Below are 288,358 nucleotides of genomic sequence, written 5' to 3'. Positions count from 1 at the left end.
TCCATGGATGGCAGGCTTTTGAGTGTCCTTGTTTTTGTTTTGTTTTTGAATGTCAGAAATGTATATTTGTGAATGTTGAGATGTTATATTGGTTTCACTGGTAAAAATAAATAATTGAAATGGGTATATATTTGTTTTTTGTTAAGTTGCCTAATAATTATGCACAGTAATAGTCACCTGCACACACAGATATCCCCCTAAAATAGCTAAAACTAAAAACAAACTAAAAACTACTTCCAAAAATATTCAGCTTTGATATTAATGAGTTTTTTGGGTTCATTGAGAACATGGTTGTTGTTCAATAATAAAATTAATCCTCAAAAATACAACTTGCCTAATAATTCTGCACTCCCTGTATATGCGTCCTATTGAAATAACATTGACGATAGTACACAACAAAACCATCAGCCCATCTGGACTGATTATCTATTCTAGACGATCTAAACTCGTTCACACTATGATATAAGTGCATTTTAAATAACACCCTCTAAACCCTTATTGAACAACTTGTATTTTTATCTCTTTTTTTTTATGGTTAATATAAGATTATTAGTCTGATGCAACATTGTTATTTTCTAACACCACAGAATTCACATTTTTAATACTAAGCATTTTAAAAGCAAGATACAATCTTTGTCTGGTGATAGGGCCATTTCATCCCCTCTTCCGGCGTTATTCACCAGCTGCTCACCAGGACCCATCCATCTTTTTGGAATTGTTCTATATAAGAGATTGGTGGTCAGACAGGAGAGAGACTGATGTTGATCTGCCTGCCATAATCCCATTAAATCTTCTGCCTTGCTGCCCGCCAGCCGGTCCTCATCACATCACAGCAACCAATGCTGGTATGTTGTTCGCAACAGTGGGAACCAGCAGACTGCAGTCTATACCAAACAATGGCACAAACTCCCAGTAGGGAACATAGGACAGATTCCTGTTCTGTCACCCTGGGTAATAGGTATGTATAAGAAAGACATGTAATATAACTGACTTCCGAGGCCTAGAGTTAACCAAGCAGGTTAAACTTATCTGTGCATTAGACTTGTCTAGTGATTACTGCAAGAAGTAAATAAAGTTCATAACTAAAATATACTTGTTGTTATATCTTAAAGCAGGAGTCTCAAACTCGTCCAGATATATGGGAGCATAGAAAGAAATTCCAGTTGATGGATGCATTCACTTAAAATACGATTATACAATATAGAATTATTGCTAATCACATTACTACAATAATACCGCTAGATTTATGGGAACTTTTACTCAATGTATTTGAACAATGCCATGAAAACAGCATCCCTCCTCTCCTTTCAGCTGGTCCAACATACAGTCCCATGCAAATAGCATCTCTGCTTCAACCTGCCAGTTTCAATATACAGACCCATGTAAATAATAACACTCCCTCCAACCCCATCCAATATAGAGCTCCATGTAAACAGCATCACTCATCTCCCTTCAACCCCTTCAACATACAGTCCCATGTAAATATCACTTGCCTACCTTCAGCTCCTCCAACATAGAGTATCATGTAAATAACATTACTCCCCTCCTTTAAGTCCCTTCCAACATACAATTCTATATAAATAAAATCACTTCCCCCTTCACCGTACAGTCCTATGTAAATGACATCCCTTCCCTCCCTTCAGCCCCTCCAAAACACAGTCCCATGTAAATATCATCACTCCCCTCTCTTCGGCACCTCCAACATATATCCCATATCCCATCTAAATACCATCACTCGCCTCCCTTCAGCCCCTCCAACATACAGTCCCATATAAATAACATCACTCCTCTCCCTTCAGCCCCTCCAAAATACAATCCTATATAAATAAAATCATACCCTCCTTTACAGTACAGAATTCTGAAAATAACATCACTTGCCTCCCTTCTGCCCCTCTAATATACAGTCCCTTGTAAATACCATCACTCCCCTCCCTTCAGCCCCTCCAACATACAGTCCTATGTAAATAACATCACTCCCCTCCCTTCAGCCCCTCCAACATACAGTCCCTTTTCTACAAGGAGCATTTCCATTCTACTCACAATCATGGCTTATGACTGTTCCGAGTTCTGGGGCTCACCTAAGGTGGTCACACGTCCGGTTTTAGGCCGGACAGTCCGGTTTTCTGGCTCCCTGTCCTTCGTCCAGCACAGGGCCTGAACGGACTCAGGGATATGCTCCTTTACAGTAGCTCTTGCTCAGACAGCAGCACTGTGCCATCTGAGCCTTAGTGATGAGCGGGAGGTGCCATATTCGATTTTGCGATATTTTGAGAATATTCGTGTTATATTCGTCGAAATCAAATATTCGTAATTATTCAATTTATCGCGAATAATATGTGATTTAATTAATCGCGTATTGCGATTTTTCTTTTGATAGTATAAGGTTCCTATGCTAATTGACTATGGCTAGGCTAATATGTGTATTTTGCGAATATTCTTAATATTGCTCTAACTTCGTCTTTTAGAATATTCGTAATATTCTAAAAGACGAAGTTAGAGCAAAATTACAAATTTTTGTAAAATACACATATATAGATTGTAATTTAGCTAATATAGTGCTATAATCCTTTTTTTTCTCTAATTTTTTTTGCCTTTTCTGAACTTAAGTTTTGTAAAATATGTACACTATTTAAAAAATTACTATAGCAGTATATTAGCTAAATTACAATCTATATGAGTATTTTACGAATATTCTTAATATTGCTCTAACTTCGTCTTTTAGAATATTCGTAATATTGCTCTAACTTAGTCTTTTAGAATATTACGAATATTCTAAAAGACGAAGTTAGAGCAATATTAAGAATATTCGTAAAATACACATATTAGCCTAGCCATAGTCAATTAGTCATAGGAACGTTGCCTTATACTATCAAAAGAAAAATTTGAAAAAGTTGAAATCGCAATTCGATTATTATAACTTGAATTAATCAAATTGCGATTTCAACGTAATTCTCAAATCCGACAGTACATTCTAGTATATGGAGATGTTCCCATGGTGATGGGGACGCTCCATGAGCACGGAAGTCGGCAGAAGCGGCAACGGGCACTGACTGGAGCAGCCAGGAAGCCAGGAATCCAAAGGACAGGTAAGAACAACTTTAGGGAAGTGGGAAAGAAAAAAATATAACAATAAAAAAAAAAAAAAAAAAAAACGAATATTCGATTTCGCAAATATATAGAACTATATTCTAAATATTCGTGAAATCTCGAAGTTACGATATTCGAGAAAAAAATTCGCAATTTGAATATTCGCGCTCAACACTACTGAGCGTAAGCTGCCAGCATAAACTGACTGACTTCTCTTACCCCCAGTCAGTCACTAGAACCGGCCGACCAGTCACTCTATGGCTGACTCCCCAGCCCGCCGGCAGCTCAACTGATGGTCTTCCCATACTTTATTTTAAAAAAATTGGGGGGTTCGGACGTGGCTACGTTGTCCGGCTTTAGGGGGTGAACCAAGATGCCACCCTAGGCTCACCACCCCAGGAATGCACACAGAAAAAATTGTATAGCTGTGGTGGATGCACTCGCAGGCCGATGATTCAGAGCGTGCACATACCATGTGGAAGGACCATAAAAGCTGCGTGGCCATGCAGACGGAGGGTAAAGTCTGCAGAGGGAATCGCGGGCCGCAGATAATTGCCTCAGGGGCACATGTTTGAGACCCCTGTCTTAAAGGGATAAATGTTTGAGACCCCTGTCTTAAAGGGATAATGTATCTCTAATGTTTATGTTACAGAGAACCTTGTAACCTTTTCTGAAGTGCATTCCCCATGTAATAACTCTACAGCATCTAATCTTATGACTGTATGATGTGCCATTTCTCTGTTATTCCTTTTAGAAAAGGCATCCTCAAACTGCGGCCCTCCAGCTGTTGCAAAACTACAACTCCCAGCATGCCCGAACAGCCTACAGGTATCAGCCTACAGCAGGGCATTGTGGGAGTTGTAGTTTTACAACAGCTGGAGGGCCGCAGTTTGAGGATGCCTGGTTTATAAGTTTATGTAAATTGCCAGCAGTGTGTAGGGTCCATTTGGGTGTATCCCTGCACAGTCTCATGATTGGATAATGTCATATTGTGCAGGGACACACCCCAACTAATAGCACCCAGATGGATCTTTATTGCAAACTGCTGGCGATTCATTCATAAACTTCTAGTAGAAATAATAGAGGAGTGGCACACTATAGAACTGCATTAAAATGCCCCAGAATTATTATTACCTGGGAAATGCAAATAGTTACTAAAGCAGACATATCAGGAGAGGTGACAGGTCCTCTTTAAAGGGGTATTCCGGTTGTTACAAGTTATCCCCTATCCACAGAATAGGGGATAACTATTAGATTGTTGGGGGTCCCCCACCGATCATGAGAACAGGGACCCCGTACCCCCTACAGACTCCTTGAAAAGAACAGGCATGTGCTACCGTCCACTCCATTCATTTTAATGGGAGATAGCCGAGTACAGTGCTCCATTATGTCAGGAACTCCTTTTTTTTCAGGGGGGCTGCAGGGGGTTCTCGTTCTTGTGCTTGGTGAGGGTCTCAGAGGTAGGACCCTTCCCCACCGATCTAATAGTTATCAGCTATCCCGTGGATAGGGGATAACTTGTAACAACTGGAATCCCCCTTTAAGCAATCACAACCCTCTATTGAGCAGGTTTCTCCTGAGTGCTTGCATTTGTGCAATGTACATTTTGAAGGTTGCACACCATGCCGATACATTTTCTGAAGAGCCCAATTTTTAGAATGGGACGCTCCCAGCAGAGCTTGCCTCACCTAGATGAAAGGGACAATGCAAAGTGCAACCCAAACTTTAGAAAAACAAAATGCCCTGTGATGAATAGGTAGAGCTGTATGTAAATAGGAGGTCTCTCGTAAACTCTGCTGCGTGTTCATCTTGCACTCTCCTCCTTAGCTAGCCAGTACCATCTTTCTTTCTATAGACCAGCATGTCAGAGGTCTATTGTCTGCAGCTCCACATTAACACTGCGCTCTCCTGCAGAGAACGGTCTTATTTCTAGAATTACTTTGCTGATCATGTATTTTCCATCTAACCTCAAGCTGCCCTTATTCCACCATGGGGGTCTTCCACCCAAAAAATACAACTTTATTCACAGTTTGGATTTTTCAATACAATTCGCATGCATAAATGCAGTATTATAAACCGTCAAGTATAATTTGGGATTAGGTACTTTGGTTTAGTTACAACCAACGCTGCACAAAAAAACTGCAATACCCTTCCAGAACGACTGCAATCATACAATGATCCATGGGCATAACTACTGCTATGTCAGCCATAGCACTTGCTATAGGGCACAGCGGTTGGTGGGGCCCAATCAGGTGCAAGAACATTGTACTTTTTTTTGTGGGGAACAACAATATGGTGACTTTTTGCCATAAGTTTTTGCCATTAGAGTTTTCTGATATATGATGCTTTTATACATACCTTTAATTATTGCTACTTATGCTGCTGTTTTCATTTTTTTAGCAATTGTACACTAGGTCATGGGGCCCCATCTTTTTTTGCTATAGACCCCACAAATTATATAGATAGAGCAGTGATCTGTATCAGGGATCAGCAACTTTCGGCACTCCAGCTGCAGTGAAACTACAACTCGCAGCATGCAAAAATGCTAGCCAGTTCTAACTCCTCTAACAGCGGCTGCTGTACGCCCGCTTACCGCCGTGGTCCTGGGTGCCGTGCTCAGCGGTAATCCTTTCCTCCAACGCTGCAGTCCTGGACTCTGTTGCTGTACGTGCTGTGGTGCTGAGGATTCTGCTCCACAGGTTCGACTCAGGCCTCGCCACAGCATGCTTTCTGCTGGTTTCTTGTTACACCGCCCTAGTAGCGGCACGCATCACTCCCTGGGCTGCATGGGTTGGGTCATGTGACCTCGCTGACCAACCCAGGCTCTCCTGCAGGTACTAAAGTGGCTCAGTCCCCTTCCCAGATGCCTCAAGATCCTTGTGTTTGCTAAGCTCTCGATACTCACGTGTGCTCCTGACTTATACTTTGTTCCTGGATTCTGCTATTCGTCTCATCCCTGCCTGCTTGCTTTGACTCTCCTGTTGCCGACCCGGATTGCCTGTTCCTGTGCCGCCAGCCCTGACCTTTTGCCTGTCTGACTACGCCTCTGCCTCATCCTTCGGTCCTGCACTGTTGCTCCTGGTAACGACCCCGCCTGCCTACTCAGATACCTCCTTGTCCGCCTGGACCAGCTGCCTCGTGTGCTTACCCTCTTCAAGAAGTAGTGACCTGGTGTTCCCCTCGGGAAAGTCTATACCCACCATAAGGGGTACTGTAAAGAATCGAGGGGTACACTTAGACAACGCCCTTAGGGGAGGTGGGACGCGTGGCACAGTGTGTTCACACCCGCTGGTTCTTGACAACTCCAATAAAAGAGAATTGATAATGCTGTTTAAAACGATACCTGTTTTGCCACTGTAGGTGCCAGCACTGAGGAGAAATCTTAACTTATATTATGCAAATTAGGATTTTGAGCACCTAGAGGCAGGCTTCAGTGGTTTGAGCACCACTACATTGTTGCCCCTGGTGCTGACTACACACGCCTCTGAAAGGTAAACACCCCCCTATTTAGACTGACAGTGCTAGACTTCACGTTCTCGTGCCCACACAGATGGAATCATACATGACGTCTCCGCTTCCAAGTGGAATGACATCCACGGTGCATGTGCAATGAAAATCTTCACTCCTCGGCAAGCAGCAGAAGACAGAGTGCACAGTCGCCATGTTTGATATCAACTGTGCAATCAAACAGGTATGAAGTCTAGCGCTGTCAATCTAAGGGGAGAGGGGGTGGTTACAGCTCGGGAGGCAGGTGTAGTCAGCACCAGGGGCGTTACTGTAGCGGTACTCAAACCACTAAAGCCTGCCTCTTGGTGCGCCAAATCCTAATTTGCATAATAATAAAAGTTCAGATTTCTTCTCAACACTGGCACTTATAGTGGCAACACAGGTATCATTTTAAACAGCATGATCAACCCTACCAGGCTATATGTGTTACGACAGTTGTTAGGGAAGAAATGAATAGTGAGCCCTAACTGGAACCCCGCCTGATTTCCCTGTCTACTTGCAGTGCAAGCCCTAGGCGGCAAGTCTGCAACTGATTGACGTTCCCTATCCTACTAAGATGCAAGACAGACGAAACACAGAGACAAAGCCACACAAAATCAGAGTTGTACAGGAATGGGTCAGAACCAGAAGGACGATACAGTACCAAAAACATGAGGCAAAGAATGGTCAAAAGCAAGCCGAGATCAATAATATGAGCAATCCAAACACATAGACAGAACTGGAACCGGGAGCAGAGCTAGGGAGTCCCAGACTATGACTGGTACTGGTATAAAGCCAGGAAGGGGTTAAAATAGAGCACTGAGTCCCGGGATCAGAACCTGATAGGTCATGGCTCAGCACTCCATTAGCATACCTCCCAACCTTCCTGGATACGGCAGGACAGTCCCAGATTTTAGTGGCTGTCCCGCGGTCCCGGATCAGGTGAGGTATGTTCAGCTCTCAGGCAGCTGTCTCTGCATCCATAGGGTGCAGAGACAGTTGCCTGTAATGATGAAACAGGGAGCTACCGGCTTCACCATTCTATCCCCACTGCTCGTCTGTGCAGGAGGTGTGGGGCAGGCCAACTGTGCTGTCAGCTGTGCTCCTCATACGCAGACCAGAACAGAGCGATGTGTATCGTGCCTGCTGCTGGGAGCGCAGATCATCAGAGTACTAGGTGAGTATGTACAGTTTGTTTTTTTCACTTCCCTGTGAATGGGGCACATACCTGGGCATAACTACTGTGATGGGGCACATATCAGGGCATAACTACTGTAAGGGGGCACACAGGTATAGATCAGCTGAGCAATCAGCCCACTGCTAGTCTGCTCTAGCACACGCGCCTGCTGTGGGGAGAAAGAGCATTGCATCCTGTTTCTAAGAACGCTGTCACATCACCGTGGTTCTGCCCAGGCAGCAGAAAAGAAACACTTCTAAGCTGTGATAAGGAGAGAGCTGCAGCAGAAAGGACATGCCCCCTGCTGTGATCAGAGGAGAGATACGGCAGAAAGGACACACTCCCCGTGAAAGGACACGCCCTCTGAGCTGCCAGCTTGGAATAAAGCTAGAAGAGCAATTGGATCAATAAATGGGGAGCTCTCTGGTTCCATGTGAAGTTCTAGTTTTGTTAAAAAGACATTGTAATATACTATATGATGTCTGATATTCATCTTTTACATTAATCAAGTTTTTTTTTTTATAAAATCATTTTTCACATTAATTAAACATGCTAGGACACACCCCCTAGTTATATTAGATCAGTATAACTAGCTCTGAGAAATGTTGTGTATTATAACACTGAAAGGATATATCAGGCACCAGCAAGGATGACACTGACAGCAAATTTTCCCACCCTGGCATTGAATCGCTCGCTCCCGGCGAGACACTGGCCTGACAGCAGCAGACAAGAAGGGGGGGGGGGGGGGAAGAAATGGGACAAGGCTGCGAAGACAGGACCAGTAATAACACATTCAGTTCAGGCACTTTAGTGTACTCATGAAAAGAGCTCGGTTAAATATAACACATGTATTTTTGGAAAGTAGGTTACAGATTTAACCTGCGATGATGCTTTCTGCATAGAATGAGGTGAGAGTGTTCAGCTTTATGCATATTCTGCATTTCTAGAGCAATTTTTATACTCTTATTGAAGTTTTCCACATTTTAAAAGAAAAACACATTCAGATGGCTAGCAAACGTTACAAAACAACAAACAAAACAATAATCACAATGTCTCGGAAACAATACCATGCCGTGTTATCCACTGCCTTAGACCCTGAAATCTAGATCTCAGAACAATTTTAAATAATATTGAGCAGCAAAGACCCCAGAGTTTTGCATACGCAACATTTAGTGTACCCTTCAAATACTCTGAACAGGTACTATTCTATGAGTGTAAGGCCTTCTTCACACTACCGTAAGGCTATTTCAGTGTTTTGCGGTCCGTTTTTTTGTTTCCGTTGTTTTTCCGTTTCCGTTCCGTTTTTCCGCATGGCGCATACAGTAATTACATATAAAAAATTGGTCTGGGCATAACATTTTCAATAGATGGTTCCGCAAAAACGGAACGGATACAGAAGACATACGGATGCATTTCCGTATGTGTTCTGTTTTTTTTGCGGACCCATTGACTTAAATGGAGCCATGGAACGTGATTTGCGGGCAATAATAGGACATGTTCTATCTTTCAACGGAACGAAAAAAACTGAAATACGGAAGTGGAATGCATACGGAGTACATTCTGTTTTTTTTGCGGAACCATTGAAATGAATGGTTCCGTATACGGATCGTATACGGAACGCAAAAAACGGCCCTCAAAACTGAAAAAAAAAAAACGGTAGTGTGAAAAAGGCCTAAAGGAGGACATCAGTTTCTTTATTTCTAAATTATTAAAATGTTTTACAATAAATACTTTCCATATTTTATATTTATTGTGATTTCAGCTTACATTTGCATCTTTCTATCCCTGGCTGTTTTAAATGAGGCAAATGGTTAATTTGGTCCCCCACTTTGCCAATCGTAGGTCTAAACAGTCAACGCTGCAAGAAACTTCCTCTTGGCCACTATACATATATTGCGAAACCATTTGGGTAACCATTTTGTGGTTGTGATACCATCTGCATCACAGTGTAATAATGAAACAAATTAGGTAAAGTAGAAAGTGTAGGAAACCCAGCACCAAAGCATGTCATTGCTTTCCAAAGGACCTGAACCTGCCTGTACTCCCATAGCCCAAGGATTAAGTTAGTGCCACGAGTACAGAACTTGGGACAGCTTGTCAGCCGGTCAGGTATAGAGGAAGCGATAGGTAGGTTAAAAGCATATATAGCCCCATATATTATTCATCTCTCCACACCTCATTCAGTACACACCTACAGTACAGACCAAAAGTTTGGACACACCTTCTCATTCAAAGAGTTTTCTTTATTTTCATGACTATGAAACTTGTAGATTCACACTGAAGGCATCAAAACTATGAATTAACACATGTGGAATTATATACATAACAAACAAGTGTGAAACAACTGAAAATATGTCATATTCTAGGTTCTTCAAAGTAGCCACCTTTTGCTTTGATTACTGCTTTGCACACTCTTGGCATTCTCTTGATGAGCTTCAAGAGGTAGTCACCTGAAATGGTTTTCACTTCACAGGTGTGCCCTGTCAGGTTTAATAAGTGGGATTTCTTGCCTTATAAATGGGGTTGGGACCTTCAGTTGCGTTGTGGAGAAGTCAGGTGGATACACAGCTGATAGTCCTACTGAATAGACTGTTAGAATTTGTATTATGGCAAGAAAAAAGCAGCTAAGTAAAGAAAAACGAGTGGCCATCATTACTTTAGGAAATGAAGGTCAGTCAGTCAGCCGAAAAATTGGGAAAACTTCGAAAGTATGGGCTATTTGATCATGCAGGAGAGTGATGGGGTGCTGCGCCAGATGACCTGGCCTCCACAGTCACCAGACCTGAATCCAATCGAGATGGTTTGGGGTGAGCTGGACCGCAGAGTGAAGGCAAAAGGGCCAACAAGTGCTAAGCATCTCTGGGAACTCCTTCAAGACTGTTGGAAGACCATTTCAGGTGACTACCTCTTGAAGCTCATCAAGAGAATGCCAAGAGTGTGCAAAGCAGTAATCAAAGCAAAAGGTGGCTACTTTGAAGAACCTAGAATATGACATATTTTCAGTTGTTTCACACTTGTTTGTTATGTATATAATTCCACATGGGTTGATTCATAGTTTTGATGCCTTCAGTGTGAATCTACAATTTTCATAGTCAGATTCCCCCCCCGTTATCAACCATTCTCCTGCCGTCATGTCACCAAGTTGAATAGTCTATACCGTGAAAACAATGTTTTCAGTAAAGGGCCTTTCAGGGATGCATATTTTCTAGGAATAGAAAATTGCCCCAACCCCAGTGATAACAACTTAGCCAATCTATTGTGGACAACTTCCTGACTCACATCGACAAGACGAGACATGAAAAAAAGGCTTAACCTGGTGGAACTGCAACCACTGCTCAGATCAACCATATATTTTAGGATGAGTTATTCCTTAGTATACCATCCCAGGTCTGAGTGTAGTGCCCTGGAGCAAGGGATTTTGGACTATGGACGTATGTGGACGTTTTCCCTTATTGCTACTATTCAAAGCCATCAACTCGCTAGTTTATTACACTTTGCAGGGTTAACTTGCAATGTGATTTATACGGTTGTTTGCACTTATACCATTTCATATTGTTGAACTTCATTTATATGTTTATTCTAATATAGCCTGTTCATTTGCACTATTATTACACTATAGCTGCACTGCACTGCGGAAAGGGTTAATGCACAGCCAGCTAAGGGCTCATGCACGCGAAAGTGAGTGCGCCTTGCCCGTGCTGTGGATCGCAAATAGCGGCCATGGCAAATTACACTGGCCGTGTGCGCCACGCGCTGCGGATGCAGACTGATTGACCTGAATTTGTCTGCGATCCACAAGATAAGGCCAAAGATAGGACATGTCCTATTTTTGGCGGTCTGGAGGCACGGACCCAAAACCTCAAGGAAGCGCTTCGGCAGTGTTTCAGTGGGCTTCCAATCGGGATCGCAGGCGGCTCAGAGTGCACACGGCCAGTGCCCGTATATTGCGAACCTGCCGTTTGCGGTCCGCAATACGGGCACGGAGCCCTTACATTCCTGTGCATGAGCCCTAATACTGAGAGACTTTATGACTTTCCTCCTATGCAAAGTTTTGGAGGGAAAAAAAACGACCTGGTTTAGCTCTGTAACACCCCTTGGGCAACCCTCGTAGGTAGGGAGTATAGTGGTTCTCACCTCACTATGATGCAGTGCCTTCACCCAAATCTTGCTTGGAGCTCTAGAGGATAGCAGGAGGGCGACTTGGGGAAACCTCTGCTCAGCTCAGTACACACTCAACCCAGGAAGGAGTTAACTGATCAAAAAATGTATTTGGGAAAAGATAAAGATGCAATAAAAGGAACAAAGCAAATATTGCAATTCTGTCTAAGGCTACTTTCACACTAGCGTTCGGGCGGATCCGTTCTGAACGGATCCGCTCATAATAATGCAGACGGAGGCTCCGTTCAGAACGGATCCGTCTGCATTATTTTAGCATATAACAGCTAAGTGTGAAAATAGCCTCGTACGGATCCGTCCAGACTTTCAATGTAAAGTCAATGGGGGACGGATCCGCTTGAAGATTGAGCCACATTGTGGCATCTTCAAACGGATCCGTCCCCATTGACTTACATTGTAAGTCTGGACGGATCCGCACTGATCCGCACGCCTCCGCACGGCCAGGCGGACACCCGAACGCTGCAAGCAGCGTTCAGCTGTCCGCCTGTCCGTGCGGAGGCGAGCGGAGCGGAGGCTGAACGCCGCCAGACTGATGCAGGACTGTTGTGGAAGGATTACTAATAATCCACCATTTTGATATTGAAACACTTGATGTTCGATTAACATAATACGCAATTTTGAGGGTCAAACACACTTTGTTTTGTCCTGAGCACCTGAGTAGAAAGAGAGCAGGCAGAGACAGAGACTGAGGCCAGCAGCAGCCATTTCAGTCAGATTAGAGCCAAAACTCCAGAATGGCTGTAATCTCACTAAAATGGCTGCTGCTGGCCTCAGTGAGTCTCTCTGCTGCTCTGAGTGCCTCTCACTCACACATCCCACTACCCTGCCCTGCTGCCCCTCAACATTCATTAAAATTTACTATTGATGGAGCTTTGGCTGCTGCTAGTCCTCCTTCTTGCTGCTTTCTTAGTTGCCCCAATGACACTTCTAATCTGCAGCCGCCCACAGACCCAGCCGAAGCTGTGCTGGCACTGAGATGACTGGGGGCGGGCACATCGGCGCTGTTGGGGTTAAAGCGCTGCAGCTTCGGCTTCTGTGCCGGAGGAGCTGCCTGAAGTGAGTGACTAAGTCCCTGAGCCCTCCTTTCCTCTCTTTTACCGTAGTGCTGATGGGGGCGGGGACCAACCCGTCTGTTAGAGTCTGCAGCAAGCAGCGGTAAGTGAAGCGCTGCTGCTGCAGATATGTAATTTTCTATTACTGTGGCACAATTGCAATCGCGATGTCGGCGATGGGCCCTTTTGCCGCGACCCAGCAAACAATCTTCCAGGGCCCGGTCCTAGGCCGCGGCCCAGCGGTTGTGGACTGCTGTTTTAAGGCACTGTCTTACGGGTAATGTGGGAAGTTAAGAGTGTACATAGCACAAGCAGAAGGCTCCATACACTGTATAGATTATGGCGCAGGTGTACTGAAGCTCAGCTGCAGTACCCCAGCACGGCCACCACACAGTTTACTGAGATGTCTCCCTCCAGCTTTGTACACAGTATAGTTTCCAATGCCAGGGCAGTCCAAAAATTTCTGTAGCTCAGAGAAGCCTATAAAGTGCTGCCAGCTGGGAGGCATCCACATGACCGAGGCTAACCCTCCTAAAAAATTCCCACCCTTTATTCTAGATCCACCTGACCCCCATCATATAAACATCAATTGAACTCTCCCAGGCGTTAATTCATTTTCTTCAAGTTGGAGCTGGAGCTGACAACTTTCCCTCCTGTCTGTCTACAAATCAGACTCTCTCTTTGCCCAAATCCAAAGCAACTTACGTTGAGGGTCTGGGGCATAAAGAAAATCAGCACAAGCTGTCTGCAACACCCCACCAGCCCTGGCATATTGCTCCCTTGTTGCCTTTTCCCTGCATGCACATGGGCTATGATACAGCTTCTGGATACCACCTTAGCTGTGGGTGTGCTATGAGTTATCTGACACATATTCCTACCACCAACCCTGTAATAAATCAGAAAAGCTTTCATCCCTAGCCAAAAATCTGGGAAGCGCCAGATAAAATCATTACCCTCAGGGAACCTATTCGAAAGATCTAGTGACATCAGGGAATGGTTTCATATAATAATTTCCTCAATCTGCACATCCTTAACCCCGGGGGACAAGGAACTGCTGATAAGAATGTGCAGTGGTTGAGTTTGGAGTGTCCCTATGAAGATTGCTATCTGAAACTAGATGGTGTCATTTCTGAAGAAACCACAGGATGTTGGCTTGAAAACGCTAGAGTCCCAGGGGCACAGAGGGTGGGATTGCTTAACAAAGCACAAGCAACCTTCACGGCTATGGGCCGAAGAAGTGGGCAAAGTTTCAAAATTGTACTCCCAAAACTGTGGGAAGAGTAGCCCTCTATTGAAAATCAATGAGAAAAATTTGATTGGTTGTTGGTGGCTCCTCCCACTTTTCTAACCTTGAAATGGAAACACCCAATGACCACATTTGTGATATTTCAGGTCCTTGACATCAATAATGTGAGAATGGCAGCATTTTTAGTTTTTCCCATTTAAATCAATCAAAAAAATGTGATTGGCTGTCTTTGACTCCACCCACTTTTTACATTTCAATTCCAGTCAGCCGAATATACCAAGTTTGAAGACCCTACCATTAACAGTGTAGGAATGGCAGCAATTTAAATATTCCCATTGAATAGCAATAGGTAATATTTGATTGGCTGTTTTAAGCTCCGCCCAGTTTTCCTAATTTTTTAATGCGTTTCTGTCTTATCAGGGAGCATTTTGAATCTAATCAAAGGATTCAGTGTTTGCCCTGGTGATATGTGGTTAGCAACAGTCGATGTAACATCGTTGTATACAGTGATCCCCAAGGATTTAGGTCTTAGGGCGATAGCGGAAGAGATAAGACAGGACCCTTTGATGACAGAGGAACAGGGGAAGTTTATCCTTGATTGTGTAGATTTCTGCCTCTGTCATAATTATTTCTGGTACAAGGACAGTTACTATCTCCAGCGTACAGGGACGGCGATGGGGGCAAAATTCGCCCCCAGTTTCGCTAATATTTTTATGGGGGCCTGGGAAAAAGAAAACATCATCCCCCTTTTGAATAAAGTGACGGTTTTTGGTGAACTTACAGTCTGGAAGAGGTTCATTGACGAAGAACTGATTGTGTGGAGGGGGGAGAGACAGGGTCTTTTAGACTTTATAAGCAATTTGAATGTAAATCAGTGGAACCTCTCCTTCACAAACACAGTCAGCAAGAGTAGTATTAATTTCCTTGATTTGACCATTTTTTGGGAGGATAACCATTTGAAGACCAAAACATTCTTCAAAGAGACTGATGTCAATGGCTACAATGACACCTCTAGCTGCCACTATACCCCCTGGCTGAAGAACATACCCAAGGGGCAATTAAAAAGGGTTCACCGTAACTGTACAAAGGATGAGGATTTTAAAATGCAGAGTGAGACTATCAGTGAGCGGTTTCTGGAAAAAGGATATTGTAGAGAGGACCTAGTGAAATGCAGGGAAGAAATAGAGAGAGAAAATGTAGGAGAGGGAGATTCGATAAAAACAAAGAAAGATTTCCGATTCTCCTTCCTCACACAGTATAACGTCCATGCTGGAATAATTAAAAATGTAATAAGAAAGAATTGGTCAACCCTAAAGAATGATCCAATACTAGGGAAGGATATTCCAGACCACCCAAATGTGATTTTTAGAAAAGCACCAAGTCTACAGACTAAACTGGTGCACAGCTCTTCATACATGAGGGTGCAAGGAAGGGGAATAAATTCACCTGGTGTGGGTTCTGTCTGCCGTGCCATAATAGGAAGAAAGAAAAGAGAAAGAGGGATACCTAGACTGTACATTCCAATCAGAAAGGTCAGGATTACAAAATAAAAGGATTCATCACCTGTGAAAGTGTAGGGGTGGTCTACATGCTGGAGTGCCTGTGTGGCCTCCAGTATGTAGGCCGAACCATGAGGAAACTGAAAGTGAGAATTCAAGAACATGTCCGAAACATCAGAAAGGGGCTTGAGACGCATACTGTCTCTATGCATTTTAAAATCAAACATCAGAAAGATCCTAGCGGTCTCTTATTTTCCGGGATTGAGCTGGTCAAACCACACTGGCGGGGAGGGAACTCTATCGATCGATCAATAGGAGGGAGGTTGAGTGGATCTATAAGATGGATTCACTACAACCAAAAGGGATGAATGTGGAGTTTGATTTGAAACCCTGTCTCACCTGAGAGAATATACTGTAGTACCCATTTGAGCCATTTAAGGATCTGTGGCAGCATTGTGGGAGGAACCGTATATGGCTGGAGTGAATCATATGGATCGATGCATTTCACCATTGATGGGAATGGACCACATGGGGTAAGTCTTTAAGGTTTGGGAATTATGGCATTTAATGTGGCAGCAGTTTTATTTTTTTCTACTAAAAATCAATGAGTGAAATTTGATTGGCTGTTGGTGGCTCCGCTCACTCTTTCTAACTTTGAAGTGGAAACACCGAATTACCCCATTTGTGATATTTAAGGTCCATGACATTAATAATGTGAGAATGGCAGCGATTTAAAATTTTCTATTTTAAATCAAACTAAGAAATCTGATTGGTTGTTTTTGGCCCTGCCCGCTTTTCAGAATTTCTAATCCCAGTCCTCCAGTGACCATCTGTGCCAAGTTTGAGGACCCTGCCATTAACAGTCTAAGAGCAGCGGCAGTTTTAAATTTTCCATTTAAACAAATGGCTGAAATTTGATTGGCTGTTGTAAACTCCGCCCACTTTTTATAAATTTTAATGCCAGTCACCCAGTGACCCACGGTGCCAAGTTTGGGTATTCTGGCTTAAATACTTTGAGAATGACTGAAATGTTCTCATTGAAGTCAAGAGGAAAAATCTAATTGGTTGTTTGTGGCTCCACCCACTTTTTAGAGTCCCCAAAATGTGACAGAAATGTTCAGGTTGACCCCATGACTAAGTGACCCAAGTTTGGTGAGTTTAACTTCAAAGCTGTACGAGTGGCAAAAGTTTACAATTTTCCTATGAAAGTCTATGGCAAAAAGTGGGGTATCCGGGGGGGCGCCCCACGGGCACGGAGGGTGGGATCGGTTAACAAAGCACAAGAAACCTATTTGGGTATGTGCCAAACAAGTGTGCACAGTTTCGTAATTGTACTTCTAAAACTGTGGGAGGAGTAGAGTATAGAAAATAGCAAAATTTTTATTTGCCATTGCTAGCTCTGCCCACTTTTGGGTGTCCCCCCCAAAAAAAATTCGGGTTTACACCAACAATATGTGGTTTGAGTTTGGGGAGTGTAGCTGTGCGAGTGGGAGCGATTCGAAAATCTTCCCTGTCAAAGTCAATGGCAAAAAAGCGGTCTTCGGTGGTCCGCTGCAGGGGCGCGGAGGGTGGGATTGCTAATTTATTAAAGCACAAGCAACTTACCTCACAATAGGTCAAAGAAGTGTGAAAAGTTTGGCGTTTGTAACCCCAAAACTGTAGGAGTAGCGTATAGAAGGTGAAAAAAAAAATCGTCATCAGAAGACTTATGCGCTGGTCTGGATACGGCTGAAACAGAAACCAGTCGAAGGTATCGCGAGATTCCGCGACTCCAGCTGAGTGTTGCCTGGAAGGCGAGACGAAAGTATACCACGTGGAACGCCGAGACCAGAGGACACGAAACAGCAAGTAGTAATTACCGGGCGTAGCAAGCGCTAGAACGGCAAAACTTTCAGGGCAGCTACACTTTGAAGACAAGGTAAGAGGGTTGAGGAAGAGGGGGACGCCCCAACAACCAAACCCGATCTTGAGTTACCTTGTACTATCGCAAGTGTGGATGATATATGCTGCTAGAAATTGAAAGACTTTCTCTTTCTTATAATAATAACATTGGATACACGCTATATGCAAACAAGTTATAAGAAGATACTAAGTTACTACAAGGTTTCTACACAAATCTTTATCACCAAAAAAAACAAACATTTTTTCTTTGGAGAAGGACTTTTTTACAGGAGAACTGCACTTATCTTTCACAATCTTATAATCTTAATTTCACAGTCACAGGACACAGATATTTCAGAGTATATTATTGACTTTCGGCATAATCTGATTTGTATATACTGTTTATCCATTTATGAATCCATTTATATAAGCGGATCCCGAACCTCAGTATATTATATTATATTGTATTTTTAGTTATATATTTATGTGTTTTAATGAATATAAAATAATTACTATAGACATACCAAGTGGTGAATGCCTGTCTTTATCTATATATTTTTAATTTTTACCATAGGTACACTTTAACTGTGAGAGACAGAATCTAAAAAAAATCCAGAAAATCACATTGTATGATTTTAAAATTATTAATTAGCATTTTATTGCATGAAATAAGTATTTGATACAATAGAAAACCATAACTTAATATTTGGTACATAAACCTTTGTTTGCAATTACAGAGGTCAGATGTTTCCTGTAGTTCTTGACCAAGTTTGCACATACTACAGAAGGGATTTTGGCGCACTCCTCTATACAGATCTTCTCCAGATCTTTCAGGTTTTGGGGTTGTCGCTGGGCTACATTGAGTTTCAGCTCCCTCCAAAAATGTTGGAGTGGGTTCAGACTAGGCCGCTCCAGGACCTTGAAATGCGTCTTAAGGAGCCACTCCTTAGTTGCCCTGGTTGTGTGTTCGGGTCATTGTCATGCTGGAAGACTCAGCCACGACCCATCTTCATTGCTCTTACAGAGGGAAGGAGGTTATTGGCCAAATTCTCGCAATACATGGCCCCAACCATTCTCCCTTTAATACGTTGCAGTTGTCCTGTCCCCTTTGCAGAAAAGCACCCCCAAAGTATGATGTTTCCACTCCCATGCTTCATGGTTGGACAGTGTTCTTGGGGTTCTACTCCAAACACCGCGAGTGGAGTTGATACCAAAAAGTTCTGTTTTGGTCTCATCTGGACATGGACATGTGCTGGCGTGAGCAGGGGGACCTTGCGTGCCCTGCAGGATTTTAATTCATGACGGCGTAGTGTGTTACTAACAGTAATCTTTGAGACTGGCCCTAGCTCTCATGTCATTGACCAGGTCCTCCCATGTAGTTCTGGGCTGATTCCTGACCTTTCTTAGAATCATCCTTACCCCACGAGGCGAGATCTTGCATGGTGCCCCAGACTGAGGAAGATTTTCATTTTCTAATAATTGCGCCAACAGGTATTGCCTTCTCACCAAGCTGCTTGCCTATTGTCCTGTAGCCCATCCCAGCCTTGTGCAGGTCTACAATTTTGTCCCTGGTGTCCTTAGACAGCTCTTTGGTCTTGGCCATGGTGGAGGGGTTAGAGTGTGATTGATTGAGTGTGTGGACAGGTGTTTTTTATACAGGTAATGAGTTCAAACAGGTGCAATTAATACAGGTAATGAGTACAGAGTAGGAGGGCTTCTTAAAGAAAAACTAACAGGTGTTTGAAAGCCAGAATTCTTGCTGGTTGGTAGGTGATCAAATACTTTTTTCATGCAAAAAAAAGCAAATGAATTATTTAAAAATCATACAATGTGATTTTTTATTTTTCACAATTGCGCAAATTGGCGCTAATGATGCGCATATGTTTTGCGCAATACATGCAACTTCACATTTTATCAGGTCTGAGTAGATATTACTGATTGGTGCACTAAGTATTGGTGTGACATCACAGCTCTATGTCTGTAGCATGTATGTATGGACAGCAGAGAAACTCCTATCACACTACCTAACACCCGCCACTGGAACCTATCAGCTACATTATATCACTCTCTAACCTACACTATCTCCCACTATCTGTATTATATATATGAGCTAACTATCTAATGTAATTGGATAAGGAATAGGATCCAGATGAAAGCACAGAGCACAGCAATGACACGGCTCTCTCTCTCTCTCTCTCTCAAAACTGCAGAAAAACAGCAGAAAATGGCTGCTGGGGAGTTTCCTATATAGTAAGGAGTAGACAACTTTCCTATTGGTTGCTAGGGATGTTGCTAAGCTCTGACAAAGATATTGCAGCCTTCTCATTGGCCCACAAGCAAGAAGGGAGGTTACTGATTAAAAAAAATCTAGAATATTCGTGATTACGAATATATAGCACTATATTCTACATCTTCGCAAATTCTCCAAGTGCCAATATTTGCGATAAAAATTTGTGATTAGAATATTCGCGATCAACACTAGTAATGATATGATTACACAAATACAGCAATTTATCTTAAATGGAAGAAATAAATGCTGGAACAGCACAAGTGTACCTATGATAAAAATTACAGACCTCTCCATTCTTTGTAGGTGGAAAAACGTACATAATCGCCAATGTATCAAATACTTATTTTCTCCACTGTATTTAAGCCATGTTTTTATCAGTAAGATAAGATTTGAGCTATAATGAGTGTTTATAAGGTTAGAGAGCAGAGATAAGGAGCTAATAGCTGAGCTGCCTGATGGAAAGAGTAAGAATACAGAGCCTGCTACTAGAGAATCTCAAGCCTATACAGAGAAAAGGGCTCAACATTTTAATAGCAATTGCAAAAATTATTCTTAGCTCAAAATGAGTACAATGCAATAAAAAAATGGCCCCAAATGTGTACATAGCCTTTAAAGGTATTGTCCGAGATACTTAAAAATCTCGGACAACCCCTACAATTTCTTAAAATATAAAACTTTAACCAGGTTATGAGTAAGAACTTCTAAATTCGAAACATGTTAACCGGGTGGTGGAGGGAGTTGATGTCTGTATAGCTGTATTTTAACCGAAGAAAAATAAAGATAATGGCAATATATACAACCCTGGATGCTGGAACTTCTTTTCTGTGTTTGCACCAAGGACTTGACCGGTCTGTTCAGCGCAGTGGGATCGTATGGTGAGCTGGAATGTAATCTGTTTATTGACTTTTTTTTTTTTTTGTGCCAAAACAGAATCTGTTTATTGACTTTGATACTCCAGTATCGTTCTCTGCAGTGCTAAACAGTACTTCTGTGGCTGTTTGTTTACAAACAGGATTGGTGACATGCCTGGATACGGCTTGTGACCACGGCAGCCAATCACTGTTGGACACAGTGATTAGCTGCATCAGTCATGTGCCATATATAGACACATCTCCATTGCAGACTATAAACAAAGACTCGCAGGAGTACCGCAGAGAACAATACTGGAGAAACAGGTCAGTATATAAAGTTTTTATATTTTAAGCAATTAAAGGGGTTGTCTAGAATTTTAATTATCTCAGAAAAACCCTTTAAGACACATAAAACTGATTTAAAAAAAATCTGAAACTTGGATGAAACATTTTCCTCTTATTATCTGTGAGTCAGAAGTAATTAATAGGGATTATTATGGTGAAGCTTCTCTACTGTGTTCTGAATCTTGGTAATCCTACCAATAACAATATATTGCGACACTACTAGTCGGTTCTCATGATAAATACGTGCACTGGGGAAATGATTTTCTAGGTGTCGTTTATTTTAAAGGTTTATATTGACATAGGAAATACATTAAAATTAATCATGTATTGTTTCTTGTAGGTGTGGTAGTCAAGAATTGTTGCATACTGTATTGGGAACGTGTATTGTGTATTATTTTTGGGACTCGCTATGGTTACGCAACATTGTTGTTAAAGTTATGTATATGTATGTTTTGTTTTTACTGGGTGTGGTACACATGACTCTATGAGGGTCTAACAAGACTGTAGCCAAGATCCAAAGTGAAAAAACAACTTTAACACTTAAGGGGGTTTTCCCATGAATTAAAAAAAAAGTCTATATATTTAACTGTATCAATGCAGGAAAAACTGTACTTTCCAGTGTAATTTTAACCTCAATTCTCTTTTCTACTTACATTATCCAGAGGGCTTGTCTCTTCCTTTCTGTGGGGAAGGGGGGCCACAGCAGCTCGTCATGTGAGACAATCAAGCACCTGCATCTTCCAGTCAATTAACCCCTTCATCCAATACATAGAAAACAGTCCCCTACACACAGTCCCAGCAATTCCAATAATAAATAACACTATGGTATGAAATGCTTCCCCGATTTTCTTCTCCGCTGTCTAGAGAGAGATAGCTATATACCTTTATTTTTGCCCTATAAGCACTCATTAGTACAAGAGGACTGGGAAGTGGTGAATGCAGTGCTCCCTGTTTGGGCTTTGTACTCACTGCTTCCTGGTCTTCTCCTGAAGGGCTTTGCACGCAGCGTGAGGATATCGGCGTGCTCTGTGACCTCACACTGTGTGAAGTTGGATCACAGCAGTGTCCAAGGCAGGAGACGTAAGTTGATTTATTTTTTTGTCTGCTATGAGTTCTGAATGGGGGGTCTTAATCACATTGGGGGTCTGATCTGAGGTCTGAGTGGGGGTCATATTCGCATTGGAGGTCTGATGTGAGGTCTGAATTGGGGCTTTTTGCACATTGGGGGTCTGATCTGAGGTCTCATTGGGGGTCTTATTAACATTGGTGGTTTGATTGGGGCTCTAAGCTGAGGTCTGATTAACATTGGATGTCTGAACTGAGGTTTAATGAAAAATATTTTTTTAAATTTTCCTCCTCGAAAACCTAGTTCTGTCTTATTGGCAGGTACGTCTTATAGGGTGAAACATACAGTATTTCTATGAATTTAGAAGTAGGGATGAATGAATGATAGGTGTCTGGGCCACTTCACTGATAAAATCACTACATTAGCACTAAGAGGAGGGAGAGAGCAGGGAACCTACTGCACAAGTTAGTCCACCACTGAACACAGGAGAAGGTGGACCTGAGGACTAAACAGCAGGTGGCGCTACCATAGAAGAAAATGTACATTAAAAAATAAACATTTTATTTGCATGTATATTGTAATAATACTCCTTTTAAAATGCCCGGTTCATTGCATAGGAATACTTATCATGGGATAACCCTAAAAAAAAAAAAAAAAAAGGTTTCCCTTTCGAGAATCCCACCAAGTAGATAAGGTGCAGCAACAGTTATGTATTATGTTTACTTTCTATATGATTGTTATTGTAATTCTTTTTTTCATTTACTCTACAGTAAGATTTGTCTTAATAACTAGTGATGGGTGAAGCAAGCTTCCGATCGTAGATCCAAAGTCGCTTCACTCAAGACTTCGGATTAATGCTATACAGAGTTTCATCGCCGTATAGACTTCGGTGAATACGTTTTTTGTTTTTTTTTTAAACTGGAAGACCACTTTAATACTTACAGACGTGGACAAAATTGTTGGTACCCTTTGGTCAATGAAAGAAAAAGTCACAATGGTCACAGAAATAACTTTAATCTGACAAAAGTAATAATAAATTAAAATTCTATAAATGTTAACCAATGAAAGTCAGACATTGTTTTTCAACCATGCTTCAACAGAATTATGTAAAAAAATAAACTCATGAAACAGGCATGGACAAAAATGATGGTACCCCTAGAAAACACAGAACATAATGTGACCAAAGGGACATGTTAATTCAAGGTGTGTCCACTAATTAGCATCACAGGTGTCTACAACCTTGTAATCAGCCATTGGGCCTATATATATGGCTCCAGGTAATCACTGTGTTGTTTGGTGATATGGTGTGTACCACACTCGACATGGACCAGAGGAAGCAAAGGAAAGAGCTGTCTCAAGAGATCAGAAAGAAAATTATAGACAAGCATGTTAAAGGTAAAGGCTATAAGACCATCTCCAAGCAACTAGATGTTCCTGTGAGTACAGTTGCACATATTATTCATAAGTTTAAGATCCATGGGACTGTAGCCAACCTCCCTGGACGTGGCCGCAGGAGGAAAATTGATGACAAATCTAAGAGACGGATAATCCGAATGGTAACAAAAGAGCCTAGAAAGACTTCTAAAGAGATTCAAGGTGAACTTCATGCTCAAGGAACATCAGTGTCAGATCGCACCATCCGTCGTTGTTTGAGCCAAAGTGGACTACATGGGAGACGACCAAGGAGGACACCATTGTTGAAAACGAATCATAAAAAAGCAAGACTGGAATATGCCAAACTACATGTTGACAAGCCACAAAGCTTCTGGGAGAATGTCCTGTGGACAGATGAGACAAAAATCGAAGTTTTTGCCAAGGCACATCAGCTGTATGTTCACAGACGAAAAAATGAAGCATATCAAGAAAAGAACACTGTCCCTACTGTGAAACATGGAGGAGGCTCTGTTATGTTCTGGGGCTGCTTTGCTGCGTCTGGCACAGGGTGTCTTGAATCTGTGCAGGGTACAATGAAATCTCAAGACTATCAAGGAATTCTAGAGAGAAATGTACTAGCCAGTGTCAGAAAGCTTGGTCTCAGTCGCAGGTCATGGGTCTTGCAACAGGACAATGACCCAAAACACACCGCTAAAAACACCCAAGAATGGCTAAGAGGAAAAAATTGGACTATTCTAAAGTGGCCTTCTATGAGCCCTGACCTCAATCCTATTGAGCATCTTTGGAAGGAGCTGAAACATGCAGTCTGGAAAAGGCACCCTTCAAACCGGACACAACTGGAGCAGTTTGCTCATGAGGAGTGGGCCAAAATACCTGCTGAGAGGTGCAGATGTCTCATTGACAGTTACAGGAAGCGTTTGATTGCAGTGATTGCCTCAAAAGGTTGCGCAACAAAATATTAAGTTAGGGGTACCATCATTTTTGTCAATGCCTGTTTCATGAGTTTATTTTTTTACATAATTCTGTTGAAGCATGGTTGAAAAACAATGTCTGACTTTCATTGGTTAACATTTATAGAATTTTAATTTATTATTACTTTTGTCAGATTAAAGTTATTTCTGTGACCATTGTGACTTTTTCTTTCATTGACCAAAGGGTACCAACAATTTTGTCCACGTCTGTAGATCTGAACTCTGCTTCGGTTCAGCCTGGTACTCTCGGGGGAGACTTCTGGAATAACTAACTTTGCCTCATCAGAGGCCATACATTTTAATGCTGTACGCAGACAGATCTCCATACAGCATTAATCCAAAGTTTTTAGTGAAACGACTTTGGATCTAGGATCTGAAGCTCGCTTGGCTCATCCCTATTAATAACATTCATTTCTCTGCTCCTGAAAATATTTACTTGGGACAGTAGCCTGCAGTTGCTTCATAATAGACTGAATCATGTTAAGGCTACTTTCACACTAGCGTTCATGGGTCCGTTCGTGAGCTCCGTTTGAAGGAGCTCACGAGCGGACCCAAACGCCTCCGTCCAGCCCTGATGCAGTCTGAATGGATGCGGATCCGCTCAGACTGCATCAGTCTGGCAGCGTTCAGCCTCCGCTCCGCTCGCCTCCGCACGCTTGCAGCGTTCAGCTGTCCGCCTGGCCGTGCGGAGGCGAGCGGATCCGTTCAGACTTACAATGTAAGTCAATGGGAACGGATCCGCTTGAAGATGAGCCCATATGGCTCAATCTTCAAGCGGATCCGTCCCCCATTGACTTTACATTGAAAGTCTGAACGGATCCGCTCAGGCTACTTGCGCACTTGCGAAATTTTTCTAAGTTATTAATGCAGACGGATCCGTACTGAACGGAGCCTCCGTCTGCATTAATATGATCGGATCCGTTCAGAACGGATCCGATCAAGCGCAAGTGTGAAAGTAGCCTAACACTGTAGATATATATACAGGTCCTTCTCAAAAAATTAGCATATTGTGATAAAGTTCATTATTTTCTGTAATGTACTGATAAACATTAGACTTTCATATATTTTAGATTCATTACACACCAACTGAAGTAGTTCAAGCCTTTTATTGTTTTAATATTGATGATTTTGGCATACAGCTCATGAAAACCCAAAATTCCTATCTCAAAAAATTAGCATATCATGAAAAGGTTCTCTAAACGAGCTATTAACCTAATCATCTGAATCAACTAATTAACTCTAAATACCTGCAAAAGATTCCTGAGGCTTTTAAAAACTCCCAGCCTGGTTCATTACTCAAAACCGCAATCATGGGTAAGACTGCCGACCTGACTGCTGCCCAGAAGGCCATCATTGACACCCTCAAGCAAGAGGGTAAGACACAGAAAGAAATTTCTGAACGAATAGGCTGTTCCCAGAGTGCTGTATCAAGGCACCTCAGTGGGAAGTCTGTGGGAAGGAAAAAGTGTGGCAGAAAACGCTGCACAACGAGAAGAGGTGACCGGACCCTGAGGAAGATTGTGGAGAAGGACCAACTCCAGACCTTGGGGGGACCTGCGGAAGCAGTGGACTGAGTCTGGAGTAGAAACATCCAGAGCCACTGTGTACAGGCGTGTGCAGGAAATGGGCTACAGGTGCCGCATTCCCCAGGTCAAGCCACTTTTGAACCAGAAACAGCGGCAGAAGCGCCTGACCTGGGCTACAGAGAAGCAGCACTGGACTGTTGCATGTCATTCGGAAATCAAGGTGCCAGAGTCTGGAGGAAGACTGGGGAGAGGGAAATGCCAAAATGCCTGAAGTCCAGTGTCAAGTACCCACAGTCAGTGATGGTCTGGGGTGCCATGTCAGCTGCTGGTGTTGGTCCACTGTGTTTTATCAAGGGCAGGGTCAATGCAGCTAGCTATCAGGAGATTTTGGAGCACTTCATGCTTCCATCTGCTGAAAAGCTTTATGGAGATGAAGATTTCATTTTTCAGCACGACCTGGCACCTGCTCACAGTGCCAAAACCACTGGTAAATGGTTTACTGACCATGGTATTACTGTGCTCAATTGGCCTGCCAACTCTCCTGACCTGAACCCCATAGAGAATCTGTGGGATATTGGGAAGAGAAAGTTGAGAGACGCAAGACCCAACACTCTGGATGAGCTTAAGGCCGCTATCGAAGCATCCTGGGCCTCCATAACACCTCAGCAGTGCCACAGGCTGATTGCCTCCATGCCACGCCGCATTGAAGCAGTCATTTCTGCAAAAGGATTCCCGACCAAGTATTGAGTGCATAACTGAACATAATTATTTGAAGGTTTACTTTTTTTGTATTAAAAACACTTTTCTTTTATTGGTCGGATGAAATATGCTAATTTTTTGAGATAGGAAATTTGGGTTTTCATGAGCTGTATGCCAAAATCATCAATATTAAAACAATAAAAGGCTTGAACTACTTCAGTTGGTGTGTAATGAATCTAAAATATATGAAAGTCTAATGTTTATCAGTACATTACAGAAAATAATGAACTTTATCAAAATATGCTAATTTTTTGAGAAGGACCTGTATAATACAATTAGCCCTTTCCTTGACTCTTAAAGGGAACCTGTCATCAACTTTACGCTGACCTCACTGAGGGCAGCATAAAATAGTGACAGAAATGCTAATTTTAGAGGTGTGACACTTATGAGCTAAAAGTAAGTGGTTGCTGAGAACCAGCATCATAATCATTGCAGCCCAGGCCTTGAAGAGTCAAATTTACTTGAGAAGAGTCCTGGTTATCCATAATCTCCTGCTCTCCTCACCCATCTGCTGATGATTGGCAGTTCTCTCCTAGAGAGAGAGGAGAAAACTAGGTAGAAGACTGTCAGCCATCAGCAGGTGGGCAGGAGAGCAGGAATTCATGAATGACCAGGACTCTTCTCAGGTGGCCGGGACTCTTTTCCAGGCCCAGTCTGCCATGATTGTGATGTTGGTTCTTGGCAACCACTTACTTTTAACTAATAAATGACAGGCCACTGAAATCAACTCACCTGTCTCTACTTTATGCTGCCGTTAATATGGGAAGCATAATGTTGATGACAGGTTCCCTTTAAAGACTATGGACAATTTGGGGGGAATTTTTTTTTAATTATTCAGTGTAAAAATATTTTTTCCAATTGGTCTTCATAATAAATTAAAAAAATTGCAGGCGTTTGCTTTCTATTTACACCAGTTCTGACGACTCAGGCTATGACCCTTATCTCTGAGCTCCTGACAGCTCATAAACAGCTAATCCATATTAGTGTTTATGAGCTGTCAGGAATTCAGAGATAAAGGCTACAAACTAAGCCGTCAGAGCTGCTGTTTGATGGGTAAACAGATAGCAGTAGTCTCTAAACAGCAGACTGACAGCTAGACAGAGAAAACTGCTGGCAATTTTTAATAAAGGCCATTTGGGGGGGAAAAAAGTCGCCACCAAAAATATTTCGTTGGACCACCTTTAGCTTTGATTACGGCACGCATTCGCTGTGGCATTGTTTCAATGAGTTTCTGCAATGTCACAAGATTTATTTCCATCCAGTGTTGCATTAATTTTTCACCAAGATCTTGCATTGACGATGGCAAAGTCTGACTGCTGTGCAAAGCCTTCTCCAGCACATCCCAAAGATTCTCAATGGGGGGTTAAGGTCTGGACTCTGTGCTGGCCAATCCATGTGTGAAAATGATGTCTCATGCTCCCTGAACCACTCTTTCACAATTTGAGCCCAATGAATCCTGGCATTGTCATCTTGGAATATGCCCGAGCTATCAGAGAAGAAAAAAATCCATAGATGGAATAACCTGGTCATTCAGTATAGTCAGGTAGTCAGCTGACCTCATTTTTGGAGCACATACTGTTGCTGAACCTAGACCTGACCAACTGCAGAAACCCCAGATCATAGCACTGCCCCCACAGGCTTGTACAGTAGGCACTAGACATGATGGGTGCATCACTTCCTCTGCCTCTCTTCTTACCCTGATGCGCCCATCACTCTGGAACAGGGTAAATCTGGACTCATCAGACCACATGACCTTCTTCCATTGCTCCAGAGTCCAATCTTTATGCTCCCTAGCAAATTGAAGCCTTTTTTTCTGGTTTGCCTCACTGATTAGTGGTTTTCTTACGGCTACACAGCTGTTCAGTCCCAATCCCTTGAGCTCCCTTCGCATTGTGCATGTGGAAATGCTCTTACTTTCACTATTAAACATAGCCCCGAGTTCTACTGTTGTTTTTCTTCAATTTGATTTCACCAAACATTTAAGTGATCGCGGATCACCATCATTCAGGATTTTTTTCCCGCCACATTCTTCCTCGAATATGATGGGTCCCAACTATCCTTCCAGTTTTTAATAATGCGTTGGATAGTTCTTAACCCAATTTTAGTAGTTTCTGCAATCTCCTTAGATGTTTTCTCTGCTTGATGCAAATGATTTGACCCTTCTCAAACAGACTAACATCTTTTCCACAATCACGAGATGTGTCTTTCGACATGGTTGTTTAAAAAATGAGAAGCAACTCATTGCACCAGTTGGGGAGTAAATAACTTGTTGCCTGAAAGTTAACTGAAAGATAATCGCCCATGCAGTAATTATCCAATAGGAGGCTCATAACTATTTGCTTAGTTAAATCCAGATGGCGACTTTTTTTTGGACAGGCAGTATATATATATATATATATATATATGTATTGCAAAAACGAGGCAGCACTCCAGGATAAAGTAAAAACGACCTTCTTTATTCCCCTGTGCAACGTTTCAACTGCTCATTGCAGTCTTTTTCAAGCATAACATTTGGTGTCTCAGCATGTTCATTTATACCCATAATGCTCAATGGGTCAATTAACAAAGTGATTAACAATAATACAATCAACAGTATAAAAACAGTAAAATGGACAAAAATTTTTCCATAATCCTTTGTGAATTTCATTTGTATTCCTGTGTACAACACATAATCTTTACATCCCTTGTGATATTTCATAGACAATTGATCAGATCACATAATAAACCAGCTGTGTCCAATACATAAAGTGCCTCGTGCTTAGTGCAAAACTGATAGTGATCACCTGTGAGTGTTCATTACGCGGTCAATAGCCGCATGGTTAAAAATATTTAGTTACATAGTGGAGTGTCGTAATGGCAGGCATCTCGGCGTCCCTGTGGCCTCACCGCGCATGCCCGGTATCCTGGATACCGGTGTACACAGAGGGAAGACGCAACCGGAAGTGACGTCTATCCCACCGCGCACGTCAGCATCCAGTCACTTCCCCCAAAGCACGACGCAGCTGCAGGGCGGCGCCTCACAGTTCGGCCTCCCGATCACTGTGGAATCACGTGAATCGTTGCCTGGCAACTGGGAAGCGCTTACCCCCAACCGCACGTCGGTTCCAGAGTCAGTCCGAGCACGGTAGCGAGACCTACAGTGGAAGCAGGGCATTATGAGAATGATCAGATCATAGACATTATAATGAACTAAAAGAAAGTAGATAAGTCAGGATATCAAGTCGCGAATATCGGAGAAACATAGTCCTGATAGGACATAACACATCTTATGGAGAAAGGAGGAGGGTGGCACATGGGGATGCACCACTACAGTGATCATCCCCATACACCTCAAGGCTCCTGGGGCACAAAGTGTTGTGAGCACCCCGTGTCCCCACGTTCCTCTTCTACCCTCCATGCCTCTCCTATACCCTTCGCTTCCTCCATTCACGACTCATCCGTTTTTTACAATATGAGGCTATAATTCATGTTTTCAAGTATGGATCCCATTCTCTTATTCTAGACCTAAATCGCCAAGGCGACTGCCAACATTCTCCTCCACCATGATAATAGCTTGAGAAGTAGAATTATCCCTTTAGGATCCCAATAGTCCTAAAAAGAAAAAATAGAATTAGATAACATTTATTCAATGGTTAAGACACCAACAGTGATCACATATCCAATTTGGTAAATAAGACAGAAACCCACAAGGAGGTATAAGAGGACCCAATATTCTATATAATATTCCACTTAAAGTCCACATTTAGACCCTTAGGTTTGAGTGACTGAAGGCGATGTATCCACCGCAATTCCCGTTGCTTAAGGGTCACTGTGCGGTCGCCCCCTCGTCTACCCCTTTGAACCTGGTCTATGATCATGCATTTAAGGTCTTTCTCAGTATGGCCATACTCTACAAAGTGCTTAGGGACTGGTAAATCTAGTCTTTTACGCCTGATCGAAAATCGATGGTTATTTAATCGCGTTTTCATGTCGCACGTGGTCTCCCCTACATAGAGGAGACCACATGGACATTTCAACACGTAAATCACGAACGTGCTGTCACACGTCAAATAATGGCGTATGTCATGCTGTTCACCAGTTTCTGGATGTGTAAACACACTTCCCCTAATCATGTATGTACAGTTCACACATGTGAGGCACGGGAAACATCCCGTCCTCTTTGCACCCAGGAATGTTTGTACCTTCTTTTTGATGGGGACGTCAGCCCTCACCAATCTGTCTTTCAGATTGGTTGGCCGTCGATATGAGAGAAGAGGAGGTCTCGTTAGTACCTCTATCTTTGGAAAGTTACTCTGCAAGATAGGCCAGTGTTTTTTTTTAAATACTGGCTATATCTTTACTTTGTTCTGAGTAAGTGCTTACAAAAGGGATCTGCTTCGGTTTTGTAAGCACTTACTCAGAACAAAGTAAAGATATAGCCAGTATTTAAAAAAAAAAACCACTGGCCTATCTTGCAGAGTAACTTTCCAAAGATAGAGGTACTAACGAGACCTCCTCTTCTCTCATATCGACGGCCAACCAATCTGAAAGACAGATTGGTGAGGGCCGACGTCCCCATCAAAAAGAAGGTACAAACATTCCTGGGTGCAAAGAGGACGGGATGTTTCCCGTGCCTCACATGTGTGAACTGTACATACATGATTAGGGGAAGTGTGTTTACACATCCAGAAACTGGTGAACAGTATGACATACGCCATTATTTGACGTGTGACAGCACGTTCGTGATTTACGTGTTGAAATGTCCATGTGGTCTCCTCTATGTAGGGGAGACCACGTGCGACATGAAAACGCGATTAAATAACCATCGATTTTCGATCAGGCGTAAAAGACTAGATTTACCAGTCCCTAAGCACTTTGTAGAGTATGGCCATACTGAGAAAGACCTTAAATGCATGATCATAGACCAGGTTCAAAGGGGTAGACGAGGGGGCGACCGCACAGTGACCCTTAAGCAACGGGAATTGCGGTGGATACATCGCCTTCAGTCACTCAAACCTAAGGGTCTAAATGTGGACTTTAAGTGGAATATTATATAGAATATTGGGTCCTCTTATACCTCCTTGTGGGTTTCTGTCTTATTTACCAAATTGGATATGTGATCACTGTTGGTGTCTTAACCATTGAATAAATGTTATCTAATTCTATTTTTTCTTTTTAGGACTATTGGGATCCTAAAGGGATAATTCTACTTCTCAAGCTATTATCATGGTGGAGGAGAATGTTGGCAGTCGCCTCGGCGATTTAGGTCTAGAATAAGAGAATGGGATCCATACTTGAAAACATGAATTATAGCCTCATATTGTAAAAAACGGATGAGTCGTGAATGGAGGAAGCGAAGGGTATAGGAGAGGCATGGAGGGTAGAAGAGGAACGTGGGGACACGGGGTGCTCACAACACTTTGTGCCCCAGGAGCCTTGAGGTGTATGGGGATGATCACTGTAGTGGTGCATCCCCATGTGCCACCCTCCTCCTTTCTCCATAAGATGTGTTATGTCCTATCAGGACTATGTTTCTCCGATATTCGCGACTTGATATCCTGACTTATCTACTTTCTTTTAGTTCATTATAATGTCTATGATCTGATCATTCTCATAATGTCCTGCTTCCACTGTAGGTCTCGCTACCGTGCTCGGACTGACTCTGGAACCGACATGCGGTTGGGGGTAAGCGCTTCCCAGTTGCCAGGCAACGATTCACGTGACCCCACAGTGATCGGGAGGCCGAACTGTGAGGCGCCGCCCTGCAGCTGCGTCGTGCTTTGGGGGAAGTGACTGGATGCTGACGTGCGCCGTGGGATAGACGTCACTTCCGGTTGCGTCTTCCCTCTGTGTACACCGGTATCCAGGATACCGGGCATGCGCGGTGAGGCCACAGGGACGCCGAGATGCCTGCCATTACGACACTCCACTATGTAAGTAAATATTTTTAACCATGCGGCTATTGACCGCGTAATGAACACTCACAGGTGATCACTATCAGTTTTGCACTAAGCACGAGGCACTTTATGTATTGGACACAGCTGGTTTATTATGTGATCTGATCAATTGTCTATGAAATATCACAAGGGATGTAAAGATTATGTGTTGTACACAGGAATACAAATGAAATTCACAAAGGATTATGGAAAAAATTTTGTCCATTTTACTGTTTTTATACTGTTGATTGTATTATTGTTAATCACTTTGTTAATTGACCCATTGAGCATTATGGGTATAAATGAACATGCTGAGACACCAAATGTTATGCTTGAAAAAGACTGCAATGAGCAGTTGAAACGTTGCACAGGGGAATAAAGAAGGTCGTTTTTACTTTATCCTGGAGTGCTGCCTCGTTTTTGCAATACCTACAACCATATTGACCGAACAGCCTAAGGTCAGAGGATTTTTGCACCCGACTACACCTGCACAGTGCTGCTGCTCTCTCTTTGCACTTAATATATACAGGTCCTTCTCAAAAAATTAGCATATTGTGATAAAGTTCATTATTTTCTGTAATGTACTGATAAACATTAGACTTTCATATATTTTAGATTCATTACACACCAACTGAAGTAGTTCAAGCCTTTTATTGTTTTAATATTGATGATTTTGGCATACAGCTCATGAAAACCCAAATTTCCTATCTCAAAAAATTAGCATATTTTATCCGACCAATAAAAGAAAAGTGTTTTTAATACAAAAAAAGTCAACCTTCAAATAATTATGTTCAGTTATGCACTCAATACTTGGTCGGGAATCCTTTTGCAGAAATGACTGCTTCAATGCGGCGTGGCATGGAGGCAATCAACCTGTGGCACTGCTGAGGTGTTATGGAGGCCCAGGATGCTTCGATAGCGGCCTTAAGCTCATCCAGAGTGTTGGGTCTTGCGTCTCTCAACTTTCTCTTCCCAATATCCCACAGATTCTCTATGGGGTTCAGGTCAGGAGAGTTGGCAGGCCAATTGAGCACAGTAATACCATGGTCAGTAAACCATTTACCAGTGGTTTTGGCACTGTGAGCAGGTGCCAGGTCGTGCTGAAAAATGAAATCTTCATCTCCATAAAGCTTTTCAGCAGATGGAAGCATGAAGTGCTCCAAAATCTCCTGATAGCTAGCTGCATTGACCCTGCCCTTGATAAAACACAGTGGACCAACACCAGAAGCTGACATGGCACCCTAGACCATCACTGACTGTGGGTACTTGACACTGGACTTCAGGCATTTTGGCATTTCCCTCCCCCCAGTCTTCCTCCAGACTCTGGCACCTTGATTTCCGAATGACATGCAACAGTCCAGTGCTGCTTCTCTGTAGCCCAGGTCAGGCGCTTCTGCCGCTGTTTCTGGTTCAAAAGTGGCTTGACCTGGGGAATGCGGCACCTGTAGCCCATTTCCTGCACATGCCTGTACACGGTGGCTCTGGATGTTTCTACTCCAGACTCAGTCCACTGCTTCCGCAGGTCCCCCAAGGTCTGGAATCGGTCCTTCTCCACAATCTTCCTCAGGGTCTGGTCACCTCTTCTCGTTGTGCAGCGTTTTCTGCCACACTTTTTACTTCCTACAGACTTCCCACTGAGGTGCCTTGATACAGCACTCTGGGAACAGCCTATTTCTTCAGAAATTTCTTTCTGTGTCTTACCCTCTTGCTTGAGGGTGTCAATGATGGCCTTCTGGACAGCAGTCAGGTCGGCAGTCTTACCCATGATTGCGGTTTTGAGTAATGAACCAGGCTGGGAATTTTTAAAAGCCTCAGGAATCTTTTGCAGGTGTTTAGAGTTAATTAGTTGATTCAGATGATTAGGTTAATAGCTCGTTTAGAGAACCTTTTCATGATATGCTAATTTTTTGAGATAGGAATTTGGGGTTTTCATGAGCTGTATGCCAAAATCATCAATATTAAAACAATAAAAGGCTTGAACTACTTCAGTTGGTGTGTAATGAATCTAAAATATATGAAAGTCTAATGTTTATCAGTACATTACAGAAAATAATGAACTTTATCACAATATGCTAATTTTTTGAGAAGGACCTGTATATATATATATATATATATACAGGGATTAAAAAGTAGGTTCTCTACAAGCCCCTAATATTAGCACATAAGTGACAAACTTCTGAAATCAGAGCGCCTCTCACTACAGAGCGCAGCATGAAATATGATCAAATGTTGGAGACATACCTAATGTAAAGCTGTCATGCAAAATGGGTTTGCTAACATGATGATTTCCAGCAGAAGCAGACACAGAAATCAGAGGGACCCCCTGTGCAAGAACAGTATGTGTTCCCAGCACAGGGCACCCCCTTATATATCTCTAACAATTCAACAGCAATTGAGAGCTATAAAATACATTTGCTCAGTCCCTTATATGCAATCTAATGGACAATAGGAAACTGCTTTTAAGGTGGAAGTGTGTCCCATTGGCTACTATGGGCCCCTATGTAGCTGTGCAGGTTGCACATATGGTGAGTTTGCTCTGGTGCATTAGCACTGAAAGGGTTTGAACGGAATAAGTATCATTTTTGTATCTGTCATGTACTGTTGGGCAGAATGTGGTCATGTCGGTGGTTTTATTTGGATGTTGTATGGCATTGTGAATTATTTAAACAGTACACAGCACAGTTTTCTGGTAGTTTATGAAGTGCCATTTTACTACTATTTGTAATCTTAACATTTTTTGGCTGCACAATTGGTATCTTGCACCTGCAACCTTGTGTTTTTAAGCTATTCCCTTATCAAAAAAAAGGGCAGCAATGGAATATTTTGCCAGAGGCCTGATTTGACCCCCAAATTCCCATTTTATAGTATACAGAGGTAAAATACATCATCTTCTATGTTTGCCCATATAAAATCAGTTGAGTATTAATTTTTTTTTTTATGTTTACTGTTCTATTTTCTGGTATTGAAAATGACTCACATGATGCAGTTTATTTTTGGTAATTATAATATAAACATTGTTGAATATCCATTATCTGCTAAATAATTGTAATAGTACAGAGATTTCACCAGTGCTGAATCCTCCAGATGTGCTTTTCTGTATCAATGTTGAATTGAAATTATTTGCAGGATCATGTTCTAGCACCATCTGCTGGAGCTAAGTGGGATTTCAGGCCTTCTACTATGACATACTGTAACTATATTAAACTGATCTGGTCATCCCTTTACAAAAATACAAAAACCTGTATATTTCCTTTACAGATACATTGCAGCATTGAGCAGAAAAAGCATGTATATGCAAATTAGATGTCCAAAGCACCAAGGGTGGGCCCTTGCCCCTCAGTGCACCCCTCTTCACTAAGCCCCTCTTTCCTCTTGTTGCTTGACAGGGCCAAGCATGTGTACTTGGTTGTCCTGTATTGTTAAGAATTGGGGCACATGTGCAGTACAGGTTTTCTCTCCTGGGCAGGAATGAGTTTCTTTACTTGACATGCGGTAAAATTCTAGTGCACAGACAGACGGTGTGAGATTATGGGGCCAGGCGAGAGAGGAACACAGATGCCTAGCCCTGTCAGGATGGAATTTTGGTGCACTGAGGGACATGTGCCGGCCCTGAGTGCTCCTAACATCTAATTTACATATTTTTAAAATGTGTTTTTTATGTTCAATGCTACAACAGATCTGTAAAGGAAAGGTATGGTTTACATTGTCTATTCAAGCACTGCGGCAGCATTAGTTAGGTTACCTGATCAAGTCTTTTTAGTGTTGCTGGTGGGGATGTTAGATGCATTATTCACAGAGGGCATGGCCATGCAACCAATTGTAGGACTTGGCTGTTCCACCAATCAAGAGCTTCGGCTGGCAGGTGAATCGGGTGACCCAGTTAGCACACCAATTGGGGGCCCAATCTGACGGCCTGGAGATCTCGTTGAACCTGGTTTGTGCTACCACCTGTGCCAGTTATTGTGTCCCACAACCTGGTGCGACTTGATAGTGTTTTTGTATTTTTCTAACCCGGCTCTCACTAGAACACTATCTTGGATTATCTCTTCCACGGTTTGTCTGATTTTACATTTTTCTTCTATTCTGTCCTTATTAGATCCTTCCTGGTCTGCTTCTGACACTACATTAGGATGTTCCCTGGCTTAAGACGTTCTCTCTTTGTGACCTTTGGATCTGTTTGCTTATGATCTTTGCTTGTTTACTCCACCAGTTGTGAAAATTGGTGAATACTCTACAAGTGTGCAACCTGGGGACTTACAGCAGTGAAGACCAGATTCCTGTATTGGGGTTAGGCTACTTTCACACCAGCGTTAATGTTTTCGGGTATTGAGATCAGTCATAGGGTCTCAATACCGGGAAAAAAAAAAACGCTTCCGTTTTGTCTCCATTCATTGTCAATGGGGACAAAACGTAACTGAACAGAATGGAATGCTCCAAAATGCATTCCGTTCTGTTCTCATACCAGAGAGAAAACCGTCCTGAGATGCGGAGCAATACGGATCCGTTATGACCCACAATGTAAGTCAATGGGGACGGATCAGTTTTCTCTGACACAAAAGAAAACGGATCCGTCCCCCATGACTTTCAATCGAGTTCATGATGTCTTGGCTATGTTAAAGATAATACAACCGGATCTGTTCATAACGGATGCAGATGGTTGTATTATCAGTAACGGAAGCGTTTTTGCTAAACCCTGCTGGATCCAGAAAAAACGCTAGTGTGAAAGTAGCCTTAAAAGGGTGAAAAACTTGGATCCTTAGATTCTGCTAAACAGTGTGTCCTGTGCGAAGTCTGACTGTGAAAGCCCTATTTTAAACAGGCAAGCCTGCTAGTTATTGCTCCTTCCTATGACTGCCTGAGTTATTTCTCTCTAGAAGGCATCAATTTTAGAGTCAGTCAACCAGCTGACTCATTGCAACATGACAATGACCCTAAACATTCCAGCAAATCCACCAAGGAATGGTTGAACAAAAGGAAAATGGAAGGTTCATCAATGGGCAAGTTAAAACATGGATCTAAAATTATCATATCGAGCAGGGGTGTAGCTATATGGGGTGCAGAGGTAGCATCGCTACCGGGCCCAGGAGCCTGAGAGGGCCCAAAGACCCATGTGCCGCATAAAAAGACAATGGTATTATAGAAAGTCCATGCAGGTCAGTTACACCTCTGGCTGGAGGGAAGGGGTTAGGTCAAGAATTTGGCATTTGCCATTTCAATTTTATGCCTCAGGCAGCATGAAGGCTATGTGCTTCCCTGCCCCTGGCCAAAAAGCACTGAGGAAAGGGGGGCCCAAGTTGAACTCTTGCACCAGGGCCCATGAGCCTTCAGCTACGCTCCTGGTATCGAGATGTTGTGTGCTTGCAAGAAACATCTCAAAAATTGCTCAGCTGAATGCATTCTTTATAAAGAAGTGCTAAAAAAAAAAACTTCCTCCAATGTCAAACTGGTAGAAAGCTATAAGAAACGATGCCGGCAGAGGTTGTTTCTGCCAATAAGGGCAATACCAGGTATTGGACAAAGTGGCATATGTGTGGATTTGTTATTGTTCTTTAATTAGATTACTTTTATCAAATGTTGATATGTCTGTAAAAACTTTATATAGGGTGCACTCACTTTTATACATGACCATATACTGTTTTGCATGGTGAGAAAATTCTAAAATATTCTGCATTTCCAAAGATCATTTTTAAATCTGGATGTTAAGCAATAATGGAGTAAAATTACCATTTCCACCCATGTCCAGTAAACACATTAATCACCCACATTTAAAACGCATTCAAATCATCCTGGTCAGTGTACTTATTACCGATAGCCAAATTACAATAGAAAGCAGACAGAAGCCAACTGGGGGGTGTCGGTGAATCACAATGAGATTCTTCGGCCAGCCATAATTGAGAGTTTCCCTTCGGCTACTGTTCCTCTGTTATGTCATAGACAGCACTCCATCATTATGGTCATGGAGAAGCTGGTATTGTTTGTGATTTTATTGAATCCAGTAAAACGTTTGAGTAACACTTCAGAAGAACAGCACATTAGCTTCTGGGTGACTCACGGCAGGGCTTTCTCATGACCTAAATTAGTCTGCAGGATGAGAAATAAAGAAAACAAGGTGCATACCAATATAGTAAGACACCGGCTCCTGATTACAGGACTCATCCATCCCTTCTGTGTGCCATTTACTGTATGTCTAATTTGTATACTACCATCTTCACATCTGCAGAGGAGTCAGTCATTGCAGAATGGAACATGCTTCCATCACATCATCTTATCCTGGCTTGGTCCATGGTCAATGCACTATGAAAAACTGGAGGTTTTTAGTGTTCCTAGTAGTATGGAAGTATATAAGGTGAGCAAGGAAGGAAACAATGTGTGTTACCGATGCCAATGATTTTTCGGAAGACCGAATCTTACCAGGGCATCATCTTCAGAGGCACCACTGATACCTCCAGTTGGTTCTGGTCATTTATCACATAGTCCATGGAGGCTAAATACAGGGATGTTCGAATGGACAGAAAAGCTTAGTAAGATACAATATAACCATGATAACCAAAATTAGCTCAGCCCAACAAGATTCAGCATTAATCGTAGTGAAGACTGGACCATACAGTATATCACGCAAGAAGCTTTGTGTATTTTGGACGTTAAGTGGTTTGGTTTTGCCATTTATTTCTGCTTATGTGGACAGACAATAGATCAGGGATGGCCAACCTGAGGCTCTCCAGCTGTTGCAAAACTACAACTCCCAGCATGCCCAGACTGCCTACAGCTAGCAGCCTACAGGAGGGCATGGTGGGAGTTGTAGTTTTACAACAGCTGGAGAGCCGCAGGTTGGCCATGCCTGCAATAGATAATCTCCAGAAACTGTATTGTGTATTCTCCTAACATGTCATTGTGCATTAGTACAGATACACATTTTGGTCTACTGTCTTCTCCAGGATAGCAATCAGGTAGGAGCTCCTGTAGGCCAAGTGCTCTTCTCTGTTTTCTCCTCTGTTAGTGGGGCACAGTGGCAATTCTCCCATTTTGAACTTATGTATATACCTGTGGTCTGGTGTAAACTAGATCACATCTTTGGAAAATTATCTGTTATAACATTTCATAACCCAATTTTAGTTGAATAAAATGCTGGTCACAGACACAGCCGTGTCACATATAGTTGTGGTAACAGATTGTAAGTATACCAAAAGACAGTATGGTACAGACAACAAGTTACACCAGAGTGTCCTCAGCAATGTTTAGAAGACCAATGGCAGTGGATGAAGGGTGACCATGGGGCTTTCTCTCCGTTCACTTTGGGGCCCCATTCTGGAGACAGAAGTGGGTCGCAGAAGTGGGATCCACAGCTACTGATCATAATATGGTCAGAATATGGCGATGCAAAGAAAAAATAATAATTTGATTTTCAAAGTATTAAACCCCAGAATAACTATTTTAATGTGGCATTGTAATTGTACTGACCCAGAGAATAAACAGGTCAGCTTTGCCACATAGGCAACATCGCAAAAACAAAGCTCAATGTAAAAAAAAAAAATCCAATTCCACCCGATTTGAATTTTTTTTCCCCAGCTTCCCAATACATCATATGGAATATTAAATGATACCATTAGAAAGTACAACTTTACTGCAAAAGACAAACCCTCATGCAACTATGTGTATGGAAATTTTTTTAAAGTTATGGCTCCAAGAAGGCAGGAAGTAAAAAAACAAAAATGGACAATCACAGGGCTTACGTTAAAATAAATAAATATTATAACAACAGATTGATGTCTAATTGGATGCTTTTTACGTCCTCTCATATGTGACGGCTTTGAGCAGGTTTTATGTTAGTTATGAGCACTTCTGTTGAGACCGATCTTCTAGCATGTGGAGGGGTTTAGTTCACTGCTACATCCGGCATGGTTGGAAATGTATTGTGATCCATCTATCACTGCTGCATCTGTGACCCATCCAGGGCCACTTTAAAGGGGTTATCCCATCATAATGATGACTGTTAAATCTGTTAATGATTTGACAATGATCATTTTTGTAAATATACTTTATTAACAAATTCCCACCGATTAGGATAAAATTTATCCCCACTTACCTTATTGTTGTGACTCGGTCTCCCCTAGTTACGACCACCGCTCTTCTCCAAAATCCCGATGGTCGCGCTTGCCCAGAAGACTCCTTCTTTTCTCCCGGCCGGTTTGCTCGATGTCCTGAACGTGCACGCTGCCGCGCATGCGCGACGGTGACTTCTTCCCGGCCAGAATAGTACAGAGCTGCGAACGCGCACGCCGGCTCTGTACTATACTGGAAAGAAATAAGTCACCATTGCGCATGCGCGGCGGCATGCGCGTTCAGTCCAGCGCTCGGCCCGGCCGGGAGAAGACTTCAATCAAGATGAAGCCTGCCCCCAGCCAGAATACAGGAAGTGAACGCGCGGTGGCAGCAGGTAAGTATAAAAAACGCAAAGGCGGATAACCCCTTTAACCAATCTTAAATAAGTGAAAATTTTATTCACAAACATCCCCTTATTTTATCCTCCATTAGAGCTGAGCAAATCGACTTTGGATGAAACATCCGAAGTCGATTCGCTCATCCCTATTCTCCATCTTAGTGATAGGCTGGAAAAGCATCTCTTTAAAAGCATTGTATCAATTTACTAAAGTAAAGGTCTGCATTTCTCCAGAAAATGGGCCTGAGCTGCAACACCAGACAGAGCTATGGACAAGAGTGGCGATGTTTTCAACCCATAGTTGTAATACCTTATGTTTGTTGACTGATCACAACTTTTAGCTTATCTGCCTTTTTATTATGTCTGTTAGGTTTCAATTAATTTTAGTCTTAAGCTATGCATTTCTATTTGCATTGGGTTTCCTTTTTTTTTTTTTTTTTAAGCGTTTGGCTTCTAGTAAATGACAGTGGTCACATAATGCTGTGTACTGTAGTCACATGCATGTATTGTTATGATCGAGCGCCATCTTCTGGTAACACTTGGAATTACAATCTGGTTCACTGCTTAGGCATGCAGAATTGTGTTAAACAGGCACTCCCAGAAAAGTCACTTTTTCTGTGTTCCTATGAGGCGTTCATTGTGACTTTTATAAAAAAAAATACATGAAAAAACTAGCTTCCACATATAAGAGCCTGTAATATAAAAAAAAAAAAACAGAGCACAGGCCATGTGGTACAACAGAAGGCTCAAATGGAGAATGAAAATTTAGGAATAAAGCAATAGGAAGTTTTTTTTTAACAGCACTACAAATTAATAAGGGTACTTTTAGATGTGGTGGAATGCATATGTGGAAAAACCTGCACCATAAATAGGGTATCCATGTATTCCTATGGAGTTTGAACGTGTCTGCTCCAAAAATGTATGTGGCTGTGGAAAGCACGATGTGCTGTGATTTGCGTGAAACCCAATTTCTTCATTGATTTCAGTGGGAAATCGTAATGTGCAATGATTTTGACATCCAAATCCACAATAAAATCTGTGCCAAAATAAACCTAAAAATGCACCGATGCAGATTTCAGTGTGTACTTTCTTGTCTTGTGTGAAGGCACCCTTATAAATGGAACGCTTCTTTTCAAAATCCTCTTTGAAACTACCCTACCCTATAGTATTTCTGTTTCTTAAAAAAAAATAAAAAATTTATTTAAATGGTCACTAACTTTTAACACTACTTTGCATAAATCATTAGTACAAGTGATCACAAGAAAGTTTGTAATATGTCTTATTAGTGAAAAATGTCTAGTTCTCTTGTTAGTTCTCTAGGTTTCTTATCAGCTGCTTGAGGAGGCTGTGGAGCTCTGGTGTGCACTGTGGCCTCCTCACATATTATCCAGCACAGCGCTATCTATTGGATAGTGGCTGTGCTTGGTATTACAACTCAGCCTCATTCACCTGAATTGGCCTGAGCTGTGCCTAGGACATGTGACCTATGAATGTTAATGTCAGCAAGCCACACTGCCTCTTTTGCCAAGGTATATACAGTACATATAGGGCTAGGGCAGCAAATGGAATCTTTGCCTCAGTGAAGGAAAGCCTTGCCATACCAAAGGATTTCCATACTGTCAATTTGATGTCATGTAAGGAGCTACGCTCCCTCTTCTTATAATTGCTTGTGGATCAGTACATTTGTCAGGAACTGCCTAAAAAGCTATGAATGGGGTGATCTAGCACCCTCTGGTCATCAAATCAGCAGTTAGAAATCAGGGATCACATAGAGTATATTCAATGTCCTCACACTGGAGTATTCTTTTATTGCTGTTGTCTGAGCCTGAAAAAGCTACTGTGACATCACAAATGTGTCATGTCAGCTAATCTACTATGACATCACAAAAGTCTCTCTGTCAGCTAAACTGCTGTGACATCACAAATGTCTTTCCATCCACTTAACTGCTGTGACGTCACAAATGTCTTTCTGTAAGCTTAACTGCAGTGATGTCACAAATGTCCATCTTGTCAGCTAAACAGCTGTGTCATCCAGGGGAGGGCTGCCAGCCTTAGCCCTGGGGGGCAAATCCAGTCAAGTGGCCCATTTTTTAGCCCTGCCCATTATTAAAAGCCCCTCCTACATATAATAGGCCACTCCCAACAAACACTTTACAGCGGAAATTCTATAGTTGCGGCCTGTCTCTACACATCATACGGATTGGGGAGGCCCGTCCTGGCTGCACTGCCTGCTTCACATTATACTATAAACAGCAGGCTACAGCCAGGACCTTTGTTGTAGACGTTCTCTTTCTTTATCTTCTCCATTCAGACCAGACCGCCATGATGATCTTTCTGCCATCTCCCGTCTCTGCAGAGATTGACAAACGGACATTAGTTTCCCACATTTCCATCATCTTCTGAACACCCTTTCCTGCCACCCCAATACTATACTGCAGAAACAGTCACCCTGGAAATACTGCTACCACACAGATAGTGCCCCCAATATTATACTGCAGAAACAGTCCCCCTGGAAATACTACTACCACACAGATCGTGCCCCCTTAAACAAGTATTGGCACACCGTGCTCTAACAAATAACTGCGCCCAGACACTAATAGTATAAAGATAATGTCCCCCAAAAAATAATTGTGCTAAGCTGATACTATGCCTGGGTGCCCCCAAAGTAACAGTGCTCCCCAAAATCCCACCAATAGAAATAATTATCTGCCAGAGCATACTTAGTAGTAATAGTGCCCATACTAGTAATCATGTTCCTCATAACCCCCCAGTAGTAGTAAAGCTCCCCATAATACCCCCTAGTAGTAATAATTCTCCCTATAATATGACAGTACATGAAATACCCCCGCTTAGTGCCCACAGTTGAGCTAATGTCCCCATAATGTATGCCAGTATAAAATACCCCTATATAGTGCCCCAGTAAATGCCCTCATAGTGCTCCTCTCCCCCTTCCCCATAGTGTCCCCCATAATATGCCAGTAAAAAAATGCCCCTTCTTAGTGCCCTCAGCAGATGTCCCTAAAGTGCTCCTCTCCCCCATAATGTGCCAGTAAAAAATGCCCCTTCTTAGTGCCACTATATGCCCCAATAGTGCTCCACTCCCCCATAATGCCGCTCTCCCCTATAGTGCATCCCATAATGTGCCAGTAAAAAAATGCCCCCTTAGTGCCACCCATAATGTGCTAATAAAAAAGGCCCCTTTAGAGCCCCCACTTCCCCATAGTGCCCCCAAAAAATGCCCTATAGTGACACCAGATGCCCCATGGTGCCTCTCACCCCTATAGTGCCCCCATATTGTGCCAATAATTAAAAAAAGCCCCTTTAGAGCTCCCAGATACCCCCATAGTGCTCCTCTCCCCATGGTGCCCCCCCATAATGTGCCAGTAAGAAATGCCCCCATAGTGCCAGCCCCCCATAGTGCCAGCTCCTCCATAGTGCCAGCCCTCTTCCCCCTATAGTGCCAGCTCCCCCATAGGGCCAGCTGCTCCCCATAGTGCCAGCTCCCCCCGCAAAGAAAAAAAACCCCACTAATACCTCCATCAGCAGCGATGTAGGCCTATTCCGGCCTGTGTCCCTGCTGTGTGCTGCCTGGCTCAGGCGGCGCGATGATTATTACGTCATCGCGCTGCCTGAGCCGGCCTCTGATAGGCTGCAGGCATTAGTGCCTGCGGCCTATCAGAAGACCAGGGGAGGGACACACCGCTCTCCCCTGCCCCACAGCACACAGCCGCCACCACCGCCGCCGCAATTATATCCAGGGCCGTTCCGCCTGTGGTGATCCGCGGTGCAGCCCTGAAGAATTAAAAAAAATATATATATATTTGTTAATGACGGCCCAGTGGCCGTTTTTTTAGGGCGGTCTGGGGGGCAATTGCCTCCCTGCCCCCCAGCCTAGCCCGCCCCTGGTGTCATCACAAATAGATTTGAGTCACATAATCATCAGTTAGCATATGTGATATCACAAGTGTGTTAGAATCAGGTGAACTGTTGTGGGTTTCAGACAAGTGACAATGTGACATCACAAATGTGTATTACTCACAACCGGTCACAGCTAAGTTTTGTCAAATAAGCTACTGTGATATCATAAGAGTGTTTTAGTCATGTAAGCAGCAGTTTTCCATCGGCTAATCTACAGTGACCTCACAAATGCATTTCAGTCAGGTAAGTTATTGTGGCATCACATGTCTCTTTCTGTCAGTTAAGTAGTGACATCATATCTAGCCTCAGTCAGGTAAGCTTATGGGCAGATATACAGGTGCGTGGATATTCTGGCTTCTTCTTCTATCTCATCCCGTTTAAAGAAGACCTGTCATCTTTCCAATAACAATTCTGGGGCATCTATTCTTATGATTTTATGTTGTTCTGTTCCTTTAATATTCCTGCTAGATGTTTATGAATCAATTACTAGCAGTTTGCAGTGACGGTCCAGATGGATGTTACCAGTTGGGGGTGTATCCCTGCAGTCTGATATTATTCAATCAGTGCTGCCAGTGTCAGACTGTGCAGGGACACACACCCAACTAGTAACATCCATTTAGACCTTCATTCGTAACTTCTTGCAGGAATAATAATGGAATGGTACAATACTAACTGAGTCACAATAGATGCTCCAGAATTATTGTTATAAGGGGGATGCTAGCAATTGCTTAAACAGACATGTCAGGAGAGGGGACAGGTCCTCTGCAATAACTTGGGTAAGATATCCCCCCCCCCCCTTCCAGCACTTTGCCTGTAGTAGGCTTACAGGGGTTTTCTAGTGTAACTGTATTTAAAGAGAACTTGTCAGAATACTTATGCAGCCCCAACCAACATGAAATACCAAAAGGCTCCCTGGTTACAAACAATTATTTTGACTCTTCTCCCCATTCCTGGCTTGACTTTCAACTTTCAACAATTCCAGCATTTCAGAGTAAAATATGGTTATTTGTCACTTTCTGGTGTTTCCTACTGCCCGAACCAAGCTCCTGACAGGTTCCCTTTAGATGAAGCAGATTCTGCATGAAGTACCAGGATTGCAACACAGTTACAACTCTGCAGCATAGTGACGACATGGCCTATGATGGTGTTTCCGTTCAACTTGCTCACTTTGGTGGCTCTGGTACAACTGAAGGAAGAAAATGCAAACTTTCTCTCACAAAATGAAGAAAAAAAATGTCAATACCCTAAAATAGTTCTTGCTTTTATTTAGTGCCGTATAAATAAACTTTGGGAATTCTTGTAATATTGTGTTTTATTTATGAGAGAATACACATTTAAGACTACTTTCACATTAGCGTTCGGGGCTCCGCTTGTGAGTTCCGTTTGAAGGCTCTCACAAGCGGCCCCGAACGGATCCGTACAGCCCCAATGCATTCTGAGTGGATGCGGATCTGCTCAGAATGCATCAGTCTGGCTCCGTTTGGCCTCCGTTCCGCTCAGCAGGCGGACACCTGAACGCTGCTTGCAGCGTTTTCGTGTCCGCCTGGCCGTGCGGAGCCAAACGGATCCGTCCAGACTTACAATGGAAGTCAATGGGGACGGATCCGTTTGACGTTGACACAATATGGTGCAATTTCAAACTGATCCGTCCCTCATTGACTTTCAATGGAAAGTCTGGACAGATCCGTCTGACTAACAATCACACTTAGATTTTTTTCACAAATATAATGCAGACGGATCCGTTCTGAACGGATACCATCGTTTGCATTATAGGAGCGGATCCGTCTGTGCAGATGGATCCGCTCCGAACGCAGGTGTGAAAGTAGCCTTAGCAGAGAGGTAATAACAAGGGCACAGCAAAAAATGTAGACTATATATTTTTCCACTTGACCAGCTGAAATAACTAAAATTGGGCCAATTCCGGTGGATATATCGTGTTTCACATACATGGACATTTGTGGCTGCTACAACAAGAATAATACAAATGAAAAAAAGAGGTTATTTCCATCGCTCCCTTATAAAAGGGTAGTGCTGCTGCGGATTTATGGAGAGATCACTCCTGCACAACTCAGTACATGTACCATGAACAGTGTCGGACACGGGTGCCTAGGGCCCACCAGTGAAATCCAATCTGGGGGCCCACTGTAAAGCAACATGCAAACACTACCTGCTCCTACATGCTACATTATTGGGGTCCATGCAGAAACTTTGATAAGGCAGGTCCCTGGTAAAAGAGAATACTGGTTGACCTGCTTCTGTGCCTAGAAGTAATCTTAGCCATCTACTGCATCTATACTAATTAACCGGGTAGTTTGTTAAAGGGGTTCTGCATTTTTTTTAACTGATGTTCTATCCTCTGGATAGATCATCCAGGCCATTGATACTGGTTGTGACGTCACTGGGCCTGCAGTAAACAGTAAGAAGGCCGCGGCACTACTGCCAGCGCCGCTGCCTTCTCAAACAGCTGATCGGCAGGGGTTCCGGGTGTTGGACCCCCGTCAATCAGACGCTGATGATCTATCCATAGAAAAAAAATGCAGAACCCCTTTAAATAATCTACCCAGTTTTTATATGAACATAGTCTGGTTGAGATGTTGTATCTATATGTAGTGCAGTTTACTGTGCCAGGAGGTGGGCCACCTGTTCTCCTGTGGGTTGGTCTGAGCCAGACTATGAATATCACTGCAAGTAATGTCATCTAGTATACATGACACACTGAATATAAGAAAACCAACTGTAAAGACAGCAACCTTTCTAATGGTAAAATTAAGAGGCTGATCAGATTTCTACATTGTGTGTACTTCGCCATCTTCACAACCATATAAAACACTTCTTTAAAAGCCAAAGGTGGTTCCAGGAGCAGAGGGAAAGTCTTCAACGTCCACTTTAGGTCTGCTCTGCAGGTTTCCCTCATGATCTTCATTCTGTATACTTCATATAACTTTCTTTGTGCGATATTCTCCTAAAGATAAAATTAATGAGAACATGGGACTACAATATCTCACAAACTCATATTCCAAGCTAAAGTTTTTGATTTAAATACAGAACGGTAAAGGGGTTGTTCATCTTCGGGGGGGCCTTTTGGGTAGACCTCCCCACGTTGCCGGAGATGCAGAGGGAAGCATGCTTACCTGCTCCCCTACTGTCTCACTTCATTCCCTGTGTATTAACATCAAGTTTGACGCTGATACGGCCAATGACTTGCAGTGGTAACCTGCTCACCTTGCTTCATGCTTCATGCCAGGACGTGCCCAATAAGTCTGCAATGTGTGAGGGGTGTATTATGAGCTGAGCCTGCTCCATGCGTGACAGGCTGTGCAATACAGTTGACATCCTGTTACATTAACTGGTATCAGAGATAACTCCCATTTATGCCACGATTAGTAGTGACTGTGGCATCTAAGGGATTAGACATGTCACAATAATTCTGATACAGTATCACACTGATTGGACAGTGTCAGGCTGTGCGGGGACACAAACCCAACTAATAACATCCAGTTGGACCTTAAACACTATGGATGACTTTGGGGCATTTTATAAGTATTGCCTTGTACTCATTTTAAGCTAAAAATTTTTTTTTTAATTGGTCTTTATAACAAAAAAATTCTAGCATGTTTCTCTTTACAGCCTAGAGATTCTCTAGTAACATACTCTGTGTTTTACTGTGTTCAGTCAGGCAGCTCAGCTGGCAGATCCTTATCCATGAACTTATATACACTCAATATAGCTCAATTCTGATCTTACTGATAAGAATGTGGCTTAACATCTCTGTCGTAAGCCAGGCTTTTCCTATGCTTTTTTTTCTTTCCATTGCATCGGCCTACTGTATGCTTTACAAGATTGGCTAGTATTTGTAACCATTTTATGATTTGTAAAAAAAATCTTCGATAAAAACAGTTTGTAAAAAAAAAGTGTCTTAAGTAAGTGTTTTTGAGATATTAGTAATTTAGAGATAAGGGTTATTAGATGACCGGCACAAAGTGAAAGTATGATTCTCAAAGCTAGGCAGAAGTTATGACAAAGCTGCTGAATATTTTTAATAAAGACCAATTGAAAAAAGTGATTTTAAACCCAAAATGAGTCAAATGCAATCATAAAAAAATTGCCCCCGAAGACTGTTGGCAATTCATTCAAGGACTTCTAGTAGGACTAACAGAAGAATGGTACAACACAGAGTCATAAGAAAGATTCTCCAGAATTCTTAGGGTACTTTCACACTAGTGTTATTCTTTTCCGGTATTGAAGTCCAGTAATGGGTCTCAATACCGGAAAAAAATCCATCAGTTTTGTCCTAATGCATTCTGAATGGAAAGCTATCCGTTCAGTATGCATCAGGAGGTCTTCCGTTCTGTCCCTTGTACGGTATTTGAGCAGACAAAATCCCGCAGCTTGCTGCAGTATTTTTCCGGCCAAAATCCCGGAACACTACCGCACTTGCCGGATCGGGCATTAATTTCCATAGAGATGTATTAATGCCGGATACGGTACCAAGTGTTCCGGAAATTGCCACGTTGCCGAATCCGGTTTCCTGGTCTGTGCATGCACCGGGACATAGGAGGAGCTATTTTTGCTTTTGATCTTTGAAAAAAATTAAATCTCGGATCTGTTATTCCGGATGAGACGGATCCGGTATATCACCTGATCCATCTAACGGATCCGGAAAAAAACATATTTTCGTTTGCATGCGGTTTGCCATATCCGACAGGCAGTTCCGTTGCCGGAACTGCCTGCCGGATCTGAACAACGCTAGTGTGAAAGTACCCTTATTACATGGGGAATGCAAGTAGTTACTAAAACAGACATATCAGGAGAGATGACAGGTCCTCTTTAATGTCTCAAGGGCTCACAGTACAAGTTACCTGTTGTCGGCAGGTCTGGAACATTAGAACTTGCTGAGGCTTCACTCTGATCTTCATTGCTTGGGAAGAATTCTTGCTCAGTCTTATTCAAGTCCTGAAGTATTTCCTTAATGCAGCTGTTCAGATCATACACAGCTTTTTGTTCAGGCGCCTGGTATTTATTAGGCTGATCTTCAAATGCACCTTCATGCAGTGTCACGAGTGGACCTGTTGCTACCATAATATCCTTGGTAAATATGTCTTCTCTGTGTCCATTCATTCTTTCACTACTGGTATCTTCTGTGATGGGTAATGTGTCTTCATCCTTTTCATCTTCACACAGTATTACTGTCACTTCAGAGTCTGAGGTGTCTGAGCTACATGAAGTCACATATTCGTCTGAAACCGGCTCTACTGAGTCAAATGAAGACTTCTCTAGATCCTCATCTGTGTCAGAATCTGGGGCTGTGTGGCGCCTGATTCGGGAGACAGCCTCCCTGAGATCTTTGGCATAGTAAGTTGGTTTTCTTGAATATGCTTTTATTAGGCTCCTAGAAGATGTATGATCTGCTTGAGAGGCCAAGCAAACTTCACTAGCAACTTTCTTGTGTTCTATGTCTGGTTCCTGAAATAAATGAGGATTTGTAAAATTTGATGCATGTTTTGTAGGCTTGGATTTTTTTTCTTTCAACTGAGTTTCTGCTGGGTGGTCTTCCTCTGAGTTCCCTCCTATTATAGGATTATCTTTACTTGGGTTCTTTTTATTGACCATCGATAACGTTTTCTGCTGAACAAGACATTCTTCCTCCACTGACTCTAGTAACATACCCTCAACTTGTTTTAACTTTTCTGTGACATGTAAATCCAATGGTTCTGCTGATGTTTTACAGTCTTGTATCTCTTCCTTCATGGTAGTATCAAGTTCCATACAATGAGAATATACACTTGGATATGGACTGATTCCAACACCTTTTACCATAGGCAGAAAACTTTCTTGGGGTTTGGGTGTTGCTAGAGTTTGATCATTTTGAACTATTATGTCAGATGGTTCTGAACAGCTTTCTTTGCTACTTGTGTTCTGTATGTCAGGAGAAAGTACACTTTGCTCTGATCCCAGTTCTTTAATCTCTTTAGTACTATTAACAGATATGTGCAAACTATCATTAACAGTTTCTGATGTAGCTGGAAGATGATCTACATTCTCTAAAATGCAGGGCATCTCTTTATAATTATGGATCTTAAATCCTTTTCTGTTTCCATTTTTAATCAAAACCTCAGATTCTTGCTCATTAAATGTGTGTCCTTGTTCAGCATTAACAGCTTCTGTCAGGGATCCATAGGGTTTGTGCTGATCTTGAGATTCATTGAGATAATCTAATTCTCCAATGGAAAGCCCTAAAATGCGGACTGCTCTTTCTTTGAGGGTTGAGGCTTGTCTCTCTGTGAACAGTTGATTGCACTGCTCAATTTTAGAATGCTTCTTTTGAGAGCACGGTTGTACTGGTAAATTCGAACTAGCCTTTGAATGTGAAGTGTGATGTGCTCTCTCTTTCTTGACAAGACTCTTAGAGTGACTACGAATGGGCAAGGATTCCTCGTTAGATTTCTCATCAGGTACAAATTTTACTTGCTCCATTACTGGTGGAAAAATATACTCTGCCCTAACAACTACACAGGTTGCATCAATGACAAAAAGTCCCTCATCCTCATTAGATAATGCAGCCTGAAGTTTCTCTGTTTCCTTTGCTTGGCTTTTTCCTAGATCACTGGGATGTATATTAGAATGTTCAGATATATTGTATTTCCTACTAAATTTCAGGCCATTGGGACCTCTCCAACGGTTATGATCATGGCTTCTCCCCGGTAAAGTGTTGACATTTCCAGGCTCTCTCCATCTGGGAAATTCTGTATCCTGATAAGTTATTCTTTCCTTTCTGGAATCACCTTGTGTTGTTTCTTCCTGCATATATGGTTTCATATATTGTTTTTTCACAGGAAGAGTATGACTGTACCACCCATAATCAACGTTATTTGATTTTGGAGCAGGTCTTGTCTTTGATTCTTTGCCTGATACAACCCTTAATGGTCTTCTCTGCTCATGTCCTTGTTCACTATCTTGTTTATTAATGTTTATGTAGCCTCCTCTGTTCCTTTTATCAGCATTTAGAAAATTTCCACTTGCATAACTGAAACCCAACTCTCGTGGCAGTTTAATTCCATGCAGAGGTATTGGTGGGCGGGTATCAAAAGGTGGCATTTGATGTCGGCTATTTTTTGCAGCGGTCATATTTTTTCTTTTTGTTGCTTCACTTTTGTCCTGTTGTGCTTTGCTATTTGCGTGCCGTGTGTATGGAACTGATGTGTCCCTTTGAGCAGGGAATGAAACTGTCCCATATATCATGTTATCACTCGGTAGGTCAAGATCAGACTTGATTTTTGGAAAATTTGGTGTATCGTGAGTAAGAGGGGAACTTCTGCCTTCTACACTCTCATATATATGATCAAGAAACTCATCAGAGTTAGGTCCTGTCCATGTGCTATGAGCTCGAGGAAGTTTTCTGCCTTGTATTATGCTCTGCAAAGCTGGGTCAGTCTTTTGTTTTTCCGCTACTTCTACAGTGTTCCCCCGCATATTTGTACTTGATGATAAATTTGTCTTGGCAGCTCTAGTTTTCTCCACACTATACCTTGGCACCTTTTCTCTACTTTCATGACAGTCCTCAATGTCATGTAGAGGTAGAATATGAGTACTTGGCTTTTGGCTGTATCCTCTAGTGTGATTAACTTTTTCTTTGTTCGTAGGGAAGATAAGGTGTGGGTAATTATAAGAAGGAGGAGGAACGTAAGGTGGGGGAACTTTTCGTTTTCTAAATTGCGGCCGATTTTCTTTTAAGACTTCCTTATTGTGATTTAACGAGGAGCTTTGCTCCACATTATTTTTTTGTGCTTTGTCCTGAAAAGTTTCTGAAACAGCTGAATTAGTTACTCCTGATTTTGCAGATTTTACAAGCTTAGACCACCAACTTCTTTTTTCCTGACTTGTATCTCCAGAATTTGTTAGAATAGATTTAGTTTTTTCAGTCTCTGGATAGCCCACCTTGCTTGATTGTGATATGAGCTGATTTTGTAGCGCTTTGGGCAGATTATGTAAAGGTTCCCACTCATCATACTTTAGCTCTTTCATTTTTTTTTCTAGTATATAATCTGCTTCCCATTTTCCATAAATACTGTCCATTTGTATCAGCTTCCCTTTTTGTCTCCGCTTTTTAGAAGGGGAATGGTTTACCATTTGTCTATATGGATCTCCAGACAACTTTTGTCTTTTCCTTTCATATTCAGCAGCATATGTTCTAGCCATATTGTTGTCCCACTTATAATGGAACTGTTCTTTTACCCGTGCATCATTTCTTCTATCAGCATTTTGAATTTGATCCATTCTCCCTAGTGTGGAATCTCTATGAATTGGTGGCAGATTGGAACCCCAGTTTGTTGAATCTTGCAAGACTGCACCCTGTGGCAGTCTGGTGGTCGACCACAGTCTGTAGGGAGACTGACCTCTCATTGGTGCTTTGTTAATGTACCTTAGAGATAAATCAGTAAATATATCAATGACTTTAGAACTACAACTATTAAAGAACAATACTCTACATCTCCCTCTGCCTAACTATTAGCTTTTATTTCACTGAATTAGCATGTTGTACTTGCAGTATTTGCTAAGGGAATGTATCATCAGAAAATTAATTATTGTTAAAATCAGGGGGACCTCATTAACTTCTAGGGGACAGTTTTCTAGGAATGACCTGTGCCCTGTGCAGAGGTCGGGGGGAGGGGGGGTTTAGATAAGCTCAATACAGATGGAAGCACTCATTGCTGAAGCGCTGACACCCACATACTGCGGCGGGCCACGGGAGCGGAGCGCATAGTTCCCTGCCCCGCTGCCGATCATCGCCATAGGCTTCAGGCCTAGTAGGCCTGAGGCCTGTGCGGTAGTGAAATCCCGCCGGCACGCGCGATTACTTCATTGCGTGAGCCTCTGCCGGGACTCAGCAGCACAGTGCCGGGACTCTGCGAGCAAGTGCAGGTGAGTATTTAGCTTTTAGTTTTTTTTTGTTTTTTTTTATTTTATGTGCCAATTTTGGGGGACATGAGGGGGGGCACACAGGAGGGCACGTGGGGGGAAAATATGGTGGGATACTGTGTGAGAGCAATTTTTTTTATTTTCTTTTATGTGCCAACTTTGGGGGACATGAGGGGGATGCACACAGGAGGACATGTGGGGGGAAACTACTGTGTGGGGGACACTACTATATGGGGGCAGTGTGGGGGACACTACTGTATGGGGGCAGTGTGGGGGACACTACTGTATGGGGGCAGTGTGGGGGGAAATTACTGTGTGGGGGACACTACTGTATGGGGGCAGTGTGGGGGAAATGACTGTGAGGGACACTACTGTGTGGTGAAAGTATGGGGGACACTACTGTGTGGGGGCAGTGTGGGGGAAATTACTGTGTGGGGGTCAGTGTGGGGTAAACTACTGTGTGGGGGTCAGTGTGGGGGAAACTATTGTGTGGGGGAAATTACTGTGTGGGGGAAATTACTGTGTGGGGGAAATTACTGTGTGGGGGAAATTACTGTGTGGGGGAAATTACTCTGTGGGGAAAACTTCTGTGTGGGGAAAACTTCTGTGTGGGGGACACTACTGTGTGGGGGCAGTGTGAGGGAAACTACTGTATGGGGGCAGTGTGAGGGAAATTACTGTGTGGGGGACACTACTGTGTGGGGGCAGTGTGAGGGAAACTACTGTATGGGGGCAGTGTGAGGGAAATTACTGTGTGGGGGACACTACTGTGTGGGGGCAGTGTGGGAGAAACTACAGTGTGGGAGAAACTACTGTATGGGGAAACTACTGTATGGGGAAACTACTGTGTGTGGGGGAAATTACTGTGGCGGGCAGTGTGGAGAAAACTACTGTGTGAGGTAAACTACTGTGTGGGGGCAGTGTGGGGGAAACTACTGTGTGGGGGCAGTGTGGGGGAAACTACTGTGTGGGCGCAGTGTGGGGGGAAATACTGTGTGGGGGACACTACTGTGTGGGGGACACTACTGTGTGGGGGCAGTGTGGGGGACACTACTGTGTGGGGAAACTACTGTATAGGGACAGTGAGGGGAAAAAATTACTGTGTGGGGGAAACTACAGTATGGGGGCAGTGTGGGGGAAACTACTGTGGGGGGGCAGTGTGGGGGAAACTACTGTGGGGGGGGCAGTGTGGGGGAAACTACTGTGTGGGGGCAGTGTGGGGGAAACTACTGTGTGGGGGCAGTGTGGGGGAAACTACTGTGTGGGGGCAGTGTAGGGGACACTACAGTGTGGGAAAATTTTGGGGGACACTACTATGTGGGGGCAGTGTGGGGGACACTACTGTGTGGGGGCAGTGTGGGGTAAATTACTGTGGGGGGGACACTACTGTGTAGGGGACAGTGTGGGGAAAATTACTGTGGCGGGCAGTGTGGGGGAAACTACTGTGTGGGGGCAGTGTGGGGGAAACTACTGTGTGGGGGCAGTGTGGGGGAAACTACTGTGTGGGGGCAGTGTGGGGGACACTACTATTGGGGGCAGTGTGAGGGAAACTACTGTATGGGGGCAGTGTGGGGTAAATTACTGTATGGGGGCAGTGTGGCGGAAATTACTGTATGGGGCAGTGTGGAAGAAATTACTGTATGGGGCAAATTACTGTATGGGGCAGTGTGGGGCAATTTACTGTGTGGGGCAGTGTGGGGCAAATTACTGTGTGGGGGCAGTGTAGGGCAAATTACTGTGTGGGGCAAATTACTATATGGGGCAGTGTGGGGAAAATTACTGTGTGGGGGTAGTGTGGGGGGAAATTGCTATATGGTGGCAGCATGGGGGGCCTTGCTATTGGGGAGGCACTGTAGGGGCAATTCTATTATTTCTGGGGACAATATACAGGGATTATTGCCTGGAGCACAATATAGAGTGTTATTATTAATAGGGGCGCTCTAAGGGACATTATAACGGCTGTGGACACTATATGGACATTTGGGGTAATTTATCAAACTGGTGTAAAGTAGAACTGGCTTAGTTGCCGATAGCAGCCAATCAGATTCCACCTTTCATTTTTGACAGCTCTTTTAGAAATCCAGTTCTACTTTACACCAGTTTGATAAATTACCCCAATTATGTCACTATTTTTTTCAGCAGTATAGTACCTGGGGCATTGGGGGGCACAACGGGCACAGGTATTGGGGGTGGCAGCAGGATGACACTGTGGGGACACCAGGATAGAGAGGTTGATGGAAAAATTGAGAAATCTAATGTGTCTGTGTTACAAAGTCTGTAGAGACGAGATGCGGCTGAAAGAATTTGTCATGGCGGTCTAACGGAGGAGAAGAGGAAAGAGAAGGTCTACATGAAAGGAGATGTCCCTGGATGTAAGAGGTATATGGTCAAGTATTGGGGGGGTGGGTGCCAGAGAAAAGACACGCCCCGGGTGCCAAACACCCTAGGCACGCCACTGTATGAGCTGTTATATGACCTATTGTGATTGGTAAATCCTGTGTTATCTATACAGAGGTTTTACTTGTCATTGTAATTATTGTCATGGTGATGCGATGGCTACTCAAAAGTAATGTGTACTTCATATTATTAGGTCTAGTGGCCAGTGTGAAAACGTCTCTCCTCACTAGCTAAGGTTGGGCTCTATAAAGAAGACTATGGGGGAGATTTATCAAAACTGGTGCAAAGGAAAACTCACTTAGTTGCCCCTAGCAACCAGATAGATCCTTTCATTTTCCAAAGGCGCTCTGAAAAATGAAAGGTGGAATCTGATTGGTTTCTATCGGCAACTAAGCCAGTTTTTCCCTTTGCACCAGTTTTGATAAATCTCCCCCTATGAGTCTGTTCTCAGAGGAAGCAATCATTTGGGGTCTCAGCGCCCAGACCTACATATATTAAAACTTTTGACATGTCACTGTTGATTGTCAATTTTTTTTGAAAAATCAATTACTCTTTCACTTTATCTCTAACTTTCAGAAAAGTCAAACTAAGGGTCCCATTCATACATCCGTAACGTGTTTTGCGGATCCACAGATCCGCAAAACACGGACACGGCAATGTGCGTTCCGCATTTTGCGGACCGCACATCGCCGACACTTATAGAATAGGACATGTTCTATTTTTTTCGGGAACGGAAATGCGGACCCGGAAGTGCGGGTCCGCATTTCCGGAGCCGGGCCACACATCGTGCAGCCCCATATAAATGAATGGGTCCGCAATTCCGTTCCGCAAAATGTGGAACGAAATTGCAGACGTATGAATGGGGCCTAATAAAAGGGATACATTTGTATTTCCTATGCTGAATCCCAAGGGGGTTATGAAATTGCTGCTCCATCTCTGGCTTTAACTGTTGGCTAGAGAAGAGCAGGGATCTCCATAAAGGTCATGTTTAGGTAAATAAAACAAATATAATTTTAAAAAATGTGCCCATTTTATGTCGGTTTTATCAATGAGTGCAAATAAGCAGAGGAAGTTAGAAACTGTATAATTAAAAGTGTCTACAGACAATAAATACATTTTAAAGGAACCATCCCTCAGACAACATCTAGCATCACCAGCTTTCCCATTATCATTATTATTATTATTATTTATTATTTAAGCGCCATTCATTCCATAGCGCTGTACATATGATAAATGCACATTTTGCTCAGCCATGAGGGTCTGTAGGCCCCCAGAGACATATTCCAAACTATTGCTATGGCAAGTTATATTTCAGATCACATAAATTAGTTGCCAGTAACATGTTTTACAAATAACTATAAAAGCATGCAGTGTAAACTATATCCTATGTATACAGTTAGTACTTTAAACTTTCTGTTCACCAACGAGCTTGTATACGGCTTGTCTAGCTGTAATACAATATCCTGCGACATAGCAACATATCTACTGATTCAATGAATAATATACTTTGGAAGGCTGAGACTTTTTTGCATGGAAACTTCATCTGAAACACTATTCTTACCTGGGTGGAAGGTTTCTGACGTCCCGCAGGACTGTGGTACACCTGTAGCTCTGTCAGGCTTGCCTGCATATCACTCCTCCACCCAGGTGGAATATGTTTAGTTTTGATCTCAACATCAAAAGGCACAAGCAAATTAAATCTTACAACTTCCTATTTAATGAGATATAGCAAAGCAGCAATAAAACCCTACTCTACATATAAATGTATAAAACACATACTGTACAGATTGGCAATCAGTATATACAGTAGCTCTATACTGGCCCACGACTATGAAATCTGTGCATTGTTCCTCATTTAATTTTATATTTTAAATAATAAAAACAGATAATTGACTACCACAAGGGGCCAAACACCACCCACCATGGTCACCAATGGCTGCAAATCTGTGTGGGGACTGGCCATTGCAAATAAATAGGGGTTCAACCAACTGCAGCTTGACCATCTTACCCTAGGGTTGTTTTGGCCGGGGCTGATTTTGTTGAATTGTTTCATGTCCATTTAATATAATAGGGGTCAGCCGTTTAGCTTGAGGTTCTTGGGCTGTGATGCACAATATGTTCCAACCGGCCATTTGAATACTAAGATAGATAATGTCTACTTTATTTTGCATATGTGCATAGGTCTCACATAAGGCATCACACTGTGGTTACCACTGTAAGTATAGGGATAGAGGCCCTAAATTATTCCTCATGGAGAAACCTCTACTAGGCAGCAATCTGCGGCATTCTGTAATACAGGGCTCCAGAGAAGCCTATCAATCTCCCTCCACAGGCCTGGAAACTGGGATTAACTAAATTAGAAGACCAGGTAGGAGAGGTGGTGGGGATGCTACTCTGTAGGGGGCTCCCCAACTCCCCCCCCCCCCCCCCCCCAAAGCAAACTTGTCTCTCCATATCATCTCCCCTCTCCTTAGGGATGAAAGGGTTAAAGTCAGTACTTTTACCCTGACCATCTCTATGTATACACTGTAGTATTTGTATTGCGCTTCTGGGAGGTACTTTGGGCTGCACTGTTGCATTTGTTTAGTCCTGCTGGGAACATATGTTGTGTTGCACTATGGTGTTTGTGTTAGGCCTCATGCACACAACAGTATTTTTTCACGGTCCGCAAAACGGGGTTCCTTCCTTGATTTTTGGAGGATCACCAGACATGAAGGAAATAAAAAAAAAAATCTAAGTCAAGTTTGCCTTGCAAATTATAGAAAAAAAACGGACACGGATCACGGACGTGGATGACAATCTTGTGTGCCTCCGTGTTTTTTCACGGACCCATTGACTTGAATGGGTCCGCAAACCGTTGTCCATTAAAAAAATAGGAGAGGACATATTTTTTTCACGGACTGGAAACACGGATCACGGACACGGACGACAAACGGTGCATTTTTAAATTTTTCCACTGACCCATTGAAAGTCAATGGGTCCGCAGAAAATCACAGAAAACGGAACAACGGACACAGAACACAACAATGGTCGTGTGCATGAGGCCTTATAATGCTGGGGAGGTGCGACGCTGTAGTATTTGGTGCTGCTAGGAGGTATTATGTACACTGCATGGTTGACAAGTTGGTCCCCAGCAGCACTATGGATTGCCTTGTGATACAGTAGTAGAAAAAAAAATTGATAAGCCCATGTTCTATCAACAGGATCATTATTACAAAGCATAACATAAGCAATAAAATGGTCACAGCATCAGGTCTCCTAAGAGGGAAAAAATATTGTGCACAAATAAATAACAAAACTTTTTTTCTACATTTTTTTAAAACAGTGAAATATAAAAAGAAATACGCATTTGGTACTACTGCAAACATAATGACCCATAGAATAAAGATAAAGGGGGAGATTTATTAAACTGGTGTAAAATGGAACTGGCTTAGTTGCCCATCCCAACCAATCAGATTCCACCTTTCATTTTTCAGAGCTCCTTTGGAAAATGAAAGGTGGAATCTTATTAGTTGCTAAGGGCAACTAAGCCAGTTCTACTTTACACCAGTTTGATACATTTCTTCCAATGAATTTAAAACTGATGGTGCATGCCTTAAAAAAGATTGCCAATAACTAATGTGTACCCCCAAATGGTGCCACTGAAGAAAAACAAACCTACATGCCTACATCAATGGATAGATCAATGGGATCATAAAAAATGCTGCAATAAAAAAAAAATCTAAAACTGCTGTATCCTCAAGGTCTAAAAATGAACAGGCAATATCTGCATATAACTGTAGGATCAGCTCCCAGAGTAAGCTTTATTTGTGGGCCCAAAGCAACCCAGTCCAACACTGCCCAAACCCCCTTTCAATTCAGTGACCAGAACTTGGTACAGAACATAGGTATGGCTGAAAGGAGGGATGGATGATATATATATATATATATATATATACACACACTAGAACAGTGGTTCTCAATCTTGGGTACGTATCGCAGCTTAAGGGGCATACGCGGGTCTGCCTTAGCATCCAGCAATGTTTCATTGCTGGTCACTAGGTCTCTCGATATTCAACAGCATTGCCATCCTCAGAATGGCAATACAGTTGAAAGCTGTGATGGGGCACGGGAGCTGATATCTCCCTGCCCTGCTGTTCACTCTGACAGGCTACATGGACTAGGCCTGAAGCCTGACCATTATCACGCCGCCTGTGCTGGGCTGCAAGCAGGTTAGCACACAGGCTGGAAGAGGCCAGTGTGCTGCAAGGCATCGCAGACAGTGGCATGGAGGTATTTGTGTTTGTCAGGGGCGGACTGGGAACTTATACTGGCCCTGGAAAAAATACTAAAAGTTTTGTAGTTGGGTCCAAATTGATGGAAGGCAGGGCCAGCAATACCATACTGTAGCACATTATACCACCCTAACAGAGCCAAATACCACAGTCCATCACAAGATACTGCCAGCAGCACAAAATACATCCCCAAAAACTTCCACTGGCTGGTCGTGAGGAGGGCCCAGGTGGCCCCATGGGCATTGGCCCACTGGGAAATTTCCCTTTAAGGTCTATGGCCAATCCGCCCCTGGTGTTTGTTATCTTTCTTTGGCAGCATGCTGTATGCTACTTTGGGGGGGAGGAGTCATCATAACTATAACTGAGGGAGCACTATGGGAACATTGGTACTACTGGTGGCAATATAAGGGAGGATATTTTTCTACTGGCATACATTATAAGGTGGCATTAGGCCTACTGGGGGCATTATTTTCTACTGACACACATTATGGGGGATAAATTACTACTGGTGGGCAATATGGTGGATGTCATTACTACTGGCAGCACTATAAGGGGGCATATTTATTATTGGGGCACACTGTGGGGGCTTTATTACTACTGGGAGCATTATGGCAGGTTTTACAACTACTGAAGGTGGTATTAGTACTACTTAGGCGCTATTGGGAGCATTAGTGCTACTGGGGGCCCTATAGGCAGGCATTATTACTTATGGGGACAGTATGGTGGGCTCTGCTACTACTGGACACTATCAGGGGAATTATTACTACTGGGGGAATTGTGGTAGGTTTTATTACTACTGGGGGACTATGGGGAACATTATTAGTTCTGGGGAACATTGAGGACATCAATACTCCTGGGTGCACTATTACTACTAAGGGCACTCGGGGAGAGAATCACTGTTTGTGGGACTTGTAGGAGCACAAGCTTTTCTGGATCACACTTGACCATGCAAAATGAGCCTAAGAATAACAAAACATAAGAATGGTAATGATTGAGGCTGATGTGACAGCTGTGTATACTTAACTTCCATATATTTACCTGCCAGGTACAGTGCCATATTTGCCTCTGTCATCTGCTGATCTTCTGGAAATATCAGCGGCTGTTCTGTAATTGTCTTGGTTTCTGCCTGGTAAAGTACTATATTTCAGGAGATTGTCGGGCTGCCTTCTGGGATTTGTACTGTACACCCAGGAGCCATCTAAGTCCATCCATTTGTGACTGTCCATCCTAAAAAGTAATAAAAAGAAGAATGCAGAAGAATAGAAACTCTTTCACTCTAGGGGTTACACCAACACTTCTTTATTAATGCATACAAATAATATATTTATTTGCCATATCTATTGTCTCATACCAAATCCAGATGTTTTCTTTTTCATTTGAATGCATTATAAGAAAAGCATGATTCTATATAAAATGTTTTATATTTTTGAGGACTAAAAACAAAGAAATGCACTAGTTGAAGCCAGCAATAATGATTTACATTGAAGTGACCAAGCGACAGTAATGATGGCAATACATTTAAATGGCTGTGGCTTATTTGGCCGACTGCTCTCTCTCTCTCCTGACTCCCACAATAGACATGTACACTTGGGCACATGAATGGGGAAAAAGGAGTAAGCTACTGTCAGACACCTGTGGCGCAGTTTTTCTCCCCAAGAACAAAAGGATTAGGCCCCTTGCAGACGAGCGTGTCCGGATAAGGTCCGGATGCGTCCCGGTGCATTGCGGCAAACCCGCACGAGTAGGAACGCAATTGCAGTCAGTTTTGACTGCGATTGCGTTCCGATGTTGTTTTTATCGCGCGGGTGCAATGTGTTTTGCACGCGCGTGATAAAAAACTGACTGTGGTACCCAGACCCGAACTTCTACACAGAGGTTCAGGTTTGGGTTAGCTGTAGTGTAGATTGTAGTATTTCCCCTTATAACATGGTTATAAGGGAAATTAATAGCATTCTGAATACAGAATGCATAGTACAATAGGGCTGGAGAGGTTAAAAAATGTTTTAAACATTTCTTAACTCACCTTAATCCACTTGTTCACGCAGCCGGCATCTCTTCTGTCTTGTTCTGTGAGGAATAGGACCTTTGATGACGTCACTGCGCTCATCACATGGTCCGTCACATGATCCATCACTATGGTGATGGATCATGTGACGGACCATGTGATAAACGTAGTGACGTCATCAAAGGTCCTATTCTTCACAAAAGACGACAGAAGAGATGCCGGCTGCGTGAACAAGTGGATTAAGGTGAGTTAAAAAATGTTTAAATTTTTTTTTAACCCCTCCAGCCCTATTGTACTATGCATTCTGTATTCAGAATGCTATTATTTTCCCTTATAACCATATTATAAGGGAAAATAATAATGATCGGGTCCCAATCGTCACCTAGCAACCGTGCGTGAAAATCACACTGCATCCGCACTTGCTTGCAGATGCTTGCGATTTTCACGCAACCCCATTCATTTCTATGGGGCCTGAGTTACGCGAAAAACGCACAAAGAGGAGCATGCTGCGATTTTCACGCAACGCACAAATGATGCAAGAAAATCACCGCTCATGTGCACAGCCCCATAGAAATTAATGGGTCCGGATTCAGTGCGGGTGCAATGCGCTCACCTCACACATTGCACCCGCGAGGAAATCTCGCCCGTGTGAAAGGGGCCTAAGGCATGCTGAAATCTTTGTCTGATCCCTATCTCCATTTGCTGTTGAGGGAGAGTAGGGAGGTCCCCATACAAAACAGATGGTCAACCATCTTGCCGGCATTAATCTAATGCGTATGGTCAGTGTGGAAAATACACTGAAAAATAAACAAAATCTCAGCAATTCCTCTCCTTTGATCCTAACTTTTCTCATATTGCTATCAAAACTGAGAAATATACAGTATAAAGAAGATCAGACATTTTCCTCATTCTTCTCACAAACCTCAGAGCAGAGCCATCTCTGGCTGTAAGGCAACTGTCTGCTCTGAAGGTACGCCCAAACAAGATGTAGAAAAAAAGCATCACAGATATTGATTAGAAAGTTTTACACGCATATTTTTTTTCAATTTGCAGTGGATTAGCGTTCCTGAATCACTAGAGGTTGCCATGACAATCAGCAGCCTAAGAAAGGTCTGCAATGTATGTCCGCTATCAGGTACTGCACTGTATTATAGAACTGATCAAAGGTATGTGTGTTTAAGTCCCATAATGGGACAAACAAATGTTAAGAAATAACATTAAAAAATTACAGGAGAAATTATCCAAAGTAAAAAAAAACATGGGCAGTGGCAGAAATGTTGTTTCTGTTCACTCCCTCCCTTCCAGAAAAAAAGAATAAAAGTTAATCAATAACTTATCTACCCCAATGTAAACCACAATTTGTCCAGCACTACATCAATGGTAAAATAATAGAATTATAGCTCTTTGAATACTGCAATGAAATTCGTTCACGCTTCGTTTACTGGTAAAAGATGGATTGCGTTATGGATTCCGTTACCACGGACCATAACGCGATTATATGACGGAATGAATAACGGAATGCCTTTAGTGGCATTCCGTTATTCATTCCATCATAATAGAAGTCTATGGCCTGCATAACGGACCCGTCCAGTTTCCATTATGCAGGAGAGGACTCCTCTGCATAACGGAAACGGGGCGGGTCCGTTTTACAGCCCATAGACTTCTATTATGATGGAATGAATAACGGAATGCCTCTAAAGGCATTCCGTTATGGTCCGTGGCAACAGAATCCATAACGCAATTCTGCTTTTACCACCAAACGAAGCGTGAACGAATTTCAAAATATGAAATTGGCTCATCTCTAATTGTAATGACCCACAATAAAACTTAATATGTCAAGTACAATAAGTCAATGCAAAAAATAACTAACAAATATGATCTATGGCTTCAAAATTTCTAAGGTCATTGTTCTACAAATCATTATGTGCCTTAATAGCAAGAGGAAACTAACAAAACAGTTGGGCATCATTTATCAAACTGGTGTAAAGTAGAACTGGCTTAGTTGCCCATAGCAACCAATCAGATTCCACCTTTCATTTTTCAGAGCTCCTTTGGAAAATGAAAGGTAGAATCTGATTGGTTGCAATGGGCAACTAAGCCAGTTCTACTTTACACCAGTTTGATAAATGACGCCTTTGACTTATAGGAGAGATAGATAGATTATTGACAGACAGGATATAACAGCAAAATTCCTAAGGCACAATTGACAAACTATGCAAACTACAGGTTTCTCAGTACACACCTCAGTGCAGGAGCAGCAGCAGACATCAGTACACACTAGCATCAATGTTAGCATGCTCGCCATAGTTATATTACTAATGCCATAGCCTCCTCCAAGCTAAGGAATCCCAATTATTGGCCTTAATATGTTGAAAGCAAACAAATGATAAATCCTTCATTACTGAGGTCAACCCGATACAAAACTCCTCCATATACTCTAATAAAAGTGTTCACATGACAAATGATCCAACAATTTACTCAAACTTAGACATTTGCATCATCTGAAATGATTTCTAATATTATTAATAGAGTGATTTGCCAAGTTCTATTTTTCCTATGAAGCAGAGTGACTATTCTGGTTCTATTCTGCTGTTCTTCAGAACTAGTTAGAAAAATTCCTCAGCCTCCAAATGTATTATTATTTGCGGGCTGATAACATGCTGGAGTAACATTTAAAGGGTTTGTCTGCCAGGATTCAATTATGGGGCAAAATGGGATTAAAAAAAAAAAAAAAAACATTACACACCTGAACAAATGCCCACTGCTGTCTTTGCAACGCTTACTGGGTGCCCACTGCTCTCCTCTTCCGTAAAATGCCTAGAGATGCCTACACAGCCAATCACTGGCTGAAGCAGGTCACTGCTGTTGCCACCGATAGGGTAAGCAAGTGTCTCCTGCCATTTCCTATGTGTTGAACAGTTTGTTTGTTTTTCTAAAAAAACTGTATTTCCTATATGTTGGTATCAGACATTCAGTAGTAGTCAAAGAAGAAACACCACTGCACTAAACTCCTGGTGAAAAAAGTACCAAAAGTCCACTGTATTCCATATATAGCAGATACACTTACAGTGAAGGCAAGGTTTCAGCCAAAAAAGGGCCTTTTTTCACGTTGCCTTCACTGTTTATCTGGAGCTTCGTGCAGTGGCATTTTCTTCTTGGACAATTACAGATGCCAGGTGGAGTCAGAACCCATTGATGCACAGCCAATATGTGATGGTGCTGAGGAACAAGGAACAAAAGTGTACCTGAGTTTTCAAAACAGTTTGCATAATGGTTGAGCTTCTTGTAATTGTACAATCATAACTATGAAGGAACTGGTTATTTTGGACTTTCTCATAACTATGAAGGAACTAGTTATTTTGGACTTTCTCATAACTATGAAGGAACTGTTTTTTTTGGGCATTCTATTTCAGCCATTTTATTCCCTATTTCAGCTGCACAGCTAGATGTATTTCTCTCAGAAACAGGGTGCATCTCCCCTCTGACAGTACTGTATGCAGTGACCTTACTTTCCTTACTTCACACTATGTTTGCTTTCAGATCTGGGGCTCAGAAAGCTGATAAAGAGAGATAAATCTTGTAGAAGGCTAGCACAGTAAAATATCAATTTTTGCAGATGACACTAAACTGTGTAAAGTAATTAACACGGAAGAGGACAGTATACTGCTACAGAGGGATCTGGATAGATTGGAGGCTTGGGTGGATAAGTGGCAGATAAGGTTTAACACTGACAAATGTAAGGTTATGCACATGGGAAGGAATAATGCAAGTCACCCGTACATACTAAATGGTAAAACACTGGGTAACACTGACATGGAAAAGGACCTAGGAATTTTAGTTTACAGCAAACTAAGCTGTAGAAACCTGTGTCAGGCAGCCAGGGGCGTAGCGTGGGGGCGCAAAATTGCAGGGGGCGCCAGGAGGCAAACACTTCAATGAGGGTCATGGGAGCCTATGGCTCCCGTCCCCTCCGTTCTTCCTCATAGGTTTCAGGCTAGTGGCCTGAAGCCTATGAGGCAGTAGAGCGAGTGTAGTGTAAGAGAATGTAGTTGATCCTGGGAGGTATGATGTCAAGGGAAGAGGCGGAGTCTCATCATCCAGGGGGCTTGGCCTAACGATGTGCGGGAGATTCTACAGAGCAGGAGCAGAGTGTGAAGGTAAGTATGTGGAGGAGAATAGTGACTGTTATTTTTACTTGGGGGGGCTTTTTGCAGGGGCTGAAGAGAGAAGGAATCATCTTTGTATTGGAGACTGTATGTTAGTGGGATCTGAAGAGAAGGTGGGGGGGATATTATTTACATGGGACTGTATGCTGGAGAGGCTGAAGGCAGGGGGTGATATTTTACATGGGACTGTATGCTGGAGGGGCTAAGGCAGGGAAGTGATGTGTTTTACATGGGACTGTATGCTGGAGGGGCTGAAGGCAGAGGGGGGGTTGTATCTTACATGGGACTGTATGCTGGAGGGGCTGAAGGCAGGGAGAGTGATGTATTTTACATAGGACTGTAAGCTGGAGGGGCTGAAGGCAGGGGGAGTGATGCATTTTAGGCTACTTTCACACTTGCGTTCAGAGCGGATCCGTCTGGTGTCTGCACAGACGGATCCGCTCCTATAATGCAGACGATGGGATCCGTTCAGAACGGATCCGTCTGCATTATATTGTAGAAAAAATTCTAAGTGTGAAAGTAGCTTCAGACGGATCCGTCCAGACTTTACATTGTAAGTCAATGGGGGACGGATCCGTTTGAAAATTGAGCCATATAGTGTCAAATTCAAACGGATCCGTCCCCATTTAATTACATTGTAAGTCTGGATGGATCCGTTTGCCTCCGCATGGCCAGGCGGACACCCGAACGCTGCAAGCTGCGTTCGGGTGTCCTCCTGCTGAGCAGAGCGGTGGACAGACGGTGCCAGACTGATGCATTCTGAGCGGATCCGCATCCACTCAGAAGGCATTGGGGCTGGACGGATGCGTTCAGGGCCGCTTGTGAGAGCCTTCAAACGGAACTCACAAGCGGAGCCCCGAACGCAAGTGTGAAAGTAGCCTAACATGGGACTGTGCAAGAAGGGCTGGAAGGCAGGGGTGTGATGTATCTTACATAGGACTGTATGTTGGAGGGGCTGAAGGCGGGGAGTGATGTATTTTACATGAGACTGTATGCTGGAGGGGCTGAAGGCAGATGGCAAAGAGAGGGAGTGTGATATTATTTACATAGGACTGTATGTTGGAGGGGCTGAAGGCAGGAGTGTGATGTGTCTTACATGGGACTGTATGCTGGAGGGGCTGAAGGCAGGGGGAAGGTTGTATCTTACATGGGACTGTATGCTGAAAGGGGGGCCATAATTATTACTATAATACTACAGAGGGGGCCGTTTTAATATTAATAATATTAATACAGAGGGGGAAATAATAATATAGAGGGGCCAGTATATATTATAATTATACAGAGGGCATTATAGTTATGGGCACTACGGGGGAGGTCTGTTATCTGAGGGTGATAGTAAAGTGAGAAATCCCAAACATTTTCTGTGAAACTCTACAGAGACGAGACGAGGCTGAAAGAAGGTGTCATGGCGGTCCTATCTCCGGATGAAGATGCTGAGGAAAGTCTACATCACAGGAAATGTCACTGGATGTAAGATGTATGGTGCGGTCTTCTCCTGTATTTTTCATAGCAATGTATGTTGGGGGGGGGGGGGGGGGGGGGGATATAGAATTCGGGCCACACTGCCGAAGCCTGGCCCCAGACTTCAGGTCACACTGTACGTGTTCTGAATTCTGGGGCCTCACACCCATCTACTACATTATCTGTACTCAGAGTTATCCCTGTGTTATCTGTGGTGTTACATAGGACTGCAGATGACATCTACTGCATTATTTGTAAAAAAAAAAGGGGCGTGGTCACAGGTTGGGGGCGCAATACTTTGCTTGCCCCAGGTGCTGGCAACCTACGCTACGCCACTGCAGGCAGCTGCTGCCAAGGTCAATAAGATAATGGGTTGCATCAAAAGGGGCATAGATGCCCGTGATGAGAACATAGTCCTAACACTTTACAAATCACTAGTCAGACCACATATGGAGTACTGTGTACAGTTCTGGACTCCTGTGAACAAGGCAGACATAGCAGAGCTGGAGAGGGTCCAGAGGAGGGCAACTAAAGTAATAACTGGAGTGGGGAAACTACAGTACCCTGAAAGATTATCAACATTAGGGTTATTCACTTTAGAAAAAAGACGACTGAGGGGAGATCTAATTAATATGTATAAATATATCAGGGGTCAGTACAGAGATCTATCCCATCATCTATTTATCCCCAGGACTGTGACTGTGACGAGGGGACATCCTCTGCGTCTGGAGGAAAGAAGGTTTGTACACAAACATAGAAGAGGATTCTTTACGGTAAGAGCAGTGAGACTATGGAACTCTCTGCCTGAGGAGGTGGTGATGGTGATTACAATAAAGGAATTCAAGAGGGGCCTGGATGTATTTCTGGAGCGTAATAATATTACAGGCTATAGCTACTAGAGAGGGGTCGTTGATCCAGGGAGTTATTCTGATGCCTGATTGGAGTCGGGAAGGAATTTATTTCCCCTTAAGTGAGGAAAATTGGCTTCTACCTCACAGTTTTTTTTTTGCCTTCCTCTGAATCAACTTGCAGGATAGCAGGCCGAACTGGATGGACAGATGTCCTTTTTCGGCCTTATGTACTATGTTACTTAAATCACACTTAGGCTACTTTCACACTCGCGTTCAGATAATGCAACCGTCTGCATCCGTTCAGAATGGAACGGTTTGTATAATCTTTAACATAGCCAAGACGGATCCGTCTTGAACACCATTGAAAGTCAATGGAGGACTGATCCGTTTTATATTGTGCCAGTGAAAACGGATCCGTCCCCATTCCCTTACATTGTGTGCCAGGACGGATCCGTTTGGCTCAGTTTCATCAGACGGACTGCAAGCAGCATTTTGGTGTCTGTCTCCAAAGTGGAATGGAGACTAAACTGATGCATTCTGAGTTAGAATGCAAACTGATCCGTTTTATACCACTTGTGAGAGCCCTGAACGGATCTCACAAACGGAAAGCCCAAACGCAAGTGTGAAAGTAGACTACAGATACACAGGAGGCTCCTGTGAAGTTTAGAAGCAGTTGTTTTATCACAGGATCTCAGCTAGCTCTGACAGCCCCCCACTTTTTCTCTGCCGTATTGTGAGTGTCTGTTACTAGGGACAACATGCAGTGGACCTCAAGTTAGGTGGAAGTGAGACCCCCTAGTGGCTGTGATTTTACTGCTTTTTTTTAGGTGGATGAAGGCATGTTTTCTAAATGAAGTGATTTAGAAATGTACTAGTTACACCATTCTCTATTAAATGAAAGTGACTGTACTGGTACGTTCTGGTATATACAAAAAAGAGTATTCTTATCCTAGACAACTACATTATGGGCTTGCTCTCCACTCATGGAGCTGCCTGGGATCACCATGTTGTGAAGTGCCACGTTTCTAACAGATATTGTCACAACTGATACACTCATATACATACTGTTTGCATATGTACACAACTGTCATATTCAATTTCAAGTCAATACATACTCAACTTTTTTATGCAAGAATTAGAGATGAGCGAAGTTTGCAAAAATACACTAAGAAATTCGATTTGTGACAAATTACTTTGTCACGAATCGCATTCCTTTGAATATAGCGGGAGCAATGACAGGGAATGGTGACCGTGCCGCCCCCTGTCATTGAACCCCTGAGATGCCACATTCAACCCTGATCGCAGCATCTGACTGTCATTAAGGCCTTTAAGAGGTTAATCAGGGGTTAAAAACAAAAAAATACATACTCACCTCATCCATTCGCTTGTGGAGAGGCTGCCGCGGCCATCTTGGTTGAGGAATATGCGCAAAATCTCTTGCGCACTGACGTGATGACATCACCACGTCATCACGCTGGGAAAACAGTGACGTCATTACTGATGATGTCACTGCACCCAGCCAGTGTGTTGACATGATGCGGCAGCGCGTGCAAGATTTTGCGAGTTTTCTTCAATCAAGATGGCCGAGATGGCCTCTCCGCGAGCAAATGGATGAGGTGTGGATTTGCTTTTTTACTGCCATTTCAGGAAAAATTGATTCGTTACCATGAAGCGCGCTGAAATTCAGCTTTGTGATGAATCTAATTTTCCCTGAAATTCGGATCTAAGTCAATTCGTTTTACTTTGATTAGCTCAAAACTAGTAAGAATAATCAATTTTTACCAATGATTGTTAATGCTTTTATTGCTTATCATGTACACTTGGAACAAATACATTGAAATTATTCAAATTGTAATCATAATCTGACCTGTACATGCAAATGAGCCTTGAGTGTGATGTCAATAATCATGACATGTCAAAGATGAGACTTAAGCCTCATGCAGACATCCGTGGAACACGGTCCGTGAGATACCGGACTAACATTGCAGGAGCGCACGGCGTCATAGCTACTAATGACGCTGTGCGCTCCTGCAATGCCAGTCCGGTATCTCACGAACCGTGTTCCACGGACATCTGCATGAGGCTTAAGGCTGTGACTCTAGCAAACCAAAGTACAGCATGACAGCCGACAATCGTATTCAAAAGTGTCTTCTAAGGATTGGTTTTCTCTAAAAAGATGACCATGACGAATATTTGTAATACGATTTTCTCACAGGGACTCAAAGCTCAGGGACAGTTGTGTGGCTGGGGTGACTTCTGGGAAGTCAGTAGCTGCCATATACAGTCAGGTTCATAAATATTGGGACATCGACACAATTCTAACATTTTTGGCTCTATACACCACCACAATGGATTTGAAATGAAACAAACAAGTTGTGCTTTAACTGCAGACTGTCAGCTTTAATTTGAGGGTATTTACATCCAAATCAGGTGAACGGTGTAGGAATTAACACAGTTTGCATATGTGCCTCCCACTTGTTAAGGAACCAAAAGTAATGGGACAATTATCAGCTGTTCCATGGCCAGGTGTGTGTTATTCCCTCATTTTCCCAATTACAATGAGCAGATAAAAGATCCAGAGTTCATTTCAAGTGTGCTATTTGCATTTTGAATCTGTTGCTGTCAACTCTCAAGATCAGTGAAGCAAGCCATCATTAGGCTTAAAAAACAAAACAAACCCATCAGACAGATAGCAAAAACATTAGGCGTGGCCAAAACAACTGTTTGGAACATTCTTGAAAAGAAGGAACGCACCAGTGAGCTCAGCAACACCAAAAGACCCGGAAGACCACGAAAAACAACTGTGGTGGATGACCGAAGAATTCTTTCCCTGGTGAAGAAAACACCCTTCACAACATTTGGCCAGATCAAGAACACTCTCCAAGAGGTAGGTGTATGTGTGTCAAAGTCAACAATTAAGAGAAGACTTCACCAGAGTGAATACAGAGGGTTCACCACAAGATGTAAACCATTGGTGAGCCTCAAAAACAGGAAGGCCAGATTAGAGTTTGCCAAACAACATGTAAAAAAGCCTTCACAGTTCTTGAACAACATCCTATGGACAGATGAGACCAAGATCAACTTGTACCAGAGTGATGGGAAGAGAAGAGTATGGAGAAGGAAAGGAACTGCTCATGATCCCAAGCATACCACCTCATCAGTTAAGCATGGTGGTGGTTGCGTCATGGCGTGGGCATGTATGGCTGCCAATGGAACTGGTTCTCTTGTATTTATTGATGATGTGACTGCTGACAAAAGCAGCAGGATTAATTCTGGGGCAATATTATCTGCTCACATTCAGCCAAATGCTTCAGAACTCATTGGACGGCGCACAGTGCAGATGGACAATGACCCAAAGCATACTGCAAAAGCAACCAAAGAGTTTTTTTAAGGGAAATAAGGGGAATGTTATGCAATGGCCAAGTCAATCACCTGACCTGAATCCGATTGAGCATGCATTTCACTTGCTGAAGACAAAACTGAAGGGAAAATGCCCCAAGAACAAGCAGGAACTGAAGTAGTAGAGGCCTGGCAGAGCATTACAAGCGATGAAACCCAGCATCTGGTGATGTCTATGCGTTTCAGACTTCAGGCTGTAATTGGCTGCAAAGGATTTGCAACCAAGTATTAAAAAGTGAAAGTTTTATTTATGATTATTATTCTGTCCCATTACTTTTGACAAGTGGGAGGCACATATGCAAACTGTTGTAATTCCTACACCGTTCACCTGATTTGGATGTAAATACCCTCAAATTAAAGCTGACAGTCTGCAGTTAAAGCACATCTTGTTTGTTTCATTTCAAATCCATTGTGGTGGTGTATAGAGCCAAAAATGCTAGAATTGTGTCGATGTCCTAATATTTATGGACCTGACTGTAGGTGCTCGACCCCAACACAAAATATGGTGAAACTGAAAATCTGGTCTGGATGGAGTGGGGGTAGTCTTCTCAAGGAAGGTGTGTTTTGCAGAGATTTCACAGATTTATTTTCTGTTCCTCTGTAAAGGCTTTTAATTTCTTCATAGTGTATTCACCAGGGTCTACATTAGAGATAAACATATGCATGGATGTGTAATTAATCTATTCTTATTTTTACAGTATGAAAACATACAGCTTTGTGTAATAATCTGTTGCTCATCTGCTCAATATAGTTGACCAAAACTAGTGACACTATTTTGAGACCGCAGAACAAGGATGTATATGAATGTGTTCATTAAGAGAAGAACTTCAACATACTATTAAAATACATTGGCTAAATACACAGCTCTCAAATTATTTTTATAACCCTGCTAGAACTGTGCTTCCATAGTATGTGGTGCCCAACATGTACACACACTTACCTGCGCCAGCTTCAAACCCCCAGTGTACCAGTCTCCATCCAACTCTGATGCTACTCAGCAAAGGACACTGCTTTGTTACAGAATGCACTGAACAAACATGGATTTAGCAGCACAAGAGGTTCTCGTACTCAGCAGAATTTGGCTGGCCTGTTCTCCAGCACAACAGAGAAAACATCTCCCCAGCCTACGTAACAGAAAAAAAGAGGGGCAGCAGGCTCAGTGTGGGCACTAATGGCATCTAGTCTGATTACAGGTCAACATTTACAGCTTTTAACTTGAAATAACTGTGTAATGTACACTGGGAAAACATTATGGTTCCGATGCAGGGTATTTTGACTCTTCTGGATTGTTTTAGTACATCTTAGGCTGTGTTCACATCATGTTTTTGTCCCACATTTATCATATACGTTGGCATCCGTCACCATAGGGTTCCTTTAACATATACTATTTTGCTGGACTCTGCAGGATGGAAAAGCGTAGTAGTGTACTAGCTTTTGCATCCACCCCCCAACACACACTTTTTTAACCCTTAGGATACCAGAGGTTTTTCCGTTTTCATTTTTCTTCCCCATCTTCCTTGAGCCATAACTTTTTTATTTTTCCATTCACATAGCTGTATGCGGGCTTATTTTGTACGGAACAAGTTGTACTTTCTAATGCCACCATTTAATATGGCATACAATGTAGTGGGGAAAAAAAATCCAAATGGAGTGGAAAAAACACAATTACTCCCCCGTTTTACGGGTTTTGTTCCCACGGCGTACTGTTTGCAGTAAAACTGACCTGTGCCCTTCATTCTCTGAATCAGTACGATTACGATGATACCACATATTTATATATATATTATATATATATATATATAGGTTTTTATGTCTTAGGCTACTTTCATACTTGCGTTCGGGGTTCCGCTTGTGAGTTCCGTTTGAAGGCTCTCACAAGCGCCCCCGAACAGATCCGTACAGCCCCAATGCATTCTGAGTGTATGCGGATCCGCTCAGAATGTATCAGTATGGCACCGTTTGGCCTCCGTTCCGCTCAGCACGCGGACACCCGAACGCTGCTTGCAGCGTTTTTGTGTCCGCCTGGCCGTGCGGAGCCAAACGGATCCATCCAGACTTACAATGTAAGTCAATGGGGACGCATCTGTTTGACTGACACAATATGGTGAAATTTCAAACTGATCCGTCCCCCATTGACTTTTAATGCAAAGTCAGGACGGATCCGTCTGACTAACAATTAGGCTTAGATTTTCTTTTTCTGAAATATAATGCAGACAGATCCGTTCTGAACTGATACCATTGTTTGCATTATAGGAGCGGATCCGTCTGTGCAGATACCAGACGGATCCACTCCGAACGCAAGTGTGAAAGTAGCCTAAATAGTCTAAAAATAAATTTAAACTTTGAAAAAATTTTTTTTTTTACATCACCATATTCTTACCCCCATAACTTTTTTTAATGGTTATATCTACTGACATGTGTGGTGGCTCATTTTTTGCAGGACGATCTGTAGTTCTTATTGATACCATTTTATTACATTTTTTGGGTAAGAGAAGCAATGGCAAATTGGGCATTTTGATCTTTTTTCCGTATTGGAAAAGTATTTTTATATTTTAATAGTAGGGGTGTTTTCGGCCATGGTGTTATCCATGATTTTTATGTTTTTTGTTATTTATGTATTTGTTTATTCTACGGAAAGGGGGGCGATTTAAACTTTTATATTGTTTACATTTTTTTATATATTTTTTTTTTACTTTTTTATTATTTTGAAGTTTGTTTTTGAGTCTACAAAATACACATTATTTTTTTTTTCTGAACAATCATGGATTTTTTTATATTCATTAATTGTCCAGAATTGCTCATTTCTTATGCTGGCCAAAATAAAAATTGCAGATAGCGAAGGGGTTAATTGGAGTTTGTTTTCGTAGTCCATGTAGGTTTCCTTTTCATCGTTTTCTATACACATAGGGAACATTTATTATGGTATTTACGGCCACTATTGTGGTGTAAAAAAAAGACTAAATTATCCCGCTTCTTGCCACTTTTCAGACGTGGGGAGGATGGGAAGAGGCGGGGCCAGCAGGCCTGGAACATTTACCTGCGTGCACACCATTTGTCTAGTGTGAATTAAGACAGAAATGTACGGCAGCTAGGAGTCTGACGTAGTTTTTAGTCTATTACATGGCTAGCAGGAGGATGCACAAAATCTATGAGAGGAATGTGCAAAAATTAGGTGCATCCTCCAGCTGTACAGGGGGAATCAACACCAGCAATAAAAATGCCGGTCTTGATAACTGTCCCTATCACTGGTAACTAAAATTGTGTAGGCAGGGACAGCACAGTTGTTTAGGGACAGTTTCCCTGATGCCTAAAAGCAGACTTTTGTACAATTATGACCCACTTCTGAGACCTGGAGGACTCTAGACTACAAGCCTCGGTTGCCATTACTCCTACAGGCTCTGCTGTCTCTGCAATTGCCATGCCCTCTGCACTTTGATTGACAGGGTCAGTTGTGAATTTTTCTCTGCCTGGTCCTGTCTATTAAAGTGGAGAGGGGGCAGCAGCTGGAGAGAGAGCAGAGCCTCTAGGAGTAATGGCAATGCCCCCATTGCTAACTAATATATTTAAACATTTTTCGATATTTCTATTTTGCCCTTAGTATTCAAAAGGTACCCACTTATATACTATCATTGCAAGGAAAGAAAAATTGTACAAGATCTGCATCATAAGAGGCACTGTTGTCTTGTCTTTATGAGCTTTCATTGTTGTTTATGTTTCTCATACTGTATTATACAGTGTTATTGTTCTGTGATTATATAATAAAATTCAAGAAAATACCGTATATTTAAAAAAACAAACATTTTTCTCAGCAATGCGGGCACATATAATTATGAGACCAACACAGATGACTTCAGCTGCCAAGCGCACATGTAACAGGTCAGACAGTTTCATAGGTACAAAACTGCTGACAGATGCCTTTTGAACATATAAACCGTTTACATGTTTTAGTAAGTTGCTGGAAGTTTTGGTGATAGTTGCAGTTAAGTTATAAGAGGAACCAGAGCAAAATTGGAGAAGATGTTGGAGAAGATTGGTGACAGCCAACCAACATGCTGACAGTGCTGAAATTCATTTTGAGATTGGACAAACATTCATTCTCTGTAGATAGTTGCTTTATATGGATACATTTGCGTGGAAATTTATGTTGATGTCAGAAAGGAACGAGGAGATAAAACTAGTACATTAATACTATCACCTACAGTAAAATTCATTCAAGTCCATAATGATCATACATGTTGGCAAGACATAAGTAATATTAGCTATTCTCCATAGGAAACTGCACTGCTTTAATTACACATAATCCAGAATATCTATTGTACATTGTGACTACTGTTGCATATTGCATAGGTAATTTAAAAAAATGAACCTACCTGCATGTTAGACCTGAACTGTAATCTGATATAATATAAAACTCTCCTTTTGCTGAGGAAAGAGACGAGTAACCATTTACTACATGGACGCACATTTGCTTTATCTGCTCTGCACAATAGGAAACCAGAAAATGATTTGTTTATAGGTGATAATTTTTTCGTAGTCAAATACCCGGAAAACATTTACATTTTTGGTATTTGACGAGTACACTTCCATTTATGCAAACCCTGTGTAAGCTCTTTATAAATGGCACAATGTGCAATGTTTCAGTAGTTTGGCTACTACTGAATTCAGTCTCCAAATAAACTACAGTGAAAGCACTGATGAGACATGACGCAAGCACTTGTTCCCATCCGGCATGTTCTTTATCCCATCATTTAATATCTATTTCGAAGGACAGAAATCATTTCTAAAATAAAACATTAGTAAATAATTGCGGGCAGTCTAAGTTCTTTTATGCTCACTTAGACGTATCACCAATAATGTATTACAGGGGTTATCTATGTTTTAAAAATTGATGGTCTATCCTTACCCCCAATGATCAAATACTGATGGTTTATCCTAAGGATTGTCTAACAAATTTTAAAGGGTAACTAAACTTTTATTCAATTTTTTTTTTTTATGTCCCAAATGCACTAAAAATATTTTTTCTAATATACTTTATTGATTTGGACTTTTTACTAAAGCCCTGATTTCCAGCCTGCTTTAAAGGGACACTGACAGGCCCAATAAGCATATTTAGGTATGTATATGACAGTACAGGTCTTATAAAGTGTATTAAAATCATCTAAGTATCCCCCCTGTCCACCTTATAAATACAGTAAACTGAAGTTTTATAACCTGCTTGACTCGTCTTTAATCTGCCCAAGGGGCGGCGTTTCATCTCCAATTGCGCCCAGCCACCCTCCCCCAACTGCCGTTTTGAAGCGCCGCCCAGCTCATCAATATTCACTTCGCTGGGCGGCTACTACTCTCCCCAACACAAGATCCGGCGCATGCCCAATACAATCCTTTGGGCATTGTCCTCAGTCTAATCTTTAGCGCATGCGCCCGGCACCCTCACTGGCCGGGATCACATTGCGCCTGCGTACAGACTGTCTGTTCTGCTAAGCTTAGCCCGTTCTGCTCAGCTAATCCTGACATAGTACATGGGTACTGGGTACCCATGTGCTATGCCAGCAGTTAGCCAACCTCGGGGGGCACAGGCAGGAGCAGCAATGTGTGCTCCTGCCCCTACTCCAGTCTCTGCAGCCCCATTTATACAGTGCAGAGTCCGTACACCGCAGGATAGAAATCAGCGCTTTAGGGGGAAATATCTTTAGTAAAAAGTTAAAAGTCCAAGTATATTATAAAAATTATTTTTAGGGCATTTGGGATATTTAAAAAAAATATAAAAAACTTGAATAAATGTTTAGTTACTCTTTAAAGCCTAGATAATCCCTTAAACTACTGCATTCATGTACCAGGATAGGTCCTGTAATGTTGCTTATTGTAATATGTGACAGAGTCGTAGGAATAATCTAGTTCTGGACATGACACACTGAGCTCTGTAGGCCACTGATGGAAAACAAAGATGGTACACCTGGCAGACATGAGGAGGTAAGGTGGGCAATGCTTCACTGAGCTTTTCTTTCTTTTGTCTGGAATACAGTTGCAAGAAAAAGTATGTGAACCCTTTGGAATGATATGGATTTCTGCACAAATTCGTCATAAAATGTGACCTGATCTTCACCTAAGTCACAACAATAGACAATCAGTCTGCTTATACTAATAACACACAAAGAATTAAATGTTACCATGTTTTTATTGAACACACCATGTAAACATTCACAGTGCAGGTGGAAAAAGTATGTGAACCCTTGGATTGAATAACTGGTTGAACCTCCTTTGGCAGCAATAACTTCAACCAAACGTTTCCTGTAGTTGCAGATCAGACGTGCACAACGGTCAGGAGTAATTCTTGACCATTCCTCTTTACAGAACTGTTTCAGTTCAGCAATATTCTTGGGATGCCTGGTGTGAATCGCTTTCTTGAGGTCATGCCACAGTATCTCAATCGGGTTGAGGTCAGGACTCTGACTGGGCCACTCCAGAAAGTGTATTTTCTTCTGTTTAAGCCATTCTGTTGTTGATTTACTTCTATGCTTTGGGTCGTTGTCCTGTTGCAACACCCATCTTATGCTGAGCTTCAGCTGGTGGACAGATGGCCTTAAGTTCTCCTCCAAAATGTCTTAATAAACTTGAGAATTCATTTTTCCTTCGATGATAGCAATCCGTCCAGGCCCTGATGCAGCCCCAAACCATGATGCCCCCACCGCCATACTTGACAGTTGGGATGAGGTTTTGATGTTGGTGTGCTGTGCCTCTTTCTCCACACATAGTGTTGTGTGTTTCTTTCAAACAACTCAACTTTGGTTTCATCTGTCCACAGAATATTTTGCCAGTACTGCTGTGGAACATCCAGGTGCTCTTGTGCAAACTGTAAACGTGCAGCAATGTTTACAGTTTAAATTAAAAATTGATCATTTTGCAGCTTTTTTTGTCACCGTCATGTGCATGTAGCCTTAGTAAATAATTGCATTCCCACAATGTAACAATTCTGTAGCATCTTTAATAGAACTCTACATTGTGCAGTTCCTCTGTCACTCCTACAGATTTATGACATGACAACTGGGTGGTATCAGTTGAGGATGCAGCCTTACACTGTCCAACCAGTACAGACATCAAGGAGAACCTGCATATGCATCCTGATAATGAGAGGAATGGTAACAACCAGTTGTCAATTTAAACATTTCTAGGAGCAGTAAAAGAGGAATGGCACAACGCCGAGTTATGAGAAAAGGTAGTCCAGAATTGTTATATCTTGTGGGTATTTACTTATACAGACATATAAGGAGAGTGATCAGGTCCTCTTTAGGCTCTGTTGCTAAAGACAAATCCCTAGAACAATACTTTAATCCCCCCAAAAATATACATGGATTTACATGGACCCTGGATGGGAAGGTTCATCCTGTACTTGCATACATTTAACAACACTATACTGTCTATCCTGGTGTCAATGTAGTGTAAAAGGGTGGCCTCATCTGAGATACTGGTGGCATATCACTAGCACATCTGGGACCCGTACTTATCTGAAGAATGGGGCCCCCAAAGTGAACGAGAGGGACCCGCACAAGCATGGCCACCCTCCATTCACTTCTATGGGAGTTCTGAAAATAGCCAAGCGCTGGCTCGACTATTTCTGGCTGTCCCATACAGGTAAATGGAAAGGTGGCCATGCACTCCCCTAGAAGTGAACAGAGAACGCGGTGCATTCTCATTCACTTTAGGGGCCTCGTTCTAAAGGTGGGATCTGCCCCTACCTGACACTTTTGGCATATCCTGGCGATATGCCACCAATGTCTCAGATGACACAGCCCCTTTAATTATCAAAAATATGAAAGAAAAAGTAAGATAACGTTTAGGAAAAAGTGAATATTTTTATTGTATACAATTATCAGGACATGAAACATTTACTAAATCTCAGAGCTGTACTTCAGAAATGGGTTATGTATATTGGAATGCAAACAACACAATCTACGTTGTCTAAGGACAGTGGATAAAAAAAGGAAACTTCATAAAGAAGAAGGGCACTCTTCAGTCAGCCGAGTGCAAAGTATATATAGCCTTCCGTGAAAAATTGTGATATGACCCTAATGCCAGGTGTACACAGCAAGTTTATTCTAAGAACCACACTGCACCGAGCTACCAAAATCATTAGGTCATCTCCTTTCTGTTCTCCAAGGATAATGTGAGAAATGGCTATAACAACAGTACAAGGAGTGGTGGCATCTATATAAAATAATGTTCAGAGTGACTCTAGTTAAGTCTTCAATACTGTGTACTCCCCCATGAACGGTCGGTCTGCGAGGCTCTCACAACTCTTAGATCAATGGTCCATCCATAGTAATGCCCCAAAGTATTGCTTTAGATCAATTCTGGAGGTACAGGATGGTAGGTCTCCCCAGGTCGCAGCCAGATGTCTTGAGGACTATTCCGCTTATTGCTGAACGCGGTCTAGATCTGAAGAGGTGCTGGGATTTTTTGTGAATCACTATACTGTAGCACTGAGGTGATGAAACAAGTTTAAGACGGTCACAGACTCTTCACACCTGCAGAATTAACCAAGAGGTCATGAAACAAAATGAAACTAAATTTGCACCACAGGTAGTTTTCACTGACATCTCACCTCCAGCTGTCAAGACCAGACACTGCAGAATATCAGAGAGAGAAACTATTCCTTTGGCTACCTCCTTTTCATCCACCACCACCAGTCTGTGCACCTAAGAGAGTGAGCGGCAGTGTTAAAGTGATGGCAGAATTCCCAGGCTCTTACACAGTCTACAGACTTACTAATTTAAAATCCCCCAAAGATGGTTCCATGGTCCCCTACTCGTCTCTGTTAGAAGGCAGCAGCAATGACATGTTGCCCTGACTGCGGCAGCCAGTCAGTGACCATATGGTTAAGAGTAGGTTGGTGCATCACCGCTGCTTCTGGCCACATGTAGGGATATTATATCACCACGGCAGCAGAGGACCATGGAGTGGACGATGCACAAGCCAGGGGGGATTTGAAAGGTCAAATTTTTTTTAAATTATTTTAACCCCCGGCCTTTTAACACGATTTTTGAAAAGCCTGTAAAAGTCTTTAATCTCTTAAATATGTTTTTCGGGTAAACTTCAAGTGCCCACAGCATGACTCTGAAACAGAAGATTAATACTTACCTGCTCCACGCCGCTCCAGTCCTATGCAATGTCGCTGCCCTCTCCACCTCCCGGGCCCCGGCTGGCTATGGGCAGGGTTACATGCACTGCTCCAGCCGATGACTGGCTTTAGCGGTGACATGCTGCCTGTGGCCACGTCAGCACTGAAGCCAGTCATTGGCTGGAGCAGTGCATGTGACCCTGACTGCAGCCAGCTAGGGCCAAGTAATGGAGATAGCGGGGGCGTGGAGCAGGTAAGTATGAATCTTCTTTTTCAGGGCCATGCTGCATGCACTCGATAAATTTTTTTTTTTTTACTGGAAAACCCCTTTAACCACTTCAACCCCCCTAGCTGAAACCCCCTTAATGACCAGGCCACTTTTTACAATTCTGCACTACACTACTTTCACCGTTTATTGCTCGGTCATGCAACTTACCACCCAAATGAATTTTACCTCCTTTTCTTCTCACTAATAGAGCTTTCATTTGGTGGTATTTCATTGCTGCTGACATTTTTACTTTTTTGTTATTAACCACTTCAGCCCCGCTAGGTGAAACCCCCTTCATGACCAGGCCACTTTTTACACTTCGGCACTACACTAATTTCACCGTTTATCGCTCGGTCATGCAACTTACCACCCAAATGAATTTTACCTCCTTTTCTTCTCACTAATGGAGCTTTCATTTGGTGGTATTTTATTGCTGCTGACATTTTTACTTTTTTTGTTATTAATCAAAATGTAACGATTTTTTTGCAAAAAAATGACATTTTTCACTTTCAGCTGTGAAATTTTGCAAAAAAAACGACATCCATATATAAATTTTTCGCTAAATTTATAGTTCTACATGTCTTTGATAAAAAAAAAATGTTTGGGCAAAAAAAAAAAATGGTTTGGGTAAAAGTTTTAAAAGCTAAAAAGCTTTTTGAAACGGCTCTGATTTTCTGAGCACCTGTCATGTTTCCTGAGGTTCTACAATGCCCAAACAGTAGAAAAACCCCACAAATGACCCCATTTCGGAAAGTAGACACCCTAAGGTATTCGCTGATGGGCATAGTGAGTTCATAGAACTTTTTATTTTTTGTCACAAGTTAGCGGAAAATGATGATGATTTTTTTTTTTTTTTTTTTTCTTACAAAGTCTCATATTCCACTAACTTGCGACAAAAAATAAAAAATTCTAGGAACTCACCATGCCCCTCACAGAATACCTTGGGGTGTCTTCTTTCCAAAATGGGGTCACTTGTGGGGTAGTTATACTGCCCTGGCAATTTAGGGGCCCAAATGTGTGAGAAGAACTTTGCAATCAAAATGTGTAAGAAATGACCGGTGAAATCCGAAAGGTGCACTTTGGAATATGCGCCCCTTTGCCCACCTTGGCAGCAAAAAAGTGTCACACATGTGGTATCGCCGTACTCAGGAGAAGTTGGGGAATGTGTTTTGGGGTGTCATTTTACATATACCCATGCTGGGTGAGAGAAATATCTTGGCAAAAGACAACTTTTCCCATTTTTTTATACAAAGTTGGCATTTGACCAAGATATTTTTCTCACCCAGCATGGGTATATGTAAAATGACACCCCAAAACACATTGCCCAACTTCTCCTGAGTACGGCGATACCAGATGTGTCACACTTTTTTGCTGCCAAGGTGGGCAAAGGGGCACATATTCCAAAGTGCACCTTTCGGATTTCGCAGGCCATTTTTTACACATTTTGATTTCAAGGTACTTCTTACACATTTGGGCCCCTAAATTGCCAGGGCAGTATAACTATGCCACAAGTGACCCCATTTTGGAAAGAAGACACCCCAAGGTATTCCGTGAGGGGCATGGCGAGTTCCTAGAATTTTTTTTTTTTTGTCGCAAGTTAGTGGAATATGAGACTTTGTAAGGAAAAAAGAAAAAAAAAGAAAAATCAGCATTTTCCGCTAAATTGTGACAAAAAATAAAAAATTCTAGGAACTCGCCGTGCCCCCCACGGAATACCTTGGGGTGTCTTCTTTCCAAAATGGGGTCACTTGTGGCATAGTTATACTGCCCTGGCAATTTAGGGGCCCAAATGTGTAAGAAGTACCTTGAAATCAAAATGTGTAAAAAATGGCCTGCGAAATCCGAAAGGTGCACTTTGGAATATGTGCCCCTTTGCCCACCTTGGCATCAAAAAAGTGTCACACATCTGGTATCGCCGTACTCAGGAGAAGTTGGGGAATGTGTTTTGGGCTGTCATTTTACATATACCCATGCTGGGTGAGAGAAATATCTTGGCAAAAGACAACTTTTCCAATTTTTTTATACAAAGTTGGCATTTGACCAAGATATTTTTCTCACCCAGCATGGGTATATGTAAAATGACACCCCAAAACACATTGCCCAACTTCTCCTGAGTACGGCGATACCAGAGGTGTCACACTTTTTTGCTGCCAAGGTGGGCAAAGGGGCACATATTCCAAAGTGCACCTTTCGGATTTTGCAGGGCATTTTTTACACATTTTGATTGCAAAGTTCTTCTCACACATTTGGGCCCCTAAATTGCCAGGGCAGTATAACTACCCCACAAGTGACCCCATTTTGGAAAGAAGACACCCCAAGGTATTCCGTGAGGGGCATGGCGAGTTCCTAGAATTTTTTTTTTTTTGTCGCAAGTTAGTGGAATATGAGACTTTGTAAGGAAAAAAGAAAAAAAAAGAAAAATCAGCATTTTCCGCTAAATTGTGACAAAAAATAAAAAATTCTAGGAACTCGCCGTGCCCCCCACGGAATACCTTGGGGTGTCTTCTTTCCAAAATGGGGTCACTTGTGGCATAGTTATACTGCCCTGGCAATTTAGGGGCCCAAATGTGTAAGAAGTACCTTGAAATCAAAATGTGTAAAAAATGGCCTGCGAAATCCGAAAGGTGCACTTTGGAATATGTGCCCCTTTGCCCACCTTGGCTGCAAAAAAGTGTGACACATCTGGTATCGCCGTACTCAGGAGAAGTTGGGGAATGTGTTTTGGGGGGTCATTTTACATATAACCATGCTGGGTGAGAGAAATATCTTGGCAAAAGACAACTTTTCCCATTTTTTTATACAAAGTTGGCATTTGACCAAGATATTTTTCTCACCCAGCATGGGTATATGTAAAATGACACCCCAAAACACATTCCCCAACTTCTCCTGAGTACGGCAATACCAGATGTGTCACACTTTTTTGCAGCCTAGATGCGCAAAGGGGCCCAAATTCCTTTTAGGAGGGCATTTTTAGACATTTGGATCCCAGACTTCTTCTCATGCTTTAGGGCCCCTAAAAATCCAGGGCAGTATAAATACCCCACATGTGACCCCACTTTGGAAAGAAGACACCCCGAGGTATTCAATGAGGGGCATGGCGAGTTCCTAGAATTTTTTTTTTTTTTGCATAAGTTAGCGGATATTGATTTTTTTTTGTTTTTTTTCTCACAAAGTCTCACTTTCCGCTAACTTAGGACAAAAATTTCAATCTTTCATGGACTCAATATGCCCCTCACGGAATACCTTGGGGTGTCTTCTTTCCGAAATGGGGTCACATGTGGGGTATTTATACTGCCCTGGCTTTTTAGGGGCCCTAAAGCGTGAGAAGAAGTCTGGAATATAAATGTCTAAAAATGTTTACGCATTTGGATTCCGTGAGGGGTATGGTGCGTCCATGTGAGATTTTATTTTTTGACACAAGTTAGTGGAATATGAGACTTTGTAAGAAAAAACGAAAACAAAAACAGACAAAAAATTTCCACTAACTTGTGCCAAAAAAAATGGCTGAATGGAGCCTTACCAGGGGGGGAGTGATCAATGACAGGGGGGTGATCAATGACAGGGGGGTGATCACCCATATAGACTCCCTGATCACCCCCCTGTCATTGATCACCCCCCCTGTAAGGCTCCATTCAGACATCCGCATGATTTTTTACGGATCCATGTATCGGATCCACAGAACGCATGCGGACGTCTGAATGGAGCCTTACAGGGGGGTTATCAATGACAGGGGGTGATCAGGGTAATCAGGGTGATCACCCCCCTGTCACTGATCACCCCCCCTGTAAGGCTCCATTCAGACATCCGCATGATTTTTTACGGATCCATGGATACATGTATCGGATCCACAGAACGCATGCGGACGTCTGAATGGAGCCTTACAGGGGGGTTATCAATGACAGGGGGTGATCAGGGTAATCAGGGTGATCACCCCCCTGTCACTGATCACCCCCCCTGTAAGGCTCCATTCAGACATCCGCATGATTTTTTACGGATCCATGGATACATGGATCGGATCCACAGAACGCATGCGGACGTCTGAATGGAGCCTTACAGGGGGGTTATCAATGACAGGCGGGTGATCAGGGTAATCAGGGTGATCACCCCCCTGTCACTGATCACCCCCCCTGTAAGGCTCCATTCAGACATCCGCATGATTTTTTACGGATCCATGGATACATGGATCGGATCCACAGAACGCATGCGGACGTCTGAATGGAGCCTTACAGGGGGGTTATCAATGACAGGGGGTGATCAGGGTAATCAAGGTGATCACCCCCCTGTCACTGATCACCCCCCCTGTAAGGCTCCATTCAGACATCCGCATGATTTTTTACGGATCCATGGATACATGGATCGGATCCACAGAACGCATGCGGACGTCTGAATGGAGCCTTACAGGGGGGTTATCAATGACAGGGGGTAATCAGGGTGATCACCCCCCTGTCACTGATCACCCCCCCCTGTAAGGCTCCATTCAGACGTCCGCATGATTTTTACGGATCCATGGATACATGGATCGGATCCGTAAAAATCATGCGGACGTCTGAATGGAGCCTGACAGGGGGGTTATCAATGACAGGGGGTGATCAGGGTAATCAGGGTGATCACCCCCCTGTCACTGATCACCCCCCCTGTAAGGCTCCATTCAGACGTCCGCATGATTTTTACGGATCCATGGATACATGGATCGGATCCGTAAAAATCATGCGGACGTCTGAATGGAGCCTTACAGGGGGGGTGATCAGTGACAGGGGGGTGATCAATGACAGGGGGTGATCAGGGAGTGTATATGGGTGATCACCCGCCTGTCATTGATCACCCCCCTGTAAGGCTCCATTCAGACTTCCGCATGATTTTTACGGATCCATGGATACATGGATCGGATCCGTAAAAATCATGCGGACGTCTGAACGGAGCCTGACAGGGGGGTGATCAATGACAGGGCGGTGATCAATGACAGGGGGGTGATCAGGGAGTTTATATGGGGTGATCATGGGTGATCAGGGGTTTATAAGGGGTTAATAAGTGACGGGGGGGTGGGGTGTAGTGTAGTGTGGTGTTTGGTGCGACTGTACTGACCTACCTGAGTCCTCTGGTGGTCGATCCAAACAAAAGGGACCACCAGAGGACCAGGTAGGAGGTATATTAGACGCTGTTATGAAAACAGCGTCTAATATACCTGTTAGGGGTTAAAAAATTCGGATCTCCAGCCTGCCAGCGAGCGATCGCCGCTGGCAGGCTGGAGATCCACTCGCTTACCTTCAGTTCCTGTGAGCGCGCGCGCCTGTGTGCGCGCGTTCACAGGAAATCTCGCGTATCGCGAGATGACGCGTATATGCGTGACTGTGCGCAGCCCTGCCACCTCCGGAACGCACATGTGCGTTAGGCGGTCCGGAGGTGGTTAATCTAAATTTAACGATTTTTTTGCCAAAAAATGACATTTTTCACTTTCAGTTGTAAAATTTTGCAAAAAAAACGACATCTATATATAAATTTTTCACTAAATTTATTGTTCTACGTGTCTTTGATAAAAAAAAAAAGTTTGGGTCAAAAAAAAATGGTTTGTGTAAAAGTTATAGCGTTTACAAACTATGGTACAAAAATGTGAATTTCCGCTTTTTGAAGCAGCTCTGACTTTCTGAGCACCTGTCATGCTTCCTGAGGTTCTACAATGCCCAGACAGTACAAACACTCCACAAATGACCCCATTTCAGAAAGTAGACACCCTAAGGTATTCACTGATGGGCATAGTGAGTTCATAGAACTTTTTATTTTTTGTCACAAGTTAGCGGAAAATTATGATTTATTTATTTATTTATTTTTTTCTTACAAAGTCTCATATTCCACTAACTTGTGACAAAAAATAAAAACTTCCATGAACTCACTATGCCCATCACAAAATACCTTGGGGTGTCTTCTTTCCAAAATGGGGTCACTTGTGGGGTAGTTATACTGCCCTGGCATTTTAGGGGCCCAGATGCGTGAGAAGTAGTTTGAAATCAAAATCTGTAAAAAATGACCGGTGAAATCCGAAAGGTGCTCTTTGGAATGTGTGCCCCTTTGCCCACCTAGGCTGCAAAAAAGTGTCACACATCTGGAATCGCCGTACTCACGAGAAGTTGGGGAATGTGTTTTGGGGTGTCATTTTACATATACCCATGCTGGGTGAGAGAAATATCTTGGCAAAAGATAACTTTTCCCATTTTTTTTTATACAAAGTTGGCATTTGACCAAGATATTTCTCTCACCCAGCATGGGTATATGTAAAATGACACCCCAAAACACATTCCCCAACTTCTCCTGAGTACGGCAATACCACATGTGTGACACTTTTTTGCAGCCTAGGTGGGCAAAGGGGCACACATTCCAAAGAGCACCTTTAGGATTTCACCGGCCATTTTTTACAGATTTTGATTTCAAACTACTTCGCACACATTAGGGCCCCTAAATTGCCAGGGCAGTATAACTACGCCACAAGTGACCCCATTTTGGAAAGAAAACACCCCAAAGTATTCCGTGAGGGGCATGGCGAGTTCCTAGAATTTTTTGTCACAAGTTAGTGGAATATGAGACTTTGTAAGAAAAAAAAAATAAAAATCATCCTTTTCCGCTAACTTGTGACAAAAAATAAAAAAATTCTAGGAACTCACCATGCCCCTCACGGAATACCTTGGGGTGTCTTCTTTCCAAAATGGGGTCACTTGTGGCGTAGTTATACTGCCCTGGCATTCTAGGGGCCCTAATGTGTGGTAAGTAGTTTGAAATCAAATGTGTACAAAAGGACCGGTGAAATCCGAAAGGTGCTCTTTGGAATGTGGGCCCCTTTGCGCCCCTAGGCTGCAAAAAAGTGTCACACATGTGGTATCGCCGTACTCAGGAGAAGTTGGGGAATGTGTTTAGGGGTGTCATTTTACATATACCCATGCTGGGTGAGAGAAATATCTTGGCAAAAGACAACTTTTCCCATTTTTTTATACAACGTTGGCATTTGACCAAGATATTTATCTCACCCAGCAGGGGTATATGTAAAATGACACCCCAAAACACATTGCCCAACTTCTCCTGAGTACGGCGATACCACATGTGACACTTTTTTGCAGCCTAGATGCGCAAAGCGTCCCAAATTCCTTTTAGGAGGGCATTTTTAGACATTTGGATCCCAGATTTCTTCTCACGCTTTCGGGCCCCTAAAATGCCAGGGCAGTATAAATACCCCACATGTGACCCCATTTTGGAAAGAAGACACCCCAGGGTATTCAATGAGGGGCATGGCGAGTTCATAGAATTATTATTTTTTCTCACAAAGTCTCCCTTTCCGCTAACTTGGGACAAAAATTTCAATCTTTCATGGACTCAATATGCCCCTCACGGAATACCTTGGGGTGTCTTCTTTCCGAAATGGGGTCACATGTGGGGTATTTATACTGCCCTGGCATTTTAGGGGCCCTAAAGCGTGAGAAGAAGTCCGGAATATAAATGTCTAAAAAATTTTACGCATTTGGATTCCGTGAGGGGTATGGTGAGTTCATGTGAGATTTTATTTTTTGACACAAGTTAGTGGAATATGAGACTTTGTAAGAAAAAAATAAATAAAATAATAATATTTCCGCTAACTTGGGCTAAAAAAATGTCTGAATGGAGCCTTACAGGGGGGTGATCACCCATAGACTCCCTGATCACCCCCCTGTCATTGATCACCCCCTTGTAAGGCTCCATTCAGACGTCCGTATTATTTTTATGGATCCATGGATCGGATCAGCAAAACACATACGGACGTCTGAATGGAGCCTTACAGGGGGGGTGATCAATGACAGGGGGGGTGATCAGGGAGTGTATATGGGGTGATCACCCCCCTGTCATTGATCACCCCCCTGTAAGGCTCCATTCAGACGTCCGTATGTGTTTTGCGGATCCGATCCATGTATCCGTGGATCCGTAAAAATCATACGGACGTCTGAATGGAGCCTTACAGGGGGGTGATCAATGACAGGGGGGTGATCAGGGAGTCTATAAGGGTGATCACCCCCTTGTCATTGATCACCCCCCTGTAAGGTCTCCATTCAGACGTCCGTATGTGTTTTGCGGATCCGATCCATGTATCTGTAAAAATCATACGGACGTCTGAATGGAGCCTTACAGGGGGGTGATCAATGACAGGGGGGTGATCAGGGAGTCTATATGGGGTGATCAGGGGTTCATAAGGGGTTAATAAGTGACAGGGGGGGGGGTGTAGTGTAGTGTAGTTTGGTGCTACTTTACACAGCTACCTGTGTCCTCTGGTGGTCAATCCAAACAAAAGGGACCACCAGAGGACCAGGTAGCAGGTATATTAGACGCTGTTATCAAAACAGCGTCTAATATACCTGTTAGGGGTTAAAAAAATTTAATCTCAAGCCTGCCAGCGAACAATCGCCGCTGGCAGGCTGGAGATCCACTCGCTTACCTTCCGATCCTGTGAACGCGCGCGCCTGTGTGCGCGCATTCACAGAAAATCTCGGCTCACGCGAGATGACGCGTATATGCGTGACTCTGCGCAGAGCTGCCGCCTCCGGAACGCGATCTTGCATTAGGCGGTCCGGAAGCGGTTAAGGACCAGTCCCATTTTCATTTTTTTTCCACCCAAAATTCCAAGGTTTTTTTTTAATGGCACAATTTAATTTACCACACCTTGTATCGGAAAATGGGAAAAAAATCTTTGTGGGGTGAAATTGAAAAAAACACAAAACACACAATGCTGTTAAGGATTTTTGGATTAACATTACAGTGTTCACTATGCATTAAAAATGACATTGTCCCTATTCTCCGGATCAATACGATTACAGCGATATTAAACTTGTATAGTTTTTATTTTGTTTTACTACTTTAAAAAAATAATATAATATATATATAAAAATATATATATAAAAATATAAAAAGTCTTGGGTGAAAAATAGATAAAGGGTGCACCAGCCCAATGTGGATATAAGCAAATCCAAATAGATACAAAAAATGTAAAAACGGGCAGCACTCCAGCAGATAAAAAATAGAAAAATACTTTATTTACCCAAAAAGGTCATGCAACGTTTCGTCTCACTGCTTGAGAAAGGCTCCTGTGTAGAGCCAAAACGTTGCATGACCTTTTTGGGTAAATAAAGTATTTTTCTATTTTTTATCTGCTGGAGTGCTGCCCGTTTTTACACACACACATATATATATATATATATATATATATATATATTGTTTATTATTGCCTTGCTCTGGATCAACTTGCAGGATAACAAGTTGAACTAGATGGAAAGATGTCTTTTTTTTTTGCCTTATAAACTAAAAACTAGCCCATTTATATATTTGTATAGGTTAATCATGTTCCCCCATAGACATCTCTTCTCAAGACTAAAAAAATTTAATTCTTTTAAACTTTCTTCATAACTAAAGCCCCCCAGGCCTTTTATCAGTTTAGTCGCTCTCCTCTGTACTTTTTTCAGCTGCAGTGCATCCTTTCTATGGACTGGTGCCCAGAACTGAACTACATATTCCAGATGAGGCCGCACCAATGCTTTGTAAAGTGGTAATATTACATCCCTCCCCCGCAAGTCCATGCCTCGTTTAATGCATGACAATATCCTGGTGGCCTTAGGAACAGCTGATTGACATGGTATGCCGTTATTTAATCTACCATCTACAAGGACACCCAAATGCTTTTCTATAAAGTAACTCTCCCAGTGTTACATCGCCTAGGACAGTGATGGCGAACCTTTTAGAGAGCGAGTGCCCAAACCGCAACCCCCCTTATTTATCGCAAAGTGCCAACGCGGCAAGTTAACCTAAATCCTACAGTCCAATATAGTATATCTTTCATGTACTTTATCATGTAGTAGCTATAATAGTCTGTCTACATTCAGTGCGCTGCCTGTGCTGTTCATGGTGCGTCCTGCGCTGATGAATGGCAGGAAAAGTCTAAGGCATATTGGTACACTCAGACTTTTTCCAGGGTGTGGGTGCCCACAGAGAGGGCTCTGAGTACCACCTCTGGCACCCATACCATAGGTTCGCCACCACTGGCCTAGGACATATGATGTCCAGATATTATTACTACCCAGATGCATAAACTTTACATTTTATCCACATTGAACCTCATTTAGTAGTTTATGGACATCTTCCATAGACTGCACAGTACTACATAGCTTAGTGTCATCTGCAAAAACAGAATCATTGACCACAACTCCAGTTTTCAATCCAATTACAAACTATACTTTCCAAGCCTATAGACTTTACTTTACCTAATAAGCGTCTAAGAGGGATAGTATCAAAAGCCTTTGCAAAATCCAGAAACACTACAGTTGTGGCCAAAAGTTTTGAGAATTACATAAATATTGGAAATTGGAAAAGTTGCTGCTTAAGTTTTTATAATAGCAATTTGCATATACTCCAGAATGTTATGAAGAGTGATAAGATGAATTGCATAGTCCTTCTTTGCCATGAAAATTAACTAAATCCCCAAAAAAACATTTCCACTGCATTTTATTGCTGTCATTAAAGGACCTGCTGAGATCATTTCAGTAATCGTCTTGTTAACTCAGGTGAGAATGTTGACGAGCACAAGGCTGGAGATTATTATGTCAGGCTGATTGGGTTAAAATGGCAGACTTGACCTGTTATAAGGAGGGTGATGCTTGAAATCATTGTTCTTCCATTGTGAACCATGGTGACCTGCAAAGAAACGCGTGCAGCCATTATCGCGTTGCATAAAAATGGCTTCACAGGCAAGGATATTGTGGCTACTAAGATTGCACCTCAATCAACAATTTATAGGATCATCAAGAACTTCAAGGAAAGAGGTTCAATTCCTGTTAAGAAGGCTTCAGGGCGTCCAAGAAAGTCCACCAAGCGCCAGGATTGTCTCCTAAAGAGGATTCAGCTGCGGGATCGGAGTGCCACCAGTGCAGAGCTTGCTCAGGAATGGCAGCAGGCAGGTGTGAGCGCATCTGCACGCACAGTGAGGCAATGACTTTTGGAAGATGGCCTGGTGTCAAGAAGGGCAGCAAAGAAGCCACTTCTCTCCAAAAAAAAAACACCAGGGACAGATTGATCTTCTGCAGAAAATATGGTGAATGGACTGCTGAGGACTGGGGCAAAGTCATATTCTCCGATGAAGCCTCTTTCCGATTGTTTGGGGCATCAGGAAAAAAGCTTGTCCGGAGAAGAAAAGGTGAGCGCTACCATCAGTCCTGTGTCATGCCAACAGTAAAGCATCCAGAGACCATTCATGTGTGGGGTTGCTTCTCATCCAAGGGAGTGGGCTCACTCACAATTTTTCTCAAAAACACAGCCATGAATAAAGAATGGTACCAAAACACCCTCCAACAGCAACTTCTTCCAACAATCCAACAACAGTTTGGTGAAGAACAATGCATTTTCCAGCACGATGGAGCACCGTGCCATAAGGCAAAAGTGATAACTAAGTGGCTCGGGGACCGAAACGTTGACATTTTGGGCCTATGGCCTGGAAACTCCCCAGATCTTAATCCCATTGAGAACTTGTGGTCAATCCTCAAGAGGCGGGTGGACAAACAAAAACCCACTAATTCTGACAAACTCCAAGAAGTGATTATGAAAGAATGGGTTGCTATCAGTCAGGAATTGGCCCAAAAGTTTATTGAGAGCATGCCCAGTCGAATTGCAGAGGTCCTGAAAAAGAAGGGCCAACACTGCAAATACTGACTCTTTGCATAAATGTCATGTAATTGTCGATAAAAGCCTTTGAAATGTATGAAGTGCGTGTAATTATATTTGACTACATCACAAAAACAACTGAAACAAAGATCTAAAAGCAGCTTAGCAGCAAACTTTGTGAAAACTAATATTTGTGTCATTCTCAAAACTTTTGGCCACGACTGTACATCCACAGCCGCCCCTCTGTCCAGGCTACTACTCACCTCCTCATAAAATCAAATCAGGTTAGTCTGACAACTTCTGTCCTTGGTAAACCCATGATGGTTATCATTTATGATATTATTTACAGTCACATACTCCTGTATATAGTCCCTTAAGAGTCCTTCAAACATTTTTCCCACAACAGAAGTTAAACTCACTGGTCTATAATTACCTGCGGAGGACCTAGATCCTTTTTTTTTACATGGGCACCACATTTGCCTTCCATCAATAACTTGGCACTGTACCAGTACCTAGAGAATCTTTAAAAATTATAAACAGGGGCACAGCAATGACTCAACTGAGCTCTTTAAGAACACTTGGGTGTAATCCATCTGCTAATTAAAATCAGCCTGTGAGGCATGAGTACATAGTTTGCTCAGCATGCAGCCATAGCGACATGCATAGCCATAGCGACATGCACCTACACATTGGCTTTTGCTTTGCAAAATACATACGGTCGTGTGCATAAGCCCTTAAAGGGTTTCTATCACCTCGTTTTGACATAATTAGCTATCAGACACTAGCGATCCGCTAGTGTCTGCTCTACCAAACAATGTTATTATAATATCTTTGTGTGCAGCCGTTTGCCTAAAAAACTTTTATTTATATGCTAATGAGCCTCTAGGTGCTATGGGGGCGTCTTTTCAGCACCTAGAGGCTCGGTCTACTCACACAAAATGCCGCCCAGCGCGTCCCTCCAGCCCGCCCATCTCCTCTGGAATGCGATTCTCCCTCTGAGCCAGCAGACGAATTCTCACGCCTGCACGTCTGTATTTCGCGCAGGCGCACTGACTGTCTGAACGCTCACTGCATCTCCACTGCGCCTGCACCATCTGTTCCTCGGAGCACTCTGATGTAATCGGCGCAGGCGCAGTGGAGATGTCTGTGCAGGGAGCGGTCAGACATTCACTGCGCCTGCGCCGAATACAGACGCGCACGGCGCAGGCGCGAGAATTCGTCCGCTGGCTCAGAGGGAGGATCGCATTCCAGAGGAGATGGGCGGGGTGGAGGGACGCGCTGGGCGGCATTTTGTGTGAGTAGACCGAGCCTCTAGGTGCTGAAAAGACGCCCCCATAGCACCTAGAGGCTCATTAGCATATCAATAAAAGTTCGGTTTTTAGGCAAACGGCTGCACACAAAGGTATTATAATAGCATTGTTTGGTAGAGCAGACACTAGCGGATCGCTAGTGTCTGATAGCTAATTATGTCAAAACGAAGTAATAGAAACCCTTTAAGGAAAACTGCTGCCCAAACCACAGACAACATGAAATCCTGACAAGCTCCCTGCTACAAACATATATGTTTTATTCTAAAATACTGCTGTATCAATGAAAACATTTTAAAATATTAAAATTGAAGCAGGCACATAGGGAGAGTTATCTAGGCAACTCCCCACAGGCTTCTCCCCATCTGGTTAATGAAAATTGACAAATCTCTCCCAATAAGCAACCTGTCTAATGGGCCAAGCAGGTTGGGGAGAAGCCATTGAGGAGCCGCCCTGATGACTTCCCATTCTCGGCTCATTTTTAAACCATATTTTCTCTGAAACACCACAGCATTTCAGAATATAGTTGTCTGTAATGAGGGAACTTGTCAGAACAATGGGCAGCATGAATCCTGACATGCTCCCTTTAAGTGCCCCTGTATCTCTTGAAATATCTCCACTACATTATAATGTCTCACACATTACCTCTGCTTCTACAAGGCGGTTAATAATAGTTTCAAGAGTTTCATGCTGGTAGCACTTAAGAACGCCTTCAAAGTAGTGAGAACGATGTCCAAGAGCCTTTGTCACTGTGATATCCAGATTGTTATACGTCTTCTCCGCTGCTAAATTCTAGGAAGTGACAAAACTGACGTCATTGTATGAATACATAATGATTTCGCAGGAGTGAGAACTAAAAGGTACTTACAATGACGTCAAACTTGGAATAGATATCAACTACCCGCCCTGCAGAAACAAGATCAAGAACTGTAAGCATATTTCCATTCTTAAAGAATCCAGGAAAAGACAATAAGAAAATGTGGCAGTCGGAAGTTATGATGTTGGAAAATCTCTTCCATAGTCTCATTAATGAATGATAAAAAAAAAAAAAAAGGAACATCCACATTCTGCACTACTGGAAACTGGAAAATAAAGAGATCTACATACAATACGTACAATAATTGTAATAAAGAAAAGCCTTAAACCACCCTCTGGCAACATCCTAACTCCAGCAAAAGCATCAGGAACAGCTGAATCCCTTTTTACAGTTTAGATCCACATATAATGTTTAAACTGTCTGCCCCTGACCTTGTTCAAATTTCTAGTTGCCCTACGAGGACAATTCATCTATATTTATGTGGTTAAATGGGTTTACTGAGACCTATAAAATTTAAAAAAGGAAGGAGTGTTATAAAACAATAAAAGAAGCCTTATTCACATGCCCAATCCCCTGCCAGATGTGTTATCGCTGCAGAGAGACCGGAACTACAGTGATGACTTCTCTAGCCACTCCACATAACTTCTGCGGCCAGTGATTAGCTGCGACAATCACACTGGGGTAGTCAGGGATGCAGCACCAGAAACAAAGACCAGCGGGGAGCACCGGAGAACTGGGAGATGGAGCAGGGGAGGAAGGCTTATTTCGGTATTTTATAACCCTCTCTTAGGGAATGTGTTACCTCTGGCAAGCCCTACTTTTCACCGGTCCTGACATTACCATAAATGGTTAGTATACTATCAACATATAAATTACTGATTTGCAGTTAGCAGAGGGTGTTCTTCTATACATGTATTATGCACTTGTCCTGACATTACCATAAATAGCTGGAAGGGTAGGGCACCAGAACGGGGGGCACAGCAGAGGAAGCGCATAAAAAAAATAAGCAATATGACATGCCATCAGTAATGCCGTACACTGCCAGGTATTTATATGGTAATGCCAGAACCGGTGAAAAGTCCTCTTTAAGTACAATAATACATGTATAGAAGAACACCCTCTGATGACTGCAAATCAGTAATTTGTATGTTGATACTCACAATTCCACTGCAATGCGCCCTCAAATGGGTTGTGGAAAGCATAGAGATGACTTCTGGATTCATCTCCATTATGTGCACTTGCACAGGAGTCCTCTCAATGCATTCCATGGCTGGTTTGTTGCCACATAGCAGGGGAATGGGGATGCGTTTCGACATAGAAATGTCAGCAGCAGGTGTTCTATACATGTATCGCTTTATGCTTATAAGGACTTGTCAGAAGTGACAGATTCCCTTTAACCAGAATTTCTGGGATTTTTGAAAACCCCTTTAAGTCTTCTAGTACTGCAGGAATGCTGTGCAATTAGGACGCTCTTTTCTTTTTTTAAGCATTTTCTTATAAACATTTTATAAAAGGCAAAGATAGGGCAAGTACTGAGACAACTAGATTGACAATAAGGCACGCGGCACAATCTAGTATGAAGTGGCTACATGCATGGGTGCAGATATTTAATATGTATGGGATGTTCTGAGCACAGATATAAAGAGGTTTCCTGGCAAATAAACACTGACGGCCTGTTCTTAGGATAGGTCATCAATACGCGATGGGTGGAGATCATCGTGAATAAAAGAGCTGCAGCCCTTCTGCTACCTTCACTTCCTTCACAACCTTCCATATCATACAGGGAGTGCAGAATAATTATGGCAAATGAGTATTTTGACCACATCATCCTCTTTATGCATGTTGTCTTACTCCAAGCTGTATAGGCTCGAAAGCCTACTACCAATTAAGCATATTAGGTGATGTGCATCTCTGTAATGAGAAGGGGTGTGGTCTAATGACATCAACACCCTATATCAGGTTTGCATAATTATTAGGCAACTTCCTTTTCTTTGGCAAAATGGGTCAAAAGAAGGACTTGACAGGCTCACAAAAGTCAAAAATAGTGAGATATCTTGCAGAGGGATGCAGCACTCTTAAAATTGCAAAGCTTCTGAAGCGTGATCATCGAACAATCAAGCGTTTCATTCAAAATAGTAAACAGGGTCGCAAGAAGCGTGTGGAAAAACCAAGGCGCAAAATAATTGCCCATGAACTGAGAAAAGTCAAGCGTGCAGCTGCCAAGATGCCACTTGCCACCAGTTTGGCCATATTTCAGAGCTGCAACATCACTGGAGTGCCCAAAAGCACAAGGTGTGCAATACTCAGAGACATGGCCAAGGTAAGAAAGGCTGAAAGACGACCACCACTGAACAAGACGCACAAGCTGAAACGTCAAGACTGGGCCAAGAAATATCTCAAGACTGATTTTTCTAAGGTTTTATGGACTGATGAAATGAGAGTGAGTCTTGATGGGCCAGATGGCTGGATTGGTAAAGGGCAGAGAGCTCCAGTCCGACTCAGACGCCAGCAAGGTGGAGGTGGAGTACTGGTTTGGGCTGGTATCATCAAAGATGAGCTTGTGGGGCCTTTTCGGGTTGAGGATGGAGTCAAGCTCAACTCCCAGTCCTACTGCCAGTTTCTGGAAGACACCTTCTTCAAGCAGTGGTACAGGAAGAAGTCTGCATCCTTCAAGAAAAACATGATTTTCATGCAGGACAATGCTCCATCACACGCGTCCAAGTACTCCACAGCGTGGCTGGCAAGAAAGGGTATAAAAATCTAATGACATGGCCTCCTTGTTCACCTGATCTGAACCCCATTGAGAACCTGTGGTCCATCATCAAATGTGAGATTTACAAGGAGGGAAAACAGTACACCTCTCTGAACAGTGTCTGGGAGGCTGTGGTTGCTGCTGCACGCAATGTTGATGGTGAACAGATCAAAACACTGACAGAATCCATGGATGGCAGGCTTTTGAGTGTCCTTGCAAAGAAACGTGGCTATATTGGTCACTGATTTGTTTTTGTTTTGTTTTTGAATGTCAGAAATGTATATTTGTGAATGTTGAGATGTTATATTGGTTTCACTGGTAAAAATAAATAATTGAAATGGGTATATATTTGTTTTTTGTTAAGTTGCCTAATAATTATGCACAGTAATAGTCACCTGCACACACAGATATGCCCCTAAAATAGCTAAAACTAAAAACAAACTAAAAACTACTTACAAAAATATTCAGCTTTGATATTAATGAGTTTTTTGGTTCATTGAGAACATGGTTGTTGTTCAATAATAAAATTAATCCTCAAAAATACAACTTGCCTAATAATTCTGCACTCCCTGTATAGTTTAACCTGATCGACATTGACCTTTTTTCAACTGCACTAGAAATGGAACTATGATTACACAGGCATGGTGGATTGTCCGTATGAGCGGCTGTACCTTATACAGAAACTCTGAGCAATTAAAATAAATGGAAAAGAGCTGCAGTGGCAAGCACTTTCACACTCCTATCTTCGGCGATGTGCCTGGGTCAATGAATGATTATGTTGATTGATATGGGTATCCGGGGTTGTACCACCAACAAACACTGATGGCCTGCTGTAAGAATAAGCCCATTTAACTCTAAAGTCACTTCACAAATATCAGTTATGCTTGGCCAGCTACAACTGATATATGTCCACAGATCCAGTGTCTATACACTGATTGCACTGGACAGGAAGACTGAGCATGCAGAATTTTTCTGTCTGGCATTATTTGACATCCAGCATCATCAGTTACCAAGAACTGGACGTCCCTCCAAAATTGATGAAAAGACGAGAAGAAAACTGGTCTGGGAGGCTACCAAGAGGCCTACAGCAACATTAAAGGAGCTGCAGGAATATCTGGCAGGTACTGGCTGTGTGGTACATGTGACAACAATGTCCCGTATTCTTCATATGTCTGGGCTATGGGGTAGAGTGGCAAGATGAAAGCCTTTTCTTACGAAGAAAAACATCCAAACCAGGCTACATTTTGCAAAAACACATCTGAAGTCTCCCAAAAGCATGTGGGAAAAGGTGCGATGGTCTGATGAAACCAAGGTTGAACTTTTTGGCCATAATTCCAAAAGATATGTTTGGCGCAAAAACAACACTGCACATCACCCAAAGAACACCATACCCACAGTGAAGCATGGTGGTGGCAGCATCATGCCAAGGGGCTTTTTTTTCTTCAGCTGGAACTGGGGGCTTAGTTAAGCTAGAGGGAATTATGTTCCAAATTCAGTCAATATTGGCACAAAACCTTCAGGCTTCCTGCTAGAAAGCTGGACATGAAGAGGAACTTCATCTTTCAGCATGACAACGACCCAAAGCATACATCCAAATCAACAAAGAAATGGCTTCACCAGAAGAAGATTAAAGTTTTGGAATGGCCCAGCCAGAGCCCAGACCTGAATCCGATTGAAAATCTGTGGGGTGATCTGAAGAGAGCTGTGCACAGGAGATGCCCTCGCGATCTGACAGATTGTGTTTTTGCAGAGAAGAGTGGGCAAATCTTGCCAAGTCAAAATGTGCCATGCTGATAGACTCATACCCAAAAAGACTGAGTGCTGTAATAAAATCCAAAGATGCTTCAACAAAAGTATTAGTTTAAGGGTGTGCACACTTATGCAACGATAATTTTTTTATATTTTTTCTTCCCTCTACCTAAAAGATTTCAGTTTGTTTTTCAATTGAGTTGTACAGTTTATAGGTCACATTAAAAGGTGGAAAAAGTTCTGAAATAATTTATCTGTCTCATTTTTTTACATCACAGAAACCTGACATTTTAACAGGGGTGCGTTGACTTTTTATATCCACTGTATGTGAAGCTGGCCTAAATCAAGCATTTCCAGATCTGAACAAAAAGTGTACCTATCGTGTGTCTGCATGAATCTACCCTTTCTCTGCCTGTAGAATCTCTGTAAATATTCCCTAACCTACTCAGTCACAAAACAGAGGGCAATGAGGGAGAGGAAAAGGGAAATGCAGCTGCAGGTTCAGTAAATGGCCTTGAGGGGGAGAAGTAGCGAGGGGAAGATCTGATTGGCTCGGAGCACACAGCACAGCTGTGATATCACTCTAGGAACAGCCCACCCACTCAACAGGCACGGAAACCAACAGAGAGGAAAAAGAACCTGCAGCTACATGAGGGATTATATATATTTTTTTCCTATGACAGGTGGACATTAAGGTTACAAATTTGTAAAAAAAACATTATATGTTGCTGTATGTTCATTGCATTTTACAATGCTCCATATTTACCAGAATCATCCACAACGGGCAAAGCAGAGACGCGACGCTGTACAAAAATACCCAAAGCAACATATACAGGAGTGTTGGGGTGAACCATAGCAATGTTATTGTACGTGCCAATCTTCAACTCCCTTAAAGTTTGTGTCACAAAACTCGGCTTCTCTATTTCAGACATCTGTCGATAAAATCAGAAAGTGAGGAAGATGATAAGAACAAAAAAAAAAAAAGCCATAATCAATATATGGAAATGGACTCACAAATAACTTGAGGAATTTAAGAATGCGTTTGTGTGTTAATATATACAAGGTATTTCCAGAGTCTGGAGAAATGACTGGAAGACGATGAATGCGGTTCTTTATCAGGGAGGAGACTGCATCAAACAAGCTGAAGGACACAAAATAATGCTATGTATGAGTGCGCGCTCTCAGCCATTCTTATCAGGAACACAACCTGACGCTGTACTTCTCCTCACCTGGCGCTGGGCGATATGCTGACCAAAGGCTTGAATGAGTCTTGCAAGTAAACTTCTGGAAGAAACAATTTAATAATTATAAAAACAAAAGAAAACGTATACAATTCTTTTATCGGAAAATCTAACCTTGTAACTAATCACAAAACTCTCTGTACAGTTACTGCCTTTTGCCAAAGGTTAACTATACAGCCAACAATCACTCACCTCTCCACGTCTCTATCTTGTGCTCCTCCAGCTCATAAATCTGCACCTGATAACACACAAAGAACAAAGTAACAATTTAACTACTCATCAATACTAGGATCTATACTATGTCACTCCCTCTAGTCAGACTATGAACAGTGACCACTCCGAGCACCAATACTCCAGTGCACATGGGGCCAGATAGGTGTCACATTAACAAAACTTAGGGGGGGTCTTAAATAGCTGTTGCTCCTCACCCCCCTCCACATACACAGCTTGGCTGAGCATGCATGTGGTGTCAACAGAGTGGGAAATAAGACTTCTCTTACCTCCAACAACAACAAAAAATAAAACGATCTGGGCGTTGAGCTCTAACACAACACACCTGATCTCTTTTTTCCTTTCACATCCGCCATTGGGGAAGAGTCAGGATGCCCTCATACACACTAGATGGTCTCGCCTGGTGGGTTTATCTAAATGTGTATGGCCACCTTTACCCAGGGTCAAGAATGTTCCTCACACTGACCTAAAGGGCAATTTCTTGCAAACCTAACTGATATACTACTGGATATAGTACTGAGAGAAACATGTAGATCATTGGGTTATTTTATCAATTATAATGTGAAGTATTTCTGAATAAAAAGGCTGTTACAAGCAGAACTAGCTAAAATGCAGAGGTGCTGCGACATCCAGCAGTTTAAGATACAGGACGATGGAAGACAGCTGCCTGGAGAGGCGAATGATGCAGCGACAGAAGAAAGCCAGTGAACGAAAGCAACCTGGATGTGTGCTATGTCAATCAGGATGAGAGGAAAATGGCTAATTGCAGCCAACTCAAAAAGGGGTCACATTCATATGGGGTGGTTTGTGAGGCAAGTGATTTTTTTTTAACGTTTTCTAGGAGATAACTTACCATGGAAGATTTGTAGTATCGATGAAGAATATTAATAAAGTCTGTGATGGTAAGCATACCTTTATTGGAAAATCAATAAAATACAATCAAGATACGCTTTCAAAGATGTGAACGATTACGTAAAGGAGGTTATCCGAGACTAGCTGTTTTTTAAGACCGTCTGTCCATGGGATGTGTCTGGTGGCTCAGTTCCACCGATCGAAGTGGGGTTAGACTGCAGGCCAGACACAGAACATGGACAGAGGTGATGCCGTTTTATACTAGACAACCACTTTAATTAGCTTGGTGACATACCCACAAAACTCTGAGTCTTGCTATCCCACAAGGGTGCTGCTCTTACGCCATTACTGACCAGTGCAAAGAATGCCTTCTTCACCTGTAAGATATAAATGAAACTTACAGCACAAATTATCACTGGCCAAGAGCTAGAAGGTGGAGAACATTGCCTGATCTTCTCACCTGCAGAGAGGTATCAAACACCACAAGCTTAGAGCTGATGGGGATAAGGTCATAGCATTTGTGGTTCTTCATAAACCTCGTGTACACTTCACTGTTACACTCTGAGAACGAACACAAAAGATGTTTAACCTTGTGGTAATTCTTCCTCTAATATCACAAGTCATAAAGGACACCAAACCTTCTTACCTTCTGAAGGAGACGCACATTTTCCTTCATCATTGTTCTGAATCACAACGGATCCCTGAAATATGAAAAGACAAATACAATCGTTAGGATGGTAACCCCAAAAGCCAAATGTTACCTAGGAATATGCACTTGGCGGGCGGGTATGTTCTCTATGAGAGGACTTTCTTTTGGCATGTCCTGGTCAGTGTTATATTGGTTAAATGATTAGGATGGGTCCAGAAGTGGTGAGGATTTCACACTGCAAATCTGCAGCAGAGTACAGAATACACGTGGAGAAGCATTTCGAACCCCAGCCGTACAAAACACTTGCACAATTTAGAAGACAGTGCACCCAGGGGCCCATCAATTACATACTGTTCACAAACATGAAGGAACACATGAGGAGACAAGATTTGCAAATTGTAGTAGACACATTCAGCAGCATGTGGCTGAAAACTCAAAGTTCAGCAGTTTTCAAATTGCAGCCAATGAAGCGATTTAATTAGTGTAAATATAAAGCTGTAGCCTGCTCTCCCTGCATTGGAGGCCATCTGGCACCAGGAGAGGTAAAATACAGAGTGGGCTCAGCATGCATGTGGAACCTGCATTCCCTGAAGTTAATGGAGGCCAGTATGGCACCAGCAGAAGTCGCATTTAGTGTAGGTTTCTGTCCCAAAGAGACCGCCTTGTTGTTGGCGGACAGGCACAAATAATTTTTTACTAAATGTATTTGCCAAGAATCTCACATTTAGGTGACATTCACACGACCGTATGAATGAGTCCGCATCCGTTCCACAATTTTGCGGAACGGGTGCAGACCCATTAATTTCTACGGGTGCTGTCAGCATCCGTTGCTCCATGCCACGGCCCCGCAAAAAAATAGAACATGCTCTATTTTTGTCCGCAATTGCAGACAAGAATAGGCATTTTCTATGATAGCTGCGTTATGTGCGGTCTGCATATTGCGGAATGCACATGGGCCGGTATCCGTTGTGTTTTGCGGATCCGCAAAACACGTTCGTGTGAATGTAGCCTTATAACGTGGCATTAGAGCATTTTCTGTTGCGAGTATGGCACCATTGTACTTACTTTGTTATTGGTGTTTGCAGAGTGCTGTTACATTGTGTTTGTTTTTTGCTTTTGTGCTTTCAGCCATGGCAACATGCACCATTTTTTTTGCAATCAATGAACAGACCCTTGAAGAGCAGCTATCGGCAGGATCGACCCTAATAAATCATACATACTGCACGGTGGGGCTGATGCTTCTAATTCAAATGATACCTGTATTGTGAAAATCGGTTGCGATGTTCCTGAAGGAAAAAAAAAAAGACTTTTAAACTTTATGCAAATTAGGGTTTCAGGGAACCAAGGGGCAGGGCCTATCCATCCATGCACCTCAGCATTCTAGTGGATCCACCGAAGCCCTCACTTGCATAAAGAATAAGTTTTTTTTCTCAAAAACACAACAACCGATTTTCACAAGATGGCTATCCTTTGAATCAGAAGGTTCAACCCTACATGTTCTATTTTGTTAGGTGCTAAGGCACGGATTGAAATGCCATGGAAGCGCTTTATAGTGCTCCCATGGCCTTCTTCTGCTCTGTATCTTCTGGAATGTGGACCCATTGAAGTCAATGAGTTTGCATCCGTGATATGGTGCGCACGCGGACGATGCCTGTATACTGCAGACACCCTGTTTACGGGGCGCAATATGAGCGCAGCTAGCACATGCTCGAGTGCATGGGCCCTTAGGCCCCTTTCACACAGGGTGCAATGAGTGAGGTGAACACATTGCACCCGCACTGAATCCGGACCCATTCACTTCAATGGGGCTGTTCAGATGAGCGTTGATTTTCACACATCACTTGTGCATTGTGTGAAAATCGTAGCATGCTCTATATTCAGCGTTTTTCATGCAACACAGGCCCCATAGAAATAAATGGGTCTGCGTGAAAATCGCAAGCAAGTGCGGATGCAGTGTGATTTTCACGCACAGTTGCTAGGGGACGATCGGGGTGGGGACCTGATCTTTATTATTTTCCCTTATAACACGGTTATAAGGGAAAATAATACAATCTACACAACCTTGAACCCAAACCTGAACTTCTGTGAAGTTCGGGTCTGGGTACCACATTCAGTTTTTTATCGCGCGCGTGCAAAACGCATTGCATCCGCGCGATAAAAACCTGAACAACGGAACCCAATCGCAGTCAAAACTGACTGCAATTGCGTACCTACTCGCGCGGGTTTGCTGCAATGCACCGGGACGCATCCGGACACGCTCGTGTGAAAGAGGCCTAAGTATGAATGCACCATACAGCTTTCATAATGAGACCAGACACACAAGTTGGTTACATGAAAGCATCTTCTCATCCCCCTGAGCAAAATAAATGTATTAAAAGACACATTAACTTAAAGGGGTTCTGCAGTTTGTTTAAACTGATGATCTATTCTCTGGATACATCATCAGCATCTGACCAGCGGGGGTCCGACACCCAGGACCCCCACTGATCAGCTGTTTGAGAAGGCAGCAGCGCACCAGGAGCGCCGCGGCCTTCTCACCGTTTACCGCTGGCCAGTGACGACACGACTAGTATCAACTGGCCTGGGTGCGGCTAAACTCTGAGAAGCGGGGCTAAACAGTGAGAAGGCAGCGGCGCTTCTGGAGTGCCGCTGCCTTCTCAAACAGCTGATCGGCGGGGGTCCTGGGTGTCGGACACCCGCCGGTCAGATGCTGATGATCTATCCAGAGTATAGATCATCAGTTTAAACAAACTGCAGAACCCCTTTAAATACCAGACATGACATCACAAAAGGAGTGTTCCTTAATAGAAAACTATTGGCTCTTTTGACAAAATGGGAGTAGTTTGCCAATTTTATCCCTGAGTTTCATTGGCATATTCAAAAATGGCAACCTAACTCCCCCTCCCTCGGTGACCTTAAGACAAAGGCTCACACATCTGGTTTGCAAAAATGTGTACTACAGAATGTTCACATTATACAGGTCCTTCTAAAAAAATTAGCATATTGTGATAAAGTTCATTATTTTCTGTAATGTACTGATAAACATTAGACTTTCATATATTTTAGATTCATTACACACCAACTGAAGTAGTTCAAGCCTTTTATTGTTTTAATATTGATGATTTTGGCATACAGCTCATGAAAACCCAAAATTCCTATCTAAAAAAATTAGCATATCATGAAAAGGTTCCCTAAACGAGCTATTAACCTAATCATCTGAATCAACTAATTAACTCTAAACACCTGCAAAAGATTCCTGAGGCTTTTAAAAACTCCCAGCCTGGTTCATTACTCAAAACCGCAATCATGGGTCAGACTGCCGACCTGACTGCTGTCCAGAAGGCCATCATTGACACCCTCAAGCAAGAGGGTAAGACACAGAAAGAAATGTCTGAAGGAATAGGCTGTTCCCAGAGTGCTGTATCAAGGCACCTCAGTGGGAAGTCTGTGGGAAGGAAAAAGTGTGGCAGAAAACGCTGCACAACGAGAAGAGGTGACCGGACCCTGAGGAAGATTGTGGAGAAGGACCGATTCCAGACCTTGGGGGACCTGCGGAAGCAGTGGACCGAGTCTGGAATAGAAACATCCAGAGCCACCGTGTACAGGCGTGTGCAGGAAATGGGCTACAGGTGCCGCATTCCCCAGGTCAAGCCACTTTTGAACCAGAAACAGCGGCAGAAGTGCCTGACTTGGGCTACAGAGAAGCAGCACTGGACTGTTGCTCAGTGGTCCAAAGTACTTTTTTCGGATGAAAGCAAATTTTGCATGTCATTCGGAAATCAAGGTGCCAGAGTCTGGAGGAAGACTGGGGAGAGGGAAATGCCAAAATGCCTGAAGTCCAGTGTCAAGTACCCACAGTCAGTGATGGTCTGGGGTGCCATGTCAGCTGCTGGTGTTGGTCCACTGTGTTTTATCAAGAGCAGGGTCAATGCAGCTAGCTATCAGGAGATTTTGGAGCACTTCATGCTTCCATCTGCTGAAAAGCTTTATGGAGATGAAGATGTCATTTTTCAGCACGACCTGGCACCTGCTCACAGTGCCAAAACCACTGGTAAATGGTTTACTGACCATGGTATTACTGGGCTCAATTGGCCTGACCTGAACCCCATAGAGAATCTGTGGGATATTGGGAAGAGAAAGTTGAGAGACGCAAGACCCAACACTCTGGATGAGCTTAAAGGGAGTCTTTCACCTAATCTGAGGGTTTTAGACCGCTCAGATCAGGTTATAGACTCTTTAACCCTCATTACGATCATACCTTTCTCTTATGTGTCCTTTCTCTTATGTGTCCCTCGCCAACTAAAGACAGCCGGCCGGCGCATGCGCAATATGAAAGGATGTTCCTCTGCCCATAATGGGCAGAGCAGTGCGCAGGTGCGGGCCAGTTCCCAGCCCGCCGTCCTCTGGTGCCGCTCGTGACGTCCGCCGGCTGGAGGTGTGTTTTTCTGGGCACATCGCCCAGTAACGCCGCCCCTGGGCACCTTCAGAAGGTAATTTGCATAAGTTTAAAAAGTGTTATTTTCATTATCTGGGCGAGGGACACATAAGAGAAAGGTATGATCGTAATGAGGGTTAAAGAGTCTATAACCTGATCTGAGCGGTCTAAAACGCTCAGATTAGGTGAAAGACTCCCTTTAAGGCCGCTATCGAAGCATCCTGGGCCTCCATAACACCTCAGCAGTGCCACAGGCTGATTGCCTCCATGCCACGCCGCAGTGAAGCATCCTGGGCCTCCATAACACCTCAGCAGTGCCACAGGCTGATTGCCTCCATGCCACGCCGCATTGAAGCAGTCATTTCTGCAAAAGGATTCCCGACCAAGTATTGAGTGCATAACTGAACATAATTATTTGAAGGTTGACTTTTTTAGTATTAAAAACACTTTTCTTTTATTGGTCGGATGAAATATGCTAATTTTTGGAGATAGGAAATTTGGGTTTTCATGTGTTGTATGCCAAAATCATCAATATTAAAACAATAAAAGGCTTGAACTACTTCAGTTGGTGTGTAATGAATCTAAAATATATGAAAGTCTAATGTTTATCAGTACATTACAGAAAATAATCGACTTTATCACAATATGCTAATTTTTTGAGAAGGACCTGTATATGGAGAGATAAAACCTCTCTCTCACAGTGTGGATAAGATCTGTTAAATATCATCCATTTTACTACTACTAGGAGAACCTTTACTCACAAAACCAAGCAAACAAAAATCTCAGACATGCCCCTGTGTGGTCTAAAATTAAAAAAACGAGATTTTTGTATTACTTACCAGTAAAATCTCTTTCTCGCTCTTTCCTTGGGGGACACAGAAGACCTTGGGTATAGCTCATCTCCCTAGGAGGCGTGACACTAAGAAAAAACTGTTAAGCCCCTCCTCCACAGCTATACCCTCAGCCTGGAGAGAGAGGCTACCAGTTGCGTGTCCAAGTAGTGAAAAAAGGCAAAGTCCAAAAGTGGAACCAACAAGCCAACTACCCAACGGGTAAAACAACTCGGAAACCGTGCAGAGAAAACCAAAGAATGGGTGGGTGCTGTGTCCCCCAAGGAAAGAGCGAGAAAGAGATTTTACTGGTAAGTAATACAAAAATCTCGTTTTCTCGCCCAGTTTCCTTGGGGGACACAGAAGACCTTGGGACGTTCAAAAGCAGTCCAAGAGGGGAGGGACCACAGCACCAAGGCGAAGCACCCGAAGGCAGCAAGGAAATGCCGCCTGCAAAAACCAGGCGGCCCAAGGCAGCAGCCGCCGCCGAAGCCAGAGTACGCACTCAGGAGAACCTGGTAAAGAGTGCAAGGAAGACCGTGGCCACCCTGCACAATGACATGGCTGAAGCCCAAGGCCTCCGGCCCCGGAGGCACCAACCGCTCTGGTGAAATGAACGGTGACACCAAAAAAACAGAACCCTGCCCTTGAGCAGTAACCACAGCAATAGCCATTTGGTTAAAGCGGAGGAAAGCACCCAGGAGCCGTTAACCTTGGCGCGGACCTCCTGGAAACAAGAGACGAGCGTCGACAAGAGTCGGAGACGTCCAAACAAAAAACCGCAGACACTTCAAGTAACAGAGTCCCAGTCGCAGGTCCAGGCCAGACTGGAGAAGACCGAATCATGGGAAGAGAAAGGCAGAATTGGGTGAATGACCAGCTTCCTAAAGAACCCCAGGGAAGACCCTAAGTCAGACAACAGAACCTGGACGAAGCACGGCCGGGAGCTAACACTAGTGTGCTCGCTGGACTCGTCTGGGCAGACGGGAGGAAACCCAATGCGAGTAAGCGCAAATCAGTGACACGGGCAAAAAGGTCGGGAAAACTGGTCCCGTCGGTCCCCGAGCAACGCCGTCCCGAATCCACGCGGAGTGGGGGAGCAGATGGACAAACGGAAGGAACCGAAAGGGACCCGGCCAGTATCCAACAGACTCCAGGACAAGTCAGGCTAAAGTCCTTGTCGTTGTAGCCACCACAAGAAGGTGGTGTTCTACAGTCCCGGCGTGGGGGCCTGAAGGGTAATCTTGACAGAAGAAAGTAGGCCCGCCAGGTTACCGAGAAGGTAAAGTCCAAGTAGGACCATCGCCCAGAAAGGTAAAAGTAATCTGCACCCAGCGGGAGGACAGAATGCGGCAAACCCGGTAATAGGCACACAGCTAGTACAGCCAGTGTGAACCATGGAGACAGTACGAGGTCATAAGGAACACCGGGACCATCCATATGAACAACCATGGTCTCCCCAGGGGGGAGGGCAGTGAAGGAACAGCCCCTGAAGCCTGGCCGGGGCAGAAGCCACATCGGAGTAAAACTGACCCCGGAGAAGCCAAAACAGAGCCGTCGAGAGAAAAATAGCCGAGAAGACGGATGACAGCCTCCAACCGCAAGGAGGAGCGGGCAACAGGGAAGCCACAGGACCGCTCAAAAGCAGAACTCCGCTACTCCGAGATGTCCGGCTCACCAATTCGCAGAAGGCGAATACCCTAACGAATCGAAAGTGGAGGTCCCTGAGACCTGGGTAATCGAGCAACCAAGAGAAGTTGGGCGACCTGCTCGAAAAGAGCGGCTAGAACCTGGTAGCAAAACAAACTGAAGCACGGAGGGTGCCAACAGGAAGGACTCAAACCAAAACGCATCCAAGAGGAGGAAAGGCAACAGGCGAGGGAACCGTAATCCCGCCAGAGCCAACGTAGACTGCGAGGGACGCTGGAGACAGCACTCTCGACCATGTGACCGCTTGCGCTGGGAAGCAATGCCACAGGTTAACTAATGGGTACACATCTAGGAACCACAAACACTCCCCAGGCGGAAGGGCCAACGAATATGGTGGATACCGTCACAACGGAAACACCAAATATACCCTCTGAACAGAGAATGGATACCACCCAGCTCGCTGCAGTAGAGAGCAATAGAGCCCGTCCAGGCCAGGTGAACAGAAAGATCTCTTCAGAGAAGAATGCCAGGCCGGCGGCAATCACCGTATCCCAAGAGAAAAACGTCAAGTCGCAGGAAGAATGGAGGCATACGTACAAGCAGCCCCATAAGCAGTGAGAAAGCCAACCCACCTACGGAAGGAGAAGGCATACACGGCCCAACAACGCACAGAGTGCCCAAGAGCGTCCGCCCACTGCGAAATAGTCAAACAGCAAGGAGGGCCAGCCACAGAGTCCACGGAAGTGCAAAGTGCAACCGGAAGGGGGGACTACACAAAGGACTAGTATGGCATGCGACGGAACGCAAGCAGTCCGCCCAGAAGAGAGGGCAATGTACTTGGCAAACATTGCGGGCAGCAAGCGTGCAAAGCCCGCCCCACAAGGGGGTGATGCCCAAGACCAGCACCTACTTCAGAGAAGTAAGACATACCATATTCCGCCCAGAAGAGGGCCATGCACATGGCCACACCGCATCCAGCAGGACGTCCACCTAGTGAAAAGTGGACATGCACAGGGTAATCCTAGCATTAAGTGAGTGTGCAATAGTCCACCAAACACCGAATTTTGTGAGAGTACAACTACTCCGCCAATGAATGGGGACAAGTACAAGTCCAGCACAGCATATACAAGGACAGTTGTGAGTCCTGTGAGCGCACAAAAAGTCCACCCATGGAATGAGGGGTGGTCACGCACAAGGCCAGCACCGTATCCAATGGGAGTGCAAGCATTCCACCCATCTTAGAGGCCAGCAACGTATCTGGTGAGAGTGCAGTATGCTGCCCAGAAGGGGGAGCCATGCCCATGGCCAGTATTGCAACCAGGGAGAATGCGAGCACCCCGCCATGGATGGGGGTCAGGCACCTGGCCAGCAGCACACTGGCGAGAGAACAAATACAGTCAGTGAGAGTGTGTGTATGTTGCCTGAGGAAAGGAGACATGCCCATGGCCGGCAGCGAATCCAGTAAGAGTGCCGTACACCGCCCACGGAAGGGGGAACATGTATATGGCCGGCAGTGGATTTAGTGAGTTGCAAGCATCCCACCATGGAAGGGGGTCATGCACGCGGCCAGCAACTTACCAGCGAGAGAACGACCCCAGTCAGTGAGGGCGTATGCATGGCGCTTGAGGGACGAAGGCATGCCCAAGGCCGGCAGCGAATCCAATGAGAATGCAGCATACCGCCTATGGAAGGGGGTTATGCACATGGCCGGCTGCCCAGCACCATAACCAATGAAGTGCAGTATTCCGCCTAAGGAAGGGGGTCATGCACAAGACCGGCAGCAAATCCAGTGAGTGCAGCATTCCCCCCCTGGAAGGGGGTCATGCACAAGACCGGCAGCAATCCAGTGAGTGCAGCATTCCGCCTATGGAAGGGGGTCATGCACAAGACCGGCAGCGAATCCAGTGAGTGCAGCATTCCGCCTATGGAAGGGGGTCATGCACAAGACCGGCAGCGAATCCAGTGAGTGCAGCATTCCGCCTATGGAAGGGGGTCATGCACAAGACCGTCAGCGAATCCAGTGAGTGCAGCATTCCGCCTACGGAAGGGGGTCATGCACATGGCCGGTATCAAATCCAGTGAGTGCAGCGTTTCGCCTATGGAAAGGAAACACGCACATGGCCGGCAGTGAATCCAGTGAAAGTGCAGCGTTCCCCTATGGAAGGGGGTCGTGCACCAGACTAACACCGTATCTGGTGAGAGTGCAGATTCCACCTATGGAAGGAGGACATGCACAAGACCGGCAACGAATCCAATGAGTGCAGCATTCCGCCTATGGAAGGGGGTTGTGCACATGGCCTGCAGCGAATCCAATGAGTGCAGAGTTCTCGTGCACATGGCCAACACCGTATTCGGTGAGAGTGCAGTATTCCACCTAAGCGGGGGGTCATGCACCAGGCAAGCCTGCAACCCGAGAGAGTGCAGTATCCCGCCTAGGAAGGGGTTGTCTGCACATGGCAGGCACCATAGCTGGAGGGTGACGAACTCTGCCTACAGAAAAAAAAGAGAGCGCATGCACTTGGCCAGCGCTGTATCCCGGAGAGGGCAAGAACCACTTAGAAGGGAAACATGCACCAGCCGGGGAGTGCGACACAATGCCGCTCATGGAAGGAGCACGCATACAGGCGGCGCTACCGAGATAAGGCTGCAGCGTCCTGCGCAGCGCACAAGATATCCATTAGTTAACCATTTTATGCATTTCTAAATAAAAAATAGCCTCACTGAGGCAGAAAGAAGTGCCACCATACAGGTGCCCAGCATAGAAGTAGAGGGGGGAGGGGCGCCAGCCATATAGGCCCATCGGGAGCCGCCGGTACCCGAAGGGTTAACAGCCAACCAACCTGGAAGGGAGGAGGAGGCGGCGCCGTGATCCCCTGGGGGCGGGGAACCTCCAGGCGGGAAGGATTCGCGCCGGGAGAAGTTCCCGCCCCCTGGGGGCCGGAAGATTGCGGCCTAGCAGGCCGTGAAGCCGGGGCCTAAATTTTCTGCGGCACCCGGCTGACCGGGGCCGCACAGGAAACCGGAGCGGACTGCCCGGACAAACCGGCCGCGGAAGCCCACCCCGCGGACCGGAAGTCAGGGGCCCGGGTGGAGCGCCGGAATGCGGCCCAGTAGGCCTGAAGCCTGGGCCAAAATTTGCGGCGCCCGGCCGACCGGAATCGTTGGAGCATCGTGCTCAGCCAGATGCCGGCCGCGGGAGTCTACCCCGCAGGCCAGAACAGTCGGGGGCCGGGAAGGAGTGCCGGAGTGCGGCCCAGCTCGGAGGTGCGGCCCAGCAGGCCGGGAAGAAGCGCCGGAGGTGCGGCCGAGCAGGCCGGGAAGTAAAAAACCCAAGCAGCACTGCCGTCAGGAAAAAGCCCCCGGTCCAGAGCAGCGCATCGGTGAGGGGATGGGGGGACCCTGAGACTGGGTGCCCGTGAGGATGCGAGCACAGCGTTCCCAGGAGGGACGCTGATAAGTGAATGCCTATTCTCAGCATTCTGCTGCTAAAACGTCCCATGAGGGCCAGAAGGGAGGAGAGGGAGCAGGAGTAGAATGTCGCCCCGCAGCACCCCAGGAGCCAGCCTAGGTCCAGCAGTGACCGAAGGGTCCAGAGGCCCAGTATGGGGGGTCAGGCACGCAGGAGACCAGGGTGGGGGGTGGGGGACGTAGGGCTGGAGAAGCCACTCTCTCACCATAGTCGTCTTCACCCTCGGTCCATTCCAGCAGGGTCGCCCTTTCAGCTACTGGCACCGTAGTGGCAGGACGCTGGAAGAGGGACTTGGAGTGCGGGCGACCCTTGCGCTGGCGGGATGTAGGGGAGCTGGGCTGCCCTGATCCACCTTGTCTTCTGTGGGGGAGGCAGCAGTGCGGATGACCGGCACTGGCGCAGCTCAACCCCGGGAGAAACAGAGAGGTCTAGTGCGTCTCTGTTGTCCCTGATGATCTGAACAAAAAGAAAAGAAAAAAGTAAAAATCAAAATTTAAACAAGGAGAAAACAGCCCTGCAGAGCAGGGAGTGTCTTGCCTCCTTGGACACTAAGCTAAAACTGGCAGCCTCTCTCTCCAGGCTGAGGGTATAGCTGTGGAGGAGGGGCTTAACAGTTTTTTCTTAGTGTCACGCCTCCTAGGGAGATGAGCTATACCCAAGGTCTTCTGTGTCCCCCAAGGAAACTGGGCGAGAAATGAAGGTATGCTTACCACTTTCTCCAGCCCCATTTTCAGCACTGCTGGTCCGGTCCTCCCGTGGCAGCTTGTATACAGACTGCAGCTGTCACATGTCGTATGCGTGCAACCGCGGGAGAACCAGAGAACGGCGATTGAGAAAGAGGTACGAACAGCACCATTTTTATATATCAGACCATTCAGGGGCATGTCCGAGATTATTAATGACCTCAGACAACCCTTTTAACATTCAACTATGCCAAACGGAACGGTGGTACGTTTTTCTGCCCGTCACAGGCTACACGTATCCATTCCCACAATGTGTACCGCCAGCTAAAAATGAAAACACAACTGTGTTCTAGATGTTCTCACACCCCTCCCTATACCTTACAAGGGTATGATCACGTGCGGAAGATTTGCTGCAGAAGACTCTGCAACCGTCCCATTCATCAGAGCGGAGCTTGCAGGAGTCAGAAGTATGGGCTGGATTTTCCAGTTGCAGAAACTTTTGCAATTAACGTGCAGTATTAAGATCAGGGCTGTGGAAACATAGAAGACTTTTCTGTTTGGCTTCACTGCCCCAGGACTATACCTGGAATATGGAAGGAGGTTTTCCTGGCTGTACGTCCCATCAGTTGTGTTCAAGTTAGGGCTCATGCACACAGTAGTGTGCCGGCCGGCCCGGCCATATGCACACTGCATCACGGATGCGGACCCATTCACTTGAATGGGTCTGCAATCCGGAAGGTCCGATGTTGAATGGAGGGGTTTCTCTCAGTGCCTCCGCACCGCTGAATCATTGACCCATTCAAGTTAATTGGGTCTGCATCCATTTGCAGAATCCGCAGATGTTGACTGCATCTGCATGAGCCCTTAGCGCTGTGATGGCTAACCTCTGGCATCCCAGCTGTGCTAAAACTACGACCCTCAAGATGTACACTTGCCTGGCTGTTCTCAGAACGCCATAGAAATGAGTGGAGCATGCTGGGTGCCAGAGCTTGGCCACCACTGCCTTAGGGTCTTTCTCACTGTGCCTTGATCCTCTATTTACCAAGTACCCTGGGAAGCTCCTCGTGCACCCTTCAAAGATTCCATAAAACGGTGGCTCAAGGTGAATTTTTTTTTTTTTTAACTAGACACCTCTGCCTGGAAGGTCACAGTCTGCTGCTCTATTCCATGCTGCTAAAAACCAGAAACCCTGCCAGATGCCAAAAAGAGGTCTCTATGGGTCTGTTCAGAAGATGCACAGAAGCTTTCCTGGTGCATATGGTGAGCACACAAGATGCAGTATGAAGTGCTCATTTAGGGTACAGTCACACAAACGTATGCGTTTTGTGGTCCACAAATTGCAGATCCGCAAAACATGGATACTGGACATGTGCGCTCTGCATTTTGCGGAACACACGGCCAGCCCTTTGATGGAAATGCCTGTTCTTGCCTGCCATTGTGGACAAGAATAGGACATGCTCTCTCTTTTCTGCAAGGCTGTGGAACGGACATACGGATGCGGACTGCGTCCTTTAGGGTGGGTTCGCACACAGGTTTTTGCTGACACTTTTGCATTTGTTACAGTAAAAACACCAGCCGTTAGCTAAAGGTATGGGAAACGTGAGATGCAGGACACCGGAGCGTTTTTGTTAAATGGGTGGCTTATATTTTTTTTGTCTTTCTGGCTTCGGCTACTTTCACACTCGCGTTTGGTGTGGATCCGTCATGGATCTGCGCAGACAGACCCGTTCAGATAATATAACTGCCTGCATCCGTTCGTATTATCTTTAACATAGCCAAGACGGATCCGTCTTTAACACTATTGGAAGTCAATGGAGAACAGATCAGTTTTCTATTGTGCCAGTGAAAACGGATCCGTCCCCATTGACTTACATTGTGTGCCAGGACGGATCCGTTTGGCTCAGTTTCGTCAGACGGACATCAAAACGCTGCAAGCAGTGTTTGGTGTCGGCCACCAGAGCGGAATGGAGACTGATCGGAGGCAAACTGATGCATTCTGAGAGGATCCTTTTCCATTCAGAATGCAGTAGGGAAAAGCTGATCCGTTTTGGACCGCTTGTGAGAGCCCTGAACTAGATCTCGCAAACGGAAAGCCAAAACGCCAGTGTGAAAGTAGCCTTCTTTTAAAAAACACAGCATGTTTGTTTTGTTTTTTACAGCAAGTGTGTGTGGGAATCCTAAGGCCACTCGCACACATTGCAGAATACGAGCATTTTTTTTCAGCGTGGAATCCCATGTGGAAAAACCGCAGTGCAGCACAAGCAAAGTGTATGAGATTACACAAATTTCATGTACACTTCGCAGATTGTTTCCGCACGGAAACTGACTCGTTTTGCGGATTTCCAAACCTGCAGCATGTCAGTTATGTCTGCGGTTTCCACCTTTTTCATTAGGACGGGTGAAAACCAGATCTAATCCGCAATTTCTGCGTATATGCTGCAGAAACCCACACAAATCTGCATGCAAATGCGGATCTTATGTGTGACCACCTGCGTGAAGGTGGTCTAAAGGGGTCTTCCCATCATTCCCATCCCTTGTCTGACAGCCAGGACTGGTACTTCAGTTCATTTCACATTTTCTCCCAGCAGTGCAAGGAGCCCCAGTACAGTCTCATTCACTTGAATGACGCCGTCTTGCAGTTCCTTGCATTGTGTGTATGTGTACCCCCAACCATTTTATTATGGGATAACATTACATAAATTGGAATTGCCCTTTTAGAAGGGTTGGATGCCAGATGGTGGCGGTGTATCATTAGAATACGTCACCATCTCTGGATCTGTGGATATCAGAGCACAGAGATCCTGCTGATCGTTTCTTCAAGTGCCTGCATAGTCATCCTATGAATCAGCGCAAGATGTGTACAGATTCCCTTCAGCAGTAATACTGAGGGCGCGGGGTACATTCACACAACCGACTATGCGGGCACCGGCCGTGTGACTCCTGCATCACATATGCGTTGACCTTTGACTTGAATGGGTCCGCAATCCGCGGCGTGGAGGCACAGATATGTGAATAAAACTGTGGGGACGCCTTTAAGGGTCCTCACACACATGAATTGGGCGCCTGTTTTTTTTTCTGAGAAAAATGAAGTTTAATATATGCAAATGAGCCCCTGGGAGCAGCGGGGGGTGTTGCAGGTACACATAGAGGCCCGGATCTGTCAAAGTGCAGAGGGAGCAGCATTGGTTGAGAAAGCGGAGCCTCTCGGTGTAACAGCGACGCCCCCGTTGCTCCTAGAGGCTCATTTTCATATATATCAGTAATGCAGGCGCATATGAACATGGGACCAACACAGATGCCTTCAGCTACCAAGTGACATGTAACAGGTCAGACAGTTTCATAGGTACAAATCTGCTGACCGGTGCCATAAAAAAATGCAGAAAAACGCCACTAAAACCTGTGTGAAAAGCCCAGTCTGAAAAGGAGCCAGGGAGTAATAGAGGAGGGGATGTCAGTGCTCCCCATGCGAGTTGTCAGGCTCAGAGACCACAAGCTTCTGCTTTCTATGGCACCGCTAAGACTAATACACAGCCTGAAGCTGACCGCAAGCTGTGGCCGCCCACAGAAGCCGCAGCTCGCCGCCTCCCCTGCCTCACAGCGTCAGTGACAGGAAAACCTCCGGTGTAGGGAGCACCGTCCCTGGCAAGTTACCACAGGGCCTCGGTCTACCCATAGCGGCCCCTTCCACACCAAGCGCCAGCTCCACTCAGACTCTCACCGAATCCATTGCGGCCTCTTCATCAGATACAGCACACGGCAGGCGACTTCCGCCCTCCTCTGAGCAAACTTCCGCCCGTAGTTTTACGTCACATCCTGAAGAGACGTCAAAAGGCGCGCCCAGCCGCCATCTTGGATGGGGCGCTGTTAACCCCTTCAACGCCGGCGAGCACAAGCAAGCAGTGCAAGCACCGTCACACACAAAAAAAATAAAAAATCTCGACCACCTCCAAGTATTTAAAATGCATTTTTATTTGTCCTTTAAAAACAAACCAAAAAGAAGCAATTAAGCTTTTCTTACTTGCCTCTCTCACATAAATTATATACATTTCAAAATTATATTCAATACAAAACATGCCACGTACAAGTTTTTATTTTCTTTTTTTTTTCTTAAAAAAAAAAAAGGAATAATTTTATGTTTTTTTTTTTTTTCTACGAAGGACAAATCTTCTGTACAGAATCCTGCACCGCACAAATTACAGCTCCCTATGGAATCTCGTCGCAAAAACAACAAAAAATAAAAATAAAAAATGGAAAGAAAAACACTGATGAAAAACATACTTGCAGATGGAGATCAAATAAAACCCCCAATAAAACACGGCAAATGAAAGTGTTTATACAAGCAGGGGGGAGGGGGACGAAATCAAGTATTTCAAGCATGGGTTTGGATTATAGTTTATATATATATATAGATTTATATAAAAAAAATAAAAACTGTATAGGGTTTACCTAAAAGCTACATTACAATAGGTCGTATCTAGAATAAGCTAATAGCTCTAGAGTCTGACAGGGATGGCCCGTCAGTTTCCGACGAAAAGGTCGATGCTCTTTCCAAATTTATTGTTTAAAAAAAAGAGGAGGGGGGGATTAAAATGAAAGGGTAAATTTCATTTCATATTTTCAGGCTTTTCATAGTGTCCAGTGGTTTCTCAATAATACGGTGTCCGACTATGCACAACATTTAATTTTTTATGTCTTTTTCTTTTTGTCTATGGTTTATTTACATTTCTCTTTAATTTTGTACAATTTTGCAGCTTTTAAACAGTTGTGGAAGCAGCTTTGTGTTAAAAAGCAACAGCACTTAATTTTCTATCATATTCACACTAGCTTCGATTTTTAAATGCCCTTGGATGCTGATCGCCACTGATTCCTCTGTGCGCTCTGAACGTAAATGGCCATCGCTGCGGTGGGGGGAGGGGTACGGTACAGCCATGGTAGGTTGGCAGGGCAGAAGTGGGTGAAGGATTACTCTCTGCTCAGGGGGCGGGAAGCAGTAACATAGATATTCAGAAACCAGTATGGAAGCCAGAGGATTGTGACCTACACTGCCAAGGACTGCGACGTCGCTGTACTTCACCCTTCTAACAGAGTAGGATCATTGATCACAAAGCGTGTAGCGTACGCAAAGATCTAGGACACCATGCCAGTCGTAGAAAAGGACCCTGTACTTCCCTCACAAGGCTGTAATACATAAATATAATTACATGTACAAATAAATAACACCCCCCTTCACCTATTCCCACCCCATGTACTGTGCTAAAAAATAAGAATAATCAGGATATGAATTACAGGCCGGAGAGAAGAATACCGCAGGTGAAGAAAAGAAATAAAAAGCGTGTTTGGGAAAGACAGCAGTGCATTTCTAAAACCAGAATCGAAGGAAAGCCCGTTGCATCAAAATATACTAATATCCTATTTTTTGTCTTTCTTCAGAGGGTCTTTAGAGAAATACTGTGATTGCTGAGCATCGTGAAGCACAGATTGCTGAGAGAATATAAACCAAGGTAAACAGTCAATCGCTCACTCACGTCGGCTGCCGTGAATAGCAGCTTACTCCACCCCATCCCAAATTCTGGGTGTTTCTACTACCTCGCGTCCCATGTACTGTGTAGAGGGGGGCGAGATTTCAGGCACAGAATAGGGCAGAAAATGGATTGCTTTAGGACAGACCACAAGCAGGCAGTTAGCAGAAAACACAATCCTTAGTGCACTCCTACCCGCTCTGAGCCATATTGTATGGCTAGGGAGCAGGTCACAAAGCTTCAGTTGGGGGAGGTCAAAAATAAAAAAATGAAAAAAAAAATGTTTAAAACAAAATTCATGACCGTCTGAGGATGGGTGGTTTATGTTTGCATTTACAGTCCCATCATAAGAGCTGTGTCCATGTTTATGAGGTGCTATCTATTTTAGATTGCCGTGGGAGTGTCACATATACACATTAGTATCCGACAGGCAGATGAGGTAGGTGCTGGCCAGGTGCCTCTGGGATTGGGTAGCTGTGACCGGTAACAGTCGAGGGACTGTCTCTTGCGCTCAATGAAAGCATCTCCTGTGCTCTTTTTTCTGCAGTCTTATGTGCTCTCTTTTGCGCTCGGAGGGTCCTGTAGATTTAGGATTGTCAAACTGCTTTGTTAACTAGTGACTTATTTTTTCTTTTTTTTCTCCGTTTTATGCATTCAAGAGAACGCAAAATTATTATTTAGGAAAAAAAAAATTCAAAAGCGATAAAAAACTAAAACTTCCTTCCTAGTTGGAGCATTTCTTACTTGGAGAAAGAAAGTGGTGCTACACGAAACATATGCCCGGCTAGAGTGTTTAGGGAATGTTCTCTGCAGAAGAGCTTTCTCTTGCAGTTTCTTCCGTCCACTACAGTAAAAGCCTTCAGACATGGTGACACCACCACACCTTCCATTATCAGGAGGCATTAAGCTTGGGTAACTGTTGCCAGGAAGGCTTCAAAAGTTGTCATGAAGTGATGGTAGAGACACATGTTCTACGCTTGGCTCCTAGGCTTTCCAAAGGAAGGGCACACTGAAGATGACTGGAGGCAGTTGAATTTTCCCCGCTTTCAATTCATCCATTTGCGGCAGTTCCATGCCCCACAGTGACATGGAATCTTGTGCTGATCATCTTCAAAGTCAAACTGGTAGTCATAGGTGAGCTGGAAGCAAGCAAGACAGACATGAGAACAGTTTTTACACTCTGGAGGCCATTTATCATGAGAGGAATTTTTTAAGGAATTTTCCTGAAGTCTGCATTGCCGTAAATTGTGCCACATTTGATGAATCTGATGCAATATTTGATAAATTTTGTTCATTTTTAAGATTCAACACTTCAGTATAGAGGTGGCATAGAAAGTGGAGTAACACCTCAAGACAGGAGTAAGATTACAACAATTATTGTGACATTAAAAGGGGTAATCCCATCTTAGACAATGGGGGCATATCGCAAGGATATGCCCCCATTGTCTGATGGTGCGGGTCCCACCTCTGGGACCCGCACCTACAACGAGAACGGAGCCGGGGAGAGTTGTGGCTGGAGGACCCCGGGTTTCCCAGGGTCCGACCACCACCAAGCGCTGCTCCCCGCCTCTCCCATTGAAGTGAATGGGAGTGCACCGCACATGCGCGGCCAACGCTCCCATTAATCTCTATGGGGCCGACGGAAATAGCCGAGTCAGCACTCGGCTATTTTCGGCGGCTCCATAGAAATGAACGGAGGGCGGCTGCGCATGGGCAGTGCGCCCTGCTCCGTTCTCCTTGTAGGTGTGGGTCCCAGCGATGGGACCCGCACCCATCAGACAATGGGGGCACATCCTTGCGATATGCCCCCATTGTCTAAGAGGGGATAACCCCTTTAAAGGGAGTCTTTCACCTAAAGTCACCATTATAGAACACTAACATCAGGATCTCCATTACATTCCCCATAGTAGAATGTTACCTTCCATATTGCTGTCCATCGCCGATTTTCTCAGAAAAACACTTGTATTCAATATGTTAATTAGCTTCTGAAGGTGCTCAGGGGTGGTGTTCATGCAGCCGATGCCGAGACCCCTCGGGGCTTTTCATACGAAATCCCTCCTTTCACCCCTCTGGCCTGCCCTAGGTTCTTCTGATTACGTCCTCCTCTTAGTGAGAAATCCAGCGCCTGCGTACTTCATTACCCATTATGGGCAGAGGCACAAGGCCAGCTAGATAGGGATTTACGGGCCGGCACATGCGCAGCGAATCTTGTGAACTGTGCTGGATTTCTCACTAAGTGGAGGATGTAATCAGAAAAACCTAGGGCAGGCCAGAAGGGTGAAAGGGGAGGGTTTTGTATGAAAAGCACCGAGGGGCCTGGGCACCACATGGGCACCTTCAGAATCTAACTAACATATTGAATAAAAGTGTTTTTCTGAGAAAATCGGCGATGGACAGCTATATGGAAGGTAGCATTCTAATATGGGGAATGTAATGGAGATCCTGATGTTAGTGTTCTATATTGATGATTTTAGGTGAAAGACTCCCTTTAAAAAGTCAGTTGATAAACGTGGCTTACATTAGCTGAACAGGCTAACCACGCCCACTTTCCAAACCAACCTTCAAAACTCAAGCGGTGTAAAAAAAATAAGCTTAAAAAAAAAAAAAAAAAAAAAAAAAAGTGCTATTCTGTGACTTTTTGAAGCCAGAATTCTGGAGTGGAGGGCTTGATAACTTCCTCCATTAGGGCTCATGCACACAAACGTGTTCCAACTGTGCCCGTATTGCGGCCTACATTGAATGAGTTCGCAATCCGGAAGATATGGAGCGGAAAGCCACGGATGCACTACGGAGTGCTTATTTGTCAGACCCCAACCAATCAGCTGTTTGAGAAGGCACCTGCGATCACCAAGCACCGCACCATACATTGTACAGCGGCTCAGTCCTAATTATGTCAATGGAGCTGAGCTGCGCCTAGGCCATGTGACCGACGAATGTCACATCAAATGGTCTATCTAGGCTAAGCTGTGAGAAGGCTACTGCTTGTGTAGGTGCCTTCTCAAAACAGCTGATTGGCAGGGGTCCCGGGTGTCGAAACCCCACTGATCAGATACTGATGACTTATCCAGAGGTTAAATAAAATCTCAAGAAAACCACTTTAATGTCTTAGGGTACTTTCAGACTTGCGGCAGAGGAATCCGGCAGGCAGTTCCGTCACCGGAACTGTCTGCCGGATCTGTCAAAACGTATGCCAACTGATGGCATTTGTAAGACTGATCAGTCGTACAAATGTATTGAAATGCCGGATCAGTCTTTCCGGTGTCATCCGGAAAAACAGATCCGGCATATATTTTTTTTCAAATTTTTTCGGTCTGAGCAGAAGGACGGATCCGGCTTCGGCACTAATACATTCCTATGGAAAAAGAATGCTGGATCCGGCATTCCGGCAAGTTTTCCAGATTTTTGGCCAGAGACAAAACAGTAGCATACTGCGGTATTATCTCCGTCTTGAACAGTCAAAAAGACTGAACTGAAGACATCCTGATGCATCCTGAACGGATTGCTCTCTATTCAGAATGCATGGGGATAAAACTGATCAGTTCTTTTCCGGTATTGAGGCCCTAGGACAGAACTCTGTGCCGGAAATGAAAAACGCTAGTGTGAAAGTACCCTTAGCCTCAGGCTCACCATATAAAAAATAAATAAAATAAAATGTACAATAATTCTTTAACTGTTTAACATTTTCGGTGACAATGCTGCACCGTTTTCAAGATGCATGTTTATGTTAACATCTGGAGCCAGACAGACTGGAGTCCAGACTGTTTGTACTGGAGTTTTGTCTAGACTGGAATTACAGGAAGCCAGAAAACCAATTAAATAGTGGAAACATCTACCTCCTCGCCTTTTGGTATCCTACGACTAGAGATGATGATGATTTTGTCTTCTCTGTCAAACGTGACTACCTCAGCAACACAGTTAGGGGCACAGGAATGGTTGATGTACCTGCAATATCAGGCAAATCATAAAACAGTCTTGTACAATGTGGGAAAAGCACAGGGTTTGGTTAGGCTCAAGCAAGTTTAAAGAATTTTACAGCACTATAAAATTTGACATAATTTGACAGCTATTCATATCTGATCAGGGAAAGTGTCCATAACTGAACATCTAGATACATTTCAAAAATTGGTTCTTCTGGCAAACATTTCTGTCCTATCCAAAACCTATACACTTACCTAGCAGGACCACCAGTCAAAGTGGCATCGATCACGTGCTCATTATTAATTCGGAACATGTAGATTCCCCGATTCTGTGAACACAACAGGAATATAAAAAAAAAAAATCAGGGAATGCGAGATTTGCTAGAAATTACACCGAATGTTGACATCAAGACGCAGTTAAGATTACGTACCTGCTCTTCATAGATTTTCTCTCGACGGTTTGCAACTTCATTTCTTATGATAGTGCCAATGTATTCTATTACCATGGTGTGCTTCTCCAGATCTTTGGCAGCATATAGCCCTAGTCCTTGAATTCGAGAACGAGCCAGATACACATTGTTCTTCCACTCAGTCTTTAGCCTGCGGTACTGGGATGACTTTGAGTGCACAAACTGCTTGCTGTAAGGTGTATTGGTCTCCCCTGTAAAGGTGCTCTGATAGGCTTTGGACATACTAGTGCTATTAAGCGTGTGAGGCCTGCAAGAAAAAAATAAATAAATCGGCTTTCACAAAATATATTAAGAAACCTACAATGTTAATCCATCAGTAGAAAATATACTTGGATGGGTTGGCCCCTCTCATTCCCATCAGCCCCATAGACGTAAAAGAAGTGGTGGCCACGCTTGTCCTTTGTGCTTCCCATTCATTTCTATAGGACTTCTGAAAATAGCAGAGAGCGCTGCTTGGCCATTTTCAGCAGCCCCATTGAAGTAAATGGACGGTGGCCGCACATGCACAGTTCCCTCTTCTCCACTTTGCGGGCTGCGTCCTAGAGATAGGTGCGGGTCCCAGAGGTGGGACCAGATGAAGGCCACATAGCGCTCGTTGAAGAGCGAATGCAGTTATTTAAGGAGTATTGCGGTAGGAGTGCCTGGGATTTTAAACTACATTTCTACTGATCTAAACCTTACCGTTTATAGTGGGTCATAATCTTGGGCTCTGACCTGGCACAGCCAGTTGGGTTAATCATAAGCGGCAGCTCCATTAAAGGATGTCGACCATACCGGAAGAGATAGTTCTGACAGTTCTCTACTCCAGGTAACTAGAAATAAGACATACAAGAATTAAAAATCAGTACACCTACTTGTTGGTTTACAAAAATATAATCCTGTCACACAGAGCTGAAGCAGGGAAGCTGTGTATAGGCCATATGACCGATGAACGTGACATCACTGGCCTAGGAAGAGGCTGCAGTTATGAGCAGAGCACCCCAACCGCTTCAAAAAGCTGATCGGTGGGGATCCGACTCCTGGCACCAGATCACAGGCCGATTACCTATTCCGAGGACAGGTCATCAATATTCGACTGCATCTTATCAGATATACAGAGGGAGGTGGGCTTCCTCTGCCCCTTGATTGCTGTTGTGCTATTCCTTCATTATTTTAACTAGAAGGCATGAATTAATTGCTGGAGGTATGCACAGACACACACTATCCAATCAGTGCTGCCACTGTCAGACTGTGCAGGGACACCCCCCCCAACTGGTTACCACCCCTCTGTACCCTTACTGCCGAGTGCTAGGAATTCATTGATAACTTCTAGCAGGAATAATAAAGGAATGGCACAGCATAGAGTCATAAGAATAGAGGCTCCAGAATTGTTAGTATATGGGGAATGCATGAAGCTATTAAAAAAGGAATGTCAGGAGAGGTGACAGGTCCTCTTGCACACAACTGTATGGCTTTTTCAATATTTTGCGGTCCACAAAAAATACGGTGACGTCAGTGTGCATTCCATTTTTTGCGGAAGGGAACAGCTGTCCCGATCGAACAGTAATATCCTTGAGGATCCATCGAAATGAATGGTTCCGTATACGAAACGCAAAAAAATGGAACGTAAACGGAAAAAACAAACATTCGTGTGCAAGAGGCCCTAAAGAAAATGCGCACATTTTCCGTTGTCCTATTTTATCTAAAAGTACACTTAAAATTGAGAAATCTATAAAGAAATCTGTGCCCCAGGCATGTCCCTCTACTACTTCACATGGCTGTAAGAACAATGGCTGGAGCAGGAGCCTCCCCTGCTGTGTCCTGCCTGCAGTAGGACAAAAAGATTGTTATGCCCAGCCACTTTTGGTAATCACACTTCTTTAACTGGCCACCAGTCAAAAATGGAGCAGATCAGGAGATTTCACTGCAGGTTTTCTACAAGACTGTCAGGATCACGCAGAAAGTGCTGAACACTGACAAACCGTGAGGGCAACTATAGTCTTATTTACTTAGCATTCATTTCCAGGTTTAGTTTTCCTTTAACAAATGCTATAAAAATTACAATATTTGAAAACTTTTCCGGTGTAACTTACAGACTCGGCGATGCGCAGCACCGCGTGCAGTGTCAGTCCAAACATATCCTCCCCTTTCAGATACTCTGGGAAAAGGCGAAGCATTCCAGTTTCTCTCCTCATGCGTGCAACAGGCTCCGCAACGCGATTCCAAAGAGCTGATGTGGACAGAAAAGAAAAATTTAGCTACTGTCTCTATGGTCAACACCACCAGAGTTTTAAATTTCCGTTATTGGGATCCGTCACAGGATCTCAATAGTGGAGGAAACGCTTCAGTTTTGTCCCCATTCATTGTCAATGGGGACTAAACTGAACGAAACACAGTGCACCAGAATGCATTCCATTCCACTTGGTTGCGTTCCCATGACGCAGACAAAAGCAGCAAGTGCGTCCTGGGATGTGGAGCAAGATGGAATCACAATGTAAGTCAATGGGGACGAATCTGTTTTCTCGGACACAATACAAAACGGATCCGGCCCCCATTGACTTTCAATGGCAGTCATGACGGCTCAGTTATGGCTATTTTAAAGATTATACAACCGGATCCGTTCATATCAGATGCAGACAGTTGTATCATCATGACCTAAGCGTTTTTGCTGATCCAGTGATCCAGATGTGAAAGTAGCCTAATTCAACTGTATATGAACAGATGAAGAGTATGGCTATATCAACCACAGTCTTCAGAAGATTACATTTAGTCATTAAAAACTGGAATCTAGCAATTTCTTAGTTGCTGGGAAGAACCAGTGTGGAGCATATAATTACAGATCTATTTGGCAACACCCAACCTTGCTAGAAACATATACATTACATAATTACGGATGCAAACTACTTCATTGTTTGGAAAAGATCCCTTAAAATGTATTCGATTTTACTATGACTTTTAATGAAGCCGATGAACCTCCAGTCTATGGATTAATTTACAAAGCTATATGTAATAGTTTGTGAGAGCTATGTTTTGCACCAATGGAGGAATAGGATCCAAATCAGATCAGAGTGAGCAAAACAAAAGCATCAGCAGATCTGTACCTATGACACTGGCTGACCTGTTACGTGTCACTTGGCAGCTGAAGACATCTGTGTTGGTCCCATGTTCATATGTGCCCGCATTGCAGAGAAAAATGTTTTAATATATGGAAATAAGCCTCTAGGAGCAACGGGGGTGTTGCCATTACACCTAGAGGCTCAGCTCTCTCTGCAACTGCCGCTCCCTCTCCACTTTGATTGACTTAGGAGAAGTCGGGACCAGGCGTGATCACGTTTACACTGCCTGGTCCTGTCAACAAGTGGAGAGGGCGTAGCAGTTGCAGAGAGAGCAAAGCAAGTAGGAGTAACGGCAAAGCCCCTGTTGCTCCTATAGGCTCATTTGCATACATTGAAACATAATTTTTCTCAGCAGTGCAGGCGCATATGTACATGGGACCAACACAGATGTCTTCAGCTGCCAAGTGCACATGTAACAGGTCAGCCAGTGTCATAGGTACAAATCTGCCGACAGGTACCTTTTAAAAAACATGCAGGCTTGGACGTCTGGACGAGGGAGTTGGAAAGTAAGTCAACAGCTACTGACGGTTCACATTATAAAAGAGGAAGGTGTCCTTTAATATGCTGGGACTCTTATCAAACAATCAGCAAATGCGATTACGTTTTACGTAGAAAAACCTACCTTGGGGAGAGGAGTCTCTCAGCACCACATCCTCATAACCATATTCAATAACTTGAACAGTGAATTCTGGCTGACCATTGTTATCACACACTCTACAGCGATACGAACAGCGACGATGACTATGTCTCATACTCCAGTATATTCTTGTGGCCTCATATCCCACTGGATATAAGGCAGTGACGCTGTGAAAGTCTTGTATTTGATGAGGCAGAAGCTGGCCAATGGCATGAAAAACAAGTCCTCCAACTCTGAACATGTGGATACGGTCCCCACGCTGAATGATACTGGCAATTTGACTGACTTCATCACGTTCAATATATACTCGCCGGAAGACTGCAAAGCAACTCAGTTCTTGCTCGCAAGGCCCTTTTAACTTGTGCACTGGACAAAGCATCGTCTTGTCTTTGAAAAACATGCACTTGGCACGGATGGCACAGGCAAAGTGATAGACATTTGGGCAGCGTATGCGGTTGCAGCTATTCGTGGCACCTGTTTTCTGGCACAGGGTGCACTTTGTAAGCAACCCCCGATGCAGTGCCACTTCCACATTAATCAGAGCACCCCCTTGGGTCTCATATACCTCTGTAGACCATAAAGCACAGTTAAGGTGAACCCAGAGATCAAGATCCAGGTTAAGAAGCCGTGCAGGTCCATCAGTAGGTCCATCGCCCTCCTCATGACAAAAGCAACACTTTCGGAGATCAGGAGGCAAGGTGTCAGGCTTTAGAGTAGTGCCAAGTCTTTCTATTACCTCGCAAATCTCCTTCTCGCAATTCCGCGAGCCGATTTTTTGGAAAGTGATTAAGATGTGCAGTCTCTTCCAACGAACACCTTTCCACTTCTTCATTTTTGGCCGGGATTCTTCCGAATTTTCCTCAGAGGGGCGCGCCCTTTGCTTAATTTTGGCTGCTTCTATAGATTCCTCATTAATTGGTGACTGAGTTGGAGGCAGAGGGCACAGTATAGGAGTGGGAACTGGTTCTGGTTCAGGAGCAGGAGGTTCAACAGGACTAGCAGGTGAAGGTGAAAATGGAGAGGGAGGAGGAGACGTTTCTTCAGGTAACACAGGAAGTTGGCGAACATCCAGATTGGACACATTATTAACATAACAATGATTTACCGTCTTCTCTACATCAGTCTCCTCCTAGAAAAAATATCAGACGCACCATTAAAGGAGACAGCTCAAGTGGCGTTCACAATCAAGATAACTATATATAATACATTTTATTAATGCAACTGGGTGAGTAGGCAGAGTTGACACCTTATCCCACCAAAAGCCCCTTTATGCAATGGGTTTTCCAGGAGTAATACTCACCTTACAAATCCCCTGCCAGTGTTTGCCTGATCCTCAGACCATCTTTGTGTATCGGGAAACAGATGATGTGGCTTGTAAGGACTAGGGATGCGCAAACTTCTGTTTTCAAGTTCAGCATACAAGGTTCGTGTTATCCAAGAATTCCGTTATGGATTCCGCTACTACAGACCATAACTTGAATTCAGTTATGGTCCGTGGTAGTGGAATCCATAACAGAATTCTTAGATAACCTGAATCCGAACCTTGTAAGCCAAACTTGAAAAACAGAAGTTTGCTCAACACTAGTAAGTACATGACCACTGCAGTCAACATAGTGGTCTCAGGTCAAGATGACATGACTAGTATTGAGTAGTGATGAGCGAACTTCTGTTTTAAGTTCGGCGTCTAAAGTTCGGCTTCCGGTTAGCGGAGAATCCCGATATGGTTCCCGATATGGATTCCGACTTCCGTTGTGGTCCGTGGTAGCGGAATCAATAATGGCCGATTATTGATTCCACGGACCATAACTGAATTTAGAATCCATAACGGGATACTTTGATGACCCGAACTTTAGACGCCAAACTTAAAATACAAGTTCGCTCAACACTAGACATGACATCACGAGAGTCGAGAAAACTGAGACCATCAGGGGGCTAGGAAAGCACCCACAGGGTATCGCTTAGCTATTCCTGTCTGTAAAAGACTTCATGGACATGAACTGTCTATTCTTCTGGCTGCACTTTTAAAGGGGTATTTCTATCTCAGACAATGGGGGCATATCGCTAGGATATGCCCCCATTGTCTGATAGGTGCAGGTCCCACCGCTGGGACCTGCATCTACAACGAGGTGGGGAGCGCTGTGGCTGGAGGACCCCGGATTTCCCGGGGTCCATCCAGCACTAGGCACTGCTCCCATAGAAGTGAATGGGAGCGCAATGCGCATGCGTGGCACATGCTCCCATTCATTTCTATGGGGCAGACGGCAATAGCCGAGCCAGCGCTCAGCAATTTTCGGCGGCCCCATAGAAATGAATGGAGGGCAGCTGCGCATGCGCCCTCCGTTCATTTTCCCACTCCGTTCTCATTGTAGGTGCGGGTCCCAGCGATGGAACCCGCACCTATCAGACAACGGGGGCATATCCTAGAAATATGCCCCCATTGTCTGAGATGGGAAAACCCCTTTAAAAATTGTTTGCCAGGAGAGTGAAATACCTTGCAACTGGAGCAGGGCGCCTGGAAATCGTAGTGTCATTTCTTTGGGCAATAAACTTTAAGGGGTTCTGCACTTTGTTTAAACTGATGATCTATCCTCTGGATAGATCATCAGCTTCTGATCGGCGGTGGTCCGACACCTGGGACCCCCGCCGATCAGCTGTTTGAGAAGGCAGCGGCGCTCCAGCAGCACAGCGGCCTTCTCACTGTTTACCGCTGGCCGAGTGACGTATCGACTTGTATCAACTGGCCTGGGCGGGGCTCCATTTAGGGAACGGAGCTTAGCCGCGCCCAGGCCAGTGATATTAGTCGTGACGTCACTAGCCCTGCGGTAAACAGTGAGAGGGCTGCGGTGCTGCTGGAGTGCCGCTGCCTTCTCAAACAGCTGATCGGCAGGCGTACCGGGTGTCGGACCCCCGTCGGTCAGATGCTGATGATTTATCCAGAGGATAGATCATCAGTTTAAACAAAGTGCAGAACCCCTTCAATACAGCAGCAAGTACTTTACTGGTTCAGTTATTAACTGTCCCCGAAAATATCTACAGGGGAATAAGAACACAAATATTAACCTGTGTTAGAAGAGTAATAATGTCCAGCTCATTCTTCAGTGTGTAACCGGGAAGTACTGCATCGAGCTGCTTGAGCCAGTCAGTGCTATTCTCCAGTTTTGCCGGTTCAGATTTGTCCTTGTCACTGGTGTCACCTGTAAGGATGGCATTTACAATTTAAAAGCTGACTGTAAATGAATCATGAAGTAAATATCTGTTCAGAAGAACGACAACACTTGTTAAGTTACATATTGCAGTGCATCATAAAAACGTTAACCCAATTAAACAGAGTACTACCTCCCAGTGAGTAAATATATAAGAATATTTGTGAGCCCTTTGCTGATTGACACTTTGCTCTATTGTAGAGTAGAATACAAGAGATTGCAGCCTGTTCAGACAGGTAAAAAGCTAACTATTAATTTGAATACTAACAGAGCATAAAATGGCTGCCTTCATGAAAACTACTTTATCTTAAAAAGAGTTAGGGCTCTTTTACAGGAGCAGATAGAAAAATAAAAAAAAGTTATGGCTCAAGGAAGATGGGGAAGAAAAATGGAAACGAGAAAAAAAACAAAAAAAAACAAAAAAAAAAAAAACACTTTGGTACCGTAAGGGCTGTTTCACATGAGCAGATGCCGTGACGTGACAGAGAGCCAAGCCGCGCTCTGGACAGCAGAGACACGGAGCATTCACATGATTGATAATGCTCTTTGCCGCTCTGTGACCTTTTCACTACAAAGTCACAGTAAAAAAAGTTGTCACCGTGATTGTGTAGTAAAAAGGTCACAGAGAGGCAAAGAACGTTATCAATCATGTGAATGCTCCGTGTCTCTGCTGTCCGGGGCTTGGCTCTCTTTCACGCTCTCCACGGACAGCACATGTCCCCATTCATTTTAATGTGTGTATTCACACATCAGTGTTTTAGCACAGTCCGTGGGTCAGTGTTTTTAGCACGGATGTATGCTCTATTTTGTCCATGTTCACGGATCCATCACGCCCATTATAACCTATGGGTCCGGGTTGCATCTGTGTTTCATGGATCATTAGGAAGAGATGCTTTGAAAATAGTTTTTTTTCAGCTGTGCAGGATCATTGAAACACGGATGGCACACGGACCCAACCCAGATCCTTAACGGACAGCTTCACGGATGCATCACTGACCATCTTCTCACGGATTTGAGCACTGACATGTCTTTTTTTTTTTTTATTGCTAATGGCTAGGGACAGGGAACATTTTTCTAATATATGGTACTATATTTAGGGAAAACGTATTTATAGTAGAAAACTTGTTCAGAGCCGCTGCTAAGGAACATCCATCTCCCTAACAGCGCAGTGACTGGCTGGGAGCTGGTGGGCGTCCCCCTCATATAGTAGGGAAATAAAAGGTATAACTAGATGAGATATACATTAATGTATAAATAGCTACACGCTCCTGCTCCCTGACAAACCATTCCATTTCTGTAGCATGTTTTTCAGACTTACTTGTCACAGAAGCCATGAAGCTTTCAAAACAATATCCCCAGACTTTAAACACCAAGTACACATTGTACCGGAAGGAGAACGCTTTGTAAATCTTAGAAAGGAATATTTCAAGCAAAAACAGAAAACACAGGCTGGAAAAAAAGTATCCCACATTACAGTCCACTCACCTTCTGTGGAGGGGTCCAAACGTTTCTTTATTTCGACATTACTTTTTAGACCACTCTCAGGGAAAAGAACTTCATAAGAATTTGGTAGCTTGATGCTCAGCAAACCAGCTACTGCGGTAACGACACCATTCAAATTCTGCAGATGAAAGCAGATGCAAAAGTTAAATACGGCAACTCCCCCAAGTTGTGTATTCTGGGGGTTGTGGATGAGGAGTCATGGTCTCATTACCATAGAATCTTTATAGTTGAAACTTTATTCCTTGCCAGAAAGACAATTGCCTTGAGGTGGATGGGTGATCTCCCTCCCTCTAAGGGACAGTGGATCTCCCTGGTGAATCATGCAGTCTCTATGGAGAAGGTTGTCTTTAAGCACAGAGGGTGCCCTCAGAAGTTCGATAGAGTGTGGGGCGACTGGTGTGCCTCTCCGATCACTCTGCACTCTTCGCACATGTTTATGACTGGCGATGGTCCTTAGTGACCCTCATCCCCAACCCCACTGGGCTTACATTGTCGTATGCGGTCCTTAATGTATTCATGCTCTATTGTGTGTACGGTGCTGTACCCTGGGTTGATTGTGCCTTATTCCATTCACCTTCCCCTGTCTGGGGCTCTCGGTATATTTGCATTTCTGTCGTTTATAAGATTGTTTAACTTGCTCTTCATATTCTTGACCCCTGCGTGGGTTGATGTAATGTCATGTGTGCATCATGCTTGTGATTGACATCGCTTAATAAAACGAGTTAAAAAAAAACAAAAAACGGCAACTCCCAATACGTATACTCCTTTACGTTGACTTGCACCCCTTAACGTACCTTTGCTGCTGCTGCAGATAATGTTAACATGACAGACACCTCACTGCCCTTCGTTTTATCCCACGATACCGTTCCTTCAGGAACATTTAAAATGGTTTTATCAGCAGACTCCGAGGTTTCTGCAGGTTTCACATCTGGAAATGCTGTAACAACAAGTGATGAAAATTAGAAGAACAAAAAAAAAAAAAAATCTTAATGAGCAGCAATATTTCACCCAACCAATACCCAATGTCGGTCACAATTATCCTACTACGGGCTCATGCACACATTTTCTTTCAGTGCTCGTTTCGTTTTTTTCGCGGACTGTATGAGGAACCATTAATGCTAATGAGGACGCAAAAAAACTAAAGGAAGTTACTCCGCGTGCATTCCATTTCCGTATGTCCATTCCTTAAAAAAAAAATTGAACATGTCCTATTATTGTCCGCATAACGGACAAGGATAGGACTGTTCTATTAGGGTCCAGCTGTTCCGTTCTGCAAAATACATATGGTTGTGTGCATGAGCCCTAATTATGATGCACTAGGCTATACAATAAACATATGCTCCAGACACTGTAGAGTGCTTTTGTGACAGACTAAAAAAGGTCTGATGGCCATATGCTCTGTTAGGGCACATGGATGACAAAATACAGGGAAGATCCAGGAGCATCTTTTGGAGAACTCTTGAGGACCTGGTTTGTCCATGCATTAAATGAATGGACATTCATTTGAATGGCTGCTGTGTAATGCTTAATTTCCTCAGCAAAGGCTGCCGCAGGGAAAATGAAAGGTCAGGATTAGAAAAGCTGGACCCATGGTGCTCAGCTTCTATTCAAATTGGGATTGTATTCATGAGACAACCACTTTAACTCTTAGGGCTGTTTCACACGAGCAGATGCCGTGCGTGTCATCCACAGCGTGAATGACAGCCAAGCCGCGATCCGAACATCGAGCTCTGGACAGCAGAGACACGGAGCATTAACATGATTGATAACGCTCTTTGCCTCTCTGATCTTTTTACTACAAAATCACAGTGAGATAAAGTTGTCACCGTGATTTTGTAGCAAAAAGATTACAGAGCGGCACTGATCATTATCAATCAGGTTACTGCTCCGTGTCTCTGCTGTCCAGAGCGCAGCTTGGCTCTATTTCATGCTGCGGATGACACACACGGCATCCACTCGTGTGAAACAGCCCTTATTGTACCAGAGGTTTTTTTTTTTGTTTTGGCGTTTCCATTTTTCTTCCCCCATCTTCCTTGAGCCATAACTTTTTTATTTTTCTGTACGACTGCTTTTTTTTTTTTTTTTTTTTTTGAGGAACAAGTTGTACTTTCTAATGCCATAATTTATTATGTCATACAATGTAGTGGGAAGCAGGAAAGAAAATTTGCAATTCCGCCACCATTTTACGGATTCTGTTCCAACAGTGTAGCTTTTGCGGCAAAACAGACCCATGCCCCCCTTCATTCTCTGGGTCAGAACGATACCACATATGTATTGTTTTTTGTTTTGTTTTTTATGTCTAAATAGTGTACAAATAAATTATATTTTTTTACATCACCATATAACTTTTTTTAAAAATAGTTATATCAAGGGATGAGAGAATCGACTTCGGATGAAACATCTGAAGTCGATTCGCATAAAACTTTGTTTGAACACTGTATAGAGTAGGAGCTCTGTACAGTATTAGAATGTATTGGCTCCAATGAACCGAAGTTATTACTTCGCAAAGTCTTGCAACACTTCACATAACTTCAGAAATTGATTTATACTGTAAAAAATTATTTCCCAAACTCAGGTTCGGTTGCAAGGTACCACTTGACTTATTTTTCCATTACGCCATTCGCTGTATTACAAAAATATTTTTATATTTCAATAGTATGGGCCTTTTTGGTCGCGGTGATACCAACGATGTTTATATTTTTGTTAATGTAATTTTATATATATATATATAGATTTTTTTATTTTTTTTTAAGTTTTTTTACTTTTTTGTTATGATTTTGAAGCTCATGTCAGCCCACAAAATCCAATAGTTTGTTTTAAAATTTTGAACATTCATACATTTTTTATTTCCATTTAACCCATCCGCTACCAAGCGGTGCTGGAGCGATGTGTAAACATAGCGCCCACTTGCACATGCAGCAGGCGCCATGTCTCTGCGGTTTCAAAAAGCAGAGACCTGCTGCTAATTACAGTGACCGCCAATAATGCTGATCGCGGTAATTAAATGCTTTAGATGATGTGACCAAGTGAGATCACGGCATCTAAATGCGCAAAAACACACCGAAGTTTGCGGTTCCAAGCTTCCTATCGATGCCCGGTATGGCCAACTGGGGCATCGGTAGTTGTGCTAAACACTTTGGGCATCGCTGATGAGGCTGAAAGTGTTCATGCTGCAATTCTTATTTTGGTCAACAGATGGCAGGCCAGGATAAGAAATGAGCAATATTGAGTTTAAATGGCATTTTAAAAATCCCTGATTGAACAAAATGAAAATTAAAAAACAAAATTTACAGGCTCCTATATAAGCCGCAAAATAACCAAAAAAATTCCAATACGGAGAATGGTGTAACGGAAAAAAAGGTTCAAAATGGCTGATCTCTGGGTCAGAATATAGGGATGTAAAAAAAATAGAATAAAAAATGTTGCAAAGTTTACATTTATTTTTACACTATTTAGACATAAAGAACCTATACATATGCAGTATTGTTGTAATCTTACTGACCCAGAAAATGAAGGGCATGGGTCAGTATTGCCATAAAGGAAACGCAGTGGGAACAAAACCCGTAAAACGGTGGAGGAATTGTGTGTTTTTTTTTTTTCCAATTCCACCCAATTTGGAATTTTTTGTTACCGCTTCACACTATTTTTTTTATGCCATAATTAAGGCTACTTTCACACTAGCGTTCGGGCGGATCCGTTCTGAACGGATCCGCTCATATTAATGCAGACGGAGGCTCCGTTCAGTACGGATCCGTCTGCATTAATAACTTTAAAAAAATTCGCAAGTGCGCAAGTAGCCTGCGCGGATCCGTTCAGACTTTCAATGTAAAGTCAATGGGAGACGGATCCGCTTGAAGATTGAGTCAATTGGTGACATCTTCAAGCGGATCCGTTCCCATTGACTTACATTGTAAGTCTGAACGGATCCGCACGCCTCCGCACGGCCAGGCGGACACCCGAACGCTGCAAGCAGCGTTCAGCTGTCCGCGCGGAGGCGAGCGGAGCGGAGGCTGAACGCCGCCAGACTGATGCAGTCTGAGCGGATCCGCTCCATTCAGACTGCATCAGGGCTGGACGGCTGCGTTCGGGTCCGCTCGTGAGCTCCTTCAAACGGAGCTCACGAGCGGACCGACGAACGCTAGTGTGAAAGTAGCCTAATGGTGGAATTAGAAAGTACAACCTGTCCCACAAAAAACTAAGACACCATACAGCTATGTGACTGGAAACATAAAAAAAAGTTATGGCTCAAGAAAAATAGAAGAAAAATAAAAATGCAAAAACGGAAAAAAACTCTGGTGTCCTAAGGGTTAAATGTCAGAATTGCTCATTTCTTATGATGGCCTGCCATCTGCTAGCCAAAATAAGAATTGCAACTTCAATACCATCAGTCTCTTAGGGCATTGAATTCAATTACCGGCATCCTCATTGGCCGCAGAAGATGCCTGTAAGAAGGCCAGAAGCACAAGCATGATCACGGCATCTAAAAGGCTTTAATTACTGCAATTAGCAATATTACTGCGGGTCTCTGCTGTTTGAAACCGCTGAGACCCGCATGGCCATGATGCCCGCTGCACGTGCGAGCAGGCGGCATGTTTGCCCATCGGTCCAGCACCGTATATGTAAAGGCACTGGTGGCGAAGGAGTTAAAATAGTATGAATGGGCAATAGAGTTCAATAGGTCACATGACAGACTCTTTCTGTTGGACTAAACACAAACATTTATTACAAATTCCAAAACTATGGCCCGAACATGTGGTCATCATATTGCAGTGAGGCTGTGTCTAGGACTGGTTCATCCACATGGGACAATTCCTTTGGGAAGTCACCCTGAAAAGATGCTCGATATGCTGACCAACCTGGTATAGGACAACGAGGAATGAGCGGTATGACTGGAGACAAGGCTCTCTCTTCCTCCTCATCTTTGACATCACACAATGAAGGAAAGCGCTGTGTATCCTCCCCAAGAATACTCTCTGGGGAGGACGCAGGAACAATGCTATCAGGAGAATCACTTTCCTCATCACTCTCCATTCTAGATGAAGAAATAAAAGATGTTTAATTCTATGTAAGACCTACTTGCTTAATGCCGTCTACTATGTTCACGGTTATCTCACCTGACATCCTCGCTTTGGTTGTGTGGGGGAGTAGGAAGGGCAGCCAAAAGGTCCAAGCTCCGTTCATCTGTACCTGCAGAACACAGTGTTAGAAGTTGCTTAGGTACAAAATAGAGACTAAAGGAGCTGATGATTATGATGCACATTCTGCACACCTTTTTTAACTTCTGCCTCTGCACTGCTTTCAGATTCCTTCTTCGCTTCATTCAGATCTTCAGCCGCTGTTACACCATTTACCATTTTCTGCTGTACGGAAGGAGGTGGAGTTGGAGGCAAGGATGAAGGAGGTGTAGGTGGATTACTGAGGTTGTTCTTTAAAATAAAATAAGCCAAGGTTAAATATTAAATAAGCAGCTGCGCTACAACCTTCATCTAGGTATCACATGAATTTGTCAAAGTACCTTGCTGAGTAGCTGAGTGTAGTAATCTGGGATACTCTCCAGAGCACCGCTGCCGAATGATCCTTTAAGTGGGCTTTTCCCATTAACTGGTGTGCTGCTGCCAAACGGAGCAAACAGGCTGAAGTTTGCTGTAATTGAAGGCTCCATCAGAGGCAACAGAGAAAGCTCCTGTAAAAGAATCAGAAAAACGAATTTTACAGAAAAACAATTACTTGCTCTAAGGTCTCACCGTGTTTTGCTGTCTGCAAAGCACGGATACCGGCCATGTGCCTTACTCAATTTTCTTTCCTTCTGTAGAAATGCCCTATCCAAGTATAGAACACGTTTTCATTTATTTATTTTTGTGGGACTGCGGCATGGACATACAGATACGGACAGCACAGTGTGCCGTCTGCATTTTTTCTGGCCCCACTGAAATGAATGGGTCCGCATATGATCCGTGAAAATGCGAATCAGATGTGGAAAAAAAACAAAAAATAAAATAAACGGGTGTGTGCTTGAGGTCTTATTAAAGGGTTTTCCAGGGAAAATGTACTGTATGTAAAACGGCGGCCAACAGGTTAAAAATATCACTGCTCTTCACTTTATACTCCCCTGCCTGCCCAGCCAATGTTATTTCCATTGCGTCGAGCCCAGAAACAGGCAGTAAAAAGAACTGGTGCAAATTCGCAGCAGCAGAGAATCAGTGAGGCGAGTAACAACTTATTTTTAATCCATTCCCCCATTTTAAATAAAATATTTGCCCTGGATATCCCAACTGAAAGATTTTTGTGTTTTTTACAATATAGTAAAAAAACAAAAATAAAAAACCCTGCTCCACTGTTCAATACACAAGTGAAAGAGAGAATCATCAGTGAGCTTTAAGGGAATGTGACATGTATTTTGCTAGATTTAAAGGGGTTGTCTCATGACAGACAATGGGGGCATATCGCTAGGATATGCCCCCATTGTCTTATAAGTGCGGGTCTTACCGCTGGGACCCGCATCTATATCGAGAACGGAGCCGCGAAAGTGAAGGAGGACGCACTGCGCATGCATAGCCACCCTCCATTCATTTTCTATGGGGCCGGTGAAAATCGCAGAGAGTTGGCTCGGCTATTTCCGTCAAGCCCTCAGAAGTGAATGGGAGCGATGGCTGGTCATGCGCAGTGCGCTCCCATTCACTTCTATGGGGAGCCGGCTTGGTGGTGGCCGGACCGGAGTCCTCCAGCCACCACCTTGCCGAGCTCCGTTCTTGATATAGGTGCAGGTCCAAGCGGTGGGACCCGCACCTATAAAGACAATAGGAGCATATCCTAGTGATATGCCTGATGAGCCAACCCATTTCAGTATTTAAAGGGGTTCTGCACTTTCAATTAACTGATAATCTATCCTCTGGATAGATCATCAGCTTCTGATCGGCGGGGGTCAGACACCCGGGACCCCCGCCGATCAGCTGTTTGAGAAGGCAGCGGCGCTCCAGCAGCGCCGCGGCCTTCTCACTGTTTACCGCCGGGCCGCCCGCCCACTGACGTCACGACTTGTATCAACTAGAGTGGGCGCGGCTAAGCTCCATTCAAGTGAACAGAGCTTAGCCGCGCCCACTCTAGTTGATACAAGTCGTGACGTCAGTGGGCGGGCGGCCCGGCGGTAAACAGTGAGAAGGCCGCGGCGCTGCTGGAGCGCCGCTGCCTTCTCAAACAGCTGATCGGCGGGGGTCCCGGGTGTCGGACCCCCGCCGATCAGAAGCTGATGATCTATCCAGAGGATAGATCATCAGTTAATTGAAAGTGCAGAACCCCTTTAAGTATGTATCTAAAATCAGCAGAATTCGGATGACCATGCCATACACATGCAGTTTTGGCCGACAATGGCCAGAATTTTCCAGCATGGCCAACTACGTTTTCGACGTTAGTTTTTCGACAGTTGGCAGAAACCGGCCATTCTGACTCTCCTGGCTTTTTTGCATAGGGAAACCAGACCAAGAAGGAGAGACGAGAAGGGACCTGGTAGGAGTCAAAATAAGAGATGGGAGGGTGGGGGGAAATCAGTAAGGGCAAGGGATTTTAAACCATTCATTTGCCCCTTTAAAAAGGTTTCTATTTTTTTTTTTTATTAAATGGCCGCCTGCAACCTGTCCCTAGAGTGTGAGCAGGACTGGCTACCTCCACTTGCAGAGCTGCTTCCAGGGGTGAGGGGGCAAGGGCGCACTACACACTACGCTCTGACACTTGCATATAATATATATTGGTGAGTTTTCCTGTCATGCTGCTCAGCTATGATGGCATATGACTGTAGGCGCATCATTGTACAGCTGTGTAGTGATTTGGGGTATTTAGCTCACAGAGGATTTTCTAGGTTGAGTACAATTGCATCCACCTTTCAGCTGCAAGATACCGTATTTTTCACCCCATAAGGCGCATTTTTACCCCTCAAAAGTGTGGGGGAAATGCCCCAGTGTCTTATGATGTGAATACTAATGGAGCGCTTATATTATGAAAGAGCTCATTAGTACCGGAGGACCGGGAAGCAGTGAAGGCTCTCTACTCACTGCTTCCTGGTCCTCGGCTGTGAGCTGTGGCTGGGTGACTGATTTAAAGGCTGGGGGCTGATTGGAGGCATATGGGGCTCTTAGCCAAGGTCTGATTGGGGTCTGAGCTGGGGTCTAATCTGAAGTCTGATTGGGGGGGGGGGGGGGGGTTTGACCCCTATAACTTTTTTGTAATTATGTGTACGGAGCTGTATGGGGGCTCATTTTTTGCAGGGCGATCTGAACTTTTCTTTGATACCATTCTGGTGTGTGTATGACTTATTACATTTTGTTCAAGAAAATGAGGCGACCAAAAACGACAAATCGCTTTTTACCGTTTTGCTGTTTAACGTATGGGGAATATATTTTTATACTATGGGCGTTTTCACACATCACTACATCCATGATGTATATATATTTTTTCTTTCTTTTATTTTTATTTTGGGAAAAGGGCGATTTGATTTATGTTTTTTTAGTTATTTTTTTAACCTTTTTTTATTGTTCCCATAGGGAACTATAAACATGCAATCTCATAGACCCCAATGCACTAGCATTGGAATCTATGAGAAAATTGCTCATTTCCTATGGTGCCCTATTACAGGCAAAGGCTCCATAGGAAATACTATGCAGCAGCCTCCTGTCATTCACAAAGAGCTACGGCTCCTACAATCGACGCATGGGGAAGCCAGAGCACCACCGGAAGAGTGTGGTTTCGGTTTTCAGTGCGCTCAGATGAAGTGGTCAGGATTGACCATGGCATCTGAGGGGTTAAATGTCCGTGATCGGCAGGCATTACTGCTATCGCACCCGCAGAGCTCAGGAGCGGGCGCCATCTTTAAAGACCTGGCCAGCGCCATACTATTACGGTACTGGTCGGGAAGGGGTTAAAAGGTGGAATTAGAGTACAACTTGTCCCACAAAAAACAAGCCCTCATATGGCTATGTGAAAAAAAATAAAAAATAAAAAAAGTTATGGTCCCAGAAAGGCAGGGAGTGAGAAAAAAATAAAAAAATAAAAAACCCTCTAAAAAAGTGTTATGGGTGTGAATATTTATGCAATCAGTATTTTAGTACTTTATTTATTACACACTACAAGATTTCAGTTTGTTTTTCAATTGAAGTGTACAGATTGTAGGGGACAAAGGTGGAAAGAGTTCTGAAATGATTGAGTTTGAACAGGGGTGCGCAGGCTTTTTACATCCACTGTACGGGCTTGGCACACCGCTGCCCAATAACCCTGGATAATGAAGACGATAAACCTATGTACTCGTCTACAAAGTAAGTAAAAGGGAAATACCTGCTTGAGCTGTTTCACAATCGCTTCTGGTGATTTTAGGCTGTCCTCCCTGCGAATCTTTTTGCGGGAGTTTGGTACCTTCTCGTTGGTTTTCTGCGCCCGTTTTGGTTTGGGTACAGTCTTTTTTGAACAGATGTCCTGAAGAAAAATAAATAAATTAAAAACCAAAAGAGTAGTTAAAGGTGACCCAATTTTGATATACACAAAACCTATGAAGACTGGCACTCTACCTGTTGCGGCTGAACCTCCAGCCATAATAAAAACAATCAGGGCTACATAGAACCATGGTTGGGTGACGGGGCTTAAATATGTAATTACATGAGTAATACACCGCACATAGAAAAGCTCTGTGCACACAGCTTTTAGCTGCAATTAGAAGGGAGATGTACTGCAGGCTACTCACACCCAACAGCTTCTGGATGACTATTTCCTCCAAATCCAGGGTCAAAGGCTGTTGAGCAGAGGCAGTTTGCATCTCATGAGCATGGCTCCTGCCTTCATGTGTCTTTAGTGCTCCCTCTGACATCTTCCACCTGAAAACATGTGTATGTTCCTTCATACAATACCTTCTTAGGACAACGAGAGTGGTACAGCTCCATACACCTCCTTAAAAGGGGTTTTCCAGGAGTTTTATACCGATAACATATCCTCTGAATAAGCAAGGTACATTGTATAGTGGGTCTGCTTGGTATCGCGCTCGGTCCCATTCACTTATATGGGGCTGAGCTGCACGTAGGCCACGTGACTGATGAACGTGTCGTCACTGACCTAAGAAAAGCAGTGAGAAGGCAGCGGCGGTGCTGCACAGGAACGCTGGAGTCTTCTCAAACAGCTGATGGGCAGGGGTCCTGGGTGTCGGATTTCCACCGATCAGATACTGATGACCTGCACTGAGGATTGGTCATCAGTAGTAAAGTCATGGAAAACTCTTAATCCAAAAAGGCTGCATTAAGAAGGTGCCATACTGTGTTGCAGTAATCTTGGTGCGTATTTGCAGGGTTGAGGATGGAAGAAGGACTAAAAGACACATGACTAACCTGTAAACAAATGAGAGCTAAGCCTCTTTCCCTACAAGTAGTTGTGCGGGGGTGGCACATCAATATACCCTACGGCAGAAGATCAAGAGGTGCCCTGATATGGAGTCTGAACATGGTGACAAAACCACATCAGCTATTAAACTGTAAATGAGTAAACCTTGGCCAAAAAAATAAATAAAAAATCATCAATTGGAAACGTATGAACGCACAGTTCACGCGTTATGAATGGATCATTATATACCCTGTGACTGGTCAACAAAATTTCAAAAACTTAAAGGGAACGTCATCAAAAAATGACCTATTGTTTAAATCACATCTAAGTAAAACTTTTAAGAATTTTTGGCGTTTTTGTTTTTTTCCCTTTCATGTCAATATCTATATTTAAACAAAAACCATAAAATCCTGCAATTTTTACAATGGCCACTATGCCTAACAATCAGAGCCACTTCTTGGTCTGTACAGATCACTTTACTGCAGTTATTTGCTTATCATTACAGGCAGGGATTAGAACGACAGCAGCTCTGTGTATAGATAACACAAAATCCACCAATCCCAATAGGCGATTGTCTCACCTCTACGACCCAATGGGCATGCGACCACCCTCCATCCATCTCTATGGGAGTGCTGAAAATAGCCAGGCAGCGCCATTTTTGGAAGTCTTGTTTAAAGAGGCTCTGTCACCCGGTTCAACCCTACCCCACCAGGCATATAGACTGCTAGGGCTGATGACTGACATATTCCTTGCAATGCCGGCCTTCTGCTCCTAATCACACCCCCATGTCCTTTGATTGACAGCGCTAGACCCGCCAGTCTAGCGCCGGTTTCCTGCACCTGCACACTCGCTTCCATGACGACATGTGCGCACTGGACATATACACAAGCCGGGTCAGAAGGAAAAGATCCAGTGCGCACGTACCGGCACGGATGCGAGTGCGCAGGATATCACTGCCGTTCTAGCGCTGTCAATCAAAGGACATGGCGGCGTGTTTAGGTGCAGAAGGCCAGCATTAGCAAGGGATGGGGGTGTCGCAGGAGCAGTGCTCGGAAGGCATAAGCCCACACCAAGTGCTTGAATTCCTCATTTGCATATTTTAAAAGTAGATTTTTCGTCACACCGGACCTACTACATGAGAAATAAAAGGTATGGCTTTTGTCTGCGTCATAAGCCCTACCCCTTTAAATGAACGAGAAGTGCACCGCGAAAGCGTGGCCACCGCTCCATTCACTTCTATGGAGCTTACGGAAACGGGCTATTTTCAGCAGTCCCATAAAAATTTATTAAGGGCAGCCACACATGTGCGGTGAGGTGCACCCTCCAGCACTTTGCGGGCTCCGTTCTATGTACAGGTGCAGGTCGCAGCGGTGGCACCCGCACCTATCAGTCATTGGGGGCATATCTTAGAGAAAACGCCCCCAATGTCCAAAATGGGAATGCTGCTTTAATGCGTTATATGCTGTTAAGAACAGCTCAGGCAAGATGACAGCCACCAAGATCATGTTCAGGAAATAGAATTAAAAAATATATAATAATATTATTATTATTATTATTATTATTAATAATAAATAATATCATCAAAAATCCTAAAATAAAAGTACATTGGAAAAAAGGATGTGTCTGGTTTTAACTGGCAGAAAACATTTCAGTGATGCATTCTCTTTTTATATACGTTTTTTTAAATCAGTATGGCCCCATCTATCCAAAATGAACCTGAATGAGACATTCCTTAAAATAATGTTAAAAAACTGTAACATACCTCTTTAATACAAGGTGTAGTTTGTAGTTTCTGCTCCAGAACAGTCAACTTATTGTCAATGTGCCCATTTATGTCCGCATGAATGCCATCGGAGGAGCGCTGTGATGCAAGCTGCACCGTCTTTGCACGCAGCAGTTTCTGCAGGAGGAGATGTCCGGCTTCTCCTTTGGCTGCAATACTTTGTGGCTCACTATTTGCCTCACGTTTTATGTCCTCGCTGCCAAAAACACTCTCATCCATAGACCCTTCAGTAAGCTTGGATACCTGAACCCCTTCTCCATTCTCAAGAGAATCAACAGGACCAGTTTTGTCGTCTTGAACAGTCTCATCTACCTTCATGCCCTCCTCCTGGGAGGAAGGTTCTCCAGATTCATTGGGGCAAGACTTGCTACCAACCTCAACAACAGCTTCAATGTCTTTTGATCCCTCTACCGGATTTAGTGGCTCATCTGATGCATTATCAGAATTGTGAACGTCAGCAGTTTTCTCACCCTGAGCAAAGTCAACTGTGGTAGTAGCTGGTAACTCAGAGTCTTCTGTCGATCTTTGTGTCAAGTTGTGTTGGGCAGCCTTTGGATCCCCACCAGACTCTGTAGCATTTCCATGCTCACTGACGGATGCGTTTTGACTTTCCATTTGTGAGGTTGCCGCAGTAAAAGGACACGAGGTTTCAGGAGTCTCTTTCTTTGGTTCCTGTAGAGTCCCCAGCTGCAGCTGCGCTTGTTGCTGGCGCAATTGCTGTATATGCATCTGAAGCTGCTGTTGTAGCTGAAGCTGTTTCTGTGGTGGCTGATTGAGCATTTGTTGCTTCAGCTGCAGAATTTGCTGCACTTGCTGAATCTGATGAGGTTGAAGCTGTTTGTGATGCTGCAAGGGACTCTGTTTTAATAGTGACATCTGCTGCAGCTGAACCTGAGGCGACTGCTGTTGGATATTCTGTTGCGGCATCGGAGCTAAATTTTGCGCCAACTGAGTTTTTGCTTCAAAGGATTGCTGGGTGGCCGTCTGCGGTTGGGTTTGTTGCAGGTGTATCTGAACAGCTTGTTTCTGATGCATTTGTTTTAACTGTATCTGTTGTATTTGGTTATGTTGATGCGCCATCTGCTGAATCAGTTGTGAATTTTGTGTGGGCATACGTTGGATTTGCTGAGCTACTTGCACATGTTGCAGCTGCTGCAGCTGCATTTGTGCTTTATTTCTGTTGGGCTGCATTTGCTGTTGCAGATTGGTTGGCTGCACTTGCGGACACGGCTGCAACACTTGAGAGGTTTGATTGGGCAAGGTTTGCGGCTGATGACCTTGCTGCACTGCTTGTGACTGAGAACTCATGTGTTGCGTCTGCTGGAGAACTTGCTGTGTCTGGTGAATTTGCTGCAAGTGTGGCTGAGCAGGACCCTGCTGTGGCATCACTTGGAAAGAGGATAATGACTGTTGACCTGCTTGCAGCTGTACCGACTGAGTCTGCTGCGTCAGAATGGGTTCCTTTTGGTGGGTAGCTTGATCAGTCTCTTTTGAATCCTGAGATTGGTCAATGTGTTCATTTGTCTCTGGGTTCCCAGGATGTGAAGATTCCTGCTTCTCCTGTTCTGGTTTTTGTGGCATTTGAGGATGGCTAAGCGATGGTGATCCACTCTGGCTCTGGTGTACTTCATTTTGTTGATTTAAGTTTTCCATTTGTGGTGATTGTTGGACTCTTGCTTGACTAATGTGTAAATGTTGTTGTACCTGAGACGCTGTCTGCTGCGCATGCGGCCCCTGTGACTGCTTCACTTGCTGTTTTGTTAACTGTGTTTGCTGCAAAATCTGGTGTTGTGTCTGTAACAACTGCATCTGTTGATGCTGCTGTGTTTGCTGTAACTGTTGCTGTATCTGCTGTAATTGTTGCTGGGTCTCTACAGATGACTGTGTTTGTTGAACTGTCTGCAGCTGTTGCTGTTTTTGCTGCAAATGATGCAGCTGTTGCTGTGATTGTAACAGCTGTATCTGCTGTTGCTGTGCCTGTTGCAAAAGTTGCAGCTGCTGTGTTTGAGGCAGTTGATGAGCTTGCTGTTGGAGTTGCACTTGGACATTTTGCAACTGATGTTGCTGCGTCTGTGGCGACTGCTGCAGCTGAGGAAACTGTTGCTGTTGTGACTGTTGCAACTGCTGAAGTTGCTGTGCCTGCTGTAGTTGAAGATGCTGCTGTGCCCGATGCTGATTCTGATGTTGTTGGCTTTGCTGCAACTGCTGGAGTTGTTGTTGAGTTTGCTGCATCTGTTGCTGTGTCTGTGGCATCTGTTGTGAAGGCTGCTGCAACTGCTGCTGAGTCTGCTGCAACTGCTGCTGAGTCTGCTGCAACTGCTGCTGAGTCTGCTGCTGTTGCTGAGCCTGCTGCAACTGCTGGAGCTGCTGTTGCAAAGGCTGCTGCTGCAACTGCTGGAGCTGCTGCTGTTGCAAAGGCTGCTGCTGCAATTGCTGAAGCTGCTGCTGTTGCAAAGGCTGCTGCAACTGCTGAGTCTGCTGCAACTGCTGGAGCTGCTGCTGAGTCTGCTGCAACTGCTGGAGCTGCTGCTGTTGCAAAGGCTGCTGCGACTGCTGCAGCTGCTGCTGTTGCAAAGGCTGCTGCGTCTGCTGCTGTTGCAAAGGCTGCTGCAATTGCTGGGGCTGCTGCAACTGCTGGAGCTGCTGTTGTTGCAAAGGCTGCTGCTGAGTCTGCTGCAACTGCTGTTGTGAAGGCTGCTGCTGAGTCTGCTGCAACTGCTGTTGTGAAGGCTGCTGCTGAGTCTGCTGCAACTGCTGTTGTGAAGGCTGCTGCAACTGCTGTGTTGGATGCAACTGCTGGAGCTGTTGCTGTGTTGGATGCAACTGCTGCTGGAGCTGTTGTGTTGGATGCAACTGCTGCTGGAGCTGTTGTGTTGGATGCAGCTGAAGCTGCTGTTGCTGAGCCTGCTGCTGTAGTTGCTGCTGGGCCTGCTGCAGCTGCTGTTGCTGCTGGGCCTGCTGCAGCTGCTGGGCCTGCTGCAGCTGTTGTTGCTGCTGGGCCTGCTGCAGCTGCTGTTGTGCCTGCTGCTGTTGTTGCGCCTGCTGCAGCTGCTGCTGTTGTTGTGCCTGCTGCAGCTGCTGTTGTTGTGCCTGCTGCAGCTGCTGTTGTTGTGCCTGCTGCAGCTGTTGTTGTTGTTGTGCCTGCTGCAGCTGCTGCTGTTGTTGCGCCTGCTGCAGCTGGGCCTGCTGCAACTGCTGGAGCTGCTGTTGAGTCTGCTGCAACTGCGGAGTCTGCTGCAACTGCTGGAGGTGCTGCTGAGTCTGCTGTTGTTGTGGAGCCTGCTGCAACTGCTGCTGCTGTTGTTGTTGTGGAGCCTGCTGCAACTGCTGCTGTTGTTGTTGTGGAGCCTGCTGCAACTGATGAAGTTGCTGCTGAGACTGCTGTAACTGTTGGACTTGCTGTTTCTGTTGAGCTTGCTGCAGTTGTTGGAGCTGCTGCTGTGTCAACTGGCTGATTTGTTGCTGCTGCTGAGTATGCATCACCTGTTGAATTTGGTGCAACTGCTGGACAGACTGACGCTGCTGTTGCGTTTGCTGCAGTTGTTTTTGCAACTGTTGTAGTTGCTGTTGTGTTTGCTGCAGCTGTTGCTGTACCAGCTGCAACTGCTGGAGTTGCTGAGGAGACTGCTGTAATTGTTGAAGCTGCTGCCGAGTCTGCTGTAACTGCTGTAGCTGTTGCTGCAGGTGCTGTAACTGCTGAGTCAATTGTTGCTGTTGAGCCAAGTTTAACTGTTGTTGTGGTGTCTGTTGCAGAGCCTGGGCCTGCTGCGGCATAGCTGTTTGCTGCAATGGCTGTGCTTGCAACTGATGTTGTTGCACTTGCGTAATTTGCTTTTGATGTAGTTGTTGCTGAGTCACATGCAGTTGCTGCTGCCGTGCTTGCTGGAGCTGTTGTGGTACCTGCTGTATTTGATGTTGTACTAGCTGAGGCTGAGACAACTGCTGTACTTGCTGTTTGGACTGTTGCATTTGCTGCAGCTGTTGTTGACTTTGAAGAGGCTGTTGTAACTGAATTTGTTGTACTTGTGGTATCTGTTGTGCCTGCACCTGCTGTATTTGCTGGGCTTGTGGCAGCTGAACAGACTGACCCTGTTGTGTCTGCCCCAACTGCACCTGCTGATTTTGCTGAGGCTGCTGCAGCTGCTGATGTGCTTGCTGCTGCATTTGATACTGTAGTGCCTGTTGGTGAGCTGATGATACTTGCTGAGGCAATCTATACTGAGGTGGAGGTTGATGGGTCATAAGTCTTACGCCTGAAGTCGTCTGACATTGTTGGCCTGAAGCAGTCTCCTGATGCTGACTAGTATATCTACCCACTGGAGATTTTAACAAGGAGTTCTGATCAAGTTCAGAAGCTTGCGGTGTTTCTACCATGGTTTCTAGTTTAACATTCTGTATAGCTGCAGTAGAATTTTCTTCGACAAAAGGCGCTTGTTCAGTTACTCCCTGTCGAACTTGGAAACACCCTTCTAGGGTTGTCTGATTTCCAGCAGCACTATTTGGACCTGAAGAATTGGACTGGGCAGATTGCAATGGATCCTGACTTGTAGCCTGTCTAAGAGCTTGGCTCTGAGCTTGCTGATGTCTCTGTATAAGAATTGCCTGTAATTGCTGCTGCTGTTGGGGCGTTAAATGACGCAACTGTGGATTCTTTGCAATAATTCCCTGAAGCTGAGCTCTTATGTGAGCCATGAGCTGGGTGTTTTGTAATGCCATCAGGTTAGAGGCATATGGAGCTGATGGTCTCTGTTGCCCTAATGTATTAGGTAGGTGCTGTCCCAAATTATCTTTGGCCAGTTCATTACCCTGCATCTGTATTGGACTTTGACCTACAATCCTCTGTACCTGGACCAGATTTGGTTGCTGTGATGGGGCAGCAGAAGTGTGAGGGTTATCTTGATGGAGAGGATTCAGAGTAGTGTTTTGCACTTGATCTGGCCTTAGCTGGGCCCCAAGACTCTGCACACCCGGTTGTTGTGGAGACAAAATACCATGGTGCTGCTGTCTTACAGATGGCTGCAGTGGACTGCTTGAATCATATAGCGCATGTTCTTGATCAGAAGACTGATTTAACTTTTGGCTGTCCTCTGCCATGAGTGGAGCTTGCAAATTTGTTTCTTGGTTCACGGGGCCAATTGAATGACTCCGCTGTTCCAGAGGCCGCTGATCAATGGGTTCTTGTGTTCCTGGGCTGCTATTTGCCTGTTGAACACCTTGTTGCTGTCCTTGAATTTCTGTGCTTTCATGACGTAGTGAGCCCTCACTCAGGTCTCCATCCTTGCTATTCATGTTTTGTTGCATGTGAATATTTTGAGGATGGCCAGATAGGCTTAAAGTTGCAGACAGGGTTTGCCCTGTTACAGTCTGTTGCCCTAATGTACTTCCGGCTTGACTTAACACTGTCTGCTGTTGGAGATGTGTCACGCCAATCAAATTTTGCTGAGGTTGTGACAACACAAGGTGAGGCCCTACAACATTTTGTTGCGCCACTGGAGATGGACCCAAAACTCTTTGCGGTTGCTGACCAATTAAAATATGTCTTTGTTGGGCTGTGTGATGCTGTAAAGCAGAAGACTGTGGATGACCCATAACAGTCTGAGGAACTTGGGAGGGAGATTGTTGTACTACCAGTCCATGCGAGTTTCCAATTAACCCATGCTGCTTGGTCAAAATTGCTTGGGATAAGTTGCTCTGAGGGGAAAGTGGAAAATTCTGATGTTGTTGCTGCTGCTGTTTCTGAACTAACTGCAATCTCTGTTGCTGAAGTTGACGTTCTTGAATCATCCTTTGCTCAGGAGTTAGACCCTGCAGGGCCTGAGGAGTTGAATAAAAACCGCCAGAGGTTCCAGGAAGGACTGCATTATTTCCCTGAGCTTGATGCTGCTGCTGGGGTAGTGACTTCACATAAGAAGCACCATGTTGTGTTTGCATGGCTAAACCTGGCTGTAGGCCACGTAGATTTGCAGCTTGTGCGACAAGCTGGTTGTGTGGCAAAGATGATGGTGGTTGTATACCGTGTCCACTGACTATTGAACCTGGTGCTTTGGTCAACACCCTGGAGTTTTGGTTTGGACTAACAGGAAGGATGCCACAGTTCTGTTGTTGTTGCTGCTGCTTGTTTCTATACTCTGTCATCAGGTTTGTATGCTCCTTCTGCTGTTTACGAACCTGGAAATAAATAAATGGTAAATGTACTTAGATGAGGAAGAAACAAATAATCTGTTGCAAAGGTTGGAGGGCTTGGGACACACTTGTGTGAAGGAATGATCCTACAGCATAACTGATACTGTCAACATAGATAAATGTTATTGACCGACAGAATTTCCACAGAGCGGCAGCATCACCCAGCTGCGGTGGCCAATATTTGCACAAATTAGCAGGTTAATAGAAAGATTACCTTCAAATTTGTACGGTCACTGGCGAGATGCACTCGGCACATGGAAACCCAGCCTTTGACCTTGTTAAACTGCTGACACTACCAGCTATGGACTAGAGCTATTAGCACAAACAGTTTATTATCAGGAGTATTGAGTATATGAAGTTTTATTCTGCCAGATTCCATTGCTGCAAGCACACTTCACAGCCCCTCCTCTTTATTCTGGGTGACAGCTGCAGTGGTCTTCTAGTGGTGGCTACAGCTGTCACTCAGAGGGGCTGTGAAAAAGCTCAAGGTAGAGAGCACTTCCCTTCGAAGATCCGCCTCCACTGCACTTGCAGAATAGAAGTTCAGGATTACACTATTTCTGATAAAAGGTTTGTGCTGTCAACAGTTTAGCATGGTCAAAAATGCTGACAGATTCCATTTTTAATACTTATACTGGACTACAGAATTATATAACCAACAGCTCTCAAAAATAGAAATCCAGCAAAAAGGTGAAGTATCAAGTTTATCAATAATGAAAAGGCAATATATCTTTGAAAGTGCTTTTTGTGCTTTTACCCTGGGGGACAGGCAACTAAATTCATTGTTTAAACTTTTTAGTAAAGTGTTTTTCCCCATTGACATACCTGGTCCAGCTGCTTCTGGATCTTGCTTTGTTGTTCAGTTACTAGTTTTAACTTCTCTGCATCTGCCTCTGGAAACTCTCTCCCAGCTTTCTTGGCTGTTCTTTGTTTCGCACACAAAGCTTTGCGGGATTTCCTGTGCACACCAATTTGCTCTTCCAACACTTTCAGTTGCATTTGCAAGAGCTGTTGAGTGTGGAAAAGCCATTCTTCATACTGACGCTGGTCTGCTTCATCTTCAAAATTGCAAGGAAAAAAAAAAAAAGGTCAATGGTCTGCTACTGGATTTCGTAACCACTAGCACGCCATAGAAAGTTCCTGAATTCAAAGTAGGGACCGCAGTACAACCGTCCTCGGAACATATGCGTTTTCATTCTTGGGAAGAGGTCCCCACAAGTACACAGCAGGAACCTCCCATAAACCTAAATTATTATTTCAGCAATATTGACAGTCGTTAAAGATCAGTCACCTCTTCTAACATGTATGTATTAGTCACTACTTGCATTTCCCACATAATGACAATTCTCAAACAGTGTTGTGCCATTCCTCTATTATTCAGACTAAACGTTTATGGATGAACTTCCAGTGGTCTTAGGTAAAGGTCCATCTGGGTGTTACTGGTTGGGGAGGGGACCTTGCAAAGTTGGACACTGGCAGCACTGACTGGATAGTATCAGGCTGTGCAGAGAATAACACCCATCTGGACCTTCATTACAAACTACTAGTAACTCATTCATAACTTCTAGCAGGAATAATAAAGGAATGGCACATCAGAGTTATATGATTGCTCCAGAATAGTTACTGCGTGAGGATTACAAGTAGTTACTAAAACAGACAAGTCAGGAGAATTGACAGGTCCTTTTTACAGCAGAAGATTGGGATATGCAACAGCCTTTACTTTATAGGTTATCAGATCCGCCTTTAGCTGTATTATTTCAAATGCAAAGTCATGGAAATAAAAAAAGTTTCCCTTTAAAATAGGCATTAGTGGTGGTGAAGTACCAGGCAAATAACAAAATATTAAAGAAATCAAAATACATACTGATCACTCCCTGGACAAATGCAGGAGGATTGGGTCGTGGCTGCATGTGATCAATGGGATTTTTTTCCTAAAGAATAAAAAATTATCATAATTTAGATGGTATTAAGTTGTGCCGACTACTCTTAGTTTACAGTATTTACTAAGCAACTTAAAAAATAAACTTGTCACATTTAGAAGAGTAACTTCACTGTACATAAACTTTTGATATGGCAGAGTGACCTATGATCGCAATTGGATTCCCACAGGTCAAAACCTAAGACCCCCGCTGATTGGTAAAACTAGTCGTTAGAATGAGCAGCGTCTCTCCTTGCTGCTGAAGATGACCTCAGACTTTCGGTGAGGTAGTCATCACTTCCACCTTCAGCAGCAAGGAGAGACTGCTCTCAGTTGAGCTCTTGTAGTTACTTGTTTTAGTGACTGGCAGGGGTCTCGGTGCTCGGACCCCCACCAATTAAAACCTTCAATAGGTGATTCTATTATTTTTTTTATGCAACATGTAGCCGTGTTCATAGATCTCAATAGTAGTTAAGTACACTTGTTTACTTTTATAGAGACAAACCTGTGCGGTGGTAGGGAAGCAAGGGGGGTCTTGTTACTGTGCGGCTGATGGTTACCAAACCAAACCTGAGCATGTACATTGTGCTTATTCAGCCTGACCGGGTTTAGGAGACAACAGCGATTCTTTGCTGTTCCACTATTAGTCGTCAATGCAACAGCAATGGTCCATAGATAAGCTGTGTCCATCACCTGTGCTGAATAGTGGATCCTGTGTTATCTATACGTAGATGTTATCTTTTCTTGTAATCCTGGCTGTGAAATGACTGCTAAAAAGGGATCTCAACAGAACCAGAACTGACAGTCTATTATTAGGCTTGGCCCCCTTTCAGATGAGAGAGCTCCACGCATTGGACTTGCAACGCAAGTAGACGGCAGCTCCTGTATTGGATGACACTGACATAATGCTGTCAGTGTTATACAATACATTCCAGAACTCTAAGGGTTACATAGCATCATAAATCAATATAATGCTATGTCATCCTATCAGTGCTGGGGTTCAGCTGTTGCATACTCAGGCTGCAAGTCCGATGCGTGGAACTCGCTCATCTGAAAGGGGCCTTAGGCTAAGTTTATATATGCATTGTGAACTCTGGCAGAGGAACGTACCTGGCATACCCGAATAAAGCTACTTTCAAACACGCATTTTGGGCGGATCCGTCATGGAGCTGCACAAACTGATCAGTTACAATAATAAAACCGCATGCATCCGTTATGAACGGATCAAGTTGTATTAACTGTAACATAGCCAAGACTGATCCGTCATGAACTCCACTGAAAGTCAATGGGAGACAGATCAGTTTTCTATTGTGCCAGATTGTGTCAGAGAAAACAGATCCGCCCTCATAACTTACATTGTGTGCCAGGACGGATCCGTTTGGCTCAGTTTCGTCAAGTGGATAGCAAAATGCTGCAGGCAGTGTTTTGGTGTCCGCCTCCAGAGCAGAATGGTGACTGATCGGAGGAAAACTGATGCATTCTGAGCGGATCCTTTTCCATTCAAAATGCATTAGGGCAAAACTGATACATTTTGGACCGCTTGTGAGAGCCCATGAAGGATCTCACAAATGGAAAGCCAAAACGCGAGTGTGAAAGTAGTCTAAGGCCACCCATCGCCGGATCTCCATTTACTACACTAGGATTCGGACACTTTCTGCATAAATATGCTGGCTTTCAACTGGACAATAAGTCCTGCATGTGCAGGACTATTTGCCCAGCCGAATGACTGCATTTATACCAGAAAGTAGCTGGATCCCTGTCAGATCCTGTTGTAGTCAACGGGGATCTGTCAGTGTGCAGCTCTGTCTGACTATGCCAGATACAGTGTAAGTCTGTTCCTTTGCCAGGATATGTGAACTTCGCCTAACCGGCCAGTGCAAGAACTATAGGACTGGAATTTTGTGTCTAAATATAGTGACATATGAAATGAAGAGTATCAAAATTGGGTTTTTGTACTTACAGTAAAATCAGTTTCTTGTTCAATTCATTGCAGGACACAGCACCATGGGTATACGCCCAGATACCACTAGGAGGCGACACTAGATATGAAAAAGGTTGACTCTGCCCAGGTGGGCTATACCCTCTCCACAGACACTTAATCAGTTTGTACCAATAGCAATAGGAGAGAGAAACAAAAGCAAAGAACCAACATGTCCTGGACCGGGGAAGGAAGTAGAGCAGCAGCCCAGTGACAGAAAGAGAAATGAAAACAAAGGGTGGGATCTGTGTCCCCCAATGAATTGAACAAGAAACAGATTTTACGGTAAGTACAAAAATCCAGTTTTCTTGTTAATATTATTGGGGGACACAGCACTATGGGATGTCCCAAAGCAGCCCCCGAGGGTGGGAAGGAAATCTCATGCAAAAAGATGGTCGCACAGGTGCAGGAGAACCATGTTACCCAACAGGACCAGGAGAGGCCATAGCATGAAATAGTAGATAGAAAACTAAGGAAGTGAGCCGAGAGGCTCCAGGAAGAGTCCAAAGAAGAAGAAAAAAAAAATTGTGGGAGACCGCCAGGATCCCAAGGACAAGTGCCTGGGAAAAAGGCCATATGCAAAAAAGGAACAAAGGGAAACACCCAGCTCCATCCAAGGTGGGAAAAATAAAGAAGCTAGAGTATAGGGAGCAGGGCTAGATGTCCTGCGCAAGAACCGAGAGTTGAACAAGTGCACACTAGAGAGCCAGAGGAAGGAAGGATCTGAAAGAACCAGGGCTCCCCCTGAAGAAACAGGAGAGCAGCACAACCGGAAGGTGTCTGTTAACAGCCTAGCATTCTGTATATAGAAGGATGCTCCAGGAGGACCCAACAAGAAAAATTAGACCATGAGGGAACCTGGCAGGAGAGAAAATGCCTGGGAAAAAGGACAGGAGCAGTCCTGAACCAAGGAAAAAAAAAACTTCCTGGAGACAAACTAAAGGAAGACCCTGTGGACCACCCCTCGGCAAAAGGAAGGCGATTCCATAAGGCCTGGAAGCAAAGGAACCCGACTAGTAAGAGGACCCAGCAAGGAAAAACTCCAAAATTGTCTTACACCAAAAACATGGCAAACACCATGTGAAGGCCAGGGTAGAGAGGAAACAAGGAAGAACTGGAGGTTGAACAATTGAGAGAAAGAATAGCAAAGACTCACCGTGGGAAGGGAAGCAAGCCTTCTTCCAAGGGGGTCCTTGGTCATGGCCTGTTGTGCTTTTTCATAATTGTATAAAACCTTTATCTAAATATCATAATTATAGTGGATTTGATTAGATCTATAAGAGGCCATATTGCTATATGTATGTATTTCAAGATGTCCGAGAGAGGGTCATGGGAAGGACGCTGTTAATAAGATTTCTTCTCATGGGTGTACCAGTCTGAAAAGAGGCCTTCTGGTCTCCTTATGGATTTATGACAGGAGATAAGGGTGCTCTCCAGATGCAGCTGGTGCTAATTACCTCTACAGTTTGGTATTTAAATGAGGCAGAAAAGTTGTAATATCTATATACGCTTATAATCAACCTTAGTTTTGTATAAGAAAATCAATAAGACCCATGTATTGTTTTATATTATGTATTATTAAGAACATTTATGTATTTATCATATATATTTCTCAATAGGAACGCGTATATTCTTATTATATGATGAAAACAGTTTAACCTCTTTAAAATATATACAGTTCAGACCAAAAGTTTGGACACACCTTCTCATTCAAAGAGTTTTCTTTATTTTCATGACTATGAAAATTTGTAGATTTACACTGAAGGCATCAAAACTATGAATTAACACATGTGGAATTATATACATAACAAAAAAAGTGTGAAACAACTGAAAATATGTCATATTCTAGGTTCTTCAAAGTAGCCACCTTTTGCTTTGATTACTGCTTTGCACACTTTTGGCATTCTCTTGATGAGCTTCAAGAGATAGTCACCTGAAATGGTTTTCACTTCACAGGTGTGCCCTGTCAGGTTTAATAAGTGGGATTTCTTGCCTTATAAATGGAGTTGGGACCATCAGTTGCGTTGTGGAGAAGTCAGGTGGATACACAGCTGATAGTCCTACTGAATAGACTGTTAGAATTTGTATTATGGCAAGAAAAAAGCAGCTAAGTAAAGAAAAATGAGTGGCCATCATTACTTTAAGAAATGAAGGTCAGTCAGTCCGAAAAATTGCAGTCACAAAAACCATCAAGCGCTACAAAGAAACTGGCTCACATGCGGACCGCCCCAGGAAAGGAAGACCAAGAGTCACCTCTGCTGCGGAGGATAAGTTCATCCGAGTCACCAGCCTCAGAAATCGCAGGTTAACAGCAGCTCAGATTAGAGACCAGGTCAATGCCGCACAGCGTTCTAGCAGCAGACACATCTCTAGAACAACTGTTAAGAGGAGACTGTGTGAATCAGGCCTTCATGGTAGAATATCTGCTAGGAAACCACTGCTAAGGACAGGCAACAAGCAGAAGAGACTTGTTTGGGCTAAAGAACACAAGGAATGGACATTAGACCAGTGGAAATCTGTGCTTCGGTCTGATGAGTCCAAATTTGAGATCTTTGGTTCCAACCACCGTGTCTTTGTGCGACGCAGAAAAGGTGAACGGATGGACTCTACATGCCTGGTTCCCACCGTGAAGCATGGAGGAGGAGGTGTGATGGCTATTTGACCATGAAGGAGAGTGATGGGGTGCTGCGCCAGATGACCTGGCCTCCACAGTCACCGGACCTGAACCCAAATCGAGATGGTTTGGGGTGAGCTGGACTGCAGAGTGAAGGCAAAAAGGGCCAACAAGTGCTAAGCATCTCTGGGAACTTCTTCAAGACAGGCAGGCCGGACGAGGAGCGCAGCGGTGGGGGAGGCCGTACATGAAGAGGCTTGGGCGACGGAAGCAGAGGTGAACGGAGGGTTAAGTGTGGGAGGGGGGGCGGGCCGGCTGAGAGGCGCGAGTTGCTAGGACAGCGGGGGGGCGCGGCCACTCCGGTGACGTCAGGAGGAGGCGGTGAGCAGGAGCATTGCGGCCAGGGAGAGAAACGGAGCAGCGGCAGCGTAATGGCGGCGCCGGCAGTTTTAATTGAGGAGATGTTGGAGCGGCTGCGGCGCGAGGCGGAGGTGCGGGGGCCTGGCTGGCTGCAGGAGCAGGTGGGTGCTTGTATGGTTGCTCCTGCTCCTGCGGTTACCCCCACGGTTCGGGCTACCCGGCCGCGGCGGAGCAAACCGCCGGCGCGCCTAAGTCCTGAATGCACCCCCCGGGCCCGGCGCCGAGTAGGGAGCCCCTCTGTGGACCCTCGGCGGCGGAGGGCGGCCGCACAGCCTTCAGCGAGCCGCTCTCGCCGCGGGAGGAATCCCGATACCCGGCGGGGCCCCGAGAGGAGCGGGACGCCCCTTCCCCCGCTCCCTGCAGCGGTGCAATTGGATGCTGGACCTGGATCGGTGGGCTGGCCCAGTCCTTCCTTGAGCGGGCGGTCCACTCAGCTTCTGGGCAATATCCCGGTCCCTCGGACTGCGCTGAGCGGAGGGGTGGATCAGCGCAGGTCCAGAGAAGAGCAGGACAGTGAGGAGGAAGGTCCCCTTGCCGTGGGGGGCGCCGAGGTCTCTTCCCGGTGTCCGTCCAGCGTGGTGCAGAGGGTCGTGCAGGTGGTCCGGGACGAAGAGCCGTCGACGTCCAGGAGCCGTGCCGGTGAAGTGTCCGTGCTGCGGGAGTCCGGATCTGCGGCAGCGGGAGTCACAGCGCCCGTGGTGCCTGGTGAGATTGCTGGGGGCTCCATGTTAGCGCAGGGTTGCCCGGGGGGGGTGGGGGGGCCATGGGTGATTTAGGTAAGGGGTTGGGGCAGTTGTTGGGTGGTTTGGCAGGGTGGCTGGCGGGCATGGGGGCGGGCGGTGGGTCTCCTTTGCCGGGTTGGGGGTGATGCCGGGGTCAGTTGTGGGGCTGCAGGGGGGGGGGGCTGGGTCGGCGTCGGTTGAGACTCAGGCGGGAGGTGAGGGGTCAGTTGTGGGGCGGCAAGGGGGGGGGCTGGGTCGGCGTCGGTTGAGACTCAGGCGGGAGGTGCAGAGGTTGGACGATAGGGCGCGGGGGGAGGTGTATGTGTGCTTTGAGGGCCCTTTGGGGGCTCATTTGAAGCAGGAGGTGAGGGAGAAGATATGGAAGGGGGAATATGTGGAGATATTCTCGCTGCTTCCATTGGAGCGTTTTAACCTGGATAGGGGGAAGAAGGACGAAGGAAAAAAGGAGGATGAGGACAAGCGGCGGCATCGATTGATTCCGCGGACGTTTGCTAATTGGCTACAGGCGTTTGCCATATTAGCAAGTGTCATTGGCGAGCGGTCTCCGGAGTGTTGTTCGGCGCTGTTTTGCTACCAGGATGCTATTGGGGAAGCGTACAGGGTTTATGGTGGCGTGGGCTGGCTCAGATATGACGAGCAGTTCCGGCAGCGTAAGGCGGTGAGGCCAGATATCCGGTGGGATCACAAGGATATCGGATTGTGGTTGAGGGTGACGGCGCCGCCTAGGGCTGGGCAGTCCTTTCGGGGGGAATCCGGGGGGTCATCCCCGGGGGCCTTGGCAGCGGCGTCCGCAAAGGGGTTGTGTTTCCTTTTCAACGACGGGAACTGCAGATTTGGTGCTAAGTGCAAATTTAAGCACGAGTGCACAGGGTGTGGGGGGCCCCATGGAGCTAGCCGGTGCTTCAAAGGGGGTAGGCATAAAGGGGGGGACGGGGTTGGAAAAGGGTCGGACGCCGGTTCGGGTGGAAGAGATGCAGGAGTTTCTAGATAGGTATCCGGATCGGGTGGCGGCCGGGTTGTTGGGGGACGGGTTTAGGTTCGGTTTTCGGATTCCATCGGTTGTCACGGCGGGGCCTGTTGTTCTTCGGAACCTTAGGTCCGCGCTGGTTCATGCAGAGGTGGTGGCGGAGAAATTGAGGAAGGAGGTGGAGTTGGGACGGATGGCGGGTCCGTTCAAGGAACCGCCGATTTCAGGATTGATGGTGTCTCCCCTGGGGGTGGTGCCTAAGAAGGAGCCGGGCAAGTTTCGGCTCATTCATCACTTGTCTTACCCTAAAGGTGCGTCGGTCAATGATGGTATAGATCCTGAACTTTGTTCAGTGGCCTATACTTCCTTTGATGCGGCTGTTAGGTGGGTGAGGCGGTGGGGGCGGGGGACGTTGATGGCAAAGCTTGATGTGGAAGCGGCTTTTCGGTTGCTTCCGGTGCACGAAGGGAGCATGGGTTTGTTGGGTTGTTTTTGGGACGGGGAGTATTTTGTAGATCGGTGTTTGCCGATGGGGTGCTCTCTTTCGTGTGCGTATTTTGAGACCTTTAGTTCATTTTTGGAGTGGGTGGTGGTTGAGGTTTCTGGTTGCTCGTCTATTATTCATTACTTAGACGATTTTTTGTGTTTAGGGCCGGCAGGTTCGAGGGTTTGCTCGTTGTTGCTGCACACAGTGCAGTCGGTTTTTGCGCGCTTTGGCGTACCTTTGGCGCAGGAGAAGACGTTGGGTCCGGTGACGGAGTTGTGTTTTTTGGGGATTGTCATAGATACAGAGCGGATGGAGTGTAGGCTTCCGGAGGATAAGTTGGGGGATTTGCGCTTGGAGATTGATAGGGCCATTGGGGGTGAGAAGATCAGGTTGCGGGATTTGCAGTCCTTGTTGGGGAAGCTGAATTTCGCGTGTCGAATTATGCCGATGGGTAGAATCTTCTGTAGACGGTTGGCCGCGGCTACGGCAGGCGTGTCTGCGCCTTATCACTTTATTAGGTTGCGTAAGGAATTGAAAGGGGATTTGAGGGTGTGGGCGGAGTTTTTGGGGCAGTACAATGGCAAGTCGTTAGTGATGGAGGAGTTGTGCGACAGTGTGGATTTCGAGTTGTATACGGACGCGTCCGGTGGGGTGGGTTTTGGGGCTTATTGCCAGGGTCAATGGTGTGCAGGAGGGTGGCCGGATGTGTGGGTGAGTCGGGGATGGGTACGGAACATGGCGTTGTTAGAGCTGTTTCCTATTGTGGTGGCGGTTGTGTTGTGGGGCAGTAAATTTGAGAACAAGAAAGTGCGGTTTTATTGTGACAATTTGGGGGTGGTGCAGGCTATCAACAGTTTGTCTGCTTCTTCCCCACCGGTGGTCAGACTTTTGCAGTTTCTGGTGTTACAATGTTTGAGGCTTAATGTGTGGTTGGTGGCGGAGCATGTGGCGGGAGTGTCTAATGCTGTGGCGGATTCTCTTTCTCGTTCGCAGTGGGAGCGGTTCCGGCTTCTCGTGCCAGAAGCGGAGGCGGAGGGTATGGAGTGTCCGGCGTGGCTTTGGGGGATCTTGGAGGAGAAGTGATGGGTTTGTTGAGGGATTCGCTGAGTCCGGGTACTTGGAGAGAGTACGGTAAGGCGTGGGCGACCTGGGAGAGTTGGAATGGGGCGTGGGGGACTGGTGGGGGGGAGGGGGACGTTCGGTTGTTGTTGTTGCTGGGTCAGTTGAAGAGTGAGGGGTGGTCGGTATCGAAGGTGAATCATTTTATTGCAGGCCTGGCGTTTGGTTTGAAGTGGCGCGGGCTCCCGGATTTGACGAAGAGTTTTTTGGTGCGGCAGGTGTTGAAGGGATGGCGGAGGAGTGCGGGCAGGGTGTTGGATAGGAGGCGGCCAGTGTCGTTTGGGCTGTTGCTTCAGTTGGGTGATAAGTTGGGTGTAGTTTGCAGCTCGGCTTGGGAGTTGGGGCTGTTTAGGGCGGCGTTTGCTTTGGCGTTTTTTGGCGCCTTCCGCTTGGGTGAGTTGGTGAGTGGCAGTGTTCACAGAGCGGGTGGGCTTAGGAGTGGGGATGTTGAGTTGGCGGGGGATAGGGTGCTTGTCCGTATTCGGCGGTCGAAAACGGATCAGGAGGGCAGGGGGCAGCGTGTTACGTTGTTTTCGGTGCCGGGGTGTAGTATGTGCCCGGTTAGGTGTGCAGGTTTGTATGGCTCGGGGTTCCGCAGGGATGGGGTTCCGTTTCTTAGGCATGAGGATGGGTCCTTTTTGTCTAGGTTCCAATTTTTGGCGGTTTTTAAGAAATGTTTGCAGGGTTTGGGTGTGCCGGTTAGGGACTATTCGGGTCATTCTTTCAGAATTGGGGCGGCGACGGAGGCGGCCAGGGCAGGCGCCAGTGAGGAGGTTATTAAGAGGATAGGGCGGTGGGAGTCAGTGCGTTTTAAATCTTATGTAAGGCCTGCTTTGTTGTAGATGTGTGGCGATGGTCTGGTATGGTGTTAATTGTGTTCTTTTGTTGTTCACAGGTCTAAGGACGGCGGCTTTGGTGTGGATCTTGGGTCACTCGTATGTGTTTTGGGGTGCGATCAGAGCGGATGTCAGACCGAGCGGTCGTCAGTTGGGATTTAGTTCGGAGTTGGCTACGGTTCGGTGGTTGGGTGTGAGAGGTATGTTGTGGGGTGGAGTGCTGCGGGAGGTTCATCGTTTCGTGCGGCTGGATCGTCCTCCCGATGTGTTGGTTTTACATGTGGGAGGCAATGACTTGGGTAGGCGTCCTTTTAGGGAGTTGATTCGGGATGTAAAGTTTGACCTGCTGAGAATTTGGGCGTTGTTCCCCGGGCTGATCACGGTTTGGTCGGATATTGTTCCGCGTAAGGCTTGGAGGGGTGCGAGGTCTGTGGAGAGCCTTAATAAGGCGCGAGTTAAGGTGAATAGGGCAGTGGGACGATTTATGGCGAAGAATGGTGGTGTGGTGGTGCGGCATGAGGTGTTGGAAAAGGGCGTTGGGGAATTTTGGAGAGCGGATGGCGTGCATTTGAATGCGGTGGGGACGGATTTGTGGGCTCTGGGGCTCCAGAGTGGTGTGGAAGTGGCCTTAGGTATGTGGAGGGATGCGCAGGTTTGAGGGGGTCAAGCTGCGCGTTCTTGGAGGCGGGGGAGGTCCTTGAAGTGGAAGAATATGGTGGTACCTGAGGATGGGAGGGCCCCGCGGGAGGGGCTGGACTCTCATTGAGGAGCTAGGAGTACTAATTACGCGTCCATCAGTTGCTGCCTCCGAGCTGGGTTCAACGGCTGGGGGCAAGATGGAGACGCAGGTGTTCCGGTGTTTATGAGGTTATTGGGGCTTCTAGGACCTCCCTCGTCATTGGTTAATTTAAGTTATTATGTTATGTATTTATTTAATAAACGGCTGCTGTGGCCGATTAAATCCAAGCAGTGGTGTTGTGTGTTTATTTCTAGGGGTAAGGTAAGGGTAAGGTAGGAGGTGTTTGGTGTGACTGAGTGAGTGGCCAATGCCTTCTTCATGTTGGAAGACCATTTCAGGTGACTATCTCTTGAAGCTCAGCAAAAGGTGGCTCCTTTGAAGAACCTAGAATATGACATATTTTCAGTTGTTTCACACTTTTGTGTTATGTATATAATTCCACATGTGTTAATTCATAGTTTTGATGCCTTCAGTGTGAATCTACAATTTTCATAGTCATGAAAATAAAGAAAACTCTTTGAATGAGAAGGTGTGTCCAAACTTTTGGTCTGTACTGTATGTAGCCCTTTGAATAATCGTTGGTGGACAGTGGATATACCAGGGTGTCAGCAAATTGCTGACACCCTGGTATAAACGGCTGACATCTGTGATGCGATGTCAGCCGTTTAACCCTTTCCATACCGCGGTCCATATGGACTGCGGTATGGAAAAGGTTAACAGTAAGAGGGGGCTCCCTCCCTCTCCCATTGGGGGGCTGCTGTGCCTTTGCAGCCCCTGGACAGGATGCGGTGACAGAGGGAGGGAGCCCTCCTCCTTACCCTTCCCCGTCTGCGCAGTTGTGGCCACAACTGAGCAGACGGGGAAGGTTCCCATGGGAACAGGATGCCTTCTCAGGCATCCTGCTGTCCATGGTTCTGAACAGATCTGTGCTAAAGGCATAGATCTGTTCAGACAAAGTGTAAGCAAAATACAGTACAAAACACTATATAGTGTGTACTGTACTGTATTCTACAGACATCAGACCCACTGGATCTTCAAGAACCAAGTGGGTCTGGGTCAAAAAAAAAAAGTAAAAAAAAAGTGAAAAAAAGGTAAAAATCTAAGAACAAATTTATCACTGATTAAAAATGAAAAAATAAAATAATTCCCTACACGTTTGGTATCGCCGCATCCGTAACGACCTGATCTATGAAATTTTGCCCACCTTACTTCCCCAAAAAGGTAATAAAAGTGATCAAAAAAGTTGCATGTACGCCAAAATTGTAACAAACAGTCATCTCATCCCGCAAAAACCATACCCTACCCAAGATAATCGCCCAAAAACAGAAAAACAAAACTTTGGCTCTTCGACTATGGAAACACTAAAACATGATTTTTTTTGTTTCAATAATGAAATCATTGCGTAAAACTTACATAAATAAATAAAAAAAAAGTATACATATTCGGTATTGCCGCGCCGGCTCTATAAAAATATCACATAACCTAACCCCTCAGGTGACCACCGTAAAAAATAAAAACGGTGTAAAAAAAAAAAAAGCAATTTTTTGTCATCTTATGTCACAAAAAGTGTAATAGCAAGTAATCAAAAAGTCATATGCACCCCAAAATAGTGCCAATCAAACTGTCATCTCATCCCGCAAAAAATGAGACCCTACTTAAGATAATCGCCCAAAAACTGAAAAAACTATGGCTCTTAGACTATGGAGACAAACATTTTTTTATTTTTTTTTATGAAATCATTGTGTAAAACTTACATAAATTTAAAAAAATTGTATACATATTAGGTATCACCGCGTCCGTGACAACCTGCTCTATAAAATTACCACATGATCTAACCTGTCAGATGAATGTTGTAAATAAAAAAAAAAAAAACGGTGCCAAAAAAGCTATTTCTTGTTACCTTGCCTCACAAAAAGTGTAATAGAGAAACCAAAAATCATATGTACCCTAAAACTAGTACCAACAAAACTGCCACACTATCCCGTAGTTTCTAAAATGGGGTCACTTTTATGGAGTTTCTACTCTAAGGGTGCATCAGGGGGGCTTCAAATGGGACATGGTGTCAAAAAACCAGTCCAGCAAAATCTGCCTTCCAAAAACCATATGGCGCACCTTTCACTCTACGCCCCGCTGTGTGGCCGTACAGTAGTTTACGGCCACATATGGGGTGTTTCTATAAACGGCAGAGTCAGGGCAATAAAGATAGTCTTGTTTGGCTGTTAACCCTTGCTTTGTTAGTGGAAAAAATGGGTTAAGATGGAACATTACGCCTAAACACCTAAAGGGTTAACGAAGTTTGCAAAATCAGTTTTGAATACCTTGAGGGGTGTAGTTTCTAGAATGGGGTCATTTTTGGGTGGTTTCTATTATGTAATCCTCGCAAAGTGACTTCAGACCTGTAGTGGTCCCTAAAAATTGGGTTTTTGCAAATTTCTGAAAAATTTCAAGATTTTCTTCTAAACTTCTAAGCCTTGTAACATCCCCAAAAAATTAAATAATATTCCCAAAATAATTCAAACATGAAGTAGACATATGGGGAATGTAAAGTCATCAAAAAAATTTGGGGTATTACTATGTATTACAGAATTGGAGAAACAAACTTTGAAATTTGCAAATTTTTTGTAAATTAGGTATTTTTTTATGCCCAAAAAAAAATTTGGACTTCATTTTACCAGTGTCATGAAGTACAATATGTGACGAAAAAACAATCTCAGAATGGCCTGAAAAAGTCAAAGCGTTTTAAAGTTATCAGCACTTAAAGTGACACTGGTCAGATTTGCAAAAAATGGCCTGGTCCTTAAAGGGACACCGACAGGCCGAATAAGCATAATTAGCTGTATATATGTATGCACAGGTCTTCTATTGTGTAATAAAAACATACAAGTCTAACCCCTGTCCACCTTATGAACACTGTAAAATTATGTTTTATAACCTGTTAGAATTGCTCGTCTTTCTGCTTCACTTCTGCCCAGGCAGCCTCCCCCCAACCGCCGCCCAGCCCAGCTCATCAATATTCACTTCGCTGGGCGGCTTCTGCTGTTCCCGACTTTACAAGATCCGGCGCATGCATGGGCGGCGCTTCAGAACGGCGGTTGGGGGGAGGCTGCCTGGACAGAAGTGAAGCAGAAACGCCACCCCTTGGGCAGAAAGATGAGCAATTCTAACAGGTTATAAAACATCATTTTACAGTATTCATAAGGTGGCCAGGGGTTAGACTTATATGTTTTTATTACACAATAGAAGACCTGTGCATACATACATACAGCTAATTATGCTTATTCGGCCTGTCAGTGTCCCTTTAAGGTGAAATAAGGCTGTGTCCCTAAGGGGTTAAATATAGACTTTGTTAATGAGTATCTGTAAAGTATGTGTTATTTTAACTAACCATTACTCACCCGTTGGTATAGCAGAGGAGGCACAGATATCTCTGAGAAAACAAGGCTCATAATTTTATCAACAAATTTAGAAGTATGGGAAACATTCAAATGGTGCCCAAACATCTGTGTTTTAATTGGTAGAAGTGTCGGAATTAATCCCTTTAGCTTTGATTTAGGTTCCATAGGTCATGTGTATAGAATGTGAGATAAAGTTATACTTTGATATTTAACCCTTAATGGAATGATACTAATAGCTTATGTAATAGTGTCACCTAGGGGTAAATGAGTAACATTACACCAACAGCAAAAGTGCATTTTGGGTAATACAATGACATCACAGTCCTGATCATATGTACACGCCTAGCCGACAATGATTGGAAAACTCCAAGCTAACTGATAAGTTTGTGATCATAAACCACACACGGGGGACAAGGAGGAGAACAGAAACAAAAAGGAACGAGAAGGGGAAAAAAAAAAAAAAAAAAGGGAAAAAAGGGAAAAAAACGCCAAGAAACTAAGAAAACCCCAGAGAAAGATCCTAATGACCAGATCGTACCTTAGAGCTGACTTCCCTTAGTCTCTGCACATCATCTGCATTCTCGGTAATGTATAACTTTATTTTGTGTAGCATTGATATAAATTAATCAGCCTGATATTCGGCAAACTCCCCGCTGTTGGCGAATGTATAGTTGTTAAAAGTGCTACATCAATATTGTTACTATTCAGTAACGATGCATATTACTGAATAAAAGACCTAAATATTGATTTCAGAGGTAACTCTCTGATTGGAATAATTTAATTCCATAGTAAATACCAGGCATGATAATTTATATTGCTACCCCATTATCAGAGATTTGTCATGGTTTGTGCATAGCAAGGGTTCGTATCTATATTTTAACATTATTACGCTTTTATATCTAAAAATTGTGGTCAAGACGGATTGTATTATATTCTTCTGTCTGAGAGGTACAGTGTATACGCTTTTTGGGTACTGGATATAACTATCATTGCAGATTGAGTTTCACATTGATTAATCTTTGATTGTATTTTAAATTGTATAATAAATCATTTATATTTTTGCATAGATGCTTGTACCTTGTTTTACTGATTGCACAATATAATTAAATAACCGATCAAACTCTTTTTGAGGTGTTATATATGTCCACCTCAAGGATCAAAAATCATTTGAAATGTTTTCTTTATATAAAAGAAAGGATCAAAGCCTGTTGCTTTAGATCCCCAACAGGCCAGGAGAAGGGAATGTAAAGACATGGTTCCCACACAAAGAAGGCAAGAATCGAACCTCAGAAAAACTGGAGCAAAATAGCACTGTGAAATGTAAGACCAGAGAAATCCCTGGCCACATAAAGTCTCAGGAAAAAAGTAACCAGTCTCCAGCCCTGGTAATACAAATGGAGACACACTTGTCTGAGAGATATTGGAGTAGAAGAGAAACTACTCCAAAACAGCCTAAGGAGTAACAGTTGTCAAATCGAGCAAAAGCTCCATCCCAGAAGTGGCCAATAGGAATGTAAATTGCTAACAGGAGCAACAGACTCCCAGGTACCAGGACCTGAACCTGGGGAGACAGGAAGAGGTTAGAATCTCAAGAGGGAAAAAAGCCTATGGGGACCCAGGAAGGAAAATAACCAAACCGGGCCCAAAGAAGCAGCTGTCATACAGAGCATCTGCGGTCAGAGATGCTATCAATAGCTTCCCCAGAGGGAAACGGCCAGCTAGCTAGTCTAAGAATCATTGGGGCAGGGACTCCAAGCAGGATTACCCAATCAGTGGCTCAAGTAGGGTCCACAGAACTGGACCACACTAGGACAATAATAGCCAGATTATCAAAAGCAAAAATGAAATGTAGCAACCATAGGAAAAAAAAAACATCAGCCATGCTTAATCAACCATTCTAAGTGTAGTGACTAGCATACTGTATAACACTGTCCCGGAAGGGGCAAGTACAGCACCCTGGATTTTGTAAAAGAATCGCCAGACATCCTTATGTCAAAAGGATGCCGAATTCGCTAGGAGAAGCAGAGAGAGACTACACTGACATGTATAAACCAGCTACCAGCAGAGCACAATGAAAACCCCAAGGAAGGGGGAAGAAACCGACAGGTGCAGACATTGGCAAGGCCCAAGTGAACGGCACTTCTGTTATGTAGCACAACTAATCAGAGAACATAAGGGATTACCAAGAATGCCCGGACCATGGAAGACCTATGGGACCATGTCCTGTCACAGCCATATCAGAGGGGACGTCCAGTGATGACCCGAAAACTGCAGTAGCGGCTAATGCTCACAATGCTGCGTATCCCTGCAGGATAGAGCATCCAGTAGTTATCCAGGTACTCTGACAGGACTGGGACATGTAACTCTGAAAACAAAGCAGAGAGGCAATAACAACGAGAGTACTCCATCCATGAAATGGGGTAACGCAGCAGCGCAGAATACATAGTACTTTATAGGGTTGACAAAGAACAAACCTAGCATGCTAGCCAACAACCTGCCCATGGAGGAGGGAGTGTGGTTGTTTGGTGCAACAGGACTGAGAAGTCTTGTTAAGTAGTGCGTCAAGCAATAAAGTAAAAATCATGCCTAGTACAGGGGCAATGAGAAGACTTTGTGCACTCAGAGGGCCTGGTTCAGGAGGTACTGCACCGGGTGTCAGATCTGAACAGGCCAGCCATATACTGGATCTAACAATTGCAACTCTACTCCACCCAAGAAGGGGGAATATGGTTACCAGGTAAATACTACAACCAGGATGGTTTGTCTGATACAGCGCCTTGAGATAGTACAAGTACACTGCCAAGGACGACGGCAATGGGGTACCAGATGCATACTAGAACAAGAAAAGAGTGATCGATACAATGTCTGGAGATGGTACCATCACTCCGCATGAAGAGGGGCCACATGATTGCCTAGCACACATTAGAGCGAGGAGAGGGCAATGCAGGAGCCGTATGGGCCACAGATTGACTGGTTGCATGATGCACACTATAATGAGAGTAGAGACATGACTACAGCATCTGGAAATGGTATAGGTACTCTGCTTGATAAAGGAGTAGTATGACTGTGTGATGCACACTAGAACCAGACAGTTGTAATGGCTAAAGCATTTGGCCATGGTACAGGTACTCTATCTAAGAAAGGAGCAATGTGGCTGCATGGTGCACACTAGAACCATGCAGGTGCAATGGCTACAGCATCTGAAGAGGGCATCTGAACTTCACCATGCAGTCGTATTTCTCCCTTATCAGGCGCACACTAGGACCAGACAGGTATAATGGCTACAGCCTCTGGAGATGGTACAGGTACTTTGCCAAATAATGGAGTAATATGGTGCATGGGGTGCATTAGAACCAAACAGGAGAAATGGCTATAGCATCTGAAGATGGTACAGGTACTCCGCTTAAGGGAGTAATATGGTTGCACACTAGCACAAGGATGGTGTATTGGCTACAGCGTCTGGAGACGCAACACGGTGGGGTCTGGAACTCTCCGACTAGGAGGGTGTGTAGAATATAGCCCCTGGTAATAGTGAAATTACTCCAGCTGAAAAAGGAGATACATTGGTACCAGGAAAGTATGCCAGATACAGCATTTGGCAATGGTACAAGTAACCCCCTGTGAAGGTGAAGGCGTATGTACCTGCATGAGGGCAGGGAAGAGCGCCATAATATCATCATAGATTCATAGATGAGAATGGGCGCAGGCTACGGTGGAGGTGAGGGACCCAAGTGGGGATAAGGTGACCCCTGAACAGAGTTTAGGGTAATCCGACTGAGCCCAGGATCCAGTCACCGCATGCAGGCTAGCCAGGCCGATAGCACAGCAACCCCCAGCAACCGCAGGAGCAGATGCAACCAAGGGGTAGGGATGGAGGGCAAGGGGACTGGCCACAACATAAACCACAGAACAGGGGCCCAAGATAATACGTCCCACCAATGACACTACATGCGGGCGGGGGCACTGTGAATATGGGGAAAGCACCCTCTGGTAAGACGGACATCTCGTCCTCCCACCGGAAATTCAGTGAGGGAGGCAACACCCGTTGAATAAAAACAGAAAGCCAGAAAAAAAAAATGGAGGTAATTTGGCCTAGTAGATAGTGTAGCCGAAAATGAGGCACCCCCCACGGACTGATGCTGCAGGGAAGTGGAAAAAAGCTCCAAAAGGCTACAAAAAAAGGGTAGTCACGGAAAGGGGGTCAAAGCAACTCCTATTGGTGAGAAAAATTACCCATGGGGAAAAAAAAATTAAAAATATTGGAACACAGATGCGGCTTTATCACAGCCGGAGCCAGGGACAGGGGGAGAGGTTCATAGCGATCCCCATATAGAGAGAAAATGAGCCACACAGAGAAAAAGGCGGGAACTGGTGCGGCCTAGTCCAGGATCAAGCTGGGGACTAGAGTAATTAGGAGGCTGAGGAAGGGAAGGACTGCCAGGGGGAGGGCACCCCGATGGAGTATGGATGGATGAGAGGGAAGGAGTCCCTAACTAGGGTAGGAATTGCTCACCCGGTTATAGACACGCTACAGTGTCTGGGTTTGGAGCATTTTCACCCATTTAGGCCACTTTTTTTTCAGTGAGTTTTTTTTGTCATTATGTGTATGGAACGTGCCACTTCAATTTTGTTGGTAACGTTCTTTTGCACCTGGTAGCTTCTGTGTCACATGGTCTGTTGTGGGGGCCGCTCACAGCTTTATTTTACCTCACAGTGCATTGGTGATACCACCATGGAGGCATGTGGGAGTCTGGCTGGGAGTTAATTGCACTGTTCAGACCCTGTTCACACACCACGGGCAGTTGAGTGGTAGGACCCCATGCGTGCTGAGACACCGTGACGTGGTGCATGAGGGGCTCCGATATGTTCCTGACCTGAAGATATTGGCAAAGTTCTCAGCTTTTAACATCAGCCTGAGAAATTAGCTAGTATTATCAGTTGCGTATCATTTTAGTGCATTTTTTGCAGTAATTTTAGGGAGCATACTCACCATCTGGCGTCTTCGGGCACTGCAGGATCACCCCTTCGGTAAACTCGCACAAGAGTCGGATTACCGGTACTCCACTGCGGATGCAGTAACGTGGGACTGGGTGACCGGCGAGGTATGTGCCCGCAGGGGGGGCTACATCGTGGAGGTCCACTTTAGAAGACCCCCTGCTGCAGGATAAAACCTGCAAAAGTGAAGGGAAAAAAAGAAAAGAAAAAAAAGGAGTAGCAGCAAGACCTGCAGGAGAAGAGCAGGTCGTGTCTGCCTCCTACAGACACTAGACTAAAACTGATCAGTCTAGTGTCTGTGGAGATGGTATAGCCCACCTGGGCGGAGCCAACCTTTTTCATATCTAGTGTCGCCTCCTAGTGGTAGCTGGGCGTAAACCCATCGTGCTGTGTCCCCCAATGACATTAGCGAGAAAATACTTTGTTTAAACTATAGGTCATTAAATCCTATTGCAAATGGGAGATCTGGCATAACGATTTGTTCATCTTGATGTGTCAATTGGGCATTGCACATATGCAAGCGAGCCAGTCACAGAGACCAACTTCATTCAACATACAAGTAAATCCACCCCAAAACTTACTTGAGCAGTTCCAGTACCAGGACCTTGGGTGGTAGAATCAGTGGCTCCTGGAACTCCAAGCCTTTGAGCAAGGAGAGATACCTGTTGCCTGAATAGAAAGACATACTCGTGTTACAGGGAAAAAAAAGTTTCCTCAAATGTGTGGCACTACTGACACCACCTATACACACATAGCATATCCAGTGAGTATATCTAGCGGTATGCTTTAAATTGCATTACTGAATGTCTAACAGCAAGTCGAATGTTGAAAATCTTCCAACAAACAGACGTCTGCGGCTGCAGGCTCAAGCCATACTTGGTAATCAGGAGTACAAACATTACAACGTCTGAGCACTCGGGCGGTCTAGAACCCCCTGCTTATAGCCCAACTTCACAGGGGTTTGCAGAGCGCAATTCTTATCAACTGCCACAAATGTAAAAAAGGCACATACCTGTTAATGCCGGGAGTGACGCCAATGCTACCTTGTGCCATCACTTTTTTTATTCCCTTCAGAGCAACCATTTTTGCCTTGGCAATTGGATCTATAATGTCCTCGGCAGCAAACTTATCAAGATCTGCAATTTTACATAAAAAAATAAAATAATTTTAATTGTAAAAAACAAAAAGGACCCAATATCCACAATGTCATTGAGTGATATTTTATGGTGCTTTGACATTACGATAAAAGCTTGTTTGCTGATTATCTCTAGGTGACAGCTCAAATTCTGAACGATATAAATGCAAGATTCAGAATGGAGTTTCCCTGGAGCTCAAGAGATACCTCCACATATGTGACATTACCGTGTACACCCATCTGGTGTCATCATTCTCTGCATGAGAACTATAGGGAACTTTCAGTTGCATCAGCTTCAGACAAGATAATATCCCTAAGGCCCCTTACAGACGAGCGTGAGCGGAAGAGGTCCGGATGCGTTAATGAAAAATGCGCAATTTGGCAAGTAAGTTCATTCAGTTTTGCCTGCGATCACGTTCAGTTGTTCAGTTTTTATCGCGAGGGTGCATTGGATTTAATGCATTTTGCACGCGCGTGATAAAAAATTGAAGGTATACAAACAACATCTCTTAGCAACCATCCGTGAAAAACACATCGCATCCGCACTTGCACTTCTATGGGGCCAGCGTTGCGTGAAAAACGCAAAATATAGAATATGCTGCGATTTTCACGCAACGCACAAGTGATGCTCATGTACACAGACCCATTGATATGAATGGGTCCGCATTTAGTACGGGCGCAATGCGTTCGCATCACGCATTGCAACCGCGTGGAATACTCACTCGTCTGCAAGGGGTCTAAGGCTCTGTGCATATCTGTGATGTAGGCTCCATAAGGCTACTTTCATACTAGTGTTTTTGCTTGATCCGGCAGGGTTCAGCAAAAACGCTTCCGTTACTGATAGTACAACCATCTGGATCCGTTATGAACGGATCCGGTTGTATTGTCTTTAACATAGCCAAGACGGATCCGTCATGAACTCCATTAAAAAGTCAATGGGGGACGGATCAGTTTTCTATTGTGTCGGAGAAAACTGATCCATCCCCATTGACTTGCATTGTGGGTCATGACGGATCCGTCCTGCTCTACATCCCATGGCGGAAAGAAAACCGCAGCTTGCTGCGGTCTGCTCTCCGGTATGAGAACGCAACTAAAGGAAAGTATTTTGGAGCACAGCACAAAGCGCTATTTTTTTCTAGTAAAATGATGCATACCTTGACTGAAACCCGACAGACCACATGGTGTCTGCTGGTGTCCATCGTGTAACAGATACAGCACTGCCATCAGTTTTGTTGTCCTGCTCCTTAGATAGCAGAACAGAATTGGCCAGGGCTGATGTGAACAGTACCTTACACACATAAAATTCTTACAGGTATAAACTGCCATTGCTTCATGACATTTAAAGGGAATGTATCATCTGTATTTTTCTACCACTGATCGGCGGGGTCCCAGGTGTCGGACCCCCGCCGATCAGATGCTGATGATCTATCCAGAGGATAGATCATCAGTTTAAACAAAGTGCAGAACCCCTTTAGGCTTCATGCACACGGCTGTTTATTTCTTCATCCGATCTGCATTTTGTGCGGATCCGATATAGAACCATTTATTTCAATGGGGCTGCAAAAAAATGCAGACAGCACAAGGTTGATAACCTGTATGCCCATTCTGTCAGTCCGCATGAAAGATATAACGCCTCCTATTCTTGTCCGTTTTGTGGACAAAGATGGGACATTTTTATAGACATGAAAAAAAGGTTGGCATGCACATCTGGTTTTGGCGGAAGTGCATGAGGCCCAATACTAGATATACATTTTTTTCTAATGTTTTACTTTTCTGTTTCTACATATGTTTCATTAGAAATGTTGTACATTATAAAGGGCTGCAGTCTTGCCTAAACAGCTAACAGAATTCAGAGATATCCTTTACAGCAGCCACATGGACCACAGGAAACTGTAGTCTAGAGGTGACAATGACTACTATAAGAGATTTCTGCAGGTCACTGGGCAGCAAGTATAAGTAGATAAGCTGCAACTTCACTTGTGAATGGCGGATCCCGTAATTACAGAATATATACGTGTTCCATTGTAATCCTGCATCTGATAATAATGCCACTACTTCTGAAAAGTGACCTCTACAGAATAGGAAGTGTCAGCCTATTCTGAGGCTGTAGCCAGTGTGAAAAACAAACTATAGGTCCGTTTCTGATGACATTCCCTTAAAATAAGCTAGTGCAAGTTTGTTCTCTGTATATTATAAAGCAGTAAATAGCAAATACTAAAAAAAAAAAAAAAAAGTCACAATCTTTCAGTAAATACCTGTGTCAGGGAAAAGGTTATTTGTCAGCTGCTGCTGCTGCTGTGGCATGACCATCGGTTGCTGCTTCATGACCATTTGTTGCCCCATGATTGGCTTGGGAGGGAGAGCCTGTTGTTGAGGTCCAGTAGCTTGTAACATGTGCTGACCACTAATCAAATGACTCTGGTTAGCAGAAACATGCATGGGGGACTCTAAAGTGGAGTTGGCTTGCACACCAACAAGTCTCTGTTGCATCTGCTGTTGCGAAGTTAACATTTGTTGGGTAGAACCTAACCCCTGATGCCTAGGCACAATTCCCAGTCCTACAAGGTTTGCTTGATGACTTTCCTGATGAAGGTGAGGTCTAGGCTGGTTGGGCATAGCAGTACTAATCATTGAGTGAGGCTGTCCACTTTCTGAATGCTGTGCAGACAGTAGCTGCTTTTTCTGCTGTTCCTTTTTTTCATGTTCAAGAAGGTCTTCAATAAGAAGAGGAAGTTCACTTGCTACAAGCGAGCTCTCCATCTTATCTAGATCATCAGCAGGAGAGTGGCGTGATTGCAGACCAAGTGTTCCTTCATCCAGCTCAAATTTTCCCAAGATTAGGCTACTTGGATTAGTTGCAGTAGAGGAATCTTTGCTAGGGAAGAGGAGTCCACTCTGGTTTATTGTTTGGACAGAGTTTAAATTCACCGAATGAAGATTAGCTCCTGTTTTTAACACACTTGCTCCAAGTGAAGTTTTTGCGGAGCCTAGAGGCATTTCACTTTTAATATTAATGGAATTGCTACCAGAATATTGACAGTTGTTGGTCTTCAGGTCGCCCTCTTCTAGCTTTGGCTTTAATTCCTCTGTAAACGTAGACGGCTTTGGTTCCTCACTCGAAGGAACTTGAGAAGTGTTGCTACTAGCAGAAAGATGTGAACCCAAATCCAGTCTCATATCCCCTGTCCGTCTATCTTTGGTCAAGTCTCCACTAGCTTGCAACTCTTTTGGAAGGCTTTCATTTTTAGTCTCCACAATATCTGGCTCCAGCTTAAGCATTGCCTCTTCTTCAGCTTTCTCATTTGCAGACTCAACTAAACGCAAGTGTTCATTGAAGATGTCCTTTTTGTCACCCGTGTCCAATTCTGGGTCAGTATAAGCAAGAAGATCAAATTCATCTCCATTTAAAAGATCATCTAAATGAGGGTCATTTGTTTCAAGATTGTCAAGATTATCCAAATCATCATCAGCTTTAGCAACATCAAGGCTTAAATTAGCCAGATCATCATCTTCCAGGTCTTTATGTGTATCAAAATCAACATCTAGTTCCGGTGGATCCTCACAATGGACTCTCCCACTTGCAAGGCCAGGGAGCTGATCCTTTGGAGCTGATCCTTCCTTAGAGCTTTCAGCAGGTGGATTGGTTTGTGGAGAAACATTAGCTTGCTGTTGTGTTATTTCTGTTGAAACTTTTGCTTGTATAACCTGTGAAACACCTACAGCTCCCGCATGAGCAAGAGATGGAGGCAAAGTTTTTTGATGCTGCATTAAAGGACTTCTCATTACAGGTACTTGCAATGGATTTCCATCCCCTCTCATTACTCCTGTTATTACAGAGGTATTGGCACCTTCCCCTGGAACATAGAAGCGAGGCCTATTCTGAGGGCCAGGTGGTGAAAAGGGAACTCCAACAGGTAGTTTTTGGCCATGATGGCGCAATTCAATATATGGTGCCCCACCGACAGTGACCTGATCACCAGGAAATGGCAGGCGAACTACACCTCCACTATTCACTGTTGGGGTTGAAGGCAGCCTATTCCCTTCAGGGAACCGAACCGATGCCAAAGTCCTTTGCCCTGTGACTGCTGATTGCCATATATGCTGTTGATCAGAATAAGATCCCCTTGGAAACAAGGCTTGTGTTCCTTCAGTGGAATGTCTAAAACACATAGAAAAACTGATATTACTAGTTATCTCATTGAAGATATAGTATAACAAGTTATAAAATAAAAGATCATTAGATACTGACAGGTACGTAACGGAAACAGAAAACCATTCACTAACATTTCTAAATAAGGTGCAGATATCAGCACATTTTAACTAGAGACACTGCAAGTCTTTAAAAGAGTCTGTCTTGATAAAATTTGGTGGGGGGTCCACAAACATGAGTCTCCCTTTAATGTTCAACAGGGTATAGGGACAGCAGAAGGTGTAAACTCTCATTTATGCATATTGGCCATATTAAATTATTCAGTTAGGTAATAGGCAAGGTTTATTTCTGCTAAATGTACATCAATGGCTCAACTGTGTTGTTTGGACTCTAAGTGTCCCAAATAAAAGTTATTGAATTTTATTATAAATCACTTTTGATTGGTCTATACAAAATAAAGGATTTCAGTCCCTGTGCAGTCATCTGTCACGTTCAACATCAGTATAATGTGAAAATCATATTTTCAGCCTACCTGGCAGAGCCATCACCAGAAACAGGAGATGCAGAAGGCAAAGGAGCATTCAAACGTTCCTCCTGTGGAAATGGGGTGGATGTCACTATCTGCCCCGAAACTTTTGCAGCCCCTGGAGAAGCAGTGATCACTCCAACAGCAACCTTTTCCTGCTTTGCATTAAAAAAAAAGAAAAGAAAAAATACAAAACATGAAATTCTTGGCACATTTAAATGTTTCAGCATTAGTAGCATACCGACAATCAAAATGTCATCTTATACCTGTGAAGTATACATCACTACACGACCTGACTGATCATAACCTTGTCCACTTGGTTCTCCAGTCCATCCAGTTTGCAAAGTACTCATAGCTGCTGCAGCAGCTTCCTTTTCCTGTCTTAAGGTATTTCTCTGGATCTGCTGCCTTATGAGGAGTTCTCTTAGCCTTTGGCGCTGAATGAAATAAGGACAACTCAACATTAGTAACATGTATTCCATATATTCCTATAACAGATCTCAATAGAAATACACACACCTGTCTTTGTTTCTCTTGCTCAGACTGACTGAGGTTGCTTAGAGAAGCATCAGTTGTTCCTTGTAGTTCTGGTACATCCCTACCAGCATTGCCAAGAGTATTTGGAATAGCAGCAATATCTTCTCTGGGTTTTTCAGCTGGAGAGTTGAGACCTGCACGCTGGTTAGTGGCTGGGGACTGATAGGATGGTTCTTGGGGTAAAGCTGAAGGAGGTCGGAGTGGAGACTGGACATAAGCTTCTGAAGTGTTACTGTTTCCAGAGGAGTGTGGACTGCCTGCAGGGTGGAAGGATGAGGGGGTACTGCTGTTTGGAGAAGTATAGATTTGTGGCTTGCTTGGTGTAAAATGGCTGTTCAGTGAATGGATGGGGGTTGAATGCTGCTGGTGGGAGGGAGAGCTTTTGACACCATCTCCAGGGGAATGAGGAAAAGTGAAACATAACTGATTCTGAGAATTTTGATAGACATTTGCTCCTGGAGAACGAGAAAATAAACTTTGTTGGCCTCCTTGAGCCTTTTGGTGAACATCTAAAGACTGTTGGTAGGTTGTACCGACGGGATTGGAGTGAGAAAGTTGTGCAGTTGGTTTAAAACCAGTTTCTATCATCTGAGGACGTGGAGGTTTATAAAGTGGGGCAAATGGATCTCGTGACTGGGGCCGCGAAGGTGGACGGGAATATGGGTCTGGAGACTGAAATCGTGGTGTAACTGGCGAGGGACAAAATGCTTCAGTTGACAATGGTCTAGGGGTCAAAGGGGAATGGGAACTTCCCTGGGATTGTGGGCTTGTTGGAATACGGTTGAAAGGGTCAGAAGTCAGGGGCCGACTTGACAAGCTACCTTCTAAGGGCTGAGGTCGAGGCGTTAATGGAGGCTGAGAATAAGGGTCATTATATGCAGATACTGAAGTCTGTCTGTACATTTCTGAATGATGTTGAGGTGATGTCATTTGTGCTTGAATATGAGTTTCCCTATGTGATGGAGCTGGACTGTGAGGCTCTAGCTGAGACATTCGAGGGGTTAGGGGAGCCTTGAACACATCACATTTCATCTCAGGTGTTCCATCAGAACCAGTGCTGTGTGGAAAGCCAGGAGAGCCAAGCCCAACTTCTTCCTTTTTTATTTGAAGGAGAATTCCGTCAGTCTGTCTCTTGGTATCACTGTAACGTGTAGGAGACAGCATGGTTTCGCTTTTGCTGGAGGACTCATTTAGTTGAAAAGACCTTGAGCTAGGGCTCCCCATTAGTGAAAGGTTATCGAGAGATCCGGTTGGATATCGTGGCTTGACAAATGACTCTGGCTGATGGGGAGTGGATGCACGCGAAGGCTGATATTCCACACATGAAGCAGCATTCTGTGTATTCAGTGCAGGTTGGTGCTCTGCTCCAGAAAGAGTCTGAAAACCCCCAGCAGAGGCTGGTGACTGTGTCAAGGAAGACGGATATCGGGAGTCCAAAGAATATGCAGGAGAACTAGGAAAGGGCTCCTGAGATGGAGACTGAGGAGGCAATTTGAAGAACATGTCAGCAGATGACTCTGCTCCAGGAGTGCCTGCTGAAGAAGGTTTTAGAAACAAGTCTGAGGAGGTAGACATTGCAGAGCCACTAGATATGTAGACATCCTGTCCTGTTGAAGCTGTACCGCGATAGTCATGGCTTGCTCCAGACTGTGAACCAGGATGCATAGGAATTTGAAGCTGAAGAACGGGACGCTCTGCTTTTCGTACTCCTTCTACTTTGGACTGCTTGTTGATTTGACTTTCAGCCTGCTATAAAAAAAATAAAGCAGAAATATATACAAGTAGATTTTTATTTTATTGTAAATATATGAATATTTAATGTGGGCTTATTAAGGGGGCTGTCCAACCTAGGAGGCAACAACCCAAATAGTGGTAACCTTTGGTTAATTTAATGCTGCCTCATTACCAGCTGCTTCTAGTTTCTGCAAGAACAAATGTTTTTGCTCTGCTGCAGCTAATCTCTGGTAGTGACGTGCCGATTTAGCACATGTGACCGCTGAGGACACATGCAACATTAGAGGGGTGGGACTATGGATAGTAGTTGACCATAGGTTACCACCTTCGGGTTTTGCTGAAATCTGCAAATAAGTATCTTTATCAGTAGTTTTCTTCAATATAATATTTCATAGGGCAGTGATGGCTAACCTTGTCACTCCAGCTGTGGTGAAACTACGACTCCCAGCATGCTCCATTTATTTCTATACAGTTCTGAGAGCAGCCAAGCAAGGGGGGCATCTTGGGAGTTGTAGTTTTACCACAGCTGGAGTGCCAAGGTTAGCCATCACTGTCATAGGGTGTGACATTTTTTGCCAGTGCTAGCTCAAAAAAAAAAAAAAAAAAAAAAAAAAAAAGGTTGACTACAATCTCCATTACATCATCCATTGCAGAAACCATTATAAAGTATGTAATTTGCAACCTACTCTTTTTTTTTTTTTTTTTTACAGACTCTGCTCATGTGGGTGTGCCCTTCTCTTCTGTTTATCCAGAAAGCTGCTGCTTTCACTAGCTCTTATGAATTAGCACAGCATCAGGCTACATTCACACGACGGTGACGAAAACGTCCATTAAAGCTGGCAAAACAATCTGTTCCTAATAGACTTTTTTTTCTAAATGAAGCCTTTCTGAGAAACGGATGTTAAAAACAGTTGGTTCGTGAAAACTGACAAAATGGACGTCTGTTATTCACCAGCCGTCAAAAAAAAAAAAAAGCCATGTGAATAAACCTAGACTACCATTGATCTTAAAACAGACGTGACAGCCATCAAAACGTGTGTGAATGTAGCCTCATTCCTCTACTACTTTTCTATTCTGCAAACATTCAAACATCCCGTGATCTCTTTTTCCCTGTGTAGTCACTGATGTTGTCAGAGAATGCAATATCCTCCATCCTTCCCGCAGATGCAACCGTGTGTACTCCTTCCCTCCCCACACTCTAAGGCCTCATGCACACGACCGTTGTGTTCAGTTCCGCAAAATGGGGTTCCATTGTTCCGTGATGCGTTTCCATGTGTCTGCCTTTATTTTTGGAGGATCACCAGACATGAAGGAATGTAAAAAAAAGTCTAAGTCAAGTCTGCCATGCAAATGATAGGAAAAAAATAATAAAACGGACGCGGACGTGGATGACAAGTTTGTGTGCCTCCGTGTTTTTTCACTGTTCCATTGACTTGAATGGGTCCGTGAACCGTTTTCCGTGAAAAAAATAGGACAGGTTATATTTTTTTGACGGACTGGAACAGAGGATGACAAACGGTGCATTAGCCGAGTTTTCAACGGACCCATTGAAAGTCAATTGGTCGTGTGCATGAGGCCTTAGGCAGAGTTCACACGGGCGAGATTTCCACGCGGGTGCAATGCGGGAGGTGAACGCATTGCACCCGCACTGAATCTGGACATATTCATTTCTATGGGGCTGTGCACATGAGCTGCGATTTTCACGCATCACTTATGCGTTGCGTGAAAATCGCAGCATGCTCTATATTGTGCGTTTATCACACAACGCAGGCCCCATAGAAGTGAATATCGCAAGCAAGTGCGGATGCAGTGCAATTTTCACGCATGGTTGCTAGGTGACAGTCTATTCACTGTATTATTGCCCTTATAACATGGTTATAAGGGAAAATAATAGCATTCTGAATACAATGCTTTGTAGGTGATCAATTTGTAGGTGATCAGGATAAAAAAAAAAAAAAAAAAAAATAATTAACTCACCTTCTCCTCTTGATCGCGTACTTCCCAGTCTCTTCTTTACATCTTTAATGATGAGCTGTCGGCTAAAGGACCTGTGGTGACGTCAGATCACATGCTCCAATCACATGGTCCATCACCGTGGGGATGGACCATGTGATTGAAGCATGTGATCTGACGTCACCACGGGTCCTTTAGCCGACAGCTCATCATTAAAGAAGGAAAGAAGAGACCGGGAACTACGCGATCAAGAGGAGAAGGTGAGTTAATTTTTTTTAACCCTCAATTGATCACCTACTAAGCATTCTGTATTCAGAATGCTATTATTTTCCCTTATAACCACGTTATAAGGGAAAATAACATCTACACAACACCGAACCCAAACCCGAACCTCTGTGAAGAAGTTCGTGTCTGGGTACCACAGTCTGTTTTTTATCACGCGCGTGCAAAACACATTGCACCCGCGCAATAAAAACTGAACATCGGAACCTGCGTACCTAATCGCGCGGGTACACCGGGACGCATCCGGACACGCCCGTGTGAACCCAGCTTAAGGCCACCTGCACACTATGGGGGTGATCGCACATAGGATCCGCAAGACTTTCAGTGTGGATTTATGTGCGTTTCTGCAACATATCTGCAATTTCTAACAGCGGTTTTTGGTGCAGATCACACCCTTCATTGGAAAAAAATGAAATTTGCAGCTGAAACCGCAAACCTAACTGACCTGCTGCAGATTTGGAAATCCGCACTGCAGGTCAGTTTCCGCATGAAAACAATCCGCAAAGTGTACATGAGATTAGTGTAATCCCACATACCGTTGTATGCCATAATGTGCGCAGATGAGCTAATAAAGCCTGCGCAATCTCTCAACTTGTAGACCCTGCTGTGTGTGTGTAAGCTCTCTGCACCTACTGCACTAGGTAAAATCCCACCTTTCCTCTTCCTCTGCTAAGCTGTGTGCTACTAAGGCTGGTTTCACACTGTAAAATATCAAAAAGAAAATGGTCTCAGTTTTGGAAAGATGAGTGCTAGACAGCTGTTCACATTAGTGCAGTACTGCGCAGTTGCTGTTGTGGCTGCGGTGCGGTGCTGTGCCTGTGGGTTGGTGGGGGCCAAGAGGGCTTTGTATAACAGCAAGGGTGTGGTTTGACTGCTGGCTCTCGCCACCTGCAGGTGCTGTATTGCAGCGGTTGCCGCATGGTGCTAGGTTAAATTAGAGACCCACCTTGACCTGGTGTGTAGGCTTACGCATTTTGATTAAAATGTATACAAATTATTTGTAGACTGTTTATATTGTGCTGAGAAACAGATCAATGCATGGCATGTGGATGTGCGATCCATGTTCTCTTATATACAGTTTCATATTGTGTTTTAGCTCTTTGCAGGGCTTTCAGTCATTGGCATGCATCTGAATGGACCTGCAGGGGGTTGAAACAGTGTGAACCCAGGCTAACATTGAACTGTTCCACTGTGGCAGGAGAGCGAAGGAGGCAAGCTGCCAAGAAGAAAGAGCAGGTTCTCTGTAAAGCAGATAGAGGTCAGTCGGGAGCTGACAGTAGCTCTTTGCTGTTGGCATCTATGTCAAAAGCAGCAGCACAGACAGCTATGTAAACGAGTACCATGAATTCTACAGGAACAACAACAAAAAAAATTGACATTTTTGATAAAGACAGTTTTTTTTTTTTTTTTTTAAAGTTACTCAGTTTTACATTTAAAGAGGACCTCAGGTCCTCCTACAACAGTGACTGCCATAACATGGCTGTATCTGCAGCTTCCAATATCGCATTGAGGCCATGCACTGTTAAGGGGGTATTATTTTCAACAGGGAGTTAACCACAGCTGTGACACAGTGCAGGGGAATGTGGATAGTGTCATAGCTATGGTTCACTGTCCGAAAATGACACCACATTGACAGTGCATGGCCTCAATAACCTATCGGGAGCAAAAACTACTGGCACCAATTGCTCTGGAACAAGGGTCTAGAGAGAAAAAATTTTTTTTTATAAAAAATGTGCCAGAATACAGCCAAAGAACCTATCACCCTGAAAGTGCAATGCAATCTGGACAGCAGGACGAGCTGAGCAGACTGATATATAATCTAACTTGTCATTTATTTAAATCTCTGCTCTTTAGGTTTAGTAGCCAAGCGGGCAGTATTATACTCACTTATACAGGGACTGCTATCAATCACTGATAAGACTGCCCACTTGAGCAAATGAGCACAGAAAGAGCAGAGATTTTAATAAACATTACTTAAGTTTCGCTGAATTTTGATCATCAAATGATAAATCTGCTCAGCTCCTCCGGCTGTACATATACCATTCTGCTTGTAGATTGCATTTTCCTGGTGGCAGGTTCTCTCTAAAAGCAATCACTTACCTTCTGTACCTTGTTTATACGATGTGCTGCACGATTGTCTTTGGCCTTTTGCTGCAGGAGATAAATCAAAAAGGAAAACATAAGTACTGGTCTCCTTACATTACAACAGATTTGGAGCAGTATTTGGGTCAGATCTTTAAATTCCATACATAGACAGATAAAAAAAAAAAAAAAAACATTCTGGCTGTATGCAGCCACCACCTGAGAGCACTTAAGTGTTTATTGCAATGCTCTCCAACCTGGGGTTCTCCAGCTGTTGCTAAACTACAAATCCCATCATGCCCAGATAGCCTGTGACTATGAGGAAATGTTGGGAGTTCAAGTTTTGCAAAAGATGGAGAGCCACTGGTTGGTGATCACAGACTTACTGCAAGTTTATTAACTTTTTACATTCAGTAGGGTCATTTATAAACCTTCTTGCAGAGATCACCGCTGAAATGACAGCAGGGCCCCCCATAAAGACGACAGGGACGATTTCTAACCAATCCTTCCTTCTCTATGGCAGCATACACAGCACTGAATGAGTGCTGTGTATAGAGATCAGAAACTGGCAATGGCAATTCCTGCTCTGGTCCCAGTGGCCATGTGACTGCCAGGGAGCAGGTATCTGCACAGGCTGCTGGGTCTTAGACTCAAAATCAGATCTGCAGTAAGACTGCATAGCCTCACTGGGGTATTTATTACTACTTTTTTTTAAAAAATTTACATTTAACTGGGTATAAAAACAAAAAAAGTACCAAAAAAAACATAAAATACTAAAGCCCCAAAAAGACATGTACTAAGAGAAAAAAAAAACCTAGGGAAGGTAAATAGCCCAGTCTTGAACTGCGTAAATAAGAATATGCAATCAGCTACTGCATTCCCTGACCTGCTAGCAGTGGTTGCAGACAGCCAGAATATTTAGTGATCCAGTAGTGCAGGCTCCTGTACTGCAGACAGAAACCTAGGAGGGTCCTAGTCGCCTAAAACACAGTAACGCGTAGCCTGCAGCCGATATGTGCTACTTTTTAGAAGTCCCATACTAATAACTTTTCTATATAACTGGAGGTAGTCGTTAAAGCTATGCCTATCTAGGGGATGTTAAGCTCCGTATAAACCATAAGAAAGCACTGGACAAACCCTTCCAATTTAAAGTCTCCTTTAAGACTCACCAAATAAGGAGCTTTGTCTTGGGCTGGTACTTTCCTCCACAGTTTCATGATCTGCTTGCATCGAGTCGTCCAGTCTAAGATTGTCAAATACAGTGGCATTAGATTAAGAATTTAAACATTGACAAAACCACTAAACGTTTTGCTATTTCTACAATGAAAATGTTGGACATTAGCAACAACTCACCTGGATAGTCCTTCCTAAGGTTAGGGAAATTTTTATTTGCGTAAAGGACGGGAGATATGGTGGAGAGCTCCCCTAACTCCTCATCTTTTTCCCAGCGTTGCAAGCTACGTTGGTTGTAGGAAAGACCATCGTTTTCTCCCTCTGTGGTGGGTGTAGTGGGGGTGGAGGCTGTGGTCAGCGAGCTATCCGTGTCACAGTGCTCAGGACTGAACAGACCACTTCTGTCCCAATGAAAGAAAATTGAAAGTCACCAGATTATGAAAAATTTTATACATCCTCTCTCAACTGTCATCAGGGTGCATTCTGACTGCACCAAAAAAACATATGATTCACCTGTAAAATCTGAAACTGCACCAGTAATTTGTGACAAAACCCCATGCAGTTGTCCGTGTGGTCGGATACAGTTTTAACTGCAACCCAGTGCAGGCCCCCACATCCCCAACTTGTGTTACCACAGCCTCTACCTGCTCTTCATTTCTGCAGTCTGAAAAGTGACTGGCAATAGTTAAAATGGCAATGGTCTAGGTATTATTAAAATAGCTTCTTTAAAATACCAGCACAACCCCAGAAAAACCTTACAGCGCACTTTGAAAACCACATGTCAAAACCACTTATGTAGTTTTCCATTTGGAAGGCACTGCAAAAATGGCCAGAAACATTGTGGATAACAAAAGAGTCAGAAATTTGTATACAATGTCTAGGCAATCTATAGAATGCCTAAAGTATTCAGGTAAAGTATGAAAGGCTTAGGGGGTCATTTACTAAACAGAAATACGCCTATATTAGCCGTATTTCTGTCGCAGATTGCGACGCAAAGGTTATTTGCGACGCAATCTTCAACCTTTCCTCGCTCACACCAGGTCTAAAAAGGGGGAGTGGCGTAGGCAGGGAAGGGCCAGCAGGGCCCTCTCATTCATTATTTTCTACACCTAGAAAATGGTCCAAATCTATGCCAGCAAGGAAGCAGGCGTAGATTTATAAGCAGATCAGTCAAAGTTTTGTAAAGGGTATTGTATCTACACAACTTGTGCGGACCACCTCCCGAGTAGGGCATTATTAAGATGGGCATCTAGTCTTAATAAATGACCCCCTTTGTATTTCCCACATTTCCTAGGCATTCTATGTAATGCCTAAAGGCCAACTGGCAAAGTATAAAATACTTCCTTCCAGAGGGCGTCAGGCGAAGCGTCAAAGTATAAAATTCTACCTTCCAAAGGTTTCACACAGCAACAGCACCATAAAATCTCCACCATACAGCGACATAACACAAATGAAGACAATACAATACTGGTCTCGCAGTCTTGTTTTTCACTAAGACAGTGCTGTTCTTCTGTTATTGTAGAAGTGTAGTTTATATTGCTCTTTGTTTATTTTACATTTCTTTTATGTTGACATCAATAAAAGGCTTCTAAGGCTACTTTCACACTTGCGGCAGGACGGATCCGACAGGCTGTTCACCATGTCGGATCCGTCCTGCGGCTATTTCGCCGTGCCCGCGGACCGCCGCTCCGTCCCCATTGACTATAATGGGGACGGGGGCGGAGTTCCGGCACAGCACGGCGGTGCACGGAGAAAGCCGCCGGACTAAAAAGCCTGACATGCAGTAATTTTAGTCCGGCGGGCTTTCTCCGTGCACCGCCGTGCTGCGCCGGAGCTGCAGGACGGATCCGACATGGTGAACAGCCTGTCAGATCCGTCCTGCCGCAAGTGTGAAAGTACCCTTTACATACAATACATCATATTTTGCCTAAAAAGTACTCGTCATTCTATATTTTGCCTAGGCAAAGTATATAAAAGACTGAACTAACCGCCAGTTCACACTTTGCCTAAATACTTTTATAGAACGCCTTGGCATTTTATACAATGCCTGCATTTCATCCATTGCCTTTAACATATATACAAAAAGTTCACGTCAACATACCTGGAGTCCAAGAAGCCAGACTGAGAAAAAGGATCCACCTGAACATTAGAAGACAGGGAAGCACCTGAAAAGGATAAGAAATTTGTCAATTAATAAAACAAAACTACACAAGTAAACCACCATGCATAGCCAGCTTTTCTCCGCAGGCAGAAGCTTGAGCTTTGGCCCTCTCTGAACTTCCCTCAGGCAGCACAGTTTTTTTTTTTTGTCTGCTATTGCTAATCACAAGGGGTCACATCTCCACACTAAAGCCTCATTCACGGACGTGTTCTGTACGTGTTCTCCACGGACAGCACAAACCCCCATTCATTTTAATGTGTGTATTCACACATCAGTGTTTTAGCACTGTCCGTGGGTCCATGATTTTAGCACGGATGCATGCTCTATTTTGTCCGTGTTCACAAATTCATCACGCCCATTATAGTCTAATGGGTCAGTGAAAACCACGGATGCAACACTGACACCATCCGTGTTGCATCCATGTTTCACATATCATTAGGAAAAGATGCTTTGAAAATTATTTTTCAGCTGTTCAGTGAAACATGGATGGCACACGGACAGCAAAAAAAAACAGACCCACGGACCCAACACTGATCCTTCATGGACAGCTTCACGGATGCATCACTGACCACCTTCTCACGGATTTGAGCACTGACACGGACGTGTGAATGAGGCTTAACCTATTTGCCCTGTGCCCTTCATTCGCCAGGTCCGTACGATTATAACAATACCACATATGTATAGGTGTTTATGTCTAAATAGTGAAAAAAAATGAATCTAATTTTTTTAGAAAAACATTTTTACGTCACCAAATTCTGACATCCACAACAAAAAAAAATAATAACAAAAAAAAAAAAGAAAAAGAAAAAAAGAATGAAAAGCTTATATCATAATACACGACAATCCCTTTCTAACAAAAGTAAGAACCAGCCCTCTACCTCCCATGGATCTAAAGATCTGCCCATTCATTACTCCAATTGCTATTCTAGATTTATTTCAAGCTGGCAGCTCATGGGGCATGTCCTTTCTCAGGGGGTCTGTCCTGGAGGATGCAGCTAGTGGCAGTTGAAGAATGGAACCGAGGCATGTGCTTCCATCTTACGGAGCAGGACAAAAAAATATAATTTGAAGTGCAACCTGCAGGTGGCGCTATACAGCTAGATTTCACTGAGTAACTAAGTAGCTATAATACATGCAATTAAAGTATTCAAATCCAGGAGCTGGTTTGAAAAACATAGAATATATACTTTTAGTGGGACAACCCCTTTAAACCCCTAAACGCCCAGCTCCGTACATGTACGGCGCGCTGATCGGGAAGGGTGCAGGAGCTGAGCCCGCCCAATCTGCGGCAGGGGTCCAGCAGTCACTGATAGCCCGACCCTTGCTGTATGCGCCGGAATTGGTGGAATCACGGATGCCAGCGATTTATTCTGTGCACGGCCACGGCACATGAGAGCTTCAGAAGTGTGCAGGGTGTCCATCAGGTCCCCGCGCTGCTGCGACTGGGACCCCATGGCAGGGAAGGCAGCCCGATGCCTTCCTTAGGCATCGTAGCTTCCTTCCGGGAGAGCCTGTGAGCAGTGATTGCCAGTTCGCAGTGTTCGCACAAAAGACTTGGCAAACAAGGGGGGCATACCTGATGAAATATAGAAGATAACATGGAATTCCAACAAAAGACTATATTATTATGTGCCATATAGATCAACAAGAGCCAGAAAGTAGTCGATCCCTTTAAACATATACACATAAATATAATGACAAAAAAAGGGTTGAGCACCCATGTTTTAGATGGTCTGATCCCATATTTGGCATACGCAGACAGACAGTATGGCAAAACATTTATTCCATTTAGTTCAGGACCCTTTTTATTTGAATGTCCTGTTAAAATGTATTCATGAAAGACGCTGCACAGGATGTGATCTGACAGCCTCTCTGGTTTCACTTTTCTGTGTGGTCGCTGGGTATGACCACACCTCTGGTCTCAGGTGTAGCTTAAGTGGTCATTCCAACTCCTCTATTTAGTCTGACCTCACCCATCATGCTATGCGGTTGATAGCTCCTTTTTGGTTGTGAAGAGCTGGTGTCTGGTTCTCCTCTGAGTTCCTGCTCGTCTACATACTTTGGAGTTAAGTATGTTTTCCCTATTTCTTGTTTGTGGTTTTCCCCTACCTTTTGGTATTTGGCCTGAGGGAGTCTCCTGGTCCTTCAGCTGAGAACGAACAGGTCATATCTTGTCCTGACACTATTTCCAGGGCCCTTTAGGGTAAGATAGGGCCCTAGGTTCCAGCATATGAACATTCCTATATTCAAGGTCTGTTCATACTTCTAGTAGTCAGGGCTCGGATTAGGGATTCACTAGGTGGTGACCTTTTCCCATTTCCCTAGTTTCCAGGCTTAGTACCTTTTCCCTTCCCTTTTGTGGAGTTACATACCCACACCGGGCCGTGACAGAAGATTAACTGAATGCAAACACTTACCTGCAATGCTTTGAAGAAAGGGTCTGGGACCCTGAATTACAGATCCAGTTGCCATGTGGCCCTCGATCCTTCCAGCTGGCCTGTTAACAGACTGTTCACACTCAGGGGTACCAAGCACATCCTTTAGAAGCTGCTGAATGTCTGTACTTTCCATTTTGGGGATCTCTGCGGTTACAAAACAGCGTTAAAATTGGTCTTCTTTAAAAGTGAAAGCATACAGACAGGCGATGGAAAATAAGTGACTTCCAATCATAAGGACACACAAACACACACCAGTGAAAAATAGGGAATTAATGTGTTACACAGAAGTACGACAGAGAAGGGCAAATAAAGATGTTTTTAAGTTATATAAAGAGGAGCTCCAAACCCCAAGACTGCAAAGACCCCATATACTATAAATGATGTCTGCATACGATTAAATGGACATGGGCGAGCACTGCTGTGGTCTACAAAGGTCACTAAAAGTATCTAGATGTTGAATGTCATTTTATACAATAGCATTAACCCTTAAGGACTGGGCAATTTTCAGTTTTTTGCATAGTTTTTTTTTTTTACTCTTTGCCTTCTAAGAGCCATGACTTTAATTTTTCAGTTCAAATAGCTGTATAAGGGTCCATTCACACGTCCGTTTTTTCTTTCCTGATCTGTTCCGTTTTTTCAGGAACAGATCAGGACCAGATCTGGACCAATTCATTTTCAATGGGTCCTGGAAAAAAGCACAGTTTCCGTTGTTCCGTTCCGCATGTCCGTTTAAATATAAAACATGTCCTATTCTTGTCCTGAAAAATCGGATCCTGGTACAATACAAAGTCAATGGATCCGCAAAAAACGGATGACATTCGGATGTCATCCGTTTTTTGCGGATTCCGTTCCTGGAAACACATAAATATTTTTTTTATTTTTTTTTTCAATGAAATCCAAACAACTTTATTTGATTATTGAAATGTATACATGTTTCCGTTTTTTGCGGATCCGCAAAAAACGGATGACATATGGAAACATTTTCAGGAACAACGGATCCGCAAAAAACGGACCATTTTTCAGGATGAAAAAAAAACAGGACGTGTGAATGGACCCTTAAAGTGTTTTTTTTTTATTGCAGGAAAGGTTGTAGTTTCCAATGATACCATTTAATATTGCATACAATGTATTGGGAAGCTGGAATTTATTTTTCAAATAGAATTGGGGGGGGGGGACGACAAAAAACAAAACTATTCCAGCAGATTTAAGGGTTTCATTTTTATGGCGCTATAACTGATCTGTTCTCATTCTCTGAGTCAGCAAGATTACAGCAATAGCACATTTAGGTGTTTTTTTTCTTGGTTTAATACTGAAAAAAAAAGAGAAATGTTTTTGCATTTCCATATTCTAGGCCTCATAACTTTTTCACATTTACTTCTATGGAGCTGTGTGAGGGCTCTTTTTATGGGGTGATCTGTAATTTTTAATGATACCATTTTGAAGGGCGGATGACTTTCTAATCTATGAAATTTTGGGGGGAGGTGAGATGCCATTTTGTTTTTTTACCTGTTACAGCGTTCATGTTACTGGATACATTTATACTTTTATAGTATAGTCGTTTTTGGAACATGGCAATGCCTATGTTTTTTTTTTTTAATAGGAAAATGGTGCGATTTGTATGTTTATTTTTATATTTTTTTTGTATTTACCTTTAAAGGAAACTTTAAACCATGAAAATGCAGTTTAGGCTACTTTCACACTAGCGTTCGGGCAGATCCGTTCTGAACGGATCCGCTCATAATAATGCAGACGGAGGTTCCGTTCAGAACGGATCAGTCTGCATTAAAATGGCAAAAAAAAAAGCTAAGTGTGAAAATAGCCTCGGACGGATCCGAGCCACATTGTGGCATCTTCAAACGGATCCGTCCCCATTGACTTACATTGTAAGTCTGGACGGATCGGCAAGCAGCGTTCAGCTGTCCGCCTGTCCGTGCGGAGGCGAGCGGAGCGGAGGCTGAACGCCGCCAGACTGATGCAGTCTGAGCGGATCCGCTCCATTCAGACTGCATCAGGGCTGGACGGCTGCGTTCGGGTCCGCTCGTGAGCCCCTTCAAACGGAGCTCACGAGCGGACCGACGAACGCTAGAATGAAAGTAGCCTTAGGCCTCATGCACAGGACTGTATATATTTTGCGGTCTGCAAAAAACAGATGACCTCTGTGTGCATTCCGTATTTTGCGGAACAGCTGGCCCCTAATAGAACAGTACTATCCTTGTCCGTAATGCGGACAATAGTAGAACGGAACGGAAATACTGAAACGGAATGCACACTGAGTACCTTCCTTTTTTTTGTGGACCCATTGAAATGAATGGTTCCATATACGATCCACAAAAAAAAAAAAAAATTGGAATGGACACGGGATTAAAATACGTTTGTATGCATGAGGCCTTAGTCTGAAGGCTGCATGTTATAGAGCAGAAGTAGCTGAGCATATTGTTTTTATGAGAAAAGATTCACTATAACTTGTATTTCATACATTTAAATTCCTGCTCATTCTGAACTTAAGTCCAGGAGGCGGTCTTATCAATGACTGACAGCTATCTGTGTATACACAGTCATAGAGGGCAGGCTGTCAGTCACTGATAGGACCGAATCCTTGTCTTCAAAGCCTTGAATGAGCAAGAATTGAAATGTATAAAATACAAGTTATACCAAATCTTTTTTTTTTTTTTCTTGACCTGAGAGGGCACATTGCTGAAAAATGAGCATCTATATCCGATGATATGCTGCCACGTGTCTGGACAGAACTGGACCACCTAAACATCTGCAGTGTCAGCAATGGAGCTCACATCGAACATTTGCAGTGTACAGATTGTGGATAGTGTGGTTTTTTCATGTTAATAAATTTGTGATTCATGAATACTGAGGCTATAATATTGCACTGTCTTTTTGAAACACCCTCGGAGCCACAAAATACAGATAAGGCTGCTTTCACATCTCCTCTATTATTTCCGTTATTCTGCTCAATTATAGGAGCAGAAGCATGAAAATAACAGAAGTGCCATATAACTGACAGGAGTGGAGACTAACCGATACCATTGATATGTGGGATATTTTTTTTTTAAATTGGGGGGGGGGGGGGCCTACATGCGGGATTTTTCTCTCCGCTATATATTTGAAAAATTCGGGCTTCTGCCACAGAGTGGAGCTTCCAATGCAGATGTTAAAGCAGCCTCAAAATAACACACAGACAACGGTTCTCTGCTGGTGCTCTGTGGCCTGCTGCCCGTCTCTGCTTACATGGCAGCAGCAATGTCACCACTGCAGCCAGTTTTTGGCCACTGCGGTGATACCAGCAAGTGTGGAAAGTCACTGATGCTTCCATTGAGTTTTGGCCACAGCACTCTTCCTAATGGCTTTTGTCTGTGCTGTCCCCGTGTTGATCCCTCTCCACCTGGGGATCCGTTTTAAACTGTTGTATATATGGTTGAAGACAGCACACCAATGTCTTTTTTTTATTATTCATTTCAACATCAGTGGTTATTAAAAGATGCCTTTTTCAAGCTGATCCAATGCTTGGACATACAGTACAGACCAAAAGTTTGGACACACCATCTGATTCAAAGAGTTTTCTTTATTTTCATGACTGCGAAAATTGTAGATTCACACTGAAGGCATCAAAACTATGAATTAACATGTGGAATTATATACATAACAAAAAAGTGTGAAACAACTGAAAATATGTCATATTCTAGGTTCTTCAAAGTAGCCACCTTTTGCTTTGATTACTGCTTTGCACACTCTTGGCATTCTCTTGATGAGCTTCAAGAGGTAGTCACCTGAAATGGTTTTCACTTCACAGGTGTGCCCTGTCAGGTTTATTAAGTGGGATTTCTTGCCTTATAAATGGGGTTGGGACCATCAGTTGCGTTGTGGAGAAGTCAGGTGGATACACAGCTGATAGTCCTACTGAATAGACTGTTAGAATTTGTATTATGGCAAGAAAAAAAGCAGCTAAGTAAAGAAAAACGAGTGGCCATCATTACTTTAAGAAATGAAGGTCGGTCAGTCCGAAAAATTGGGAAAACTTTGAAAGTGTCCCCAAGTGCAGTCACAAAAACCATCAGGCGCTACAAAGAAACTGGCTCACATGCGGACCGCCACAGGAAAGGAAGACTAAGAGTCACCTCTGCTGCGGAGGATAAGTTCATCTGAGTCACCAGCCTCAGAAATCGCAGGTTAACAGCAGCTCAGATTAGAGACCAGGTCAATGCCACACAGAGTTCTAACAGCAGACACATCTCTAGAACATCTGTTAAGAGGAGACTGTGTGAATCAGGCCTTCATGGTAGAATATCTGCTAGGAAACCACTGCTAAGGACAGGCAACAAGCAGAAGAGACTTGTTTGGGCTAAAGAACACAAGGAATGGACATTAGACCAGTGGAAATCTGTGCTTTGGTCTGATGAGTCCAAATTTGAGCTCTTTGGTTCCAACCACCGTGTCTTTGTGCGACGCAGAAAAGGTGACCGGATGGACTCTACATGCCTGGTTCCCACAGTGAAGCATGGAGGAGGAGGTGTGATGGTGTAGGGGTGCTTTGCTGGTGACACTGTTGGGGATTTATTCAAAATAGAAGGCATACTGAAACAGCATGGCTACCACAGCATCTTGCAGCGGCATGCTATTCCATCCGGTTTGCGTTTAGTTGGACCATCATTTATTTTTCAACAGGACAATGGAGGTGTGTTTGGGGTCAGTCTGTGTAAGGGCTATTTGACCATGAAGGAGAGTGATGGGGTGCTGCACCAGATGACCTGGCCTCCACAGTCACCGGACCTGAACCCAATCAAGATGGTTTGGGGTGAGCTGGACCGCAGAGTGAAGGCAAAAGGGCCAACAAGTGCTAAGCATCTCTGGGAACTCCTTCAAGACTGTTGGAAGACCATTTCAGGTGACTACCTCTTGAAGCTCATCAAGAGAATGCCAAGAGTGTGCAAAGCAGTAATCAAAGCAAAACGTGGCTACTTTGAAGAACCTAGAATATGACATATTTTCAGTTGTTTCACACTTTTTTGTTATGTATATAATTCCACATTTGTTAATTCATAGTTTTGGTGCCTTCAGTGTGAATCTACAATTTTCATAGTCATGACAAAGAAAACTCTTTGAATGAGAAGGTGTGTCCAAACTTTTGGTCTGTACTGTACGTGGGTGGCTGTAGTTATAGACAAGAGGACTACCACAGGATTATCGATACTGGGGGTTTACTGGGTGAGTATTGGTCATTGATATATATTACATACATTCTGCTGCCATTATCACTTTTAAAACTCTTTAAATTATAGAAAAATTCTCACAGTAAAATTGGCTATCCTTATATTCTGCAAGTTACAACCATCCAACTGACAAACATCAGATAGGACCCAACACTGCCATCTGCTTCCCGAGTACAGAATGTGGAACTGAACCTTTGCACTACCCTAGTGTTACCATCACGACCTTGCCATTTTACTTAAGACTATTAATGCTCCATTTTATTTAAAAAATGTTTGTGCAGATTACTTTATAATAAAAGTAAAAACTTGAACTATCTGTTCAGAGAAAATTGTATTTGAGGTGCACACACAAAAGGGGTTAGTGAACTGCTCTGGAAACTGCTACAGTGCAGAGACTTGGGCTCATAATTGTAATACCATTTATAGTTACTATTAGATTAAGGTTGTGTCTATTGGGTGTGCAAGATCCATCTACAAAGAACAACTTAATATATTTACATTCAGATTTATATGTTTAAAGGGGTTTTCCAGGAGTACAATATTGATAACCTATCCTCAAGATAGGTCATCAGTATCAGATGAGTGGGGGTCCAAATTCCAGTACCCCTGCCGATCAGCTGTATCAAAGGGCCACGGCCTCCCCACAGCACCGTACACTGTAGTGGTGGTGCTAGGTATTGCAGCCTAGGCTCATTAACCTAAACGGGACAGACGCACACAGGTCATGTGGCCAACGAACGTGAAGTCACTGGTCAAGGAAGAAGCCATAGTACTCAAAGGAGCGCTACGGCTGCTACAAACTACTGATCATGGTGGTGTCAGGGGTTGGACCCCCACTGATCTGATATTGATGACCTATCATGAAGGTAGGTCATCAATATTCTACTGGAAAACCCCTTCACAGCCAGACAAAACAAGGACATACTGCTGTAAAGCAATGATTAGTACAGTGTCACAGAACAACATAGGGAAAGGTGACAGCTGTTGCAGCAAGGAAAGTGTTAAAGAGACCTGATGCAGAGGAATCATCTCCCACTGCATACCCAAAACATCACAAAATAAAGGAAATTTAGGGCAAGTGCGAGAGACCAACCCTCCGTGGAGATTTTATCCAGATCCGAGCCGAGGGCTCCCTCTGGCAGAGGCATCGGAATTCTCTCTGCAGTGTGGGCATCAGCAACACTCAGGGCCCCGGTCTCTGACGCAACCTCTGCGGGGAGGGGAGGGCAGGTAAATAACTATTCCCCATCTCTCAAGACGACAAGCAGAAGAAAAGGAGAGAGATACTCTAGCCGAAATCCACAATCAAAGAATGAGGGCAGTTCTTTAAATGAAGATGTCCAGTGGAAAAGGCCATAGATTAACCTATTCCTTTCATCAAAATACGTTTTGCTCATGCTAACAAAACGCGTCAGTAATACAATCGACAATAACCAATTTAAAAAAAATAAAAAAATGCATTCCCACCTTAAACAAAACGTTTAGTTGTCTTAGAATCTTTTAGACTACAGAGCATCTTCTAGTCACCTGCACAACGTCTCACATTAGGCATAATTGTCAGCTATATGCAGGCAGAGAGACTATTCAGATTTTCCTTTAGCAGGTGCCAACTGGTACAGCCACCATGTGGATTGCACAAAGTAGCTTGAGACGTTCCTGCTACATGTGTAGAGGCCAAGTAAATGGCATAATTCCCGACAAGATGTCCTAGTACAGGATTAGAGGAACTTTTAGACTCTGATGACCTATTCTCTGGATAGGTCATTAGTATCTGATCAGTGGGGGTCCAACACCCGGGATCCCAACCAATCAGCTGTTTGAGAAGGTGCCAGTGCTCCTGTGAGCGAAGTGGCTTTCCAGCAGCTTACCAAGCACAGCTCCATAGATTGTATAGCAGCTAAGATCCCCTCATTTAAATGGGACTGAGCTGCGCCTAGGCCTTGTGACTGATTGACATGAGGTCACTGGCCTAGGGTAATCTGCAAGGAAGTCGTGGTGCTCAGAGAAGCATCAGTGCCTTCTCAAACAGCCGATTGGCGGAGAACATCCAGGTGTCGGACCACCCCTGATCAGACACTGATGACCTATCCACAGGATAGGTCGTTATTTAAAAAAAGTGTGTCAGAAAACCCTTTAAGAATTGCCAATGACAGTATTGATAAAAATTGGCCAGTAACAGTAATCTAGATGTTTAAGGAGGAAATGATCGAGCATTTGTAAAAGGCCTGCAGAAATTACAATCTTGTTGATCATGCATTAACTTTCAAAACAGGATAAGGAACTATATCAGATTGCCAACCTGAATTTTCGAGCTTTGTTTCATTGCTATCAGAATCTTCATGAGGTAATGCAGAACTAGAGGCAGCCATAGTCTCTGCTGTTTAAAAAAAAAAAAGAAAAAAAACTAATTTCACAAAAATCACCTAAATGACGATGTCCATAGAACACAAGAAACTTTGTAAGGCTACTTTCACACTTGGGCTTTCCCTTTCCGCTATGGAGATACATCACGGGATCTCAAAAGCGGGGGAAAATGCTTCAGTTTTGTCCCCATTCTTCGTCAATGGGCACAAAACTTAAAGGGAACGAAGTGCACCAAAATGCATTCCGTTCAGTTTCATTGCATTCCCATGATGCATACAAAAGTGCTTCAAGCTGCTTTTTTAAGTGCATCCTGGGATGCGGAGCAAGACGTATCCGGCATGACTCACAATGTAAGTCAATGGAGATGGATCAGTTTTCTCTGACACAAAAGAAAACGGATTCGTCCCATATTGACTTACAATGGCTTTAGAGACTGACCCGTTATGGCTATTTTAGAGATACAACCAGATCCGTTCATAACATGGCGGAAGCAGGTGTGAATGTAGCTTAAGGCTGTGCACAGACTAGTTTCATGGCTTTCGTTGATAACAGAGGAAAGGCAGCTCTATGCAAACAGTTTTCAAACAGAAGGCATCCACTCCCGGTGGCCCCGACTGAATGCAGTGCGATATGGTGGACATCATGATTGCTGCTGTAGACTGTGGTTTCCACCGTGGAAAATACTGGAAAGGATTATGAAAATCCAAAACAGAACTCTTGAACTCAGTGTGAACATGGACTAAGGCAACTTTAACACTAGCATTTCTATTTTCCGGTATTGAGATCCGTCATAGGGTCTCAATACCAGGAAAAAACGCTTCCATTTTGTTCCCATCGTCAATGGGGACAAAACGTAACCGAACAAAACGGAGTGCTCCAAAATGCATTCCATTCAGTTCTCATATCGGAGAGCATGCTGCGGTTTGCTTCCCGTCATGGGATGCAGAGCAAGACGGATCCGTCATGACCTACAATGCAAGTCAATGGGGACGGATCAGTTTTCTCCGACAAAAGAAAATGGATCCGTCCTCCTTTGACTTTCAATGGCGTTCATGACGGATCCGTCTTGGCTATGTTAAACATAATACAACAGGATCCATTCATAAAGGATGCAGATGGTTGTAATATCAGTAAGAGAAGCGTTTTGGCTGAACCCTGCCAGACCCAGCAAAAACACTAGTGTGAAAGTAGCCTAACAGAGATACCAACTACTTCTACATGAGGAAGTTGTAAATCGACAGTTTCAAAAGGACTAAATAACTTGACAGTCCCCATGTCAGTTCTAGCTTAAATTTACACTAACACATTTGAAAAAACATAAGGAATTCTTAACCCAAAGCAAACTATTAGTTAATTGTATATTAGACACAACCACCATCCACTGCATTGTTAAAAAGGGTTGATCTACCGGGTCATCCACAAGATATGCCATAAATGTCCAATAAGCGCGGGACCCAGAGTTCAGTTGCATGTGGATCTCTTCATTCACTTCTGAAAATAGCAGCATGCACTTACAACACTATTTTCCAAACTCCCATAGAACTGAATGGAGAACTGTGCATGCGCAGACACCTCTCCATTCCTGGTGGCATGGTTCTTAAGGTAGGTAGGACCTGCACCATTTATGGCATATCCTATGGGCATGTTATAAATGTCTAGATGGAAAAACGCCTTTAAGTGGAATTGTTCAATAAAGGGTTTTTCAGTATAGGAATTTACTAGAAATTATTACCTGTGTTTTGTTGGGGCAACTGCGAGGTTGGAGCTGTTCCAGAGGCAGGACATGGTATACTCTGCGCACCTTTCACCTTTTGTTGCACTGGACGAGCAGCAAGAAGCGCTTGTTTGCTGAGTTCCATCAACTCCTTGCCAAAAAACGCTTCCTGTGGAGAAAGGACTTAGGTTAAAAGGGGTTGTCCACTTTTTACTACTGATGATCTATCCTCAGTTTCAGATTAGCGGGGGTCCGATACCCAGCACCCCTACCGATCAGCTGTTTGAAGAAAAGGCAGCGCTCGTATGAGCACTGCCTTCTCTGCTCGCTGCACAATTGCAGTGGTGAGCAGTGTAACTACAAGTATGGCGTTCCCCGTTCACTTCTATGGGACGGCTCTGTAGTATTCACTTGAACAGACAGAGCCGTCCCATAGAAAGGAATGGGGAACGCCATACTTGTAGTTACACCTGCTCACCACTGCAATTGCTGCGATAAGCAGGTAAACAGAGCAGAAAAGGCAGCTGCCTTCTCTTCAAACAGCTGACAAAATAAAGACAGATTAAAAAAATATATATATGATTTTTAGCTCCAAAGGAGTACAAGGAAATAATAAAAATTGCCCCCAAAAGGTGTACATAGCCATTACGCAAGGTCAACATTTACTAAAGTGCTTAAAATGACATGTTCTCTGTATCCAGCATTCTGCCGGATACACATTTTAATGTTTCATCTAGTCTTCTTGAACACGATAAGGAACCGTAGGTAAGGCTACTTTCACACTTGCGTTCGGTGCGGATCCGTCTGGTATCTGAACAGACGGATCCGCACCTATAATACAAACGCTTGCATCCGTTCAGAACAGCTCTGTCTGCATAACATCTTTTTCAGATCGGAGTTTTCACATCGTGAAAACTCAGATCCGACAGTATATTCTAACACAGACGTGTTCCCATAGTGATGGGGACGCTTCAAGTTAGAATATACTAAGAACTGTGTACATAACTGCCCCCTGCTGCCTGGTAGCACCCGATCTCTTACAGGGGGCTGTGATCCGCACAATTAACCCCTCAGGTGCCACACCTGAGGGGTTAATTGTGCGTATCATAGTCCCCTGTAAGAGATCAGGTGCTGCCAGGCAGTTTTAAATTCATTGGTGGCCAGTGCGGCGGAGGCGGCCCCCCCCCCCCCCCCATCATTGGTGGCAGCAGAGAGTTCCGATTGGAGTCCCAGTTTAATCGCTAGGGCTCCGGTCGGTTACCATGGCAGCCAGAACGCTACTGCAGTCCTGGCTGCCATGGTTACTTAGCACTTTTAGAAGCATTATACTTACCTGCGCTGTCTTTGGCCAGCCGGTCGCTCCTCTTACTGGTAAGTGAACGGTCTGTGTGGCGCATTGCTTATAGCACAGACCTGTCACTTACCAGTAGGAGGAGCGACCGGCCGGCCACAGACAGCGCAGGTAAGTATAATGCTTCTAAAGTTCGTAACTCTCAGCTACCACCAATAATTTTGGGGGGGGGGGGTGATTTTAATTAACTCACAAGCGAACCCCAAACGCAAGTGTGAAAGTAGCCTAATACTTCTTCACAGCACTGTACGATTCGCAGTTTCCGGTGAGCTAGACTGCATATTGCAGAGCATCAGTCCATAAGTATGCTGTGACTCACCTGCAAGTATGCTGGGAACATATCCTCAAGTTTGCTCTTTTTTCTGCCTCGTCGTTTCTTCTTCTCCTCCGTCTCTGTTGTCCCAGGTTCTTGGCCACCTTCTGCAGGAGTCTCTGGAGGGGCTGTGAAAAGTAAAGAATGATATTAGACTCATATCCCATAAGCACATTTTCAGGACATTTATTACCTGTGCTAATATGATATAAGATGCATAAAGTTAGGCATTTAAAGGAACTTACCATCCTCTTGGTGAATATCTCGGTTCTGGTCTTCACGAAAGGCCTCCAAAAATGCTGCGTGTCCCTTCCTCGACCGAGTGTGAGTTTTCCTCTGTCTGATCATAAAGCCACCAATTCCTACAGAACAATTATTTTGGAAGAGACACGGATGCTACTGCAATACTAATAAAATAAGTATTCCCCAAGCACAAGGCATTTTTAATTCCTACCTGGCCTATATGGTTTTCTTTTCTTTTTCTTGACATCATCTGCATCTTCACCACCTTTGACAACCTCCACTTCTCCTCCGGCTTCACGCTCAGGGGTACCTGGAGGTTCTATCTTAATTTCACACTCCATGGGTTCATTATTGCCACCTAACACAATGATAAATAAAAGCCTTATAAGAAATTACATATTAACAAGATAGACCACAGAAAATGTCAAGAGAATGACTGTGCAGAAAGTGAAACCACTTAATTTGTGCTAACAAGGCTCACCATCTGCTTTGGGATCATCACACTCTGCATCTCCGTCCTTCCTGTCATCACATGCACCATGTTCTGGGCCATCCAAGAAAATCTCTCCTCCAGTACTCACTCGGGAACGCCTTGGTTTCTTTTTCTGAAGAGGCGATAACGTGAGGCTGCGCAACAAGGCCATACCTGCCTCGGTCAACCAAACTCCCTCAAAACGGAAATATTGAGGCTCTGCGAACACATAAATATCATCTCAAAAATACTACTTTACAAGATGTACTCTTTTCTTTACAAGGAATGTACAGTGCCAAGAGGTAGACAAAGTGTATATGAATAGAACAAACTCACCTGGTTCTTTCACCTTAACTGGACTTGGCGGAAGGATTATTGGAACTAGTGGAACATAGGTAAATAGGGGAAAAAAGATTTAATGCTCATCTGCTGGTAACAAAACACAATAGAAAAAGAACAAGAAATAACTGGAATTCAGATACATACCAACTGGTTTTATGATGAACGGTTGACAGGACGTGCAATGAAAGCCTTCATCTGCTGCTTCCTCTACCTCCTCTTCCGTAAACAGGTTCTCGCAAACTGCGTGCAACCACCTGATTATATCAGGAGGGGAAAATATTGCTTAGGTGTGTTTTAGACAAATGCACATAGAAGCAAGATTATGGCCCATTAAATATTGTTTACCTCTCACAGTTTTGACACTGTATCAAAAGATCCTCCTCCATATAGTTGAGGCGGCAAACAGGGCAGCAGACCAAACTAGCACAAGGCGCACAATGTGTATAATTGTTCTGCCATTCTGAGTGGAATCCTGGGCTAATCGATCCGCACTGCATGCAGCAAACGCACCTGCAAGAGAAACACGTCCCATCTGTCATCAGGCTCAGTGTCCTATTTTTTATTTTTTTTCACCCTTTTTCCCCACATGAGATAAACGTACAGCAAGAGCAGAGGTGCTGCATAGGCGGATGAAGGAGGGGAATTGAAAACATTGGTTAATTGAGACTTTAAACTCTGGAGCAGGAGATTAGACTGTCACGCCTTCCATAGGTGGAGGACTTACCCTGGGTTCACACCTAAGCGTTCCTCAAACGCGCGTTTTACGCGCGTTTTTGTCGCGCGTTTTTATGCACGTTTTTTGTAATAGTAAACGCGCGTTTGACGCGCGTTTGTGTCATTGACTGCAGTGTCCTATGGCCACAAACGCGCGTCAAAACGCCCCAAAGAAGGTCAAGTACTTGTTTGAGCGTCGGGCGTTTTACAGCGCGTTCGTACGCGCTGTAAAACGCCCAGGTGTGAACCCTTCCCATAGGGAAGCATTGGTTTTTATGTCTTAAGCGTTTTACAGCGCGTTTGAACGCGCTGTAAAACGCTCAGGTGTGAACCCAGGGTAAGGGTACTTTCACACTAGCGTCGGTGGATTCCGGCAATTTGTATGCAAACAGATACCATTTGTAGATGGATCCGGATCAGTCTCACAAATGTATTGCAATACCAGATCAGTCTCTCCGGTTGTCATCCGGAAAAACAGATCCAGTATTTATCTTTTTCACATTTCTAAAGGTCTGCACATGCAGAACACTTAGGGCCGGGTCCGGCATTAATGCATTTCAATGTAAAATAATGCCAGATCCGGCATTCCGGCAAGTGTTTCGGAAACTGTACAGTGACTGAAGTGAAGACATCCTGATGCATACTGAACGGATTGCTCTCCATTCAGAATGCATTAGGATAAAACTGATCAGTTCTTTTCCGGTATTAAGCCTCTAGGACGGAACTCAGCGCCAGAAAAGAAAAACGCTAGTGTGAATGTACCCTAAGCTGCTTCTCCACACTGCTGTGGAAATACTCCCGCCAACATTCTATATTACAGAATTGCTAGGAAAAAAAAAAAAATGGAAACGTGCCTTTTTTTTTGCAAACCTGGCCGTAACCCCTGGAAATGAGCAGTGTATAACACTATGGAAAAATGGATCAAGCCAGCAAAGAAGACAATATGGACAATCACAATACATTAGTGACTTGTATTAACTTTCTCTACATGACAAATGCCATTTGCTGAAGTGCAAAAACCCCTTTAAAAGAGCCAGGACAGAAAGTGGACTATAGTCATGGCCAAAAGTTTTGAAACAGACAAAAATGTTGGTGTTCAGAAAGGTTTGCTGCTTCAGTTTTTATGGTGGCAATTTGAATTACTGTAGCTCTAGATTGTTATGAAGAGTTGTTAGATAAGTTATAATAAATTGTAAAGTCAATTCTTGCCATGAAAATTAACATAATTACAAAAATGCTATTTCCACTGCATGGAAGCCCTGCCACAAAATGACCTAACATCAATTCAGTGATCTTCTTATTCAGTAAGAAGAAAAAGTGTTAATGAGGACAAGGCAGCTGATATCACTGTCGTGCTGACTGGATTAGGCTACTTTCACACTTGCGTTCAGGGCGGATCTGTCTGGTATTTGTACAGACGGATCCGCTCCTATAATGCAAACGATGGTATCCGTTCAGACGGAACCGTCTGCATTATATTTTACTAAAGAAGTCTAAAGTACAATTTGTATTCAGACGGATCCGTCCAGACTTTACAGTGAAAGTCAACGGGGGCGGATCCGTTTGAAAAATGCACCATATTGTGTCACCTTCGAACGGATCCGCCCCCATTGACTTCCATTGTAACTCTGGACGGATCCATTTGCCTCTGCACGGCCAGGCGGACACCCGAACGCTGCAAGCAGCATTCGGGTGTCCGCCTGCTGAGCGGAGGACAGACGGTGCCAGACTGAAGCATCCTGTGCGGATCCACATCCACTCAGAATGCATTAGGGCTGGACGGATCCGTTCTGGGCCCCTTGTGAGAGCCTTCAAACGGAACTCACAAGCGGAGCCCCGAACGCTAGTGTGAAAGTTGCCTAAGAAGAACAGACTGGTTGCTTTAGAAGGGGGTGGTGCTTTAAAATCATTGTCTTCTTCTGTTAACCATGGTTACCTCCAAGGAAACACGCGCAGTCATAATTTATTTGCATCAAAAGGACTTCACAGGCAAGGACATTGCCGCTTGTAAGATTGCACCTAAAAATCTAAACATTTATCGGTCATCAAGAACTTTGTGCCCAAGAAAGTCCAGCAAACGACAGGAAGATTCAGCTATGCAGATTTTTTTCTGGAATGGGAGCAATTTTGCCTGAGAACACTGTCATGAATAAAGAATGGCATCAAAAGCATCCTCCAAGAGCATCATCATCTTCTCCCAAGAATCTGGGAGCATTTTGGTGATGAACAATACTTTTTCCAGTATGATCAAAGTATCAAAAGTGAAACACTGAAATTTTGAGTCTATGGCTAGGAAACTCCATAGAACGCAATCTATTAAGAATCTGTGGTCAATCATCCAAATGCAGGTAAATAAAGAAAAACATAGAATTGTGATAAACTCCAAGCACTGATTGGGAACAATGGCTTGCCGTGAGTCAGGATTTGACCCAGAGGCTGATACCCAGCATGCGAGGGGGCAAACTGCAGAGGTCTTGAAGAGTCAACACTGGAAATATTGAGTCGTTGTACAAACTAGTCAGACCATATGAAGAAATGAAATTTCATTTCTTCATATGGTCTGAATTGTGATATCTCATCTTTGGAGGGCTGAGCACCGCTGACAGTGTTTGTAAGAGACTGAACGGTGATCGATTCCCATGTGCTGTGGCTTGCGGTGGATTCTGAGTGCCGCTCCTCATCTTATTATTGAGTTTGTACAAAACTAGTGTTATGTATTTATCGATAAAAATTTTTTTTATTAAAATATATATACACATATATATATATATATATATATACATACACATATATATATATATATATACACATACACATATATATATATATATATATATACATACACATATATATATATATATACATACACATATATATATATATATATACATACACATATATATATATATATATATACATACACATATATATATATATATATATACATACACATATATATATATATATACATACACATATATATATATATATATATATATATATACACATACACACACATATATATATATATATATATATATATATATATATATATATACACACATACACACACATATATATATATATATATATACACACACACATACATACATACATACATACATACACACACACACACTTCAGTATACCATAGACACATCTGGAAAAAAAAAAAAAGAAAAACACTGAATGGTCTCAAAACTTCTGGCCACTGCTGTCAATGAAGAGACTTCAAAAATGTATACCCCGAAACCATCCACCAGAATTGCTTGCAAGAGGTGGACATACCAGACCCTCTACATCAGGAAGTGATTTAGGATGGCACTCACCATTTGCATTTCCAACCGCCCTTGGGTACAGTGTGCAGAGGAGGGTCGAGGCAATACGTGTGGTAACTGATGTCACAGTCATCACAAAGCAGCAAGCGAGATGGGTCTGTGGCCTTACCACACACTTCACAAACTATGCACTCCACACATCGCCAGCCCTTAAGCAGCATCACCTTTGAAATCTAGATACAGAAAACAAGAGGATCAAATAAAAAAAACTAAAAAACATATTAAAAGGAATTTTAGCATGGTTTGGCAACAGTAACATACATTGGCTTTCCTTTTCTACGTCAGTTGCTGATAGAGGAAGGAGACAATATTTTACTGGTAGGGAAAGTAATAATGCGTACCTTACTGTTTACACAGTAGGGGTGATAGCACTGCGAACACTGGGAACATGCTAGAAGATGCCCCTCTGAGCCACGTCCAAAGCTGCCACAAACAACACACATATCCTAAAAGACAAATTGAAAAAAATATATATATTTAATAAAAGCCATTTTACTATACACTGACTGAAGTAAGAAACAAACCTGTGTGCCGAAAAAGCTCACCTGCATGAGCACAAATTTGTCTGTGTTGGAAAAGAGCACCACGGTGTTCTGCATGGTATCATCCTCCTCTTCCTCCTCCTCCTTACCTGGAGAGCCTTCAGGATCTACCATCTGATGAGACAGTGGTTAACACATTTAAATAAGAAAAGCCAAAATATATTCAGCGGTCAAAAAAGATCTACAATAACTCATGAAGAGGACTGCATAGAATAAGATGTCTTTATATATCTTTATAGATCACGTATTGATACTACATTTCAGGTTTACATTTTGGCCAAACTTTAGAAAGGATCAACGCAGCACATTGGGGGAAATTTACAAAGAATAGGGCGATTGTATTTGAGAGACCCGTAGTCTATTAAGGAGGGTAAGCCTCACAATAAGGGACATCTATGACCCTTCATGTGCAAGAAAATAAAATCAACACCAGCAATGGGCTAGCATAGATCGGACCTTTAGGATACTTTTGCTGGATCGGGCAGGGTTCAGCAAAAACGCTTCCGTTACTGATAATACAACCATGTGCATCCGCTATAAACGGATCTAGCTGTATTATCTTTAACATGGCCAAGACGGATCCGTCACGAACTCCAATGAAAGCCAATGGAGGACGGACCCGTTTTCTATTGTGTCAGAGATCCATCCCCATTGATGCATTGTGGGACATGATAAATCAGTTTTTCTCCGCATTCCATGACAAAGAAAACCGTAGCATGCTGTGGCTTGTTCTCCGGTATGAGAATGCAACCAAACGGAACAGAATGCTTTTTGGAGCATTCCGTTCTGTTCAGTTACGTTTTGTCCCCATTGACAATGGGGACAAAACTGAAGATTATTTTTTTTTTGCCCGGTATTGAGACCTTATGACGGATCTCAATACCCGAATATTAACGCTAGTGTGAAAGTAGCCTAAATTACGCTAGTGTCTGGCACATATTGTAGTAAATTTGCAGAGACAAGGGAGGCCACGACCCCTATGACCCATCCACTTATCCAAAAAAAAAAATAATTTTTTTTTTTTTTTAAAACCCCAGTAAACAATCATATCAACTACGATATAATCCCCCAACTTCAGGCCCGATGTCAGGGACAGTTTGGTTGTCCTCGTGGGATTCCCTTCTGTCCTGATTTAACAGTTTGCGTACAGCAAATTTGAGGTCTCACCGGCAAAGTCTCAATGGAAGAGGTCGTAGACTTTAATCTTGATCTTCCTCTGCCCCTGCTACCAGCGCTACTACCTCCACGGGGTCGTCGCCTTCCAGGAAAGCTGCTGCTTCGACCCTTTAGATAGGACATAATGACATTAAAATGTTAAAATCAAACATGGAAAATGCATAAAAAAAAAAAAGAAACTTCTGTAACTTCCAATGCAAGGAACGACGCTCTACTGCACACTCATCAAGACATGCACAAGTTAGATTCCTGTCCAGGGAGGATGACGACTGATATGCACCACCTCCCAATGAAGTGATAGATTTGGCTACTTAGTTCATTTATATTACACAGCCTCAGGGTCGTGGAGACCTCACTGCAAATGCTGCACTAATACAGGAAAATCCAATAGTATCTGAATGGGCCATAACCAGAGCTGTATACTCCACCTGTCAAAGCTCTACAAGGCGTATATTCACATATTGCAGGTTTAAGGAGAGTTCCCACCACCGTTATATATTTCTGTTCTACTCAGTTAACGAAGATAGCGGAAGTACTGGATTCACATCCGAGTTGTAAACTCAGACACTCTGATCCAGTACCTGCATGTATGCCAGACAAAAAAAAATAAAAAATGCTACATGCAGTATTTTTTGTCCAGTAGAAAGCCGGAATATAGGGCAGAAAGCAGCCCGAACTTCGCTGGATCCCATTACAGTGAATGGGGATCCGATGGTGCACGGTCCTGCTGCCGGATACAGTGAACTTCAGCAGTCTCTCCGGTGGAACAGAATGCTGGAGTTCACAGTGCATGTGTGAACACGGGCCTGACTGAAAAGAATAGCGCTGAACAGACTATTGACTACAACGGAGTCTGTTTGGTCTCCATTCGGGATTCTGATTTTCCACTGGACACAAAAGTGTTGCATACAGGAATTTGTAGCCGCTAATAAAATGTGATCCCCTTTATTTCTAGTGCTCTGCTCTGTTACAGGAGCAGAACAACAAAAATAAGCAGTCAAAAACACACAAGCGTTTATTCTGCTACTGGGGTTTTTGTTAATTAGGTGGCGTGTTTTGAATCTGTCATTAATTCAAAAATGCAGCATACTGAAGCTCTTCTGGCAGTTCGACACCTCTATAAGGGGGGGAGCCATAAAAATGCATGGGATACATAGGAAACCACAAGCAGTTTCCATAGCATTTTTCATTGAGCAGAAAACTCCACAGCAATTTATAAAGGGCCCCCATAGAATTGACATCTGTATGCAGCACCCCAGGATGGGAGAGAACATTTATCCTGGCCTTTTAATGCCTTAGATGCTGTCGTCACCAGCAACAAAGACATTAGGGGCACTTTTTATTTTTTTAAAAATTTAGCAATTTTGTAGTTTACAAAAAATAAAAACGAGATTTTTGTATTACTTACCAGTAAAATCTCTTTCTCGCTCTTTCCTTGGGGGACACAGAAGACCTTGGGTATAGCTCATCTCCATAGGAGGCGTGACACTAAGTGAAGACTGTTAAGCCCCTCCTCCACAGCTATACCCTCAGCCTGGAGAGAGAGACTGCCAGTTGCGTGTCCAAGCAGTGAGAAAAGGCAAAGTCCAACAAGGAACCAACAAGCCAACAACCCGACGGGTAACAAAAAACTCGGAAACCGTACAGAGAAAAAACAATGAATGGGTGGGTGCTGTGTCCCCCAAGGAAAGAGCGAGAAAGAGATTTTACTGGTAAGTAATACAAAAATCTCGTTTTCTCGCCCAGTTTCCTTGGGGGACACAGAAGACCTTGGGACGTTCAAAAGCAGTCCAAAAGGGGGAGGGACCACAGCCCAAGGTGAAGCACCCGAAAGGCATCAATGAACCGCCGCCCGCAACCCCAGGCGGGGCAAGGCAGCATCTGCCAAAGTCAGAGTATGCACCCTGTAGAACACGGCAAGGCGCAAGGTAGACCCGTGGCCGCCTTGCCCAAATGCATGGCCGAAGCCCAATGCCTCCGGCCCAGGAGGCACCAACCGCTCTGGCGAAATGAACGGTAACACCAAAGACAGAATCCTGCCCTCGGTGCGGTAACCTCAGCAATAGCCAAACTGATCAAGCGGAGGAAAACCACCCTGGAGTCAGTCAACCCCATGCACAGACCTCCTGGAAACCCAAGAGGCCGAACGGCTACAAGAGTCGGAGATCCCCCAAATAAAAGCGGCAAGGCCCAAACAGGTGAGGTGTTGAAGCGAAAGGCAAAAATTTAAACAAGGAGAAAAGAGCCCTGCAGAGCAGGGAGTGTCTTGCCTCCTTGGACACTAAGCAAAAACTGGCAGTCTCTCTCTCCAGGCTGAGGGTATAGCTGTGGAGGAGGGGCTTAACAGTCTTCACTTAGTGTCACGCCTCCTATGGAGATGAGCTATACCCAAGGTCTTCTGTGTCCCCCAAGGAAACTGGGCGAGAAAATAAATTTTAATTAAAATTACAAATATTAAAAGCTAATAGACCCTTTTTTCGCATATATAAAACAATGGGACCCACACCTATAAAAGAATGGGGGCATATCCTAGCGATATGCCCCCATTGTCTGAGATGAGACGACCCCTGTCTACCACACACTAAAAATGGTGGAATTAGCCACAGCCATGCATGTACATCTTACAGTCCTGGGCTTTAATTCATGGCTGTTAAACCACAACATCCGTTAAATTATAAATAAAAAAAAGTGTCTGTTCATTTAAGTTGTCGTCTGTGTTGTAGATATTGATAAACTACCCATAGGATAGGTTATCAACATTCGATTGGTGGAGGTCGGACACATGACAGTCCTATTAACACTTACAGGCTTTCCTTCACTTAAAGGAGGCAGGGTACAAACCAAAGAAAATAGACCCAAACCAATAATTCGGTTTGGCAATACAGATGTAGATAGGAAAGGAATTAAATCAATCTGTTGGACAGCAGTGCTCCTCTCAAAATACATCCAGAGTCCAATACTTCTTTCACTGAAGCCACATTGCAGTGGAAGCCATATTGGACAGACTATGTTAAACGGTTACATCACTCAGCAATCCCCTCCTTGACAAATACATGCCCTTTCTAATTGGCGGCTTTGGACATTCCATCAAGCATTTGAAGTTAATTCATAACTAGTCTCTAGCATTCTAACTTCAATTTAGAAAAACATTCTTTGTTAACAAATTGGTTGAGATTACGCATAAAACTTGACTTACGTGTTTGACTCTAGATCGCCCGGGAGAGCACTTCCGTCTTGACTTCTCCCCATCTAACTTCCCAATAGAGGGGTCATATAAGAGAGAGTCATCAGTTTCGGGCATAGAGTCTGTGCACAGCCTCAAAGAGCCATCCTCCTTGTGCAAGCACATCTCCATACAGAGGGACCCGCCCTCAGGGTCAGGTGAACCTAAAGCATCATAGCCATGAAAGCTACTACTTGTATCTCCCTGGCTCAGATTGGAGATCTCATTTACTATGTCTGACTTGATGATAGTGCATCTTATGGGCATCTGAACTTTGTCCGCAGATAAATCCCCTGCAACATCTTGACCTCTTATGTTGTCATTGTTTAATGTTCCTCTTGCAGACTTACAAGGAGGCTCATCAGAGTCCACGATCATTTCAGAGTCTAAAACAGATGGTTGCTGAAATAAACGATTGCAAGGGTCCTCTTTAGTCCTAGTAGGACTCTGGCAGGCTCCATCCTCTAGGCTCAGCGAGTCCATAGGTTGTGTGTCCTCATCTGCAGAGGCATTTGCCCGAGTCCTATCTGGAGTTGAAGGTATAAATGATGATGTCTGGTGAGAAAAACTTTGTGAACGTGAAGACACCATTTGTTTCTGATGATGGATGAATTCTGTGCCTTCTTCATCAACTTCCATATCTTCATCTTCCACTGTGACTAGAACAGGAGCCTCCTCAAGTGGTGCACATGGGTCAAATGTCCTCTCCTGGTGTGATGGTTCTGCTTCCAAAGGAGGAGGACTTCTGGACTCGATTGGCAGCGGGGGGGTGTTGGGAAGAATCTCTGGAGCCTCAGCAGCTTCGTTGTCTGAAGAACCAAGCCCATCTTCATCAATTGTTGAAACTTCTAGAAAAACGGAAAATAGTGCAGTAACATTAAGTAATATTTTATGCACAAAAGGACATAACAGCAAAACATATAAATTATGTTTACTTCCATTATTCACATGGCATCAAAATTAAACAGCGCTGTACAAATACCACAGTCAATATTACCGATGAGGCAGGGATACTTGCCGCAGGGGTGCTTAGATGACACTTGATCAGCTGCCCCGAAGTAAATGGAGACGGGCAGAGACCTGAGCGGCAGCTGGATATGATATGATTTAAAGAACAATCTCTATTACCGACCTAGTGGTTTGGCTTCACATTCTGAGAGGGCTGTATTCGGGATCTCAACACTCTTGTCCTCTTCATCTTTCTTCTGTACGGCGGCCTGCTGTTTGCTACATGATGGACAGCTCGTGCTGTGCGCCAGCGAGTCACCTCTCTGTGCACAATGTGAATGATGGAACCTGGAGCAACACAAAATAAACCAAGCCGTTTAAGTAATGCACATACCATTAAGTAATTGAGGTAGGAGCACACTACACTCAGAATTACGTTTACTGAATACTTCAATAACACTTAGGAGAAACTAAAGTTAGATGCTTCCTTACAAAAAATAAAAAATGATCCCACGCAAGAACAAGGCATAGTAAATGAATGTTATAAAGCGGTGTGCAAAAAGCAAGCTATGTCAGGTGTGAACACCCAGTTCTATCGCTGAGTGATGTGTCATTTAGTTGAAAGGGTTGGCCCCTTCCAGGCTAAATGGGTATGCTAGTCCATGTAGTGTCCCCGCGACCAGACATGCACCTTTCAGCTCACGTGAGCCGCTTCTCACAAGGCCCCCAAGCTGCCTGTCCACCGGTTATGAATATATCCCAACTGCCACGTCCATGGGAACCAAAATGGTGGTCAGCATATGAGGACATGCAGACTGAGGCGGAGGAAAAAAGCAGCTCAGGTGAGCTGAACGTTACATGTCTGACAGCTTGGACTTGCATGTCCTTTTTAGCCTGGATTCTTTTTAAGTGGCCTTTTTGGTTCCCATGGATGCAGCACCCACGGCGGTGGGATGTACAAAATGCAAGGGGACAGGCGGCCAGGGACCTTGCAACAAGCAGTTCACATGAGCTGAAAGGTACATGTTTGATTACTGTGGCACAGCATGGACATTCAGAATGTGCCCATTTAGCCTGGATTCTGATAGTCAACCCCTTTAAGCACTTAAGGCGCACTGCAATTAATAGGGGCATGGGAGCTGATGTAGGTTTCCGCTATATTCTACGCCACTTTCCCGACAGATCAAAATGCATGGACCACCTACTCTGGCCCCTCACCACTTGCCATTTTGAAAAAAATGGCGATCTGTGAGCAAGAACCACAAAAAGTTACAAAATTTTGCCCCTCAACAGTGTGCACAACATTTTGCGACTTTTTGGGTGCCACTTTTCTGGTGCAGAGGGGATGTCCCTTTAGTCTTTCTGCTCTTGGAGAGCCGAGGAAGTAGCTACACAGAGGACCCGAAACTAGGGCTGCAACGAGTACTCTATTAAATCACGTGACCATGGAGCGGGAGTGAAGAGATTGCTATTACTCTGGCTCCGTGGTCTCCCACTGGCCCACAATAGTCCCCTTTCCAGCAGGGGGCCTCCGGACACTCCACGGCACATCCATGGTCCCACGCTGCACTGACCTCCTCCGTGACCTGACGCGCTGTGTGACGTCAGGCCCAGAGCAGCGCAGAACGCTGGAAAGGCAAGTTGGTGACAGTGCGACTATGGCGGGGTGCCCGGAGTGCACAGCGTCATAGCTGAATGCAGTGGGGGATAGTGGAGATGATGGCACTGGGGAGAACTGATGCACTTGGGCTGATCGCACAGGGGGCGGGGGGTGTTGAGGACTGAGGGCAGGGGGGTCTTATAAGTTTTTATAAAGGAAAGGTCTATTAATTCATTTTTTTTCTTATTAGATTACCAATTTATTAATCGTAAAAATAATCAGTAGAATACTCTTTCTAAAATAATAGTTTACTGCAGCCCTACCTGTCACCACTCTTTGACATACCTGTTTTGGAAAATGATTGTGCTCAATGTGAATTGACAATTCTAGGTTGTTGCATGTATTTTTTTTTTTTTTATTCTTCCTAGAAATATATGACTAAATTGACAACTGGGTTTCATCATTCTCCTTGACGAAAGGGATGTTGCCCATACAGCCACCACTTTGTAGTGATGCCCCACCAATTGTCAGTTTATTTATAAATTGATAAGAGGAACAGCAATCCTTAGGGTTCTATGAAAAACATTTCTAATGTTTATTTCATGAGGGAAGACTGTACTAAAACAGACATGTCAGGAATGGCGACTGGCCCTCTTAAGGGTATGTCCACACAGAACTGATATGCTGCAGAACTGCAGCCATGTAGAAAATCCATATCGTTTTACAGAGCTATGTAAAGAAACTGTCCTGCAGTGCGGATTCTGAATCTGCAGCATGTTAGTTTTTTCTGCAGATATCCACCTAGGCTAGGGTGAAATCTACAGTAAATGCGCAGAATCCCAGCAAAGTCTGGAGTGAAAACTCTGCATCCTAAAGCAGACATTATAATTCCCGTCAAATATTCCATTGTAAAACCTGGCAGTAGCCATGCCAAACAGAGCCTGATCTTTAGCCAATTGGGACTATCCTGCTACTTTTACAGCAGTCACTTGAAATACACTTAAAAAGAAATCATCCACACAACATGAGCGCAATAGTGTGAGGAGTTCTTTACAGCGTGTACTCTAGGCTCTTACACAACCCAAAGAAAGACGTATGAAATAAGAGAAATCTTACTTTAAGCATTTGGGGCACTGGTTCATGTTCTCCAAGGAGCCAGGCTGATTACACTGAACACAGGGCTCCGCCATGCATCGCTGCTCTTGGCATTTCTTGCACACAGAGAAATTCTCATACCATGGACTCCCAGGCTCCAACTGTGCTGTGTGAGAGCCACAGATTCGACAGACGCGGCAATTCTGCGTAGAAACATTGTACAACAATTATTCATCAGGAATAAAGTCTAAAGGGGTACTTCCTGGATTTTACTATTGATATCCTCAGTATAAGCAATCCATATCTGATCGGCAGGGTCCACCAACCAGCAGTAGCTCTGGAACTACACAGCTCTGTCCACTATATAGTGCAGGGATCAGCAACCTCCGTCACCCTAGATGTTCTGAAACGACAATATGTTTGCATGCTGGGAGTTGTAGTTTCACAGCAGCTGGACGGCAGAAGGTTGCTAATCCCTGGTATAGCGTATGGTGCTTGCTACTGCAGCACTGCTCCCAATGAAGTGAATGGGACCAGGTCTAGATCGAATGGAGCTGTGATCTGCTATTGCGGGGGTGCAGGGTGTCAGATCCCCGCTGATCAGATATTGGTGGTCTATCCTGAGAATAGGCCATCACTAGTAAAATCCTTAACTCGCCAGGAGATATGAAATCAAAGGTTTGGATCTATGTAAAGCTCAATTTGCCATCAACTCTCAAGCATAGCTGAGGGTGTCTCGGCTGCAAGTAGTAGCAAAGCTTTCATTGAGAATTGACAGTAGAATTTTTAACAACCTGAAGAAGAGAACATATCCCCAATAGAAACAAGCAAATAAGGAATACCTTGCATTTCCATGAGCCTGCAGGCAGATCCTCAGTGGCAGGTTTCAGACAGAAAGCGTGATATCCTTTGTCACAAGCATTACACACAATCACCGAGTCCTTGCCAGGTTTTCTGTTTAGGGTAAGGTACAAATTAATCAGGAGGAACATGGCATAATGTATCCAGCAAGTCAACCCTTCTCCTGTATCATGTCCGTTAGGCCTCTTTCACACGAGCGTTACGGATTCTCTCAGGTGTCTGTGCACATAAAAACTGATGGTTTTGCACGCAAGTTCAATCAGTTTTGTCTGCGAATGCGTACAGCGTTGGTTTTATCCATGTGGGTGCAATCAGTTTTTGATGCACGTAAAAAAAAAAAAAATATTGTAAAAAAAAAAATTAAATTTAAGTCCCATTCACGTCTATTGAACAAGAGCTGCGTGAAAATTGCAGAATATAGAACATACTGCGAGTTTTCCTGAATGCAGAAACCATGCATGAAAAACTAAACTAATGGGTCCAGATTTAGTCCTGATGCTATGCGTTTACTTCACACATTGCATCCGGACGGAAAGCTCGCTCATGTGAAAGAGGTCTTAAAGTAATATTGCAGTACTTAAACGGGACACACACACATTGTACATCTAAAATGCCTGCATCTTCTGCCCATACCCAAATAAAAAAATAAAAAATAAACAAAGACAGAATTGTTGCATTATTGATTTTTAATGTTTTTTATTAGTCCCCTCAGAGGACTTGAACATGCGATCATTTGATTGCTTGTGCTATTCACAAGCCTACTTCTGTATTGCTGTTAATGCAATTTTACCAGCATTCTATGTGCCGGTATGTGCTGTGCCCGGCCAAGGGGCCCTTAGAAGACCCCGGGCTGCCACAACCCTATTTGACAAAGATGCTGATCTTTTCACAAAAGCAGAAAAAAACAGTGGGTGCATGAACAGCAGTACGACCTCCCATTGAAAACAATCTGTGATGGTTTCCCCATGGCCGCCTGGCACTATTTAGTATGGAACCCACAGCAAATTTAGCCAAACGCAGTGTCAACAGCCGCTTTATTTGTTCTACTATAGAGGGATCCACAACTTTATCAACATTAGAATAATAAAACATGAAAGGTTAAAAGATTAGTGAAGGATGGCAGAAAAGTGACAAGAGCACATGGCTGGAATGAGACAGGAATACTAGGCTTTATATATGTTTGTGCTATATCTGGAATGGATCAGACAAAGCCTTTGCTCAGAGTGGACCCAGTCACAAACAATAAGCCTGTCATGTGGCCTTTGCAGTTTTGAATTTGAAAGCTTTGAACATTTCAACATTTTCTGGGCTAAAAAAAGGAGTAAAAAAGCATTGAAATGCAAAGTGTAAAATGAGTCTAAGGGTCCATTCACACGTCCGTTGTTTCTTTCCTGATCTGTTCCGTTTTTTGCGGAACAGATCTGGACCAGTTCTGTACCCATTCATTTTCAATGGGTCCTGAAAAAAAAAAAATAAAAAAAAAAATCAGACATTGAGCTGTCCGATTTTTTTTCAGGACCCATTGAAAATTAATGGGTACAGAACTGGTCCAGATCTGTTCCTCAAAAAAAAAACGGAACAGATCAGGAAAGAAACAACGGACGTGTGAATGGACCCTAAGGTTCAGTTACTTAACTTATTACAAGTATAACTACATTTTCATTTCACTACAAGTCGGAGCACACAGGAGTATTTCACTCTTCTGCTTCCCCTTGATCACCCCTACATACCACACTATCCATGTGTGACCCGGAAATGGTAGGCTACTTCAGGTAACTTTTTTTAGTTTTTTAAAGCACTACAATGGTTTTTATTTCCTACCTGCAACTTTGGCACACTTTACACTCATGACACTGCCAGCCAGAGCGCTTCAATGGGGTTACGGTAATGTCCAGACAGGAACCATGATAGTGCAGTCCACAACTGGTGCAGAACAGGAGGTCTGTGAGATCACCGGGCTTGTTACATAGCATGCAACACGAGTCATCTAACATAAGAGAAATGGTGAAAACAAAAAGATGCATAAGACTATTACTTCCTTAACTAGAAATGTTAAAAAAAAAAAGTATATATAATATATATATATATATATATATATATATATATATATATATATATATATATATATATATATATATATAAAATAATTTATGAGACTCTGGGAAAACATCAACCACTTTATAGAGTAACAAATACAATGCAACAGCACCCTGCAAACCAAATAAAGTACAAAAAAGTATTCTAATGCTAAGGCTATGCTTATTATGTAAATTAGAGATGCTTGGCAAATACATTTTGTACAAAATTATTTGGGCCCGTCTTCCACACGTCAAGGTGATCTCTGTAAGACAGAAACCTAACACTAAATTCTACCTGTTATGTGTCATGACGTCTACCATACAATTCAGGGAGTGCAGGTTCCACATGCATGCTGGCCCACCATTAAATCCAGGGAACGTGCACCTGTGCATTGGGATGTGCCAACTAACCCCCCCCCCCTCCCTCCCCTTTTTTTTACTTTATAGCGTAAATATGATCCTAATGACCTTCAAGCAACACAACATATTCATGTGGACTGTGACACTGGCAGAAAACAATGCCGATGTACTGTCAGTGGTTTTAACTTATCCATAGACTTAAAGGGGTTGTCTCACTCAGACATTGGTAGCATATCACTAGCAATGTCATCCACTCCTTTCTCCAATATGGGAACCCCGAAGTGAGGGCAGCTGCACATGTATGGCCACCCTCCATTTATGTCTACGGGAGTTCTGATACTAGCCAAATTCAGGCTTGGCAATTTACGGCAGTCGCATAGAGGTAAATGGAGCGGTGGCCACACTTGCGCGGTGCAATCTTCATTTGTGTGGCCATTTTCGTAACGCCCATAGAAATAAATTGAGGACACTGCATGTGTGTGGTGCACTCTCCTTCACTTTCGGGAGGACCTGCACCTATCTGACATTGGAAGCATATCCTAGCTATAGGTCATCAATGTTTGAGATTAAAAAATAAAAATAAAAAAAAAAAGTGTGTGGTCAGCAAAATTGACCAAAGCCATGCATGTCTCATGGAAAGTGGAAAAATAAGGATGTGTGAATAAAAACATTAAAATCAATGCATACTTGTGCTGTCCGTGACTCACTGACGTGCGAATCAGCCCTAGCTAGAAGCTGAGCAACAATAACGTATGCAAGTAGCCCCAGCCTTAAAATTGGCACGGAAACCTACATGAGGGCAAGTAAAGGAACGAAGAAGCCGAACTTACCCATTCCAGGCGCTTCTGCCACATGCTCTGTGCACAACAATTTTAAGGTCTTCATCGACTGGAAGGATCCACTCGCAGCAGCGCATGGAAAATGATATCGGCGCAGACACCCTTTCGAGTGGCACTGAATGGTAGCACCCATCCGTTTACAGTATTCACATTTCTAGAAGAGACAAACAGGTTGACATCTTCCTGCTAAAGGCAATCCTAGGAAGACTGCAGAACGCCACCCGTTACAAACCTGTGATATCCCTGAGAATACAGCTATGTCCACATTAGTCAGTCCAGTTCCTTCCACATTCTGGACTCCACATGACCAAGACGCACACCAGTAGTGAACCCAGCAGTGACCTGTAAGACATGGTAGTAATCATGACATCATCTGTATTACCCTGGAGATTTAATAAAGCAACATCTTTAAAGGAAAGCCGGATGCAGAATGTGTCAGTGACCTGAAATCCTAACACTTCACACTGGCACTTCAAATTCAACCACAACTAAAGTGTAGAACAAACAGAGGTATGACGGCATCTCCTTATAAGTGTAACAGGTTCTCATTCTTATCATCCCCCTAAACAAAAGCCAGCCAAGACATGAGAATAAGGCAACATCCACACAACAGTGGGGGAAGAAGGGGAAAAAAAAAAAGTTAAACAGTTAAATGGGTTCTGCACTTTCATTTAACTGATGATCTATCCTCACAACTAGTATCAACTAGCGTGGGCGGGGCTAAGCTCTGTTCACTTATATGTAGCTTAGCCACGCCCACGCTAGTTGATACTAGTCGTGACGTCAGTGGGCCGGCGGTAAACAGTGAGAAGGCCGCAGCACTGCTGGAGCGCCGCTGCCTTCTCAAACAGCTGACCGGCGGGGGTCCTGGGTGTCTGACCCCGGCCGATCAGAAGCTGATGATCTATCCAGAGGATAGATCAGTTAAATGAAAGTGCAGAACCCCTTTAAACTATCAAGTTTCTCACAGATGCCTTTCTGAAAAACCAGCCACGCTCAGTAAAAAGAAAATAAATTTTAAAAAAATAAAAATACACCCATAGACAGTCATTTTTCTAAAGACACTCACATGATGACAAAAAAATAAAATAAAAATAATATTGTTCGCCAAAACAACCATTTTTGCAAGTAGCCTTTTGGCTAAACATTGTTGACCTAAACATTCGCCATATAATAACATTATAGAAGAAAAACCCAATCTCACCTGAAGGTTCAAAGAGCTCCTCTGGTAACACGGACTCCGCAAACCCAATGATAGAAGGATCCAAGTACTCTGTGCCGATCTCTTGTACCCGACACAGAGCAGAATCCAGTTGTGGGCGGCCTGGAGAAGGATCAAACCGTAGGAGTTCCCGCTGTCCCTGTGGACTCCATTCTCCACAGTTGCAGAGAGCACAGCGCCTGCAGCGAAAGCAATTGGTTACCAAAACCATAGCTAAAAAGAAGAACTCCACCTACGGAAGGTAAAAAGATACAAATGCATATGTTTCCTCAGAGCATACAATATACCTGCTACATGGCGTGCCCACGACAGTGCCATCACCTACAACACCTGCAGTTGGCGATGGATTACTGGGCTCATCTGCTTCCGCTTCACAGGCCACATCAGAGGCATTTTCATCAGCTAGGGAGAATAAATGAAACCGTTTGCATGAACTCAAACACACAATATTGTACATAAAATGGTAAGGAAAAGGTAAAATGATACCAACAAGGACCATCTGCCAGAAGACAAGACTTATCAACTGTGGTCAGGTAGGCACTGAGTGGACAGAGCCTGTCGAGCCATCCTCAAAAGCTTGCCAGTCAAGACTAGAACTGGTTTTTAACCCTTCTAGCCACCGTGACGTACCTCCACATCATAGTGGCTGAGGGCTTGTATGGAGCGGGCTGTTGCGCTAAGTCTGCTCCATTACGCAGTGGGTGAAGCTGTATAATACAGCAGTCACCTGGCCGCAATGACGCCACGATCGCAGCATTTGTGGAGTTAAGCAGAGGGATGTGGCTCCCTTTGCCTTCCGATCGGAGCCCCTGCAGTGAAATTGTGGGGCTCTGATTGGCTAGCATGACAGCTGAAGGTTACCAGGCCTGACATGCACCGCTCCGCAGGTACAGTGGCAGAATCCCATTCACCATAATAGTTCTCTATTATGGTGAATGAGACAAGGGATCAGAAGATCCCAGGTACTAGCCCCACTTAGGGAATAAAAGTTATAACGTAAAAAAATAAAATTATATATATTATTTCACCACTTCACTACTGAGCCACTTTTCACCTTAAATCCCAGGCGGATTTTTTGCAAATCTGACATGTGTCACTTTATGTGGTAATAACTTTGGAACACTTTTACTTATCCAAGTCATTCTGAGACTGTTTTCTCGTGACACATTATACTTCATGATAGTGGTAAATTTCAGTCAATATTTTTCATTTTTATTTAAACAAAATACCAAATTTACCCCCCAAAAAACAAACAAAAAAAAACACACACACCAAACAGGAAAAATTTGCAACTTTCCAAATTTCAATTTCTCTGCTTTTAAGGATACTTTCACACTGATGGCATTTGTCAGACAAATCAGGATCCTGATCCGAATGACAATGGCATTGAAATACCGGATCCGTCTCTCCAGGGGGCATCTGGAAAAACAGACCCAGCATTTATTTATTTTTTCATATTTTTTGCGGTCCAAGCATGCGCAGTCCACAAAAACTGATCCGTTTTGCCAGAACACTCGGGGCCGAATCCGGCATTAATGCATGTCAATGGGAAAAAAAATGCCCAAGTGTTCCAGAATTTTGGACGGAGATAAAACCGTAGCATGCTGTGGTATTATGTCCATCCTGAACAGTCAAAAAGACTGTACTGAAGACATCCTGATGCATCCTGAACGGATTTGCTCTCCATTCAGAATGCATGGGGATAAAACTGATCAGTTCTTTTCCGGTCTTGAGCCCCTAGGACAGAACTCAATGCTAGAAAAGAATAACGCTAGTATGAAAGTACCCTAAAACAGATAGTGATACCTCATATAAAATAGTTATTACTTTACATTCCCCATATGTCTACTTTATGTTTGGATCATTTTGTGAATGCCATTTTATTTTTTGGGGATGTTACAAGGCTTAGAAGTAAATCTTGAAATTTTTCAGAAAATTTCAAAAAAACTCACTTTTCAAGGACCAGTTCAGGTCAGAAGTCACTTTTGTGAGGCTTACATAACAGAAAACACCCCAAAATTACCCCATTTTAGAAACTACAACCCTCAAGATATCCAAAACTGATTTTACAAACTTTGGTAACCCTTTAGGTATTACACAAGAATTAAAGGAGAATGTAGAGGACATTTCAGAATTTCACTTTTTGGGCAGGTTTTCCATTTTAATCCAATTTTTCCACTAACAAAGCAAGGGTTAACAGCCAAACAAAACTCTAAATTTATTGCCCTGATCCTGTAGTTTACAGAAAAAAAAAAACATGTGGTCGTAAACTGCTGTACGGGCACACGGCAGGGCGCAGAAGGAAAGGAATGCCATATGGTTTTTGGAAAGCAGATTTCACTGGGATAATTTTAAGTTGCCATGTCACATTTGAAGACCCCCTGATGCACCCCTAGAGCAGAAACTCCAAAAAAAGACCCAATTTTGGAAACTACAGGATAAGGTGGCAGTTTTGTTGGTACTATTTTAGGGTACATATGATTTTTGGTTGCTCTATAATTACACTTTTTGTGAGGCAAGGTAACAAAAAAGCTGTTTTGGCACAGTTTTTATTTTTTTGTAATTTACAACGTTCATCTGACAGGTTAGATCACGTGGTATTTTTTTGAGAGCAGGTTGTAACGGACGCGACAATACCAAATATACTACTTTTTTTAGTTGGTTGTTTCAGTTTTACATTAGATTACATTTTACATTAAATTAGTTTTTAGTGTCGACTGTCTTATGTAGGGGCTCATTTTTTTCGGTAGGAGATGACAGTTTGATTGGTACTATTTTAGGGTGCATATGATTTTTTTTATCGCTTGGTATTACACTTTTTGTTAGGTAAAGTGACAAAAATGGCTTTGACACTTTTTTTTTACGGTGTTCACCTGAGGTAATGTGATATTTTTATAGAGCAGGTAATTTTTTTTAATTTTTACACAATATCATTTTTGAAAAAATAAAATAAAATCATGTTTTAGTGCCAGTAACGGTAAGCCCAATTCAGTTTTTCCCAATTCACCACCATGACGGCAAGATAGGACACCTACCAGATTCATTTAATTAAGGGGGAGGCTATGGCTTGTAGGACCTTCCTCCCGAAAAATAGTTCTGAAGATCCTGACAAGTCAAGCCTATAATGCTTAATGAAAGTATGGACGTTGGACCAGGTCGCGGCTTTGCATATCTGCTCCAACGAAGCTCCCGCTTTTTCTGCATAGGAAGATGAGACTGCCCTGGTGAATGGGCCCTACCCTTAACCGGGCATGGAAGATTTTGAAGCCGGTAGCAGTCATAGATCGTTTGTTTTAGCCACCTAGCGATGGAGGCTCTAGAGCAGGCATGCTCAACCTGCGGCCCTCCAGCTGTTGCAAAACTACAACTCCCAGCATGCCCGAACAGCCTACAAGTATCAGCCTACAGCAGGGAATTGTGGGAGCTGTAGTTTTACAACAGCTGGAGGGCCGTGGGTTGAGCATGCCTGCTCTAGAGGCAGCCTTCCGCTTATTATTCCCTCCAAACTGGACTAACAGGTTGTCAACCTTCCTGAATTCTTTAGATACCTCAAGGTACCTTAGAACAACCCGTCTGACATCTAAGGAATGAAATTCCTCCATGTTTTTCGGGTTATTACAGAACGAAGACAGGACTATCTCCTGGTTCCTATGGAAGTCAGACACTACCTTTGGAAGGAATCCTGGATCGGATTTAAATATTACCCGGTCATCAAGAATGGTTAAAGTTTGGATGTCTGATAGAGAGGGTCTGGCTTTCCCCTACTCTCCTAGCCGATGAAATTGTGATAAGGAAGGCTGTCTTAAATGAGAGCATTTTGATTGAAGAGTCCTCCAAAGGCTCAAAGTTTTTTTTTTTTTGTTAGACCTTGTAGTACAATGTTTAAGTCCCAAGTTGGAATTCTAGGTTTGACAAAGGGCCTTAACCGTCCCGTTGCTCTAAAAAACCTTTTGATCCACCAGTGCTCAGCTAAATCAGAGTCAAAGAAGACGCTTAGGGCTGCAATCTGCACATTGAGGGTCGAAGGACGTAGTCTAGCCCTTGTTGAAGGAAATCCAGAAGTCCCTGTATATTTGGAGCTGACTGGTTTATAGCCTCTTGTTCCCACCAGGAGCAGAACTTTTTCCACATTTTTAAATAAGTTGCATAAGTGACTTTCTTCCTACAGGCCTTAAGTGTGTAGATGACCTTCTCTGACAATCATTTCAGATTCAGGATCCAGGCCGTCAGCCTGAATAATTCTGGATGTATTAATGGACCTTGAGTCAGGCTGTTCCTCCTGACTGGAAGTACCCAGGGATCCGATACCGTCAGATTTTTGAGTATTGAAAACCAGCTTCTCTTCGGCCAGAATGGTATTATCATTAGGATGAGATTTGGTCTGTCCTGGATAATTTTCCGGATAACCTTTGGAATCAGTTGAAACGGAGGGAACGCATAGGCCAAAGTCCAATTCCAGGGAGCAGAAAGTTCTCACTTTTGCATTTCCCCTTGAGGCAAACAGACCTATGACTGGAGAACCCCATTTCTCTTCCATCAGGTTAAACGTCTCTGTATTTAGTGACCATTCGTTTTGCGGCTCAAATAATCCGCTACCATGATTCTGGGAGCCTTTTCTTCTGCACAAGATTTTTTTTTTCTTGACAGCTTCATTAGTTGTTTTGACCTCGTTCCCCCTTGATGTCTCAAATAAGACACCGTTGTTACGTTGTAGGATAGAATCTTTATGTGATGGCCCTTTATGACATCCGGCGAAGCTTTTAGGGTCTCCCATACAGCCCTTAATTCTTTGTAATTGGATGAATGATCTGACATGGCTTCCGGCCAAAGACCCTGAAAGAAATTTTCCTTCTATATTTGCACCCCAGCCTATTTTGCTGACATCTGAATTTGTATAAACTGAGTCTTCCGCCAAGTCACTCCTTTTACTAGGTTTGCTGACTGGGTCCACCATGTGAGTGACGACTTTATGTGTTGTGGGATCAGGACTTTCCCATCTAAAGACACCCGTCTCCTGTCCCAGCATCTCAGTAGCCATAGTTAAAGAGTTCTGAAGTGGAACTGGGACCAAGGTATTGACACTATGCAAGATGTTAATACACCTAGGAGGCTCATCCCCTCCCTGATGGAGCATGAATTTCTTTTTTAGACCTTCCCTTTGAGGTCTGCCATCTTTTCTTACAGAAGGAATGAGGACTGAATTTCCAAATCCAGGATAATTCTTAAGAATTTTATACTTGTCTGGGGAAGAAGGCATGTTTTTTTCAACAAGGCCAAGAAGGAATTTAGGTCGCTTTCCATCAGTTTTTTTGGAGTCTGCCAGTATTAGAAAGTCATTTAGGTAAGGTATTATTATTAGACTTTGATTTCTTAGATAAGCAACCATTTCCACCACTATTTTGGTAAAAACCCTGGGGGCCGGGGAAATGCCAAAAGGAAACTGGAAATTATGAATTTTCCCTACTCTGTTTTTTTTAATCGCAAACCTTAGGAACTTTTGAGATTGTTGTCTGATCGGTACATGGTAATATGCATCTTTCCGGTCGATTGTGCACATTATCGCGTTCTGCCTTATTAACGGGATTGTGGACGCTAGCGACTCCATCTTGAATTTCCTGTATAGGATGTTTTTGTTTAGAAATTTTAGATTTATTATTGTTCTGAATGTCCTGTCTGGTTTGGCCACAAAAAAAAAAAAAAAAAAAAAAATATAAAATAGAATAGAATCGAATCCATCCTTTTCTTGAGAAGTGGGAACTTGCGTAATTGCTCTTAGTTTTAACATTTCTAGGACACCCCTCCAGAGTCTTTCCCTTAGCCCTTTTGACGATGGGGAAGTGACCACGTATTTGTTTGGGGGGGGGGGGGGGGGGGGCGGGGAAGAGAGGAGAACTCTATCTTGTATCCCTTCTCCATTATGTCTAGAACCCAGGAATTTGATGCGATTTCCGTCCACCGAGATAAGAACCCACTCAGTCTTCCCCCAATCCTGGCGTAATTGTTTGTCACTGGTTTTATTTTGTGGATTAAGAGGAACCCCCTACCTCGACCACCCTTTGGGTAGCTCCACCAATAAGTCTTCCCTTTCCCCTGGTAGAGTCCATCTTTACCCGCATAGGGACAAAAAGGAAAAAAGGCTTTTCTTCGGGAAAACCTCTCTATTAAGCAGTCGCCTTTTCCAGCCTTTGGTCCAACACTGGACCAAAGACATATTCTCCAGAAAAAGCGATTGAGCAGAGTTTCATTTTTGAGGCCTTGTCACCCGACCAGGACTTCATCCATAAAGCCCTCCTAGCAGTATTTGAGAGTGCTGCATCTTTAGCAGAAAATCTGTCTCCGCTGAAGCTTCGGCTAGGAAGGCAGTGGCTGATCTTAGAAGGGGTAAAGAATCAATTTTTTCCTCCTTCTGTGTTTTGTTTTTTAAGTGACTTTCAAGCTCATTGAGCCACAGGTACATTGATCTCGCTACAGATGTCGCCGTTATGTTGTTTTAACGCTGCACATGGCAGCTTCCCAGGATTTATGCAGGAGACTTCCCTTCCATAGGGTCTCGCAGCTGGGAGGAGTCTTCAAATGGTAGTGAGTTTTTTTTTTATTTACCTTAGCTACCTGTACGTCTATTTTAGGTAGATTATCAAATTCCCTTGATATGCCCAGACGTTTTTCTGGATCAGACCATTCGTCAACGACCATCTTTTATATTTTCGTTTATGGGGAACACCTTTAATCTCTTGGTTCTTAACCACCCAAACATTAACTTTTTTTTGCATCTTCTACGACTTTTCCCTCCGAAAGGGGGTCGTCGTCCTCTCATTGCCTAGAAGACTCAGCGTCATCCATTACGTCCTCAGTCGGAGGAGGAAGGGACCGCCATTTTTTGTCTTTTAGGGGGGGAGGACCTGGACTGGATTGTTTAAGCGAAGCAAGGGAGGATCTAACTTCATCACGGATTATTGTTTTTAAATCTTCCATCATAGATGGTTGCTCCTCTCTCACAATATTTGAAATGCATTCTCTGCACAATTATTTTGTATATTGTTCAGGAAGCCTCTTGAAGCAAGAGATGCATTTATTGCTCTTTTTTGGCCTTTTTTGCGCGTCTTTAAAAAACTATTAAGAGAGGAACAATCAGCATCTACCCCCTCTTTCTGGACATAGTACACACACACACACACACACACATCCCTCTGTCCAAAATATACCAGCTAGGCCATCAAGCTGTACAAGATAGGATCCCCCTGGGGGACTTATGGTCACCGATGCAGGAGTATCCAGCTCTCTAGACTGTTCAGGGGCCGACATGCTTGTGGATGTGATCATCAGACCTCAGATCAGGATCCACCATGGCTTCCTGCAATTTTATACATGCGGCCATACTCCAGTGTATCTTATTTCCGGGACACCCACAGCGTCATCGCGCCACCAGAAGCGACGTCGAGCGCCAACACACCACGTGGGAGACTCCGCTCTGCGCCTGTTTATCCCACCAGGGGGAAAGGCAGGTGAGCATGCGCCGGACGCAGGCATCCGATTTACAGATGCAAGGTCAGCAATTCTCACCTGCTCAGCTTTGGTAAAATGCTGCCGGCGAGCAGGGGAGCCGTCACAGGGGATATTTTACCCAAGGGAGGCCCGCAGCCACCGATGAGCCTAAAATAAGGTAAATTCAATACCAATCCATCTTCACCTCCTGACGAGCAGAGAGGCCTTTCTCTGTCCTGGCCATTATAGGGGCAGGAAAACACTGAAGTGGGTGGTGGGTGGGGGCCATTTAATCTCTCTGTTTTGCTGCCCCTACAACAGAGGTCAGGAGTCAATCTCCAATCTTGCCGTCATGGTGGTGAATTGGGAAAAAAAATTGCTTTTATTTTTTTGACGGTGTTCATCTGAGGGGTTAGGTCATGTGATATTTTTATAGAGCCAGTCAATACGGACGCGGCGAGATACCCAATATGTCTACTATTTTTTTTTTTCTTCTTATTTAAAATAAATAAACTTACTTTATTTTAGGAAAAGAATGCTTTTTTTATTTTCACTTGAAAACAATTTTTTTACTTCTTTTTTCACTTTATTTTTTTGTGCCACTCTGGGACTTCAACTTTTGGGGGTCTGATCCCCTTTACAATGCATCACAATTAGGGCTGAAACGATTATTCGAATAACTCGATTAAATCAGTTTCCCTGCATCGAGGAATCGTTTACATCACGTGATCACGGAGCGGGAGTGAAATTAAGCGTCTCACTCACCGCTTCCGTGTCCTCCGGAGGCCAGAGAGGCAGGACTGAGCCGGCAGATCAGAGGCTGGGGGGGGGGGGGGGATCGGGGGGAGAGGCAGATCAGAGGCTGGGGGGGGGGGGGGGGGGAGAGGCAGATCAGAGGCTGGGGGGGGGGGGGAGAGGCAGATCAGAGGCTGGGGGGGGGGGGAGAGGCAGATCAGAGGCTGGGGGGTGGGGGGGGGAGAGGCAGATCAGAGGCTGGGGGGGGGGGGGAGAGGCAGATCAGAGGCTGGGGGGGGGGGGGGGGGAGAGGCAGATCAGAGGCTGGGGGTGGGAGGCAGATCAGAGGCTGGGGGGGGGGGAGGCAGCTCAGAGGCTGGGGGGGGGGGAGGCAGATCAGAGGCTGGGGGGGGGGGGGCGAGCATACTCAGAGGCTGGGGGGGGAGGCAGACAGAGGCGGGGGGAGGCAGATCAGAGGCTGGGGGGGGGAGGCAGATCAGAGGCTGGGGGGGAGGCAGATCAGAGGCTGGGGGGGGGTGGGAGAGCAGATCAGAGGCTGGGGGGGGGGAGGCAGATCAGAGGCTGGGGGGGGGGGAGGCAGATCAGAGGCTGGGGGGGGGGGAAGGCAGATCAGAGGCTGGAGGGAGGGGGGGGAAGGGCAGATCAGAGGCTGGGGGGGAGGCAGATCAGAGGCTGGGGGGAGGCAGATCAGAGGCTGGGGGGAGGCAGATCAGAGGCTGGGGGGAGGCAGATGGAGAGAGAGTGGTTAATGGAGGCTGCAGGCACCACCTTGGCATGTATAAAGTTATTGGTTTAGAGAGGGGTTAATGAAGGCACCTCCAAGGTGCTTTCATTAACCTCTTCAAACCAATAACTTTATACATGCCTAATGCCAAGGTGCTTCCATTAACCCCTCCAAACCCAATGGGCATGTATAAAGTTATTGGTTTGGAGGGGTTAATAGAAGCACCTTGGCATTAGGCATGTATAAAGTTATTAACCCCTTCAAACCAATAACTTTATACATACCCAATTACGTACGTTATTTTAAGTAGCTTTTTCTTATTAGATTACTCGATGAATCGAGAAATATAATCGATAGAATACTCGATTACAAAAATATTCATTTACTGCAGCCCTAATCACAATACTTCTGTATTGTAATTGGCTGTAATGCACTTTAGCCAGCTTGCATCGGGCTGCCTTCCCTGCTATCGGGTCCCCATCACAGCAGAGCAAGGACCCGATGGCCACCCTACACCCGGCAGGATAACGCACGTGCCGCGCTCAGCGACGACCGCAGCAGTTAGAGAGTTAATGCGCCAATGCATACAGGAGGGGTCCGGCTATCAGTAACTGCTGGACCCCTGCCCGATCAAAGCACCGTACATGTAGTCAAGGTAACCGCGCCCCCTTCCCTGCCCCTTAGCTGTGACTGACAGCCGGCATTGAGGGGTTAAAAATAATAAACAAATTTAACTCGCCCCATTCAAGAAGAGGAGATCCGCTACGCGATTAAGTGAATGGGGAGAGTTAAATTTGTTTATTATTTTTAACCCCTCAATGGACATTTTACTAAGCATTCTGTATTAAGGATGCTATTATTTTCCCTTATAACCGTGTTAGAAGGGTAAATAATAAAATTAACAACACACCTATCCCAAAGCCGAACTTCTGTGAAGAAATCCAGGGTCTGGGTACCAAACATGCATATTTTTCTCACGCACGTGCAAAATGCATTAAAACGCTTTGCACTCATGCGGAAAAAAAAATTAAAAAAAAATCACATTTTCCCCGGCCCTCACACGCGACGCCAATGTGAAAGAGGCCTAAGACTGGTGCATGGTACCTTCTAATAAGTGCCATGTACTGATCTGGTTAAAGGTGAGGGCATCATAAACAGCATTTCAACAAGTAACCACTGCAAAGTTAAAGTGAAATTTACCTGACGCTTCAGATTCTTTGTCCTCGCTGGATGGTTTCTGATCATCCATCCCTGGCCAAAAACTCTGACTATCCCTTTTAGGGCGACCTACAGGAGAATAAGAGATTACCGTTATAGGAATATTTCCATGTTTGACATACCAAGTACATAAACATTATACCAATTAAAAATGAGCACTAACATTCCTAAATTATTAAAATTTCTGAAGCAGCCTGAACGCGAGTAAATGTCTAGCATGGTCACAACACCATATTTTCCGAAACATTTAATGCATTTTTCTATCCCCACAGATAGGGCAAATTCAGTCAAACGTATGGCCGCCGTGCCATGTTGCGGTCCCTTTAATACACGGTCACTGGCTGAGCGATGCGGAGTGGACCCAATGACTTGAATGGGTCTGGGATCTGCAAGGTACGGCGAAAGTCTGTGCAGAGGCACGGACCCGAAAGACCACGGAAGGGTGTCCAATCTATGCCTCTGCTCCGCAAAAGACAGGACGTCCTATATTTTGTCGTATCTTTCAGATTGCGGAACCATTCAAATGATGGACCCATTCACCGCAGCACGGAGTTCACATAGACGATTCCAGTGCATTGCAGAACCGCCGTTTGCGGTCCACAACACGGGCACCGCGGCCATATGGTCGTGTGAATGAGCTCTTATTAGACTTTTTTTTATTCTGCTCCCATCCTCCAAAAATAAACTGGCTGGTCCAATATCTTGCTATGCAACTGACCCAATGGTCCAGCGCTGCCCAATATGCCACGGCAATATAACCATGTCACACACAATATACAGTTCATTTCCCATCAAGTCAGAAGAAGGATAATGACTGACAACACGTAGAAACTGGGACTACATGGCAACACGTGTAGCGTGATATCAAGCTCCAGTCTGCAGTCCTACACACACAGGACTTGCATTGCAGTGTATGATGGCAATGTTTCATGTGACTCGAGAGCTGGGACCAAAAAAGTCAAATTGTGTTAGACTATGGCCTCATGCACACGACCGTTGTGTGCATCCGTGGCCGTTGTGCCGTTTTCCGTTTTTTTTTCACGGACCCATTGACTTTCAATGGGTCAGTGGAAAAATCGGAAAATGCACCGTTTGGCAGCCGCATCCGTGATCAGTGTTTCCTGGCCGTTAAAAAAATATGACCTGTCCTATTTTTTTCACGGCCAACGGTTCACGGACCCATTCAAGTCAATGGGTCCGTGAAAAATCACGGATGCACACAAGATTGTCATCCGTGTCCGTGATCCGTGTCCGTTTTTTCCTATAATTTCAATGGCAAACTTGACTTATTTTTTTTTTCATTTTTCATGTCCGTGGATCCTCCAAAAAACAAGGAAGACCCACGGACGGAAAAACGGGCATGGATCACGGACCTACGGACCCCGTTTTTGCGGACCTTAAAAAAAAAACGGTCGTGTGCATGAGGCCTTATTGCAACTGTCGCAGTGATTGGCTGCAGCGGTGATGTGCTGTATCCAGGCACACTGCTGTTTATAAACAGACAGCAGTAGAAGAAGCGACCAGCGCAGGAGAAACGGGCACGTATATAGCGTTTTTTTTTTCCCTTTTCTTTTAAGACACTGTAAGGCCTTACTACTGTGATTTCTGCAGCCGACATGATTGAGTTATGTGCTATTTATTTCTCTGAACGGCAACTAATCCGAAGTCAGTAGGAGACAAAAAATATGCCCTGCCATATACGAGGACACAGGTCCTGCAGAAGTCACTGCTGAGGCCTTTGTTTGGCCAGCAGTGGTGACCTGCATCTAGACAACACTTGACTGGTGGGAATCAAATCCAGGAGATGGGCTCTGCACTGGATCCAGAAGGATCTGAAGAGGTGTTTTTTTTTTTTTTTATACTTTTAGGCTGAGCCCATTATTACCAGTCTCTGATCCCTTTAAATAGAAATGTAAGAACAACAGACCAGTCAGCAGCAACTTTCAAGAGTAGAAGTCACCATTGACTGACATTGTTTTTTAGTGACTGTTCCGTATTTTCCGTTTTTTATGACGGGACACAAAACCACAGCTTGCCTGGTCACAAAACGGAGCGCTGCCGGAACGGAAGACATCCTGATGTGTCCTGACCGGATCTCTTTCTATTCAGAATGCATGAGGACTAAACGGAAACTTCCCCCCCCCCCCCCCAATATTGAGATCTTCTGCCGGATCTCAATACCGGAAAACCACAACCCGAGTGTGAAAGCGGACCAAGTCATTACAGAATAAATCTATGTGTTAGGATAATCTTCCACCTTGACGCTGTACTGTACTTCAGAGCTTTCTGCAGCCTTCCAGGATTAGAAGAACATAGCTATATCACACAATGGAAGGCTCAGGCTGCATCTCCAGCTTTCCAGGTGTAATATTCATCTGTTTGTGCCACAAAAACCAAAAGGCCTTTTTATGTGACAATATAACATGAAGTGTGTCAGGCAAGTAGAAGAAAGCTTCCTTCCCAATCTGTGCTGCTCCCGGAGCCACATGGCCAAAGAACACAAAGGCTTCAGAGCAGCGCTTCCTGTTTTCTCCATCTACGGAGATGAAGTGAAACTGAAGACTTTGCTCTCAGGACCCGGCAGTAATTACAGAGCTGCCGACCTGGTTTACAGGCTCCACAGTAGGAAGAAAATAAAGTGAAAACTAACAAAAGTTCTCTGTATGCACACACATTATAAACATGCATGAGTATATAAATTAGAGTTTTAATTCGGTTTCGATACCATGAAAAAGTATTGTGATACTCGATACCACGCGAAAAAAATAAACCAAAAAAGCCACGTGCATTCCGCATGTTTAAAAATGGCGAATCGCGCAGTTTTTATTAATTTTTTTCTGGTCCGGCGTTCACCACCTAGATTTTTTTTTATATATTTTAATAGTCTGGACTTTTCTGACGTGGCGATATGTAATATGTTTATTATTTATATATTTTATATATGTGAAATTGGGAAAAGGGGGTCATATATACTTCATATTTTGGTGGGGTTTTTTTTTTTTACACATTTCCCCCCCCCTTAGGCTACTTTCACACTAGCGTTCGGGTGTCCGCTTGTGAGCTCCGTTTGAAGGGGCTCACAAGCGGTCCCGAACGCATCCGTCCAGCCCTAATGCATTCTGAGTGGATGCGGATCCACTCAGAATGCATCAGTCTGGCAGCGTTCAGCCTCCGCTCCGCTCAGCAGGCGGACACCTGAACGCTCCTTGCAGCGCTCGGGTGTCCGCCTGGCCGTGCGGAGGCAAGCGGATCCGTCCAGACTTACAATGTTTACAATGGAAGTCAATGGGGACGGATCTGTTTGAAGATGACACCATATGGCTCAATCTTCAAACGGATAGCCTTAGGGGCTAGAACCTGGGATCTTTCATCCCTTGTCCTATTCAGCTCTATCAGGGTGAATAGGACTTCACACTGTCCCTGCTGCTCTGTGCCTTGTGCACACAGCATCAGGGATGTTACCATGGCAACCAGGGCTTCTGTAGCGTCCTGGCTGCCATGGTAACTGATCGGAGCCCCAGGCTTACACAGCTGGGGCTCCGATCAGAAGCTGCCACTGCACCACCAATGAGGGGGAGGGGAGAGGTCCCTGTGGCCACTGCCACTAATGATTTTAATACTGGGGGGTTGAGAGGGGCCGGCGCACTGTGCCACCAATGATTTTAATACTGGGGGGTTGAGAGGGGCCGGCGCACTGTGCCACCAATGATAAATTACCCCTTTATACAGGAGGCGGGTACTGGCAGATCAGCAGTTAACCCCTTAGGTGCCGCACCTGAGGGGTTAACTGCCTCTGATCGCAGCTCCCTGTCAGGGGCAGGGTGCCGGCAATGCGATTCTGCTGCCGGCACCCGCCTCCTGTATTGTGTTAGACTGACTTTCACTATCAGGCCACACAGAGCGGCGCCCAGCGATGTCTCAGCACTCACCATTAGTCCTGGGCGCCGCTCCGTTCGCCTGCAGTGCTCCATTACTGTCTCCTCTCCTGCTCCACATGCTGCTGATTACTATCGGAGCGATGGGAGGAGACATCAGCTTCACTAGTGGGCGTTCCTTCTTCCTGGCTGTAGCGCTGTCCAATCGCAGCGCAGGGAGAAGAAACGCCCACTAGTGAAGCTGATGTCTCCTCCCATCGCTCCGATAGTAATCAGCAGCATGTGGAGCAGGAGAGGAGACAGTAATGGGGCACTGCGGGCGAACGGAGCGGCGCCCAGGACTAATGGTGAGTGCTGGGGCATCGCTGGGCGCCGCTCTGTGGGAAATGGGAATAGTCCTATTTGGTAGCGCAGAGCGGCCGCCCCTCCTCCCCCCCTCTCTTCTCATTGGTGGCAGCGGCCGCAGCACAGGGGGAGGGAGGACAGCTTCCTTCTCCCTGTGCTGCTGAGAGAACATGAGCGTGCCGATAGCAGCACGCTCATGTTCAGAGATACTAGGCTGCGCAGAAGCGCAGCCCAGTATCGAAAAAACGGAAATCCCGGTATCGTATCGATACCGGGACAAAAGTATCGATTGGGTATCGAAATTTCGATACCCGCAACAACCCTAATATAAATCACTGTAAAGATACTGTAGGCAAAGTGTCAAAATGGAAATAAAAATATAAAAAAATAAAAAATTATATTCTAATTTTTTTATTTTTTACTGACAACTAACTACCAGCTTTCATGCAGCATTAATTGTGGGTTAACTGCTACGTGTAATCCTAACCCGAGAATTATAATGCAGTGTATTGTGGAGATTCTGACATACTGCCATGTATGACAAAGATCATCAAATATACAGGACCCCAATGCACAGAAAAGCCGTCTCCTGCAGATTACAGCTGATCACTGTGGGTCCCAGCGGTGTATGTAATACCCTATTATTGGGGAACCTTTTACCAAAACAGGACTCCTCAAAGCAGACCGTACTTATACAGGTTTTTTTTTAATGGCAAAAAAGGGCCACAAAGGAGATAACCTACACTGGTGCAGCCGTTCTAAGGTTGGTACTGCGGACACTGATCTTCATTTTGTGCTCCGGCCCACCCAACAGAAAGGTCACCTCAGCCAATCATCAGCTATAGTGCTGATCCGCCTCAGCCAGTGATTGGCTGAGCAGGCCCGTCCAGAAATTTTAATTTAGCACCAACAAAACAGTCAAAGCAAGAACACTTATAAATGTATAAATGCACCCCACATCACCAACACTGGTTATGCTACAGCACAGTTCTCCAGCTACTAAAAGAGCACATGGACTATCCCTTTAAATGGACTTAAATGTGCACTGCTTTGTTTCCGGAATTGGCAGCTGCCAAAAACAGCTGAGTGGTGGGAGCGTCGCACTCCAATCAAACTGATATTGATGACTAACCTAGAGGAGAGGTCATCAGTATCTAGGAACTGGAGAAATCCAAGGAACTGGAGATTATCCACATGCCAGGCCCCTCACAGGGAATATACTTACCTGGCTCCCCGCACCGCTGCTTCTCCCCGTGGCACGTGTTTTTTTTTGGGGGGGGGGGGGCAGCCAATGGCAGGAGGGGATGGGGACAAGCCTCCCTAGCATCGCAGGTGATGCGGTGGACGGAGCGGGGACCCAGGTAAGTATATTCCCTGTGAGGGGCCCGACACATTGGAGGGGGGGGGGGGGGGGGGGGGGATATATCGGATAACCCCTTTAATGTCAAAACCTTTAAAAAAATAAAATTAAATAAATCTGTGTTGGATGCAGGTATCCCTCATCTTGTAGATTGTAAGCCTCACGGGCAGGGCCCTCTCTCCTTCTGTACCAGTCTGTAACTTGTCTTGTTCATGCTTAGTGCAATTGTAGTAATAATAATAATAATACATTTTTTTTTTTTTTTTGGAACCATGTTATAATAGTCAATTTGTTTGCCTTTAAAGGGGTTGTGCACCTTTAGGGGGGAATTTGGCAACTTCCCTACCCCCTCCTGGGCAGATCTGCGAAGGGAAGCTTCCCGACGTCGGTTCCCAGCTCCTTCACTCTATGGCCTTGGCTGCTCCACTGGGCTCCTTGGATGTAAACTTCCTTCCGAATCGGTCTGAAGTGGTGACCTGCTCCACTTGCTTTATGACAAAAGGTCCCACTACTGCAGCCAGCGATTGGCTGTGGCGGGATCAAACAGGATTTACATCCAGGGAATCTAGTGGAGCAGCCGAGGCTCAGAGAAAGAGATAAGTATGCCCCCCCCCCAAGATGCACAAACCCTTTAAGACGTCATGTACAGAATACAGATACCTGTGCAGTCTGCATTTCTCTCATTCTTATGAAGAGAAAGGGCTATTCTTGTCTGCAGGCTAGGACATGCACTGTCCTTTGTGAAACACAAACAAATCCACACAAAAATAAAATAAAAATACAGATCTCCGTTTGGCTCCATAGAAATTAATGGGTCAGTTTATCCTCAAAAAATGAAGACAGTGAACGGATTAAGTGCATATAAAGCCTAACAAGGAGGAAATGAGGATAGCTAAACATACACCCCAACAAAATAATGTCTCTAAGGAGTTAAAGGGATACTCTGAATATGTGAGGTTATTCCCTAGCTTGGCTGCCAAAGCATGTATACAAAGACAACTGTGGGACCACCCACTGGACTCCTAAAGGCACACATACTGAGCGGGGATTTAGATACATCACTTTTTTGTTATACTGAATCTGTTCCCATAAAACTAGTAAACAGTAGATTTATTCTTTATAATTATTAAAAAAGCATGCTAATAGCAGGGATCTGAACAACGGGTGCAGGGAGGACGACCCTGGATTGGACACATGCATCAGAGTAAGTGCTCATGCACACAAGCGTACTTGCCCTCTGCCCGTACTGCGGGCTGTAGACAGCTGGTCCGCAATATACAGGCACTGGCTTTGTGCACTCTGTGCTGCGGATGCGGACCCATTGACTTGGATGGTTCCTCAATCCGCAACTTAGGACTGAAGAGAGGACTTCACCTACCTTTCGCAGAGTGGAGGCACAGATCGAAAGCCCAGGGAAACCCTACGTAGGAGCTTCTGTGGGTCTTCGAGTCCGTGCCTCCACACCGCAAAAGATAGAACATGTTCCATCTGTGGCCATATGTAGCAAGTTAATGGGTCCGCATCTGCAAACGGTGCGCACGCGACAAGTGGCCGTGCACTGCAGACCAATATTTGCTGTCCGCAGCATGAGCACTGCGCGCCTACGCTTGTGTGCAAGAGCCCCAATACTGAAATTTAGACTTCTTCTCCAGCACTCCATAAAAAAAAAATATATCCTTTATTGAAAGCACATTACAAACATATTATGGAGAAGAAACTCTTCATTGCAGTTCTGAATAAAATACTGCAGACAGTATACTATTAAAAGGGGTCAATGTAAAGTCCAAGTAACAAACACGTCACAAGACACAATAAAGTGTAACATCACTGTTGTCGCTGACCATAAGGATCACATCACTGCGCTACCAAGTCCATAAACTTACATATAAGGAGATTTATGTTACAATCTTATTCAATTCAATCACTATCCTCTTAAGGGTATGCTCACAGGTCCCTGTGGTGTAGCCAGATGTTATTAAAGGGACTGTTATGACCCACAGGATAGGCAAGAAGAATCCAACCCAATAACGAGAACCCAGGGTCCCATGCCCATCTATGAAAGGAGCGACAGATTGATCATGCAGACCGCGGCTCCATTCATTCTCTGTGGACTGCCAGAGACAACCACGCAGTAGTGCTCAAGGCCCGATTGCTGCTCCATACACTGGTAGGCACACGCCCCCGCTCTGCCACCAATGAGATACTTCTCATCACCTATCCTATGGATCACAACTTAGCACACTCCCTTTAATAAATGTTTTCGTCCGGGTTCAGAGCTGAACCCGGACATATCCCCATTTTCAACCAAGCAGCCCCCCTTGACTTGAGCATCGGAGCAGTTCATGCTCCTTTGCCCTGCGCTAAATCACGCAGGGCAAATGCATTTTCTGGCGTTCCGGTGACGAAACGGTCTCCTCTTAGGGCTGCTAGGCGGAGGCTTCCGCCCAGCAGTAAGCCGTGACGTCACTGATGGCCTGTAAAACGGCTAGGGCAGCACTAAAGCCCGCCCATTACAGCCGGTGACATCACCAAACACACTGTTACTGTAAATAAAAAAGAGCCCTTGTCCTGCGCAATCAGGTAGTTTGAGAAGTGGTACAGCCAAGGTGAATGGCAGAAGACCCTGGGAACAGGATGATGTGCAGCTAAGAAGACTAAAAGCAGGGATCCAGGTTACTATTCTGCTCGTTTCAGAGTTTTTTGCAAAAAAAATAAAATATTGAATCAGATGGTCGCTGTAAAAGGGGTTGACCACATGTGCTATGCAGCTAGTTACAGGCGTTTTTAAACCATCGGTGCCAATGTCCAATGGTTTAATACGCCTAAATTAGGTTTACTTGTAGGTCTGCTAACCTGCTTCCCAGTAAATGGCCACTGATGGAGGGTCTTCTCTATCAGCAGCTTTTATTCACTTACATTGGGGACAGATTGTACAATTAAAGTAATAACTGGAATGGGGCAACTACAGTACCCTGAAAGATTATCAAAATTAGGGTTATTCACTTTAGAAAAAAAGACGACTGAGGGGAGATCTAATTACTATGTATAAATATATCAGGGGTCAGTACAGAGATCTATCCCATCATCTATTTATCCCCAGGACTGTGACTGTGACGAGGGGACATCCTCTGCGTCTGGAGGAAAGAAGGTTTGTACACAAACATAGAAGAGGATTCTTTACGGTAAGAGCAGTGAGACTATGGAACTCTCTGCCTGAGGAGGTGGTAATGGAGAGTACAATAAAGGAATTCAAGAGGGGCCTGGATGTATTTCTGGAGCGTAATAATATTACAGGCTATAGCTACTAGAGAGGGGTCGTGATCCAGGGAGTTATTCTGATTGCCTGATTGGAGTCGGGAAGGAATTTTTTATTCCCCTAAAGTGAGGAAAATTGGCTTCTACCTCACAGGGTATTTTTTGCCTTCCTCTGGATCAACTTGCAGGATGACAGGCCGAACTGGATGGACAAATGTCTTTTTTCGGCCTTATGTACTATGTTACTGTTACTAATTATGGTGCACCCCGTTTTTGCAACTTTTTGAGTGGCGAGAAAAGGGGAAGGGCTTAGAAGGAGCAGGCGGAGCCTCCGCTGCCCACAAGATTTACTATAACTTATAGAAACTGACCTAAGTTATAGCTCAAGTCTATTTCAGCCCTTAGCTGGCATGGACTGAAGTTTGTGGCACATGGATAGGCAGAGATCTTACTTGGAAAGAGCATGGCTTTGTGTGAAAGTGGATTGGCTTAATATTTGACATTTAGCACCAAAACTGTGCCTGTGATAAATGTGCTGCAGGTCTAGAAAGGCTGAGATTACACCATCTACAGGCTTAGTAAATGAACCCCATTGTATGTAATGCATTTTATATTTCAGCACGGACAGAGAAGTAATGCCATGAAAAATGTAGTTTTTTTTATTTTTTATTTTTTTTAAATACAAAACCATTGTGCTTGAAACCAGTCAAAAAGCTTTCGCTGCATTCTTCAAGCTGAAAAATGCAAATTTTAAAGTGGATACAGTTTCGGCCCAGTCATATCAGCAACGCGTGAACCCAGCCTTATGAACATAATTGTCAAGGACGTTCCTGTGGCAGGTACCAGGAGATCAGAGAGACTGGACAACACGTGAGTTAAATTGACAAGTTCATTGTGGATCTTATTGTGTCTGTGTTTTGGTGAATGCCACACCTCTTGCTTCAGGTGTTGCTTGTTGGTAATTTACTTTTATCAGGTAGCCGCTTCTCACTCTTAGAGGTGCGGTTTATAGATTTTCTTCTTGCCTTCTAACTAGATGGTCAGTTGTACTCTGATGTTTCTGGAGTTGCCAGTTTTCTACTTTAAGCTAAGTCTTGTCTTTTCTTATTGTATTGTGTTTGTTATATTCCCTGTTTGTATCAGGGCCTGAGACAGAGACGTCCATCTGGGGAGGAATGGGTTGTCTTTGGTCCTAACCTCATTCCAGGGCCTTATGGGATATAAGGGCCTAGGTATACTGCATATGAATATTCCTACCTTCAAGGTCTATTCATATTGATAGGTAGTTAGGGCCCATACTGGGGTTGTTTAGTAGGTGACCTGTTCCTTCCCTAGTTTCCAGGCCCAGTTACTGTTCCCCTTCTCTCCTGTGTTCAGTGTGGAGTTTTCCCCCACGCTGATCGTGACATTAATCCATTCCATACAGCATTAAGGCTAGGGCTACACGGCGACATGTCACGCAACAGTTTTTAGAATGATAGTCTATAGTGTCGCAATGCGACAAACAGTCACCAAAAAGAAAAAAAATCCATCCTAGTTGGATTTTTCTTTGACTGTGGCAGCATGTTGCAGTGCAACACTTTTGACTATCATTACAAAAAAAAAATTCAGTGTAGTTGTAGCCTTTTTGTTGCTGCCCCCCTCCACCCGTTGATTTCAATGAGGAAACAAATAAGCGTATGGCATTAAAGGGTATCTGTCAGCAGTTTTGTACATATGACACCGGCTGACCTGTTGTATGTGCGCTTGGCAGCTGAAGGCATCTGTGTTGGTCCCATGTTCATATATGCCCAAATTGCTCAGAAAAATTAAGTTTTAAAATATGCAAACAAGCCTCTAGGATCAACGGGGGCTTGATATTTCAGAGAGCTGAGCCCGTTGCTCCTAAATCAGGGTTTCTTAACTCCAGTCCTCGGGACCCACCTGCCAGTCATGTTTTGGGCATTTCTTTATTATTGAGCAGGTGATATAATTAGTGTCCATGCATCAGGACTTACCACAGGTATTCATTCTGTGGGAGATTCTCAAATCCTGACTGGTAGGTGGGTCCCAAATACTGGAGTTGAGAAACCCTGTCCTAGAGGCTCATTTTCTTATATTAAAAAATATTTTTTCTCAGCAATGTAGGAACATATGAACATGGGACCAACACAGATGCCTTCAGCTGCCAAGTGCACATGTAACAGGTCAGCCAGTGTCATAGGGACAAATCTGCTGACAGATGCCCTTTAAGTGACATGACAAAAGGGTACAACTACACTGACATGTCTCATGAATTTTTTTTTTATAAAGACAGCCTACGGTGTCACACTGCGACATGACAGTCGTACAAAAATCCAACTTTGGATGGATTTTTGTGCGACTGTCATGTCGCAGTGTGACACCGTAGGCTGTCATTATAAAAAATGTTGTGACAAATGTCATCATGTAGTCCAAGCCTATGCCAGGAAGCCAACAGCAATGCAGTTTTCAATAGAAGCAGATAACTGGAGGGCACTAATACATGGGGGAGAACACATAGGATCTACCGTTACTACCTGTATGGTTCACGGATTTGTCAAACTTTTTTTTAAAAAGGGTTGTCGCACCTCGCAAGTTTATTGTATAGATCAATGAATATTCACATGTATTAATTCCAAAACCAAACTGGAATGTAAGGGAACCTGGAAATAATGCGGATTACACACTTTTTTGTGCATGGATTTTCATACAGAAATCTGCATAATATAGTACCAGCAAAGTGAACAAGACTTGCTAAATGTCATGTACACATTACGTAATTTGGATGTGCGAAAACTGATACGAGGTGCGGCTTTTAAAATCCTATTATACTATTGTTTGAGCGGATCCGCACCTTATGTAGAGTGGTGTCCCCCCCCCCCCCCCCGACCAACTTCAATAGGGCTGTTAAAATACACAGAAAATGAATAGTATGGATTTATGAGTGCTTGCTTAAAGGGGTATTCTGAGACATTTTATACTGATGACCTTCCTCTGGGGAAAGGGTTCGACAATCTGGCCCCCTGCCAGTGATCAGTTAAAAAAAATAAAAAAATAAAATCTCAGAAAACCCCTTTAAATAACATTTCAGGTTCTATATGTCAGTTTCACAGTCACTAAGCACAGTGCCATACATTGTAAAGTGCCTGTGCTTGGTGTCACAGCTTAGTCACTTTCACTTGAATGGGGCTGAGCTGCGCTTAGGCCATGCGAGTGATGGATGCGACATCACACAGCCTAAGGAACTGGAATAGGCCGTGGCACTACTGCCTTTTCAAACAGATGATCAGCGGGGGTCCTGGGTGTCAGCCCCCCACCGACGACCTTCTTCCCAAAGCCATAATGTTTTTATTTTTCCATTCACATAGCTGTGTGGAAGACTTTTTTTTTCACGGGACAATTTGTACTTTCTAGCTTGATTTTTAATTATTTTACATTATAATATATTAATATATATTAGGCCTGCACAATATATCGCCAAAGCAATCACAATAAATCGCCATATCGCAAATCGCCAATTGGCCGACCCAAAAATGCGCCAATTGTCTTACCATATTTTTCGCTTTATAAGATGAACTTTTCCCCCCCAAAAGTGGGGGGAAAATGGCAGTGCATCTTATAAAGCGATGGTTGACTTTTTACATGGCTGACACCGATGTATTGCCAGCCGCTTAGTTGCACAGCGCGGCCGGCGATGCATCAGTTACAGTGCGGGGAGGGAGGAGGGGCTGGAGGCAAGTCGTTATTTTAATGAACAAATGTTCTTCTATTTATCTGTTCTGTGAAGTGCTATTAAGAAAATGGCAAGTTTTGTATTTTTTACTTTTGCAGTAATGCAAATATGTTATTTAATTTAGTAAAATATGTTTTATTTTGAAAAACACTGCATTTCAGTTCTTGAGTCAACCATAACTACATTTCAGCATTATCAGTAACTTGTGTGCTTTTGCCTTGAAAATCCAAGCAAATAGATCTCTAGCACAATTCCCTTAAAATATCGCATATAGTTATCGCAATTTTTAGGGCCCTAATCGCAATCGCACAAAATTCCCATATCGTGCAGCCCTAAAATAAATATAAATAAATTTTTATATATATATATATAGTAATAGGAAAAAAAACAAGTCTTGGAAAAGCCATTTAACGTTTAGCAGACCCAAGGCTGCCACAGCTCAATCTTGGCATGGGGGAGCCATTTGGGCCCTGGGAGCACAGTGCTCAGTGGGAAAGGCCAGCCACATAATCTGGGTTAACTGTCCATGACTGAAGTTATTGCATGTACAGTAGAGGTCATGAAAGGGTTAAGGTCTTCCCGATAACTGCCTGATCATCCCCAGAGATGAGGGTTGCATTTACCATGCACCAATCACCTCTGCTGTATGGGGACAAGCGATTGCTTGATCTCATAGAAAATCATCAATTCTGGGCAACATATCCCGATTTACACCGGCCAATCTGCTGCACAGATGCAATGAATTTAGGTGCCGGCCAAACCTCACAATCACTCCATGAATGTGCGATAGATGGCACCTTTTTCACAGGCCAATTATCGGAAACAAACATTTTTTACAAACGCTCATCCCTGATAATTGGTGCTTGTAAAAGGACAAGGGCACAACACTGAAAAAAAATAATCCTGGCCGATGCAGAGCGATTTGTCTGGTCAGACCGCATCCGTATTTTGCAGGTCCACAAAAAGGATATGATCCTGTGCATGGGGAATTAGAGTATAGAATGGGAGAGTTTATAGAAAAAGTTGGGTATTCCATTCAGTTTCTACCTACTGTTAATCATTTTATCAGAACTGGAATTTGGTCCAGATATTCAATTGTTTTTAGCATCTGTCATAGTTCCCATTCCTGGTCCAAGAAATCTTTTGGCATTTATTCATTATACAAACATCGTTGAACCATTAATTTCTCCCTTCAGTATCGGGGGGGGGGGGGAGAGAATCAATAACTTTGCATCGTTGACAAGATGAGGAGTAACTGGAAGCCTAAAAGGTGTTTTCCGGGAGTTTTATACCAATGACATCCTCAGGGTTGGTCATCAGTATATGATTGCTGGGGGTTAGACACCCAGAACCCCATCGATCAGCTGTTTGAGAAGGCAGCAGCGCTCCTGAGCACCACGGCCTTCTCTCAGCTTTCCCTAAGCCAGCGACGACACGTTCATTAGTCACTTGGCCTAGACACAGCTCAGCCCGATCGAAGTGAACAGGGCTGAGCGCGATAACGGCACTGTGCTGGGTGAGCACGGAGAAGGCTGGTGCCTTAACAGCTGATCGGCGGACCCCCACTGATCAGAAACTGATGACCTAGCCAGAGGCGCACCGTTCTCTGTGGCGCTGGTGAAATAAAAGGGAATAGGTGGGTGGGTTTTTTATAGAAGGGCAGTGCGACATCCATTTCACTATCCATTTGTTGCTGAAGAAAGCACAGCTGCAGCCTTTTAGTAGCGGTTGTGCCCGGTAGCGTAGCTCAGTCTCATGCACTTGATTGTGACGACGCTCCAGTGAATAGTGTGAGGTACAGCCAATACTTAAAATCTGAATCTTTCCAGATCAGAATGGGTAAAGAAGGGGGATGTGGGGCTTTCCATCAAACAGCCATCAATTGAAACGGGTCAGGATAAACCCTTTAGGGCATGCCCGCACCTGCGTCCAAATCTGCATGTGGGTTTGGCTGAGGATCTCATCCAAAGGGTGCAAATCACTGCAGAAATCCACAGCGTAAATTTGCAAACTGCAGATTATAAAAAATTAAATTTTTCGCAAGAATTTTTACGCAGCGTGTGAATAAGGTTTACTCAAGTCTCACCCGCTTTGCTGGTATCGTAAAGTGCTGTAAATTTTCCACTCAAATTTTTTCAGCAGAAAACGCATAGCACTTACGGCCTGCACGGACGTATCCTTAAAGGGGTTGCCCGTTTCAGTAGAGAACCAGACAACCCTTGGGATCTGCCTATTATGTTTCTATAGAGGGGCAAAGGTTTAAAAGTAATATCGGGAAGTATTACTTTACTGAGAGAGTAGTGGATACATGGAATAGCCTTCCTGCAGAAGTGGTAGCTGCAAATACAGTGAAGGAGTTTAAGCATGCATGGGATAGGCATAAGGCGATCCTTCATATAAGATAGGGCCAGGGGCTATCCATAGTATTCAGTATATTGGGCAGACTAGATGGGCCAAATGGTTCTCATCTGCCGACGTATTCTATGTTTCTATGCCTGCAACTAAGAAGTGTTAAATACTTACCTGACAGATCCCACGCTGGGCCAAAGAAGCAAGGGACTGACTACAGTGGTCATGTGTTGTTGGCATGCCCTCACCACTGCAGCCAGGAAAACATGGCCTGGCTGGGAGGACCGGATCATCTGGGTAAGAAAAGGGATAGTCCCTTTAAGAAAATGTTATTGGCTTTTAACGGTGACTGAAAGAGGACCTTTCACCAGAATTAAACTTCTAAAGTAACTATACAGGCATGGAGAGCGGCGCCCAGGGACCCCCCTGCACTTACTGTTATACCTGGGTGCCGCTCTGTTCTCCCGGTATAGCCTCCGGTATCTTTACAGTTAGGCTCCACCCAGGGGAACCTGCCGGTGTCTCATTCTCCCATGCTGCAGCGCTGGCCAATAACAGCGCTCAGCTCATAGCCTGAGAGAAAAAAAAGCTTCTCAGGCTATGAGCTGAGCACTGCGATTGGCCAGCACTAACGCATGGGAGAAGGAGACGCCGGCAGGTTCCCCTGGGTGGAGCCTAACTGTAAAGATACTGGAGGCTGTACCGGGAGAACAGAGCGGCGCCCAGGTATAACAGTAAGTGCAGGGAGATCCCTGGGCGCCGCTCTACATGCCTGTATAGTTACTTTAGAAGTTTAATTCTGGTGAAAGGTCCTCTTGAACTGTGCTAGACCATGTTTTTTTGTTTTTTTTTTTACATGCACATGACCGCATGTTAGGTGCAGATCAGATATGGACCCATTCATTTCAATCGGGCCGCAAAAGATGTGGACAGCACATGGTATGTCCATTCCTCGGCTCTGCAAAGAACGTCATATTCTTGTCCATTTTTTGGACAAGGATAGGACATTTCTAGAGAAGTTTGAAAAAAATGGTGTCATGCATACAGCCAGTATCCATGGTTCGCGGATCCACAATCTGCAGACCGCAAAACAGATACAGTCGTGTGCATGAGACCCCATATTGGGGTACATAATACAGTTTGATTTACAATTATTTTATTTATAGTGGGACATGTTCTTTTTAAGAAATTCACCAATTTAATTCATATTTTTAGCCTAGTTTTTTGCTTTATTTGATTTTGCGTGTACCTTTAGGCTGCATTAGCACTGGCATGTGCCAGTATTCATTAAAAGAATGAGTAAAACTGCCAATGGAAGAGACTTAAGGATACTGGGGGACAGTAAACTAACCAGTGCCAGACAGCTGCTGCCAAGGCAAATAAAATCATGGGATGCATGACTGTGTACATTCTGGGCACCTGTGTAGAAGCCGGCCATAAGGACAACCAAGGTAGGGAAAAGATGGATTTCACTACCAACATAGGTTATCAAACGTGGGGTCATTCAGTTTGGAAGGACGGTGGTTTAGAGGTGACCTCATTCCTATGGACAGATAATACCTTGGCCTGTAACCCTGACAAGAGGACATCCTCCACACCTAGAGGAAAGAAGGTTTTGGCGTCATCACGGGCAGGGATTCTGGAAGGATAACACCCCTTTCCATGTGCTCTATTAGGCTACATTCACACGACAGGGAAAACCGGACATGTGATGGAGGTATCTTTTAACGGCCATCACACATCTGTTTTAAGACCCATGGTCGTTCTATGGGGTTAACACAGCAGTTTTTTTGACGATCAGTGAAAAACGGCCGTAAAAAATAAAAAACTGTTCACTTGAATGGGTTCGTTTTAATGTCCAGGCATCAGTGGGGGAAAAAAAAAAAAAAAAAAAAAAAAGACGTCCATTGAAAATGGACAGTTCATCTATTTTTAACGGAGGTGTGCATGTCGCCTTAGGGCACAGAGATCAACAACGCAACAGAAACACCTATTTTGTATCTACGCTGCTGGACATACCTGTCTATTTTAGTAGGGGAATCGCAACTAGTTGTTGGGTACCTCTGCTGCCACACAGGGCGGGTTCAGACATAATGGTCAGAGTTTCGGACAATATTCTGCACAAAGGTACACAATAGTACAATATATACAGACGGGGTGTTCAGAACCCCCTGTACACCCAGCGTGGAAAAAAAGTATGTACAGAATTCAGAGAACTGTCCGTAGGTTCAAATCCGCAGCATGCTCATCCTTTTGCCGACACCTCAGATTTCACCTTTTCCAAAGCACAAGGTGAAATCTTTAGGTATCGCGTGGATTACACCACAATCCGTGGCAGAAAATATATGCCAAACCCGGCCTAATGTGCTTACAGAAAAAAGTAAAATTAATAATGCAAATTAAAAACCACTTAAAGAAATATATAAGAAAAATCGGAGGGCATACGGTCGTGTGCAAGGGCCCTTAAAGGGGTTTTCAGACGTTTTAATTTTTATTCTCTGTTAGGCCATCAGTATCTGATCAGTGGGGTCAGACATCCGGGACCCCCGCCGATCAGATACTGATGGCCTAACACGTTAATCGGTCATGTGGCCTGGGGCTGAGGGCGACACTAAGCACAGCTGATATACAACGTATGGCGCTGTGCTTCGTAAGCACAGAGAAAGCGGCAGTGCTCACAGGAGCGCCATGCCTTATCAAACAATTGATCGGCAGGGTTCCTGGGTATCCGACCCCCATTGATCAGGCACTGATGACCTATCCCCGAGAATCCATCAGTATAAAAATCTCTGAAAAACCTTCAGCTGCCATTTATCATGTAGAGAAATTAATACATGGCAGTTACTAATGTATTGTTATTATCCATATTGTCTCCTTTGCTGGCTGGTTCATTTTTCCATCACATTACACACTCTGCGTTACCATGGTTACGACCACCCTGCAATCCAGTATACAAAAAAAAGCTTTTTCCTTTAGTGTGAAAGCACAGGCAACGCTGCTGGATTGTAGGGTGGTCGTATCCATGGAAATAAGTGTATAATGTGATGAAAATAATAAATGAAAGCAGCAAGAGACAATATGGACATTCATAATACATTAGTAAGTGGCGTGCATCAAAGGGTTTATCCAATGTCTAAAACATACCACCACCCCCCCCAAATGCCCAGGCCCCTCTTACAAATTATCCACGCGATGGGGAGATGCAGCGGCGCCTGTGCAAGGATCAGGAGAGACGTAGGTCCCGGGGACCGGGTAAGTAAGTATAATCTATATGAGGGGCCTAGGCAAATGTGTTAAACTTTGGATTAACCCCCTTTTTCTACATGATAAATGCCACTTGCTGAAGTGAGACAACCCCTTTATGTTGTGCGTGGACATAAATATAGGCCAACTTAATGCCTCATGCACTGTATTTTCAGGCTGCGCCCGATGCGTATTTTTTGTGGATCCATTCATCTCTAAAAAGGGGTGGTCTCTCCGCATCCGTGCGGCCACTCCACAAATTACAGAGCATGTCCGATTCTTGTCTGAATAGGCAACTCTATTAGAAAAATGTGGCATGCACACCGCCGCTATCCGTATTTTGTAGATCTCAGCTTTGCCGACCACAAAATATACGGTACATGGTCGTGTGCATGTAACCTAACAGTATCATCTGAGGCAGTCACAAATTTATCATGGCACACACAGAGATTTGGTGCATCTTGCAAGAAGTTAGTCACTTTCCTTATTTCAAACCAACTATCTTATCTTAGTCATTTCGCATCAGAAAACTGGCACATGTTACAATTTAACAAAAACCACAACCACTTTTGTACAGGACACAAACAATCAGCTTTTTTGGGTGCAAATAAATTGATTTAAAAAAAGAAGGTGCAACTTGGGGAAGAATTCCGGTCCAAGGACCTTAGATAATGTGGGCCAACGTGTCTAAGGGTCCATTCACACGTCTGCAAAATGGATCCGGATCCGCAATTCATTTTCAATGGGGCTGGAAAAGATGCGGACAGCACGCTGCACTTCTGTTCCGCAAAAGATAGAACATGTCCTATTCTTGTCCGCAGACACGGACAAGAAAAGGCATTTCTATTAAAGTAACGGCCGTGTGCAGTCCGCAAAGTGCGAAACGCACATGGCCGGTGTCCGTGTTCTGCGGATCCACAGGAACGCCAAACACTTGCGGACGCGTGAATGGACCCTTACTCTGGCAGACTTCATGTGAGCAAGTACACAATATACCCACAGCAATACTCTGCCCCCAGACTTTCACGATAGCGGAACTACGTGCAAAGAGACGCTACCTACAACAGGCGTAACAAACATTTCCCTAGGACCCATTTTTATGCCATATGCACCATATTTATCAAGAGCGTACAAGGTGCCGATGAAGGGTGAATGCAGCGCACCTATGAGGGGGGGCGCGTTTCCCCCCCATCTTCGGTCACTCACTTGCCCACAGTAGTCACACAGCGTGTAACTATAAAGCAATGTCACAGGGGGTCATGGCATAGCAAATATGGATTTTAGCCCAAAAACCAGTGCAATTGATAAATACATTTCATGCATCACATGTGATTAGCTGACTGCATCTAAAGCTATAGCAGTCCTATACAGATCATAAACCCCCCCCCCAATAAAAACACTGACTCGTCCTCTAGGGTACAGTCAGAATGTCTGTGCCACGTTTCTAGAGGCTTGTGTGTGATATTTCTCTCAATCTACACCTTGGACGAATGTGTTCATGTTATGGGGATGAACACACCGGCCCAGATTTATTAATTTCTCTGCACCAAAAATCTGTTTAAAAAAAAAAAGTGGCACATCTAAGGTCTCTACGCATTTGTCCGACATGCTCGACAAGAGGAGAGACTGGAAGGGGCATAGGAATGGGGCAAGGACTAAATGCGCCATTTGCACCAAAATTGCAGCGTAAAATCCGGTGTCAATGTAAGGCAGCCAATAGCTGGCACAGATGTATCATCCAGCCGGAGCCCCTGTGATAAGTCTGCTGACGGTCTGAGCCTACGCCATCTACAGGGTTGGTAGATCTGGGGCAGTGTGGCCTATGAGCTCACACGCATACACTAGTGCCCTGGTAACAACGCAGCCTAGACTTCTACAATTACATATTGTACAATTATTATGTTTTAAGTCACCCTAAAGGGGTCCTGCACACGAGCAGGCGCCACAAACAGCAGCGCCACAATATTAACTTGAACGGGTCCGTGATCCTCCAGATGCGGAGGCACGGATCAGAAGACGGCGGAAGCACTATGGAGCACTTCTATGGGAATTCGGTCCACGCCTCCGCACTGCAAAAAAATAAAAAAATAAAAATAGAACATGTTCTATTTTTTTGAAGTGCGGAACTTACCTTGCAGTTCGCGTACCCATTCAAGTCAATGGGTCAACATCCGCAAACAGCATGCACTCAGCCGGTACCTGTGCATTGCAGACCGCTATCCGCAGCACTGGGCACACACACGCCCTAAGGCCTCATGCACATGACCTGATGTATTTTGCGGACAGAAAACCGTGGATCTCCAGGATACGGACACTGGCCACACTTTTCTAATAGAATTGCCTATTCGTGTCTGCAAAACGGACAATAGGACATCTTCTATAATATGCAAAACAGAAGTGGACGGCACACGGACCGATTCATAGAAACAGATGGGTCTGCGTGCGATCCGCAAAAAATAAAAAACACAAAGAACATCTATATGCATGAGGCCTAACTAAGGCTGAAAACGCACGCCAACATTTTGTGGTGTTCTGCCCTTTTAGTGGCATTTCTGGCAGTAAAAACACCAGCTCCAGATATTAGCTGCAAGTCTATGGGAAATATGAAATGCGGGGCTGACAATCTTATTGCCTAGTGGCGTCTTTTCTCTGTTCTTTCCTCACTTTCTCTATAGCGGAAAAAACACCCTGAACAAAAACCACCACTTAAAAAAAAATATATATATGTCATATAAAAAAAAAAAATAAAAAAAAATTGCGTTTTCTATGATGTTATTTTAGGGGGGGCTGAAGCAAATTCATGTGTGTAAGGCCTCTTGCAGGTGACCGTTTTTTTGTCCCATTTTTTGCGTTCCATATACGGAAACATTCATTTCAAAGTATCCTCAAAAAAAAAAAAAAAAAAAAAACGGAAGGTACTCCGTATGTCTTCTGTTTCCATATTTCCGTGGACCGCAAAATACTGAAAAAGCCATACGGTCGTGTGCAAGAGGCCTAAGGGTGCGACCAAGTTTAACGCCTACCAGGGTGCCCACTAAAGAGCGGAATGAAGGGCCTATTAGATGGAGCGGTTATCGTGCGAAATTTCATATAATTGTTTGGAAATATTTATTTTCGTTGGACTGGACAAATCTGTCCGACTGATAGATTATCGTTAGTTGTCGCCACTTCCCCTCGTCCAATCAGAAGACAGTTGCCAGTTCGAGGGGCAAAAAGGAGCAACAACCGCCGTAATGAGGCAACAATGAGAATCTCTCGTCATTGTAGAACTGAACACAAATGTCTTAGCAGATCAAAAAATATGCGCCCGTCTAAGGTGAGCTGCACACGGTGCGGATTTTGCGCGGGGGTAACACAGAAGCAGCAAAGTGTACGAGATCGCACTAATCCCACGTACGTCCCCGTGCAGAAACGGACCTGCCGTCAGGATTTGGAAATCCGCAGCAAGTCAGTTCTTTGTGAGGATTCTACGCTTTTCGCATCAAATCCGCACCAAAAGCCGCAGGTAACACGTACGGTTTTTGGTGAGGAAGATCTCAGAGACCCGCGGGGAGTTTCGGCGGGTCTTACCGCTTCCGTCCTCCGCGGAGAGGGTTTTCCTGGGAAAAACCAAGTGTAAAGAAGAAAGTTACGCTGGAAACTAAATATCTTCTCATCACAAAAGAGGTGACAATGTATACACAAGGTATAGGGGAAGCCGCCAGCACATGGCACCTCCACAGCACAAAGCCTGGCACCCGTGTGCCCAGGGGTGACATTACCCGCTTCTGATGCCATTTCTGACCAGTATGTGCCCTGATCACCAGGGTGAACAGTTTCCATGCCCCTACTGAGAACTTATATGGAGGCCAAAGGCAGTGCCAGGGTGGTGTGTAGAATGGGCAGACATGGCAGCTCATGTGGTGGCACTCTCATGCCTGAACAGCAGTGTCCATTGTCACACAGCACACCCCACACTCCTGCCAGGCCCCCTGTGGCCCCCGGCGGCTCCAGGCCGAGGAGGGGGGCGCACAAAGAGGCGCAGCACCAGCCCCAGCAAACCCCCGGCCCTCCCCGCCTCTCACCTCTACAGTGGCCGGGGCAGCATCTCACCCCTCACCCGATACTGCGCCCGGGAGTTTGGGGGCAGAGGGGAAGCAAGGCGCCCCAGTCTGCGGCTACGGCCTCCCCGGCCTTCTCTACTCCATGCCCCGGCTCTGCCGTCCCGATCTCCCCTCTTCCTCGTCGCTCGCTTCCTGCAGTTATCCACCTCCCAGTTCTCAGTCGCCGAGCTCAAAATCCAGTCGCCATTTTCCTTGCCCGGAGATAAAATAGTCCAGTCGAGCCGGGATGTCCCCCGATCGTAGCGCTCAGGCCGCAGGCCGCCCCCTCCCGGCTCACACAGGGGAAACAGTCCGGAAGCAGGGGGAAGGCGGCAGCAGGGGGCGGAGCCAATGTCTTTGTCGGTGTATCCGGTTGCCGGATTTCGTTGCTCTGTTCCAGCACCGGGTCTTTATTAGAGCTGCGGCAGCGGAGGAGGAATACGTGCGACCGCTCGGGATGTGACTGTGCGGTGACGCGGCTCCGCACAGGATGCTTCCGCCGCGGGCTTAACCGCTTCACTGCCGGACTCTAGTGGGAGAAAGCACGTGGGGAACGGAAAGGGGGGTCCGTCTGAAAATGGTGGGCGGGTGGGGGCGACAATAATAATAACAGTAACACGGAGCGGAGCAGGAGGACTGTACACAGGTACAGCCTGACGGGCTATGGCCGGTATGTACCTGGGCTACAGGTACGGCAGCCTAATGTCACAAAGACAACATGTCCTCTCCACAGACAGCACGGAGACCGCTTATACGAGGCCGTCAGCCGCCCTACTATTGGACTTCCCGCTCCCCCTGTCACCCAGCTTTCCCACAGGTCCCCTCTTCTATGGCGCCAGAGCTGCACTTCCTGGAGCTGACCAGTCCACTGGGAGTTGTAGTAGTCACCATGTAAATCCATACCATATAGCTAGCTGCTTGAGGGTGGGCTAACACAGGACTGCCCTCCTTCACCGCAGACCCCCTCAAATAGCAGACCAAACCATGGGGGAGACCAGCTGGGCAGTGAGGTGCCCAGGAGGGGAGCAAATACACACTGGCATAGATTTCTCAAACTGGTGTAAGGTAGAACTGGCTTAGCTGCCCACAGCAACCAATCAGAGTCCACCGGTTCATTTCTCTGAGCTCCTCTGGAAAAAGAAAGGTGGAATCTGATTGGTTGCTGTGGGCAGCTAAGCCAGTTCTACTTTACACCAGTTTTGATAAATGTACCCCACTATCTCTCTGTGCAGGCTAGCCCCATCTTGCCTCAGGTTGTTATCCTGCTTTTAATAGACTTCTGACTCATCTGCGAAAAGCGTGGCGAGCGCTGCAGTTGTTAGCGTCCATTCACACCGGACAGACAAGTTGCTTTGCTAGCCGTGATTACCATGTAAACTTCAAAATGCCACTAATTTACAATTTCACAAAAACACAGCACAATGTTTGCGTGAATTGACGCTAAATAGGAAATTTCGCCACATTCTGCGACTGTACCCTAAGGCTAGGCTTGCACCACTTTGAATTCTGTGTTCAGAAAATGTTCCTGACGTTTGCCGTGGCTACAGGGTCTGTCGGCAAGACGAATTTTGATCTAAGTTTGGCTGATATATACTGTAGTAGGTCAGTATACTTTTTGTCAGCTGTAGGGCCTATAGTTGCACATGTGCCTGGCGTCTGGATGAATAATAGAAGCGTACACCCCAAATGTAAAGTCCAAACATGATTTCTAAATTTCTTCAGAAGAGTCGTTGATCTGAGGAGTTATTCTGATTGCCAAATTAGGATTTTTTTTCCCCCCTAAAATTAGATATAGGTCAGGGGCGGCCAACCCGTGGCTCTTGATCTGCAAGCGGCTCTAGCTGTGGAGTCGGGAATCAGTCAGGCGGCACACTCTCCACCCCATGCTCCGATCTCTCTTCCTGATCGGGCACTGTAGCTCCAGCTCACTCTCCACTACGTCCTGATGCACAAAGTGTGAGAACCTAGTACGTGGAGAGACAGACTATGACCTGACATTGTGCTCATCAGGTCACAGGGGAGAGCAGGAGCCCAGTGCCTGATCAGGAGAGGGAAGAGACTGAGCATGGGGGTCTGATCTGAGCATATGGGGGGGGGAGGTCCTAATCTGGGCAATAGTCTGATCTCCGCATGAGGGGTCTTGTTTGAGCATGGGTTGGTCAGGTCTGAGCATGGCGGGGTCAGATCTGAGAAGGGTGGGGGAATCTGAACACTGAGGGTCTGATTTGTGTTGTCTGATCCGAGCATTGGGGGTCTGATTTTGAAATCTGATGAGGTTTGGGGATCTTTTTTACTCTGCTAATGAAAAATAAGAAAAAAATATTTTTATCAGACGTCAGATCAGATGCAAAATATTTTTTTCTCTTATTTTTCTTTGTTAAAACCAAGGTGCATCTTGTAGGGTGAAAAATACGATGACTTGTGTGTAAATGTATAGCTTGTGTCTCCTGGTAGTCATATGTTGTTGTTTTTTTTATTGGCTCTTTGTGTCTGTAAGGTTGGCCACTCCTGATATAGGTCATTAATGTCAAATCAATAGGGACCTGATTCCCAGCACTCCCACTAATTAGCTGACTGAAAGTGGCAGTGGCACTCCATCAAGCATTGCTTCCTCTTTGGTTATTAGGGGCAGCGCCATACATATGGTTGTGGCGGTACCTGGTATTGCAGCTCAATACCTGGTATTGCAGCTCACAGTGCTGCACCCCCTACATCTCCTTCTTAATTTCAGTCTACGACCCTAACCATGCTTTCTGTTCAGCCAATGACTGAACTCTCACTCCCGGCTTCAAGACTTCTCCCGAGCTGCACCAGTTCTCTGGAATGCCCTACCCCAAGCATTTAGGTTAATTCACAACATCCACGAATTTAGGTGCTCCCTAAAAACTAATCTTTTTAGGGTGGTCTATGCTAACTCTTCTCAATTCACACACACACCCAACACCATTCTTCTAAGGGCTCATTCACACGACCGTGGTTTGGTTCCGCATCAGAGCCGCAATTTTTGCGGCTCGGGTGCGGACTTATTGACTTCAATGGGGCAGCAAAAGTTGCAGACAGCACTCCATGTGCTGTCCGCATCTATTGCTCCGTTCCGTGGCCCCACACAAAATTTTAAATCATGTCCTATTCTTGTCTGTTTTGCCGGCAAGAATAGGCATTTCTATAAAGGGCCGTTCCGTTCTGCAAATTGAGGAAGGCACAAGCCCTAAACCTGACCCATCATCAAACACTATCCACCGCATCTCATGCACTCAGAAGCACTACAGGTATCAGTTGGCGACTGGCTCATGCTGCTATATATCTACTCGTCTATTGTGTTAAGATGGCTGGACCATTGTACAAAACAAGCACTTGTTACCCTTTGTGTCACCCCTATCTCCTCATAGATTGTAAGCTCTTGTGAGCAGGGCCCTCATTCCTCTTGTTTTAATTGTTGACTTGTCTGTTGCTGTTATTTATGACTGTACATAAACCCCTGAATTCTAAAGCGCTGCGGAATATGTTGGCGCTATATAAATAAAGATTATTATTACTGTTATATAAATGAAACAAAATATTTTTGGGACTGAATTTAAAATTTATAACTAAAAAAAACTGGTGAAGCAGATGAGTCTTTGAAATATGCTGCCCTAGTTCAGCAAAGGTTTGAGTAATTATACAAAACTGTTATTACCTTGGCATAGTATTTTATTAGAAATAATACAGTACACTCATGTGATTCGTACATTGCACTCGTCACTTAGGAGGAGTGCATCCCTTTGCTGGACCCTTGTTATAATTAATAGGACTAAGGAATAAGTAAAATTATCCATTATTTTTATACTGTTGGTTTTATATTTAAATTTTTTTTTTTTAAATGCATAGACTTTTTATATTTTACTTGAACATTTAAACCCAAATACTACCATACAATGCTGAATAATACTTCCAGCACATGCTAATATAACTGTAACAGGGAGCCGGCAATGCGCTTCCCCTTCGGAGCGCCACCGTCATCCCGTGCACGTAGGGGGACGCGGCCGGCATCCTCGTCTCCACAGTAACCAGGGAGTGGGGAGGATCCGGGCGCGCACGCCTCCTTAGCGCAGTAGGTGTCCTCCATCCCCTACACACTGAGCTTCACGGGAGCTGAGCGCCGATAATGGTGAGTCGGCGCTCAGCTGTATTGGATTGTGTAATGTGAGTCACGTGACGCTTGCCACGTCATGTGACTCACCACTTAGGGCTATTTAAACAGGCAGCCTGCTGGGCACAGGTTGCCTGTGATTGTTTTTTGCTACCCTCACCTGGAGACGGATCATGTGAGGGACCATGTGATGAGCGCAGTGATGTCACCACAGGTCCTTTACCTCACAGATGAAGACAGAAGAGATGCCGGCTGCGCGAACAAGTGGATTAAGGTGAGTTGAATTATTATTATTTTTTTAACCCCTTCAGCCCTATTTTACTTAGCATTCTGTATTCAGAATGCTATTATTTTCCCTTATAACCATGTTATAAGGGGAAACAATACAATCTAAACAACACCTAACCCAAACCTGAACTTCAGTGAAGGAGTTCGGGTCTGGGTAACACATTCATTTTTTCAAAACTAACTGCAATTGCGTACCTACTCGCGCGGGTTTGCCGCAATACACCCGGGACGCATCCTGAACAAATCGGTCACGCCCGTGTGAACCCAGCCTTAGGCCTCTTTCACGCGAGCGTGACAGATTAGGTCAGGGTGCGTTCAGGGAAACTGGCACCATTTTGCGAGCAAGTTCAGTCAGTTTTGTCTGCAATTGTGTTCAGTTTTTTCTGTGCTGGTGCAATGCGTTTGTTTTTGCATTTTTCACACGCGTGATAAAAAACGAAAGGTTTACAATCAACATCTCTGTAAAAAAAAAACGCATTGCATTCGCACTTCCAACAAAGCACAGCGCAGCAGGGAGATGTACGAGAACCTATTCACCCTAATAGAGCTCTATCAGGGTGAATAGGATAAGGGTTCTAGCCCCTAAGGGGGCTAAAAGTTAGTAAAAAAATATATACAAACACCTAAATATTATATATAAATGAAAAAGAAAGATTTACAAAAGAAAAAGCTACAGGTTAACAATAAACATGTTCATTTTCAGCAGATCTGTGTAGGAATTTTTTGTTTTTTCAAAAATGAAAATGCACAGAATATCGTTATATATTATCGGCCTGAAAGTTCACAGATTATCGGTATCGGCTCTAAAAAATCTGTCGATCCCTAATTAATACCCAGACCCCTCTAACCTTGTCCCAAAAAACAAAAGCCATAGGTTCTTTTAAGCAGCTGCCTAACATTCTGAAAATGGCTGAGGCCCACAAAGCAGGGGAAAAGGCTATAAGAAGATAGCAAAGCATTTTCAGGTTGCCATTTCCTCAGTTTGAAATGTAATTAAGAAATGGAAATTAACAGGAACAGTAGAGGTCAAGAGAAGGTCTATAAGATTGTAAGGTCTGTAATGCTCGTAGGATTGTTAGAAAAGAAAATCAGAGCACCCGCTTGACTGCAAAAATTCTTCAGGAAGATTTAGCAGACTCTGGAGTTGTGGGTTTTCTGCATCCGCCCCACAAAATTCAGCATCAGAAGTTTTCAAAAGAACATCTAAACAAGCCTGATGAAATTTGGAAACAATTCCTGTGGACCAATGATGTTAAAATAGAACTCTTTGGCTACAATAAGCAAAGGTATGTTTGGAGAAAAAGGGCACAGAATTTAATGAAAAGATCAACTGTCCAACCATTAAATATGGGGATGGATCAATCATGCTTTGGGATTGTGTTGCAGCCAATGGCACAGTGAACATCTCACGGGTAGAGGGAAGAATTAATTCAATAAAATTCCTGCAAATTCTGGAAGCAAACATAGCACCAACTGTAAAAAAGCTAAAGTTGAAAATAAGATGGCTTCTACAAATGCATAATGATCCTAAACACACCTCAAAATCGACAACAGACTACCTCAAAAGGCGCAAGCTGAAAGTTTTACCATGGCCCTCACACTCCATTGATCTGAATATCATTGCAAATCTGTGGATAGATCTCAAAAGAGCAGTTCATGCAAGACGGCCTAGGAATCTCACAGAACTGGAAGACATTTGCAAGGAAGAATGGATGAAAATACCTCAAACGCGAATTTAAAGACTTGACTGGCTACAAAAAAAACATTTACAAGCAGTGATACTTGCCAATGTGGGTGCTACTAGGTACTAACCATGTAGTGTTCCCAAAGTTTTACTTCGGGCCCTTTTCCTTTTTTATTAATTTGAAAATGTAAAAGATTAAAATAAAAACTAGTTTTTGCTTAAAATACAAAGGGAATGTGTCATCTTTAACTTTGCCTTCTTGGAGATCATTTCATCTTCAACTTGCTTAACTGTTCACAGTAACAGTAATTTTGACCAGGAGTGACCAAACTTTTGCATGCCACTGTAGGCGACGCCAAGCACGGCAGTAACTGCAATAGTAGGACTCACGCTCCAATGGAAGTGACCGGAGGATCTGAAGACTGTCAGTCCTGGAATAAGGGGTTCTGGAGTGGCTGGAACTCTTAGTCTGAGGAGAGTCCACCACAGGCCATAGGGTTCTGTGGGACCAATCTTGTCTTCCGGCCACACTTTCACAAGCCTGGCAGGGGTGGGTGGCTTTGGGAGATGAGTCACCCCTGCTGCAAAGTGGCCCCAAGGGCCTCCCATAGTTGTATACTCTACCTGGTCTCCTAGATACAGTTTGTGGAGAGGGCGGTAGGTAGATTATTTTTACTGACCGCCGACTTACTAGAATCTCCTAGGTCTCATCATCTTGGAGGAATCTGTATCCTCGGGTCACTGAGAACTAGTGTACTGTGCCAACCCCACGTCCCCTAGACATTGGTGATCCAGGATTCATATCACCTCCTCCATCAATTACTTTCAAGCCCTCTTGTGGTTTTGTCCCAGCATGAGATACTTCTGGCCTCAGGCTGCGGGAGAGCTGGGTGGCAGAGCAGAAGCTCCAGCTGCACCATGGCAGTATAGATGGACCATGCTCTCTGGCCACCTTCATGGATGGCCACTTGGGCCGTGGTCTTCTTACCGTTTTTTCTTTCACCCACATGGCAGGCCTCTGTCCCCCTCACAGTTTGGCTCTTCGGGGTAGCGGTTTCTAGCGACAGGCCATGGATGCCTGTCCCACGAAGGTGCTTCATAAATAGCTGAATCTTCTTTGCTGTATATGGTCTATGACTGAAGGTCCTGTACACCTTTGAAGGGAAGAGTGCAGACAGGTGTTTTTTCACCCTTGCAGGGTTGTAATTTCCTTTGGGTAGGCGGATCTTGTAGCGACAAGCCAATTGTACCCCACCTAGGCAAAGCTTCTTTCTTATTTTCAAGCTTTTGTTTGGAAAGTGGGGTCCAGTTAGAGGTATCAGTACCTCAAGGAGTGGAGCACGCAGGAGACACGTCCACTCCTTTGCTATGCCAGGATTAACCAAGCACAGCAGTCTCCTGCCTGTGCCCGCCCTACTCCGCTAAAAGTCCTGCGTGTGAGCTTTTAGTGAAAATTTGTCAAATTCTTATAATCATGACCTGGTGAATTATGAACAACCTAATCGAAACAATTCACATCTGAGTCCGACTATTTCCTCAGATAATACGTTCTTTTGACGTGAGATGACGTTAATGATAAAAATGTAGTTCTGCATTATACAATAATACACAGGTATAAAAATATGCAGATTTATTAGTCATAAGGTTATAAACATAAATAAGTAAATAAACACAATGATACATGCAAATGAATATATTCAGCGTTGATATAAAGCATTACAAGCTTAACAATACATGTGAGTGGAAATAACTTGTCACGTTATAACAAAGCTATTATTAGGTTAGGATATCAAAATAGGAAAAAAAAGTTAGACAGGTCCATAAATATTGGGCCATCTGCACAATTCTAACATTTTTGGCTCTATACACCACCATAATGGATTTGAAATGAAAGGAACAAGATGTGCTTTAACTTCAGACTGTCCGCTTTAATGTGAGGGTATTTACATCCAAATCAGGTGAACGGTGTAGGAATTACAACAGTTACATATGTGCCTCCCACTTGTTAAGGGACCAAAAGTAATGGGACATAATAAAAATCAAATCAAACTTTAACTTTTTAATACTTGGTTGCAAATCCTTTGCAGTCAATTGCAGCCTGAAGTCTGGAACGCATAGACCTCACCAGACGCTGGGTTTCATCCCTGGTGATGCTCTGCCAGGCCTCTACTGCAACTGTCTTCAGTTCCTGCTTGTTCTTGGGGCATTTTCCCTTCAGTTTTGTCTTTAGCAAGTGAAATGCATGCTCAATCGGATTCAGGTCAGGATATTGACTTGGCCATTGCAGAACATACCACTTCTTTCCCTTAAAAACTCTTGGTTTCTTTTGCAGTATGATTTGGGTCATTGGACGGCGCTTCACAGTGCAGATGGACAATGAGTTCTGAAGCATTTGGCTGAATATGAGCAGATAATATTGCCCGAAATACTTCAGAATTCATCCTGCTGCTTTTGTCAGCAGTCACCTCAATTAATACAAGAGAACCAGTTCCATTGGCAGCCTTACATGCCCACGCCATGACACTACCACCACCATGCTTCACTGATGAGGTGGTATGCTTAGGATCATGAGCAGTTCCTTTCCTTCTCCATACTCTTCTCATCACTCTGGTACATGTTGATTTTGGTCTCATCTGTCCATAGGATGTTGTTCCAGAACTGTGAAGGCTTTTTAAGATGTCGTTTCGCAAACTCTAATCTGGCCTTCCTGTTTTTGAGGCTCACCAATGGTTTACATTCACTCTGGTGAAGTCTTCTCTTGGTTGTTGACTTTGACACACATACACCAACCTCCTGGAGAGTGTTCTTGATCTGGCCAACAGTTGTAAAGGGTGTTTTCTTCACCAGGGAAAGAATTCTTCGCTCATCCACCACAGTTGTTTTTCGTGGTCTTCCGCGTCTTTTGGTGTTGCTGAGCTCACCGGTGCGTTCCTTCTTTTTAAGAATGTTCCAAACAGTTGTTTTGGCAATGCCTAATGTTTTTGCTATCTCTCTGATGGGTTTGTTTTGTTTTTTCAGCCTAATGATGGCTTGCTTCACTGATAGTGACAGCTCTTTGGATCTTATCTTGAGAGTTGACAGCAACAGATTCCAAATAGCACACTTGAAATGAACTCTGGACCTTTTATCTGCTCATTGTAATTGGGATAATGAGGGAATAACGCACACCTGGCCATGGAACAGCAGAGAAGCCAATTGTCCCATTACTTTTGGTCCCTTAACAAGTGGGAGGCACATATACAAACTGTTGTAATTCCTACACCGTTCACCTGATTTGGATGTAAATACCCTCAAATTAAAGCTGACAGTCTGCAGTTAAAGCACATCTTGTTCGTTTCATTTCAAATCCATTGTGATGGTGTATAGAGCCAAAAATGTTAGAATTGTGTCGATGTCCCAATATTTATGGACCTGACTTACCAAGTCCTAGTAGGAATCTCCCTTCTGCTCCTAGGAAAGCTGGGTGGTCCATCATCGCATGTCTCGCCATGGCTTTCATCTTGATAGACCCCTCTTTCTTTCTTTTTTTCCTTTTTTTTCCTCCTCCTTTCTCTAATGTGTGCTTTCTTATCCAAAAACTTATCAAATGATCACACCCTTCCAGATTAGTGTTTTCCAATCACATCAGATGGGTGTGCTCATATGGTAATTATCCTATGAGATCATATTTACCCAGAATGCAATATTATTGTGAATGGTGTCATGATATCCACCTGTCTCCAGATGGTACTGTTGTGTAACATATTAACATCAGAATTATGCTACACATTATACCTTTGCAACCTATATCAATGAGGAGGGATACTTCTTTGACACCCTGAAACTATTTTTCCAGACTTAGTGGGACCAATAATCAGTTTCCCAGACTCTTGAATTTATGGGTTTAATAAGAAATACAATGGGCCTTATACTCGCACTGTGGGTTAGTATATTCTAACTGTCCAAACGACTGATTCATTAGGTTAGAATAATATCAGTCCCTCTGAGTAAATCCCATTAGCAGAAAATCAACATAAATGCTTTCCATATATCCTAAGAATACATTTTCTTTTAGTGGGATACACATGGCATCAAGTATAGATAGATAGATATATATATATGATTTATCAATTTGTTTATACTAAAACTAAATAAATCCACTATATGTATACAAACGTTATACTTTCGATTATATGAATAAACATACACACCAGATGTCTCTCATGAAACAGGGCTACCTCCCTCATAGCCCTGTAATGAGGTAAGATCACTCCCTTCAGATAAACCTACATCTGTGATAATAACTTTTAATGAACAATGCTCTCTGTATTCAATATGAACCTTATACATACTGAAGTTTCATGAACCTCTTTCGGCCATCTTTGAATAAATAAGAATATGGCCTTTTATAGATACATATATGTATATAATCAAATCCACGGTAACTAGGATGGATAAATGTCTTGTCTTTAAACATAAATCTGTAAGGAAGCAAGTACTTCCTCGAACTGGTATAATTATAGAGAAAAATATAAGAATACACTTTAGGAACAAGTAGCCTTTCCATAAGCTCACACAAAATGCTGAACATATCACAAAATGGCAGATGCCACACTATTTAACATGGCAATTCATGTTTGATTTATTTCGGCTATATGTATCCTGACAAGCTTTAAGTACCATTCTTTACCAGCAAGGAATCTGGAGGCAAGTCGGATGATTGCAATTCCGCACTTAGGTGATACTGGTCTAGTGGTAGTTTGGTGATGGTTGGCTTGGCTGTAGTCCCTCACCTTACAGCAGTGCCTGTAGATGCTGATGTAGCAGTTCACACTGCTGTCTGCCATCTCAAGGCTTTACTTAAGGACAATTGGAGTAGTTCTCTCTGGAGATTAGTCAACAGGACATTTGCAGGTTACTTCCTCATCTCCATGAGTCCAGACAGGAACTCCCCCTCTTGGCAGGGATCAGGACCAGTCCACTCCTACCAAAAAGGAAGGAACAGGGTGGCTAACCCTGTTCCTGCCGACCCTTACCATCAATTCGTTGCTGGAAACTACAGCCAGAAGCAAACCGTAAAATGCATGATACATAACAATATACAATTTGTAGTACCCCCAGGTCTGCCTTTCACTTTTCAGAGCTCCTTTAGAAAATGAAAGGTAGAATCTGATTGGTTGCTATGGGCATCTAAGACAGTTTTACCCTGCACCAGTTTGATAAATCTCCTCTAATGAGTGTGAAAAAAATTGGGCAGCATATCAACACCATCCATGTGTGATTTCTAGGAAATGCTCTGCAGACATACTTTTTTTTTTTTATGAACGTGAAAAATGGATGGCATACTGCTGCCAAATGGACAGGAAAAATGGAATGCAACAAGGAAGTAAAGTTATCATGGGTGAGTTTTACATCACAGAACTGCATGAGCCCCACGGACAGAACAGGAAAGAAGATCCTCTGACCGAGGATGTTCATGGTACAGAACCCCGTAGTGGTAGAACATACACTGTATGCATTTATTTGCTGGACAAACCAACCTATCTTATTCATTTGTGTATATTATTTTGCAGATAAATGCTTTGACACTAAAGTGTAATAAAAATGCAAACAGAAAATACATTATTATTCACACAGAAGAAAAATAATAAAATAAAGATACAGACAACCAACTGTGCACAGATAAAAAGAGGTATTCATTCCAGTTACTAAAAATGATCCTCTAATCTACCGGATAGGACAGGATAGGGAATAGTAACGGGAGGGTGTCAACTGCTAGGACCCTAACCGATCCTGAGAGCCGGGGTCCTGTACACCTGTTTATACATTCTCTGCGAGACTGCAGAAGATAGTTGAGTACATACTCAAGGATGAATTTAGTCAAACTGTTAGCTTTATCTTATCCAGTGGTTCAATGATAACTTTTAGTAACTGGAATACCCCTGTAATCTTTTTTTAGGCCTCCTGCACACGACCGTATGTATTTTGCGGTCCGCAAAAAATACAAATGATATCCGTGTGCATTCCGTATTTAGCAGAACGGAACAGCTGGCCCCTAATAGAACAGTTCTATCATTGTCCGTAATGTGGACAATAATAGGACATGTTCTATTTTTTTGCGGAAGGGAAACAGAATGCACACGGAGTACCTTCCGTTTTTTGTGTAGGACCCATTGAAATAAATGATTCCATATATGGTCTGCAGAAAAACGGAATGAAAATACGTTTGTGTGCAAGACACCTTAATCCCCCAGATTTCATCATACTTATGAATTACATGTACAAATCCATAAATCTCAAGAAAGTTACAAATTGCCAGAAAGAAAATTTGCATACATTTCAGGCTATTTACATTTTATTTATTTTTTGTACATAAATTTTTATTGTTTTTCCAAATATTATCTGTCATACATATCTTGTACAATATTACAAATAGTCATGTGATCAGTACAATCATGTATTACATGTCACTTAGGTGTATTATTTAAATTTTAGCTGATTTATTTTACTCTAATTTCCCCTAAAAATTTAAAAATATATTCCATTTATTTTGCACACACGTCAAAATAATGAATGCAGATGTCAGTTAAGAGGACACCACACTGAACAGCACTAAATGATCCAGAACTGAATGGGTTAAACAGATCTCTCCTGGATATCTGTATATTTGAATTACTAGTCTGTATAATTTAGGACCGGGATCAGCAACCTCAGACATGCCAGGTGTTGGGAAACTACAACTTCTAACATGCAAACTTGCCAGGCTGTTCTTAGGACTCCCACAGAAGGAATAGAGCATGCTGGGAGTTGTAGTTTTACAACAACTGGAGTGCCAGAGGTTGCTGATCCCTGGTTTAGAATGTATCCAGCTAGTGCAGGGATGGCTAACCTGAGGCTCTCTAGCTGTTGCTAAACTACAACTCCCAGCATGCCCACACTGCCTACAGCAGAGCCTGGTGGAAGTTGTAGTTTTGCAACAGCTGGAGAGCTGCAGGCTGGCCACCCCTGAGCTAGTGTGTCACCATCCCAAGGGTTCATGCAATATAGTAGCTACTCATTCATTGATGATGTACCGGTATTTTTATGATACAGGTCAAATTTTGGGGGAAATAACAAAACTGATGAACTCAAAACCTTTCCTTGCTGCCTCTATTATGATATATTGAGTTGTATTTTCTATTATGTATTGTGTGTGTATATTGTGGAGACTCGCTCTGGTAGACCGGATTAGTGGACGCAGTATAGAGGCAACAACAAGTTCTTTGGATCAAACAGTTCAGTGTTTTATTCACACTTTAGGCAAGTGACAAAACAAAGTCATATTCAAACAAAAAGTCACCTTGCGGTGTTGGTGGTAATTCACACCATACGGCAATTCTGCCTCAAAGAGTCCTTGCTGATAGCAGCATCAACCTGTTTTCACGCCAAACAGGTAGCAAGCCTTCATCCAGACATAAGGCTCCCAGATCCCAACACAGAGACATCACTTCTGAGCCCAGCTGCCTATTTAAGGACAGCCAGGTGCTGCCAAAATCCAGAACGGCATTTAAAATCCGGGCCGGTATTTGACCTCACCTGGCTGTAAATCAGCCCAGCAGCACATGCTGGGAGGAAAATACCTGTTTTCCAAGACCAAACCTCTCACTGTGTCACAATATATATATATATTTATTTATTTATTTTTAAATGGACTGTTGTCTCACAAATATATATTAATTCACTCTCTTAGATCACATTTTCAATTGGAATAATTTAAAGGGATTCTGTCACCTCGTTCTAGCCTATAGAGATGCGGACATGCACGGCTAGATCGCCGCTAGCATGTCCGCAATATACCGGTCCCATAGGGCTCTGTCCCTTTATTGTGTTTAAAAAAAATGATTTTATAGATATGTTAAGGAGCCCAAGGGGCTGTACTAACCTTCTTGGAGCCCAGCCACGCCCCCCTGTGAAGGAGCCCAGCACCGCCTGCGTCCTCCGAATCGCCTCCTTGCTCACAGTTAGATTACCGTAATCTTGCGATGCACAGTGTCGGCATAGTGTTCCTTCCCTGTGCTGGCATCAGCCTCAGGGAAGGAACTGCGCATGCACGAGCTAGCCATGCATGTCCGCATCACTATAGACTAAAACGAGGTGGCACAATCCCTTTAAGAAAATGTTCCTGCATTTAGATGTTGATGTTACATACGTGTTATGTATCTACTAGTGTTTATAGTTATAGTTGTGTCATGAAACATATTCTACATTTTTCAAACCAGCACCTGGATCTGAATACTTTTGTAATTACCGTACATGTAATAAAAATTTATTATAGCCAGTGAGGTATTCAATAAAATGTATCTTTGTAGCGCCACCTGCTGTTTGTTCTTTACCTTATTTTTTCTCAGTTTAAAGAGGACTTTTCATCAGTTTTGCAAAAGTCTAATTAGAGTGTTACCTTATAGGGCGGTCCCCACTGATGCCATGGCAGTTTTTTGTTTTTTTTTCAAAAAAAAAAAACACGTTCATCCGCTGTGGCCCCCCGTTGATTTTTGCTCCTTGTAATTATATTGAGGAGTAGTGGAACAACGAGGAGGAGACGCCAGGGTTTCTCAGTGGGCGTCTCTTTCTACCCGGCTGTAGCGCTGTCCAATCGCAGCACAGAGCGTCACAGCCAGGGAGGTTTTTTTCTCCCTGGCTGTGACGCTCTGCGATTGGACAGTGCTACAGCCAGGGAGAAGGAGACGCCCACTGAGAAACCCTGGCGTCTCCTCCTCCCTGTTCCGATGCTAGTAATTAGCATACTGAGCAGAGAAAATACCGGAGAGCACAGTGGGAGAACGGAGCGGCGCCCAGGAATAATAAGTAAGCACTATAGGATCCCTGCTTTATGCCCTACCTAACGTGCTACTTATCTTTATAAAGTCTGGACCCATGAAAGGTCCTCTTTAAATCTTCAACTGCCAACAGCCATATTTTCTGTTAGAAGCTGTGGGAGAGAGCTGCAGCAGAAAGGACACGTCCCCTGAGCTGCCAGCCTGAAGATAATCTAGCAGAACAATTGGAGAAGTGAATGGGGAGATCTCTGGATCCATGGGAGGTGCAGGGCTGGTTCTAGCTTTGTTAGAAAGGTATTGCCATGTACTATATGATGTCTAATTTTTCTTTTTTACATCAGTCATCTCATAATTCCTTTAAGGGACATTTATAGAGTGGTATTCTTGAAGTGCTACAGTATGGGAGTAGTTGTAACCGAAAGAAACATTGCAAAGAATAAAAGCTAATGCAAAAAAGGAGGGTTGTGAATGGAAGCCAGTCAGGGTTATATACACAAGGATCAATTTGGTCATGCTCCATGTGATGTTGTATGCAGTGTCCATGCTGTTCTTAGCCAGGACAAACATAACGTTAAATTAGTAAATCACTAGCCAAGAAAAGAAAAACTAGTTTTATCTGCACACAGACTACCAGCACTACCTGCACGCCGATCTTTCAGGGGTCCCAATTTCTTCTATTAGATGGATCGGTTGGTCCAGTCCATGCAGGTAAGCTAGTGCTCAAAGTTTTTGCCATATTGTCCCTCTTACTGTCCTGTTCCTTTCATAGAAACATACTCCCTCTGCAGGCACAGCAGAGTATTTTCTTATAATCTAAAGGCCAAGACCAATGCCTTAGGCCCCATGCACACGGCCGTGCATGATCTATACCAGTGTATTACTGTACTGTGCCGGCAGCAGGGAGCGCACGGCGTCATAGCAACCAGTGACGCCGTGCGCTCCTGCTCTCAGGAGGGATCCAGGCCGCGGTTCCACAGCCCGCACACGGCCGTGTGCATGGGGCCTTACATGTAGGAAGAATGGGTCCCCACACTGCAGAGATATCCTGGGTTCTCCCTTTATGCAGTTTCTAAAGCATGAGGAACAGGGGAGGACTGGCCATAGACCCTAGCAGGATATTTCCCAGTGGGCCGATGCCCAGGAGGCTGCCCAAGCCCGCTCACTGCCGCTGGATGGGCACATCATGATCTGATGCTCTCAGTGGTAATTAAAGAGCTTGTCACTTACCAATGTATAGTGATTGTCCATAATGCCTCCTTTGCTGTCTGGATACATTATACACTGCTTGTTTCCATTGTTACGACCACCTTTCAATAACCCTTGGGCCATTTCTTCCACTGCCTTATTTGCTAAAAGTTGTTCCTTTAGAGGGCAGAGTCCTGACCTAACTCCCCCACCCCCCCAGTAGAAGAGGGGATGATCCCCACTTGACCCCCTCTTGCCCTGGGCCCCATAGCAGTCACATGGTCTGCCACTATGGTAGTTACACCCCTGCCTCTAACGCTGGGGACATCGGGTACTTATGCACCTGGCCAGAGGCCGCAGATATGTACCGTTCTCAGGCCACTCTTTGTTCCTTGGCCACTCGGGGAGCATACTACTGGGGCACTATAGGGCTCATTAGTAGGGAAAGTCCTGGAAGCATTCTGAAGGTGGAGCAGGCTCAGTCCTGCAGCCTGCATCTCACCTCATTATTGGCCCTTTACACGGGCCGAGAATCTGCCAAAATAATTGAGTCGTTTATGCACCTAAATTGTTGTTTGCCGGCAGCAGAGTGTGCTGGGTTAATAACCTCTGCTGCTGGCAAACAACAAGTCTTTATGGCGTTAGCGATCGCTCTTCGCCATACTGTGAAGGAGATCGCTGCATGTAAATACTGTGGTCTCCTTCACTGATGAGCAGGTGATTGTCAGGAAGGAGCACTACCCCGCCTTCTGTCAATCTGGACCCACCTACAACATGAGGCTACTTTTTGTTTTGTTTTTTTCCAGTCCTTGCTGATGGGGAACCTCATAGCATCTATTCAGGAGTGTTCCTTATAACACTGGGTGGCTCAGGACAATCCCGTAGGGAAAACTAAGCTAGAGAGTGTGAGATACATAGAGCAGGGGAGCACTACTGTGTGTAAGTAGTGCTGCACTTTACTTACACATGTTTCACGGAGCAAACACTTTTGGCTGCCATTGTTCCTGACATCATCAATCTCGTTCAGTCCATTTTATTTTTTTAGAAAAGAAACACAATGGGTTTAAAACATAAAATAAGCATTACTCATTTCTCTGATCACCCTCCAGTTCCTCTTCCAGTCTTGACACACAGGAGATTGCTAAAAAAGTCCAATAACTTAGCCAATAACTGGTTGAAGAGGGTGACTGGCTGACCCCCACAGCCTGGACCAGGAGACAGAGCCCAGTTGGGACCCAGTAAGGATTGTTGCAATGAGTAATGCTTCTATCATTTTTTATACATTTTTTTGCCCATTCTGTCCTTTTCCTAAAAAGTACGATTCCACTAGACAACCCTTTTAAAGGGATAGGTCATTAGTATCTGTTCGCTGGGGGTCCGACACCCAGGACCCCTGCCGATCAGCTGTTTGAGAAAGCGGCGGCACTCACAGTAGCTTTTCCTAGGCCACTGGCGATGCGTTCATTGGTTACGTGGCCTAGGCGCAGTTCAGCCCCATAGAGGTGAATGGGGCTGAGCATGATACCAAGCAGAGCCGCTATACAATGTGCGGTGCTGTGAGAAGGCCGCATCGCTCACAGAAGCTCTGGTGCCTTCTCAAACAGCTGATCAGTGGAGGTCACGGGTGCTGGACACCTACCCATCAGATACTGATGACCTATCCAGATGATAAGTCATTAGTATTAGGCCCCTTGCAGACGAGCGTGTCCGGATTAGGTCCGCATGCGTCCCGGGTGCATTGCGGCAAACCCGTGAGAGTAAGTACAGCAATTGCAGTCAGTTTTGACTGCGATTGCGTTCCGTTGTTCAGTTTTTATTGGGTGGGTGCCAAGCCTTTTGCACACGCGTGATAAAAAACTGAATGTGGTACCCAGACCCGAACTTCTTAACTGAAGTTCAGGTTTGGGTTCGGTGTTGTGTAGATTGTATTATTTTCCCTTATAACATGGTTATAAGGGAAAATAATAGCATTCTTTAATACCACGATGATGGGCCATGGGATTGTACCATGTGATGTGACATCACCACAGGTCCTTTAGCCGGCAGCTCATGATTAAAGAAGTAAGAAGAGACCGGCAACTACACGATCAAGAGGAGGAGGTGAGTTATTATATATATTTTTTTTAACCCTCAATTGACCTTCTACTAAGCATTCTGTATTAAAGAATGCTATTATTTGTGAATAGACTGTCATCTTAGCGACCATGCGTATAAATCGCACCGCATCCGCACTTGCTTGCGGATGCTTGCGATTTTCACGCAGCCCCATTCACTTCTATGTATAGTGTCCCACTAGGTAAATGTGGGCACTACACAAGGGTCAATTGGGCCATGTGGTACTCCTACTCCTGAGGGACAGTGGCAGTGTATTTCACAGTCCATTTTAATGCATTTTAATATGTATTTATGTGTATTTTCCCTGTGATGTGTGCAGCAGGCCTATTAGGGTATAGTTCAGCATCCTAGGCACTAGAGGGAGCTAGGGAACCCCTAGTATATATATTTAAGCCCAGACAGGGAGGGGTCAGTCTGTGTAGTCAGGAGTCTGGGGAGAGACAGAAGTGAGAGTGCACCTTAGCCAGAGACAAGCTGAGGGCCTCCTCCTGACATGCAGCTAGACAGCCCAGGCTTCTATTTGCCACCAGGATGCTAGTGGAAGGAGTCCAGCCTGCCTGAGGATATTGAGCCAGAGTTAGCTCAGAAGATAGTCACCGAGAGAAGAGTTTACCTCTTGAGAGAAATGCAGTTTCCACATAACATAAGCAGAGCAGAGCAGAATAGCAACCAACCAAGCTAAGGGCAGAAGGATTATTTACCTAAAGCAAGGGATATATACCTGAGGAAGTTTTCTACCAAGGATAAAGCCAGCATTAGGGCATACGGGCCTTGGGATTGAGACAGCCAGGAGTTCTGAGGAAAAGGTGCAGCCTGGTCTGTAAGTGTTGCTTTTTACCCTCTGAGTATCTTGCAAAGAACATTGTACCTGCCATTGATGTTAATTCCTGCTTATGGTTGCTGCTGCCATGTGGAACTGATACCAAACTGTACAAAGTTAACTGTTTCCAGTAAAGAAAGTTTGGTTCACCACAACATCGTGTTCCTCACTTATTACCACTATAAATCGGTGTGCCACCGTTACAGGCACTGGCGTCACAAATCTTAAAGGGACCTTGCCCCAGGCACATTAAACACCTGCAACATCCAGGGAACCTCACCCAACATCAGGCCTGGTCCCTACATACAGAGAGTGCCCCAGAGGACCCCTGTGCCAGCCTCTCCATCACTGCTATACGCCTGCCCAGGGTCCCCCTACAAACTGTGAGTAACCCAGAGCAACCCTCGTATGCCTATTAACCGTGACCTCACATCGCAATACCCTGCAGGTCTGCGTACTGCATATGGGGCCTGCGTTGCGTGGAAAACGCACAATATAGAGCATGCTGCAATTTTCACGCAACACACAAGTGATGCGTGAAAATCACCGCTCATGTGCACATCCCCATAGAAATGAATGGGTCCAGATTCAGTGCGGGTGCAATGCGTTCACCTCACGCATTGCACCCGCGCGGAAAACTCGCCCGTGTGAAAGGGGCCTTAATGTCTTAGAAGGACTTTTTAAGTTATTATGTGTTTTATTTCACCCAGTTTCGCTAGTGAACACTAGAATACCGCACAGCATTTCACCACTAGTCACTAGCCACTGACCCACTGTATGTACTGGTATGCAATCTATTCATAGAGGACAATGATTAAAGGGGTTATCCAATTTTTCAAACAGCCCCCCCATGTGCTGGGCCCTTCAGTGGGAATATACTTACCCCCCTCCCGGCTCCCTGCGCCACTCCTGGTCCCCGCACCGCCGCTGCTGCTTCTCCCTGTACACAGATGAAAACATCTGGTGTCGGGGGGAGCAGCCAATGTCACCCATGATGCTAGGGAGGCTCATTCCCGTCCCCTCCTGCCATTAGCTGCCCCCCCCCCCCCCCCCGACACCGGATGTTTTCATCCGTATACAGGGAGAAGCAGCAGTTGCGGAGCCAGGACCAGGAGCGGCGCAGGGAGCGGGGTAAGTATATTACCTGTGAGGGGCCCGGCACATGGGGTGGTTGTTTGAGAAATTGGATGACTCCTTTAATTGATACCTACTCTAAGATTTTAACACAGAACTGTATCATTTAGACTGGATTTTACGGGTCTCAATATTTTTTATAATTACTTGTCCTTTACTTCATCAATTCTAAAGTTCTGTCAAAATGATTATTATTAGCATTATAGCTTAGCCTACGTCATCTAAGGTGGGTTTTCAGACATTTTTTATCCATGTGTGAAAAAGAAAGGTTTGTCCAGCTTGTCTTGGTGGTAATCCAAAGGCTCTTTATTCGATATTCAGTATAAAAACATCCAGGTACAGGAATGCAAAGTCTACGCGTTTCGGGCAGAAAGCAGTTTTAGCCCTTACTCATGACTGTTTCAAATACACTGCAAGGTTTGCCTTTATAGGAGGGAGGAGGGGTCCCACCTGAGGCAATCGGGCTGGAGACAAACTCCTGCCTTCCACAAAGGTGTACAAGGATAAAAACATACTAAAGTTAACTTGTATAGTTCATTTCAATAAATCAAATCAAAGAAGTAGGGAAAAATAAGAGTTAGTCCTGTAAGATTAAGTCCAGTCTTTTATTCAAACCTTGAGGCTGGCGACTTTCTAACTGAAAAATCCAATATGATTCTCTATTTAAGAGTTTCCTTTTTCTGTCACCACCTGTCACTGGTCTCTTAACCTTTTCAATACCTTGTACTGACATATGAGAAATATCGCCACCATGGACCGTAGCAAAATGAAGGCTTGCCGCAGATATATTGCGGTTTTCATGGTGCGGTATGTCTGATATGCGTTTTCTAATTCGTGATTTTATTGCATTGGTTGTGCAACCACATATTGCAACATACATTTTGTACAGGTTATTCAATAAATTGCATAAGTAGTATTACAATTCAAAAAGGATTTTATTTTAAAAACCTGGCCATTGATGCTGGATTCAAAACTTTGAGAAATTTCCATGTGTCTACAGCAAGTACATATAGAGTGTCCACATTTATCATTTCCTTTTGTCAACAGCCATGTACCTTGTGATATTTGTGACTTCTTATTTTGAAAAAGGCTCGGGCTCACAGAATTGGCTATAGTAGGCGCCTTCCGTGCTGCGCATTTAATTCCATTCTGTGCTATTGTTGCCCATTTTTTGTCACACGCCAACACTGGAAAGTGCTTTTTAACAATATTACAAATTTGTATATATTCATTACTGTATTGTGTGACAAAAATATTTTTCTTTTCATATTTGCTGTTCTCACCCATTTTTTGTCCCTCTGTTTTCACATGTGTAGCAAGCAATACGTCCCTATTCATACTTAAAATATCTTTGTTACATTTTGTCATAGTTTTTTCGGAGTACGCTCTATGTGTCAGTCTCCTGATGATATCTTGCACCTCTGATTCATAGGTTGATTTTTCACTACAATTTCTTCTAGCCCTAATGAGTTCCCCTATTCCTGTCCGCAAATCACAGTGCTTGGCTCCATTCAAGTCAATGGGTCCGCAAAAAAAAAACGGAACACATACGGAAATGCATCCGTGTGTCTTCCGTATCCGTTCCGTTTTTGCTGAACCATCTATTGAAAATGTTATTCCCAGCCCAATTTTTTCTATGTAATTACTATATACTGTATATGGCATACGGAAAAACGGAACGGAAAAACGGAAACAAAAAACGGAACAATGGATCCATAAAAAACGGACTGCAAAACACTGAAAAAGCGATACTGTCGTGTGCATGAGCCCTTAAAGGGAGTCTGTCACCTCCATATGGCCATATACAGCGCTTACATGGCTCTGTAGCACACCTATACAGGATTGTAACGGTACCTTTGTCTTTGTCTTTAGACTTGCACCAGCAGGAAAAACTAAGTTTAATTCATATACAAATGAGGGCTCGCAAGTGCCCAGGGGCGGCGTTCACTGTGTAGGTGCCCAGGCTGCTCTGCCTTCTTCTCACTTTACTCCTCCCCAGCCTCTGCCTTTGCCCGCCCTCCAAGTCTCGCCTCATCGATAGGTCCGGACTTGGAGGGCGGGCAAAGGCAGAGACTGGGCCTGGGCACTTACACAGTGAACGCCGCCCCTGGGCACTTGAGAGCGCTCATTTGCATAGGAATTAAACTTCGTTTTTCCTGCTGGTGCAAGTCTAAAGACAAAGACAAAGGTACCGTTACAATCCTGTATAGGTGTGCTACAGAGCCATGTGAGCGCTGTATATGGCCATATGGAGGTGACAGACTCCCTTTAAGGAAAGCCTGTGAAATTCCATTAGTACGTTGAGATCTTCTCACAGAACACCTCCACCCATAGTACTGCGTATCATTCCATGCTTGTGGGGTCCATCATGTGCGCACTCAGTTGCTTATGGATAATACTGTTGTATAATCGTCCCACCTGTAGCATTATATTTGTATAGATGCCAAAATGTAAGACCCCCAAGCCTTGCACCACAACAACAAATCACAATTTTTATTTTATTTCTAGATGTTTTAGGAAGGCGGACAGCACTATTAACTACCTTTACAGGAAAGAGCTGGTTCCGTTTCTCCTCGCTACAAAGCGAGGGTTCACATAGCGTTTTTCTCACCTCTATACTGTATACAAAAAACAAATACGTTAGGCCTCATGCACACAAACGTATTTTGTTTCTGTGTCCGTTCCGTTTTTTTTTTTTGTGGATAGGATGTGCACCCATTCATTTCAATGGATCCGCAAAAAATGCGGACAGCACATCAGTATGTCCGTTCCGTAGCCCCTCTAAAAAATAGAACATGTCCTATTCTTGTCCGTTTTGCGGACAATGATAGACATTGTTACAATGGATCCGCAAAAAAACGGATGGCATACGGATGGCATCCGTTTTTTTTTTTGCAGAGCCTCAATTTGCGAACCGCAAAACACATGCATGCACACGACCGTTGTGTGTTTTGCAGTCCGCAAATCGTGGATCCACAAAACACGGATGGCGTCCATGCGTGTTTTGCAATTTGCGGAACGGCACGGACAGCCTTTAATACAACTGCCTATTCTTGTCCGCAAATCACGGACAAGAATAGGACATGTTATATTTTTTTGCGGGGCCACGGAACAGAGCAACGGATGCGGACAGCACATGAAATGCTGTACGCATCTTTTGCAGCTCCATTAAGAATGGAGTGAATGGGTCCGCATCCGAGCCGCCAAAACTGCGGCTCCGTTGCGGACCAAAACAAAATGGCCTAAGTCAAATTGAGGCATAAAACACGATCTGAACCCACCCAAACCTACAATGCCTAGCCATAGTTAATAGCATCCAGACCGTATGTATGTCCCTTTACATCAGTGTGCAGAGCCATTTAATAGGACTTATGTAAAAATGTGTGATAGATTTTAAGCTTTAGTATAATGCCTCAGTCTCAGAAATATATACCGTATGCACCAGAATTACCAAATGGCTAAGGCTAGGGCTAACGGCAACACTTGTTGCGCAACAGCTTTCGCGCCGGGATCACAGAGCAGCGATGATCCCATAGAAATGAATAGGATTGCTGCAGTGTTGGATTTCTTGTGACTGGCGAGGTGATCCTGTTCATTTTTATAGAATCAGCACTACTCTGCGATCCTACCTGCCACAGCTGTCGCACAACCAGTGTCGCTGTTAGCCTTAGCCTAGGGGCGCATTCACACGACCGTATGTATTTTTCAGTCTGCAAAATGCGGATCCGCAAAAAATACCTATGATGTCCGTGTTCCATCCGTTTTATTTTTCAGATCCCTTGTAACAATGCCTATCGTTGTCTGCAAGACAGGCAAGAATAGGACATCTTCTATCTTTTTTGCAGGGCCGCGAAATGGACACACGGACACAGTGGGCGGTCCGCAGTTTTTGCGGACCCATTGAAATGAATGGGTCCGCATCTCATCCACAAAAAATGCGGATCGGATGCGGACTAAAATTACAGGCATGTAAATGCACCCTAAAGCTGGCATACACATTAGATAACTGTTGGTGGACATCTCTCTCTTCTGACTGCCCCCATAGGCGTACATGCACAGATGCCCAATGGCTGCTACCTACCGGTATGTCTCAGGGGAACCCAATATTTTGCATTTTGAAATCCAACCAGTTGATCCTTTTCTCATCGAAATGAACACATCTTTTTGTATTCATCCATACTTTAGATTAGTATAAAACGGCACAAACAGGTTAGAACTGGCATGTGTACCCATTAAGGAATTTATTGCAGGCACTGGCACTGTTTTCTTTTTTTCAAATATAACTCAAGAGCCAAATAGATCCAGACATTGGCCCACATTTACTAATATCAGTGCACCTAGATTGTGGCGTAAATTGCACCTAAATATGCCACAAGGGGTGTGGCTTACTTGGAAAAGGGCGTGACTTTACTGGAAAGGGATGTGGCTTAACATTTAGCAATAAAATTCTGACATAAAATTCTATCTCAAACAAAGCCAACCATAAAATTTGAGAAAAATGCCTAGCTATGCACCGAAATTATCATCCAACCTGAGCCACTGTGATAAATCGGGTGCATGTCTAGACAGCCAGTCTAAGGCTACTTTCACACTAGCGTTCGGCTGTCCGCTCGTGAGCTCCGTTTGAAGGAGCTCACGAGCGGACCCGAACGCCTCCGTCCAGCCCTGATGCAGTCTGAATGGAGCGGATCCGCTCAGACTGCATCAGTCTGGCGGCGTTCAGCCTCCGCTCCGCTCGCCTCCGCGCGCCTCCGCGCGGACAGGCGGACAGCTGAACGCTGCTTGCAGCGTTCGGGTGTCCGCCTGGCCGTGCGGAGGCGTGCGGATCCGTCCAGACTTACAATGTAAGTCAATGGGGACGGATCCGTTTGAAGATGCCACAATATGGCTCAATCTTCAAGCGGATCCGTCCCCCATTGACTTTACATTGAAAGTCTGGACGGATCCGTCCGAGGCTATTTTCACACTTATCTTTTTTTTTGCCATTTTAATGCAGACGGATCCGTTCTGAACGGAGCCTCCGTCTGCATTAATATGATCGGATCCGTTCAGAACGGGTCCGATCGAACGCTAGTGTGAAAGTAGCCTAAGCCTACTTTATCTATAGGATTAAAGAGGTTCTCTGGGCTTTTAATATTGATGACCTATCCTCCGGATATAAGATCTGAGATCAGCGGGGGTCCGACACCTGAGACCCCCGCCGATCAGCTGTATGAAGAGAAGGTGCGCAGTGCGCGCATGCAATCTCCCTTCTCTCTTCCTGCTCGCTACTGCTATGTCTATGGCAAGCAGGAAGAGAGAAGGGAGAAAAACTGTAAAAAAAACTAATAAATATATATATATATATATATATATATATATTCAGCTAACTCCTCTTTCCCATATTAAAAATAAATAAACAATAAAAAAATAAAGATCATTAGCACTGCTATGTCTCAAAATGTCAGAACTATTAAATTATGAATGTATTTATCCTGTACGATGAACTCCGTAATGGAAGAAAAAATCTAAATGGCTGATTTGTTCACCACTTTACCTCCCCAATTTTTTTTTTTTTAAGTCATAAAAAAAGTCATACACACTCCAAAATAGTATAAATATTCAAACTACATATCACCCCGCAAAAAATGAGCCCTCATGCAGCTCGGTAGATATATCGTGTGTTTTTTTTGCTTTATAAGACGCACTTTTTTTCTCCCAAAAGTGGGGGAAGAATGGCAGTGCATCTTAAAAAGTGAATACTGGTGGGCGCTTCTATTATTTGTATGCAGGAGATGTGGGGAGAAGTGACTATAGTGCTGCTAGCTCTTGCTGTAGTCACCGTTCCCTGGTCTCCTCCAGGCCTGCGCTGCACTATTCTGACTGTGTACAGCGTCAGGATGTAGTGAGCGCATTATGACCTGATGCTGTATGCAGTGAGATCCCAGTGCAGCACAGGCCCGGAGAAAATTAGGGAGTGTGTCTGTAGGAGAGACCTCCGGACCCGCAGAGTGGCGGAGGAGCAGGAGAGGTAAATTAATTTACTTATTTTAGCTCTGATGGGGATCTGATTTGAGGTCTGATATGGGTGTCTGATGTGGGTATCTGATATGGAGGTCTGATCTGAGGTCTAATAGGGGGATCTGATCTGAGGTCTGATAGGGGGTTTGATATGGGTGTCTGATTTGAGATCTGATATGGGTGTCTGATCTGAGGTCTGATATAGGGGTCTAATCTGACGGTCTGATATGGGTGTCTGATGTGGGTATCTGATATGGAGGTCTGATCTGAGGTCTAATAGGGGGACCTGATCTGAGGTCTGATAGGGGGTTTGATATGGGTGTTTGATTTGAGATCTGATATGGGTGTCTGATCTGAGGTCTGATATAGGGGTCTAATCTGACGGTCTGATATGGGTGTCTGATGTGGGTATCTGATATGGAGGTCTGATCTGAGGTCTAATAGGGGGATCTGATCTGAGGTCTGATAGGGGGTTTGATATGGGTTGTCTGATTTGAGATCTGATATGGATGTCTGATCTGAGGTTTGATATTGGGGTCTGATCTGAGGTTTGATATTGGGGTCTGATCTGAAGCAAAAAATATGGTTACAAAAAAAATATGGAGGTCAAAATATGGCGATGCAAAGAAAGCATTTATTTATTTTTTCAAAGTTTTAAAATTGAAAGTATTAAAACACAGGAAAAACTTTAAAAATAAGATTTTTTTTCTAATTCCACTCCATTTGGATTTTTTTTTCCAGCTTCCCACTACATCTTATATAATACAATGTCATTAGAAAGTGCAATTTGTCCCGCAAAAAACAAGTCCTCATGCAGCTATGTGAACGGAAAAAAAATTATGGCTCCAGGAAGGCTGTTAGTAAAGGAAAAATGAAATGTGTTCCCGTCCTTAACCCTCAGTTCACACCTGAGCGTTTTACAGCGCGTTCCTACGCGCTGTAAAACGCTCAACACTGGAAAACCAATGCTTCCCTATGGACCTGATTCACACTTGAGCGTTTTACAGCACGTTTGAACGCGCTGTAAAACGCCCGACGCATAAACAAGTTCATGAGCTTTTTTGGGGGCGTTTGTCACGCGTTTTGGCCCATAGACTTCAATGGGAACGCGCAAAGCTTGAATTTAGCGCGTTTTTGACACATAAAACGCGCGTTCGAACGCGCGTCTTGGATTTTGCAACATGCAGGAAAAGGCCCAACACCAGGTGCAAAGCACAGTTTTGTGTAGAGGATCCAGCATGGAGGAGTCTCTGTGTGACACTGAGAACCTCATCAGGCTGGTCCAAGGAAAACGCTGCCTGTATGATACGCAGGATGCCAACTACAAAAATCGGAGGAGCAGGCAGCAGGCCTGGGAGGATATTGGCAAAAGCATCTGGCCAGATTGGAGAAGTTTCACCAAGACAGTGAAACAGGGAAAAGGTATTTCAATGTGTGTTCTAATGTGAAAAGTAAACTCCTTGTGTGCAGTGGTGTACCAACTATATGTAATAGCTCTGGCCAGCTCTACCTGCAGCCCTCCAGCTGTTGTCAAACGCCACCTCCACAAATGCTGGCCTGTATTTTACTTGCTGGAGCCTGTGCAGGCATGCATGGAGTGGGATTTTAGCAACAGCTAGAGGGACGCAGCATCACCATCCCTGTTCTTGTATATGGGCACTCAGTGGCCTTAGTTTACAAATAATGATGTGCACATTACATGTTGTAATAGTGTCCCCTCGCCCCTTTAGTTTTTAGTACTGTCCTGGTTCACCCTCCCCCACATTATGGTACAATGCAATGGCCCAGTATGTTCAATTTGCAGTGGTTCCACTGTCTTGTGCCAGACTGCGCTCTTTCAATCCGCAAATGTAGTGGCATTTTGAAATGTAGGCCTAAGTTTGGGTTGAGGGATTTGAATCCTAAGTTGTTATTGATATTGTGTACTTTTTAGAATTAGACTGTTTGTGGGCTCTGGGTGGCAAGGCATATGTTAGGTGCTTCGGTTTGTAACGTGCCAGTATTGGGCACCTTGATGGGATCCGTTATTTCACCCTCCTTGGCTTATATTCTACTGGCCGAGTATTGGCCACTTAAATGGGACACATGATTTCGCCCATATTTATAACCCTTGTTAATGGGCGACTATTGATGGCCACTATAGGGGCACCATATAGGTGAAAAAAAAGAAATGCACAAAAGATCATTTCCAAATTTCGAATTTAGCCCTAGTAATAATCAACCAAATTTGAAAATCAAATAAAATATAAACACTCTTTTCAGACAAAAAATATAAATGAACATAAACTTAGATGGCTTCCAATTGCCATGGTAACGCCCCATGTGGGCTCACAAAATATGTGTTGAAGTGGTCCCGGACAGCTGCACCGTGCCGGTTCCCACGCACACCGCTCATATTACGACTCTCAAAGGAATGGCTGAGGGAATCTTCAAAATTATAGCCATCCCGTACACGGACAAAATTATGCAGAGCACACGCTGCCTTCACGGCCGAGATGGCGGTCTCCAATTTTAAATAAATGGGAGAATGGAGAAAGCGCCATTTGTTAGCTAAAATGCCGAAGGCGCACTCCACCACCCTGAGTGCCCTTGTCAGCCGGTAATTAAATACCCGCCTGGCAATGGAGAGTCCCCGGCTGGAGTACGGCCTCATCAGATGCTCCCCCAGCGCAAAGGCCTCGTCCCCCACAAAAACAAAGGGCATAGCCGGAAAAGTGGTCCCAGGCAGTGTGGTGTTCCCCGGGAGGTCCAGCTCATTATTATTGAGCTTTTGCCCAAAGGCAGAATGCCTGAAAACAGCTGAGTCTGAGCTGCTGCCGTAGGACCCCACGTCAATGTACCTGAAGCAATAGTTTGCATCACACACCGCAAAAAGAACAAATGAAAAATATTTTTTATAATTAAAAAATTGACTCCCGCTCCTTATGGGCTTCTGAACGCGGATGTGTTTGCTGTCTATTGCGCCGACACAGTTTGGGAAATTGCAGGATTCTAAAAACTGATCCGCAATTTGCAGCCAGTCCTCCTTCTGTGGTTGGGCCATCACAGCAGGATGAAGGACTTCCCAAATTGCCACGCAGGTTTCCCGGACGACCATACTGGCTGTGGACTTCCCGATGAGAAAGGCGAAGTGTAGACTGGCCAATGACTGTCCGGTAGCTAATTACCTGAAACAAATGTAAGAAAATAAAGAGATATGAACGGATGCTTTTTATTTTCATAGTCAACACTCTCAAAGGCAAATGGAAAAGCCTGAAAGACGCCTTTATCCGCCATCGCCGCAAAGAAAGGGAGCAGAGCAGCGGATCGTCCCCAGGCGCACGCTCCAGTTATGTGCATGCAGCACAAATGTCATTTTTGATACCGTGCACCGAAATGCGGAGGTGAGTCAAGGGCATACACATTGAGGAGAGGATGTGGTATGACATTACATACATTCAATTTCATATGGGGAACATACTTACCTATATTTTCCACTTCACAGCACCGATAGTAGCTGGGAACACAGCCAGGCGCAAGCTGATGAGGAAGAGGGCGAGGGCACAATCATGGACAGTGAGCCCGGACCATCTATGGGGCCAATGAGTCCTCCAGGCCCCCCCCCCCCCCCCCACTCCGAGTTTCGTCAGCCCCATGCAGACTGTCCAAGCCGTACCAGAGGCAAGTCGGCAGCCCCGACATAAAAGGAGGAGAACTGAGAGGCAGGAGGACAGGCTAATAGGCTGCCTGGGTGCCCTGGCACATCCTGTGCCAAAACTTAGCAGCGATGCCTATTTTCTCCTCAGTCTCGAGGAGAAAATGCTACATGTGCCGAGACATCTGGTCACAAAAGTAAGGGAGGAGGTGACTAACACCATTGATAAGTATTGCCTCCCTTATGAGATAGCAACGTCTATCAGTGCCCCACAGCAGCCCCCACAGCAGCCAGCACAATATGGGCCACAATATTGCCCACAATATGGCCCACTACATCCCCAACATGCACAACAACACCCTCACACATACCCAGCACACACATACACACAAAGTAACATACAACACCCTCTTGAGACATGGCAGACACAACACACATCATACCCATATCCCTCTTCAAGCACGGGCCCAAGCACCTCCACCGTCACCACCACTGAAATGCCACCCGCCAATCAGTCTCGCGGAGCCAGAGAGACACGGCGGGATCCCGAGGCAGAGTTTTCAGGGCCGCAATATGAAACCCTTTGAGAGGGAAATTCTCCCGCTCAAGGGTTTGGGAGCCAAAAAGGGCACTTATATAGAAAAATGTTTGTAATATTTTTATGTTATTTATACTACATTGCTCCTTTGTTTGTAAAACAGTTTAAACACATTTTATTTGGAAATGTATGATGTGAATACATTCACCAAAGTTAAAAAAATTGAAGCAACTGTTTGGACTATTTTTGGAAAGTGAGGGGTAAAACATGGCCAAATGTGGATACATGATGCATGTATGGGATATCTATGCCACACGTTCACAACATACACATCACATACCCCCCGCACAAACACTCATACGTGACAAACAGCAAGAGAAACAGGGCGAAACTCAGATCATGGCACAACACACTGCAAATGGTTTAAATGGCCACAATAATAGGCTACTTACCGCAAAGTAATGACCAGTCTTTCCACTGGTGGGATGCAGTCCCGCATGAAGGTGTCCTGACTGCTGCAAATGAGGAGACAACAGAACCAGGAGCTCGTCAAAGCTGGGAAATAATAAAATGTTCATGGTTAACTATACAAAAAGCACAAAACACTTAGCTTAACCATTGCAAAAACATTGCAACCACGTATACGTACTAACCTGTGGATGGACATCCTGGTGTAGTCCAAAAACTTGTCCTCATGGGCATGGAGGTTGGCATACAGTGCCCAGAACTGGCCCCTCTCCTGTCTATTCGCAATCACAGGATGGACCCAGAAACGTCGCCTGCTGTCCCGCCTTCTCCTCAAGCGTTCCAGGTGGATAGCTGCAACAAGTGCCGCAACACGTCGCCGTCTATAGCATTCCATGATGACTACAAACCACACACTCTACCAACACACATGGAATTTCACACCTACAATGCCCTAGGATTGGCCAAACTTCATATACACAGGGATATTTGCTCATTGGACAACACTGCAGTCAATCACAATTTACTATTGCAAAAAACGCGCATAAAAAGCCGCGTAAAACGCGCGTCTCAGAAACACTCAGGTATGAACCCAGCCTAAGAGGCTAAAGCGGAACTGAAACTTCTCCTGACTCGTCTGTTTTTATTAAAGAGGTTTTCCAAGACTTTCTAATTGATGACCTCTCCTCTGAATAAGTAATCAGTATCCAACACCCGGGACCCCCGCCGATCAGCTGTTCGAGAAGGCAGCTGTGCTCCTGAGAGTGCCGCTGCCTTCTCTTTGCTTTTCCTAGGCCAGTGATCGATCACGTGGCCTAGGAGCAGCTCAGCCTCATTCAAGTGAATGGAGCTGAGCTGTAATACCAAGCAAAGCCAGGAGAGACGCTGCCTTCTCAAAACAGCTGAACGGTGGGGTCCCGGGTGTCGGACCCCCATCAATCAGATACTAATAAGCTATCCAGAGGATAGGTCATCAGTATAAAAATCTCGGAAAACCCTTTTAACTACTTGTATTCCCCATGCAATAATTCACAAACATCTTTTCCACAATTTCCATAACCCTATGTAGTCCTCTGTTATTCTTTCTAGAAGTTATGAATGAATTACTAGCAGTTTGCAATAAAGGAGGTTGGAGGTGTGTCCCTGCACAGTTTCACATTATCCAATCAATGCTGCCAGTGTCAGACTGTGCAGGGACAGCCCCCCAACTGGTAACAACCATCTGGACCTTCATTGCAAATCTAACACCCCAGAGTGGTGTTACCCAGGGGCGTAGCTAAAAGCTCATGGGCCCTGGTGCAAGAGTTCAGCTTGGGCCCCTGTCCCTCAGTGCTTGTTGGCAAGGGGCAGGGGAGCACATAGCCTTCCTGCTGCCTGAGGCAAACATTGAAAGGGCACCCCCTCATGCCAAATTCTTAGCCTAACCCCTTCCCTCCAGCCAGAGGTGTAAATTGACCAGTATGCACTTTCTATAATGCCAGTCTCTTATGTGGCACAAGGGTCTTTGGGACCCCTCAGGCTCCTGGGCCCGGTAGCGACTGCTACCTCTGCACCCCTATAGCTACGCCCCTGGTGTTACCACTACTGTACCCTGCTACTATCTCTATTGGGCTAACACCAATGCCATCTGTATATTTATTTCCAGGTACCTTAAAACTGTGCATCTATAATAATGGTATGTAACTGTTTATGTAATGTGACTGGTTCACCAGCAGGTGGCAGCGTAAATGGCAGAGGTATCCTTAGAGAGAATGGAACTTACCATTCCATTCTCCCCCCTTTGCGCAGAAGTGGGCCAGCCCTGCTTGCTACCAGAAGAAGGTGGGGCAGTTCTGGTTGAGACTCCATGTTGGAGCCGCCAGGAGAGAAAGATATAGCAGAGTTGAGTTTGCCTGCCAGTTTAATGCTAAAGCCTGCTGGAACCAAGACAAAGCCAGAAACTATTTGGAGAAATGTTTACCAAAGTAAAGCCACTATTGAACTTCATCTCAAGGTCTGGACTCAAGTTATTTCTTTAAATCCCTCAATTATTCCCCCTATTTATTGCTTCAGAGCCAAAGCCTGGGGTCCAGCCGTATCCAGGTAGGAGCACCGTGACATGCATAAAGAGGCGATATAGAGGGCCCCTGGGGGAGGCCGCCTGTTGCACAAACTGCTAGCAATTAATGTATAACTTTTAGCAGGATTAAGAAAGGAATTGTATAACATAGAGCGATAGGAACAGATGCTCCAGATTTGTTATTACAAGGGGGAATGCAAGTAGTTACTAATAATGACGTACCAGGAGAGGATTCAGGTCCTTTTAACGAAAGAAACACATAATGTACTTACAGCATCTACCCAAACATGATGTGAACAAGTACATATTAAAGGGGTTATCAAACCCTTATAATGCCCCCCCAAAATCCCCAGCCTCTCATACTGGTTATACTTACCCCTCTCTCCTGCATCCGCATAGTTTCTGATGCCCACATGGCTACCCCCCATGATGCTAGGGAGGCTCGTTCCCATCGCGGCCTGCTATTGGCTACAAAGGTGGGGGGGGCTTTGAGGGGAGGGGGCTCCCCTCAACACCAGGACCCCCCCCCCCCTTTGTAAGATATTTTGATCCGCATGACAAGGAGATGCAGCGGCGGCCGTGCAGGCATCAGAAGCAACTCGGGTGCCAGGGAGTGGGGTAAGTATAACCAGTATGAGTGGCTCGGGCATTTTGGGCGGTTGTATAACCCCTTTAACTATCTTGATCTTTTTTGACAATATTGATATATGAGCCTTGCCATTGCAAGTATGAGAAACCGTTCTGATCTGGCTCAACATCACTAGAAAGTATCCAGGAGCAAGTAGAAGATCTTATGTGTTTCTTCAGCGTAATGCTCCCTCTTTTGACAAAGTCCTGGTATTACACACACTGGCACAAAAGTTAAGTGTTAGGCCTCATGCACACAGCCGTTGTTTTGGTTCGCATCCGAGCCGCAGTTTTGGCAGCTCGGATGCGGACCCATTTACTTCAATGGGGCTGCAAAAGATGCGGACAGCACTCATTTGCGGTCCCCAATGCACAGGCAACGTCCGTGCGGCGGCCGGGACGGATCGAGACCCATTCAACTTAAATGGGTCCGTGATTCGTCCGCACTGCAAAAAAAATAGAACATGTTCTATTCTTTGGTGGTGCGGAGGCACGGACAGAAACACCATGAAAGCACTCTGGTGGGGTTCCGTGCCTCCGTTCCGCACCGCAGCTCCGGATTGCGGTTCCATTCAAGTGAATGGGTCTGCATCCGTGATGCGGGGAGCACACAGCTGGTGCCTGCATATTGCGGACCCGCTGTTTGCGGGGCGCAATACGGCCACGGCCGGGCAATGGCAATGTGCATGAGGTCTTACTATAATACTAGTAAACGTGTAGTCATTGACCTGTCATTATGCAGCTCATGGATGTATTCAGTTTATAATCCAGTTGTTCACTTGATCAGATTACCTTTTCATACAGTATATATTAAAGGTAAAAAAGACTGTATATGGAAGAAGCACAGCAGACATGTTATGATCTCCTTCAGAAAACACTGCAAATTGATGTTACTTTCACACGGTCATTATTTGGTCAGCATTATATCAGTATTTGTAAGCCCAAACCATTAGTGGGCCCAAAACACAGAAGAGGGGCAAATCTTTCCATGATAGAGAATCTTTCCATTTTTTACACATCTGCGTTGAGCTTTCCATTCTTCTGATCCATCAGCTGTGCTCAGTTTTCATCCATCAGAAGAACAGAAGAAAAAAAAAAGATCCATTTTATTTTGAGCATCAGTTGTGCTCAATTTGTGTCAGTTCCGTGAGGTCTGTTATTTTTGACGGGAGAAAACATACAGCAAGCAGGAGTTTTTTTTCCTGTAAAAAAAAAAAAAAAATGGATTTTTGATGGAACGGACACAAACTTAGTGCAACTGATGTAACTCATCAGAACGGAAAACTCAAGGCAGATGTGAACAAACCCTTATGGCTCATGCACAAGACCGTATGTATTTTGCAGTCCGTATACAGATGACGTCCCTATACATTATGTATTTGGCGGAACAGAACAGCTGGCCCCTAAGCCCTCATGCACACGAAAGTGTGCCGGCCAGACCAGTGTTGCGGACTGGACAGGCACGGGCACCGACCGTAGGGCTGCCACATTCAAGACGCGGGCCCATTCACTTGAATGGGGTCCGCGATCTGCATCCAACCGTCCAGTGCGGTGGCACAGACAGAAACCCCACAGAAGCACTATATGGTGCTTGCGTGGGGTTCCGTGCCTCCGTTCTGCACCTACCTTCCGGATTGCAAACCCATTCAAGTAAAGGGGTCCGCATCTGTGATGCGGGGTGCACACGGCCGGTGTGATTCTCACCCAATGCAGAACGGATGCATGAAAAAAACACTCATGTACACAGACCCATTGAAATGAATGTGTCGGAATTCATGGGTGCTATGTGTTCACTTCACGCATCGCAACGGCACGGGAAACTTGCTTGTGTGAAAGGGGCCTAAAGGACAGATACGACCTCCTCTTTTTTTTATTTATTCACTCCTGGTTTTGGCTTGCAAAACTGCATGCAGAAACCTGACCACGTGGCCGCACCCTTAAAAAAACACACCGGAAAAACATATGGGAGAACCACAGCAAATCCAGCCTTTATGGTAAATCATAACCACACATTTTTGTTACTCGCTTTCACATAGCATCGTGCACTATATAAATATCTCTGCTTAGTGCCTGATAGTACGGGTGGCCAGGCTTTTGCGGTGTGCAGGAGACTTTATATAGAATCAGATTTGGCCTATAGCTAGATAAACATATCTTGGTTACGGAGCTTTTGCTGCATTCCTTTGCCTAATTGAGAAATATTAAGAAAACCTTTACAGTTCTCTTGCTTTTTTAATTCAGTCCTGCTTCTGGTTTGGGGATTAAATAATACTCATTTTTAGATTATACAGACAAAAATTTCCCAGATCTATCACAGTGGCTATGATAAATATGGCACACCTTTTCACTGGCATGGTGTTGAGGTCAGAAGGGCTGTCTTAATACATAGATATCTTCAGAAGATGCCTTTTTTTCTTCAACATCAAGGGCTCTTCAAGAGCCAGACAAAAAGTAATGCCACTAGCTTGGAGGATCGAGGTACTATTGAAAAGTGCTTGAGTCTCTCCAGTCTACTCTTCATGCAAGTGCACACTGCCTGCTCCTCCGCCATCCACTGGAACTAATTTACAATGATGCCACATGGTCAACATCTTTACCTTTAATGAAGAACTACAGGATAGTCATTCTTAGGCCTAGTTCACACGACCGTATGGCTTTTATTGTTTTTTGCGGATCCGTTGTTCCAATTTTGAGTTCCGTTGTGTTTCCGTTTCCTTTCCGTTTTTCCGTATGCCATGTACAGTATACAGTAATTACATAGAAAAAATCGGGCTGGCCATAAGATTTTCAATAGATGGTTCAGAAAAACGGAACGGAAACAGAAGACAACGGATGCATTTCCGTACGTGTTCCGTTTTGTTTTGCGGACCCATTGACTTGAATGGAGCCACGACCTGTGATTTACGGCAAAATATAGGACAAGCTCTATCTTTCAACGGAACGGAAATACGGAAACAGAATGTATACGAAAGACATTCGTGTTTTTTTTTTGCGGAACCATTGAAATGAATGGTTTCCGTATACGGACTGTATACGAAACACAAAAAACAGCCCGTACACTCGCAAAAAAAAAACGTTTGTGTGAACTAGGCCTTATTTCAGGGCAAAATAGTGGTTGTAATGGTGTCACCCACTTGAACACTGCTTTCCAAATCCCA

At 44.2% G+C, this 288,358-nt stretch overlaps 3 protein-coding genes across 7 annotated transcripts; all 3 read right to left on the bottom strand.

Annotated features, from left to right (window-relative positions):
- Positions 1-47,579: 47,579 nt before the first annotated feature.
- DDN (dendrin) lies at positions 47,580-73,506 on the bottom strand. Of its 2 annotated transcripts, none has more exons than XM_044287071.1 (4): positions 73,487-73,506; positions 61,703-61,891; positions 49,937-53,496; positions 47,580-48,039 (listed from the first exon to the last, which is right to left on the bottom strand). In XM_044287071.1, exons 2-4 carry the CDS (start codon positions 61,888-61,890, stop codon positions 48,011-48,013), a joined length of 3,777 nt encoding a protein of 1,258 aa, XP_044143006.1. In that variant the 5' UTR covers position 61,891; positions 73,487-73,506; the 3' UTR covers positions 47,580-48,010. The 2 variants fall into 2 exon arrangements, with proteins under 2 accessions (XP_044143006.1, XP_044143005.1); XM_044287070.1 differs by lacking the exon at positions 73,487-73,506 and adding an exon at positions 64,912-64,970.
- A 6,870-nt stretch (positions 73,507-80,376) lies between these two features.
- On the bottom strand, positions 80,377-118,036 carry PRKAG1 (protein kinase AMP-activated non-catalytic subunit gamma 1). The gene is made up of 13 exons (XM_044286569.1): positions 117,968-118,036; positions 103,180-103,234; positions 102,994-103,094; positions 102,829-102,910; positions 102,535-102,593; positions 101,643-101,688; positions 101,439-101,493; positions 101,224-101,350; positions 100,976-101,141; positions 95,760-95,797; positions 95,537-95,683; positions 81,146-81,239; positions 80,377-81,068 (listed from the first exon to the last, which is right to left on the bottom strand). Exons 1-13 carry the CDS (start codon positions 117,974-117,976, stop codon positions 81,052-81,054), a joined length of 996 nt encoding a protein of 331 aa, XP_044142504.1. The 5' UTR covers positions 117,977-118,036; the 3' UTR covers positions 80,377-81,051.
- Positions 118,037-118,197: 161 nt separating this feature from the next.
- On the bottom strand, positions 118,198-252,738 carry KMT2D (lysine methyltransferase 2D). Of its 4 annotated transcripts, none has more exons than XM_044284050.1 (54): positions 251,710-252,738; positions 229,468-229,554; positions 219,593-219,707; positions 219,288-219,484; positions 218,316-218,425; positions 218,075-218,237; positions 216,628-216,793; positions 214,788-214,899; positions 213,967-214,148; positions 211,435-211,598; positions 210,276-211,150; positions 207,071-207,187; positions 205,907-206,017; positions 205,703-205,807; positions 205,353-205,534; positions 201,655-201,819; positions 201,454-201,563; positions 201,304-201,348; positions 200,977-201,186; positions 200,707-200,853; positions 200,498-200,614; positions 200,259-200,380; positions 198,607-198,757; positions 196,810-196,887; positions 195,604-195,720; positions 189,271-189,435; positions 186,794-186,857; positions 184,873-185,093; positions 184,689-184,762; positions 183,538-183,588; positions 177,451-179,217; positions 177,198-177,368; positions 176,938-177,089; positions 174,511-176,414; positions 172,133-172,256; positions 171,702-171,789; positions 152,774-152,840; positions 151,735-151,967; positions 144,706-150,894; positions 141,915-142,052; positions 138,109-138,276; positions 137,863-138,019; positions 137,708-137,780; positions 137,450-137,625; positions 133,388-133,530; positions 132,576-132,711; positions 130,948-131,081; positions 127,873-129,016; positions 126,228-126,364; positions 124,837-124,967; positions 124,117-124,402; positions 123,941-124,014; positions 123,602-123,710; positions 118,198-120,907 (listed from the first exon to the last, which is right to left on the bottom strand). In XM_044284050.1, exons 2-54 carry the CDS (start codon positions 229,514-229,516, stop codon positions 120,815-120,817), a joined length of 18,279 nt encoding a protein of 6,092 aa, XP_044139985.1. In that variant the 5' UTR covers positions 229,517-229,554; positions 251,710-252,738; the 3' UTR covers positions 118,198-120,814. The 4 variants fall into 4 exon arrangements, with proteins under 4 accessions (XP_044139985.1, XP_044139986.1, XP_044139987.1 ...); XM_044284051.1 differs by having other exon boundaries at positions 176,938-177,086; XM_044284052.1 differs by having other exon boundaries at positions 183,547-183,588.
- Positions 252,739-288,358: the final 35,620 nt, after the last annotated feature.

This window comes from Bufo gargarizans, chromosome 3 (assembly GCF_014858855.1).
Source record: "Bufo gargarizans isolate SCDJY-AF-19 chromosome 3, ASM1485885v1, whole genome shotgun sequence".
NCBI classification, from domain to species: Eukaryota; Metazoa; Chordata; class Amphibia; order Anura; family Bufonidae; genus Bufo; species Bufo gargarizans.
This window is presented reverse-complemented; position numbering and strand designations above follow the sequence as displayed.

Bases quoted from the DNA above. Each gene is read 5' to 3' on its own strand.
- DDN (XM_044287070.1), bottom strand. From the start codon at position 64,937: ATGTCTGCTGCTGCTCCTGCACTGAG. The intron at 61,892-64,911 runs GTGTGTACTGAG...ATTACTTTTTAG, and splicing joins GCTGCTGCTCCTGCACTGAG to GATGGACAGTCACAAATGGA. The intron at 48,040-49,936 runs GTAACTTGTACT...TTTTATCTTTAG, and splicing joins TCCAGACCTGCCGACAACAG to GAGAATATCGCACAAAGAAA.
- PRKAG1 (XM_044286569.1), bottom strand. The intron at 103,095-103,179 runs GTAAGAAGGTTT...GTTCGTTCTCAG, and splicing joins ATGTGCGTCTCCTTCAGAAG to AGTGTAACAGTGAAGTGTAC. The intron at 101,689-102,534 runs GTAAGTTATCTC...GTGTGTTATCAG, and splicing joins GATACTACAAATCTTCCATG to GTGCAGATTTATGAGCTGGA.
- KMT2D (XM_044284050.1), bottom strand. From the start codon at position 229,516: ATGGATGATCAGAAACCATCCAGCGAGGACAAAGAATCTGAAGCGTCA. The intron at 211,151-211,434 runs GTCGGTAATAGA...CCGTTTTTCTAG, and splicing joins ATGTGAAGCCAAACCACTAG to AAGTTTCAACAATTGATGAA. The intron at 179,218-183,537 runs GTAAGTGATTGC...TTTTTTTTATAG, and splicing joins GTATAAACAAGGTACAGAAG to CAGGCTGAAAGTCAAATCAA.